Raw genomic sequence first — 288358 nt, forward strand, 5'->3', positions numbered from 1 at the left:
TTACACTGCATGTGTCACTGTGGAAAAGGGGAGGAAACTTCTCCACATCCACCCTATGGTCCAGACTTGGCACCTTATGACTACCACCTGTTCAACTTTGTTAAGGTACAAATGTGAGGCCAGTGCTGCAAAAAGGGTGGACGATGTTTGACAAGCTTCGTGTCAGCATCTTCAGGAAACTGGAACAGAGCTATATTGTAAGGGTATTTTCAGACTTGCATATTTATGGGGAAAATGTGTGCAAAAGATGGAGACTATGTTGAAAAGTGACAGAAAGTGTGCAGATTACAATGACATAAAGAATAACAATTTTTAAAACTGTTGCTCATTACTTTCAGTATGGTTTTTGTATATTAATTTATTCACAGACACTTGACCATGTCTTACACACAGTAACTAGTACAGAACTACAGATAATTTTCCATAAAAGGCAGTGAGAGCTGTGCTACAGTTAGTTTACATAGTGCATGCATTTCAGATAGGCAATCTGTTCCCATCTCAAGCATGAGTGTTCAATGATTCACAACAGTTTAAACAAACTAATTTTTGTATGGAGCTGCCAATTTGGTATTGTGAGACAAACACAGCAAAACTGGGGCATAATAATTATTACTGTTGTTCAAGGTGGATTCCAATGTATTACAGCAGTGTTGCAGATGGTCCACATCACTGTTACTCTTTAAGTAAAGTGATAGCATAATCTGAGTTACTAAAACTTCCTACAGAGAACTATGTCGGCTATCCCTCAAAAGCAGTAAATTGGTGTAATCTTCAGTTGATCAAAACTTAGTCTATACTGAGTTCCTCAAAAATATATACTTAACTGCTAAAAAGGTCCTAAGTGGAATAAAAACATAAAAACAATGGAAGGAGTAATGTAACCACTAACAAGAATGGCAGAGGTGCCAAGCAGTAGATAGCCCCACAAAAAGTTTTAATTCTTAGCCAAGCCCTGAGATCACACACGCGCAGCAGCGACCCCCCCCCCCTCCCCCCCCCCCCCCCCACACACACACACACATAAATTATCTAAGCAGTGCAGCCTCGTTACATGCCTTCCTGTGCTGGGTGAATGGGGTAGAGGAAATGGAGAGTGGGACAAGAAAAGGGGGTGGTGACTATGAGAGGGAGAGGCAGCTAGGAAATGGAATTGGGATGTCACCTCAACGAGGTCACTCAGATGTAGGCAAGGGATGTGGTGTGTAGTGCCCACTAATATAGGAGGAATAACTCATGGAAGAGGATGCATGTTGGAACAGAGAAAGAGTGTGGAATGATGTTAGTGGAAACTGAACAGACTAGAGTAAATGTGGCATGGCGGGGGGGGGGGGGGGGGGGGGGGGGGGGAGGCGGAGGCACACGCAACAACATTGGAGGCAGGTGTAAGTCAGGGTTTAGTGGAGATTACAGGAAGAGACACTGTAAAGTTGGAAGACGCTTTTGAAGGATGATTCCCATCTATATAGTTCACATAAGCTGGTGGCAGACATAAGCAGGTGGCAGACAGCTGGGCACATGATTTCATAGACTAGTGATCCGCACACTAGCTGATGTGGGGACATAAATTGGGCAGGGGTACTGGGGCAGGGGATGGCATGTGCATGCGCGCGCATGCACACACACACACACACACACACACACACACACACACACACACACACACACTATTGGATGGGATGAGGGGGACAGTGAGTTACCTTAGGTTTAGGCCAGAAAGTTTACAGAAGCAAAGGATGTGCTGTAAGGATAGCTCCCATCTGCGCAGCTCAGAAAAGCTGGTGGTGCTGGGGAAGATCCAGCTGACACAGGTTGTGAAGCAGCAATTGAAATCTCGTTTGTTGTGCTCTGCTGCATGTTGTGTCACTGGGTGGTCCACCTTGTTATTGTCAATAGTTTGGCAATGGCCGTTCATTCTAGTCCACAGCTGGCTGGTTGCCACACCTAATGTAAAATACTGTGCAGTAGTTGTAACAGAGCTGGTGTATAACACGGCTGCTTTCACAGGTGGCTCAGCCCAGATGAGTCTGTGAGAGGACTGGAGTAGATGGTTCTGGGTGTGTGGATTGGGCAGGTCTTGCATCTTTAATGTGTGTTTTTGAGCTAAAATTGAAGTACATGAAGTGAGGCTTTGAATACCAGTAATAGGATTCATTGCCTACGAACTTTTGAGTGAAAGCTTCCACTGATGGAATAAGAACTTTTCAGTGAAAGGTTCCACTGATGGAACAATTTCTTTTCAGATGCAGAGAATTTTCTACCACCAGTTCAGATCTCAAATCGATTCTGTCTTCTCTGTCAGAAGATTACTATAACATGATTTTTCTTCATGTATTCTTAATACTGACAGTAAAGCCTCTTCTGTTAATACACTTATATTTCAAAATGAGTTGCTGTAGTAACGCGGTTCACGTTTTCCGTCGCACTTCACATAGCGTAGACTGGCAACTGTCTCCTAGGCATGCCCGATGTGAACTCACTGGGCACGGCCCGTGCTGCCTGAGTTGTTGTTGTTGTTCCGCTGGCAGAGGTCGCGTCCGAATTCTCACATGCCCTCTGGTGGACGGGACTCTACTTGCAGCAACTACCGTCCGTGACGCGCAGTGTCGATGTGCGCCTCCCGCGATCTTTCTGGTGGCTACTGCACTCCTCCTCCTTCAGGGGGTGAAGCCACTGTGATCCACTGCATCGGAAGGTGGAGCGTCGTGCAGGAGCGATGACCTCCACACCCATCAGAAGGCTGGAGTTGAGGGGATCTGCCAACCCTCGAGCCGGAACCTTCGAATACGGCTGGAAGTGACCCACACAAAGAGGCCCCCGTTGTCCCACCACCGGAGCCCGGGACAGAATGGGAGACAAGCCGTCGAACTCCGGATCCTGGTCCACCTCGGGAGGGGCAAGACCCAGTGGCAGGGATGATGGGAAAGGGACGAAGGGACGACCACAGGTAAACCAGCCTCCTGAAAAACCAGGGCCTGCGAGGGGGACCGGCTCTCGCTGGGGCATCTCTAACGATGGCGATGCCTGTGCTGGAGCTACTGGAGGCTGCCAAGGCTGAGAACCATCGCAGTGCAGCAGAGTCACAGGGGGGGAGGGGTGGTAGCGACCCCTGAGAAACCAACACGGGTGCCGGCAATGGGGAAGCCGGTGCCCGAGGGGTCAGAGGGTGGGTGACCAAACATGGAGGTAGCTGATTTTGGTGACGACGTACCTCCCAGTCCCCCGCCTGCAAGGTATAGAGCCAGCGGCCAATTTGGCGCAGGACCACCACCGGTATCCAATGTGGATTGTGACCAAACCCACGTGCCCAGACTGACATACCCGGTGGAAAGCCGGGTACTCCGTGTTGCGAAGACTGGTGAGGACCAGGCCAGAGGAGGTGCAGCAGAGTCCTAGCTTGGCACCCGTGGAGGAGCTCTGCGGGACTGCGTTCTCCCATTGGTGTGGTCCAGTATGCCGTCAGGAAAAACGTCAACGCCTCCTCTGCAGGAAATTCGTGCACATACTTTTTCATCTGCGTCTTAAATGTGTGCACCTTGCGCTCGGATTCCCCATTCGATTGTGGATGAAAGGGGGGAGAGCAAACGTGTCGAATACCGAAGTGCCTGCAAAAATCCTGGAAGGTCTGCGAAATAAACTGAGGCCCATTGTCCGAGACCAAGGTGACTGGCAGACCTCCCACAGAAAAGATTTTTGCTAGTGCCTGGATTGCAACTTCTGAAGTGGTTGAGGAGCAGTGAACCACATATGGGAATCGGGAATAAGCATGAATGACAATGAGCCAAAAGCCATTGAGAAACAGGCCCGCAACATTGATGTGAACACGTTCCCATGCCTGGGTTGCAGGCGGCCATGAAGAGAATGCTGACCTGGGAGATGCCTGTTGGCTCGCACACTGGGAACAGGCGGCCACCAAGTGCTCAATTTCTCTGTCAATACCGGGCCAGTACACACGTCTGCGAGCAATGGTTTTAGTACGGGAAACACCCCAGTGCCCCTCATGTAATAACGTTTCCCTGGTGACTCTAGAACTAGTGATCGGGAAGCCATCAACCGCTTGGCAGAACGCCACATCCAAATGAACACATAATCTCTTTGCGATTGAACTTAGGATCCGGGCCCACTGGAAGGCGGGAAAGACCGTCTGCATTGGCATGCTGTTCGGTAGGGTGAAAATGAATGTCATAATGGTACTTAGAGAGGAACAAGGCCCAGTGCAGTAGTCTGTGGGCCGCCCTATCTGGAATCTGAGAGGCGGGGCCAAATAACGATATTAACGGCTTATGGTCAGTGATTAGCTGAAACTTCGTGCCATACAAGAGAGGGTGAAACTTGTTGGTAACAGCATAGACAATGGCCAGAGCCTCTTTTTCCACCTGGGAGTAATAGGCCTGTGCAGGACTAAGAGTTTTAGATGCAAACGCCAGTGGCTGCTTGGAACCATCTGCGTTGCGATGGGCCAGGACCGCCCCCACCGCATACTGCGAAGCATCTGTAGCCAGGACCAACAGCTTATGGGGGTCAAAAGTAGCCAAACAAGGCGCTGATGTGAGGAGGCCCTTCAACGAGGTGAACGCTCGCTCGCATGCAGGCGACCAATCAAAAGGAACACCCTTGCGCAGAAGGCACTACAGGGGGCGGGCTATGGTGGAAGCCCTGGGAATGAACTGGTGGTAATAGGCAATCTTGCCTAAAAAAGCTTGTAACTCCTTCAGCGAAGCGGGCCACAGAAGGTCAACGATACCTTGGACCAAACTTCCTAGTCAGAGATCAAAGATTCCAATGATTAATAGGGAATGTCTTCTGAGACCAACTGTATGGTGCCAGCAATAGAAAAACCGAAAGCTTGAAAGGCATCTAAGCCAACAAGGTTAGCGGAGCTCACACCACTGACAACAATAAAAGTAATAGGCCGAGTGACAGATTTGTAAGTCACGTCAGTAGTGAATTGACCCAGTAGGGGAATGAACTGTTTACCATAACTGCGTAGATGCCGGTAAACTGGCGCCAACGGGGCGACCCAAGGTCGGAGTAAGTTTGTGCATTCAACAAAGAAACTGCCGCGCCCGTATCTACTTGCAGTTGTAATCGGCACAACCGAACCGACACCTCGATAAAGAGTTTGTGTGCTGATGCGTCGGGAGCCTGGCCCAATGAAACTTCCTGAATGTCAACGTCCAAGTCCTCTGTACTTGCTTCCTTCGATTCTTTTGAGGCTGAGCGGCAAACTTTAGCAATGTGTCCTTTTTTATTACATTTGCGACAAATGGCCCAACACTGGGGGCACTCTGACCGATCATGATGTATATAGCACGACGCACAGGACGGTAACAGGGGCCGGCAGCCGGAACTCTGTTTACTCGCCGTGCGGGAGCAGCTGTAACGGCTGGATTGTACCGCTTGCACGTCGTCCACCCCAGACGCAGTGGACGCAGCCGCGCCGCCCTGAACCGCCGCGACATCGCACCATGCTTCCAACTGTTGACCTGCGGCATGAGACACTTCATACAATTGAGCAATGGACAGGACTTCTTCCAGGGAAGGGTCTTCTAACTGCAGGGCTCATTGCCGGACCTCCCAATCAGGGGCCAAACGAACAATGATGTCACGCACCATAACGTTGGCATACGACTCTCACGACTGCTCCGTGACAAAATGACACTTGCGACAAAGACCGTGCAGGGTAGCGGCACACGCCCGGTAAGACTGATGGGGCTGCTTCTTGCATTGATAGAACTTGACCCTAGCCACAACAACATGCGTGCGGCGGCGATAATATGAAGACAGCAATGAACACCATGCATCAAAAGACAAGGACGAGCATTCCTGCAATGGCGCTAGCTGCCGCAAAACTTGATACAACGAGGGAGATATCCAAGACAAGAAAAGAGCATGACAAACCTCCACATCGGCAACATGAAACGCCTGGAAATGCTGCCAAAGGCGATGTTCATATGCGTCCCAATCCTCCGCCATCTCGTCATATGGGGGAAAGGGAGGAGGGAACAGCGCTGGAGCAGACTGCGTGGAGAGCAATGAAGCACTTGTTTCATGGTGGCCATGAGCTCTGTCTGCTGCTCAACCAAAACCCGCACTAAATCCTCCATGCCGTGGATAAGCTGCGAAACCGGAACAATGACGGAACATGCGAAAGAACATCCCATCCTCATCGCCAATTGTGTAGTAACATGGTTCACGTTTTCTATCGCACTTCACATAGCGTAGACCGGGAACTGTCTCCTAGGCATGCCCGATGTGAACTCACTGGGCATGGCCCGTGCTGCCTGAGTTGTTGTTGTTCCGCCGGCAGAGGTCGCGGCCGAATTCTTGCGTGCCCTCTGGAGGACGGGACTCTACTTGCGGCAACTACCGTCCGTGACGTGCTGTGCCGATGTGCGCCTCCCGCGATCTTTCTGGTAGCTACTGCAGTTGCAGCATTATATTTCATAATATCTGTTTTGTTAAATCATACAGTGCTTCTGCTCTGCCACTGTTCATGCAGAGTGGCAGTATTACAATTCAGAATGAAAGCATCATTGAGTGAATTTGTACAACACTCTTTGAATGAAGTGTGGATAACTTTGATGTCTTTTATTTTCAGTAGGTTGGTTAGGGAAAAATAACTAGTGATCAAGTGAATGCATGCACATGCAGAAACAAAAATAACCTGTAAACTGACTCATTCTATGTCACTAATACATATTGTGCAAATTTCAAAAGTTCAAAATTTTAAGTCTTTGAATTATTTATTTTGTCTCCAAAGTGAAAAACTTAGAGTGATGGAGAAGTGATTATTGCCAATGCTCCATAAATATTCATCAAATGCCAATGTGAGTCACATAAGTACTTCAGTCCAAAGTAGCAATGCAAACACAAGCCACTCAGTGCAGGTAGCCATTTTAAGTTAAGTTGGCTAACTAAAGTGGCTAGCTAACTTAAATTGGAAATCTTATATTTGAACCCAAAAGTTTTTCCAACTGACAGAATAAGTGAATAGTTTGAATGAAATGAAACTGTTCTGAGATGAATAAAAAAAGATGCCAGACAGAACCCAAGAGATGATCATCATTGATGACCCAGAAATATCCATAAAATGTCAATGCAGCCTTCATGGGTAATTCAGTCCCATGTAGCAACCAAACACAGTGCAGGTATCCAAAATACATGAAATTAAATTGGATTTCAAAATGTCATTTAGCTGTCAAAGGATTCATAAGTCTCTCATTATTGTACAAAGTTTAAAAAAATTTTGTTGTTGTGTTGTCTTCAGTCCTGAGACTGGTTTTATGCAGCTCTCCATGCTACTCTATCCTGTGCAAGCTTCTTCATGTCCCCATACTTACTGCAACCCACATACTTCTGAATCTGCTTAGTGTATTCATCTCTTGGTCTCCCTCTATGATTTTTACCCACCATGCTGCCCTCCAATGCTAAATTTGTGATCCCTGGATGCCTCAGAACATGTCCTACCAACCGGTCCCTTCTTCTTGTCAAGTTGTGCCACAAACTCCTCTTCTCCCCAATTCTATTCAATACATCCTCATTAGTTATGTGATCTACCCATCTAATCTTCAGCATTCTTCTGTAGCACCACATTTCGAAAGCTTCTATTCTCTTCTTGTCCAAACTATTTATCGTCCATGTTTCACTTCCATACATGGCTACACTCCATACAAATACTTTCCGAAACGACTTCCTGACACTTAAATCTATACTCGATGTTAACAAATATCTCTTCTTGAGAAACGCTTTCCTTGCCATTGCCAGTCTACATTTTATATCCTCTCTACTTCAACAACCATCAGTATTTTGCTCCCCAAATAGCAAAACTCCTTTACTACTTTAAGTGTCTCATTTCCTAATCTAATTCCCTCAGCATCACCTGACTTAATTCTACTACATTCCATTATACTCGTTTTGCTTTTGTTGATGTTCATCTTATATCCTCCTTCCAAGACACTGTCCATTCCATTCAACTGCTCTTCTAAGTCCTTTGCTGTCTCTGACAGAATTACAATGTCATCGGCGAACCTCAACATTTTTATTTCTTCTCCATGGCCTTTAATAGCTACTCCGAATTTTTCTTTTGTTTCCTTTACTGCTTGCTCAATATACAGATTCAATAAGATCGGGGACAGGCTACAACCCTGTCTCACTCCCTTCCAAACCGCTGCTTCCCTTTCATGCCCCTCGACTCTTATAACTACCATCTGGTTTCTGTACATTATTGTAAATAGCCTTTCACTCCCTGTATTTTACCCCTGCCACCTTCAGAATTTGAAAGAGAGTATTCCAGTCAACATTGTCAAAAGCTATCTCTAAGTCTACAAATGCTAGAAATGTAGGTTTGCCTTTCCTTAATCTATTTTCTAAGATAAGTCGTAGGGTCAGTATTGCCTCACGTTTTCCAACATTCGTGCAGAATCCAAACTGATGTTTGCCAAGGTCGGCTTCTACCAGTTTTTCCATTCGTCTGTAAAGAATTCGCATTAGTATTTTGCAGCTGTGACTTATTAAACTGATAGTTCGGTAATTTTCATATCTGTCAACACCTGACAACGTACTGGGTTCTATTACTTAAGAAGTCTTCGAGCCACTCATATACTTGGGAACCAATTCCAAATGCTCATACCTTAGTTAGGAGTCTGCAGTGGGGCACCGAGTCAAACACTTTTTGGAAGTTAAGGAATATGGCATCCATCCGATACCCTTCATCCATGGTTCACAAGATATCATGTGAAAAAAGGGCGAGTTGCGTTTCGCACGAGCGATGCTTTCTGAAGCCATGCAGATGTATGGACAGCAACTTCTCTGTCTTAAGGAAATTCATTATATTTGAACTGAGAATATGTTTGAGAATCCTGCAACAAACCGATGTTAAGGATATTGGTCTGCAATTTTGAGGATCCATTCTTCTACCCTTCTTATATACAGGTGTCACCTGTGCTTTTTTCCAGTTGCTTGGGACTTTACGTTGGGCAAGAGATTCACGATAAATGCAAGCTAAGTAAGGAGCCAATGCAGTAGAGTACTCTCTGTAAAACCAAATTGGAATCCCATCAGGACCTGGCGATTTATTTATTTTCGACCCATTCAGCTGCTTCACAACCCCAGGGATGTCTATCACTATGTCCTCCATATGGCAATCTGTACGAGACTCAAATGGCGGTATGTTTGTACGATCCTCGTCTTCTTGAAGTCTGAGGGTATTTCGCCTGTCTCATACATCGTGCTCACCAGATGGTAGAGTTTTGTCAGGACTGGCTCTCCCAAGGCCGTCAGTAGTTCTAATGGAATGTTGTCTACTCCCGGGGCCTTGTTTCGACTCAGGTCTTTCAGTGCTCTGTCAAACTCTTCAGGCAGTATTGCATCTCCCACTTCATCTTCATCTACATCCTCTTCCATTTCCATAATATTGTTCTCAAGTACATTGCCCTTGTATAGACCCTCTACATACTCCTTCCACCTTTCTGCTTTCCCTTCTTTGCTTAGAACTGGGTTTCCATCTGAGCTCTTGATATTCATACAAGTGGCTCTCTTTTCTCCAAAGGTCTCTTTAATTTTCCTGTAGGCAGTATCTATCTTACCCTAGTGAGATAAGCCTCTACATTCTTACATTTGTCCTCTAGCCATCCCTGCTTAGCCATTTTGCACTTCCTGTCGATCTCATTTTGCAGACGTTTGTATTCCCTTTTGCCTGCTTCATTTACTGCATTTTTATATTTTCTCCTTTCATCAATTAAATTCAATATTTCTTCTGTTACCCAAGGATTTCTACTAGCCCTCGTCTTTTTACCTACTTGATCCTCTGATGCCTTCACTACTTCATCCCTCAAAGCTACCCATTCTTCTTCTATTGTATTTCTTTCCACCATTCCTGTCAATTTTTCCCTTATGCTCTCCCTGAAACTCTGTACAACCTCTGGTTTAGTCAGTTTATCCAGGTCCCATCTCCTTAAATTCCCACCTTTTTGCAGATTCTCCAGTTTTAATCTACAGTTCATAACCCATAGATTGTGGTCAGAGTCCACATCTTCCCCTGGAAATGTCTTACAATTTAAAACCTGGTACCTAAATCTCTGTCTTACCATTATATAATCTATCTGATACCTTCTAGTATCTCCAGGATTCTTCCATGTATACAACCTTCTTTTATGAATCTTGAACCAAGTGTTAGCTATGATTAAGGTATGCTCTGTGAAAAATTCTACCAGATGGCTTCCTCTTTCATTTCTCTCCCCCAATCCATATTCACCCACTATGTTTCCTTCTCTCCCTTTTCCTACTCTCGAATTCCAGTCACCCGTGACTATTAAATTTTCGTCTCCCTTCACTACCTGAATAATGTCTTTTATCTCATCATCATACATTTCATCAATTTCTTCACCATCTGCAGAGCTAGTTGGAATATAAACTTGTACTACTGTAGTAGGCGTGGGCTTCATGTCTATCTTGGCCACAATAATGTGTTCACTATGCTGTTGGTAGTAGCTTACCCGCACTCCTATTTTTTTATTCATTATTAAACCTACTCCTGCATTACCCCTATTTGATTTTGTATTTATAACCCTGTATTCACCTGACCAGAAGTCTTGTTCCTCCTGCCACCAAACTTCACTAATTCCTACTATATCTAACTTCAACCTATCCATTTCCCTTTTTAAATTATCTAACCTACCTCCCTGATTAAGGGATCTGACATTCCACGCTCTGATCCGTAGAACGCCAGTTTTCTTTCTCCTGATAACGACGTCCTCTTGAGTAGTCCCCACCTGGAAATGTGAATGGGGGACTATTTTACCTCCAGAATATTTTACCCAAGAGGACACCATCATCATTTAACCATACAGTAAAGCTGCATGCCCTCGGGAAAAATTACGGCTGTAGTTTCCCCTTGCTTTCAGCCGTTCGCAGTACCAGCACAGCAAGGCCGTTTTGGTTAGTGTTGCAAGGCCAGATCAGTCAATCATCCAAACTGTTGACCCTGCAACTACTGAAAAGGCTGCTGCCCCTCTTCAGGTACCAAACGTTTGTCTGGCCTCTCAATAGATACCCCTCCATTGTGGTTGCACCTACGGTACGGCCATCTGTATTGCTGAGGCACGCAAGCCTCCCCACCAACGGCAAGGTCCATGGTTCATGGGGGAGATTTAAAAAAATAAATTTCTGTAATTTATAGGTTATTGTTTCATATTATTAACTAATGGTTGTTGTTTCTATCAGTTTCTGATGTGTGTGAGAGACATCTAGAACAAATGTTGGACCTACAACGCCACATATTTTCAGTGTACATTCTTCACATCTCTATAATACATGATTTTGTTCATAGCTGTCATTTTTTCACCTCTGTGAACTCTCCCATGGGTCAAATAAACCTGTAACAATTTATGCTGCCCTTTTTGTATCTGTTTAATATCCACTGTTAGTCCTTACTTTATTTATGATGTAGTCTATGTGATCATTCCATTTCATATTCCTACAACTTGTTACATCCAGTTTTCTTTCTTGATCTTTAAGGGAAGCATTGGGAAAGGTTGTGGACAGGAAAATCTTTGTAATAAGCATACCTATGAAACATGACCTCATGAAAACATTGTTTGTGAATGCAGAAATGAAGCAACAAACCAAAAGTTCAAAAATATAAGCAAGTTTTTCAGCAATGAAAAATATATTAATGCAGATAGCTGAAAAAGGGAAGATTTCACTACCCATGGAATGCACAGGTACACGAAAAGCAAGGCAGCGCTGTGCGGTATTATTCTGAATAAAGTAAATTGAAATCAGCTATGCTTAGTGCAACCTCCAATTACAGAAGCAACAATGCAATCATCTGTTTCTATTTAAGAACCAAATACTCCACTGGTTCCAGACAAAGCTGAAGCAGCAAGAAGAGGATCTCCATCAAATTTAGTTGCAGTGCCCCAAGTTGCAGTTTCAAAAATCACAGCTGATGCACTATGCCACTGTACATCAAACTGCCCCACATACAACAGGAAAGAAACAGAACATTTTAATGGAACGTGATTCCAGAGAAATGTTAAATTTAGCATGTGAAACATCGCTCTTGTCACGAACCGTCTCTACTTTCAGGAAAAGTTAACTCCATAAGGACACCGTTACGGTGTGGCTAATGGCTGTAAAATAATTCAGTAGAGCTGGCCATGATGTCTCCTTTGTTGATGCTGCTGTGTTTGCATTGTCCTCGTGGCTTCTTGTTGTCTAGGCGATGATTCCTTGGCTGCCTTGGGTCCAAGAAAAAGGTGCGGGTTTTGTAATTATTACTGGACTATCGAAAAATGATGCAGAATTCCACGGTTTCTTTGTATCAAACACATTTATTGCAAGAACTATACGCACAACCACACTCAACCGCGGCCAACACACAAGTGGCCGAAAACCGTTGTTCACCAAAGATCACAGTCATAAAGTACAAAGAACATACAATACAATACAATTCCAATATCGATCGCAACACCTAATTTAGTATTCTCTTAAGTGAAACCTTTTTTTTAATACGACTTTAGTATATAATGAAATAAATAATGAAATGAATAATGAAATAAAATGACGTCTATTTGTCAGTTCCATTACAATAGCCCCCCCAAGAATTTTGTAAGTATGACAATGCGAACAAAATTCTGACAACAGAATAATGGAACTGCCAAGATTATGTTTTTAAATACATTAAAATTTTTAATAGGACTGTTTCCTTTGAGTTATGCTAACACTGAAATTGTTATACTTAGTAAAGGAAAACATACAATTTTTTTTTAACCTTAGAGTAAATGAAATACAAAAGAAGATTCACAATTTTCACTTAGAAGAGTCCATAATGTTTTAGTACTTCACATGAAACCATTGAAAGACTGTAACTTTTAACTGCAGGCTTGTTTTAATTTCTTTTGTTGCCCACTTTTCACACTACTCACAGTCTGTCCCACATTGTCCATCTGCACATAGGTGACTTCCGTTAAAAGGTCTGATTTCTGCTTGTCCTGCAGTGCGTCTGTTTCCAAAGCTTAGCTGTTTGTATCGCTTCATTGACTATAATGCCATGTTATCTAAAAATCACATACAGAGATCACCTTTTGGTTACATAATGTTTATATGTAAGTACATGGTTAGGATACATAGTTAACCTTCCGGTAATGTTTATCTAGTGGGAGAAGTTTACAGTATCTGTCTGAGTAATACCACACAGATATGAACTGGTCAGAAAAAAAAAGATTCTTCAAATCATAATAAATTCAATAAACATGTAATACCAATGCATTAACATATTGGGTGTAAAATATCTTATCGCAAAGACATTACTCCAAGGATAAAAAATTAAATTGTTTTCAAAAGTAAAGTTACAGGCAGCTTGTTACAGGGGTTCATTTTCACAGTAAAAATGCAAAGGTAGAATCATGAATGAAAGTTTTGGAATGGTATGCATCTATCAAAATTAAAAAATATTATGCATTTGCAGTGGTTGAGAGAGAAATATACAGTAATTCATGTAGTTTACTGAAAATGATTGTCTCCTTGTAGAGTAGGACATTTCAAGCACTTAAGTGTGTAGTAATTAGGATTCTGCCTTTAAGAGTAAAAAATTTAAAAAACTTTGCATTTTAAATGACGTCTCAACAAGTGTGGTGTGAGAGTTACACAAACTAAAATTACACAAATTATCAAACATCAATCAAATTGCATAAACATACAGAAATATCAAAAACTAACATGGCTAGCATATTACACAGAAAATTCATTGCAACCACTCCATACAGTGAATACATATTAAACAAATAATAAACATTTTCAAGGGCACGAAACAGTATCAAAATCAGACAATTTTTTTTTATAGATAAAATTTCAAGTTAAAAACTTTTGTTGAGTCACCTTTTAACTTTCTCAGAATAGTCTTACCCCTTTTGTTTATACAATTTCAATGAAACAATATTCCTTAGTCCGAGAACTTTCCTGGATTTAGGATACACCAACCGGTATGCATTTGGGTGTGGATTCTCTACAATCTCGAATGGACCCATGTATATATCAAAGAATTTCTTTATTTCAGAAGTTAGAATTTTTGATTTCTCATGTGATTTTACTAAAACATAATCTCCTACTTTAAACTTGGTTGCTTTGATCTTGCCATCATGTCGTCTTTTTCTAATTTCCCCCTGTTTTATCATTGTTTCTTTGACTATGGCTTCACGTTCATGCATAGTCATCATTGTGCATGGTGGAAATTCTACGAGTTCAGTGATAATGTTGTCTGGTTTTAGATGAAACATAATTTCATAAGGTGAAAATCCTGTGGAAGTGTGCTGCAAGCTGTTCATAACATCTTCAAAGTCTCGTACGTGGTCGTACCATGTAGGATGTTTATGACTGCAATATGTACGACATAAACGACCAATCTCGCGCATATACCTCTCAGCTGGGTTTGACGATGGATTATATACAGATATTTGAACATGTTTGATTCCTGATTTATCAACAAAGGCTTTCCAAACTTTTGACAAAAACTGAGAACCGTTATCTGACAAGATTGCTTTTGGTTTCCCAACATTTAAGAAATAGTCTTTTTCAACTTTTGTAACTATCTCTTTACCTGTGGCTTTTCTGACGGGATACAACTTGATTAGTTTAGAAAATACATCCACCATGACAAAAATGTAGCAGTGCCCACTCCTACTCCTTGGAAGTGGCCCATAGAAATCAACAGCGACTAAGTCTAGAGGTTGTGCAGGAATAATGTTTTGCATTTCACCTTGACATTTTCTGTTACTTACTTTGACTCGTTGGCACTTATCACAAGTTGACAATTCTTTTCTAACTTTCTTGGCCATATTGTAGAAGTATACGTTTTCTTGTAATTTCTGCATACACTTCTGTATGCCACAATGACCATAGCTCTCATGAGTATATCTAATTAACCTCTCAGCTTCCTCCTCAGGCCAGCATAGTTTCCAATTGTCTGAGTCTTCGTCAGTTCTCCTAAACAGAGTACCTTTAAACACCTTATAGTACTTATCTAATTTTTCATAGTTCTTTTTCCCTAAACAGCTCTTTACTAATTTCCAATTTGCATCACGGTTCTGGTTCCTCCTGATTTTATCACACAATGATCTAACAACTTTTTCATCTGTGACCCCTTTAATATACCTCATTTTAAACTGTTTTTCTTCAATCTGATCAAAAATTTCTGTTTCCCCTCCTACTGGTAGCCTTGATAGAGCATCCGCAACTATGTTGTCAGTGCCTTTAATATACTTAATTTCAAAGTTGAATTGTTGTAAATACAATGCCCATCTTGTAAGCCTATCATGATAGAGCTTGCATTCCTGTATATAGCTTAAGGCTTTATATTCAGAGTACACTATTACCTTATGTCCAAGTAAATAGTTCCTGAATTTTGAAAATGACCACTGTATGGCTAATAGCTCTTTTTCTGTTACTGTATAGTTCTTTTCATGCTTCAGTAACATTCTGCTTGCAAATGCAATTGTAGCATGAACTGTTTCCCCATTGATTTCTTTTACTTGAAATAATTCAGCACCTAGACCATAATCACTGCTGTCAGTATGTAAACAGAAAGGTAAATTGAAATCTGGTCTGTGTAACAGGTTCTGGTTATTCAGTTCCTTTTTTATTATGTCGAAAGCATCTTGACAATCTTTACTCCATATCCAAACAGTGTCCTTCTTTAACAAGTTACTTAGACAGGGTGTGTTTAAGCTTTGCTTACTTACAAATTTTCTGTAGAAACCACATAGCCCATAAAATGATTTCAGTTGTTTTCTGTTACGGGGTATAGGAAACTCTGCAATAGCTTTAATTTTGTCTGGATCAGCCAAAATTCCTTTTTCTGTTATGACATGTCCCAAAAATTTTAATTCAGGTACTGCAAATTTGCACTTTTCTAGTTTTAGTGTCATTCCCCCTCTTCTAAGTTTCTCACAAGCCTGTCTTAAAAGCCCAACATGCTCATTCCAATCTTGTCCCGTTACTAAAATGTCATCAACATAAATCACTAATTTGGACACAAGTTCCTGCCCAAGCACATGGTCTAAAGCTCTAATGAATTCTGCTACCGATGAGTTCAAGCCAAATGGGACTACACAATACTGATAGCAACGGCCATTGTAAAGAAAAGCAGTGTATTTCCTAGATTTGGGTGCCAGGGGTACTTGGTGAAAGCCTGAGGTTAAGTCTAGACTTGACATTAATTTTATGTCCTTGAACTTGTGCAACAGCTCATCAATGTTTTCAGGGTGGTCTGTTTCTCTGTATACGATCTTGTTTAAAGGCCTTGAGTCAAGAACTATTCTCACTCCACCATCCCTTTTTGACACAACTACCAGTGGGTTATTATAAGCACTGATACTCCTTTCAATAATGCCACACACTTCCATCTTATGTAATTCTTTCTCAACTGCTGTACGTTTTGCTATGGGCACACCATACGGTCTTATGAAAAATGGGTCATGTGGTCTTACTAGCAAAGTACATTCGTAACCCCTAACCTTCCCTGGAATATTGCTAAAGACATCACTGTATTCCCATAACAAAGACTCTAGTTCCTGTTTTTGCTCATCATTTAGGCCGCTAGCTTCTGAAATCTTAGTGTTTACCAGAGTGTTGAAATCTACTTCACTTAAATCTAGCTCCGTTATGTGTTTGTCAACATATCTTTTCTCCTTTACAAGATTTATAGTGTTAAATTTATCATTACACAAAACTGTATTTGATCTGACAAACTTGGTGGAGATACACCCCCCATTTGGTGTTGTTATGGTAAGTTTTTGTCCTCCCCAGTCAAATCTTGCATCTACAATACGAATCCATGACATCCCGAGAATACAGTCCTCACTGAGGCCTGGTATAATTAGGCATCCATGTGTAAATGTGACTCCCTCAATTGTAAACGATAACAAAGTTTGTCTTTTCACAGTTTTACTGTGTTTTCCTGTAGCCCCTCTTATTTTCACCCCAATGACTGGCATTTCAATGTAACCTTTCTCGCACTTCAGCTTTTTGCTTAGAACTTCAGATATTCCTGACACCTGACTCCCTGTGTCTATAAGACACTTGCCTTCCCAGGTACCAACTTTTGCTCTAATGAACGGACTACCTATGTCACCACCTTTTTCAGGCTGAACGTATTCATACAATAAATCATTTTGAATTTCACTGAAACAATGACTTTCTGACTTACAAGTACCTATATTCCTGTCACCTTTATGTTCTACGGACATTACATTAACACACACATCATTAGCATTGTCACTTGCATTTATAATTTCCTCAATCCAAATATTTTCACCCATATAACATTGTTCACCACTAAGGTATTTATCCTTCAGTTGTTCAACAATAATATGTTTAGTGTTTTGCCACCAATCAGGATATAAAATTTGAGACATATTAAGAATAATTTTTCTAAAATTGCTATCATTTTTAATTGCATCACTATTTAGCCACATATTATAAAGAAATAATTCACCTTTGTTTATTGCAAATGGTAGCCTACTTGCACAGTCAGTTTTACTGTTCAGAGAATCTTTATCAACTGCCCAGGTTCCTTCATAAGATGTTGGATTACAGAGCCTATTGGTTGTGACACTGGCATTAACACCACTTAAACTGTTAATAACATCATTGGGTACATCTACAACATGCATGTCAGTATCTCCCACAACACCCAATGCCTCCATTTCCTCTTTCAAGCAAACAAAATATTTTTCACCATCATCATGTATCATTGAATCTTCATTTTCCCAAATACTACAATCATCAACCTCTCTCTCCTGAAAACTTAAAACGTTGCTTTCACACCCAAGTGTTTTTGATTCTTTGCTCGTTAAATCAGTGTCAACAATTTGCTCACTTGGTTTCCTCATCAGTGCATCAATTCCTAAATCATTAATCTGCTGGTCCTCTGACAAACTACAAGCCTCTGCCCATTCATAAAATTCAACTAAGTCAATTATTTTCTCTGGCTCTTTATTACAACCAATGTGTTCATCCTTAACGGGTACTGTGTTTAGAGGGTAGTACACGTTCATAAGATAACTACTCATTACTTGAGACGTATCTCTTGGTGCAACGTAGTCACTGTTATTGGTCCATCTATTATCTATGCTTTTCGCCCCTACCTTGTGGACCGACAATGGAGCGCATGCTAGTTTTTTACTTCATGACTTCCCATAGCATTTTGACTCCTGGTGTCACTATGTTCACGCCAATTCCTGTTTTCAGAATCCCTGTAATTACTTCTGTTCCAATTATTCCCAGATTGTCCTCTTGACTGGAAATTATAGTTTTCCCTTGAATGGAAATTATTATTAATATTCTGACTATTTTGTTCCCTATGATGAAAACTATGGTTGTTGGGCCTACTGTTTTCCCTCCTGTTAAAACTAGTGTTTCCCCAACTATGATCCCCACCTCTTTTTGCATGATTGAAATAGTTTTTTGGTTTCCCCACTTTGTCTATAATCCTGTCAAGTTTATCCACATAGTTTAGAAATTGTTCAATGTTGTCATCTGGTCCATACACTAGGTCCCATTGCACATCTGCTGGCAACCTCCTCTTTAAAGCATCTATCTGTGTAAGCTCATCGAAGGGTTTGCTCAAATGTACAAGTTTCTTCAGTTGATTCTTACAAAACTGTTTCATAGTCCCCTGTGTTTCTCTATAATTTGGCCCATTCAGGAACTCACTCTTTATCCTGGCTTGTTCAGTTTCAGACCAGAACCGTTTTAAGAACTCAATTTCAAATTCTGCAAAAGACATGTCCATAGAAAAATTTTGATTGGCCCATGACAAAGATTCTCCCTCCAAAAATTTTTTAACAAACTTAATTTTGACACTTTCACTCATATTGGGCAAAAAATTGTCTCTACAACTCTGCAGAAAGTCAACAGGATGCAAACTACACTCATTAGAAAAGTTTTTAACTGGAATATTGGATACTAAGGTACATGTGTTCATAGAAAAATTTTTGTTAGCTACATCATTGCTAAATATTTCAAACTTTTGGTTTAACTCTGATACTGTACTTTTTAATTCACTAACGTCTGTCTTAGTTTCAATCTCATGGAGTTTTACTGTGTTACTGACTGTTTCCACTTTATCATTCACAACATTTAGTTTAGAATCTACTCTACTTTCAAGATCTACTGCCATAGCTTTTACATTTACACAAACTGCATCTATTTGATTATTAACATTAACAAAACATTTTGCATTTTTCTCTCTGTCTGTGACCAGTTCATTTTTTACAGACTGAATTTTGTTACTCAGACTAGATTTTACTTCTCCCACTTTAGATTCTACCGCCAAAATCTTTGTTTCTGCCTTGCTAAGTTTCTTGTCTATCTTTAAAATATCGTTGCGAAGTTTATTACCCCAAAGTAAGACATTATCAAATTTTTTGTTCATAGCTCCCTCTAGACGCGACACTTTCTGATTTATAACCCGAAAACTGTCCGCGACCGTCTGATTCATGCTTTGCAATTGTTCTTCATTAGCTTGTAAGCGGGCTGCAACAGTCTGATTTAAAGCTAACGATTGTTCCATCATTTGTAATAGTGATTTAATGTCCGACGTCTCACGTTTTGATGAATTAAGACTCTGATCCGCTTCTTTGACTGGCTCATCTTCCGTTTTTACCGGCATGTCTACGACCCCAAACACTAACAAATTTTCACAATCCTGTTCGGATTCAGCACCACTTTCCTCTTTCACAATGGTCATTTTCGTGAAATTTCACACACAAAATAATAAAAGGAATAAACAGCACTAAACAAATGTACTTATCTTTTCAGTCTGGGTCCTCACTCGTGTGGTTAGTCCACTTTACTGTTTCGTTTCGTCTCCCTTTACTTCCATGTATAGCACTTCTTCGTACCACGTGGTCATTAGACTTCTGCAAAACAGATTTCGTCAATCCAGTAGATATCAATGTCTTGATCCCGGCAACGAGCCCCCAGTTGTCACGAACCGTCTCTACTTTCAGGAAAAGTTAACACCATAAGGACACCGTTACGGTGTGGCTAATGGCTGTAAAATAATTCAGTAGAGCTGGCCATGATGTCTCCTTTGTTGATGCTGCTGTGTTTGCGTTGTCCTCGTGGCTTCTTGTTGTCTAGGCGATGATTCCTTGGCTGCCTTGGGTCCAAGAAAAAGGTGCGGGTTTTGTAATTATTACTGGACTATCGAAAAATGATGCAGAATTCCACGGTTTCTTTGTATCAAACACATTTATTGCAAGAACTATACGCACAACCACACTCAACCGCGGCCAACACACAAGTGGCCGAAAACCGTTGTTCACCAAAGATCACAGTCATAAAGTACAAAGAACATACAATACAATACAATTCCAATATCGATCGCAACACCTAATTTAGTATTCTCTTAAGTGAAACCTTTTTTTTAATACGACTTTAGTATATAATGAAATAAATAATGAAATGAATAATGAAATAAAATGACGTCTATTTGTCAGTTCCATTACACTCTGGAAAAAAAACTACAACAGTAAAAGTGTAATGAATGAAATGTCATATGCAGCTCTTAAACACAAGGTAGGCACAAGCAGCTAAGTAAATAAACCATCATCAAAATTTATGCTTCTTCTCCAGAATATGCAATTTTTACCAAATAAAGCTGGTGAGATGGAAATATTGTTATCAGATGAATTAAAAGAAGTGTCAGTGACATGTGTTAATGAACAATGGTTAACAAAAAGTATGTTATCACTTACAAGGATAGAGGGCTTTACCCTTTCATTATTTATTTATTTATTTTGCAGAAAAACATCTACGCATTGAGGAACATGCATATATATCAGAAAAGACATCAAATGCTATTTCTTAAAGTTCACTGATTGGCAAAATTTCTTCCTCAGAATTGACTAGTATAAATATAATTATTTGTATGTATAGAAGCCCAGATGGAAACATAACTACTTTCCTTGAAAAGCTTGACAAGGCACTTAACAGTATAAAAGTATTTAGTAAGACAACTATCATGTGTGGTGACTTTAACGTAGATGCCAACAAAAACTCTAAAGACAGATTAAGTCCTACAATGTACACACAACCATTAAATCTCATGCCTGAGTTACCAAATTACCCACCAGTGCTATAGATCAGGTCAGGTACTAATAAATGCAGATAAATATTTATACAGAACTCGAAATATGAATACAGGTTCAGTGATCCTTATGCACAATTGATTGAACTCCCAACAGAGATCACTGCCAATAATAAACCACAAATAACAAGAAAAAGTGGAAATTTTAGCAAGCAAAACTCAGAACACCTCTGACACTTACTCATTAAAAAAAAAAAAAAAAAAACTTTGGGGCACATGTAAGAATTTTGACATGTTCACGGATATATTCTCACATTATAATACCTGTTTTCCAGTTAAAAACCAAAAATCAAAAACTGTAAAAGAACTGTTTCTTGGCTGACAACAGGCATTAAAATATCTTGTGCTGGAAAGAGGACACTTTATGAAATTTCAAAAAACACACAATGTCCCTGAAGAATTTTGGTGTATTTCAAGAATTGTAGAGAGTGCTTCATAAAGCATTAAAGAAACTAGAAAAATGGCAAATGATCTGCACACAATAATGGTCAGGAACAAAATGAAAGCCACATCAAAGAAAGTCAAACAGGAAGTAGGAAATGAGCCACCCCCCCTTCCCCCAAAAATGTAAACCTCCAGCTACCTCAAGATGGCAAACAAATTATAAATCAGAAAAGTAGCCAGTGCTTTTAATGCAAACCTTTCAGATGTTAGTGAACAATTACTCTGTGGTATAAAATCTTCCAATAACAATTATATCAGATCAAAAACAAATCTAAATAGAAACCCTGACTCCCTATTTCTTCCCCCAACCAATCCTAAAGAAATTATATTATCAATTAGTAAGTCAAGAACAAAATTTTTGAAAGACATGGATGACATTCTGGATTATGTCGTTAAAAATGCAAGTGACCTCATTTTCACCACTGTAATCTATCCTTCCAGCTTAAAGATAACTGAAACTAAAGCCACTGTCTATAAAGGGTATGACAGATAACAAAGGCAACTGCAGACTTATTACTTTGCTACCTGTATTTCTGAAAACACCAAAATAAATGTTTCATAAGAGTTTGCTATATTTTCTAGAAAAGTGCAATATTTTATCCACAGACTAACAAGGTTTATGGAAAGGCTGATCAACAGAATCAGCAATATCTGAATTTCTGAATGAAATGTTCCAAAAACCTGATAGTGGAGGAAAAGTAACTGGCATATGCCTTGATCTATCTAAACCCCTTGATGTCATAGACCAATTCCTGCTGCTGCACAAACTATTATCTGTTATCATCAACTGTAGGCTTAATCTTAAATGGCGCTCTTTTAGAAATTTTGGGACATCTATTGTCATTCAGAAACAACTGTCCCTTCATTTCATTGTACACTGAAGCATGAAAGGAACTGGTATAGGCATGCATATTCAAATACAGAGATATGTAAACAGACAAATATGGCACTGCAGTCGGCAATGCCTATGTGAGACAACAAGTGTCTGACATGGTTGTTAGATCAATTACTGCTGCCACAATGGCAGGTTATCAAGATTTAAGTGAGGTTGAATGTGGTGTTATAGTCGGCCCACAAGTGATAGGACAAAGCATCTCCAAGATAGTGATGAAGTGTGGATTTTCCCATACAACAGTTTCATGAATGTACAGTGAATATCAGGAATCCAGTAAAATATCAAATCTCTAACATCACTGCACCTGGAAAAAGATCCTGCAAGAACGGGACCAACGACAACTGAAGAGAATCATTTAATGTGACAGAAGTGCAACCCTTCCACAAACTACTGCAGATTTCAATGCTGGGCCATCAACAAGTCTCAGAGCATGAATCTTCAATGAAACATCATCGATATGGGCTTTTGGAGCTGGAGGCCAACTCATGTATCCTTGATGACTGTACGACACAAAGCTTTATGTTTTGTCTGACATTGGACTGCTGATGACTGAAACATGTTACCTGGTCAGATGAGTCTCATTTCAAATTTTATTGAACAGATAAATGTGTATGGGTATGGAGACAACCTCACAAATCCATGGACCTTTTGTGATGTAGTGATCTGCTTAGCCCTAGATCAGGACTCCTGCACAAGCTTTAAGCTTGTGCTGGTACAACACAAAAAAACCACACAATCCACTGATTTTTGTTCTTTTTGATGGTGGTGCACTGGTCTTGTCCAATAATCAGCCTAAGTTCTTCACTGTAAATGCTCCCTCACTCAGTGAAGTGCAATCACAGTTGTGGTCATATAGTCACCATGAGGTGCCACTCTTAGATTATCATTTTTAGTTGTGGTGGTCCTTCGGTTGAGAACATTTTTGACCTTAATGCATATTCAGCTTTTGGACTTTCATTACATTATGAAGTGTGCTTCATTGGCATATGGTAGCTAGTCTTGTCACTGATACAGTACATATGCACTGTTTAGGAAAGCTCTGGACTTTCAGGGCCACATTGTCCTGAAACCATCAGCAAATCTGATGTTTTAAAAATTTCACCCACTTATGTTGGCTGTTAAGTATGAGCACAAGACTACACTAGACTAGAACAAAAAAAATTGTATCCTTCATTTCTCCTGTCAGTGTGTTTTGCCACTTGCGGTGGTTAAAAAGACTAAGGGTTCTCTTTGATTGTGTGCAAACCTTGAGCAACATAGTAATACTCAAGTGGACACTGATTCTTATTCCTTTCTTGGCCACAGGAATATTATTGTAATCTGTCAGGAGGAAAACTCTGTTTTAAAATCAATCTCTTGGAGGCATATTTTCAGTTGCCTCTTGCCGAAGATTCGAGATTTTAGTTTTGAACGCCCTATTCAGAGTGAATCAATACAACAGGTTGCCTTTCAGTGGAGCTAGAGCTCCCTGCCACACTCAAGAGGTTTCTTGAGCAGATTACTGAAGGAATTCTGTATTATGTGAATTGTACAGATGTCATGGCCATATGACAGAAGAATATTTGCACAATCTATGCCTGGTTTTTTTTACCATTGCGCCAAAAAGCCTTAAGTGTAACTTTTCCAAATGCACCTAGTTTCAACCAGTGGTCACTTATTTAGGCTGTATACTCAGTGAAGAGGGCATTTGACCCACCAAAGAATACGCAGATGCTATAAGAACATGACTGTGCCTGTTTCTGTTAAGGACTTCAAGTATTTCTAGAAACAGTTAATTACTGTACTTGGATTTATTCCCCAGGCAACCTTCATAGCCCACTCACTAAATTATCTCCATAATAATGGAGACCCTTTTCAGTGGTTAGGGGAGTGTCATCTGGTATTTCAGAAATAAAATTGGTCCTCCAATCAGTATCCTATCTTGTGACTTACCAGTCTCACTCGATAGTTAGTTAGTTATATGTTCCATAGAAAATAACTAATTTCTGAGCCACTGACAAGTTTTGGTAACAGATAATAAAGGTAATTTGTTCCCTTGTGTTGTAAGTGTGGACTTTACTGTTGTTCTCAGATTCTGGCATATTATTTATGAGGAGTTCCATTAGCAGACTTATAAGACATGTTGCTGGCATTGGCAACAGATGCATCCTCACTCAGCATCAAAGCTGTTCTCTCTCATAAGTTGGAGGATGGCACCAAGACATCATCTAAGTTTATGTCAAAGAGCCTTACTCCAGCACGAGAACATTATTCATAGATCCGAAAGGAAGCACTGACCATCATCTATAGTGTCCATGAATTGTAAATTCTTTTTGTGTGGTTGCAAACATCATCATATCACCAACAGACCTCCCTTTCTGGACCTAAGGCAAAACTGCCTCAGTGTCTGCACATTGCCTTCATCAGCGATTTCTCTATTTGACAGATTTCCAATACTCCATTAACTATTTGCACTTCTGCTCATCGTTAAAATGTGAATGTACTTCCTCACTTTCCAACAGCTCCAAACTATGAATTTGACTGCCAGGAGGCAGTTTGTTTTTTCATTAGATGCCCAACTGGAGCAGTCACTCAACAAAATACTCGGAACGTTGCGTCAGTGTCTCAGTGTCACCCAGTTCTTCAGTCCGTCATGCAATGTGTCTGATCAGATTGGCACATCAAGTTCTCAGATGCTGAGCTAACTGGCCTACACCATTTTTTTCATTGGTTTTGTCAACTTTGGGTTCAACAAGCTGTGATGTTCCTTATGGAAGATGATGAATGTTGTTGGGTAGGTGTACCATCATCCCTGGAAAATCTGGTGCTTCAGCTCCAGCACCAATACCACCAGGAGATTTCTTGGATGTAGTGACTCAGACACCAGTACATCTACTGACCTTGTATGGAAGACACTGCTGCATCGGTCATTCCAGTTCCAGTTGCTCACACCGGCTTGTTCCTACTCCCTGACAGTCCTGAGCCAGTGGCTTTAGTTTGCTGTCCGGCACTGCCTTCCAGGACACAAACACGAGTCATCTGCATGACATACCAACATCTCATTCGTTTCAAGTTGTTTGGTTGATATGGTTTTCTCCTAGGGTGAGTGTGTTTTATTTACGTATGAGAAGTTGCCCAATCATTCCCGCGTATCCCTTTCAATCAATATTATGAGTAGGGTAGATCACTACTCATCATGAGAATGATCCATTGAGATGTAAACAGGCACAACAAAAAGACTATTACACATGTATCTATTGGCCAAATCTTCCTCAACAAAGAAAACATATACACATTCACATAAGCAAGCACACATCACACACAGAGGATGTGAGGTGTGTTTGTTTGTGTGAATGTGTCTTTGCTGAGGAGGGCTTTGCTCAACAGATACATGTGCCTGTTTGTAACTCAATGGGTGATCTTTATGGTGAGTAGAAATCTACCCTATTCCTAATATTGTTGTTATTCCAATCTGGAGTTTCCATTGTTTGATTTTCTCTTTCAGTTAATTTGGAAATGCTGGATAACAATGAGAATGGTCTGTAATATTGAGTGTCATTTGTTTTGTATTTTTTATGATGTAGTTTTAGTTTATTGTTGAAGACATTTTTGGAATTATCATAGCAGCTGCAGCAGCAGCTATTTAACATCCACTGCCGGATGAAGTGATCTCCAGATTCTCTAAATGTTATAGTCTCCAGCTGTATGTGTCTGTATTGCTGGCTGTAACCCAACTATCCCAATTTTATTTTCATTTCTCCATTGCTTACTATGAAATTTACAGCTTTTGAATCATATTTTCACTAGAAGTTCTTGTCTCCTTGCAGTTAGTTAAAATCTACATAGATTGCAAACCTTTAATTTCTATAACTAAAGAAACATTGTTTTGAGAACTCAGTTTATTTGACAAGTGTTGCCCAAGGGGATTTTGGCTTTTCTGTTTATTTACTATGCTGTTTATCCATCTGTTACTCCGAATTGCACAAAATATATCTCCTCTGTTGGCTCTGTAACTTCATTGTTAATTTGCGTAGTTTTCTTTTGAACGTGTTGATTACACATTGTTCACATCTTATTATAAAAAAAAAAATTGAGGCCCACATTCAAACCTGGACTATGAAATTCTTCCAATAATTGTTGAAGTTTAGTTTTTCTAGAGATAACAATATACTGTCATCCCAAAACAAGTGTGTTCCATTAACAAGCTTCTTTCTTCCAGTTCTGAGATATGTAACCTTTCCATGGCAACTCCTTCAATTCTAAATTTCTGATTTTCCTGGTCAAGTTTAATGGATACTGTTGTAATCCTCTTTGTAGGGCTAAGAACATTTATTCAATGCAAGTAAATTGCAAATTAAAATTGGCTGTTAGTCCATGAAACAAACCACTAACAGTTCTTGATTGAAATTAATATAAATCATGATTCTAGATATAAATTAACTAATATAAGTCACCTTATATATATCTGTGTACTATTAGTTTACTACACAATATTGCCATGAGGTCTGCTGCCTTAAGTGAGGTGGTGGTGTTGTCAATGACTGGCGTTTTATGGTTCATCAGTTCGAACCTGAGCTCAGAAATTATTTAATAATTTGCATTAATTATTTCTGGAAGATTCTTTAACTATCTTACATCTCTAAGTCTGGAATATCTGCTGCAGCAATGGAAAATCCAGGAGGGAGCATCCAATATTATAAAATGGATAGTTGCTACTCACCATATAACAGAGATACTGGCTCGCAGAGAGGCACAACAAAAAGACTGTCAGAAAACGAGCTTTCTGCCAGGAGGCCTTCATCGGAGATAGAACACACACACACACACATAGGGAGACAGAGAGAGAGAGAGAGAGAGAGAGAGAAATGTAACTCAAGCAAACACATGATTGCAGTCTCTGGATGATGAGGCCACCACTGTTGGTGGCTGGTTAAATACTAGCTTACTGGAAAATTTTATGTTTGTGTAAATAAATGCACTCCTCAACCAGGGGATCATTTCTGTTCTTGCTGTATGTAGGTGTTCTAAGTAAATGTGCTTTCTGTGCTACATACTGTATTTCATTGCCAACACAGATTTTGTATTTGGACTTGATGTGGTTTCATTATGACACTATGGAGAGTCTGACAACAGGTGTTTCTTTTTAAGAAGTGTTCAGGCATTTCCAGACAAAGGGAATCCGGGTATTATTGTTATTACTATTATTATTATTATCATTAAATTTAAGAAAGTTAATAAACTACTTTGTTCTTTCTGTGATTAGGGCTGTTTATTAATATGAAATATGAACAATAATTGTTTCTGTTTTGCTTTTGACTAGTAAGCAGGGAAGGGAAGAGTTTAAATGGAAAACTGTCTAACAAAACTGTTGCTGTTTCCACAAAAATCTAGAAATGCACACACATCTGAAATAGTATTCCTAAGCCAATCTGATGTACCAGAAGGTAGTATATGCCATAGATCCATACACAAAAACCATAGCTGACTCTGTATCTGTGTCATATGGAAATTGAGGCTTTTCTTAGTAGTGTAGGTCTGTCTTGCTGCATATAACAACAGAACCTGGTGTGAGAGTTCTTGTTTACACTGCAACAGCTAAGTCTGTTCAAGTTGCTTTCTTTCCTATTTTAGTTCATTTCAAGGATTCTTTTGCAAAGAATTTCAACCTCAAAATTAACAAGCACTATATTACTGTACTCATCTTTTCAAGCACTTTTGAATGATAAAAAAGTATATCATTTCATTTAAAAAATCATACCTGCTTCAATATCTCAATTGATACAAGACGCAGGCCTCTTTATCACATATCAAAGTACTTGCCTCTTAGCATACTATCATTTGTCGTAAACCACATTTAGGTATCTGGCATCATTCCCAAAATAAAAGGGGTGTTATGTCTTATTTGACTTATGCTTACCCATTTATGACCTTCAGCACAATTGCTTTCATATGACAGAACATAGTCTTCTTTAGCTGGTGATGCTAAATATTTAACTTTATAGAAAAAGAAGCCCCTGAGTCAACTAGCAGCTGAACTGGTTGACTATTGTTGATCACACTGATGATGAGATTTCTTGTCATCTTGGTAATGCTCGTCTATGGATGATTTTCATCTGTGGTGGTCTCATCTCCACAGATGATTGCCTCACTTAGTTTTCCTGGTGGTGAACAGCTGGTGATGGTTGATGTCTTGCAATGTAATAGCCATTTAATACTTTCTTTCTTTCTCTTGGTGGTGGAGACTCGGCTAAAGACTGATATACACTTTTCTCATTCTTCTCTATTACCTCATGGGGTATGTGGTTGGCATTCAAGGCTGCTGCATATCTTCTCTGGCATATAACAGAGGCAAGCTCATGGAGTCTTCCAGAAGTGCCATAGGGAACACATTCTTTTTTTTTCTTGATTCACTTGCATAAGTTGATGATTTTCTCTGTCATTGTGATCTCCTTTATCAAAAGAACTTGGTTCGTGTCTCCTGCAACTCCTTTCATCAGATGTGAGATTCTGTTGTCTTTTGTCATATTACAATTCATGATGTAGCATAAGACCAAAACATTCTGTATGTGTGAATATGTTACTTCACCATGACACTGGACTCTGTTCTTCAGTTGATCTCCCATTAAGCAGCCTCATTGCTGTCTGTCACCACACATTTTCTTTAGTTCAGCCTGGAATTTGTCCCAGCTCTTGAGCTTCCCTTCATAGCTCTCAAACCACTACTGGGCTGTGCCATACAAGTTGAAGTACACATTTTCCAAACACACCATGTTTTTCCATTTATTGCATTTGGCAACTTGATCAAATCCTTACAGCCATTTCACTGGGTCTTGACTAGCATCTCTGAAGAATACTGATGGATGTGTGATCTGCTGCTGACTTACTGCTGGCTGAGAATCCATTGGTCTCCTGAATATATAGACCATGTTAATGATATACTGCTTGTATTCTGATTCTGTCTGTGTAGGCAAAGGTTTTTATGTTGCCTAGATGTGATGTATATGTTTTGGTGGTGTACATGCTTTGAAGTACCTGGCATTTCCATCAGTATCACACTGAAACCACATGAAGTCAAAATCCAAAAACTGTGTTGGCAATGAAATACAGTATATAGCACTGAAACCACATTTATAAGACCAACATGAAGTGAGAACAGAACTGATCTGGTCAGAGAGTGCAGTTATTTACACAAACTTAAAGTTTCCAGAAAGCTTGTATTTAACTAACCATCAAATGTTCGAAATATAGAGATGTAAGACAGTTCAAGAACCTTCCAGAAATAATTAATACGAAATAACAAATAACTACTGTGCTCAGATTTGATCCGGTAAACCACAAAATGACAGTCATTGACACTAACAACTACACCACACTTAGGGCAGCAGACCACATGGCAATATTGTGTAGTAAATTAGTAGTACTTAAGACTTATGTAAGTTTCAGTCAGGAACTATTGCATATTAATTTCTATCTGGAACTATGATTTATATTAATTTCCATATAGAACTGTTAAAGTTTGGTTTTACGGACTAATCACCAATTTTAATCTGAAGTTTATTTGTGCTGAATAGATGCTCTTAACTATACCAAGAGGATCACAACAGTATCCGTTACACTTCATCAGGAAGGTCTGAAATTCAGAACTGAAGAAGTTGCCAACTGGGAGAAGAAAGAAACACGTTAATGGAACTGTTGTAACTTGGTCACCAACACAAACAGTATGTTAGTACCACTTTATTAGACTGTGGCATTTACACCTAACATCATAGATACACTGAACACAATAAGATAAGGCAAATTTATGTAAGCAGCAATTAAATGATACTGAGCGCAAGCACACTGCAGTGGGCTTTAAACAGGGCTTTCAAGTGTGCGAGCATTGCTTTATTCTTCTTTCCTTTATTCTTCTTCCCTTGAGGGACAGCTCGGATTCATGAGATGTCCATGGCGTCTTCCTCTGCCAGGCTCTGACTAAGATGACTTGCTGGTACTGGGGAATATGGTCAGAAGTATTTGGGGCATGGGCAGCATCACAGTCTTACTTCTCATGTAAACCCATATGGTTAGATGGGTGACTTTGGTGCAAGCGCTATGTCTGCATCAGGTCCAGGGCCTGGTGCTGGTGGTGCCCCTACAGTTGGTGGCTGAGCAGGAGGAGACAGCTCCAGTGTGGCTGGTGATTGCTTTGGTAATGGCTGGAATATTGGAGAAGATGCACCAGGTTCCTCCACCGGTGACAACAGACACCTCATATGTTGTGGCAGGGAACCAGCTACATCAGATGATCCATCAAGTGATGGAGAGTGGTGTGATGACATTGGTGCCTCTGCCAAGGTTGTCCCATCATTCACATGCAGGCACAGCTGGTCATAATGACATGCACAGAGGCCCTCCTCTGTAAGAACATTCTAGGAACAGCAGCCACAGCATCAGGAGAAGATGGCTGGAATCCATGTTGGTCAATGACTAAACCCACATGCCCACACAGCCATCCTGGCCTGGAAATGGGACAATGGCTGCGTGGGTTGACTTCCCTAACTGGGCTACAAGAGATGCAGGAGTAATCGAGGTTGACACCTGTGGAACAGTTCAGCCCCCTCAAATGGTGTGAACCAACAGAAACACAGAAATTGAACCAAGCCAACATCGGACAGGGACCGATGTTTTGAATGTTCTAATTAAACTTTCAGTGTCACTGTTGGGCTACAGGTAGGAGGGCAGGGCAAACATGTGGTGAATCCTGCATGCATTGCAGGAGGAGGAAACTCCCGTGACACAAACTGAGGGCTTTTGTCAGAGACCAACATTGCTGGAAGTCCTTCAATGGAAAAAAATTTCAACAAGGCTGCCACAGTGGCAGAGGCCAAAGTTGATGGGCAGTTAACAACGCATGGGAACCAAGAGAATGTGTCTGTTACTATATGCCAGTATCCATTAAGGAAAGGACCAGTGAAATCAATGTGAGGATGGTCAGAGTCCTGTGAAGATTGTGGCCATGGAGACAACGTTTCCCTTGAGGCAGCTTGCTGCAATGCACATTGAGAACATGCTGTAGCAGGCAGGGAAATCAGGATGTGCTCTGTGTAAAGACACTTCAGATATCAAGATATTAGTAATAAATTTTCAGAGTGTTTGTAATAATTTACTGCCCTCCAGGAAGCGTGTGGCATGCAAGTTATTATCGGGACTGAGACCTGGCTGAACCCTGAGATAGGAAGTTCTGAAATATTTAGTGAGAGTTGGAACGTGTATCGGAAAGACAGATTAGACACCATAGGAGGTGGTATCTTCATTGCAGTTCTGAGGTCAAAGTAGAGTGGGATTGTGAAGTTATCTGGACATGTTTAACAGGGCTAGGGAAAATAAAGTTAATTGTGGGGTGTTATTACCAGCCACCAGGTTCCACCGTGACAGTTCTAGAATCATTCAAAGGGAGTCTACATCCAGTGTCACAGAAGTACCTGGATCATGCTATATTAGTCAGAGGCAACTTCAACCTACCTATTATAGACTGGGATGTCTATGGATTCATTACAGGTGGTACAGACAAGCCGTCGTGTGAATTACTTTTGAACACATTATCCGAAAACTGTCTTGAGCAGCTACATCGACAGCCAACGCTTAATGGAAATATTTTAGATCTGGTAGCCACGAACAGACCACACCTCATCGATGGTGTCAGTGTTGAGACAGGGATTAGTGATCATGATGTTGTCATTACGACTATGGTTACGAAAGTTAAAAAGTCGGTCAAGGAGGCTAGGAGAGTATTCTTACTAGAAATAGCAGATAAGCAGTTGTTAGCATCCCACTTAGTAAATGACTCAACTTCATTTACTTCTGGTATGATGGACGTGGAAGAATTATGGGCAAATTTTAGACACATTGTAAATCATGCATTGGACATGTATGTGCTGAAAAAGTGGGTTACAGACAGAAAAGACCCACCGTGGTTTAACGGCGCAATTCGGAGAATGCTCAAGAAGCAAATGCAGTTGCACTCGCGGTACAAGAAAGATCGGGAGAATGAGGACAGGCAAAAGTTAGTAGAAATTCATGCTGCTGTAAAAAGAGCGAAGTGTGAGGCATTCAACCACTACCACCATCATACCTTAGCAAAAGATCTTGCTGAAAACCCAAGGAAATTCTGGTCTTACGTAAAATCGGTAAGCGGGACGAAGGCTTCCATCCTGTCACTCACTGATCAGTCTGGCCTGGAAACGGAAGACAGCAAAATGAAAGCTGAAATTTTAAATTTAGCATTTGAGAAATCTTTCACACAGGAGGATCGTACAAACATACCACCATTTGAGTCTCGTACAGATTCCCATATGGAGGACATAGTGATAGACATCCCTGGGGTTGTGAAGCAGCTGAATGGGTCGAAAATAAATAAATCGCCAGGTCCTGATGGGATTCCAATTCGGTTTTACAGAGAGTACACTACTGCATTGGCTCCTTACTTAGCTCGCATTTATCGTGAATCTCTTGCCCAACGTAAAGTCCTGAGCAACTGGAAAAAAGCACAGGTGATGCCTGTATATAAGAAGGGTAGAAGAATGAATCCTCAAAATTACAGACCAATATCCTTAACATCGGTTTGTTGCAGGATTCTCAAACATATTCTCAGTTCAAATATAATGAATTTCCTTAAGACAGAGACGTTGCTGTCCATGCATCTGCACGGCTTCAGAAAGCATCGCTCGTGTGAAACGCAACTCGCCCTTTTTTCACATGATATCTTGTGAACCATGGATGAAGGGTATCAGATGGATGCCATATTCCTTGACTTCCAGAAAGCATTTGACTTGGTGCCCCACTGCAGACTCCTAACTAAGGTATGAGCATTTGGAATTGGTACCCAAGTATGTGAGTGGCTCGAAGACTTCTTAAGTAATAGAACCCAGTACGTTGTCAGGTGTTGACAGATGTGAAAATTACCGAACTATCAGTTTAATAAGTCATGGCTGCAAAATACTAATGCTAATACTTTACAGATGAATGGAAAAACTAGTAGAAGCCGACCTCGGGGAAGATCAGTTTGGATTCCGTAGAAATGTTGGAACACGTGAGGCAATACTGACCCTACAGCGTATCTTAGAAGCTAGATTAAGGGAAAGGCAAACCTACATGTCTAGCATTTGTAGACTTACAGAAAGCTTTTGACAATGTTGATTGGAATACTCTCTTTCAAATTCTGAAGGTGGCAGGGGTAAAATACAGGGAGGGAAAGGCTATTTACAATTTGTATAGAAACCAAATGGCAGTTATAAGAGTTGAGGGGCACAAAAGGGAAGCAGTGGTTGGTAAGGGAGTGAGACAGAGTTGTAGCCTCTCCCTGATGTTATTCAATCTGTATATTGAGCAAGCAGTGAAGGAAACAAAAGAAAAATTCAGAGTAGGTATTAAAATCCATGGAGAAGAAATAAAAACTTTGAGGTTCGCCGATGACATTGTAATTCTGTCAGAGACAGCAAAGGACTTAGAAGAGCAGTTGAACGGAATGGATAGTGTCTTGAAGGGAGGATATAAGATGAACATCAACAAAAGCAATACGAGTATAATGGAATGTAGTCGAATTAAGTCGGGTGATGTTGAGGGTATTTGATTAGGAAATGAGACACTTAAAGTAGTAAAGGAGTTTTGGTATTTGGGGAGCAAAATAACTGATGATGGTCGAAGTAGAGAGGATATAAAATGTAGACTGGCAATGGGAAGGAAAGCGTTTCTGAAGAAGAGAAATTTGTTAATATCGAGTATAGATTTAAGTGTCAGGAAGTCGTTTCTGAAAGTATTTGTATGGAGTGTAGCCATGTATGGAAGTGAAACATGGACGATATATAGTTTAGACAAGAAGAGAATAGAAGCTTTCGAAATGTGGTGCTACAGACGAATGCTGGAGATTAGATGGGTAGAGCATATAACTAATGAGGAGGTGTTGAATAGGATTGGGGAGAAGAGAAGTTTGTGGCACAACTTGACTAGAAGAAGGGATCGGTTGGTGGACATGTTCTGAGGCATCAAGGGATCACCAATTTAGCATTGTAGGGCAGCGTGGAGGGTAAAAATTGTAGAGAGAGACCAAGAGATTAGTACACCAAGCAGATTCAGAAGGATGTAGGTTGCAGTAGGTACTGGGAGATGATGAAGCTTGCGCAGGATAGAGTAGCATGGTGAGCTGCATCAAACCAGTCTCGGGACTGAAGACCACAACAACAACAACAACAACAACGTTGTCCTTGATGTTGAGTGTTCATCGGAGGTGAGGGTATCATCTGGAGTGCCCCAGGGAAGTGTGGTAGGTCCGCTGTTGTTTTCTATCTACATAAATGATCTTTGGGATAGGGTGGATAGCAATGTGCGGCTGTTTGCTGATGATGCTGTGGTGTACAGGAAGGTGTCATCATTGAGTGACTGTAGGAGGATACAAGATGAATTGGACAGGATTTGTGATTGGTGTAAAGAATGGCAGCTAACTCTAAATGTAGATAAATGTAAATTAATGCAGATGAATAGGAAAAAGAATCCTGTAATGTTTGAATACTCCATTAGTAGTGTAGCGCTTGACACAGACATATTGATTAAATATTTGGGCGTAACATTGCAGAGCAATATGAAGTGGGACAAGCATGTAATGGCAGTTGTGGGGAAGGCGGATAGTCATCTTTGATTCATTGGTAGAATTTTGGGAAGTTGTGGTTCATCTGTAAAAGAGACTGCTTATAAAACACTAATATAACCTATTCTTGAGTACTGCTCAAGCATTTGGGATCCCCATCAGGTTGGATTGAGGGAGGACATAGCAGCAATTCAGAGGCGGGCTGCTAGATTTGTTACTGGTAGGTTTAAGGAGTGTAGCCATGTATGGAAGTGAAACATGGACGATAAATAGTTTAGACAAGAAGAGGATAGAGGCTTTCGAAATGTGGTGCTACAGAAGAATGCTGAAGATTAATTAGATGGGTAGATCATATAACTAATGAGGAGCTATTGAATAGGATTGGGGAGAAGAGAAGTTTGTGGCACAACTTGACTAGAAGAAGGGATCAGTTGGTAGGACATGTTCTGAGGCATCAAGGGATCACCAATTTAGTATTGGAGGGCAGCATGGAGGGTAAAAATCGTAGAGGGAGACCAAGAGATGAATACACTAAGCAGATTCAGAAGTATGTAGGCTGCAGTGGGTACTGGGAGATGAAGAAGCTTGCACAGGATAGAGTAGCATGGAGAGCTGCATCAAACCAGTCTCAGGACTGAAGACCACAACAACAACAGGTTTGATCATCACACGAGTGTTACAGAAATGCTTCAAGAACTCAGGTGGAAGTCTCTAGAGGAAAGGAGGCATTCTGTTCATGAATCGCTACTGAGGAAATTTAGAGAACCAGCATTTGAGGCTGACTGCAGTACAATTTTTTTGCCGCTAACTTCCATTTCACGGAAAGACCACAAAGATAAGATAAGAGAGATTAAGGCTTGTACAGAGGCATATAGGCAGTCATTTTTCCCTCATTCTGTTTGGGGGTTGAACAGGGAGAGAAGATTCTAGTTGTGGTATGAAGTACCCTCCGCCACGCTCCATATGGTGGATTGCGGAGTATGTATGTAGATGTAGCCAAATGAGCGATGTCACCATCCAAATCAGACCAAACAAACATGATGGTGAGCTAATGCCTTGGTGCATGACACCCCATCCCCCCTCCAGTGGTCAGGATGCATTAATCGCAGGATCTCCAAATGAAGAGCCAAGTGAGCCACTACATGTGGAGCTGTATAGTCTGTAGTAAGCAACAGAACACCATCAGTGACAGAGAAATGATGCTGAAACACATAATAATTATGGAGATGGTCAGATGTCTGCAATTTATGTGCTTCAGGCCAGCCATGTTGTACTTAACATATCACTTTCCATAAAATTGGATAGGTAGCACTAGTGTGCATGACCTGAGTGCTGCTGATTCGAAAATCATTAACAGTTTCTTGAGTGCATTCATCAATGTGGAAACAGAGTAATTCCTCCCAATCAAAAACTGAGTCTGGACCAGCCAGAAGGTGGGAGACTGTGTCTGCATTTGCATGTTTAGCCACAGGGTGGAACTGAATCTCATAGTTGTACTGAGAGAGTAACAGCACTCAATGCACTCACTGCTTTGTCTGGCGATGATACTGAGGGGTCAAAGAGTGAAACTAATGGCTTGTGACCCATTATAACATGGAATTTTTTACCACAAAACAGGAAAACACGAAACTTCTTTAAGGCATACACAATGAGAAAGGCTTCTCTCTCTATTTATTAATATCTAATCTGAGCCAAATAAGCATCTTTGACATGTATGCAATAGGATGCTCAGAGTCAGAATATTTATGAGCTAACACCAATCCCAGATCATGCTGGGACTCATCTGTTGCTAACAATAAATGTTGACCTAGTTGGTAGGTTATGAGGCAAGGTGCAGATTGTGACATAGACTTCAGTTTGGAAATGTCATTTCACATACCTGCGACCAGTGGAAAGGTGTTCCCTTATGCAACAAGGCATGCAACAGTTGTGCAACAAACGCCACCCCCCGCAAAACTGATGATAATAAGCAATCTTACCTAATTTAAAAAAAAAAAAAATCCGTGACCGATGGAGAACAAGGGGTTTGATACCAGCACTAGAGACCTCGAACCCAAGATAAACAGTAGAAGGCTGAAAGAAGCAGCACTTTTGCAAATTGCATTTTAACCTGGCAGCCTGTAACACCAAAAAGAGTGTATGTAAGTTGTTGAGATGTTCAGCAGTGGAGAAGCCAGAGACCACAATGTCATCAAGGTAGTTGGCACAACCAGGTACAGACCTCGTGAGGTGTTTGAAAAATTGCTGGGGGGCCATGCCAAATTGTAACCACAAGTTTTAATACAATTAACAACCAAGAGCTGTTGATGGTCAGCATAATTTGGAAGCTGCAAATTGCATTGGAGAGGTTGATCTAGGAAAAATACTTACCACCAGCAAGCTTAGCAAAAATTTCGATAGGATGTGGCAAGGGATACATGTCAATGATACTGAGCATTGACAGAAACTTTGAAAGCACCGCAGACATACCTGTCCTGGTGGCTTCTTGACACTGACCAAGAGGGTAGCCCATTGGCTGGATGTGATTTGTTGGATGACCTCCAGTGGCCATGAGGCAGTTGAGCTCTGCTTTGACTTGGTCACAGACAGCCATTGGCACCAGGAGAGCCAAAAAGAAATGGGATCTGGCCAAAGGTTTCATGGTGACACGGGCTGTGAAATTATTGGCACAAACCAAGCCCACAGAAAACAGGGTGTAAAATTCAGAGCATAAAGAGCTGAGTTGCATATAAGGCACTTGATAAGACACAAGATTAATGTTGTCATAAACAGTAAACCCAAATGGTTAAAAGTGTCCACATCAAACAAATTTTCAGTGCGTGCATTATTCATCCACCAAAAAGTCAGCAGACAAACCACAAATTTATTTGTGGCTGGGGCCGAGAAACTACCTAATATCAGAATGATTTGTTTATTGCAGGAGACAAATGTATGTGGCATTGGCTCTAAAGTCTGGGAACCCAAGTACATGTATGTCTGCAAGTTGAGTAATAACATGGCAGCACCAATGTCAACTTCCATTTGCAAAACCTTCTCATAAACCATGACACCAATAAAAAGCTTACTAGGTGCAACAGAGATTGCCAATACACAATTGACATCCATGTCAGTGGCTGCAATGGACTGTCAGAATTTTGCATTACAGGCAGGAGCAAAGTGCCCTGTTTTGTTGCACCATTTAGGACAGTCCAGCCTATCATGAGTGACAAAGCACAGTGGACAAGAGGGAAATGTGGAACGCTTGCGTTGTTGGTCATTACCAGGCTATCTGTGCTGATGCTGTGACCGTGACTGCCGCAGTTGAGTTGGACTGGCTGCCATGATGTTTTGCTCACGTATGCATTGCTGCCACCATATCGTCCCCCTATGAATCATCCAACAAACAGCAAGGGCAAGTAGGTTGAACTTATGCAACCCTACACCACAATTAAATTTCAGTAGAAACCTTAAATGACTGTTCAATAGTCAGAACGTTGGAGAGGGAGGGGTTTTCTCTTTGAAGGGCCTCACAATCAGGGGCCAACCAAATGATTGCATCAGTAACCCTGTAGTTGGCATACAACTCTTTATGTACATCAGTGATGAAGTGACAATGATGACTTGAACTGTGAAGCTCAACTGCCCAAGTGTTATAGAAATGTCCCGATTTCTTGTGACACCGATAGAACTCAACTCGAGCAGCAATTAGTCCATTTACAATAGTATTTCTAAATAAGGTCACATATGGTATCAAAAGAAAGTGTGGATGGATCCTGCAAGAGGGCCAGTTGGCAATGGAGTTGATGCATGTGAGGCAATAACTGAGACAAGAAGAAAGCACAGCATAAGGGAACATCAGTCAAAACAAATGCATGAAAATACTGCCACAACTGTTTTCCCATTCTTCAGCAGATTCAATGTAAGCCAGAAATGGTGGGGGATAAACCATTGGGGTCACAATAGGGAAAACAGCAGGTGCAAGAGGCGATGCGGCAGGTGACATAGATTCAGCAGGTGACATAGATTGAGACAGATCTGAATTGATCAAAACACAGACAAATGTTTGCAATATCTGGATATGAGTGTGTTGCGCTGTGACAAATGCCTCCTGCTGTTGACCAAGATGCTGCAATGCCACAATAAGAAACTCTTGCTGATCAATCAGCCAGCATAAAAACTCATCAATAGCACTGTCAGACACTATAGACGCATGGAGGAGTAACCAAGGAGTGAAAATCATGCAGAGAACCATCCCACACTCATCGTCACTTGTGTTGACACACAACACAACCGCAATTTTAGTACAACTTTATTTGACAGTGGCATGTACACCGATCACCATAAAATACACTGACTACAATAAGATAAGGCAAATGTATGTAAGCAATAATAACATGATAACTGAGTGTGAGCATGGTGTGGCACAGTTTAAAGAGGCACTCGCCCTTAGCAGGCTGTATCAGTTGTTCACAGTATTGCATTTTCAAGGCACACTCTCATGGATGACAACACATTGCTAATGTGTGCGGCTTCCAAGTGTGTGCACATTACTTTATGAATGCACCTGTTTCGCTGATGACAGTACTGTTGCGGCAACATGTAGTAAGCGTTGCTTCACGCAGTGGAGAATGGCAAAACACAGGCACACCGGTGACTGAGGCGTTGTGAAGTAAGCGCGGCACAGATAGCCTTGCTGACAGTAGCAGACTACCAACCGGTTGACCCAAGGACGCACACAGACTGAGCACCAAGCGATGCCTGGAGAATGCTGAGCAAGGAGAAGTGAGGCCAGCATTCTAAGTTACACTGCAATATACTGTGGGAGTAATAACAAGAAGCTGCCACCGAGGGTAAAAAATGTCCTCCTGCCGGATATAAATAGTGGAGCGCAGGCAGCAATGGACAGAAGCCATTAGGAAGCAGTTCGGAACTGAGGACTGACGTGGTCCACGTCCGAATGTTCAATCTTCGTAGGTGATGATTCCACAAGTCTGTTCCAGCTTGCAGGAATCATCCGTTCACCACCAGATGTCAACTTCAGCTTTGGAGGTCAGCCTGCATTCGGTCAGCACCATGGCTGAATAACTGCAGCGAGAACTTCCAGTAGGCCCGGCCACAGCACGGTCTTGGTCACAGGTGCTGCCTGGGACTGATGCCTGGACGTCACGGCAACCCAGCCATGCCGCATGGCCCGTCCATGATGGGACCTCACGGTCATTGCGACTGACAGCTTCCCAGCTGCCGGTGCAGCAGATGTCGGCAGCTGACCTCATGGCGATGCGGCTGCCGAGCGACGACGAGTTCATCTCAACCACAGGGCATCCAGGCGGAGCACTGGTGGCCTGAGACTCCAAGTGCGGTCAGCGGTGCACATGGGGTGCATTGTTGGAGAATCTACACACCAGCAGCCAGGCGGAGGGATCCGCAGGGCTGGGCAGCGAGGACGAGGGAAAAATTGTAAAGAAAGTTCAATAAATAATTGTAAAACTCCACGCCGTCTCAGTCCTTGGCACAGCCACTGTGTCTGCAGCCAACAAGTAGAAAACAGCCATAACAAGTGGTGTCAGGCCTACCCACACCACGACTTTGACTAGCACCGTGTGGAGCAACTGAGAAACACTGAATAGGATGAGTCCAGCAACTGCCTTCTCTCTGTATTTTCTGTGTAGCTAGACATGTCGAGGGTAATATTAAGGGATGTGAGAGTGTCATTTGAAAGGCCTAGCAGCCCTGTGGACTTTTTGCAGTTTCGTGGGAATGATAGCCACGTTAACTTAGTACCATCTAAATGTGTAGTGTGTGGATTAACAGGTCACTTTGCTCCTTGCAATAAATTTGTACAAAGCACTTGTGATGTGTGTGGCTTCTATGGTCATGTTACGGGGTAGTGTGGTAAGTTTAGATGGCTTGCCATTAGATGTGCTAGGAATTAACTTGCTTCTGGGTAATACAATTTTATTTTTGTGAGGTGAGGTATACCACACGGAAAATGCCAGAGACACGTGCAACCGAGACAAGTGACACCATAGTCACATTGACAGAGCAAGTTAAGAAACTGATTGAAGAACATAAGCTGCAAAAGCAGCACATGCAGGGGATGGAGCAACAATTGTTGCAAAATACTCAATCAGGCTCGGGAAGCAATAGTGTAGAATGCAATGGTACTGTCTTTTCCGGTGTTGCAGATTGTTCAGTGGCTAATTCGATACCTTCCTTCTCGGGTAAAACATCAGAGGATGTGAATGTTTTCATTGGAGATGTACATAGTATGGCTACACTGTGTGGCTGGTCAGATGAAATGTGTATGCAAATGGTAAGGTTGCAGTTAGTAGATGACACAAAGACTTATGTGGCATACCACGAAGGGTTAAGGGATGCTACTATGTTCACAGAGTTGGCTGAGGGATTATTGCAAAGGTTTAGGAAACAAAACAGTGATGACAAGATCTTTTAGGGAAAAATTGGGGAGGATGATGCAAAAAAGAGTGAAACGGTAGAAGAATTTTCAGACAGAATTAGGAGAACGAATGTGCACACGTATGAGTTAATGCAAGATGCGAGTGCAAATGAAGTTCTATTGAAAGAAGCAGAGAATAGAGCTTTAGACACATTTTTGCGAAGGGTCTTGCTGGATTTCTCACTCCAGATATGGATGGAAAATCCAAGTGACTTAGCAGTAGCGTTGCGCATAGCTACACATTTGCAGGAAGTGGATAGCGCCACTAGAAGTCGCAAAGACAAGAAAATGTTTCCGGCTTCCAAAGAGTGTTACCATTGTGGGAAGCAAGGTCATTTTAAGGGACAATGTCAGGAACCGCAGTGTTTCAATTGTCAGAAAATAGGGCATAAGGCACGACAGTGTAAAGCCAAGAAACGGGTTAATGACACGGCAAGTGAAAAACTGTTAAACAAAAAAGGGAGTGTTCCTGCCATTGGGAGGCATTCCCAGTAAAAAGAGGTACTCAGAGAGTGCACGAAGAGGTGGATTGTGGTTTGATGGTTTGGATAAAAGATAAGTGGCGAAGAGTTTTAATGGATACTGGAGGCAAGAAAGGATTGGAAGCTCTGAGATACAGATTGCACGCAGTAGGTGATAAAAAATTAGATGCACCAGGGACAGCACAGCTCAAGTTTAAGATAGGGAACATGTGGTTTCGGGAGCAAATAGATGTGTTGTCAACTGTGGGACAGGGTTTTTCAGCAATACTTGGTTTGGACTTTCTGATTAAACATCACGCCAAAATTGACCTTTTGCAACATAAGCTGGAACTCGATGGGAACTTGTTCTCAATGGGTACAGCCGTTGCAAATGTTGCAGAGTCGCAAGGTGCACCGATAGCTAAGGTGATACCAACTAAACTGCGTACAAGTGCATTAAAGGAGATTTTGTGTGACAAAGTACGAACAGGTACAGGGAAGTTGATCTGGGTGCCGATGGATGTCAATATGCCACAGCAGGGGTTATTCTTGGTACAGCCACTACCAAGTAATGAGATTTTAGACGCAAAGCATTGCTTTATTCATAGGAGTGTATCATGGGTAACGGACATAAATGGGCAGTTTATGGTTTTGGTGAGTTTAGATAACTTCGGGCGGGATGATGTTGATCTGCTGAAGGGATTAGTAATAGCCACAGTAGAGTTAATGGATGAAGAGGAATCGATAGTTCGAGGCTAGATTATGATGTAAAGCAAACTGTCAGCACGTCTGCACTTCGTGACAAAGTAAATCATTTGAGAGGAAATGATCGTTCGGGTATGGAAGCATTATTACTAAAGTATAAAGCATTGTTTGAAGTACAGGGTACGTTACCTGATACACTGATAACACAGCATCATATTCTGACAGGGAATCATGCTGTGGTGTCTCGTAAACCATACAGACTACCGAAACAATTACAACCAATAGTAGAGCAATTAATAGAGCAACAACTGGAAGATGGGATAATCCAGCACAGTAATAGGCCTTGGTCTAGTAGCGTGGTCCTAGTTCCGAAGAAGACACCGGATGGGTCGAAAACATTTCACTCGCTTTTGTTGCGATTACAGACATTTGAATGAACGGACAGTGGCGGACGTATATCCGATTCCAAATATTACAGAAATGTTAGACAACCTAGGGCAGTGTAAATTTTTCTCCACTATGGATTTGCGAAGCGGTTATCACCAGATTGAAGTATGTCCGGAAGACAGGCCAAAAACAGCATTTACGACACATTGTGGTCACTTTGAGTATAAAAGAATGCCGTTTGGACTAAAAAACACTCCAGCAACATTTCAGAGGTTGTTGGATGGAGTCCTTCGTGGGTTGAAACCGAATGACATGGATGACATTATAGTTTTTTCAAGAGATATAGAGCAGCATGTGGAAAGGTTGGAGGAGGTGTTTAAAAGTTTAGGGGCAGCACAGCTAACATTAAGTTTGGACAAATGCCATTTTGTGCAAGCATGTTATCAGTCAGGACGGGGTATGGACAGATCCTCATCTCACTTCTACAGTACGAGATTTTCCGCTTTCGCAAACGGTTAGACAACTGCAATCATATATTGGTCTTGCGAGCTATTATCGGAAATTCGTACAGGGGTTTGCAGATATATTACGAGGCCACTTACTAAGTTGCTAAGAAAAGGTGTTACCTTCCAGTGGACGTCAGAGTGTGAGAAAGCATTCAAGAGTTGAAGCGGATACTGACATCAGATCCAGTTTTGAAGTTACCAGACTTTTCGAAGGAGTTTATACTACAATGTGATGGGTCTAATCATGCTCTTGGGGTTGTACTTGGGCAAGAAATTGATGGCAAAGATCATCCGATTGCGTTCGCATCTCGTCTACTTAACAAGGCGGAACAAAATTACTCCACGATGGAGAAGGAATTGTTAGCGGTAATATACGGGATTTTGTACTTTCGATGTTATCTGTATAGTAGAAAATTTAAGGTTGGGATGGATCATTCAGCTCTGAAATGGTTATAAGGTCTGAAAGATCGAGCGAGTAGGCTACTGAGATGGGCGCTGAAACTCAGTGAGCTCGATTATGAGGTAATACGCAAGCCAGGTGTGAAACATGCCAATGCTGATGCATTGAGCAGGAAAGTGGCAGTATTACAAGTAACAGGGGTGACTGAAGATGATTGGAAACGGTCACAATCCGTGGTTAGTGATTGTCAATTGTTCAGAAAGCAAATGTAGTTCCTAGTACAGGACGGGTTACTTTGCATGTCGACAAAATGCAGCCTGCGCGTCGTTGTACCAGCAGCGTAAAGATCTGAAGTTTTGTAACAGGCGCATGACCATTTTCTTTCAGGACATGGCGGGAGAAGAGCTATGGATAGGTGGATGGTGGAGAAGTTTTGGTGGAGGACACGATGTCAAGACATGGACAAGTACGTCTGAGACTCCAAGTGCGATCAGTGACGCACATTGTCGGAGAATCTACGCAGTAGCAGCCAGGCAGAGGGATCCGCAGGGCTGGGCAGCGATGACGAGGGAGAAATTGTAAAGAAAGTTCAATAAATAATTGTAAAACTCCACGCCGTCTCAGTCTTTGGTGCAGCCACTGTGTCTGCAACTAACAAGTAGCAAACAGCATAACAGTACTTTGTTATTTCTAGAAGAACTAATCTTCAACAATTATTGGAAGAATTTCAAAGAGCAAGTGTGAAGGTAGGCCTCAATTTTATTTTTACAGTAAGACTCAAACAATGTAGAATCAACACAATCAAAAGAAAACTATACAAATTAACAATGGAGTTACAGAGCCAACAGAGGAGATATATTTTGCATAATTTGGAGTGACATTTAACTTACTGCAAGGAGACAAGGACTTCTAATGAAAAGACCACTCAAAAGCCGTGGGTTTCTTAGTAAGCAATGGAGAAAAGCTTGTTCAGCCATGGAGAGATGCTTGATTAGAATTACTAGGTGTGAGGCAATGGAAATAAGTCTGTCTAAGAGCAGACTAGAGTGGTAGACATAATTATGGCTGTAATGAAAATGAAATGGAGATAGCTGAGGCACAGCTATGTGAATGAATGGTAGATGCACTCTGAAGTTCTTTGTAGACTTGAAGGGATCATAGTGACTGCTACGGTAACCTAATGGAAGATGAGCAGATGACATTATAAACAGTGCAGGAGCAATGCAGACACATTCAGTTGGAGACTATAATAAGGAGAATCTGACGTCACTTAATCCAGAAACGGATTTTAAATGGCTGTCGCTGCTGATGATCATAATTCCAAAAATGTCTTCAGCAATAAACTAAAACTACATCATAAAAGGTATGAAACAAATGATAGTCAGTATTACAGACCATTCTCATTTTTATCCACCATTTCCATATTATCTGGAAGAGAAAATCAAACGATGGAAACTTCAGGTTGGAGTAACAACAGGATTAGGAATAGGACAGATTGCTACTTGTAAATTTGACCTGTTGAGTTGCAGACAAGCACAAAAAAAAAAAGACTTGTACACATTTTATCTATCAGCCACAGCCTTCCTCAGAAAAAAATACCCAAAAAACATACACACAGTCACACAAGCAAGCACCCGGCACACACAGTCAGAACTGCTGGTGGTGGTGGTGGCCGAGTTTGCGAGAGGTATGCTTTCTTGTGTGAATGTCTGTATGTTTTCTTTTCTGAGGAAGGCTTTGAGCAATAGAGTCATGTGTAACAGTCTTTTCATTGTGCTTGTCTGCACTCGAAGTGTCATCCTGATAGTGAGTAGCAATATATCCTATTCAACAATATAATGTAATTTTTGCTGTTAAATTTATCCTGTTCCTAATATTAACAGAAAGAGATATTAGCAATATATCCTATTCAACAATATAATGTAATTTTTGTTGTTAAATTTATCCTGTTCTAGTATTAACTGAAAGAGATATACATGAAAGATTGTGCAACTTGTCACACACATATGAAAGATGACACACACATATGAAACATGAAAGTGCTCAAAATGAAACTTCCTGGAAGATTAAAACTGTATGCCAGATTGAGACACTAACTCAGGACATTGCCTTTCATGGGCAAGTGCTCTACCGACTGAGGTACCGAAGCACAACTCTTCCAGGAGTGCAAGTTTTGCAAGTTTCACAGAAGAGCTTCTGTGAAGTTTGGAAGGTAGGAAACAGAGTACTGGCAGAATTGAAAGTATGAGGATAGGTCGTGAATTGTGCTTGGGTAGCGCAGTCAGTAGAGCACTTGCCTGCGAAAAGCAAAGGTCCCGAGTTCAAGCCTTGGTCACGCACATAGTTTTAATCTGCCAGGAAGTTTCATATCAGTGGATGCTCCACTGCAGAGTGAAAATCTCATTCTGGGTGATCAAAATGGATTTTTTGGAAGGGGAAAAACAAGTCGACTAAACAGCTTGAAATGAATGAGATGTTGGTATGTCATTCAGACTAATCATATTTTTGTCACTGGAGGGCAGTGCTAGACAACGAACTAAAGTCATTGGCTGGAGACTATCAAGAAGGAAGAATCAGGTATGAGTGACTGGAATTGGAGAATCAGAATGGAATTTGATGTATCATTCAGAATTTGGCTTCATATGTGGCTTTTTTTTAATGAAGACAGTGACTTAGAAATATAATTAACTATTGAGCATTAAAAGTTGTTAGCATGTTTTTCAGCATGAAATTATGATAATGGAATTTTATTATTGTTGACCTTTAGGCAGTGTCCTTTATAGTTATAACAAAATAATAATACAGTACTGACTAATTTAACCACAGAAGTGTATGCTGTCAGACTGATTTTTCTAGCACTTATCTCTAACGATCCTTAAATTCCTAAATATATTGAACATAAGGCTTCAATAATCACCTATTTTTAGATCATGTGCAACAGCTTATTGTAAGCAGGAAACCAAATTATTTTTTTCATTAGTCTTCAAGAAAAATCTTTGTGCAAATAAAAACATTCATGAACTTAGTGGCTTGTGTGCAGTCAACAATGTGCACTGTGCATTGAACATGCTGTCATTAATTTAGTGATGTAAATAAATATTTTGAAGTGAATTAATACACAGTTTTGATAATATAGAGTATTTTTGTTGTATTTTGCCTCATTTCATTGTCTATTTACTAGTTAAATGCATCAGTTGTATTTTTTATATATCTTGTTTATTTTGATTGATGGTTCCCATTGTGCTGGGTCCCATTATGTGATTGAAAGGTATTTCTTGGCAAGTGAATTTTTGTATGAAATTATTATACATGCAATTGGCTACAGAGATATTGCCTAATTTTGGAGTGGTGGAGATTGATTTTTGGGATGGTGTATCATGTACGTCTATTGAAGCCTGTTATGGGAACCAAAAGGAGCAAAGTATTCCATTACAAGCTGTCAGTTGTTTCCAGAAGCAATTCTATAATACCGTAGTTTATGTGAATGTAATTGTGAGCTCTTCCTAAATTTAATGATAGCTTTTGGTCTGGTTAACAAAGACCTGTTGCTTATAAAATTACGCCATTATACACTGAAGAGCCAAAGAAACTGGTACACCTGCCTAATATTGTATAGGAACCCCACAAGCACACAGAAGTGCCACAACATGGCATGGCATGGACTCAACTAATGTCTGAAGTAGTGCTGGAGGGAACTGACACTATGAATCCTGTATAATTGCTTCCACTCTCACAAAGGACATTATAAATTCCAGGAACCCTGAGGTCGAGACAGTCCTTAAGAGGGCGCATCATCTCCTTAATTTTCTTAGGACAAAAAATTGGTCTTATACCTCATCTACTCAGAACTCTTCCTATTTTACTGGATATAGCAACAAATGGTTCAAATGGCTCTGAGCACTATGGGACTTAACTTCTGAGGTCATCAGTCCCCTAGAACTTAGAACTACTTAAACCTAACTAACCTAAGGACATCACACACATCCATGCCCGAGGCAGGATTCGAACCGGTCGCTCGGTTCCAGACTAGAGCACACCTAGGACCGCTCGGCCACCCTGGCCGGCGATACAGCAACACAAAAAGGAAGAACTGCCATCAGTGTTTTATCTTGTGAGTGTGCAGCATTTTCACATTTCCTTTTCATGGAGAATGCTGCCTTTATATCACACGCAACATAGCTATTCTACCGGAACACGTACTTCAGATGGTTAATTGCAGACTTCAAGTGGTCCTTGTCAAAAACGGTTTTTGCTTTATATACCAGCATGCTCTAAATGGTTCTCTTCTGAACACGATGATGAAAACTCTGAGCATAAAAATATAAATCAGTATGTGTCAACTTGTGGTACACAGAGTGACTGAGACACCTGTCTGCCTGTCGTTGTACTAAAACATCTACGGATGGCAACCTTCCTCCCTTCTCCATCTCGATGGTGAACTGGATGTTCAGATGTATGTTGTTCATGTGTTCCATGAATTGTTCAGGAGCTTCTGCACCATGTGGCCAGACCATAAATGTATTGTCAACATAATGATGAAATAAGGATGGACAGAAGAAAGCTGAATTTAATGCACATTCCACAAATTTCTCCTTAAAAAAGTTAGCCAATGATGAAGACAACAGAGAGCCCATCACCATACCATCCGTCATTTCATAAGATATATTACCATACAAGAAGCAGGTGGTCGTCATCACTAGCCAGAACAACTTTGTAGTTTCAGGAGGAAAAAGATCTGCCAGCATTTTCAAAGTGTCCTCCAAAGGAACTTTTGTGAACAGTGATACCAGATCCAGGCTGACTAAAATGTCATTTGGACCAACTCTAATCTGTTTGACTTTCTCAATGAACATATGGTATTTTTTGAAGTGATGTTCACAACAGCCAACTGTAGGAGTCATCAACTTTGTTATGTATTTGGCCAGCTTGTAGGTAGGAGAACCAATTGCACTAACAAGGAAACATTATCCTTGTGGACCTTTGGTAGCCCATACAACCTGGGAGGTCTGCGAGCTATGACTCTTGAGATTTTTCATAACATCATCTGGTAGACTGAAATCCTTCAGTAGCTCTGTAGTTTTTCAGCTGCACATCTAAGTTGAGTCCTGTTTAAGACATTTGTACATACTGTCATCCAATAGTGATGTCATTTTGCTATAACTTTTGGTGGTATTAAGACTGACAGTGGCATTTTCTTTGTCAGCTGGTAAGATGACAAGATCTTCATCTCTCCAAAGTAAATGGAGCCCCCACCCCTTTCCCCTCTCCTCTCTACTGATATTAGATCATCCTAATGATGATGATGGAGGCTATTGTCAAAAGTTCAAGAATTTATCCCGAACTGACGAGGCAAGAAAACCGAGAATGTTTACATCTTCAGTGCATGTCACGTAAAGTTATACATATCTGGTTTAGTATATACAACTTAAGTGGGCAACTGAAGACAGAAATATACTTCAAAAATAAATGTTTTTAGTATGTAGTCAGTTTATTACTTTCATATTTATAATTGAGTTAATGTGTCACACATTAGTAGAACAAATATTGTAGTTTTTGGACGATACTGAGTCAAAATATATGAAGAAGTTAACTGAAATCCTCCACATTGACATCTGTCTGTCATGGATGGAATTTTACCTGCATCACAGAAAGCAAAGGGTCAGAGAAATGACCTTCAAAAGATTATAATGAGCCTATCAAACATAATGTTTCCTAATGATACCTACACTGTGTTTAAGGGCCCAAACTCAACCATATTCAACAAAATGAACATAATGGCTGAGGTGGGATGTAAGCAATTTGCACGAAATAAGGACTAATTAAAATATTACAACTCAATAACAGGATACAATAAAGTCAAAATAGAGACACATTCCTCAAGATGCTCAGTTCAGCAAAAGGCAAGAATTGTAGCCTGCTTTGCATGAATGTCACTCCACATTCATACATACATACATTCATTGTGTCCTGTGATACCATCTAGATGTGGAACTTTCAGAGCTGTGGAACAAGTCAAAGTAGATATATAAAAAGACATACAAAGCATAGAAGCACAATATCTACACTGAACTAACAAGAAACTATCACTATACTGCTTAATTCTATTTGTGCATCTGTCGTCAAAATTTAACCTAATAAATTTGAAAGAAAGCTGCTACCATATTTTGAATAATGCTGTTGCTTTCTCATTTGTATTCAATAGCTGGTTTTTAATCTCTTACTGTTAGTTTAATCTTTACTTGATTAATTGGTATTTTCTTGAAGAATATATTACTAAACCTGTAAACACAGAGTCCTATTAACAAAATATTATCAGTTGTCAAGTAGCTTTGCAGTGAACATTGCTACTTGCCACGTAGTTGACAGAACTTTTCAGTCCTTGAATACTGGCATTAACATAATCTGTAGGAGTGGCTTGTGAGGTGTACTATTTATTTTTTTAGATGACAACTTGCTGAATACACAAGCTGCAGGTGAAACAACTCTATCTGAACCCTAGGAAAATAGATAAAGTTTAGATGAAAAGTACTTCTTTTGCTTGTATGTGATTGTGTAGATCACAGTTCAGCTAAAACTGATTTTTATTCCATAGTGACCACTCTTATAAATGGAGAATTAAATAAATGGAAAATGTGGTAATAAATTCTGTCCTATAGCAGATAATAGCCTGGTTTTCCACTTAATTTTATAGTCGTCAAAAATCATTAAGATTTAAATACAATGGAGATGGTACTGTAAGAATTAGGGTGGTTGACTACTTTACACAATAGTCTTTCTACTCACTTCTGCTGAATAAAAACTATATTTACTTTTGGTGTACTGTCCCAGAAGATAATTCAGTAAGCCAAGATGGAAGGAAATATGCAAAATAACCCTACACAATCAGAGATACTTCAAGGGCAAAACATGCTGAAATGAGTTCTATTATTAGTTTATCTATGTGTTGATTCTGATTCTGTTTTACAGTAACTTGTTATCCAGGTGAACCCCAACCAAACTAAACTAAACTAAGACTTCAATTGCTCACAGTTAACCAGTTGCAGGCCTGTTCACATAATCTAGGATTGGTCTGGTAACAATAAGTTTTGACCCCTGAGTAGGATGCTTGTGCAGTAACTAAATATTGAAGTTGTTGACCCATTCTTTAAAGTAAAATTTGAAGACTGGTCCAATAGCAATCCTTGTGGACCTTGCATATTACCATTCCCCTTTATGGGAATCAATTCATGGCTTTGATACAGTCTGTCCATATGACACTCTATGTTCTCTTATGAATGTAGAACTCCATTCTTGCAAAAAGAATGCCATCAAAACAATAAGAAGTAGAATTTTGTGAGTCACACAATCAAAGGCTTTGGCAAGGTCACAGATTACACCACCAAGCTGAGTTTTCTTGTTTAGCTCTGACAGGAGGTCATTTGAGAGGTGTTGATAAGACTGGAAGAAATGAATGGGTCTCTAATTAAAGTGATTTGCTTATCTCCAGTTTTATTGATGTTAGCAAATCTCAGCATGTCCAGATCTTACAAAGTGATCTTCTGTGGACAAGTGAAATTAAAGCAAAACTAAATGAAGTAATTGTTAAGCAAAAGTAAGCAGTAAGAAATCTGCATGAATTGTAAACTTCATATCTTGCACCACTCTTCTTACATTTACTTCCCAGCTATTTTTTTTTTAAATCAGTAACAAAAACAAGTTTCAGTTGAAGTAAGATTTACATAACCACATCAACAGGCAGAAACACACCATCAGCTATAAATGAAGAAAGTGGAATTTCTACAAATTTAAAAGTAAATTTAAAACATTTCATATCAGCCACTCAGTCTACAAATTATTTGTTTACTTAGACTGAAGAAATGAAAATGGCTGTAAATTGTATGAGAAATAACAATATTCATTGTAAGCAGGTTTGTACTACAACAAATTTTGATAACAGTTATCCTTTGATAAATACAAATTAAGCCAGGTATAAAATACATACAGGAGCTGTTTAATAGAATCGAAGTACCGGCCCTCTCAAAATAGCAGCTTTCCTGTTATTTTGCTATCCTCTTCACCCCCATGGGTACAACATATATGTGGACTTTGAGGTTTCACTTTGTATAATTAATAAATGCTTTTTACCGACTTAAGACCTGTAGCACACATTTGTGTAAGTCCTTCAGTTCATTTTTTGCTACTAGAACTTGAGGTGATGAAAACTGTTTATTAACTGTACAAAATGGAACCACAAAGTCTAAATATATATACCAATGGACTGAAGAACTTAAGTTATTATTTGTTCATGTAAACATAGAATATTCAGTGTTAATGCAATTCACAGATTTCATTTATAACTGTGGTTTCTCTTGATGAATACTGGTACATTGTGTTATTTAACAACACTGTAGATTCTTCTGGACAGAGGGGCCTACAGGATATGGTATGTGAATGAAAACTGTCTATTTATTAAAGAACAATTTGGGCAGCAAAATAACTGATGTTGGTCAAAGTAGAGAGGCTATTAAATGTAGGCTGCCAATGGCAAGAAAAGCATTTCTAAAGAGAAGAAATTCATTAATGTCATGTATAGATTTAAGAGTCAGGCAGTCTTTTATGAAAATATATGTGTGGAGTGTAGCCATGTATGGAAGCAAAACATGGACAATAAACAGTTCAGACAAGAAGAACACAGAAGCTTTTGAAACTTGGTGCTACAGAATATAATGGATCACCCTCCTCTAACATTACCTTCTTTTTTTATAGAAATAACCGATACCATGTATACTATCGATTCTTGTATAGGTGAATTTTATATCAGGTGTCTACCTGAATGAACTTCATATGATTTTGTATACAATGAGTTATGTTTCAGGCTAAAATGTATAAAAAGAAATTGATTTGTTACACTCTGTATGTACAGCTGAAATTACTCTTCTTTTGGAAATATTTGAAGTTGCGAAATTTCTGATGTACTTAAAATTCATATTATTGATTGCACAATCTAGCACTAATTATTAAATGTATTTCTGGATTAATTTATAAAATAATTATATAAATTAGTAAAAATTGTTTTTGTGTCTAGAAAGTTTGTAGACACTTTTGCTTTGAAAAACTCTTTGGAATATTGTTAGTACCACAGAAAGTTAGTAGTGGTGGGCATGCCTTTGATGGAAATGCACTTATATATCTAACTTTGTCACTAATGATGTAATTTTTGGTATGATAGATCTGAAAATTGTAAAGTCTGTGTGATTTAGAATGGGATTAAAAAAAAGATATTCACAGCAACAGGCAAATCTTCATCAGTTATTTTCTCTTCAGGAACTCAGAACATTAAATCATAATTACAGCCTCAAGAATGTACCCCTAGACACAAAAAGAGAAGAAGGGATCAGTTGGTAGGACACTTTCTGAGACATCAAGGGATCACCAATTTAGTACAAATCATACGAGTGAGACCAAAAGATGAATACAGTAAGCAGATTCAGAAGGACGTAGGTTGCAGTAGTTACTCAAAGATGAAGAGGCTTGCACAAGATAAGAGTAGCATGGAGAGCTGCAAAAACCAATCTTCAGACTGAAGACCACAACAACAACAATGAATGACATCAAAAAGCTTCTCTAGCAACGGAATAAGCAGAACAACCATTTAGTAAATGACAAGAGAATTGTATGAGTGTGTTTTAGAAATATGACAACAATTACAGAAATGGTACAAAATCAGTTAATGGAAGCTCCAAGTTGGAATACTAACAGTATAAGGAAAAAAATGGATTGCTGCTCACAGTAAAGATTACATGCTGAGTTGCAGATAGGCACAATGAAAAGACGTTTACACATTAGCTTTCAGCCAAAGCCTTCATCAGAAAATGAAACATACACACATTCATTCACACAAGCAGGCACATCTCACACACACAAATGACCACCATCTCTGGCAACTTGGATTGGAATGCAGCTGTCACCTAGAATGGAAACAACAATCTTTAGGGGGTATGGAAGGGGAAGGGGTAGCTGGGTACTGGTGGGAGTCATTGGCAGAAGGTGGTATGCAAAGAGAGAGGAAGACAAGAATATGGAGGAGGTGACAGGGCAGAAGCAGTGTAAACTGTTGGGTGGAGGGTGTGGGGATAGTAGGTCACCATAGATTGAGGCCAGGATAATTTCAGGAGTGGATAATATGTTATAAGGATAACTCCATCTGTGCAGTTCAGAAAAGCTCATGATGTGGGTTAGGAACCTTTATCACTCCCTGCCCCCCCCCCCCCCCCCCACCCAACTTCCCACCTCCCTGACCCCCAACCTCCTGACACTGCACCTGTCAGCAGTCTAGTACTTGCATCCTCTGTCAAACAGTGCTCTTCTCTCCCCCCACCCACACCCTGCTATCCCTCCTCCTTCCCCACCCCTCTATATTGCTGCTTCCATTCTACAGAACCAGTACATTAGAAATGTGGAATTGTAACAATGAACCATACCTTACACATGATTTTTGGTAATATGATTGTACACAAATTTCAGATTTGAAATTTGGAAAAAAAGAGAAAGAGTTTGACTTTTGACCAATAGCATGAGTGAACATTGAGCTGTAACTGCTCTTTGTGCATAGTGCAAAACTAAAAAAAAATTATATATCTTCTCCTTGGTTATGTATGATTTGTTAAGATAATGGTGTGCACTGCTATATGAAAATACACATGTAGACAAACAATCATGTAAATGTTAAAAATTAGTGCTGAGGATAATGAGAGGAGTTGTCAAATAGGAAATCTTACATAGGAGTGCATGGAAAGTCCCTATATCATAAAACTATAATACAGGATGAGCACAAAGTCTTGTCCTGATTATAAAAATTTTAACAGAATAACTGTTTGACACAATAAGTTACATTTGATGCCGTTACATAAGTTAGTGTTACTAGTTTTTTGAAGACCACTTACATTAGTAAACCTCAATGTGTGCTCGCTTGGTAGCTCGGAGAATGTCAAGGCAATATTCCAGTTCCCACCAGGTGTTTCGTAACATGTGTTCTGTCACAGTACCCACAGCAGCTTGTATCCTAGCCTTCAGTTCATCTATGTCAGCAACTGGTGTGATGAAGACTCTGTCCTTGATATAGACCAGAAAAAAAAGTCCAGGGGCATAATGTCTAGAGAGTGGGGTGGCCAGGGTCTTGGACCATTCCTTTCATTCCACTGATCCAGACATTACTCCCATCTCCAGATATTACGCCCCTTGACTTTTTTTTTTTCCGGGCCTATATCAAGGACAGTGTCTTCATCACACCAGTTGCTGACGTCGATTAACTGAAGGCTAGGATACAAGCTGCTGTGGGTACTGTGACAAAACACATGTTAAGAAATACTTGAGCTGAACTGGAATAACGCCTTGACATTCTCCAAGCTCCATGTAACGGCATCAAATGTAAATTATTATGTCAAATGGTTATTCTGTAATAAATTGTTATAATCAGAGCAAGACTTTGTGCTCACCCTATATATCAAACTAAAAAAAAGAGAGAGCCTTCGTTTCAAAAAAGTGCAAATGCCTAATGTTTTTGTAGTACTCAGTAGTACATAAAAATTACCTTTAGTTTAAAAGGATGCTACTGTGAATTTACAGAAGACAGTTTCTGCTGCTCTGTTTCTATTTTACAATGGATGTGGCCACATGTCCACAACAAAGTTGTTAAATGAGATGGGTAACAGAAAACTTTAATTGTGATTAATTGTGGTCAGGACATCTGTTACTAAATACATTTATGATAGAGGTTTCCTTTTTCTTGAGATTCAGTTATTTTATTGAACTGTAACAGATTGTGTACAGCTTTTTAATAAATAGTGTATTGTACCACTGTGTTACATAAGCCAAGAACAAATAAAAATGACAGTAAAAAACTCCAATTTTTTGAGACTAAAGCAATTAAAAAAACACATGCACATAACTTACACACTAATTGTATTCTTGGTCTCTCTTGTAAGATTTGCAACATTTTCATAGAAGTAGAACAACACATGATCACGTTGCAGAAGGCGTATCTTTAGCAGTATATTCTGGAAGTGAAAAAACAAGGGTCCAGAGCCCTGCAAATCTGCCAAAGAAAAATAACTGTATTAACAACTTGAGCATTTGTCTCAAATGATGAAAGGAAATATTACCTTAAAATAGCTCAATGTTGCAATTGTAAATTAGAAAAAATAAATATACATACTACTCTGTTGTCCAGTAGTTTCTATGACAAAAGAAAATGATAACCAATTGTGTAAAAATTATTTGATAATGGTATTTTTATCAGATGAAGAGAGCAGATAGAAGATTTGTGTCAACAGCACAAGACTTAATATTTTCTCAGTAAAATTTTAAGAATGGTTAGCCAAGACTACAGGAAAGACACCAGGAAGCATTACAAAACATTTCATGAAATATAGTTTTTAAAAATGTCAGCATTAGCTGTGACAGTTACACATCTAGTGCTAGAACAGTAGAATTTTATATTTGATTGCTAAAGTATCTACTCACAGATAAAAAGTAGCACACAGTTCCTCAATTAAATAACTAAATATAAATAACTTACCATACAGTCCTTTTCGTAAATGATTTACTAAACTCAAATCATTGCATGGCGATCCTCCAATCAGAAGATCAATAGGACCATCTGCCAAAATTTTGCTTATGCAGTCTTCAGTTATGTGTCTGACATCACCCAGATGTGTAATTTGGCCAGGGAAATTTTTGTCAGTTATCTTCTTGGCATGATGATTTATTTCACTTGCAAAATATTTTGTTACTGGGAGCAATAATTCCTCCTTTAGTACAAATAAACCTGTAAAGTCATGCTGTCATTCAACAGTTTTAATTTTCAAACTAGTATCAGAGGACAGAAGCTATTTATATTATTTTTCTGCATACATATTTAGAAAGAGTTATCACCCTTAAGTAAAATGCATCGTTTGTTGTCAGCTCTAGCAACCAAACACCTTATTTTCAGACCATAAAGTACTTCTTAAGAGCATTCTCTTTTCCTTTGGTACCATTTACAAATCACAAGTACAACACTTCATGCATGGCTTGTAATTAAAGGCTCTGAGGTGGAGCCACCATGAAATATATATTGAAATACATTTATCAATAACGTATTATAGAATTTGAATTGTAAGACACATTTCAAATATATCTCACATGTGTTTCCATAATGACAGTCAACATTTTTGGAACTTTGATTTCAATTAATATTTTTTGGAACTTGAAATGTCAATTAAGCTCTATGTAGTGGAGGTTTACAGGTGTGGCTTCTACACAGTACAGCTCTTATGGTCATCCCAAGGGCTCAGTTGCTTCAGCGTAACCATTCTGTGTCATGTCTGCATCATGCCTATGTCACAAGAAGAACTTGAGAGATGCCATATGAGCTTTTGTCGAAGCTGTATTTTGTGGATTTTGTATATGGGTTTTATTATAACTTATGTCCTACAAATAAATGCTGTTACAAAACACTATCTCTCAAAAATACATTGTTATTGGTAGAATTTATTGTAAGAAAATGACAAAAAACATCCTGTTGGTGGTTAAAGAACCTTTTTAATTTCACTGTTTTGATATAACCTGCATGTTATGAATGTGTGCCACTTCAAGGCAACGACACATTGAAGATGTATCAAAAACATGTTCTTGGTGGGATCTGTTGCAATTAAATTCAGTTGAATACCCCATAGGTGATTAGGGTATCACATAAAAAAAGACACATGAACTCACAAGATCATGATACTGTAGTGGATATCATCACAGACTAATGAATTATAGTACCACAGATTGTGGGTACGCATCTTTTTGTCTTCAAATATTATTGTATTTATTTTCTCATTTCCTAATATATCATGGGATTTTCTTATTAATTTAATAGAAATATGTTCTGTAATGTTAGGTGCTTTATATATGTATAAGAACTTTCTTTCTCCATTGCATGAAGTGCTGGAGAATATGGACCAACAAAGATTATTTTCTACACCACTGATTGATTTGATCATGATTCAGTATTTATTTATTCACTCACAAATAAATCAAAAATCTGTGATAAAATGGAAATATCATTACTTCATTGGGTGAACTCATATACACCACAGATTGAACACACACAAAATATTAAACATCTCTTTGGCATTTAGAACTGAAAAAAAAAAATCACCATTAAGCATGCAACATACTGGTTGCAAGCTTTATGTTGGTCCCTCTGAGATTGGTGGAAGCCAACTGACTTTGTGTCACTTCACAATGTTTACTCTTGTTGTCAACCTTAGGTGTGTGAGACTATTGTGCAGTGTATCTATAAGTAGCCATTGTGAATATAGATGTGTGGCGTTGTGCATGGTGACCATTAATATTATTTATAAAAATGAGCTAAGAGACTGTACCTGGTGCTAGTGCTTGCCATCAGATTTTGTGATACTTCTGTGATGCGTTAATCCATTACAAGTTCATTACTTTTATAAGCAATAAGTTGGCTACTCTAGATCCAGGAAGTGGGGCTTATCTCAATAGCCAATGTGCTATGAGTTGATCACTACATACACACACACATTAACCCTTGTTACATAGATCATGAATACAACATTTCATAATGATGTGGAATGTATCACTTTAACATAAGTTTTCTTTACACAAAATAATTAATTAATTAAATTCTTTAAATTTTTTTACTTTTTTTTGCAGATATTACTTCATATCTAAGAATTCATCTATTGAGTAGAAGGAATTGTCATTCAGAAATTCTTTTAATTTGCTTTTAAATGTTGGTTGGCTATCTGTCAGACTTTTAATACTATTTGGCAAATGACCAAAGATTTTTGTGGTGGCATAATTCACCCCTTTCTGTGCCAAAGTGAGATTTAATCCAGAATAGTGAATATCATCCTTTCTTCTAGTGTTGTAGCTATGCACTATGCTGTTATTTTTGAATTGGGAAGGGTTATTAATGACAAATTTCATAAGTGAATATATGTATTGCGAAGGTACTGTGAATATCTTGAGTTCCTTAAATAAATGTCTGCAAGGTGATTTTGGGTGGGCTCCAGCAATTATTCTGATTACACGCTTTTGTGCAATGAATACTTTCTCTCTTAATGTCAAATTGTCCCAAAATATGATGCCATATGAAAGCAGTGAATGAAAATAGGCATAGTAGGCTAATTTACTGATATGTTTGTCACCAAAATTTGCAATAACCCTAATAGCATAAGTAGCTGAACCTAACCATTAAAGCAGATCATTGATGTGTTTCTTCCAATTCAATTTCTCATCAATGCACACACCCAGAAATTTTGAATATTCTACCTTTGCAACAATATTCTACCTAAGCAATGGTGTCCCTGTGAGACACCATTCTTGATACCTCCCCAGTTAGAGGACTCTGTTGGTTTTTGTAGACTATCTGTGTTGTTAATTTCAACCTTCTGCATTCTTCCGGTTAAATATGAATTAAACTATTCGTGCACTGTCCCACTCATACCACAATACTTCAGCTTATCTAGAAGATTTCATGATTCACACAATCAAAAGCCTTTGAGTGATCACAAAATATACCAATGGGTGATGTTCGGTTATTCATTGCATTTAATATTTGAACAGTGAAAGCATATATAGCATTTTCTGATGAAAATCCTTTCTGAAAACTAAATTGACATTTTGTTAGTATTTACAAATATGTGATGCTGCTCTTGAATACATTACTTTTTCAAGAATTCTGGATAAAGCTCACAGAAGTGAGATTGGGCGGTAGTTGTTAGCATCAGATCTATCCCCTTTTTTATGTAATGGTTTAACAATAGCATATTTCAGTCTATCTGGAAAACTCCCTGTTTCAGTGAGCTACTACATATGTGGCTGAGAATCCTACTTATTTGTTGGGAACAAGCTTTAAGTACTCTGTTGGAAATGCCTTTAATTCCATGTGGGCTTTTACTTTTGAATGAATTTATTATTTTCCTAATTTCAGTAGGAGAGGTGGGTTGAATTTCAATTTTATCAAATTGCGTAGCTACTGCCTCTTGCATATACTGGCTTGCATTTTCTAATGAATAGTTGGAACCTATTTTCTCTACAACACTTTAAAAATGATTATTAAAAATGTTTTCTACTTCTGACTTCTTGTTAACAAACTTTTCATGGTGTTTGATAGAAATACAGTCTTCCTGTGCTCTTGGTTGCCCTGTTTCCCTTTTCACAATATTCCAGTTTGTTTTAATTTTATTATCAGATGTGCTAATCTCAGACATAATGCACATACTTCTGGACTTTGAATAACTTTTCTTAATACAGTGCAGTTGTTTTTATAATGTTTCATTGTTTCGGGATCATTACTCCTCATAGCTATAAGATACATTTCCCTTTTCTGTTTACAAGATATTTTTATCCCTTTAGTAATCCATGGCTTTTTACATGGTATCTTACAATGATACTTCACTGTTTTCTTAGGGTAACTGTTTTCAAATATACTCACAAAGGTATCATGAAATAGGTTAAATTTTAAATTAGCATCTTGTTCCCTGTACACCTCATTCCAGTCTAACTGTTGCAAGCTTTCCCTAAAATTTTGAAGTGTTAAATCATTAATGGAATGTACTATTTTGGAGGACTGTTTTGCATTACTGTATATATCATATACTGTAACTAGCTGTGCATCATGACCAGACAGACCATTCTTAACAGGAAAAGTTTTTATTTGTTGAATTTATCTTGGCCTATGAAAATGTTAGCTATCAGTGTGCTGCTTTCCTGTACCACCTGAGTAGGAAAATCAATAACTGATGTCAAATTCAAAGAACCAAGTAATACTTCAAGGTCAAGCTTTCTATCTGACCCTTTCAGAAAATCTACGTTGAAATCCCCATAAACAATAACTTGCTTTCCTTTGTCTACAGGTAGCACATTTGAAAATTTCCCAATGGGGAGCTATACATGGCTACAATTATAAAAGTGCCTTTATTTAGTTTAAACTCACATGCACATGCTTCTATGTATTGCTCTACACAAAATTTTTTAGTTTCCAAAATTTTCACACTATGACTGATTTTAACATATATGGCAACGCCTCCTCTCTCCATAATGTCTCTACTTACATGTGCTGAAAGCTTATATCCACCTACATTTACCATTTTCATACCTGTGACTATTTGATGTTCAGACAGACATAGTACATCTATTCCACCCTCAGTTTCTAAATCTTCTATACAAACAAGAAGCTAAACTACTTTGTTTTTTAATCGCCTGATATTCTGATGCAATATATTAACATTATTTTTACTGTGCTTTTATGTGAATCTTGTGACATACTAACATTATTTTTCGTTGTTATGTTACAAGAATCTTATGGTATTTTCACATCACTAGTACCTGCCTGTCTGAGCTTTTCATTAATCTTAATTTCAATCAATGTAGCATGATTGGATACTGATCTTAGTTAAAAAAGTACTCCCATGAGTTTCAGTGCCCCCCCCCTTAAAGATTTTCCTATCATCCCAGCCAGACTGCCCTTCCCTTTCCTATCAAGATGCAGGCCATGTCTTGAGAAGTCCCACCTACCAATACCATCAACAGGAACCAAACCTATACTTGAAAAAGTTGCTGCCCATAGCAGCTGATCTGGTCAGGGAGCAGTATCCGACCGAAACAGACCCAGCAACAGGCAAGTTACCGCATTTGTCATTTACGAGTTCCTAACCAGAAGATAGTTTTATTATATCATCTGTGTGCTTTAATAGTTGAGTTTATTGAGTTTCTGCGTGAATTTTAATATCTAATGGACACAGCTGTCGTGTTTTTTGTTTGTGTCAGAAAGTAAACCGATTTTGTGACATATTAAAAGTTCCATAACAGGGTCAAATTATTTAGTTTCACCTGAGTGCTTCGGTAGTTAGGTTTTTGAATATCTGCATATTACTAGACACAGTTCATGCGTTTTTGTCAGGGTCTACAGTAGAGTTGCACAGCACGTGCCGATAGTCCTTTTATCTGCATAGTTTAGTTTTCCACGGTCTTTATTACAGACAGGGACTGCGATTTTTGTGTGTGGATATGAGGTGAGTTGGTGACACTTCGCTCTTGGCTTCAGGCTATGGGCACCACTGTTGTGGGCCGGCCGTGGGGATCCAACGGATGTCCAGCACGTCAGAGTCCTCTGATCGGTCCTCACCAGTGGCCATCCCAGTTACTGCTCGCCCGGAGCATGACCCCTCACCTGTGGTTGAGTAGGAGGTCACCCCGGGGCAAAGCAGGCGGCGAAAGACTTCCCTGGTGGCCTCACTTAAGACCTCCCTGGTTTATCCGACAAACAGATTCCAGGTGCTGTTTGTGGCTGACACTGTCGCTGAGCCAGATACTGTCACCTGTCCTGTTTCAGAGGAAACCACTCAGCCCTCAAGATCTGGGCAGTTGCACAGGGTGGGATTATTGGTAGTTGGGAGCTCCAACGTTAGGTGCGTTATGGGGCCCCTTAGGGACTTGGCTGACAAGAAGGGTAAGAAATCCAATGTGCACTCTGTGTGCATACTGGGTGGAGTCATTCCAGATGTGGGAGGCTCCACCCGCATGTCATGGAGAGCACAGGGAGCAGCCAACTGCTTGTGGTGGTTCACGTTGGTACCAATGATGTGTGTCACTTTGGATCATAAGGGGTTATCTCTGGTTTTGAGTGGCTAACAGAAGTGGTAAAGGCTGCCAGTCTTGCTTGCAAGATGAAAGCAGAGCTGACAATTTGCAGCATAGTCGATAGGACCGATTGCGGACGTCTGGTACAGAGCCTAGTGGAGGGTCTGAATCAGAGGCTCAGACAGTTCTGTGACCGTGTAGGCTGCAGCGTGGACTTCAATGCGAAATGCCTATAACAAGTTCCACAACGAAACTTTGTCTCAAAACCTGGCAGAAAACCCAAAGAGATTCTGGTCGTATGTGAAGTATGTTAGCGGCAAGAAACAATCAATGCCTTCTCTGCATGATAGCAATGGAGATACTATCGAAGACAGTGCTGCCAAAGCAGAGTTACTAAACACAGCCTTCCAAGATGCCTTCACAAAAGAAGACGAAGTAAATATTCTAGAATTTGAATCAAGAACAGCTGCCAACATGAGTAACGTAGAAGTAAATATCCTCGGAGTAGTAAAGCAACTTAAATCACTTAATATAAGCAAGTCTTCTAGTCCAAACTGTACACCAATTAGGTTACTTTCTGAGTATGCTGATGCATTAGCTCCATACTTAACAATCATATACAACCGTTCGCTCAACGAAAGATCCATACCCAAAGACTGGAAAGTTTCACAGGTCACACCAAAATTCAAGAAAGGTAGTAGGAGTAATCCACTAAATTACAGGCCCATATCATTAATGTCGATATGCAGCAGGATTTTAGAATATATATTGTGTTCGAACATCATGAATTACCTTGAAGAAAATGGTCTATTGACACGTAGTCAACATGGGTTTAGAAAACATCGTTCTTGTGAAACACAACTAGCTCTTTATTCACATGAAGTGTTGAGCGCTATTGACAAGCGATTTCAGATTGATTCCATATTTCTGGATTTCTGGTAGGCTTTTGACACTGTACCACACACATGGCTCATAGTGAAATTGTGTGCATATGAATATCATCTCAGTTATGTGACTGGATCTGTGATTTCCTGTCAGAGAAGTCACAGTTCATAGTAACTGACGGAAAGTCATCAAGTGAAACAGAAGTGATTTCTGGCGTTCCCCAAGGTAGTGTTATAGGCCCTTTGCTGTTCCTTATCTATATAAACGATTTTGGAAGACAATCTGAGTAGCCGTCTTCAGTTGTTTGCAGATGACGCTGTCGTTTATTGACTAATAAAGTCATCAGAAGATCAAAACAAACTGCAAAAATATTTAGAAGAAATATCAGAATGGTGCAAAAGTGGAAGTTGACCTTAAATAATGAAAAGTGTGAGGTCATCCACATGTTTGCTAAAAGGAACTCGTTAAACTTCGGTTACACAATAAATCAGTCCAATCTAAAAGCCGTAAATTCAACTAAATACCTAGGTATTACAATTATGAATAGCTTAAATTGGAAGGAAAACATAGAAAATGTTGTGGGGAAGGCTAACCAAAGACGGCGTTTTATTGGCAGGACACTTAGAAAATGTAACAGACCTACTAAGAAGACTGCCTACATTACGCTTGTCCATCCTCTTTTAGACTACCACTGTGCAGTATGGAGTCCTTACCAGATAGGACTGATGGAGTACATCGAAAAAGTTCAAAGAAACGCAGCACGTTTTACATTATCGCAAAATATGGGAGAGTGTGTCGCAGAAATGATACAGGATTTGGGATGGACATCATTAAAAGAAAGGCGTTTTTCCTTGTGACGGAATCTTCTCATGAAATTCCAATCACCAATTTTCTCCTCCAAATCGGAAAATATTTTGTTGACACTGGCCTACATAGGGAGAAACAATCACCATGATAAAATAAGGGAAATCAGAGCTTGTACAGAAAGATATAGGTGTTTATTCTTTCCGCGAGGCTATACAAGATTGGAATAATAGAGAAATGTGAAGGTGGTTCAATCAACCATCTGCTAGGCACTTAATTGTGATTTGCAGAGTATCCATGTAGATTTAGATGTAGATATTGACCCCCCTGACAGAGCTGTTTAATTGGGGCGGTCATACCTCATGAAAGCAAGAACTAAGCCAACATTTGTATGGTTCGTTGCAGATACAGTTTCAGATCCCAGCGTCCTCTACATTGGAGTCAAATAAAAGTGTGCTACCATTACACTGAATTAAGTATCTCTCCAAAAGTGTCTTCTGGCACCATTTGTTGTGATAAGTTGATGTTATTTAGTAGCTGATTGTGAAGTGGAAAGAAGATACAAGATGTAAGCTTTTGGCTAGTGTGTGATATGCCCACTTCATCACCACCCTCCTGAAATCTTGCCTGTGGTGACAGATCAATGTGTAGCGTAACCCAAGATCTAGGTTAGTTCCGATCGATAAACATTGCAGCCTTCCCCAGTATGGAAACCACAAGCCATACCTGCTTTATACATTTAAATATTTATACAGTTCTCTTCACAAATTTAAATCTGCTTCAATGGAGTAAAAGCAGTGATGCTGTAAATATGACTTCAAAGATGTTCAAAAGATTTTTACCCTGGTAATTGCTTATATGTTTTCAAGAAATTTGTAATACTGTTTAGCTCCTCTGTGGGAAGTACCATTCTGGCACATGGCTGTGTTGATTTGATCGTATGATATCAGTAGCAATCCAATTTATAACAGATAACAAATCAGAAAAAATGAAGATGTAACTTAAACGAAACCTGTAAAGGGTTTCTTAACTATCATCAATGTTAGTAATATTCTAATGTTCATGATTTGTTTATTTTGCTGTTTTATTTTTGTTTGATTAAATGTTATAAAATGGATTGCTGTTGATATCATGTCAGTTCCTTGTACGTTTCAAATGTTTCATTCACTTGATGTACTGAGAATTGTGTGGGGGGTACAAGCAACACGACACTACTGCAGGTGGAAGATAAGTTAAAGAGATTCTTCGATGAATTTTGCACAGCATACATACCATACTTAAAGGTGTACAAAACTCTAGAATTTATTTAATTTATGAAAACACGAATGATCTGTTGTATCTTAAACTTCATGTTTAGAAAAAACACAAATTTTGTAGTTAATTACCTCAATTTTTACCACAGTTTTTAATAGATTTCAAAAATTCTAGAGTTTCATACACCTTTAAGTATAGTTTGTATGCTGTGCAAATTTTTCGAACCATCTCTCTTACTTATGAAGAAAAGTGCACCTATAGCAACAAATGCTGCCATTAGTAAGTGAAAAAAATGATGAAATTTCACATGTAAAAAAATTACTTCATTTTGTTTTCGATCTTCCACTGTGATGAGTGTGAATTCTGAATCCTTCCTGTTCATGCTGACAAAGTTTTATGAATTTATTTGTAAAAGTATAGACAGTGGAAATTAAAATGTCCTCTGTGGTGCTCCAAGTTGGCCCGTTTGACGTCCTACCCCCCCTTAACCAAATTTTTATGTTGTTTAGCAATTGCAACAACATCTAAGCTTTTCACACTATTTAAGGCCATAGAAGCATGGTCTTTTCTGAATGTACTTCTGATGAAAATGTGATTCTGGTAGCTGGCGTCTGAGATCTTTGTTAGTCCTGTTTTTTGAGTTCTTGGTGTGATATTTCAATAAAAACTTTCATCCACTAATGTATATTTCTTTAGAAGTCAAATACCAGTTTTCTTAGATTAGCTTCAAAAATTTTTTCAATAATGAAATACTTTAAAACACACACACACACAAATATTTGATTCCTAACTGAGAAGCCATACACAAACTTCCTTAAGATTTAGCTTACAAAATGCTTTCATACTGCCTTACACATTTCTGCCTTACAACATTCTCAAAGATTCTACCTGAGAAATAGATAGAACAGTAGTAGTAAAAATACATTGGTACAATTACATAAAATGTAGTTCACACAAATGGAAGAAGCAAGAATCAGTGAAAAACACTGACAGAGTTCATGAACCGCACATTGTAAAAAATGATGGGAGTTAGAATTCACCAAAATACCTATAACACACTCTTTGGTGAAATGAAATTTAATTTGTCAAACATGCATTTAAAGTATCTGATCTACATTACTTGATGCCATCTCAGTGCAAACTGTCTCACTGTACACATCAAAGTATTTGGTAAAGAAGCTGCTAGATGGTAGTACTATACAGCATTCATTCAATATTTTACCCCCTTGGCAGCTGAATTTTCAAAAATGCTGAAACACATTTTTTTTTGTAGTTCTAGCTTCAAAATTTTCTAAATACTGATATATTTTCTAAAAACCTTCAAACAGTTCCTTACTAATCAATGCTAGAGTATGAGATCAACACCCTCCCCAGATTTTAAGTTTCTACCCTTAACAGTTTTAGGCTGGATGATGATGAGTCAGTGAATCAGTAAGGGCTTATTCCATCCCACTTAGGGATTGAATGTCCAAAAAAATGAAAGATGTAATTTTTTATATCTGACAGGGAAAATTCAAACTGTCATAGATTTAGCTTTAAAAATGTTTTCATAATGAAAAATCTTCATAAAAAATTTCCCCTATTTCACCCCCTACAGACCAGTCTCCATTGTTCCAATATTATCAAAGATATTTTAGGCACTCATACACACACAAATAAGCAGCTTCTTTGAAAAACACAATATCCTATGTAGCAATCAGTTTGGTTTGCACAAAGGGGAAAACACAACAGGGGCCTTCTTGGAAATCATTGACCAAACCTTAGCAGCTTTTGAAAACAATAATATGGTATCACTGGTATTATGTGACCTAAGCAAAGCTTTTGATTGCATTCCTATTGACCTACTACTGGGGAAACTAGAGTTTTATAGGGAGAGAGGGAGCACTTTAGCTGTGATAAATTCTTATTTAAGTAACTGAAAACAATTCATTTCAGTCAGAAATGCAAATTCTTGCATAATGAAAATCAGCACAGTTGTACCACAAGGGTCTATCCATGGACCCTTCTTCTTCATTGTAGCTATTAATGATTTACCTAAAAACATAGCCCACCCTGGCATGTGTTATGCTGACCATACAACACTACTTGCCACACATCAGAACGTTTCAGATCTGAATAAACTAACAAAAGAAACACTTGATAAGGCCCTGGACTGGTTTGCAGCCAATAAGCTCTTGTATAATCCTGATAAAGCCAAACAACTTTTAATGGGAACATCAAATGAAGTAGGCAATAAGTCAGTAAAACTCTTAGGTATTCACATTGACTCTAAACTCTATTGGGAAGAACATGTCAATCATGTATGTGAAAAATATCTCAGGTGGCATACCTTATCTTGAAACTAAGGGAGTTAGTGAGCTTAGTACCTTAGGGTGACATACTTTGGGCTATTACAGTCACATATTTCATATGGTCTGATTATATGGGGGCACTCCCCTCACATCAGGAACATCTTGAAATTACAAAAAAAGTCATAACGCATAATATGTAAAAGAGGTCATAGGGAACACTGCCGTCCTCTTTTTTCCAGACTCAGAATATTCACAATTATAAATTTATACAACTATGTGTCTGTGCTCTATACTAAAAATAATATTTCAGAATTTATTGCCAGAGGGGAAATACATGAACACCAGACCAGGGCTAAGTGTAATTTAGACATACCGTGCCACAGATTAGCAAGAACAGGAAATTCCCACAAAGTTAACCCACTCAAAATATTCAATAAACTGCCAATTCATGTTCAGTCTATGGAAATAATTTTTTAAAAAAATTAAGTGGTACAGCTGGCTGTTAGATCATCCATTCTATGACATTAAAGAATTCTTTGAGATGCCTGAGGAGGACATTAGCATTTAAAAGTTGTCTGTAATTAAACATATTATTGTGTGCTGTGGTTAATCATGTGTAATTACATAGTGTATACAATAAACAATGCAATAGTATGTTATATTAGATTATAGTATAGCTTATTGCATTAACTTTTAGAAGCTATCCTGGTGCAATTTGGTACACTGTCATGCTTGAAATGCAATCTATAATGTACTGACACTTGTTTATTTTATTATTCTGTATGTAGTAGTACATCCAGTATGACAAAGCCAATATCACTGTAAAATGATCTATGGTGAATAAAATTCTTGATTCTTGAGTCCTATGGGTATAATTTCTTAAAAGACTGGAACGTGTAACTTTTTTCCTTTTTTTTCCTAATTTCTGAGTTGTCAAACAGCAGTTTTCACATATGTAACATTAAAAATACTTTAGTAGTTCTTTAATAATGATTTTATTATGACAAGAATAGATTGCTACCCAATGTATAGTGGAGATGCTGAATTACAGATAGGCATGACAAAAAGACTGTAAAAGAAGTAAGCTTTCAGCCAAAACACCTTCTTCCAAGTTTAGACAACATACACACACATTCTCATACAAATGCAATTCACACACACACACATATATATATATATATATATATATATATATATATATATATATATATATATTTAAAAAGAAAGATGATGAGACTTACCAAACAAAAGCGCTGGCAGGTCGATAGACACACAAACAAACACAAACATACACACAAAATCTAGCTTTCGCAACCAACGGTTGCCTCGTCAGGAAAGAGGGAAGGAGAAGGAAAGACAAAAGGATATGGGTTTTAAGGGAGAGGGTAAGGAGTCATTCCAATCCCGGGAGCGGAAAGACTTACCTTAGGGGGAAAAAAGGACAGGTATACACTCGCACACACACACATATCCATCCATACATACAAGACACAAGCAGACATTTGTAAAGGCCTTTACAAATGTCTGCTTGTGTCTTGTATGTATGGATGGATATGTGTGTGTGTGCGAGTGTATACCTGTCCTTTTTTCCCCCTAAGGTAAGTCTTTCCGCTCCCGGGATTGGAATGACTCCTTACCCTCTCCCTTAAAACCCATATCCTTTTGTCTTTCCTTCTCCTTCCCTCTTTCCTGACGAGGCAACCGTTGGTTGCGAAAGCTAGATTTTGTGTGTATGTTTGTGTTTGTTTGTGTGTCTATCGACCTGCCAGCGCTTTTGTTTGGTAAGTCTCATCATCTTTCTTTTTAAATATATTTTTCCCACGTGGAATGTTTCCCTCTATTATATATATATATATATATATAAAGACAACTCTCACACACACACACACTCATACAAACACAATTCACACACACATGACCACTGCTGTCTAGTTCAGAAGAAGACCTTTTGGCCAAAAGCTCACTTGTTTGACACACTTTTTGTTGCGTCTAATTGCAACTCAACATCTCCACTATATGATAAGTAGCAATCTATCCTTTTCATAGTACTGCCATTATTCCAGCCTGGATTCTTCACTGTTTAATAATGATTTATTTAAAAAAACTTTCGCCCCATAGGAGTCAAATTTCCAAAAATGCTCAAACACTTATTTCTTTATTTCTGACAAATAAACCAAATACCAATTTTCATAGTTCTAGCTTCAAAATTACCTTAGTAGCAACATGTTCCCAAAAAATTTTTCATCCTCTATTCAAAAAATTTCTTTTTAAATGATGCCTACAGTATAAAATCAACACCTTCTCCAGATTTCGAGTTTTTTCCTTAGCTGTTTGGTATGGGTGATAATGAGTTGGTCAGTCAGCATATTTATAGATTTATAGATGTGTAGCAATCAACCTGATAAGTGAGCTAGTGAATGATATCTGATGGTAATGCTTACATACCTGTGCCAATGCCATCAAAGAGTGACAGAACTCTAATCTGTTTCTTGCAGCATATTGTCTGAGTTGGTATACACAATGTGTCTATCACAGATGGAGAAAACATATGCAAAACCTGTAAATTTGAAATGACGATGAGTCCTAAAGCAAATTTTACTATTGGAAATATATCACTTTAGACCAACTCTGTAATGCCTTTAATATTACAGTTCATTTGCATAAAAAAGGATCTCAAATCAAAGTAGGCTTTGATGCCTGCAAAGTACACTCCAGATTATTTCACAAACAATTGCAATCAACTTCAAGTAGAAAATGTTTTCAAATCAAGGCAAATTCAATAACCATCCTCATTTCACAACCTATTGCCACTACAAAATAATGGATTTCATTTTTCACAAAAAAAGGTTGAGAAGAACTAAATAATAAAGAAGCTGTTGTTAACACACGAAATGGTAAATCAGTATACACAAGCACTACTCCCACACTGCTGAAGCCCAACAGAATTTTTTCAGTCTGTAAGTTAAAGTTATAGAAAGTATCAGCACTGTAAACAATGAATACATATAACTGTTTGCACAAGAATTCTTAGAGATGATTTGCAATAAATGAGAAGTTTAAAGTTATTTCATAGGTGTAAATTAAGACTTTTTGAAGTAACAGTGAGTATAGGTAGTCAACAGCAGCCAATGATAATTCAACAAAAATGCTCTTGTGACGTAGACAAGTACGAACAGCATACCTCCACCATCAAGTAGTTTTGCATCTACTGTGCCGGCTTTGTTTACGCCTTCGTTTGTTCTGCTTCACCATGTATCCTGCTGTACAGCGTGTGCATATCAAAGCTCCTGCACCTACAATGGGACCTTTCGTCACTTCACCACCACCTGGATTCTACAACACATTTCCTGCAGTTTCATCACCTCGACACTTTTGCCACTCGACAGTGCAACATGTGACTGCAGACTCGGGATTTTCATCTCCAGCAAATGTGCGTCAACACATGCATTTCAAAAATGATAATGAGGATAGTAAACTTCCTCCTTTTCATCATGCTGATGTGGATTCTGCATTTCGTGCACAAACTATGTATCAGACGCCAGACGCCCAGACGACTGTTACAACAGTGCCGAGTGCAACCTCGCCTTTGTTAGGATAGACCATGTGTACCGATCGTGCTCCCTCATCACCTGAGTGCTATACTGTTTCATTGGTTTACAAAGTGGACAATGCCCAGTGTATATAATGAACATTTCCAGGCCAGTTTCTGCCCCAGTGACCGTTCAGATCCTCAGCACACTTTAAGGGCCCTCACCTGATGTGAACAACATGCCACGTAGTGATACTAACTGTGGTTTCTGCCCCTTTGAACATGATCCAGTTCGTCATATTGACAGCCCAGTGGGAACATATTACTGTGCTCCGTGCATGTCTGTGCTTCCAACCCCCCCCCCCCCCCCCCCTTAATACCCCGTGCCCTCACAAGTAAACTTACAGGGTGCACAGGATGTTTCTGCTGCAGCTGTTCACCCACTCACTTTTCTCATAGCACCGACCATGCCTTCCACATTGGACTTACACGCCGCAAACATTGCTTGGACAGTTCTACAGCATCGTTTCTAAGTGCTTTGGTGCCCATTCTCATATGCTCTCACAGACTGCATGCTTGCACCCAATGCAGTGCCATCTGTGTCGACAAGCCGGTCCAGAATCCATGTCATAGAAGTGATACGAGGGGATACAGAACTAGCTGCACCTTTGTTGCCACCACCAGGCTGCTTACTGACCTTGTCCCCAATATCCGAGGACAACCCAGCAATGTGGTTTGCACTTTTAGAGAACTTGATCTAACTGTACCGCATCACCGACAACAAATCAAAATTCCTTTGCCTCATGATTCAACTGTACGATCACACAGACCTGATCTGCAACCTACTTCTGATGCCGCCACTCATCAAGCATTTCTTGTGTTCCCCACAAGAGGTAATTCTGTGAATACTGTAAGAGGAACATCTTGGTGACTGCACACCAGCCCAGCTTTGATACTGGCTATGCCTCCTGCTCAGTGAGCAGATGATGCTGGTTGAAACCCTGCGGTCGGTCTGGTTATCAAAACTGCCTACAGATCCCCAGGTTCATCTCCTCCCCCATGCCCTGGGATCCACCAGTTTGCGTCTCCAGATAGCTGACGAGATCTATTCGATTACACACCAGCACCACCAGCAGGAGCTTACACAACAGGTTGGGATCCTGCACTGGTAGCTCTCCCAGCTGCAGGCAGGAGCACGTCACACTCTGCCCCCCAGACTGCTGCACCCTCTAGCACCCAGCATGTCCACTCTCTGCCCATTGAGCTGCTGCATATCGTGCCTGCGCCAACCACCCTGGTGTATGGACCCAACCACATAGAGGATGATTGGCTGCCTCCTCTCCCAATGTACCCTCAGTGTTGGTACCACAATGTTTTTGGCGGCAACGCAAAAAAGTGCCGCCACCCCTGTGCAAGCATGTAAAAAGCCAATCATCCAATAAGCACCAACCCATGCTACATTCTGTCAATGCCTCCATCCCTCCTTTATATCAAAGACTATTCTCTGAGTTGCAACTTCCTCATCAACACTGGCGCTGATGTCTCAATCGTTCCTGAACTGATGCTTCGCATGCCCCCTCCGATGCACATGCTCTCTCCTGCAAGTCATGAACTGATCTACTTTCCAGACCTCCAGCCATGTCGAGCATCAACTCCACCTCTCTTAACTGTCTCTCCCTCTCCTGGATCTTCCACCATGGCAGACATCGCAGAACCGATCCTGGGAATTGAATTCTTAGCACACCAACACCAACACCTGTCTCCAAACATCATTTGAGGTTCTCTGTTTCACCATACCTTTAACTCTCACATTCTTTGTGGCCGTGCTTTGCCACCTGCTCCAAGTGTAAATGCCATTAACTGTTTAGTGGATCAGTGTGCGGCACTTGCAAGCAGGAATTATGAAACCGTGAATCACATCCTGGCAAAAAGTGCCAAGACGCGCCCCCTCTGCTGTGGGAATGCTGTTGTGAAATGTCGCATTGCACGCACTTAGGACAAGCTTGTCGTGATCGCTGCCCAATCTTTTCACACTGCTGAGCAGTGCTGACAAAGAAGCTTTCATCCACTGCACCTGACTGCTCCACTGACAACAGCACACAGGTTAGCAACACCACACCCATCTTGTGTGACTCCAGTCTCAACTACACCATGTTAAACCCGCCTCCCCTGTCCCCATCAAGTGTGTTCCACTCAATGTCTGTCTCACCTGTTTTGTATACTGTCACCCACACGCCTCATGACAATCTAGCTATCCAGGCTCTGATCATGGCCCCCACCACCACATAAGCACCCGCCCAGTGGGTTACAAACATTCCCCCCCCCCCCCCCCCCCTCTCATGCCTACTTGTACAGCTTGCTCCATAGCTCCACCAGCAGTGCCACCACCATTGAGTGTGCCTCTCTAGTATGCGACAGACAATAGACAGTCTCTACGTGCACCACTTACACCTACCTCACAAACTGCCATCCAAGCCAGTATAAACATAACAAAAATGTGACTTCTTCACTGCCATTCCTCTCTTGAGCAGACAACTATGCTCCTTCAAAAGCCATGACCACAAATAAATCAACCGACACCACGCCCTGCCGACAAGCAGTCATCGAACATTTGGTTTCCACTGCCATGAATGGAACTGTTCATCACATCATCACATTCGAGGGCCCACCTATCTGTCACAAGACTCACTGCCTTAATCCACTCAAGTTACACTCAGATCACCAGCAAATAAAGGAACTTCTTGAGGTGGGAATTTTACAGTCCTCCGATAGTAACTGGTCATCATCCATACACCTCAACCCTAAACAGGACAGCTCCTTTCATATGTGTGGTGATTACAGATGCTTGAATGCTAGAAAGGTGATGGAAAATTATCCTATACCAAACATTTCCAACTTCACTCACTGTCTTGGGGGTGCTACAATGTTCAGCGAACTGGATTACAAATGTGCTTATCACCAAATCCCAGTCGCACCCGAAGGCAATCTGTAAATGCCGAATGTCACCCCCATCATGTTGTATGAGTACCATTTCATGCCATTCGGGTTAAAAAATGCCGACCAGATGTGGCAACACTTTACTGACTCTCTCATGCTCTAGCCCAACTTCTGTTTCATATATCTTGATGATACACTGATCTTCAGCAAATCCGCACAAGATCACGAACGTCACATCACGATAGTAAAGGACACTAAATCATCAAATGGAGTTGTGATCAACACCGACAAACTGTAACTGTGCCAACAAACTGTCCAATTCTTGAGGTACACAGTCTCGGATGCCGGTATAACCCCCCCCCCCCCCCCTCCCTGAATCTTATCCATGCCACTACCTACCACATACAAAGAGCTCCATCAGTTCCTGGGAATGATAAACAACTACTGTCATCATTTGCCTTCCAGGCCCTGAAAGTCTCACAAGAGCCAAGAGCCATCACCCTTGCTCATCCAATCTCGGATGCTGAACTCTTCATCACCACGAATGGCAGTGACTCTGCAGTAGGCGGAGTCCTACAACAATGCAACAACAACACGGTTACGCTATTTCAGTTGTTTTCGAAGAAACTTTCACGTGCCCAACAAAAATACTCAGCCTTCGTCCCTGAACTTTTAAGCAGTTTATGAAGCAGTGAAACACTTCTGCCCCGATGTCAAGGGCTGACCTTTCCACATCCTGATGAACCATAAACCAGTAGCAGATGCCATACAAAAACCCCTCTCGACAATCCCCCTCCCTGCCGCTTTCGGCATTTTGTTTTCATCTTTCAGTTCTCTATTGACGTCCGCCATATCAAAGGTGCTGACATCATTGCAGATTTCCTTTCTCACATTAACACGCTCTCAACAGTTGTTGACCTTTCTGACCTTGCATCCCTACAGAACCAGGATGAGGATACACAGCAACTTTTCAACAGCACCTCCACTTCGCTGTCTTTCACCAAAGTAATATTTACCGGCATCCGTGAGGAAGACTGGTGTGACTCCTCCACCAGCACCCAGCACCCTCCAACCCCTCATCTCCAACCCCCCCCCCCCCCCACCACCACCACCACCCCCCGCCATTCGGTGTTTGACACACTACAGTCTCTAGCACACCCCAGAATTAAGTCATCGACACACCTAGTGTCCAAATGAGTTGTGTGACGACAAACGTAGCATGATTGTCAGAGCTGGGCCTGGAACTGCATCACCTGCCAGTGCAACAAAGCCACCAGGCACACTGTTCCACCTCTCTGCAAATTCGACATTCCATCTGACCGCTTTTGCCATGTACACCTGGACCTCATTGTCCCACTTCCTTCCTCAGAGGGCTTCCGTTATATTCTTTATTGCATCAATCATTTATCTCGGTAGGTAGAGGGTATACCTCTAACCAATCTTAGCTACGGCTTTTCTTTCTTCCTGGATTTCCTGCTTCAGCTGACCCCTACCATCACCACTGACCAGAGCTGTCAGTTTGAATCGGCACTCTTCACCCAACTCTGCCAGCTGTGTGGCATTAACAAATGTCGCATGACTGCCTACCTCCTCCAAGCAAATGGACTGGTAGAACGGTGGCACCGCACTTTCAAGGCAGTCTATGAACCAAGGCCCTCCCATGGGTCCTCCTTGGCCTACAGTCATTGTACAAACCAGATATTGAGGGCACCATGAGTGAGTTGTTCTATGGTGAAAACCCTGTCCTCCCTGGGGAGCTGTTACAACCTACCTCCCCCAACTATCCCACTCTCCTTCCTGAATTCATAAGCTGGGTCTGAATGAATTTTGCAAACATTTCCCTCACCCCCCATCTAGTCATACAACCTCCGTCCCATTCCTACATGCCCTCCGATCTCCTTTCATGCAAGTTTATTTTTCTCCATGACAACACTGTTTGGGCCCCACTTGCCCAACCATATTCAGGCCCATACGAGGTCATAGACTGCACTGCTAACACAATGGACATCTGGGTTAAGGTTTGCCACTCATTGCCTCTCCACCATGTGAAACTGGCACACCTCGACCCAGCATCCTTCACACCTGATGACTTAGCCTCCCAGCACTGAGTACTCATGCTCAAGCTATGGCCCCTCAGAGCTGCCACCACAGCCCTCATCCGAACATGTGTCTGTGTCACCATCAACATCGTTCCTTGGGTTTTCACCCTCTCTCTCTCTAACTCTCTCTCTCTCTCTACCTCCTCCCCCCTACCCAATCTAGGGGTTCTGCAAACCAACATCCCACCTGAATGTGTGGAGGACACCACCATCCTCATAAACGACAACCACATCTTCATCCTGCTGTAAGACAACTACTAGGCTGGGGACCCGGTTTGTCAGTTGATTGCCAGCTCCTGCTTGCTCTCACATGTGGTCGACCACATGCTCCTCCGAGCTATGGTAATCCCCATAGGGAGGGTTACATATTGAATGCTGCCAGTTGATCACGTGGGGGACACAGTCCCTCCCCACACTGCTCCATCCTCATGCACGGGCTGACGCCTCGATTGCCCACACCACCAACAGGAGTTCCATGTTGACCTCCCAGCATGGTCCCTGCCACAAAAACCTGTGGATATAGACGTTTCTATCACATCACTGCCATCTCCCCACTGCCTTCACTGCTGGACATGCCCCCCTTCCACTGCGCTCAAACCGTGGTACACACTACAGGAAGAGGGGAGGGGGGGGTGCAGAGGGGTAGGCTGTGTGGGTTGACAAGTACAAATGACATATCTCTGCCATCACAAGTTCTTTGAATCTGTGACCTAACGGCCCACACCATCTTGCCAGTGCATTTGCTGTATGACTACATGTAATGTGGACGTATGTAATAAATATACTGAGTCTTACAGAAATGAGTGTGTTTCTTTGGGCTACAAGCCAACAGAAATACCACCCTCTTTAGGCCTGAAGAGCACATTCTAACATTCTGACAACTTCAAGTGTGAGTGTGGGTGTGAGATATACTGACTTATTTCCCTGAACCGTATTCCACTTCTTCACGAGGTGACTTATTTGGAATTTTGCAGCCCCTCTTCTTTACAGGATAGTTGGCTGCTGGAAAACCTCTTGACTTCTTCTCCATTGAATAGCACTATGGACAAGAACTTTTAAGCCTCTTTCATCTCATAAAATGGGTAGACATACAAACTTCCTTTTCATCAGTTAACGATGTATTTGACTTTCATGCACAATATAATTCACACTTTTAACATATGTATGTAACTTACTGTAAGTACCTCATACTGTCAAACATTAGAAACAAAATAAGTTACAGCTAAAACAAAGATGGCTTGACTACCATGACTTTATTAAAATGAATCAGAAAATACATCTTGCCTCTACCAAGGCTGAGACAAGAGTCCGCAATAGTACTTTTTCAACTGTTCTTGTTTCACATAGTAATAGTCAATGACACAATAAGCACAGAGCGGCATAAAAACCCCATGATTCATCCTTACACATGCACTAAAACCTCTATGGATTACCCAACGGGTACGTGTCAGTGCCATTCTGACTGCCGTATCTAATTTCTTCCTGCGACTGATTTTAAACCTGCACACACAAACATGTGACACGCAGTAGGTACCATCCCACACTCATATCTAGAATATCATGTGTTTGAGATGGTAGAAGGCTGATTGGTTTGAGAATTTACCTAGAAATTCTCTAATCATTACAAATGGTCTGAAGCAGTGCTGTTTTCTCTGCAGTTGGGCAGATCCTAAATGCGTTAACTGTGTGCCCTAGGAATGAGACTTCCTCTTGGCATATCTGTCATTTATCCATATTGATTTTCATGCCACAGCAATGAAGAGTATCATTTGCTGGATTTGATAAAATAATTAAAACATCATATAGGTATGAATAACAGAAAGAAAAATGTCTTAACATTTTATCAGTAAAATGCTGCCACATCTGTACAGCATTTCTGGGGCTGTAAGACAAAGCATTGTCTCATGGTCTCATAACGTCTGTGTCAAGTTATTTGTCCATAATATTCTTTGCTGTACATAGTCTATCTGGTGCTAGGTACCAAGCATTATAAAGAACAGGGAGCATCAGCATTGTAATGATATGTAATATTCCCACTACTCAGCAGTGTCATTCATCATACACATAAAGGTGTCATCTACATTTACAATGTCAGGCACTTGTTTAAACCTTGACCCTTTGGTTTCTGTAGGTGACATTTTCATTGTAGTAAGTGTGCAATGTGGTTGTAAGCTTTGCACAGGTCCTCTTCTAGTGTAAGCTGTATTTTCTTCAGATTTGCATTGTCTCTAGACAATTGTAGAACTTCCTGTCTTACATTTTCAAATTTCTTCATCATTCTGCATTTTTCTTATGTTAAGTTCTGCTCTACTCTCACATCCTACCTACAAAAGTCATGTTGTTCCTTAAGATGTAACAGACTTGGGGTGCCCCAGAGTAGCTGTAAATTGTCGCCCCACTATATTTTTGCTGGAATATTCCCAGTGCCAAGTTGACAGTCACATTAAAAAAATCTTAGGAAATTGGCCCTAGTATCAATTCACTGATGGCTGAAACAGAGAGGATATAAAATGTAGACTGGCAGTGGCTAGGAAAGCGTTTTTGAAGAAGAAAAATTTGTTAACTTTGAGTATAGATTTAAGTGTCAGAAAGTCATTTCTGAAAGTATTTTATGGAGTGTAGCCATGTATGGAAGTGAAACATGGACAATAAATAGTTTAGGCAAGAAGAGTATAGAAGCTTTCAAAATGTGGTGCTACAGAAGAATGCTGAAGATTAGATGGGTAGATCATGTAACTAATGAGGAGGTACTGAACAGAATTGGGGAGAAGAGTAATTTGTGGCACAACTTGACTAGAAGATGGGATCGTTTGGTAGGACATGTTCTGAGGCATCAAGGGATCACCAACTTAGTATTGGAGGGTAGCATGGAAGGTAAAAACCATAGAGGGAGACAAAGAGATGAATACATTAAGCAGATTCAAAAGGGTGTAAGTTGCAGTAGTAACTTGGAAATGAAGAAGCTGGCTCAGGATACAGTAGCATGGATGGCTGTATCAAACCAGTCACTGGACTGAAGACTGTAACAACAACATCAGTTCACTCTCTTCTCCAATCACAAAATGCCATTTACACTTATCACTATGACAGATGTCTGAAGTTTATGTGATTCATTCAGTGATATTTAACAGGAGTGTCATTTGCTGCACATAACAGAACTTCAGTATTGTCATGTTGAGGAGATTCTGAAGTACCCAGTCAGGTGCTCACTGTTGACACTGGGCCAATAAGAAAATAGTGCCCTGAGTCCTGATCAAGAATTTACAGTCTCGTATTAGCTCCCTGAGGCCATGTAGTGCTTGTTTGGCTGTTAATTCAATCATGTAGGTGACTTCTAGTTGGAGTGCAGCCAAGTGCATGCCACTTCCGCAGTTGTGTATGTTGTTTCCAAAGCATACATAGTACCAGAACATTTGGAGGTATGTCAAAGACACAACACACAATGAACTGGATTAGCTGAGGGGGAAGCAGATGTAGGCTGGGGGTCAGTGTAAGCATTTTGTGTGTCCTCTGAAGTATTCCTGACTGTCAGTGGAGTCCATAGGGAGCTGTTATGGCCCCTTCTTGTCTGAGGGGCAACAAGCATAGAACATTGTGGGAAGCAACAGCAGTGCTCTGGTTATGTTGTGGTATTCCATGTAATCTATCACCCGAACATAACATGTTCTCTGCAGTGTCATGTTCTCTCACCATTCATGTTGCCTGAATGAGCAGAGGAAATTAAAGAAACCGAATTACCCTCATTGGTTGTCCACTATAATTTCCCACAAGAGAATTCTAATAATTGTTGCCAAAATTGTGATGGTATGTTGGTACCAGATGTCTCATTAAACAATACTTGTCAGAGTTCCTGTTTGCATATCTTCATTAGGTGTTGTAGCAGTGCCGTCTTTGCTACTTCTAATTTTCCCATAGTGCCTGTAGAAGGTCACTGATGATGTAAGCAAGGCTGGAGAGGTTACACATCAATGTCACAAATTTCTATATATTATCTTCAATATCATAACTGCAATGTGAGATTGATCATCTGAAACCAAGTCTCGAAGTGATCTGGTTGAGAAGCAGGCAATTTTATAGTATGATCTGGATAGAGCATTGTAGCCCTGAAACTTCATCAGCTCTCTCTCTCTCTCTCTCTCTCTCTCTCTCTCTCTCTCTCTCTCTCTCTGTGTGTGTGTGTGTTAAGTCTGAGCAAGCATGACTGTGAACAACTGTCGCAAACTCGCAATACAGAACGGAGACCAGGGTACACGATGCAGGGCTCAACTGGTCTAGCACAGTCTTTCAGCATGAATGGGTTCATATGGAATGGCATTGACTTGGAAGAACTGCATGGCATACTTACACAATTGTCTTATGGATCATGGTATATTCTTGGAGTAAAACTCTAGTGGTCCATAGCACTTGCTTCAATATATTGGCAGTTGTTGGGTGAGGCTTGTTGAGGCACACAGCCACCACTGACAGTATTGTCTGAATCTGAACCATGATGCCACTTTTTAGTTCCATCTGATTATGATCAACAGGTGCAAGAATGTTTGGAGGAGCACTAGTCATCACACCATTCTGTAGAAGCTGCTGAAGAAAAAGCTGTTCATGAAGAATATCCATTGTTGCGATAACACTTGGGGTGTGTACAACTCTAAATTCAAAGGACAAATTGCTGTGCAGATGCAGGGTCACCACTGTGTGTAATCCATTGTAGGACTCATACTGAAGAAAGTACCAGCTGTCACAAACAGTAAATAATGCTTTTATTACACTTACATCTAACCAATAAACATGTGAGCATTTGATCTGAAAGGTGTACAAAACCAGGCGGAATGACTATTATAGAAATCACACTCATCACTGTTCTTTTGTCTTACTTCCTAAATCATCTACTCATATATCGAAGCTCTTTTATTGTTCTGTGTTCTGTTGCCTCACACTGGGGGAAGTCACCACATACCCTCAAATGTAGCATGGAATAAAATATCCATTTTTTACAAATCTACGGATATAATAATATTCTGTGTGTCTTCTCAGGTACACTGGTAGATGGTAAAGCTTTCTCAATCACTATTTGCACAAATATTTAGTACAATATTAACTGATTTTGTAGCCTAACTGTATCCTACACCAAACTGAAAATCCATAATACCAAACCATCATGTGCCATTATACCATAAATACACATGGTAGAGCAGCTTGCACAGAATAGCTGGCATCTGAAATTTGTAGAGTGAATCACCAGTGACAATGACAGTTTGACTCTGAATAGAAATGTGTAAATGGATTAATAACTGCTTGCATAATCGGAAAAGTTGATAGCAAAGACTAATTTTAAAAAAATAATTCAATGTAATTTATGAATCTGTGCACAATCGTGGGTGAACTTTAACTGATATCAACATCAACAGACCTTTAATATCATTACATTCTAGGTAGAGAACCATAATTTGCATTACTGCTTCCAGTAGTGTGCAGTAGCGAATAATCACCACAACCATGGAAATTGTTGATCTGTCACACAAAGCACAATATTTTTAGTGTAATGTTCAATAGGTGCTTATCAAGTCTGAGTCATTACCTTCACATTAAAATCAATTGTGTTTAGTCTACATACATACATCAATCCTTGTTCCATAGATCATGAAAATGACATTTCGTAATGATGTGAAATGTATCACTTTAATGTAAGTTTTCTTTACACAAGATAATTAATTAACGCTCCTCCAGATGTGGTGTGAATTATTCTTGTCTGCACCAAACCTCTTGATGCAGGATCCCGGCAGCAAGTGAAACGATGAACAGATAGGACTTGAACTTATAACCATGCAAATAAATATTCCTTTTCTAATAAATTTTTATAATACTTTTAATGAATGGTTAAAATACACATTTTTAACAATGCTGGTAGGCAGATCCAAGCATACATCTTTACACATCTGTACACAATTAATAAATTGAAGAGCAGATTTCTTACTTGGTTTCATAAGATATTTAATGATATATCAAAACAGTGTCCTTGCCACAAAACAACTCATTAATTTACCTTTGGCGATGTCTCCAGTTTATAGCTCATTCAGTTTACATATAGCTTATATATAAGGAAAGACAAGATAGAAAAATAATATGATGCAATACAACTCATACCTGAAAGCATCATCAGACAGGCTGGTGGTTAAGGCGACCACTCTCAATAAGCAGAAAATACAGGTTGAAGTCTTAGTGTGGTGCAAATTTTCAGTTCTAACTACAAATTCATTACATTCTAGGTTCAGCATATCTAAACAGTCTTCACTATTACCATGTCATGTCACTGCATCTTGAAGGATCTCATCTCCATCAGTCTACTCAAACCATTTTGTTGCATTTAATTCACTTCACAAGGTTACTGACCCACACTTTTTTTTTTATTTAGAAGAGGACTTGCAGTTTTCCAAATAATCACCTCAGACTTTTCCCTTTTCGATTTATAGAAAAATTAGTTTTTTTCAATATTGTACTTGAGATTACTGCAAATGGATGGCAGACTACAGGTAATAATTTTTTTACCATTTTATAGTTACCTTCAACTGTATAACACCACTTCTGTTGTGTGTGTGGTAAGATAGTTTGTGTTTAAGGAAATTATACTACAAGCAACTGGAACAAAATCAAATCCACTGATGTTGCCCCACACAACTACACCCTATTCCAAGGCAAATAAAGACCATTCTCACTCATATTCACTTAAAGATTCACACAAAAGCACTCGATCTATTAACTCTCTCTGCTTTCATTGCATAAAGTATATTGTTACAATATGAGTAAAATAACAGTTGCTTAACTTCTTTGGTACAGCCACTTTCATTGTTAACACCTTAAAATTACCTATTGAAAAACTTTGCTTGATCTCTGACATAATACAAAATGCTAAAACATATCACACACTGATTTCTGCATTTCCATCTAAAAATATACTTTGCAAATCACTGTCAGGTTCACATCAGAGGGTACCTCCCATCATACCGCACATAAGGGTTTCTTCCCATTTCATTCATTCACTACTGGCCATTAAAATTGCTACACCACAAAGATGATGTGCTACAGATGCAAAATTTAACCAACAGGAAGAAGATGCTGTGATACGCAAATGATTAGCTTTTCAGAGTATTCGCATAAGGTTGGCACCGGTGGCAACACCCACAACATGCTGGCATGAAGAAAGTTTCCAACCAATTTCTCATACACAAACAGCAGTTGACAGGCATTTCCTGGTAAATCGTTGTTGTGATGCCTCGTGTAAGGAGGAGAAACTTCGATAAAGGTCGGATTGTAGCCATCAAAATTGCAGTTTACCGTATCACGACATTGCTGCTCGCGTTGGTCGAGATCCAATGACTGTTACCAGAATATGGAATCGGTGGGTTCAGGAGGGTAATACGGAACACAGTGCTGGATCCCAATGGCCTCGTATCATTAGCAGTTGTGATGACAGGCATTTTACCTGCATGGCTGTAATGGATAGTGCAGCCACGTCTCGATCCCTGAGTCAATAGATGGGGACGTTTGCAAGACAACAACCATCTGCACAAACAGTTCAACGATGTTTGCAGCAGCACAGACTATCAGCTCGGAGACCATGGCTGTGGTTACCCTAGACGCTGCATCACAGACAGGAGCGCCTGAGATGGTGTACTCAATGACGAACCTGGGTGCACAAATGGCGAAACGTCATTTTTTCGGATGAATCCAGGTTCTGTTTACAGCATCATGATGGTCGCATCTGTGTTTGGCGACATCACGGTGAACACACATTGGAAGCGTGTATTTGTCATCGCCATATTGGCGTACCACCAGGCGTGATGATATGGGGTGCCATTGGTTACATGTCTCGGTCACCTCTTGTTCGCATTGAAGGCACCTTGAACAGTGGACATTACATTTCAGATGTGTTACAACCCGTGGCTCTACCCTTAATTCAATCCCTGCGAAACCCTAAATTTCAGCGGTATAATACATGACTGCATGTTGCAGGTCCTGTATGGGCCTTTCTGAATACAGGAAATGTTCGACTGCTGCCCTGGCCAGCACATTCTTCATATCTCTCACCAACTGAAAACGTCTGGTCAATGGCGATCGAGCAACTGGCTCCTCACAATATGCCATTCACTACTCTTGATAAACTGTGGTACTGTGTTGAAGCTGCATGGGCAGCTGTACATGTACACGCCATCCAAGCTCTGTTTGACTCAATGCCCAGGCGTATAAAGGCCGTTATTACGGCCAGAAGTGGTTGTTCTGGGTACTGATTTCTCAGGATCTATGCACCCAAATTGCGTGAAAATGAAATCACATGTCAGTTTCAGTATAATATATCTGTCTAATGAATACCCGTTTATCATCTGCATTTCTTCTTGGTGTAGCAATTTTAATGGCCTGTAGTGTATATGGAAGCATAGGAAGAATTACTACTTAAATGCCTCTGTACATGCTGTAATAACTCTAACCATGTCTTTGTTGTCCCTAAATGCATGTGAGGCTGTCATATATACCTAGATTCCTCACTTAGTACTGGTTCTTGGATCTATCTCCAAGCATTACAGCATTGCTATGAGACTATCCCATGAGTCAAGCACATGTGTTATCATTTGCATTGCCTTTCTTTTTGTTTCTTCAATACCCCTGTTTGTTCAGTACCATCTGGGTCCCACATACTTGGCAAAATTCTAGGGCGGGTTCCATGTAACTTGTCAGGCTATGACTGAATTTTTCTAAATAGTACTTCATTATTAGACATCTGCATCCACTGCAAAAAGTCCAAGGTTACTACTGATCATGTCTGCTATGTCATTAATGTAGAACATGAATAGCAAGGGTGCCAAAAACTTCCTTGGGGCACACTTATAGGTAAGAAGTCCTGGATCTAGTCACAAATTGCATTTGATGTGTCATATGAATCCACTTCTGGTACTAAGTTTTGGTGTCACACTGTGTCAAATACTTTCAAGAAGACAAGAAATACTGCATCCAACTGGCTGCCTTGTCCACGACTTTCAGCATCTCACATTAGGACTGTGAGAGTTGGGTTTCACATGACCAATGTTTTTGGAATCTGTGATAATTGGCATAGAGGAGCTAATTATGTTCAAGACACTTGATTAAATTTGAGCACAGAACATGATACGATATTATACAACACATGACATTCAACCATATTGGACGGTAGTTCTGTGGATCAATCCTGCTACCTTTCTTCTAAACAGATGTGAGCTGTACTTTATGTCAACAAACACTTTTTTTGTTCAAGAGACCTATGCTACATTGTCATTAAAACAGAAACTAACACAGCTGAAAATTTCATGAAGAGTCTGATAAAGATTCCATCAGGCCCTTGGGTCTTTTTCAGTTTCAACTATTTAGCTATTTCTCCTTGCCATTGACACTAATATCTATATCACCAGTCTTAGCAGTGCTGTGATAATTAAACTTGGGCCTTACTGTCTGATCCTTTTTTGTAAAGGGACATAGAAAATGGAACTCGTCATTTCGGCTTTTGATTTGCTGCTCTTGATTTGAGTTCCTATGTCATCCATGAGTGTCTTGACACTAACTATGGTGGCAGTGAAAGCTGATTCATTGTCAGATAGGGCAGATTAGCTTGTAAAGCAGCTGCTGCCCTCTTATCATCATTAAAATGAGATACATATGTAAGTACAAGCATTGTACTCAGGTATGTTCTCTCGTCAAAAGAGAAACCCACATATGCTCTATCTGGAGGCATATTTAAATCGCATAGCAGCTGTCAGGCAGAATGCCACAGGATCATCATAGACTTCACTGACCACAGCTTCTTGTTCCTCAATCCTAACCACTCTTCCTTTTATTGATGTATCATTCTGTGTGCCATCAGTAACGTTACTACACAGGGAGATTGGCAATGGGGTCATGGTACCTCCCATACAGGCTCTGTTTATTTTGGGATCTACATGGAGATGGACATCCTGGATTGTCTAGATTACTATATCTGCTTTGCATACACAGTCAATAGCTTGAGTCTTCATGGTATCAGAAAAATAGGAAGAATTTAGTGTCATAATAACGTATTATTTGCTAGCTTGCTTTCAATATAGCATACGACCTAACATGAATGACATTCCGTTGACTTAGTAACTGTATCTTGACAAGACATTAGACACAGATATTCAGTTATGCAGTGAAAACAAAGAAATCAAACCTTAAGTATTAGCACAATGTTTAGCACTGCGTGAATAAAATTTCAACAGTTGAAAATGTCACTAACAGAGCCAGCATTTTCACTTTTTGTTTTGTTCACATGTTTTATAATAAGATAAGTGGTAATTTTCTGCATCCATTCTTATTACAATAACATAATCAAGCATAAAAAACAAAAAGTAAAAAAAATAAGGAATACATATTTAAACATGCAGGAGACTTTTCAAGAAAACATAAGCTATTGAGGTTATTGCTTCATCTCATGGTGGTTTTCTTAGACACAGTGAGGACTCTCACACATTCTGTAAGAATGGAGTTCAAGTCCCAAACTGGCATCTGAACATGATTTAGATTTTCTATGACATTTTAAATAGTTAGGAAAATATCTGAATGATAGCACTTAATGAAATTTTATTTGATCTCACAAAATAACATAGGAATTGACTACTAGTTTCACAGTACCATCAAAAAGTAATTTCAAAGCACCACAAAAATTCAAACTGCTGATCATTACCTATGAAAGGTATCCTCCCTCAACTCAATCCTAGTCTCCTTAAGTGTCACTCTCCTCTCTTTGCCCTATGCACAATAATTCATTATATCTTCATTATGTCTTTGCTACGTTTGCTTATAATTCATTCTTTTTGTTCATCATCCTCAACGGTTCATAACAACTCACACACATCTATAACTGTTTTAAAAATATGGACTTCATAATACTCAATGAAAAGCTCTGTACTCATGCTTTGAGGACTGGGTAGCTGGGGTATCATTGAATTGGCAAGTACTTTGCTTTTTTGTAGTTTTCCTCAGTTTTTTGTATCAGTTTCTACTGTACAGAACTTAAGAACTTAAGTCAGTTTACTGCATTTGAAAGAGGCCTTTTTTATGACATACAGCAAAGAAAAAACTTACCATTTGTTTTACATTGATACGTACTGCTTGCACAACAAGAATTTTTTTTGGCTTTAATTTCCTAAATGGAGATAGAATTAGAAGTTGTTGGTACAAAAAGTAAAACTACTTGAAAAAGGAATTTTTTAAATTACTAAGTTACATTTGCTTTAGTATGAAACATTTCACAGCATTTTGAGGAACAAAGTCATATGTCATATTTTTCATAATAGTGCCTAGTTATTTTCTACCCACTTTCCCAGATTTTGACTTGCTTACTTCTCTTCGGGGGGAATTTTGACAATCCTATAGCCAGAATCAATTTGAGAACATGTTATACACTGCATCTCTTTATAGGTGAACTATTTTGAATGTCAACTGATTCCGACAGGCCTCTTTTGTTCATCAAATCTGCTGCGAATTCACTGACAAATTCGAAAAAAAGTTTGTTGGTAGGCCTTGACTTTTTATATAAAACATTTGAATTTACAATCATTGTTATGAAAATGTGAAAAATCTTTCTTTCACCATTTCATTTGTTTCCTCTCAAACCAATAGTAGACCATTAGCTGGTAGCTGAGCTTCTCTGCTATTCCTGTTTTGTTCTGATACTGACACTGGATGCAGTCATTTAGTGTTTTGTCATGAAAAGAAACACATTCCCAGTGTCCTCCCATTCCACAGAAAAAGAAATTTACACATGCAAGCGCACCTCACACACATACGATCCCCATTTCTGGCAGCTCGGACCAGAATCGACAGAGTTGGTAGTCACATGTGCATGAGATGCACTTGCTTGTGAGAATGAATGATGTGTGTTTCTCTTCATAATGAAGGCTGTGGCTGAAAGCTTAGGTAAGTGTCTTAATTGTGCCTATCTGTAACTTCACATGCCATCTTTATGGGAAGTGGTGCTCTATCTTTTCTTACATTGTTGATTTATCATCACCACAGATGTGAGTGAGACACCACGGGGGTGGTCCTCCAGCAAGAGATGGTAGGTGACATGCAACCCCTCCATTTCTTCTCCAAGGAACTACAGCCTCCCAGATTAAATGGTCTGCGTCAGACTGTGAATTGCTCTCTGTATACAAGACAGTGCACCATTTCTGGAAAGATATTGAGGGTCATCATATTGTCATATACACTGACCACAAACCTTTGACAGATGCCATACATCACCCTTTGCTCACTGTCAACCCAGAACAATTTTACAATCTTAATCTCATTTTGCAGTACTCCACCAACATCCATCATTTGCACAGAACAGACAACACTGTTGATTATCTTTCACATACACACACACACACCATCTTCTTTACTCTTGACTACAGAAGACTGGCTGGGGAACAACAGAAGGACCTGGCAATTCCGGCCTGACGTCACGACAATTCCTCAAATCTCAAAGTTGAACGCTGATCAATTCCCAGTTTGGATCTTGGCTTCCTCTGTGACATGTCCCAGCTCAGGCTTCAAACACTCCTCCTCACATAAATGCAACTGCTAATCTTTGATAATTTCCACAACCTCATTCATCTGGCTTTTCTTGACCAGCGTCAGAATGACTGCCGTGCATGGACGCAGGCATGCCTCAGGTGCCAATGCTGTAAGGTGGGCCACCATATGCAAACACCTCTTGGCACCTTTGACATTCCTGTGTGGGCACTTCCGTTACATACACCTGGACTGATGCTTTACCAAAGGTTCTCTTTGGTGTCTGAACAGTGTTGAAAGATACTTATACACTTCGCTGATGGAAATACTCCACAGCAAGCTCCTCATGCTGCTGGAGGAATTTGTTCTTCCAACCCTTACACCCAACTTGATGGAACTCCCTGTATTAGTTCAGCATGTCAAAAGTCTCATCTGTAATATGCTAGTGCCTCTCCCATCTGTGCACTCAGGCCCAAAACCATCCATCTATAAAAACTCTTGAACTGTACATACATTATACTCCATGATGTCTCAATATGGCTGGTTTTATAACTATCCTATATCCAGCCATTCCCAATGCTGAAGCACAGTAGTCACACCTTCAACAACAACATAAACAGCACTTATATGATGGTCTCCATCAACAGGCTCAAACCTGTGTGGACCCTCTTCATTTTTGGACGATCCAACTGCTCTTCAAGATGACTTTCCCACACCTGGCTTGTGACCCACCAAACTGGCAACACATTCAATGTCTATGATTCTCAACCAGATGAAGTCATGATTCAACTGGCCAACTCTGAAATTTTGGTTAAAGCTACTCACGTGGCTCTGGATGTCCCATCAACACCAACTGCTACCCAACTCTCCTGTACCTTCCACCTACTGAAAACTGTGGGTTTTGCTGCTGTGTCCTCCTGGCTTTCTCAGGTGGTCAAGCCCACTATCGCCTTACTGACTACCTCTCCATGCTTTTTGTCACCCACAGCTACACCACAACCACCTGCATTTGATCTACTTCTATCAACAGTAGATGCAGAATTGCCTCCAGCACCCAGTACTTCATGCTACAGCTGGCCCCATTGCCTCCCACCACAGTGTACTGTAGCACCTGTGCTTGATATGTGGGCAACATCATCGGGAAGTACCAGCAGAGATCACCATTCAATGATGTTGACCTCACAACCACCTCCCTCCCCTCCGGTGCTCTGCACTCCATGGGGGAGGGACCATCTGTCTTTGGGACACTGCTACAAATAGCTTCCCTGACCAGTGTTCCCATGTAGAGCTGTGGAACATATATGACTGAGACTGGTGACTTTTTCTGAGATATGTGATGTCCTGTGCACCTGGTATTGTATTGGAGGTGAATAAATGCTTTATACACAGATATTTGTTTGCAATGTGTTAATGGTATGTTCCCATATCCTACATGAGGGAAAATACCTACAACTGTGTTGTAAGGCCATCATTAAGAAAATACAAAGTGTGTACAGACAACAATTGATGCTATTCACAACGTGTGTGACATTGTGAGGAATGGTGTGCATCAACAAAAGGTAATGTGAACACCAGATAGCAGTAACACATAATGTTGCCTGTATTTGTTTTCTGCCAATACAAGAGAAAAGTGATGCCTTCTGTGTTCTTTATGGTAGTAGAAGCATCATAGAGTATCTTTATACTGATGACAGATGTACAACAAACATTGGAATACATTCTCAAAGCTGAGAAATGACCAATATAGATCCTACATCACTTGTCTTTTTTGAGTATAATTCATACAACATAGGAGGTACATCACTCATCTCCAAAGTGTTAACAACTAATTCAGTATTGCCTAAGGGAGAAATTTCATCATGCAGCTACTAAATATGCTGATATTGCAGACTTCTTTCATATTATACAGCTCCATGCTCAATGCAAACATTTTTTTTTACTGCAGAATAAAGAAATAAAGCTACAAAGTGAAATTTTCCCCTTTACACACTACAGTATGCAGCTTTGTGCCCAGCACATTCCAACACAATGTGAAAAGAACCTTAAGATCATTCAGTATCTTATATTTCATTCATTGCACAAGAGTTGACTGCTTTTATTTCATTTGCAGAAGAAGTAATATTAGTTATCACACTGCACTCAGTAGCCCAAATCACATGAGGAACTTTCAGGGAAAACAAGTTATGGAGTGGGAAGATCTCTTGTAAGGAGGAAGCAGAGTGGTATGGGCAAACTAAAGATTATTCTCCCTTGATACCCATTTCCAGCCTTGTACAATATCTCTGAGCAAAATTTTAGACTAAAACCAATAATCAGTTTTATCCACTTCTCATGGCTCATGAGAATTTTCTCATTTATCCACTAATAGCTGAATTACTAAGAAACTGGTTCCTTCATTTCATTCACATAAAACATTTGGAAAAGAATTCATTTTCCTGTTAAAGTATTAAATTAGTAAATTAGTTTTGAGTATTTGTAGTTTGTAAAGTACGAGATGTAGATTTTGTGATTTTAAAAGTATCATACAGTTATTTTGTATTACATTTTAGTTTTAGTTCCCTCTTACCTTGTTTAATCTATTTGCACTTGCTCCCAGTATAAGGTTACTGCCTGCATCAAGACAACGTATGCAACTTCTGTTGGCTCTGCTTATAGTGAATGTGGAACAGCACGCTGTACAAAAGGTCCTGAAAAAAATTCTGCAGTTAATTATCTATTTTCCTTCATGTTTCAAACTACATTAAATAATATTCTTTTCTTTAAAAGAATATGATATGTTGATGTTTTCATTGTGCTAATCATCAAATAATACCCTTCATTACATCTTCTCAGGAAAAACTATTTTTGCTTACCAGAGACAGGAATTACTTATACAGTTAACATCACTCTTCCAGAAACAGATGGCACATGCAACCTAAAACAAAGAAGTGGAGAACTAACATTCATCAATGTACAAATTTACTATACATTACTGAGAAGGCAGTAACACATGTTATTTAATTAAGATACTAACCAGTTTATTCTCCTTTGTAGTGAACATATATTTCTTGGCCCTTTCCTGTAAAACAACACAATAACAACTTGTTTAGAATGCAAAAATTAAAATTTCAGTGTATATCAGGTACATTTCATATTTCTTGCGATGTATGTGATACATTTAAAAAAAATACGGTAATGATCAATTTTGTCTGCATGAGTAGAAGGTGATGTAAATGAAATAATTCATGAAATACTAATATAAACTCATCAACATTTCAACAAGTACTTTCAGCAATGAAACACAGACAAATTAATCAGGCATTGTCTGATGCAGAATTTTAACTATTAAGGAAACTGGAAGATGTGTATGTATTATAACACCAGGTTATGACTCCTCATGTTATTACAGTTGGAATTGCAATATGTGATCACCTGCTCAGTTTTGGGTGCCATCCATCAGATCGTGAATGGCATGACTTAGTCTGCAGTGCACCATAGAACACTTGCACCGAATCTTGAAAATTCATGTGTTGAGGTAACAGTTTCTGTACAAACTGCATGCTATTTTGAATAAACATAATTTTTTTTATCAGTCTGCATCACATATCTGAATACATCACTACTGACAATAACCCATGGAAAAGATGGAAACATGACTGCTAAAACGAAATCACAGAAATGAAGAAAAATTTATTCATACTAACACATGTTATACAGTGCATATTGGAGACATAAACTTTCTACTACAAAAATCCTATTTCAACAAATTTGTCATGAGTTGAAGTTTTGTTTCATATTTTGTCTTTATGCATATTTATTCACTCTTGTGGCATCAAGAACAGAATGACAAGATAATGGAAGCACCATACATTGCACAATCAGAAACACTTTTTACATGATGGAAATTCACCCACATTCTGATCACTTTTCTTATTATGGTCAAAATCATTATATATACAGACATCAAAAAAAGTTTTGAATCACCTCAGTTCCAAGAGTTCCAGAACCTGTACAGAAAATTGGAATAGAGATCAACATAAACATCATTTCCACCCTTTTTATTGCTCATGAAAACCACACACTGCATGTTGTACCACCATACAACAAGCACCTCAGAGGTGATGGTCCAGATTGCCATACACACTGGTACCTCTGATACCCAGTAACATGTCCTCTTGCGTTGATGCATGCCTGTATTCATTGTGGCATATTATCCACAAGTTCATCAAGGCACTGTTGGTCCAGATTGTCCCACTCCTCAAAGGCGATTCGGCATAGATCCCTCAGAGTGGTTGGTGGGTCACATCATCCATAAATAGCCCTTTCTAATCTATCCCAGCCATGTTTGATAGGGTTCATGTCTGGAGAACATTCTGACCACTCTAGTCAAGCGATGTTGTTATCTTGAAGGAAGTGATTCACAAGATGTGCACGATATGGGAGCAAATTGTCACCCATGAAGACAAATGCCTCGACAATATGCTGCCAATATGATTGCACTATCACGTATCGTACAGCCGTTATGGCACTTTCCATGACCACCAGTGGCATATGTTGGCCCCACATAATGCCATATAATGCCATCCCAAAACGGCAGGGAACCTCCACCTTGCTGAACTCACTAAACAGTGTGTCTAAGGCGTTCAGCCTGACAAGGCTGCCTCCAAACACATCTCTGGCGATTGTCTGGTTGAAGGCATATGCGACACTCTTCAATGAAGATAATGTGATACCAATCTTGAGTGGTCCATTTGGCATGTTGTTGGCCCCATCTGTACCACGCTGCATGGTGTCATGGTTGCAAAGATGGACTTCACCATGGAAGTCAGGAGTGAAGTTGTGCATCATGCAGCCTATTGCACACAGTTTGAGTCGTAACATGATGTCTTGTGGCTGCGTCAAAAGCATTATTCAACAAGGTGGCATTGCTGTCAGGGTTACTCCGAGCCATAATCCATAGCTAGCCATCATCCACTGCAGTATTAGCCCTTGAGTGGCCTGAGCGGGGCATGTCATCGACAGTTCCTGTCTCTCTGTATCTCCTCCATGTCCGAACAACATCACAAAATGAGCACTGATATTTATATGTGGATATACATATACACAACTGGTGACACCAATACAAGAGTACTTCCATAGTGGACAAGTATTTTCTGCATTCCCCAAGATACTATGTTGATATGAGGGACAAACAAACACCGTTAACATGTCATCACCTGTACAGCAGTCAATGAAAACAGTACTGTGAGTAAATCCAACCTCAGGCCAAGTGCAATCATTTGTATCAGGTACCCCTGCTATGCCCAGAAGACACATCAGACCAGTCATAACAAGATTATTGGTTCTGCTGTTCTCGCCCACATTATGTCATTTGTGATATTTAGACTCAAAAAGACTGCTCAAACTCACCAATATTTCATTAACGAAGTTCTGTAGGGAACAAAATTTTGTTTTGGATATTTGAATTATATCCTGGTATTCCCCCACTAATGTTCAGTTATGTGACAGGTACGTTCATGAAGTATGACAGAAACTGTGTAGTCATGGCACTGTGTTAAATGAGTATAAATGTGTCACAGGATAAAGTGAAGTGCCATTCTTCTACCATAGGGTCTTGGCTCAAGGTGTCTACCACAGAAGTTATCCATTTTACACCACCTTCTGAAGCCAAAGGTTTACCAATAATTGAGACGTTTTCTGGGCATGGTGAATTCTTATCGCCATCATCTTCTGGTGACAGCTTCCGTACAAGCACCTATAATGTAAGCACTTTTTGGTCACAACACGAAAGACAAAAGAGTACTCAAGTGGACTCCAGAAATTGAAAGAGCTTTTTGTAATCTACAGGTAGGCCTCTTGGAAGCAGTGCTGCTTGCCTACCTTGAACTAACTACATCACTGGCCATTGTTGTACACATCAACAAAAGTGCAACTGGCAACCCTCTGTACCAAACAGTCAACAATCAACTGTAGCCATTAAAGTTTTATTGAAAAAATTAGAGCCATGGTAAAGGAAATTGAGTACTTATGACAGAGAGCTGCTGGTGTTATATGAGAGCCATGAGCCATTTTTGCCCTGAAATCAAAGCCCAGCAAGTGATGGTCTATATAGATGACAAGCCCATCATCTTGGCCTTTCAAAATTTCAGTTATAAATGTTCCCCTTGACAGTTCTGGCACATTGAAGGTATCAGTCACTTTACCACAAACATGTCATATTAAAGGTTCAGAAAAGGTAGCCACTAGCTACTTTTCTCACATATACAGTATGTTTAACATTAACTGTGAATGTTGTTGTCAACACCCTTTTGGGCTTGTTTAAATATTTGCATTTACCTTTTGGCAGTGCTTTCGCACCTGTCATTTTCCAACAGTATTTGGAACAGCTGACTGCTCAAGTACCAAATTGTTCAAACTATTTGGACAATATTGTCATAGCAAATAGTACACCTGAAGAACACATTGCAAATTTGAATGCTTTGTTTTGTGTGTTATCTGATGCAGGACTAAAGTGTAGACTGGACAAGTATCATTTTTTTAAACCTGAGTTGCTGAGTTGCAGTATCTTGTTCATGTCATAAACAGTCAAGGTGGTCATCCTCTTCAGTAGCATTTGTTAGCCATATGTGATCTGCCAGTTCCTCACAATGTCATGGAATTGCAGTAAGTCTTAGGGAAAATGAACTATTATATTCGGTTCATACTGAATGCTGCACAAATTGCAACTTCATTGCATCACTTGTGTTGCAAGAACATCCCCTCTGTTTGGACAGATGAGTGCCAAGCAGCTTTTCAAAAACTTAAAGATGCATTGCTGAGTGATTGATACTTGGTTCACTTTTATCGTGACAAACCAGGTGGTTGCAAGTTGACTCTTCCTCTTATGGAATCAGTCCAGTGTTTTCACACAGATCTGGTGATAAAGACAGGCCTATTACTTTCACAACGAAAGAGTTGTTCAAAGCTCAGTGTAACTATTCACAAATTGAGAAATAGGCATTGGCTATTGTGTGTGGTGTCAGCAAATTTCACCAGTATTTGTATGGCAGAAAATTCTATTTACTAACAGATCAGAAGCCATCGCAGTACTTGTTTCAACTGATAAAGCTGGTTCCTGTACAAACAGCCCAAAAATTGCAACAATGGGCTTTGTTGTTGTCTCAATACTAATACAAGATTGTGTATCATCTGACAGCTAGACATGATAATGCAGATGCACTTTCACATCTTCCGATTAGCCCTGATACAGACACTGACGCTTCTGCTGCATCTTGTTGTCACATCGGTACTTAGGATTTTGAATTGCTTCAATCCTTTCCTCTGAACTATAGGAAAATTGTGCAGGCCAAGGAAGCTGATTCAGATTTGAACTTTTTGCTAAAATGTGTTTGCACATCTTGGCCTTGCTCACTGCACAGCATAAAGAGCTCTATAGTACACCAATACTTTGCATGTCAGCATAGCCTCACTACACAGCAAGGTGTGATTCTTGTTCAAAAAGACAGTGGACAGTCACGTGTGTTGATCCCCAAAGCTTTGAAAAAGGAAGTGTTGCAGTTACTTCACCAAGGACACGGGGGATTGTTCATATGAAACAGTTAGCATGTCGACACTGTGCTTGGCAGGGTATGGACACCCAAATAGAACAGATGATGTCATAGTGTCATGCATGTGTGGAAAATCAGTCTGCTCCACCACAAAAATTCTCTGCTTGGCTTAAGTCACAATCACAATGGCAACATGTGCACACAGACTTTGCAGGACCTTTCTGTAACAATTGTTGCTTGATTGTGGTAGACTCTTACAGCAAATTCCCTTTTGCTGTGCCAAAAAACTCAACAATGTCACGTAGCACAGTTCAGGCATTGTCCTCTATTTTTTGACTCAGAGGTCTGCCTGAAGTCTTAGTGTTGGGCAACCGCCCTCAGTTCATACCAACGTTCACACTGCACAAATCAGGGATCAGGGATGCAACTGTTTCTCACGTCCTATCATTTGCATCCACGAGATTGACCATCACTGGGGGAATTGCTTCACGGCTGCTACCATGAGACACTGCTCCAACCTCCTCCACATCCGGCACTGAAGGAAGGCTGCAAGATTGCTTCACACTGCATGATAATGTATTTTTCAGGGTTTTAGTGACAGATGGTGGGCTTGAGGCGAGATCCATCAACTTGGCGCATGCATGTCTCATTTCAGGTCCAGATGGATTGCAGTGCAAACATCACAATCAAATTCGCTACTGTCATGTGCACGGTGATCCTTTTGTATTGCTTCCCCCAGATTCACAGATCCCGAGGACAGCATGGCCACAGCAGCTGCCAGAGGGTGTCATCGCGGCACTGCGGGATGACCCCAAAGAGATGGGGCCTTCACCTCCCCTGCCTCCTCTCATCCAACCAATGTAGCTGGAAACCCCCCCCCCCCCCCTCCCAATTCTGCAGCAGCCAACACTTTCTACATCATGGTATGGGCCTCAGGAGGTGGGTGCGTACCCATTCTGGGCATTTTGGGGGACGTTTCCATGAGAGAAAAGGCTGGATAGTGGGGTACAACTGGAATTTTGATGTCATCTGCAGCCACAGCTTACAGTCCATCAGATGGGAATGACAGGGAAGAGAAGGCTACGAGAAGAAGTCAGGTAGTCACATGCTGACTGGCCTCCCTCCAGGAGGACAACACGACAGCAGCAGCCCCTACATGAAGAGGACATAACTGCTGCACCCAACTGGTGGCAGTCCACTTCAGTAGCAGCTTCAGTGTTAGCCACTTCATTAATAAACTCTACATAGCACAGCCTTGTGTTTGTCTATTCTGAAGAAGCCTAATTATTTTGTATGTCACCCTTTCCTTGCAACACATCCATCAAAGTTAAGTATTGTAATAATCTCATTTGTAATAAAACTCATTAATACAAGTTGCCTGATTGATTGTCTAGTGAACCGAGTATGCAGAATTTCTAGACACAATACTGGGTGGCACTGAGTCACAAGGGGAATGTTCCTCTGTAGCCAACTGGAGGGACTTTGGGTGTTGGGTGATAGGAAAGATAAGGCATGGGAGATCTGTTTTTGTACAAGGTTGGGAGAGTAATTACGATCTGTAAACATCTCAGTGAAAACCTTGGTATTTTTCAAGAGGGACTGCTCTCCTTTACAGATGTGATGGCCACAAGTGGCTAGGCTGTGTGGAAGGGACTTCTTGGTATGGAATGGGCGCCAGCTGCCGAAATGGAGAAATTGCTGGTAGTTGGTAGGTTTGATACGGCAGGCAGGGTTCAACATTGATCTTTGGTTGAGTCTGATTGGTAGGGTTGGTGGTGAAAACGTATTTCTACTGTAGGAATCAGGAGAAGGAGAAAAGGCTTTTAACAAGTCCTACATGATTGAATTTGGAGGTGGGACAAAAGGTGAGGCCTTCGAAAAGGACTGATACTTCTGCAGGACTAAGGCTTTTGGAGGAACAGTGCACGATTGTGTTTTGGGTCTGTTTAGGTTCTGGATTTTGTGTGGTGGTGGGAGGGAGTTTCTGCAGATGGGATAAAGTAGTAGGTCTGCGAGACCAGGTTTGTCAGCCATCAGAGGACGTGGGAGAAGTTTGGAGGTTATGGTAGATGTGATGGATGGGCAGTGGTAGACCAAGGCAGGAGTAGGAAGTGAGCAGGCTGCAGAGTTTTGTGTGGTGGCATTATGCATGAAGCTCTAGTTCCTGGAGGGCAAGTGTTTCAGTGTGTGTTATGGGATCCAGAAATTTGGGATTGCATAGCAAGTGAATTTTACAGATGGAGAGAAGGTATTTCAAGGACATTTGGGCCTGACTGATACAATTTTGCAGGGCTACGTTTGGGAACAGATGAAGGGCATTGTGGAAGAAAGGGCAGTAGCCACAGGTGGGTAATTTGATGCTAAGGCCATTTGGGGGGATTCCATGAGCCAAGCAACAATATAAGAATAGTATGTGTGACCAGGTTCTGGCTGGGGATAAGGAAACATTTCTGTATTTACACACATGGGAGGAGCAAGACTCCATGGTGCTGGAAAAATGCAAAAAATATGTAAATAATGAAGAATTATGTCCAAAAAAATTTGCAAAAATACACACAAACACATGGGAAAAATAATGAAAAGGAGGAGACATGAAATAAGGGGCAACAATATGAAATCTGAAGAAGTAGGCAAATAGTGAAAGGTGAAAACCAGCTGAACTAGATGTGAAGACACAATGTGGGTTGCTGGTCTGTGAATGAATAAGTGTGAAGATGGCGGATGGCAAACATAACTAAAGTAGGTGAAATTAGTGGGTGCAAACTGGAATAGAGAGTGGAAGGAGTTGGGGGTGGGGAGGAGTTGGTGGATGAGATACAAGTTCATGGGGCACAGGAAAGGTGCAGGAAATAACACATGAAAATACCCAAGGGTGATGCAGGGAGAGTGACCTATATGAAGATACAGGATATGATACTGGCGGGAGTAATGTGGAACATGAGAAGCTGCACCAACAGTCAGTGTGGTCTTGGGACTGCCTGTTGTGCATGGCCAAGACATTTGACACAGTGTGGCTCATAAGTAGAGGGTGCAGTGCGATTTGTAAGTTGACAAGAGGAACACAGGCAAGATGAGATAGAAGGATGGAGAGTACAGTTATGCACCAGAAAATAGTAACAAAGGAAAACAGCACTGGGCTAGGATGGAAGGAAAGCTGACAGGCAAAATCAAACAACCAATAAAAAATTTAGAAACGAGTTCAACTTCAAACAGCCAAGATTGTTGTTGTACAGTATTTATGTAATGAGCAGTTTCAGTAAACTAAATTGCCATTGCCACATCTTCTGCAGTACATTTTACTGGATCTTGTGTATTGTTTATTGTGTGTTCTAAACCAGGGCCTTAGAAACGATGGAGAGGCTTCATCCCGCCGTAGCTCTCAGTGGGTCACAAACCCACAACAGGCCACAGCAGTCCACCCGCCCCACTGCCACCCCACACAGAACCCAGGGTTATTGTGCAGGTTGGTCCCTCTCAAATGTTTGAATGGTAGAGTAATTATGGTGTACACAAATATGGAGACAGTGTCTGCGCAGCAATCACCAACATAGTGTAACTGAGGCAGAATAAGGTGAACCAGCCCGCATTTGTTGAGGCAGATGGAAACTGCTATAAAAACCATCCATAGACTGGCCGGCACACTGGACCTTGACACTAATGCACCAGGCAGATTCATGTCAGGGAGCAGTACGCCTTCCCACTCGGAAAGCAGCACGTTAGACGGTGCAGCTAGCCGGGTGGGCTCACTGAATCTTGATAAAATGCATATTATATAATCATATGCACATTGGTTTGTGTAACAGTTATTTTATACTTGACTTGCTGATATACTATTGTTCTCATGTTCATGAAGTATCATTCTGTGATAGGATGTGGTATAACATGCATTTGATCAAGGTTTATTGAAATGTACAGCAGCAAATCTAATGATGGCAGTGTAGTATGATGAGACTGGTCATCACAATAAATCCTGTACAATAGTGATCTTGGCTGTTTCAAGTTGTACTTCTGTTTCTAGATTAATCTAGATCACTCCCTATCTTGAAAATGTGAAGCATATATTTAAAAATGTTTCAAATTTTGTAACCATTTTTTGTTGGTAAGGTAGATGTAGGGTAACACATCACTTTACTAAAATGATATGAACCAATAGAAAATCCAGGATGGAATTAACAATATAATGAAAATGATAGTTTCTACTCATCATATTGACTATAATGTATCATTCATATTAACTACAGGCCACAGAGTCATACAGACTGATTTATCCATCATATCAACTGAGAATGAGTAGAAAAGGAAAAGATAAATCCATTGTCTGCATTTAAAGACTTAATAATAATAATATAAAAGTGGATTTACTGGCAATATTTATGCATATTTATGAATCACATCATTTTCAAAAGTATTGATTTGTTACTCTTCAAATTCATCCCTAATTTTTCATAAGCTCACAATATTACTCCAGAAACTAAATCTTATGCTTGAATAATGCACCAACTAACATATTTTTCCAGTAACAGCATACATTTTTATACAAAGAAAAATCTGAGCTGAATAATAATAAGACTGGATTTTTCAAGACCTTACTGTTGTGCCAAGAGCTTCTCATATCTTTGGAAATTTGAAAACCTGCCACTTCTGGCATGCAGTGCTCTCCTTGCAAGTGGTCTCACCTCTTGCCTGAGCCTTATGGTGGCACAGGATGGGGTCTTTTCATCTCATTGTGTTCAATGGTGTATAGCTAACCAGAAATATTAATCACATTTGGTAGTTGGGTAACAATTTGGTTTTGTCTGGTGTCACCATGATGTGAGGTTATCTAGGCAGGTATCATTCTGGCAGCCTTTTGATCATGCCATTGCTTGCAGCAGAGTGATGTGATATACCGTCTAGTACTTTCCTAATAGGTGGATGTGCTTAAGAGTGTTTTGGCTCAGAATTTGATGGTGATTACTAAGACTGGGTTTCTTATGGTATCGAATGGACAACCAACACAGCATAGTTTTGCTTATGATTGAGTGTGCACTCCTGAGCAACTGGCATCATGGATTTGGAAATTGGATTATTTTCCTCTGTGAGGTCTCCGTATTAATGTGTTGTTGCTAATTAGGAGACATTTACATCTGTTGCATGTGTAAAACTGTTGTGGGTTATATGATAAATAGTTGCTGGTCTAACACACAATTCTGTCAGCAGTATTTTTAGAGTTTAGTGTTGTGGAACTGAGGTAGAACTTGTACTGACTTTATTAAAAGAGGAGTGAACTATTTGTGCAGACAGTTGAGTGATGTGAACAAAGCTGTTGTGCCACTGAAAGGATATGATTTGTAAGCTTGCTATATTTTATTGTTTTAAAAGTTCAGTCACTACTTTGTGACAGGTTGGCTGAGTTAAATTTGGTGGTAGCATTTAAGTTTAAATCATCTCTAGGGTCTAGCTGCCTTGTTTGAAGGGGTCTATGGCATGAGCTGTGAAGGAATTGAAACCGAGGAAGCTTTTAAGTTGCACTGTGACCTGTTATTATTGGTTACTTGGCCTTGTTTTCCCTGAATTGTCTTGAATACAGATGCCCTTGACACACACAGTATAATTTGTTTAATTGGTCTACACTGTGTTCGCTCTGTGGTTTCATTATGAACGACTGAGGAAAACTCATAATAGGAGCAGGGCTTCAGCCTCCTAGCACATTGGAGATTAGCAACAGTAGGTGCAGTTTATCTTCTGTACACAGTTTGTATATATTGTTTGGTTTAGTGATATTCTAACTTAATTCTGAATAGAAGTGAACATTATATGATTATTTTGCTGTTTTCAGTAGTGCTATTTATTCTTCTTGTCAGAGTTAGCATATTTTTCAACCATTTGTGTTGAGTGAGTTTACTTTGTGCTGTAGTTTTCCACAGCATAAGTCACTAGGATCACTTTATTTATTTGATTCCGTGACTGTTGCAAACAGTAAATATACAGTAGAGCTCCAGCCCCTAGCAGAGTGGAGATTGGCAGCAGCAGCAGCTTATTGGTTGTACACAGTTTGTAAACACTGTTTCATTCAGTGGTATTCTAACTTACTTCTGAGTAGACCAGAGTTTACTAACACACTGTGAGTTTTTTTGTGTAGACTTTAGTACCTATCTTTGTATTAGCAACTTTCCTGGGTAGCTGCATGCTGCCATAAGTGCTGTATCACTTGACTCATACATAAATCTCATGTCAGTGCATAGCATATAGTTTTGATCAGTGCTTCAGAGTTTGCATTTTACTTCTTGAAGTAGCTTTTGTGTAAGGACAGTTTCTAACAAAAGTAACTGTTAATACATCAATTTTCAGTAGACAAATTTATTTCTGCCTTAAGATCTGATGGACCTTCCTATCACAGGTTATAGTGAGAACTCTGCAGAGCAGATTCTAATTTTGGTTTACTCTTCTCTTGCATATTTTGTGTACATACCATCCTTGGTAGCACCACAATCAGATAATTTTCTCTTTTGTGGATGTCTGTAGTTTGTCAGTTATTCCCTGCATCTTCAGGTACACAACATCCAATCAGTAAGTCTTCACTCAAGAGTGAGAGGTGGACAGTGGCAGTTCATGCATCATTGAGTGGAAGGCATGAGAGGAAATGGGCTGCACAGCTAGCTCCTTACACCTTAGCAACAGGTATGAGGTGCTACTTAGTGTTGATAACACTTCTGAGCTGATTTTCTGGCCAGTAGGAACTCACTATGTTTGCCAGACAGGGCGGGAGGGTGACACTTGTCCGAAATGTGCAGAAGGCTCTGCTGGCAGCTGCAGAGTGCACTGGATGCAATCAGCTGCAAATAGTGGCATGTCAGCATGACTGACAGATGGTGCTTGGGTTCTGAGACCATCCTTTGTTCCTTTCACCAGATAGCTGATCTGGTGAAAGCAACTAGCATCACACGTGGAGTGCAGGCTAAGCTCATTATTTTCAGAACCATACTTTGGATCAGTGATGGTCCTCTGGTTTGGAATGTCTAAACCAAAGGCTCAGACAATTCTGTGACACTGTCAGATGTGAATTTCTTGATGTCCTCTATCAGCTGTAGAGTTGTAGGGTTCCTCTTCATAGGTTAGGTATGCACTACAGAAGGGAAGCAGCTCTCAGAACTTCTGATCACACAATGAAATGTTGAAGACCACCCAAATTTTAACCAGACTTGAGTTGACTTTATTAGATAAACTGTTTATTTCTTATTTACATATTGCCATTTTGTCATTTGGCGATAGTGTGTGGAGCTGTGGACTCTAGAAAATGGAGTCCCAAGTGAAGAAATCAGAACATTTTGGACCTATTCTTTTGTTTGAGTTCAAGAGGGGGATGACAGGAGTGGAGGCAGACAGAAACATTTGCACTGTGTATGGGGATAAGAGAAATAGTCACAACATGGTAAGAAGATTTTTTTCTCCTTTTAGGGAGTGACATTTTGACATTAGTGACTTTCCATGTCTGGAAGACCTTCAGGGTTTGATGAAGATTGTTTAAATGCATTAATTCACAATTATCCATATCATTGTACTTGAGAACTGGGAAATCTGATGAACTGTGATCATTCCACTATTGTGCAACATTTGCATGCAGTGGGGAATGCTCAAAAATCGGGTGTATGGGTACCACATGCTGTAAGTCATAATCACTAAAATTAGCTGGTGGCCACATGTGCATCTCAGCTTCCTCATCAATAACTGGCCCATGAACAACATTAATTGTTCCTATCCTGTGTCATTACTGGTGACAAGAAATTCTGCCTTTAGGCTAACATCAGGAAAAGAAAGGAATGGTAGAGCCAAAAAAAAAGCAGCAACTCCCTGTACAAAGACCTGTGTGCATCCATGGAAGATATTATGCATCTGGTGGAACAGTGAGATGGTGCAGTGTACTACCAATTGCTTCCCGAAGGTGTAACCACCACTGCTGACATTTATTGTCAACAACTGAAATGTCTTCCAAGAACAACAACCAGGAAGACTGCATGAAGTGATGCTTCTCCACAATAATGCCCACCCAAAATGTGCTAGACTGACAAAAAATACTATGCGGAAGTTGTGTTGGGAAATCATTCTACACCTACCTTATTCACATGATCTAGTGCCCACAGATCTCCTTTTCATTTCAAGGAATTTTCTTCACAGATGAAAATGCACTCTGAATGTGGCTTCACAAGTTGTTCTCCTCAAAACCACTTGATTTATACAACTGTGGAATCCAAAAGTTACCGCAGTGTTGGCAGGCTGTTGTAAATAATGAAGGAGAATATATCATTAATGACTAAAGCCTCTTTTATGTGTTTCTGTTGTGTTTGTTGAACTTATGGAAAAAAACGCTACAAACTTTTGCAACAACCCAACATTATCAGACATTGAACTTACACGATGAAAATTAGTAATCACAATTAGGACAGTAAAGTGCTGCTGGGAGCATGCAGGGACAAGGTGGAGAGTAGGGCAGCTAGATGCAGCTGGGAGGTTAGACAGAGGGTAGTGAAGAGAGGAGGGATAGTGGAAACAGAGAGAAGTAAAAAGACTGGGTGTGGTTGTGAAATAGAGGGCTCTGTAGTGCTGGAATGGGAACAGGGAAGGGGCTAAATGGGTAAAGAGAATGATTAACGAAGGTTGAGGCCAGGAGGGTTACAAGAACATAGGATGTATTCCAGGGAGAGTTCCCAACTGCACAATTCAGAAACGTTGGTGTTGGTGGGAAGGATCCAGTTTTCACAGGCAGTGAAGCAGTCACTGATATGAACGACATCATGTTGGATGGTGTGCTCAGCAACAGTAAGGTCCAGTCGTTTATTGGCCACATTTTGTCAGTGGCCACTCATGCAGACAGGCAGATTGTTTGTTGTCATGCCCATGTACAATGCAGCATAGTAGTTGCAGCTTAGCTACTAGATCACATAACTGGTTTCACAGGCAGCTCTGCCTTTGATGGAATAGGTGATGTTTGTGACTGGACTGGAGTAGGTGGTAGTGGGAGGATGTATGGGACAGATATTTTATCTAGATCTATTACAGGAGTATGAGCCATGAGGTAAGGGATTGGGAGTAGGGGTTGTGTGGGGATGGACAAGGATATTGTGTAGCTTTGGTGGGCGGTGGAATACCACTGTGTAAGGGGTGGGAAGGATAGGGGTAGACATTTCTCATTTCAGGGTATTGTGAGTTGTAGTAGAAACTCTGGTAGGGAATGTTTATTCTGTTGCTCCAGCCCTGAATGGTACTGAGTCACAAGGGGAATATTCCCTGTGGCCAGACAGTGAGACTTTGGGAGGTGCTGGGTGGCTGGAAAGATAAGGCACAGGAGATCTGTATTTGCACAAGGTTGGGAGGGTATGTAGAATCTGTAAAGGCCTTGGTGAGACCATCGGTATATTTCAAGAGGGTCTGGGGTCTGCTCATCACTGCAGATGCGACAGACATAGGTGGCTAGGCTCCTGGTCCCTACTGTTGAAACACTTATTTGCCACCAACCCTACCAATCGGACTTAACCAAAGACCAATGTTGAACCCTGCCTGACTCAGTTCACTCCTCCATCCAAACATGATTAACCCCACTGCCCCAAATCACCCCCTGTTAACTTTCCAGAATTTTTTAACCCCAAACCTCGCCTCACCATAATTCCCCAAATCCATCAACAAGCAAACTAACCTTACATCCACAGAAAGATCCACAATCCACGACCTAAAAACTGATACTGACCTTATAATCCTACCTGCAGACAATGGCTTCACCACTGTTATTGTGAATTGCAAGAATTACCTGGCAGAAGGACTCCCCCAGCTGTCAAATTCATCCACCTACAAACCCTGTCACAGTGACTATTCCAGTAATCCAACAGTATCTCCAACCTCTCCTCAAATTCTTAGGCCCATCCCAGATCCTCTCCCCAGAGTTCATCTCTCTAGTCACCCCTACCACTCCCCGCACTTCTACCTTCTACATACTTCCTAATGCCCATAAACCCAGCCACCCAGGATGACCCATTGTGGCTGGTTACTGTGCCCCTACTGAGAGAATCTCTGCACTTTTAGACCAACACCTTCAATCTATTACCTGCAGCCTGCCTTAAAAAATACCAACCATTTCCTCCATTGACTCTCCACAGTTCCTGTTCCTTTACCACACATGGGCCCTGCTCATCACTATTAATGCCGTCTCCCTTTACACTAACATCCCTAATGCCCATCATCTTACCGCTATTGAATACTACCTTTCTCAATGCCCAACAGATTCCAAACCAACCACCCACTTCCTAGTCACCATGACCAACTATATACTCACCCACAATTACTTCTCCTTTGAAGGCATTACCTACAAACAAATACGAGATACAGCTATGGGCACCCACAAGACACCATCCTATACCAACCTATTCATGGGCCAACTAGAGGAATCCTTCCTAATCACCCAGCAGCACAGGTTCAAATTCATTGGTGACATCTTCATGATCTGAATCGAGGGTGAGGTCACTCCATCCACATCCCTCCAGAACCTCAACACCTTCTCCCTCACTCACTTTACCTGGTCCTACCCAACCCATCAAGCCACATTTCTCATTGTTGACCTCCAGCTCAAAGATGGCTGTATCAGTACCTCTATCCATGTTAAACCTACCAACCACCAGCAATACCTCCACTCTGACCACTGCCACCCATTCCATTCCAAGAAGTCCCATCCACACAGCCTAGCCGTACGTGGTCATCACATCTGTAGTGACAAATGGTCCCTCTTGAAATACACCGATGGTCTCACTGAGGCATTTCCAGATTGTAATTACCCTCCTAGCCTTGTACAAAAACAGATCTCCCATGCCTTATTTTCCCAGTCATCCAACACCTCCCAAAGTCCCACCGACTGCACCTAGTTGTCCTACTCTCCACCTTGCTCTTGCACGCTCCCAGCAGCACTTCACCATCACCCATCTCTATACTGCTATTCCTCCTCCTCCCTGCCCCAGCCTCCTCCTTACCCCCAACCAGTTGCCTCTCCCATAATGTGCTGCTGCTTGTAGTCTGGCTCCAGCTGCCAGAGGCTGTGGTCATGTGTGTGTGAGTTGTGCTTGCACATGAGTGTGTGTGTGTGTGTGTGTGTGTGCGTTTCTATTTTTGACAAAGGCCTTATTGGCCAAAAGCTAACTTTCCTACAGTCTTTTTGTTGTGCTTTTATGCAACTCAGCATCTCCACTATATGGTGAGAAGGAACTATCCTTGTCATTTTTTTGGGGTAGAAAAACTGCCCCTTGGCTTCGGAAACAAACGTCAGCCAAAACTGAAGATAGAGCAGCCATGATATTCTGAGAGAATGCTTTTCCTCAAAGACCAAATATAGAATCACTTATTGAAGGCTATAATGCACAGATACTGTTATCAAGAGAAAGTTGTTGCAAACCAGAAGTGAATAGCAAAGAAATCCCACAATTCAAATTCGAATATTTATCTTACAGATAGGTTAGCCACCACTGGTGGTGGCTTATTTATTTCAGTAAGGAATTCATTAATATCCAGCAAGGTTATCACAGATCCTGAATGTGAATTAATCTGGCTGAAGTTAAGCATCAAAGGTCAGTCAAAAATGCTAATCAGATCCATTCATAGAGCACCTGGGCCAGGAGCTGCAGTGGTAAAGAGCTTCAGAGAGAACTTACAGAATATTGTTAATATCTTTTCTGATCATGTCGTTGCAATATCGGGTGACCTCAACTTGCTAGGAATAGATTGAGATAGTCATGCTATCAAAACTGATGCTAGAGATGACAGGGATTGGCAGATAGAAAATCAACTTGAGAAGGGAACATCTTAGGCTTCCTAACAATAAACAGACCTGAACTTACAGAACCAGTTAACACAGAGGAACATATCAGTGGTCATAAGAATGTGATAGCAACAATGACTACAGGTACTACAAGGAATGTTAAGAAAGGTAGGGAAATATTTTTGCTTAGCAAGAGTGACAATACATAGAATGCAGAGTATCAGGTTAGTCAGCACAAAATCATCTATTCAGTCAGTCAGTGACCACACAGGCACTGAAACAAAGAAGTAGAAGATTGTTACATGGTCCCTCCTTTCAATTATCATATGAGTGTTGAAACTGCAGTTATTGAGATAGCAGATCATGGAACAGAAAAGAAACTACAACTGCCTAGTAGTGGAAAGGCATCAAAGACCATATGAGATACCTGCAAGATTCTACGAAGATTATATGAAAGATTTTGCTCCCCTCCTACCAGCAGTTTATCATAATTTGCTGGATCAATGAAGGGCACCTAGGGACTGGAAAAAAGCACAGTCATTCCTGTTTTTGAGTAGGGTCATAGAACAGATGCACATAATCATAGGGCTGTATCACTGATGTCTGTCTGTTGTGGAATTAAGTAACATGTGTTATGGTCAATTATTATGACATTTTTGCAGAATGAAAATCACCTCTATAATAATCAACAAGAATTACACAAACAGAGATCTTGCACAACTCAGCTCACTCCGTTCCTCCATGAGTTCCATAGTGCTGCAGACAATGACACACAGATTGATGCCATATTCCTTGGCTTCAGGAAGGCATTTGACACCATCCTACAATTCCATTTAGTGAAAAAAATATGAGGTTGCCAAGTGTCAGACCAGATTTGCAACTGGACTCAAGACTTCCTTGCAGATAGAACTCAAAACATCACTCTTAACGGAAAAAAAATCAACAGATGTACAGTTAATTTCTGAAGTACCCCAAGGAAGTGTGATAGGATCATCAAAGGCTTACAGTATATATAAATGACCTACTGGAAGCCATTGGAAGCTCTTTAACCAATTAATGATTTTTTTCTCAAATTACGCTTAAAAAATAATATTTTTTTATTAATGAAAAACATCTTACAAAAAAATGACATTACTTATGGACATATAAAGATGGCTTTTGAAACTCAAAATAATCAGTTACAGAATTTTGAAAATCACCAACAATAAAATCCTGAGTATAACTGTACACTGGACTTCAACTAAAACAAAAATGGCTCTGAGCACTATGGGACTTAACAGCTGTGGTCATCAGTCCCCTAGAACTTAGAACTACTTAAACCTAACTAACCTAAGGACATCACACACATCCATGCCCGAGGCAGGATTCAAACCTGCGCCCGTAGCAGTCGCGCGGTTCCGGACTGCGCGCCTAGAACCGCGAGACCACCGTGGCCGGCTCAACTAAAACATCCCAAAACTTAAAGTCATTTTTTAGTTTCCATGTATCTGTGAAGTCTAACCATGTATTTCACACTGGTTTCTGGCATACATGAATCTTGAAGGACCTGGCTGGACACAGTGGATGTATTTATCCCAAACCCCTGGCAAGTACTTGTCACTCAACTTATGAACTATTGTTACTTTCAGTCTCAGAAGAAGCATTGGCTAAACAACAATATATGAGAGAGTCAGAAAGTGCACTTTTTGTTGTAGAGTATCTAAAGCTACTCACAGTAGAGATGGTATCTAATGGCAACCATCTCAATCAAAACATGACAACTAAACTACAAATGTAGTATCAGATGCTCTCTAGCAGCCAAACACATTACTATCAATGCTGAAACAGATATGAGCAGGCTTTCATTTTTGAGAAGCTTACTTCCTAAGCTGTCTGAGTATACTTGGGATTTTAAGTTTCTATCAAACTATTAAAAAATGGGATACCTCAGTGTTTTATGGTAATGGGTTAAAATTGATTGCAAATGTTGTGGTTGTCAATAATAATGCAGCTATGCCAGAAGACAGTATTGATTTGCATAATGGGCTACAGAGAATTGATGGATGTTGCATGCTCTGGCAGTTGACCCTGAACATAAATACATGTAACACATTGCATATACACAGGAACAGAAATCCACTACTGTACAACTACACAATTGATGACACATTGCTGGAAATAATATCTACCATAAAATATCTAGGAGTAACCATCCTTTGTGAGCTTAAGCGGAATGACCATGTAACACAAATGGTAGGAAAAGTAGATGTGAGGCTGAGATTCACAGGAAGAATCTTAAGGAAACGAATCTCAGCTATGAAGAAAGTAGCTTACAAGGAACTTGTTCAATCCATTCTTGTGTACTGTTCATCAGTATGGGACCCTCACCATGCAGGATCACTAGAAGAGATAGAGAAGCTCCAACAAGAGCAGCACATTTCACCACAGGCTCATTTAGTTGGCGCGAGAGCATTACACAGATGCTCAACGAACTGCAGTGGCGGACAGTATAAAAGAAGCATTATGCATCATGGAGAAGTCTACTATTGAAATTTTCAGAGAGCAATTTCCAGGAAGAGTCAGACAACATATTGCAGCCTCCAACATATGCCTTGCAAAATGACCACAACATGAAAATTCAAGAAATTAGAGCTGATACAGAGGTTTACCAACAATCATTCTGCCTAGGGGCCATTCTTGAGTGAAACAGGGAGGGTGGAGATCAGTTAGAGATACCACATGCCATCAGGGAGTTTGCGATGTATTGATGTAGATGTAAATGTAGTCTTATGTGGTTCTGATAATGAATCTGTGTGACAGAAACATCTGTTCAGTTGTAGCTGATGATACATTTTCTGATTAATGAACCTTCCTATACCATAATTTTTTATCTCTGTTTCATCGAAATTTACATCTTATGTTCATTAAGGGAGACTTTGGGATTGATATGTTTTTTGGAAACATTTATCTGAAATTTATTCCCTTTTCTTACTTTCTATAATGTTTTGGAAACGATTTTTTTTTTAATTTTTGGACTTTTAAATACATTAATTACCCTACAAAATTACACCTGCTTGTTTCAACAGTAACTGGCACATATTTAGGCAATTAACATTATTTAGGTACCAAAATCTTTTTACAAAATTATACGTAAGATTTAAGTGAATGATTACTGTAAAATTTGCTTGTCTTGAATATCATTTTCTCAGTAAATTTGAACTTAAAATTACTGTAAAAAAACATCAGGCTCATTGCACCAATGAGTCATGCTACCTTTGATTACTGTGTGATTCGGAAGTCTTTGGAGGGTCATCATTGTGAACAGATGTGGAGAAGGAAGGTCTGGGACATGTTTTTATGTATGATGTAGTAAAATAGTTTCTTGTGAACTGGAAGTGGTCAAAACTGTAAGTAAAGAAAAATCTTAGTTTTTGTGGTGAGATAAAATACAAATCTGTCAATTCTGTAACCAATTTTTATTTTAAAAGTGATGTTTTCCATAAAGTCCATTATATGTTAATCATAGTAGTGCTGAAGATAAAATTATACATAAATTAAGTTCGAACATATTAATATTTTTTCCTGAAACGTGAAACACGTGGCCCTGTTCAAGAATAATATCCTAAAATGCACTGGTGATTGAGCTCAGCCACCAATTTCAGACACAGGTGAGTATTATTATTACCATCTTCTATGTCATGCAACAAACAACTTCAGAATATTCCATCAGTGCTGTTACCAAACACTGACTATTTACATTTACATGTATGATTGATCAGATGAAGAAATGTTACTTTAAAAACTAAAATTTAATCATCTGGTTAACTTCATATAAATTGAACTGAGGGGACAGGCTGATTAGCTGTGGTGTGTTGTGCTGCATTCCTTCCTTGATGGAAAAGGAGGTTCTGCAGCAAAAAGAGGCTGACAAACATTTGATTCTGGATGTGAACATTGCAGACAGTGGTGGTTTCAAAAATAATCAAGATGGCGAATGAAAATTAAAAAGTTGACAGAGGACTTGCAAACGAGGTATGGGGGCAGACATTAAGATAACTACAGCAAAAGATTTAAAACATTGTATTTTTGGCTCTTGTGCTCTATAGTTAAATTGTCAAAAATGACCATTAATGAGGAAAACGTGAATCAAGCAGTAGGAAGGGAAAATGTGAATTGAGCAGTAGGAATCAGGTGTGAATCAGAGTTTAGACTGTTGACAAGTTGACAAAAAACCACACCAAAGGGTCTTGCTGAGGGCAATTTTGAACCAATTAGAAGAACTGAAAATAAAAGTGAAAACCAACAGTGATGCTTTGAAATTGGTTCTGCTACATACCATAGAATCAACCATCAAAACCAACACGATCTTTTAAAATCAGAAATGGTAAAGAACAGTGAAGACATCAATAATCAAATAGAAGAGATGTAGCTGAGAATAAATTCACAATTAAGGAAAATAAGTTTGTCAAAAAAAGTCCAGTGGAGATAAAGGGCACTGAAGAATTAAAATCTGCACAACAAGCAGTACAGGAGAAGATTAAAAATTTAAGCTCAGAAACAGAGGAAAAAATAACTAACTTAGATTCAGAAATAAATGTGATGAAACAACCTGTCACAATTGATATAAATACTCTAGAAAAAAGTAAATGAAATTCAAGACAATGGTGTACCAAAATATTAATCTGAAAAAAGTTGTACTATGTGGTCTAATTTACCAATGAAAAGACTTCCTTGTGATAATTTACATCCTGCCGATTTTTGCCATGTTTGAAGGTAATATCATTTCTGGTATGTCAGACAATTTAAAAATTAAATTTAGACATTGTCATGGGTCAATAAAAAATTTTGATCAATGGGGAATCTTAATGATTTTAGGAATAGGTTTTTAAGCATGTTTAGGCAGAGTCTGAGCAAGCTAGAATCAAGAGTGAATTTTAAATGGGCCTATTTTCAGAGAGAGAATTTCAACCATGAATGACTTCTGTAGGAGCCAGTTAATGAAATTAATACACTTAGATAAACTTTTTATTGAAATGATTGAGATAGATGCACTCAAGAGAAGGTTGCCACAAAGATTAAAGTGGAGTATAGTTCATGGACCAGATGATTTACTTGATAAGTTTCTTAAATGTGTAGACAAATTAGATAGGACTATGGAAAGGAATCACTTTCAAAACTTTAGTCATGGAAATTATCACCATGGGGGTTGCAATTCTAGTTCCAGTGGGGTGAATTACAGAAGAAGGGATCATGGGAACTTTTGCTATAGATTTAACAGGACCTCTAACTTTTGCTGGAATTCAAATAGTCAGAGTAATTATGATGAACAGAGTCAGAGCACACAGGTAGAGCACCATATGTATCATATAGAAGTTTTGATAAAAGATTCCAGGACAATATGTGGAATAATGATGTTTTAGTGAATAAGAGTGTGAAAAGAGAGAGAGAGAGAGAGAGAGAAAAGAAAAAAAGAAAGAAAGTAGAAAATCCAGATTTTGATCTGGAAGCTGTAAGTGATTCTTATAACTGGGCTGAAAGTGAAGTTGAGGAGGAGAGTGTTCAGTACAACAGCTCTGAAGCTTTAAGGATGATGTAAGGGAGGAACAAGGTGAAAGCAATGATGTTGAAAGCAACACTGGTCAAGGGAATGGTTTTATAAGTACTATTGTGGAGGAGATATGTGTTGAGGATTTTTAAGATGAGTACAGAGTGCATATTGAAATAAATGATGACGGGATATTGAAGCTAAGTGTTGATGACATTTTTCTTGAGAAAATCAGGGAAAATTTGTTAATTGATGAAGCTGCATCTGAAAAACAGTTCTTGCTTGTGCATGCTGATCAAACAATAGTCATTGGGGAATGCAGAGTTAAGGACAGAAATAACATGTGTCATTTAAATTCATGGATAAGTGTACAATGTAAATGGCAGAATTTTAAGATTATTATGGGATCAATGAAGAAACAATGTCATCTGGGAAACATTTTGGAGACAACTAGAAAAGATTAGCACAACCTTACATCCAAACTGGTGAAGGAAGTGAAAGAGAAACTGAGTGAAAAATGTATAACTAATAGTAAGTTGTTTTGTGTTCAGCCAATGTTAAAAGTCAATACCACTAATGAAGATTCTGATGCCTCTGTTAATTTAGTAAAAATTGGAAGGGGTAGAACTGAGGGACACTTTAAAGATGTTGACAATGATTTATTGTAAGAAGTTTCAGAAAGGAAGGATGTGGTAAAAAGTAAGATTCTCCTTACATTAAAATTAAAATAAATCTATGGGAAGGCAAGTGCTTAACTGATACGAGGAGTCCAATATCTGGAATTTCAGAAAAAGTAAGTATCAAATTCATGAACAGGAAGAAAAATGTTTAATTGATGCAGGTAAATACTGTGTGCCTATTTTTAAGAAAGAAGTGATGGAAAGAAAATTACCGAAAATAAAAAGTAGGGATGTAATAAATATTCTCAATATACAAATTTAAGAACAAATTAAAAACTATCACCTAAAGCTAAGGTATGTATCTTACGGAATTTCTAAACTATACATTTCTGAAAACAAGGAAAACTTTTCTCAGAATTGAAAATTATACTGTCTTTGTTTAAAATTGAAAACCAACTATATATGAGTGTGTGTGTAATTGAACTGTTGTATTAGAAAGGTGGTAGCTGGGCAAGACTTCTGTATGATTGGGCTATGATTTTTATATGAAAACTAATTCTGTCCTGTAAATCACAGTTTTTTTCTCTCGCTGTCATATTAAAACCCCAAGTCTCATTTGTCAGTTTTCTTGCAACAGAAGGGCAAGATGGATGTTAAGAATTTGAGCAGAGGTAATTCCTGTGACACACAAATATTTTTTCTTGCTTTCATATTGAAACCCTAAGTCTCAATTGTCAATATTTGCAGAAGAGAAATGTGAAGCAGTTGCCTAAAAGCAAAGTGAAACGTAAGGAGACACATGTTTAGCCCCATGTCATATTTTTTACAGTTTTTACAAAGACTTTACTGATGCATTTGTTTGCAGTCAGAAAGTCAAAAGCTGATTAAGGTGGTTATGTATATCATGGCAATGAAATTAAAAGTAAAATATGTGATTTTTTTTTTCTTATTTTATGTAGACTCTTTCAGTATGAAGCAAGCACTTATGAAGTAAAGCAAAATACTTCTTTTCAACTCAAAAATGGGTCATTACAAGACAAATTGAGGAATCAGCATTTTTATGTGATTTCTTATATTTATGAATATTTTGCTCTTCTGTAAAAAATGAATATTTTGAAATGTTTAACTGTGGGGTCTTAAAAATCCATACACTGGAGTACATGAGTCTGCTGAGGGGTGGGGTTTGGTAACATTGGCTAACCTTGTGCCTTGCTTAAATAGGTCCTAATATGAATCTAAAGCATTGATATCAGCTATTTGCCTTGGACAAAGATAATGCTGAATATACAGTTCAGCTGAGATGAAATAAATGAATCCCATTATGTTTATTATCTGGCTTATTGCTGACAGAAAATTTTTATCCTTTTGAACTGTAGATTTGTCACTATGCTTCATGTAAAGTCTATGTTTGTGATTAGAATAGATTCAGTTTTTGTTCCATAGACCCACAAATGAGAGAATTCTCATGGGTGTGCAGCATGTCAAACATAAAAAAACATAAAACGTTTGAATATGATACTTACCACCCTGATCATTTGTCAGGAGATTGTCAAAATAGGTGAATATATCACATTAAACTGGGACTGCTAATATTTACAAAATTATTACACTGTCAGGATGAAACGTTGTTATGCACTATTAAATTTATCATACATGAAATATCTAAACTTGACTGTTGTGAACAAGTGCTGTCAAAACTGAAATCTAACAGACATTTTTACTTAAGCTGGTCTAAGAGTCCCTGTTAAGATATTCAACTATAGAGTAGAACGAGTTGTCTATCAAAAAGACTTCCAAACACTGTTTAAACAGTGCTTTATCTGGAACCAAGTTTTTAATGGCTGCTGATAATTTATTGAAAAAGTGCATTCCTCAATATTGGACCCCTTTTTGGTCCAAGGTAAATGATTTTTGGTCTTTATGTATATTGTTCTTGTTCCTAGTATTCATACTATCTATTGAGCTATTGGTTGGAAATAGTGATACATTACTTGCAACACATTTCATTAAGGAGTAAATATATTGAGAAGCAGTGGTTAGAATACAAAGTTCCATTAACAGGTTTCTACACAATGTTTTTGAATCTACATCACAAATTATTCTTATTACATGCTAAAAACTTTTGCTCAGTTTAATGAGTCATCCCAGAATATAATCCCATATGACATAATAGAATGAAAGTAAGCAAGGTATGCAAGTTTTTTATATTCATATTTCCTACATCTGATATCATTCTCACTGCAAATACAGACCAGTTTAGGCACTTCAGCAATTCTGTTGTATGCCCTTCCCAAATGAATTTATTATCGAGTTGTAATACCAGAAATTTAACACTGTCAACCTCTTTGATCTGTAGGTCTTCATTTGTTATACACATGCTGGAAGGAAATCTCTTACAGGTTCTGAACTGTATATAGTGGGTCTTTCAAAGTTTAATGACAGTGAATTAGCTTTAAACCATTTATCAATATCAGTGAAAATTTGATTTGCAGCTGATTCTAAATCTGTACCTGACTTGCTACTAATTGCAATGTTTGTATCATCTGCAAACAAAACAAACTTTGCATCTAACACTGTAAGAGATGGGAGGTCATTAATGTACACAAGAAAAAGCTATGGAACCAAGATGGAATCTTGAGGAACACCATATATAGGTAATTCCCAGTCAGATGAAGACTGACTGCTTACTGCACAGGTATTTCACAACAACACCCTTTGTTTTCTCTTAGTTTAATAAGACTTAAACCATTTCGCAGCATTACCGGTGACACCACAATATTCTAATTTACTTAAAAGAACGCTGTTGTTCACACAATCAAAGGTGTTTATAGGTCACAAAAAATACCAGTAGAATCTAATTTATTATCTAATGAATTAAGTACAGTCTCAATATACGTGTAAATAGCTTTCTCTATGTGAGAAGTCTTAAGAAACCCAAACTGTGGACTTGGACAATATATTATTTGCAGTCAAATGCTTAAGGAGACACTTGAACACAACCTTTCAAATAATATTTTTGAAAAAGGCAGCAGAAGTGAAATTGGTCAGTAGTTTGATGGTATCTCTTTATCCCCTTCTTGCAAAGAGGCTTAACTTCAGCATATTTTAGCTGGTCTGGAAATGTTCTGCTGATAAGAGATTGATTACACAAATAACTTAAGATAAAACTCAGCTCACATGAGCATTCTCTGATTAATTTTGTCGATATGTTATCATACCCACAAGAATACTTAGATTTTAAGGATTTTATTATGGATGCTACTTCTCTGGGAGATGTGTCATTTTGATTTTACTGAAATTATTTTTAAACACTGGTCTCAGATACTCCACTACACTGTTCACCGAACCTGATAGCTCCAAGTTGTCATAACACAAATTAAGTACTTATTTATGAGGTTTGCAACACTACATGCACTTGTTACCAATGTCTCACTTATTTTTAGAATTACCTGTTCCTCTTCCTTTTGCCCTACCTTTCTCTGTTCACTATATCCCATACAGTTTTTATTTTCTTGCCTGATATAACTATCTTTTTCATATAATAAAGCTGCCTCAATTTCTGAATTACTTGCCTCAATATTTTGCAGTTTCATGCAAAAAATATGGAATTTGCTATTTGTCTGTAAATAGATGTAATAACTTTAGGAATTTGCACCTATTTTAAACTTTTACACCTTCTTCCTTTTTTTAAGTCATGCCAGTCTTCTATACCATTATGATGATGAATTTGTATCTGATATCACTGAAAAGATGAAACTACATGTAGAAAGATGCTGAGGACAATTTGAACAGAGGTATGTTGTTGAAAACAAGTAAAGTACCAAATGAGGACAAGAAAATCACTACTTTAAACAAATGTGGACTAAAGTGGATGAGTAAATAAAAATAGTCAATTAATTCAACAACTATATTGTACATGTAGTAGATCAGTGAAGGAAAGAAGTAGAGAGAGGAGAACTTTATTCTAATTTTGCAACAAACTATCTCATCTATAAAAATAGGTGGAGGCCTATACCAAATGCACAGACACTGATGCAAAAATGAAACACAGTATACTTTTTAAAATGTTGCACACACTTGCTAAGTATTTGTAAATTGTTATAGATTTTTTTAATATTTGAGCTAAAGAGAGTTGTGACTAGTTTTCACATAGATGTTTTCTGTTAAATCACAAAGATAGCTAACAAGGAACCTTTGAGTGCAAGGTCACAAAAGGCCAATGACGTTTACAGCATTTGAAGCCCCATGTATTGTTTACTATGCAAACACAATATTGGCTGCTAAAGGCAACAGGGGACAGACTGGAGGTATCCAATGGTAGACACAGCATCAAGCTGAACTGCTTGGTTGATAAGTAACTCACAACAGTGCTACAGGGCTAGTGGTGTTGATACAAAGCAGAGCAATGGCAATGATAAACAAAGCAAACATTGAATTATATCTACAACATTTCCTGATGTTGCCATTTCATCAAAAAGAAACCCAATGCCTTTCACAGAGAGAGAAAGATGTGGCAAATGAAATATTACTGTTTCTGCAAACTGAGTCAGTGGAATGTCTGGTTTCACATATGTTTGATATATGTGATTGGATGGACAATATACATAAGGGGTACAATGATGATGATACAAGGTTAACAAGTAATAGTGATACTGAAAAAGATGTCAAGCCATGAAGTTCATCACCCTTGCTGGACAGGGAGCCACAAATCCCCTCTGCAGTGAAATGTAGTAAAGGACAATCATTGTCCAAGTAGTGGGTACTAAACATAGTTAAGTACATGGAAGATCTTCCGCAGCATAATAAAAGAAAAATTATGTACAGATTTCAAGTAAGTTAAAAGCAGTATGTCTATGTAGTGTATAAGAAAAATTATAGATATTCATGGGAAGACAAGGCACGCTTGTTACAAAAACTGTTGTTTGCGTATTTCAAGAATGCTCTATACATTTTACGAGATGTACACGACAGTGTCCTACGATATTATGCATGTAAAATTGTGGGCAACATAGATGACAGTGATTTCAAGGGAAGCAGTGGATGGCTGCATAACTTAAAACAGTGCCACAGAATTGGTAGATGTAAGATAATGGAATTCCAAGCAAAGTGCCAGCGTGACGACGCACAGCAAATTGCTGAAATGGACTGAAAATTTGTAGTTGAAACAAATAAACTTATCTCATCATTCAGTAAGGAATCTGTCTTCAACTCCAGTCAATTGGGATTTTAAGTTGATATGCATATGGAAGGAATCACAGATATTAGAAGGACAGATATTCTATACTTATACCAAATATATCATACTATCTGCAGCTATGCCTTAAAGGATATCTGGTTTCATGATACACTACATGAGAGACTGCTTTACATTAGTTCCATGCCACACATTTCATCAGTTGTCATCACCCCGTTACACCAACATGATTCTATATGCATTCTTTAAGAGTCGATACCTAGCTGAACATACTGATGGTCTGGAAAAATGCCACCCATACTGTTGCAAGCCAGCACCCAGCATTAGGCTAGAAATAATTATGTAACTTCCAGAAACCATCTGAAGAAGAACCTGAAAAGCTTCAAAAACCAGTTCATGGAATAAAACATAATTATTCAAAAAAGTGAGTGATTGCAGTTTTATGTAACTTATTTACATTCAATTAATAGTCACAGGTTCTAACATATCCATAATGGAGAAGCAGAACTTTTCATTTGATCTTCATGCTGCAAGTTAATGGTTTGTTACTTTTCATTTGATCTTCATGCTGCAAGTTAATGGTTTGTTCTGAACACTTTTTCAATCACAGCAATGTCCAGTTTGTGACTGTAATATATCCCACAGAATGTTGATCTCTGCACCTCCTAAACACTCATTTCCTGTTACCCTCTTGATGCACATTGTGAGTTATCAGCAGCTAGTATTTTTCCTGTCATAATTGTTAATACAACACTTTAAAATGAACCTTACTAAAGACTGAACATGCAACCTTACTCTCAAGGAGTTCTTTGTGAGTCTGCCAATGTTCAACCTTGATATCTACATCTACATGTCATTTTCAAAATTGTGAGAAAGATGTACAAATCATTATGCTGTTGTAAATTAACAGCCTGAACTGGTCATCCTGAAACTCAGTTTTGTTATACTCATAATCATAAATATGTTGCAAAAGCTAAGGACACACAGTCTTGGAATTGATATGCTGTCTGGGAAAATTTATTTGAAATGTATTTCCATTTCTTATTGTATATAATATTTTGGACTTTATTATCCTCTAAAATTGCATCTGGTTCTTTCATCAACTGGCAAATATTTAAATATTTAAAATTATTAAGATACTCAACTTTGTTACAAACTATACACAAGATTACTTAATTGAATATTTACTATAAAATTTGCTTATTCTTGAATATCATTTTCTCTGTAAATGTGAACATAGAATCAATGTAAAAATACATCACTAACTCATTGGACCAATCATGCTATCTTTGTTTACTGTGCAATTATGGGAGTGTCTCTGTTGAGTACAGACATAGAGAAGGAAGGACTGGGACATATTTTTATGTAAGGTGTAGGAATATTGTTTCTTGTGAACTGAAAGTGATCAAAGCTGTACATAAACAAAAATATTAACTTTTGTGATTATAAGAAACACAGATCTGTCAATTCTGTAAACAGTGTTTAATTTGAAAGTGACCTTTTTCATCAAGTCCATTGTACATTAATAATGAGAAGTGGATGCATAGTTGTGTTAAAGCTAAAACTGTAGTAAACAAATTCAGTTTGTACTCATTAATATTTTGTCCTGAAATATGTAACACCTGGGCCTCTTCAAGAATCATATCCTAAAGGGAACTTGACAACAAGCAGAACCACTAATTTCATTGAAATATACAGATAAGTATTATTATTTCCATCTTCTAAATAATTCAACAAACCACTTTAGAACACTATGCACTGCCATTACCCAATATTGACTGATAATATCTACATGTCTGATTTCTCAGGCAAAAAAAAATTTACTTTAAGAACTCAACACTCATCTTAGAAGAAGGATTAAGGAAAGGCAAATGTACGTTTCTAGCATTTGTAGACTTACAGAAAGCTTTTGAGCTTTTGACAATGTTGACTGGAATACTCTCTTTCAAATTCTAAAGGTAGCAGGGGTAAAATACAGGGATCGAAAGGCTATTTACATTTTGTACAGAAACCAGATGGCAGTTATAAGAGTCAAGGGGTATGAAAGGGAAGCAGTGGTTGGGAAGGGAGTGAGACAGGGTTGTAGCCTCTCCCCGGTGTTATTCATTCTGTATATTGATCAAGCAGTAAAGAAAACAAAAGAAAAATTAGGGGTAAATATTAAAATCCAGGGAGCAGAAATAAAAACTTTAAGGTTCACCGATGACATTGTAATTCTGTCAGATACAGCAAAGGACTTGGAAGAGCAGTTGAACGCAATGGACAGTGTCTTGAAAGGAGGATATAAGATGAACATCAACAAAAGCAAAACGAGGATAATGGAATGTAGTCGAATTAAGTCTGGTGATGCTGAAGGAATTAGATTAGGAAATGAGACAGTTAAAGTAGTAAAGGAGTTTTGCTATTTGGGGAGCAAAATAACTGATGATGGTCGAAGTAGAGAGAATATTAAATGTAGACTGGCAATGTCAAGGAAAGCGTTTCTGAAGAAGAGGAATTTATTAACATCGAGTACAGATTTAAGTGTCAGGAAGTCGTTTCTGAATGTATTTGTATGGAGTGTAGCCATGTATGGAAGTGAAACGTGGATGATAAATAGTTTGGACAAGAAGAGAATAGAAGCTTTCGAAATGTGTTGCTACAGCAGAATGCTGAAGATTAGATGGGTAGATCACATAACTAATGAGGAGGTATTGAACAGAATTGGGGAGAAGAGAAATTTGTGGCACAACTTGACTAGAAGAAGGGATCGTTTAGTAGGACATGTTCTGAGGCATCAAGGGATCACCAATTTAGTATTGGAGGCAGCGTGTAGAGTAAAACTCATAGAGGGATACCAAGAGATGAATACACTAAGCAGATTCAGAAGGATGTAGGTTGCAGTAAGTACTGGGAGATGAAGAAGCTTGCACAGGATAGAGTAGCATGGAGAGCTGCATCAAACCAGTCTCAGGACTGAAGACCACAAAACAACAACAAGAACTAAACTTCCATTATATTGTTAACTTCACATTAATTGAACTGAGAGGACAGGTATATTACACCCTCTATACTCAAACATAACCATGAGTGGATTACTACAATTTGAGTTCTGTTTTCCTGTAATGTATGATGGATACCATCAAGTATTAGTGTCATTTTAGAGAGATACATATTGTGATTACAATATCCATCACCTTGGTCAGTGTTTGTGTTTTCATCTATGATTAGTAAAGTTAGTGATAAATTAACCTTATTTCGTTGCTGTGGGCTAGGCACTGCCACAAGCTGGGGCTACTTGGTATCAATTAGACTTGGGCCTGTACAATGTTAAGGAGCTGAAATCCACCAAGAATAAGGTCTAAATCAAGCTATGGCTAGTACTAGTAGAATAATGGGTTAGATTTAAAGAGCACTCTGTGTGGACACTAGTTTGTTTATAGTTCAGTGAGTGGCCCCTGACCTGTCAGTCTGAGAAATTGCTGCTCCTAACTTGGGGTTTGGTGGTATGTGTTGCTCATGTAAGTGATGTTGCTATTCACGAAGAGCACATCCCAATACTGTGAACTGTGGAGCCCTTTATAGTTAAGGTTGGTACTGACTGCTCACCTATTTCATAATTCAGTTAAGTGTCATGCAGGAGTGTACTGCCCATCAAAAAATTTATTGGCTGTAAATACTGTCTGGATGTGTCACTGAGTACTGAATTCCAAGTGTGTTGTTACATTATTACAACAACAACAACAACAAAAACACCTATTAATGAGTTTAATAAATTTTAAAGTCACGACTGTTGTGCTGTTCCTTCCAATGATGTTCCATGCCCGAGTGGCACCAAGCTGGTGTCCAGTCTGCTTCCAAGGAAATTGCTGTGTTGTTAGTCAAGATTTAGCAACTGAAATTGTGAAGATACAATGCTAAGGAAGAAAGGAAATTAATAACAAAATTTTGAGTCAGTGTAGCCTTAAGGGACACAAAGATGTGTCATCTCGCAACAAAGGTTTGGGACCAGCAGCAGCTGGACTAGAGAATTACTATCCCATGTGTAGGCTGCCGTTGACACAACAACATTAATGCTTGCATTTGGAGTCATACCATAACTGGGAAGCATAGACTGCTGATGAATGGTATCACATTATATTCAGTGACGAATCATGGTCCTGCGCTACCCTGGATGACCATTCTCGGTGATTATGGCGGTGATATCTGGAAAGATCACATTCTACCAATGTTTTGGAGAGCCACAGCTATATTACTCCAGGCATCAACATGTAATTCAGGTATGACTTCAAGCCATGGCTGCTATTGGTTGAGGGAACTCTGCATTAGGTCACAAACACCCTGCACCCATGCCACCTCTCATGTGACATTGTCTCTGTGCAAAATCAAGCAATGGAAACTCCAGATTGGAGTGTCATTTTTCAGCAGGACAATGCTTATACACATATGTCATGTGTGTCTATGAACTGTTTTTGTGATGTTGAGGTACTCCCATGGCCAACAAGATTCTAAAATCTGTCCCTGGTAGAACATGCGTGGGACCAACTCCTGCATGTGCCAGTGCCAGTATCTATTCTAGAATATCAAGGACCAGTTACAACAGTTACTCAGGAATATAACAGCTTTATGATACCATTCCAAACTGAATCAGTGTATATATCCAGACCAGAGGGGGTACAATGTCATAAACGATAAGTGAGCTCATACTGCCAAGTTCTCTGTAAATTTGACTCTAATTACTAAAACCACTGAAGTAACATCACATATGCTCTCAAGTTTAAAAGTTTCTTTTCCTCCTCAGGTGTTTTTCATTTTTTTGTCATGTTTACCTATTTTCTAAGAATAGTTAGTTGCATTTATAATATTACACTCTACAGTTTATGAATGCCTAAAAAAGGAGAACAAATGAAAAGTACATATTTACATTAACATTGCCATAATTTACATTAACATTGCCACAATTTAAACTAAAGTATAACATTTTTATCTTCCTCACATATAGTACCACTCAAAAGTATTTTGTATGGATGATAAATTCAGAAAACAGATTCTTCAGTAGAAAATTTAAATTAAAGAACTTAAACTTTATAATGTGTACTTTATTTTCTTATACATATTTTACAATTCTAGTCTTTGTATCAATAATAAAACACAAATGAACAAATTACGGGCACAAAAGTATATTGTTAAAATTAAACAGAAGCAAAAAATAAAAAAGATGTGACCCATGATGTTCTTGACTTGAAACTTGGTTGCGCAGACCTTTGTGCGTATTGCTGGAGCACTCCTGTATGGCACAGAGTCCAAGGTTTAGGCCAATCCTGCCTGAAGAACACAGTTCTTTATAGACAAATTGCTTGTTCATACAGTTTTGTTGGCAAACATGTCTATAAGCTCATCCCAAAGATGTTCTGTGGTTTTAAGTCTGAACCGTTCAAATATCTTTATTTCATGCTGCTTTAGAACTGTCTTCAGATGGCCAGAAGTGTGCTTTGGGTCATTGTAATGATGGATTTGTCAATACAAGGCATATTTCATCTTCTATGAGGTATTATATGGTCCATTAAAATTTTGCCTTACTTCAGACTATCCATTACCCTATGACTTTCAACAAGAAGGCCTCCATCACTTCACGAGAAACAGTCCCACATCATGGTACTTCCTTCTCTTGCTTCATGGTGAGTACTTGGTACTTTCTGTCATTCCTCTTGTTTTCCAGCCATCAAATGTATTGTATCCCATCTGAGGAGAAGAGATTAAACTTGCTTTCATCACTCCATAGAATTTTTGACCAGTCGTCTGTGGTCCATGATGCATACTTCTTGGCAAACTGTAGTCTGGACTTCAATTTCTCGAACTTATCATAGATTTTTGAGAAGATTGCCTGCTAATCATATCTATACCTGTTAAGTGACATTTAACTGTCAAAACATGGATCTTCATGCAGTGTTTTAGCAGTAGATAATTATGTACTTCTCCAGCTGGTTTTTGGGAACAGTCATCGATTGCCTTCAGATGATCCTATCTTTGTTTGGGTATTTTTTCTGAGTCGACCACTATATGGTTCGTTCTTTATTGCCCCACTTTTTCTAGAAAGCTGGCATGAGACACTCACAAGTTGTTGTGAGATAATGAAAGACTGAGTTTGGACTTGACCCAGATTAGATTAGAGACTAGATTAGATTAATACTTGTTCCATAGATCATGAATACGACACTTCGTAATGATGTGGAACATGTCAGGTTAATAAAAGATGTCTGTACAAGATATTACATTACACAGAATATTGCATGACACTAATGTTTAAGTTTTTTTCCCTTAATTTTTTATCTAAAAATTCAGCCAATGTGTAGAAGGAGTTGTCATCTAGAAATTCTTTTAATTTATTTTTAAATGTTAGTTGGCTATCTGTCAGGCTTTTGATGCTGTTTGGTAGGTGTCCAAAGACTTTTGTGGCAGCATAATTTACCCCTTTCTGTGCCAAAGTCAGATTTAACCCTGCATAGTGAAGATCATCCTTTCTCCTGGTGTTATAGCTATGCACACTGCTATTACTTTTGAAGTGGGTGTGATTATTAACAACAATTTTCATAAGTGAATATATATACTGTGAGGTTACTGTGAGGATCCCTAGATCCTTAAATAGATGTCTGCAGGATGACTGTGGGTGGGCTCCAGCAATTATTCTGATTACACGTTTTTGAGCAATGAATACTTTTCTACTCAACGATGAATTACCCCAGAATATGATGCCATATGAAAGCAGTGAATGAAAGTAGGCATAGTAAGCTAATTTACTGAGATTCTTATCACCAAAATTTGCAATAACCCTAATAGCATACGTAGCTGAACTCAGACGTTTAAGCAGACCATCAATGTGTTGCTTCCAGTTTAACCTCTCATCAATGGACACACCTAAAAATTTTGAAAATTCTACCTTAGCTACAGACTTCTGTTCAAAGTGCTGTTAAAAGAGCTTGTGTGAAATCTACAGAATATTCTTTAGTTTTAAGCACTGCTGTAATAAATAAAAGTATTAGAATTAGTTTTGCTTTATGTAATTAGGTCTGTTGGAGTCTTACCATTCTAAAAAATACTTAATAACCCTTTGGAAATACTGTTTATAGCTGAAGTCCATCCTTACATACACTCAGCAATCAGTATTTGTAACCATGGTAAGATCAAGCAGTCTTCTATCAGAATAACCAGTTTGTTTTGATTCTGCATTTAGATAAACATGCCTATCAACCCACTAGTTCAACCACAAAATACTTTTGAGCAATACTTTAAGTAAATGTATCATATTTTTGTTTGTTTTAAGGGTACGTTTTTTCTAAGTGGTTTCTTTGGTCTTACACTTACAGATACATTATAACTCTTTAAATTCATTCATTTAATAAAAAATTTTGTCTATGAGCAAAGTTTTTGGTTTCTTTTAGGATACCTGTATTTTATTAATTTCCTTTTTTATTACTAATCAGCAGCTGATTGTATTCTTTGATAACTGACTCAGTAACTCCCTTGCGTACTTTTCATAAGAGTCACAGAGCATTATTTGTTACTGGTAGAGCAAGAAAATCAATTGTCCAATGATTGAGCCCTGGAGGACTTTGTATTTTATATTTCCCAAACTTGATTTTACTGTTGCCCCTGCCTTAATTAACACGTTGGCTCTGCAGCTGCTTGCCCAGCTACCCATGTCAAGCATTCCCTTGAGGGCACCTAATCTGTTTAGTAGCCATCTCTGTGGAATGCTGCCTGTGCCTGAACTCTTCACTTGGCCATCTTGCCCAGTGCTGAATATTTCTGGAGCCAGGGTGGTCACGACTGTCTAGCAGTCTGAGTGTGATAACTGACTTTACAAATAAACACAGTGTATCTTGGTACTCATTCCATAGCTTTAAATCTGTAGATGAATTGCTCAACAAACATCAGGTGCACTGAAACTGCTTCGGCTGCTAACATGTAACTCCTCATCATTAGTTCTTGCAAATCATCGTAAGGTCTCTACATACATCTCAGTTTTATTTGACATACTGATACTTAATCGTCAGCTTTCTGTATGTTACTTCTGATGTAAATGCTGGAGAACCATAATGAGCAAACACTAATGTTTGTCTGTACTAGCACAATGATTTGCTCGCAAACAACTATCGAGAGAAATGTCTACATGCTGAGACATATTTTTGAAGCTAATCACTATAATATGAGCTCATTAACCCAATAAAGTATCCCCAGAGAAACTTCAAAACCAAAAAGTCAACATTTATGAGTTCATTTTGTATGGGATGCAATTGTTATTACACAGTAAAAATAAACTATCATGTATAACTTTTGTTTAAGGATTTGATAAGGGAATAACAAAGTTTCTACACTACCTAATTAAACATCACCTTTAATTCCTAATGATCTAATGACCTTTTGTACCTCAGAAACAGGTGTGTGTGTGTGTGTGTGTGTGTGTGTGTGTGTGCGCAACTGACCATCATCTAATGAAGTTAACCTTCATTTTATATATATAAGTAACATGTCTACATATAAAAATGAACTGCTGTGCGTTAGTCTCACTAAAACTCAAAAATCACTTAACCAATTTGGATGATTCTTTTTATTGTTGTGTTCATAATTGTTAAGGCAAGGCTTATTATATGGAAGAAAAGTTTGGAAAAGTTGCCTAGAAAATTGGAAAACTCTGGAAATACTGAAAGAGCTTTTTCCTATGGGACTTTCATGATTTTTGTTATTCACAATTGAAACAATCAATATGAATAATTATTTTTTTCTTTTGTTCATTATGGTCTTGGGCTTGAAGCATCCAATCTGTGTTTGTCAGAACAGACCAGATGTTTCACACGTTCGTATATAAGGTGTTTGTCAGCACAGTAGTTCATCTGGAGAGGCTCTTCAAGCTCAGATAATTCTTTGTTTTTATTTATTTATTTTACACTGTTATATTTCCCATTTTTCTTTCACATTTGGGTTTTGGCTGGAAATGGCAAAGTTAAAAATATTTTTCTTATGAAAAAAGGAAGTTGCTACTCATCATATAGTGGAGATGCTGAGTAACAGGCAGACACAACAAAAAGAATGTCACAATATAAGCTTTCAGCCAACAAGGCTTTTGCTGAAAATAGATCACACACATACACATACAAATGCAACTCACACACTGACTGCAGCCTCTGGTATGTATGTGTGTGTGTGTGTGTGTGTGTGTGTGGCCTATTTTCGACAAAGGCCTTGTTGGCCGAAAGCTTATATTGTGACAGTCTCTTTTTTGTGCCTACCTGAGATTCAGCATCTCTGCTATATGGTCAGTAACAACTTTCCCTTTCATAATATTGTTACATTCCATCATGGATTTTCCATTGTTTGATTACAATATTTTTATACTTATTTTTCACTTTTTTTTCTTAATTTTGAAATAATCTTTTCAGAAGGAAGGGCTTAATTTCATCTTCCAGATGTAGCAACTTGGCTAAAAGTTCATCTTTGTGCGGTATGTTTCAAAACATGGTACAACACAGAATGGTATGTTGCATGTTTTGCATTCATATTTCATTTCTTGGCATACATTTTGTTTCAAGCAGACTGTATATCTATGCCATAGTCTTGGACTGGTAACTTGGAATAAAATTTGGAAAGTGCCTTCCAGTAAAGTGCAAAGGATTCTTGTCATCAGAGCATCTTCCTTTCCTATCTCTTCTCCATTCTGTAGCAAATTTTTCCACAAGTTCTTAAACCAGACATAAATGAAAATCTACTATTGGTATTTTCTCCCTATCACCGATCTGTGAAGAGTGCGAGCATTTAAAATACGAAGCTCCACAACATGAAAAAAAAAAAAAAACTTTTGGAAGATGTAACAGACTTACGCACAGATCCAACTGAACTTCGTAGCATGTCAGAGTGGTCTACTGCATCCATACTTGCATCGTAGTCAACACATTGTGGCTTCATTATTTTCTCATGCGTGTTCCTGTTTGTCTTTCTCATATCATGCATTTCTGTAACATCACAGGTACTCAATATCGACACTTCTCTCTTTTGTTGCACCACTTGATGGCAAGCCATGTGTGTTGACACAAATTCAACTCCTCCTCATTTTAATTTCTCCTGTAGCTTTGACAAATTGCACCTGATGTAACGTACAGTACCACATGCTGCTGTTCTATGGCTGTGAAACCAGAATAACAATTGTCAACATACCGGGCATGTCCATGTTTACAGTATGGCTTCATTAGTGTTTTCACTATGTTGCCAGATTTCCCCAAATTATGGACTTCAATTTCTGTTGTTGTGAATGTGTATACAATAAAATCCAAGAATATATAGTTTTACAGTTGCACAACACAAATGTCTTGATTCCAAAACTATTTTGTTTTGAATGAACAAATTGTTTAAAAGGTAAGCAACCTTTGAACAATATAGGTTTTCATCAACATAGAACTTTTTGTATGGATTAAATGCACTGCAGAACACCATATGAACTCTATTAATTATCTTCCTAATTTTAAACAAACTGTTACCTCCGCGACTGCGAAAGTTGTCACAAAAATGCAACATTCTCAAAAGTAACAAAAAACTGTCTTGGGACATAACTTCGCCAAAAATTGAAATTTCAGAAGTAAATCTCAGGACCAATATTCCCTTATTCTCAGATTTTTAATACAGGCCATGAGAAGTGAAATACCAATGAAGCAATGCAGTTCTTCAAAACCAGTATCTTTTCAGGTGTACAGTCGAGAATGAACTGATTCCAATGTATTTGGTGAAAGTGCAAAATCAGTTTGTTTTAAGTGCTACAAATTTCATCAGATTTTCTGATTGAAATAGCATGAAAAAAGACAGAATGCTTCAATAAGGCACTATTTGGCAGTTATGTCCTGAAGATGAGTCATCAGATGCTTGCAGTGCTGTACTGAAATCATGGTTTTGCCAATCAAATTGATCTGTAAGGCATGGTCTTTTACTGATTGCTTCATCTTCACTTTCAGAATCTGAAGAAGTGTCCTAGTGAGCTCTATGAAGTGAATCTATGAATCAATAGAGTGATTGAAGACGCCACACTTACTGTCACTGTCACTCCTTGTGATTATCTCCAGTACCTCTTCATCCGTGCAACCATGCCAAAGTGCCATTTGTTCATGGAACTCAAAAGTGATAGTGCTCTAAAACTCCTGATGAATAGGCAGAAATCCAAACAACATCACAGAAGCAGAATGTAGATAATGACACAAACCAGCTAACATTAATGTTGAAAAGCAACTGTGAAATCTGATGGAAGTCACAGAAGAGACAGAGCACACAACTGTGGGGTTTGTGGAGGTCTTTCAGAGCCATGATCAGCCCTGGGTAAACACTACTGTAAAGCATGTTAACACTGAGCTGAACAGGATGCTCCAGACACCAGCAAAATCTCACATACACATGTTCTGCACATGAATAGGATGGGGAAAAATAAATTAGCTTTTCTATTAGCAGAAACTGTAAGGGAGTGCACACTCACACAAGGGCTGATCCCTATGGTTAATGGGTCCAGGCAGACAGGTTTTTTTAGGTTAAAGCTAAAGAGCAGACAGATGACAATCAAGATCAATAGAATAAAAGAAACTTCATGTACAGTAAATAGGGGTAAAGCTAAGGGAAGTATCAACTTACTTCATCAAAATATCATGGGAATAAAAAATAAAGTAGATGAGCTATTAGTGTGTTCAGATGATCTCAAAAATAAGAATGAGATTGATATACTCTATCTGTCTGAACACCATGTAACTGTGGGTTTGGATAGTGTCAGTATAAGTGGTATAATTTAGCATTTTACATTTGCAGATCTAGGATGGATAAAGGAGGAGTTGCCATTTTCATAAAACAAGGGCATAAACGCAAAACTGTAGAAGTAAGCAAATTTTGTGTTTATCACCACTTTGAGGTTTGTACATGTAAACTTCAGCTAGATAATGTAGTAGTGATATTAGCAACAGTGTACAGGTCCCCATTAGGAAACTGGGAGCTGTTCATAAAAAAGTTTAGCTCCCTATTATGCTGTCTGACAGACAAAAAGAAGAAGTTATTAATCGGTGGTGACTTCTGTGTAAACTTTCTAAGTAATTCTGATATGAAAAGTGAACTATAAGTGTTATTAACAACATATAACTCAGAATCAGTAATCAATTTTCCTTCACGTATAGCTCAAGACAGTAGCACACTTAACAGATAATCTATTTATAGAGAAAGAAGATGTAAAACAAACATATGCTTTCCCTGTGGTAAATGGATTGTCAGACCATGATACAGAACTGATTAGGTTACCAAACCTAACAGGGTGTGCAGTTCGGAAACCATTAAGTAAAAGTGTGATGGCACTCAACCCTGTATCTATACAGCACTTCATAGAAAGCTTAAGAAATGTTAATTGGGCAGATGTATATAAAGAACCAAATGCTAATGATAAATGCAACATATTTCTTGATAAATTTATATCCCATTTTTAAACATTGTTTCCCAAAGAAAATTACTAAATGTAACACCACACACTTTTCAAAGAAACCTTGGATTACTACAGGTATTAAAGTGTCTTCAGAAAGAAAAAGAAAACTGTATGACACAGCAAGAACTAGTAAAGATCCAGAAGTAGTTTTACATTATAAAAATTATTGTAACATACTGAGAAAAGTTGTAAGGAAATTAAGAAATATGTATGTTAGAGAAGAAATTAACAACTCTGGCTATAAAATAAAGTCAATATGGAATGTTGGTAGAAGGGTGACAGGAAAAGTAACCACTGGTTAGGTAGTATTATTATTAAAGAGAACGAGACCATCCTAACCAACAGTACACAAGTAGCTAATGTATTTAACAACCATTTCTTAAGTGTAGGAAAAAAATTGGTGAGAACAGTTCAAAAGAAAAAGCCAGACAAAACATGAAAGAGTCTATTCCAAAAAAATTTTGTCAGTTTAAGTTTCACCTAACAACCTCCTGTGAAATAAGTAACATTATTAAATCTTTGAAAAATAAATGTTCTGTTGGAGTAGATGACGCCTCTAATAAGATATTAAAACAATGTGGAGCAATCACAGCTGATGTTCTGAGTCACATATGCAATGCATCACTGACTCAAGGTTTTTTCCCAGACAGGTCAAAATATGCCATTGTCAGGCCTCTCTACAAAAAGTGGGACATCACAGATGTCAATAATTATCGACCAATATCCTTGCTTACAGCATTTTCAAAAATCTTTGAGAAAGTAATGTACTCAAGAATGGTTAGTCCTCTCAACAGTAATGGGATACTTAGTAAATCACAGATCAGATTTCAAAAATGCTGTTCCACTGAGACAGCAATATACAGTTTCACTGTCCACATAATAGAGTCTCTAAACAGTAAAATGTCACCAACAGGAATTTTCTGTGACTTGTCCTAAGCATTTGGAAAGCATTTGATTGTGTGATCCACAACATTATGTTACAGAAATTACAGTTCTATGGTATAAATGGAACAGCACATGTGTTGTTTAAGTCATACCTACAGAACAGGAAGCAAAAAGTTTCCTTATATGGCTGAAGTGATTTAAATAAATTTGCCACTTCATCTAACTGGGGTGAAATTATATTAGGTGCTCCATAGGGTTCAATCATTGGTCCCCTTCTGTTCTTGATATATGTGACGACCTCCCTTCCCATCTGAAACAGGAAGCTGAACTGACACTGTTTGCTGATGATACAAGCATCATTATTAATCCAGTAAAAGAATGTCAAATAGAAAATGATACAAATAAGGTCTTTAGAAAAGTCATTAATGCTTGCTCTAAACTTTGAAAAAAATACAGTACATCCAATTTTCTGCTGCAAAAAGTACAGTTCCTTCAATAAATATAACACATCAACAGAAGTCAGTAGACAGTGTAGAACATTCAAAGTTTTTGGGTGTACATATAGATGAGAATCTTAACTAGAAAATTCATATTTAGTATCTTCTAAAGCAACTAGGTTCAGCAACTTCTGCAATCAGAATAATTGCCAATTTTGAGGATATAGAAATTAGTAAGCTAACATACTTTGCATACTTTCAATCTCTGATGTCATACTGAATAATATTTTGGGGTAGCTCAACACTGAGACAAAGAGTATTCAAAGCTCAAAAGAAAGTGGCTAGAATAATGTGTGGGGTTCATAGTCACACATCTTGTAGGCATCTTTTTAAGCTATTGGGAATTTTTACAACAGCCTCACGGTACATTTACTCACTAATGAAATTTGTTCTCAACAACATGGACCGATTTAAAAACAACAGTGACATTTATGATTAGAATAACAGAAAAAAGAAAGACTTAAACTATACATTACTCAAGCTATCTTTGGCACAGATAGGGGTAAAATATGCTGCTGTAAAAATTTTCAACAAATTACCAAATGAAATAAAATGTCTGACAGACAGCAGTAATAGCTTCAAAAATAAATTGAAATCATATCTACTAGACAACTCCTTCCATACCGTAGATGAATTCTTGAATAGGAACAAATAAATCTATAAATATAGTATATGCATTTTGTGCCATTTAAGGGAAAGGGGTAAATAATATAAATACTAATCTTTAACTCTGTAAGGGTGGTCCATTGATAGTGACTGGGCTAAATATCTCATGAAATAAGTGTCAAATGAAAAAACTACAAAGAACAAAATTTGTCTAGCTTGAAGGGGGAAACCAGGTGGCGCTATGGTTGGCCCGTTACATGGCACTGCCATAGGTCAAATGGATATCAACTGCGTTTTTTTTAAATAGGATCCCCCATTTTTATTACATATTCATGTGGTACATAAAGAAATATGAATGTTTTAGTTGGACCACTTTTTTGCTTTGTGATAGATGGCGCTGTAATAGTCACAAACATATGACTCACAATTTTAGATGAACAGTTTGTAACAGGTATGTTTCTTTAAATTAAAATACAGAACGTAGGTACGTTTGAACATTTTATTTCGTTTGTTCAAATGTGATACATGTACCTTTCTGAACTTATCATTTCTGAGAATGCATGCTGTTACAGCATGATTACCTATTAATACCACACTAATGCAATAAATGCTCAAAACGATGTCTGTCAACCTCAGTGCATTTGGCAATACATGTAACAACATTCCTCTCAACAGCGAGCAGTTCGCCTTCTGTAATGTTCGCACATGGCATTGACAATGCACTGATGTATGTTGTCAGGTGTGGTTCACAATAGCAAATATCCTTCAACTTTCCCCACAGAAAGAAATCCGTGGATGTCAGATTTGGTGAACATGCGGACCATGGTATGGTGCTTCGACGACCAATCCACCTGTCATGAAATATGCTATTCAATATCGCTTCAACCGCACGTGAGCTATGTACTGGACATCCATCATTTTGGAAGTACATCGCCATTCTGTCATGCAGTGAAACATCTTGTAGTAACATTGGTAGAACATTATGTAGGAAATCAGCATGCACTGCACCTTTTAGATTGCCATCTATAAAATGGGGGTAATTATCCTTCCTCCCATAATGCTGCACCACAGATTAACCTGCCAAGGTCACTGATGTTCCACTTGTCGCAGCCATTGTGGATTTTCCATTGTCCAATTGTGCGTATTATGACAGTTTACATTACCGCTGTTGGTGAATGACGCTTTGTTTCTAAATAGAACACGTGCATAAAATCTATCATTGTCCCATAATTTCTCTTGTGCCCAGTGGCAGAACTGTTCACAATGTCAAAGTCGTCACCATGCAATTCCTGGTGCATAGAAATATGGTATGGGTACAATCGATGTTGATGTAGCATTCTCAACACCAACGTTTTTGAGATTCCCGATTCTCACGCAATCTGTTGCTACTGATGCGCGGATTAAATGCGACAGCAGTTAAAACACCTACTTGGGCATCATCATTTGTTGCAGGTTGTGGTTGACGTTTCACATGTAGCTGAACACTTCCCGGTTCCTTAAATAACGTAACTATCCGGCGAACGGTCCAGACACTTGGATGATGTCATCCAGGATACTGGGCAGCATACTTAGCTCACATCCATTGGGCATTTTGATCACAATAGCCATATATCAACATGACACTGACCTTTTCTGCAATTGGTAAATGGTCCATTTTACCACGGGTAATGTATCATGAAGCAAATACCGTCTGCACTGGCAGAATGTTACGTGATACCATGTACTTATATGTTTGTGACTATTACAGCGCCATCTATCACAAAGCGAAAAAATTGGTCCAACTAAAACATTCATATTTCTTTACGTACTACACGAATATGTAATAAAAAATGGGGGTTCCTATTTTAAAAAATGCTGTTGATATCCGTTTGACCTATGGCAGCGCCATCTATCGGGCTAACCTTAGCGCCATCTGGTTTCCCCCTTCAAGCTAGATGAGTTTCGTTCTTTGTAGTTTTTTCGTTTGATGCTTATTTCGTGAGATATTTGGCATATTAAAAATTTTGTTTCATATGTGCATTTCTTGTGCACTTGACATTTTCCACTTGATAACAGCTACTGTACCATGTGATTGTTCAATGGAACATGCAACCAACTAACTAACAAATGCCACTGAGCAGCTTTAGATGTCTGCAGGATCACAGGTAGTGGAACCAGCTGACAGTAAAAGCTGTCATTAGGGCTCAGGTACAGGCCAGGCTGTGACAGTGAATGCTGTCTGCAGGAGCCATGGGAAATACCACTGCAGCAGCTAACAATGTCCACAGCCCCTCTGGAAAAGTGGAGTGTGACAGAATTTTACATTTGCAGTGCTCAAAGGGTTAAGACAATTACTTGTTCTCTGATGTAGAAGAAAGATTCTAGCCAAGCCAAAGGTTTGTCTTTCACGCCAGAGTGTGGAAGCTTTTTAGCATTGTGTCATAGTTTACACTGTCAAATGTGTTAGCGAGGTCATAGAAGATTCCTGTTGGATACCTTTTGAAATTTAGTTCAGTTACAATTTCATCTGTTAGACTAAATATAGCTTTCTCTGTGGAGAATCCCATACGAAAGCCTAACTGTGTAAATGTCAGTAAGCCATTTAATGCTGAACATTTTCACATTTCTCCATTAATAATGAATTTATTCTGAAAGATATCCAGCTGTTGATAAATAAATAAAATATTGGTGTGGCTACATGGTACTTGCAAAGTTGAAGTCAATCAAGAAATGTTCTCTGGTTGCAAGGCAGTGATCACAAAAGCCTTATTTCTCTAGTAGAAAATTTCTGCAAAATGAACTGGTTCCAAAAATTTTCAAGATTTTAGAATCATCAAATTCTGTGAGAGATGCCCCTTTCTGTCAATAAAAGTCCATTTGAGCTGAGCTGCAGCTACCTGAAGTTTTTGTATCAAATTGGTCAATGTTCATGCAGTAACACAATAAGGACATAACAGATACTTACAGAGTAAGTAGAGTATTACTTGGATACTTACCTTACATTCAGTACAAATCACTGCATCAAACAATGGATGTTCATCAGAATTTTCTGGTGGTCCCATGCAGGCAACACAAATGTTTTCACCCTGCTTGTATCTTTCTGCATTGCCTGGAAATAAACAAGCCACTTCATTTGTGTTTTAGCAAAGATGATGCCTTGAAAGAGACCTTAATTAAAACAAGTGTCCAGATGACTTCAGAGCAAAGAATTCATGTTATTCACTCAAACGAAGCTCAATATATGACATAATAAGAATATGCAGTCTGTTATTCATTTATTTATACCTTTTGTATCACAGGCCTGAAGAATAATTTTATATAATGTGGAATGCTTGTAGATAAATATTAACAATGGGAAATTACTTTTGAAAATTGTATTAAGAATTAATGACCTTTAATTTAATCTGCTATACTCTGTTATTGTTTAAATATGATAAAAATGGAAAGTTTATGCAACTGTCACAAAAGCCACTATTTTAAAAACATGCTGCTGCTGCATTCCTAGTTATGGTGTTAAGCTGCTGTTGGCTTTGCCAGCCAAAAACTGGTTAATAAGATAAATAACTCACTTTACTATATTCACAGTTTTTTTCTTTTTATTTATATTAAGCTGCTACTTAATTCTCTCTTATTATTAATGTGAGCACACTGATCAATCTCAAAAGATAGCAATTGTAAAAAAACTAGAAAAATGAAGAATGTGAATAGCACTGTTTGCAGTAATTTGTAATTAATGAATCTAGAGTATCACTTATTATATTACAAGATGTAGCTAATAAAATTTGTCTTTGATCTACTTTTGGAGTGCATAGATTATCAATTTCTTGTGTTATGTGCAGTTACATTGAGGCCTACACATAAAAATAAAGAGCTTCTCTCTTAAACTTTGGCATGGAAGCATAATACATCTGGAAATTACTTTTTGTTCTATATTGTGTTTGTGTAAGTCACTGATCACCTAATTTTCTCTATTATTATTGGCTGAAAATGTCAATAAAGAGCAAATACATACTGACTGAATGAAGCTGCACAAATATTCAGTTGATTATGATGAACTTTCAAAGTAGTGCAAAGTTTGGCAACTTACTTTCGATGTTCAAAGATGTAAAACAGTGCACCTCACAAAACTAAAAGCATTGTATCCTGTGACTACAGTATCAATGATTCAGTACCTGAATTGGTCAATTCATGCAAATACCTGGATGCAACACTTCAAAGGAATATGAAATGGATTGATCACATAGGCTCAGTCATAGGTAAATCAAGTGGCAGGCTTCAGTTTACTGGACAAAGCACATTGTTTTTGAAAATATAATATAATCAGATAGGTAACAAAACTCACCAAGTGGCAGCAGGAGAAAATGCATAAAAGTTAAGGAAATGTCCAGGCTTTTAGAGCCAGTGCCTCCTCGTTTTGTCAGAAGAGTTGAAGGAAAAAGAAGAGGGATGAAGGAAATAGACTGAGAAGGTTTAGAAAATGTGGAGGGTTAAGGAAAAGTTGCCCAGAATACAGGTTCAGGGAAGACTTACTGGACAGGATGAAAATGAAAGATTTTCCTTCTTGTCCTGTCTGGTACATCTCCCCTGTCCTGGGGTTCTGACTGACTTTCCTGTAGGTCTCCCCATTCACTAACTTGTCCTTCCTCCTCATCCCACCTGGGAAGTCTTCCCTGACTGAGTGTTCTGGGTGACTTTTCTGTACTCTCCCCATTTCCTAAACATTGTCAGTTTTTTTTTCTCATCCCTCTTCCTTCATGTTCCACGCTTCTGTCAAAGAAGGAGACACTGGCTCAGAAACATTATGCTATTACCTTAACTTTTGTATGTACTTTCTCCTGCCATTGCTTAGTGAGTAGATTTTTATCCATTCAATTGTATTTATCAGCAAATGTCTGTGGATATTTTAATAAAAATTTTCAAAAGCAAAAATGTATGCATTCTAAATCAAACTGCAAAATCATGTGTGGAAGGAATGAGTCTTTTCGAGCTGTGATTAGGTAAGAATGCAGGAATAAACACTTGTACATAATAGGTTCTACATGCGATGTCAATATCCTAATTTGGAGAAGACAGAAAACGAATAAGAAAGCTATCTAGGATATTTCATGGGATATGATGGAGGTGTGCATTACAGAATTTGAGTGGAAAAGGAAAATTGAGTCATTCTCAGCAGGGTTGTAATCTTCCACGAAAGACCTGGAAGCTGTGAATAACAAGTCAACTTACCATTGCAGAAAGTTAAGCACAATAAACAGGGAAAATATGTAGCCCAAAAATTTAAAGAATAGTTAAGAGTCAGACATACAAAAGTTTGATGAAGATTGAAGAGTACAGAGATAGTAACAGAGAAGAGAAAGCGTTTATCCAGACTCACTGACAAAGCAAAATCATTCAATGTTAATGAAGTCTTTATTTCTAGACAACTTTGTAATTAAACAAAAGGAGATGGAGAGTCATGTGAATAAACTGTCAGTTGGTAGAGCACTTGCCCACGAAAGGCAAAGGTCCCGAGTTCAAGTCTCGGTCGGGCACACAGTTTTAATCTGCCCATGAAGTTTCATATCAGCGCACACTCCGCTGCAGAGTGAAAATCTCATTCTGGAAACATCGCCCAGGCTGTGGCCAAGCCATGTCTCCGCAATATCCTTTCTTTCAGGAGTGCTAGTTCTGCAAGGTTCGCAGGAGAGCTTCTGTAAAGTTTGGAAGGTAGGAGACGAGATACTGGCAGAAGTAAAGCTGTGAGGAGCGGGCGTGAGTCGTGCTTCGGTAGCTCAGATGGTAGAGCACTTGCCCGTGAAAGGCAAAGGTCCCGAGTTCGAGTCTCGGTCGGGCACACAGTTTTAATCTGCCACGAAGTTTCACTGTATTTACTACATTGATTCTTGTTACATAGAACATATCAAGCATTTTCAAAAGTGTGATAAAGTTCAAAAGTCAAAGAGTAAATACCTTTTTCATAGAGAGTAAATTTATTTCCCCATTTTGCATAATATTCTTCAAATCAATACATATCTTGTACTATGTGCTATCTGAAGTAATCTGTTTTCTTTGTTAGTGTTCAAACTATGTGCATATCAATCTGTGAAATCAGTTAACAGTTTAGTTGTGAAAATGTAACAGACAAGAGTTACATTCACATTCATAATATTAGTATGGAGAAAAGTGTGTGAATTTTACCCTTTCAACCATATGTCTTTGTGTTTGTAGTATAAAGGTGAGTAAAGATGGTGGCGAGTGTGGAACTACATCGTGTATCTCCACGAAAACAAGTAAATTTCAGGGGAAAAAAAGGAAACGTGTGAATTGTAAGGATGAAATATCAGAATTAAATGAACATGTAAGAAGTTTACATAATCAGTGCCCCAAAACAGGATATTGAAAAAAAAAAAAAAACCCTGTGAAACCATATTGCAAGAAAACAATGAGTGCATATCGAATGCAAAAAATTATGGAATAAAATCAGCTAACAAAAATATGGTACACAAAACTATAAGTAAACAAAAAGGTGTGTGCACAAACAGTTATAGTGTGTTAGTGAAAAATAACATCCAAAAGCAAGCAAATGAATCAAACTTGCCTCACAATAATCTCGAAGATTCACACTCTCAAAGTAAACATGAACCTAATATCGTATGCAAAAACAGATTCAGTGTGCTAGCAGAAACAACAAACAGACTAAGTGATGCAAATATTCAACCAAAAATTTCAAAACCGAAAACAACAAACAACAGTCAACATGTAAAACAAGATGCTGGTATTATTTATCCGCTTGCTGGTAGTCATGAAAAAGGATTGGCAGAAATTATGAATGAAAAAATAATAAATCAAAGTGTTGCTTGATTCGTGAAACCAGGTGCTCCACTACGAGAAGTTACTCCATACATTGACACATGCATCAACCAAGGAAGTTGTAACTCTTGCATTATGATAGCTGGAGCAAATGATTTCTACAAAAATGAGGCAAGTCTTGAGATCTTTAAGAGAAGCATTGGAAAAGGTTACAGACATGAAAGTGTTCATAACAAGCATACCCATGAGTCATAACCTCATGAAAACATCATGTGTGAATGCAGAAAATGAAGTAACTAACCAAAAGATTGAAAAAAATTTTAAGTTATTCAGCAATGCAACATATATTAATACAGACAGCCAAAAAAGGGAACACATCACTACCCATGGAATGCATAGAAACATGAAAGGTAAAGAAGCATTACACGATGTAATACTGAAACAACTGAATCAAAATCAGACTGGCTTAATTCGACCTACAATTATAGCAGCAGCAATGGAATCATCAGCTTCAACTGAAGAACCAGATACTCCAACAATCTGAGACAAAGCTGAAGAAATAAGAAGAGGACCTCCAACAAGCTCAGCTACATGTGCTGCAAGTTAAAACTTCAAAAATCACATGTGAAAGGCCAACTCACTACGCTTCAACCTGCACCACTCGTAAAAGGAAAGAACCATAAAGTTTTTTTATGGTAAGTGGTTCCAGAGAAATGTTACATCAATCGTGTAAAACATTGCTCAGGAAAGAAAACTTCAACAGTAAAAGTGAAGGGGACTATTCACAGAAAGATGTGTTGGAAACTGTAAGTAAGTCAGTCTTCATTCCAAATGCACTGGAACATAAATGGCCTAAATGCAACATATCCTCATGATAAAACAACAACAATTGACGAGCTGCAAATTATTCTATCACAAGGAAGAAATATCAAAGCCTAAATGAACACTGGCTCACGAAAGATTCAATCACAGTTTAAGTAAGCTAGAAAACTTTAAGATAGCTAGTTGTTTTTGTAGGCATAACAGTACTCATGGAGGCTACTGTATATTGATTAACAATTCATTGGAATATAAAGAAAGAAACAATTTTAGATTTCTAAATGAAGAGCTTGTATTTGAAAGTTGTTGTTTAGAGACAGAACAACAGAATATCATCATCATCATCTCTATATACAGAATTCCAAGTAGTGATGTAAATACATTATTTTTAGATAAATTCCAGTGTCTCCTATATAAACTCACTAAAGAAAATAGGAAAAAAATTGTAATTGCTGCTGATTTTAATACAGATACAGCAAGCAAAACAAGCATGTCAACTAAGTTTATTGACGTAATTGAAGAATATGGTGTTAGAATAAATTTCACTGACTTCACCAGAGTAAATGAGCAAACAGCAACATGCATACACAATATTTTAACAAATTATACATTTGAGGACAGTATCAAATTCTCTTTAAACCTAGGTATCTCAGATCACTCTGCTCTGCTTATTGAATTAAACTTACAAAAAACAAATAGTAAAAAAATGGGAGGAGATGCTTCATGAAAAGACAGTTCAGTGAAGAAAACATAAACTTGTTCTGTTGTAGATTAAATGAGGTAGACCTGTCATTACAACAAGAAAACTCATGTTCAGAAAATTTTGATACGTTTTTAAACAGCTTTTTACATGTCTCCAATGAAACATTTCCACCCATAGCCTGCCCAAGAAGGGCAACAAATAAACTAAAGTGGATTACCACTGGCATAGAAATATCTAGTAATAGAAAGAGAGAGCTACATGCTGAGCTGAAATCAAATGAGAGTCCTGAGTTCCTAAACTATGTTAGAGGATATAAAAAACTATTTAAGAAGGTTGCAAAAGCAGCAAAGGAAATGGCAAACATTAAATTCATTAAAAAACATACAAATAAATCCAAGGCACTTTGGACAGTAGTCAAACCTGAACTTTTGAATCAAACCAAGCAGCCAGGAAATATCTAAAATAATGGTACAAGACAAAATAATTGTACATTCTGCTCAGGTATCAGAAAATTTTAATAAATTCTTCATAAATGTAGCAAAATTTGATGTTGATGTAGACTCTTATCAAGATATTGTTCATTTGTTTGGCTCAAGGCAGAGCAAGAAAGAGAGCCTAATTAAATTTAACAGAGTAACAGTAAAAGATGTAGTAAAAACTATACTAAACCCAAAAAACAAAAATTATTTGGGTTGAGATGAAATACCTGTCAAAGTCATTAAAGCAACTACAAATTTAATAGCACACCCACTACACAAAATAATTAATCAATCACTTGAAGAAGCATACTTTCCTGAATTTCTAAAATATGCAGAAGTCAAAACCAGTATTTAAGAAAGGCTCCAATGATGATATGGGAAATTACAGTCAAACTTCCCTTCTTCCTGTGTTTTTTAAGATATTTGAAATGATTGTTGAAACTCAAATTCAAAATTCCTGCTACAAATACAATGTAATCTCTAAAAATCAGTTTGGATTCCAGAAAGGCAAAAGTACAATTCATGCAATCAATGAATTTGTAACAAATGTTAGTTCCACTTTGGACAAGTCACAAAAAGCTACAGGAATCTTCTGTGACTTATCCAAAGCATTCAACTGTGTGAATCACTCCTTACTATTACATAAAATGAAAAAATATGGAATTATGGGTACCGCCTTACAGTGGTGTAAGTCATATCTAACAGAGAGAAAGTAAAGGTTATTATAACATCAAGCAAAGGAAAATACTTCTAGAAATGGAGAACAATCTCACAGGGAGTACCACAAGGCTTAATTCTGGGCCCAATTCTCTCTTTTTTATGTAAATGACTTACCCATAAATATAAATTATCATTCAGTTTTATTTGCTGATGACACATCAGTACTGGCAGAAAAAGTTTTATTTGCTGATGACACATCAGTACTGGCAGAAAATAAAAACACAGAAGAAATTCCTAAAAATGTCATAGAAACTCTAGAAAACCTAGATGTTTGATTTCATCTAAATGGCCTAAAGCTAAATATCTCAAAAACACAGGTGATGCAATTTAAGACAAAACAGTCATGAATAAATGCTATTTACATTATGCACAGAAGGCAGGAGCTAAATGAAGCAGAGCACTTTAAATTCTTAGGAATGCAGCTGGACAGAAACCTATCATGGTCCTCACACATAGATTATCTAAAAAATAAACTAAACAGCCTGGCATTTGCTATGGTACAATCTTAGCCAATGTCACTAGTATAGACACAAAAAAAATGTATTATACCATAGCTACTTTGAGTCAATAGTGAGATACGGTGCCGTGCGGGATTAGCCGAGCGGTCTAAGGCACTGCAGTCATGGACTGTGCGGCTGGTCCTGGCAGAGGTTTGAGTCTTCGCATGGGTGTGTGTGTGTTTGTCCTTAGGATAATTTAGGTTAAGTAGTGTGTATGCTTAGGGACTGATGACCTTAGCAGTTAAGTCCCATAAGATTTCACACACATTTGAACATTTTTTTGAGATACTGTATTGTCTTCTGGGGGAATGCTAGCAACATGACAAAAATATTAACTTTGCAGAAAAAAATTATCAGAAACATATGCAGTGCAAAGCCAAGAGAATCTTGTCGGCCATTATTAAGAGCTCTTAAGATACTAAGTGTTCCCTCATTGTATCTGTATGAAGTAATTCTTTTCACAAGTAATAACCCTTAACTTTTTGTCAAATAATTTCCAGCATAGTTAAGAAACTAGAAACAAAGAAAGCTTCATTCTGCCTACACACAGGCTTAATCTTTTTTGCACAGACTCCACATTATATGGGAATGAAAGTTTACAATAAACTGAAAGACACAAATTTTAGAAAGGTCCAAACTGAGGCAGTAAAAAGGGAATTGTATAGCACCCTGGTGCAGAAATGTTGTTACTCTGTTCACAAATTTTTTAATAATCTGACCATCTGAGCAGGATAAAAACAATAATAATAAATAATATTCAGATTTTATTTTAAATATATAAAAATATTGTATTCCATTTATAATTTATCATAGTTATAAGCTGACAAGTCTCCTGTACATAAAATCAATGATGTAACTTGTACATTATGAGAGAATAAAATTCTGATTCTGATTCCTCATATCCATTTTCTACAACTGCAGACACAACTGACATTCTGGTGGTGAGGTTGAGATTGATACATTTCTTGTGATGAGGATTGGAATGAAACAACCATCAGATTGAGTCATAGATGAGATTGAGAGATAGTTGGCAGCAGTTCAGTTAATCTATGGTTTCTTAACAGGATGTGAGTACTGCACTGATAATGGAAATTTTCTTTTGAGAAAGTTGTCAGCAGAAACTAACCATAGCAATTGCTAATTTTAATCTCTTTCAGAAGGCAAAAAAAGCAATTAATTGTTATTTTCTTTTCATGCTGGAGGATCATACTTAGAAGAGAGAAACTTTTTTCTCTTTCTCTCATTTTGTGGGTCATCACATCCATAGCTACACTGCATGTTCTATTCATTAACTTTGCTGAATACCTATTAAACATTGCACTGAACAAGCAACAAGTGCTCACAACATTTGTTCAGTTTGAGAGTCATCAAATTAACAGTCTGTCTGTATGCACTACACAGCTACTTCAATTACAACAAAACCAGCAACAAGCACAGAAAGCAACAAACAAAACTGAGAATTATGGAGGTCCATTCATAAGGTTGGCAGCAAGATGAAATTTGCTGACCAGTCGCCACTACTTTCTCCATAATCAGTCATGCCAGTGCATCCCATCCCACCCTTCTGAAGTCATCAAATTAAGTCTCCCTGTGACTTCAACTACCATAGCTTTATCTTCAAATGTAAGATAATCCATATATTAAGCTATTACACAATGTAAGGATAATGACCTCAGCAGCCAAAGCTTTATCTGCAAACGTAAGATGACCCTGTATTTCCTGAATGACAAATCTGAAAAAAAGCCTCATCTTATACAGGGTAAGTACAATATATCAGACTTCCATAAATCACACACAAAGTTACTTCTGTAATTGTATATAAGTCTCCATCCTAGATAACATGCTACATGTTAAAAACTTATCAATGCTGTTTTAAGTATATGTATGTTTTAAAGTAAGTATATAAATAATACAAAGTAATACACATGCCCATGATAGAGCATGAAGCAGTAGATTGTATGGGCTGGCCAATGGTACAGCAAGAAGCAATAGATTGTAGGGGCTGAAAAGTAAGAATTATTTGGAAAAGATACTCTGCAAAGAATGTTGTATATGTTTCATGTGGATCCTTCCTTCACAAAAATGAAATTTTCAAATTTTCATGAATGATGGTGTGTACTGGACAATGTCCCTCATTTACAATAGAGAACACATTTAACCATTCAGCTGTTACTGATGACATCCATACATTCTGTAGTCATGTGTAACTGTACTGGCAATTGTGTTCAGGTTCAGAAGAAACAAAAAATGTTTACTGGGACAAATTAAAATGGAGAGGTAATATCAAGAGTGAGCAGCAAACAAGCTGACCCTTAGTAGAAGAAACGAATGGAATATTTTTAATATTTTGAAATAAGAATGGTGGTGTGTAAGTAGCCATTAGAAACATACACTTCAGACCCTATCAAATACTTACATAACACTAACTTTTCTATCAGTTTCTTGAAAGAAAAACACCTAACTACACTATACTTTTTGCTTTCCCTGAGAGCTGTGGAGGGGTGTCAGGGGGCAGGGGGCATCTCCTCCTGGGCATGAGAGTCCTTGCTGATTAAGGTACACAAGGAATGTATTACCAAATTGAAAGAAGCAGTAATAAAAAACACTGTTTAAGTAAATTGTAATGTAGTTTTCATAAGCTGCTTCCACTTATAAACACATACTTTGACTTGTTACAAATTGTTGATGGATATTTTTCATAATGGGGTCTACACAAGATTGATGATTGAATGACTAGAAGGACAAATTAGGAGACAGAATTGCTGGCCAGTACTTATCGGTGGCCAAATGTGTAGCACTAATCATACACAAACTAAAAGTAAAAGTGACAACACTTCCTAGCTTTCGGAGCTAATAGTTCTTTCCTTGGGGAGAAGAGAGGGATGGGCTGGGGAAGGTTGAAAATGAAGGACAAATCACTCACACCCAAACTTCCATACATCAGACACACAGACCATTACTAAATGTTGTATGAGTATCAACCACAACTCCAATTTAGTTCATACTGTGCGCTGTCATCCAGCAGAACAGGCATAAACATTAATTAAAAGTAACATGAGAAATATGGAGCATGGGATAAGCATAAACATTTTTTACTGTATTAAGCATGAAAGTGTTATGTAGGACTATTAATACTTCTGCACGTGTGATATTGTTTCTTTATTCCACTGTTGCAATTGTTTAGGTTTATGCTGTGAAGCTACAAATGCACTATCTGCTTTGTCACAAATAGTGTCTGTTCTGTCGCACATGTCTGACAGAACCTCACACTTTTCTACACAAATTTACCATATATGTTTGCTACTTTCAACTAACGAAGCGGAAGCAGACTGCCAAAATTACATTGCTACAAGCTCTGGAACGTCCTTTTACATGTCAGGAAAATGTTCTTCCATCCAACAGTTTTGCATGTAAACAGTTAAAACAAATTGACATCAGTGTGGTTTGAATGCGGGATCTCTGGCACAATGACCTCATGCACTACCAAGTCACTCACACCGAATCTACAAAACTATCACTCACAGAAACACCTTTCTTGTGCTCCATAGTTCTGGTGTTACTCTAAATTACCATTTATGGCAATTGTATTGGAGTTCCAGAACACCTCCCAAAGAATTCATTGAATTGCACATGAAAATGGAATGAAAGCATTTGAGAGACAGTTCATCAGAAAAAAATTGTACTCACGCCTCTGGAAATCACTCCAAGGTGGCTTCTCTGGCATGTTTGTAGCCACAAGTTTTCCTTCATCTGGGTCATTTTTAACTAAATAATCTCTACATGTGGGTACAGAATAAAGACCCTTTCCTGCATCAATAACAACTTCCATAATATTCTGGGGTAGCTCTGTAAAGTTTTTGAATCACTTCATCATCAATACTGAGATATGTATTACACTTGAGTGCTTGTAGAGAACTTACTGGACAGAATGCAAGCAACAGAATGGGACATTCATCATAAAGAACAGGCATTCAGCAGTGCATAGCACATATACAAAAAACTAAGCATGCACACACACACACACACACACACACACACACACACACAGTCCAATTAATGCATTATTGCATAACATTGGGGTAAATCCTTAGTATGAAAATAGTACTTATTCTAACATGTAAATAATATTGTATGTGGTGTTGATCTAAACATTTTGATCACAAGTGGACACACTGATGACACCCCATAGTGTATTTATTAAGTTTGTTATTTATTCATTGAAATATCACTTTACTATGTTAGATATTTCAGCTTAACACAAAAATAAAACATAATTAAAAGTAAATAAGTGTGCAGGCACTTAATTACTAAATGGCTTAAATAATTCCAAAATTACTGTTCACTATTTATTCACATATGTATCCACTGCACACATGTATTCACTGCATACCTTGCGCTCAATGCACATACTACATAACATTCTTTCAGTTGTCTCTGCATTAAATTTATTCAACAATGATTTCACCTGTCAACATGGGAAAAACTCTCTGGTCAGCAGTGCAGCAGTGCCACAGGACTGTCTTTGGAGTCAAATTTGTTCTGGACCTTCGTACGATGCACACGTGTCTTGTGTACTGCTGCCAAGCGAGAATGTGTTCTGTTATGCACTTGTGGTCTCAGACGTTTTACTTGGAGTATCCACACCTGAGTTTTCTCTACACATTCTTTGTGTGTTCCATTTTGACTGCCTAAAATTCTGGTCAGCATTCCTTCATAATGAAGAAGCTATAGCTCAGGAAGAAGAAAGGTTGAAATTTTGCACCACATATCTAAGGCATTCTGTTTTCCATTAACAGGATTTATACTCCAAAAATATATTGTGGAATGAAAGAGATGTTGTATTTTTTTAATTTTTACTGACCCTAAAATTGACCATTACTTCATGTTATTTAAGAAGTAAGTTTCAACTGCCTTGTAATGAAATTGGTTCCAGGTGCCTCATTCATTTCACTGGGCTCTTTGTTTTGCAGTTTGATTCCCTGGTAGGAAATACTGTTCTCAGTTTTTTTATTTTATTTATTTATTTACTTTTTTTTTCAAACACATACGTTAAGTCTGGCTTTCATTCTATTGAGTCTGGCTTTCATTCCATTAAGCCTGGCTTTCATTCCATTAAGCCTGGCTTTCATTCCATTAAACCTGGCTTTCATTCCGTGAACATGAATAGAGCTGTTTTTTGCTTAATGGTTTGGTAAGTGTACTCAGATGGTTCAGTAAGCATCCCCAACTGTTTAATTCTAGGCTCATACTATCTCTACCCTCTGTATACAATTTTCCAGATTTGGCTGAAAGAATTCATCCACCAATGCACTTATACCTAATTATTTTAGGTTCTCCAGTACAATTTCATGATTAACAGTACCAACAGTCCTAGATACACCTAAAAATACGTATGCTATGCAGTTGTCACCGTTTAATACATAAGGTACCACTCTTGTAAACTCTACAATGACCCATTCTATTTACTTCTTTTGGATCCTTTGGAAAAATCAAACAATGGGATTGCCAGGTAGGAATATCAACAATGTAGGACAAGACAGATTGCTACTTACCATAAAGAAGACATGTTAAGTTGCAGACAGGCACAATTAAAATAACTTATATATAGTTTTTGGTGACAGCCTTCATCAGTAAAAGAGACACATGCACTATTCATACATACAAGCAAGCACACCTCATGCACACATGACCACCCAACTGTACATGGTAATGGCTAAAAATGGTAAAAACTTTTATTATATTCTACTTTCATCATTTTAACTTAGCCTCAGGCAGTGGCATGAGCAGTTACATAAACTACTCTGTAGTACTTGTCACTGGCTACCACGCCATTATGCTGAGCTAGAGCCACCACCACCACAGTGTAGCTGAGGGAGAGACGCCAACTTTCTGCCAAAACCCTGCCAATGGGAGGACCAGTGCCATCACGTGAAGTACGCAAGACAGCTGCCAAGGTAGCTGCCACAACAGTGGATCACTCTCTTGCCTGCCAGTTTCCTTACCCTCTGGGCGTGTCCACAAATCCTTCCTACTGAGGGCGAAATGCTCTTTCCGCAACATGTGCAGTTCACTCTGTGGTCATACCCAGGTTTCATGAATATTGTACCCATCAGGAATAGTTCTTGGGAATAAAACCCATTTTGCTATGAATCCTTTCATTTCTCATTTTATGTGTAGGAAAAACACTCCAGATTCCTACCTGAGCTCCTGATACCCTCCTGACATGTACAAATTGCTGACAGAAAGTGGGATCTTTCCCACCATTTGATCTGAATTGATATTTTCCTGCCACTCCTATGTGCTGACAATCATAGCAACACCTATTGGTTTGCTACTGCGGGCCCTAAGCCGTCCCATCGTTCCCTCCCCATTCTCATCTCCCACCTTGTTTATTTTCCATCCTCTGTCAATGCATCTGCATGTCTTTCCCCACTCCTCTCCATTTTTGCTCCTTTTATTTCGTAACTCCCTGCCCCACAACCTCCTGATGCTGCACCTATTGGCATTTTAGTCCTTTCACACACCCCTGGACAGTGTTTGTCTCCCTCACCACCTGTGCACTATAATCCCTTCCATGCCCCCTCCAGAATGCTGCTTGCATGTGATGTGATACCTGCATTCTGCCCCAAGATGCTGGAGTTGGCAGTCATGTATGCATGATTTGTGCTTTCTTGTGTGTATGAATGGTGCACATCTCTCTTTTACTGATGAGGGCTTTAGCCAAAAGCTATATGTAAGTCTCTTAATAGTGCTTGGCAACAACAAAACCTGTCTTCTTCATGGTAAGTAGCATTTGATTTTGTCAAATGGGTTTCTTCCATCCTACAGCCCTGTGATGTTTCCATTTGTTATTCTTCTCTATAGCATTACTCTTCTCAGTGTACATTCTTCCTCTTACTTCCTGTGCTCATTCACCACCTTCCAAACCGTATCTACTTCCTAGCCACACTGTTTCAATGATCATCATCTGATGCCCCAGATTCTTTTCTCTGATTGTTAGAATTAAATTTATTCCTATTGATCACATTTCATCCCTCACCCTGACATACTTTAGCATTTTGTTTTCCCCACCTGCCTGTACCACACAAACGTTTGATCCTTGACCTAACCCATCCCCTTCTCTTCAATTACCACAGCACACACACTATCCTATACCTCATTGTTTCTTTTCTACATGTTTCTGTAAATTTTTAATATATTTGCACATATTTTTATGCAGTTTCAGATATTTTGGTGTATTTTTATGTATTTGTGCATATTTTTATGTATCTGTGCATGTTTCTGCATATCTTTATGTATTTGTTACACATCTTTATGCTTATTTCCACTTACGCAGCTCTTCTCACAACCATAAACATCTGTTTTGCCCACTTATGCAACATTCCCATTTCCTTTACACCATTCTTGCCACAATGGACGCTTGCCCCATCTTTCTGCACCAGTTCACAAAAGTATCCCTTTTCTGGCTAAAACCCATTCCCACATCCTATTTCTCAAACCCTGCCTAAACTGTGGGATCATACAAAAGGGCCTAATTGTAAAGATTCCTTTTTCTTGATCCCAGCCCTCCTTTCACAGTGACCTACAACTTTTGAGATTCCGCCAATCCCTGGCACTCAAAACTCGGTACTGCAAAAACACGTCTCCATGGCACAGTTCTCCCAGAACCACCTCTGCTGCCTTCATAAGATACTACTACTCTGCAATCCCTACACCATACATCACATCTCTGAAATTTAATGTCTTGCTCCCCAACATCTGGAGGAGCACCTCCATAAGTTTTCCAACCTAGTGACATCCTACTGCTGCCTTGGGGCACCACCATCCAACCCCTATGGTATCCACAGTGTTCCTCCTTTTCCACCCCTCACAGCAGCTAAATCCTGTCTAGCTGACCTTTTCACCCTGCCACATCCCCCAAAACTCCCTACCAAATCTCCACCAAATCTGGAGCCAAAACATTCCTGTAACACTGTTGTTAATCTTTCCACCAAAACCTTCAGCTCCACAGAAGTTTCATTCTACTCAAGGCATCATCTTTAGCACTACACTCAAATTTAACTATGCTGGACTTGTCATGGACCTATTCTCCTTCTCCCAGTCCTTGCAATGGAAGTACTTCTTTGCCGCCAGTCCCTCCAACCAAATCACCCTAATTCTAACATTGAACCCTCCCTCTTCTGGTTCATACCACCATCCAACCATGATCCTCCCCCCTCTCACCTAACCACCCACTGGTAACCTTCCCCAGGAATTCCTTACCTCCAGCTTAGCCTCACCATCCTTCCGTAGGTCCACCCCTCAGAAAACCAACCTTTGAGTAGAAGAAAGAACAGCCACACACAACCTCAAAACAAATCCTGACCTATTCAACCTACCTGCAGACAAAGGTTCCACCACTGTTGTTATGAGTCACAGTGACTACCTGGCAGAAGGCCTCCACCAAATATCTGACTATTCCACCTAATAACTCTGCCCTATTGATCCCACCCCAGAAGTCCAACACAACTTCCAATCCCTGCTCAAAGCCTTAGGCTCTTCCCAACACATCCCCCCTGAATCCATTTCCCTCATTACCCCTATAATACCCACACACCCACCTACACATCCTCCCCTCCTCCCCAAAATCCACAAACCAAACAATCCAGGATGCCCTATGGTGGATGATTATTGTGCCCCCACTGAAAGAATTTAGGCCCTCACTGACCAACACCTCCAACCAATTGCCCATAAATCCCTTACCTCGTGGATCCCTACTCATCATTGTTGACATCATCTGCCTATACACCAACATCCCTCATGGCCATAGTCTTGAAACTACTTCCCAACATCCACATCCTTCTGACTCTATACTCATCACTCCATTCCTCATACATCTTACTAACTTTATCCTAACACACAAATACTTCTACTTTTAAGGAAAGGAATATAAACAAATCTATGGCACAGCCATGGGCATCCACATGACACCCTCCTCATGGCCAAGACATCCTATCTTTGTTCCTTCACAACTTCAACACCTTCTCTCCCATCCACTTCATGTGGACCTTCTCAAACCAGCATGCCACCTTCCTAGATGTTGACTTCCTCCTCTCTGATGGCACCATCTGCACCACTGTCTACATCAAATCAACCTACCACCAACAATGCCTGCATTTTGACACCTTCGATCCCTTTCACTCCATAAAGTTCCTCCCATACAGCCAGGCCACCCAGAGGCAACATGTCTGCAGTAACAACAGTAACAAAAACTCTCTCACTCAGTATGCTGAGGGTCTCACCAAGGCCTTCACAGACAGCTGCCATAACCCAGACCTAGTCCAAAAACAGATCTCCCATGGCATTTCCACTCACACCCTCAATACTCCTGCCACTTCCAAGAACCAGCTACAAAGAAGTGTCCCCTTCATCATCCAGTACCACCCAGGACTGGAACGACTGAACCACATTCTTTGCCAGGAGCTTGATTACCTATCATCATGCCCTGAAATGAGGGACATCCTACTGGAGGTACTGCCCCTAAAGTGGTGTGCCATCACCCACCCAAACTTTACAACATTCTAGCCCATCCCTAGGCCAATCCCAGTCCCTTTCCACAAGTATTATATCCCTGTGGAAGACACAGTCCTGCCACAGGTTTATCCTACCCCATCAGGGGCTGGGTCACCTGTGAAGGCAGCCATGTTATTTACCAGCTCTGCTGCAAACACTGCACAGCTTTTTTTTATATTGGCGTGACTACCAACCAGCTGTCCACCAGGATGAAAAGGCACCACCAAACTGAGGCCAAGAGCAAAGTAGACTACCCTATGATACCACTTGCAGCTGTATACAATACACCCGATTTTAATGAATGCTTCACAACCTGAGCTATCTGGATCCTTCCCTCCACGACCAGCTTTTCTGAACTGTGCAGATGGAAGTTATCCTTACAATACATTCTCTGCTCCCATAATTATCCCAGCCTCAACCTATGGTAACACAGCATCCCCACACACTCCACCAAACAGTTCCCTCCCCCTCTGTCCTATCATCTCCTCCCCATTCTCATCTCCTACCCCATTTACTTGCCACTCTCTATCAATGCATCTGCCTGTCTTTCCCCTCTCCTCTCCTTTTTTGCTCTTTTTTTCCCATATCCCTACCCCACAACCTCTGATGCTGTGTCTGCTGGCATTCAACTCCTTGCACTCCACCAGACAATGTATGTCTCTCTCCCCACCAGTGCACTACTACACCTTCCTCTTCCCTGCCCAAATGATAGAAGGGACATTTAACTTTAGAGTCACTTGCCCACTGTTGGCAGATAAATATGGTACTGCAGTACCTGTATTACTCTGAACTATGACGCAATGTTTCTTTAGCCATGCATACATGCCCATAGGAATAGACACTGAAGTGACTACAGCCATCATGAAATACATGAGACATATTCACAGTTGTGAATGTGAACTATGATCAGCTGTATAATGGAATGATAACAATGAAAATTCGTACATGCATGCATGTCTGAAAGAACTTTCTGTTGTAATTCAGAATAATGCAAGCAATGCAATATTGTATTTATCCACTGACACCAGGCAATTGACTTTCAAGTTAAATGTCTCACCCGTACAGGAGTATACATAACGGATGTTCAAATACAGGTAGTAGGCACATGATTGACGACTAATGGAAGTTTGGGTCTGGCTGTTAATCATGCTCGGATAGCTAAACGGTAAGTGGGAAGTAAATGGGAAGTCCGGGTTTGAGCCCCAGTTTGGCACAAATTTTCATTGTCGTCATTCCATTATGCAGCTGATGGTAGACCGTATTTTCAACCGTAAACATTTCACATATTTCATGACAGCTGTGGTTGCTGCAACACATGTTCCTTTGGATATGCATATCTGAAGGAACTTTATATCATGATTTGGAATAACAGAATCACTTCAATACAGTATTTATCTGTGGACACTGGGCAAGTGACTTTCTTGTTAAATGTCTCTCCTGTATGGGAATATGTGTAATGGATGTACGAATATAGGTTCTAGACAATTGGTTGACAACATGTGGAAGTTTGGGTTGCACTGTGAGTCATACTCTGATAGCCAAATGGTAAGGCAACAGCTTGAGATAAGTGGGAAAGCCGGGTTCAAGTCCTGATCAGGCACAAATTTTCATGGAACTTCATTTAATTTATAAAAAAATGTGTCTACACTATCACTGATTGATTAGCATATGCAAATAATGATTAATAGTTACAAATGAAAAACTCTGTTAGTCCAATATCTGACACTGCAAAGTGTTTATCATCACTATTTAAGGTAATGTCATATCTTACTTCAAATTATGTTTCTTTTTGGCATAAATGTATGATATGCACCCTTAAAAGAAGCTCTACAACAATAACTTGCTTTTATGCATAAGGGTAATACTGTATGTTGCACTTCTGTTTCTCTATATTAGTGTTTTACAATGAATGTTCAGAAGTTCTATTCCAAGTTTATGCACTTCATTTTTTATTAACTGCATGATTTGATGAGCAATTTTCATATCTATGAGGGAGGATCAGAGAGTAATGCACAATATTTTTTTCCTCCCCTGTTATGACACATGGTTGACACCATATGGAAGTTTGAGTTGTGCCATGAGTCATACTAGAATAGCCAAATGGTAAGGCAACAGCCTGAACTGCTCCAATTCATAACAAAATTGTCAGATCTTGACGGGAGGTGCTCTGGCATTATTTCACAATGATATAGTTTGAAGTTTGCACTACAGAGGGTATTCTGTTTCCATGCACAGCTCTAGCAAGAGAAGCCTTAACTAAAATATAAACATGGCAATTCTGTTACTGTTGTCAACCTGTGTAGAGCAGTGAACTGGAGTTCAATATTTGTGGGTCAAAGGGCATAAACAAAAAATTGTTCAAATGGCTCTGAGCACTATGGGACTCAACATCTTAGGTCATAAGTCCCCTAGAACTTAGAACTACTTAAACCTAACTAACCTAAGGACATCACACACACCCATGCCCGAGGCAGGATTCGAACCTGCGACCTTAGCAGTCCCGCGGTGCCAGACTGCAGCGCCAGAACCGCTAGACCACCGCAGCCGGCCAAAGGGCATAAACCATGTGAAACTCACAAGGACATGTGTGGCATGTATGGGGATGACTGTATAGTCCATAGCAATGTCTCCAGGTGGTATGCATTCTACTTGTGAACCTTAGTGATTCACCATGCTCCGGGCAGCCAGTAATAGCTGCAAACTTGCAGAATGTTGGAGCCACTGAGGCAGCAGTTTTGAACAATCAGTCTGTGCAACTGCAAACCTTATCACAGCAGTTCAACATTTCCTATATGATATTGCTCATGGCACACTGAAATTTCATACAGTTAGTGCTTTCTGGATGCCTAAGAACCTGATAAGACAATGACAAGGACCAGAAAATGATGACAAGCTTGGATCGCTTAACACGTTACACCAAAAATGGACAAGATTTTCTGGAACAAATCATCAGTGGCAATGAGTCATAGCTGTACCACTACATACCCGAACCTAAGCAGGCTCCTATGGAGTGGAAACATGCTTGTTCTCCAGGACAAAACAAGTGACTCAATCTGCTAAGAAAGTGCTTGTGACAGTGTTCTTGGATATGTGTGGCATGTTACTGTTGGACTTTGCTGAGTGCAGGACCACTGTGAACGCTGCAGCCTACATTAAAACTTTGGTTAAGTTGTGTCATGCCCTTTGTGGTAAACATCATAACATAAATGCTGACAGCATCAAACTTCTTCATGACAATGCTTGCCCCCATGTTCCTGCTCCAATTCATAACAAAACTGCCAAATTTTGATGGGAGCTGCTCTAGCATCCTTCATACAGTTCAGACTTTGCAGTGTTGTACTTTCACCTGTTTGATCTCATGCCAAAATTCCTGGCCTGCCAAAGCTTCGTGACAGATGCAGAAGTGAAATCAGCAGTCCACAAATGGCTATACTCCAACCAAACAGACTTCTATGAACAGAGCATATTGAAACTGGTACCACAATGGGAGAAACATATTTAGAATGTTGGTGACTATGTACAAAAGTAGGTGTGGTGCCTCTGGCATGAAGAGCCATATATTTGAACTGATGTTCTTTGACATTACTTTTACTTCACTTTGTCTATGTCTCACTGCGTGCCATGTTCGACAGCTTCTCTAGTATTTGCTTTGTTCAGTGGGAAAATAAATGTTCTTTCAACTGCAAAAGTTTGTGTTATTATGGTTCTACACCACATAATTCCCACAGTGAGGACCCTGACATTGTCATGGTGGGTTAGGGAATAATTTTGTGCTTCTTTTCAACATTAATGAACTTCATGTGCTGGTCCACATTGTCCTTGGAACAATGGATCCAAAAAGGTCATTTTGTGTCAGTGCCTCACACCCTATTAACTGTGCTTGCATTTTTACTAGTGTCCCCAATGTACATTTGGTTAAAAGTGAACAATTACCTGCCCCAGCCATGCCGGCGGCCACTTAACCGTTACCGGCCCAACATAGTCACCATCAAATGCTACTACGCAGCAACACCTGCTGCACTGACAGTGCACGCCGCTTAGTCACATTGTGAATGACAACCATGTAAAGGAAGTTATGTTTCACGCCTCAGCTAAACAGTTGCATTTGGGTTGGTTTGATGTACCAATGAAGTTCGAGAACTGTAATTCGAACATTCATGAACACGGGGTTTCACATCATTCTTATATGCCTGACGCCAGTCACCTCAACCACTCTGGGTTTTTGCAGCCATCGTTCCATGGTCACACCACATTTGCATACTGCCCACTCTCATAAAGGCACTGGATGTTTCATCTGTACCGGTTTCTGGATCAGGCCCCCCTTGGCTGCATCACGACTGTCTCCCGCCCACTGTTGCAATGGCACCTGCTGTTACAACCATGCCCCACCTGCCTCCGGGCCTGCAGTTGGGACACATTGTGCTGTCAGTTGCACCAGCTCACTCCACATCATGTGCTGCAGTTGGCGGCCCCCCACACAGACCTCAAGTAATGCATCATCCACCACTACTGCACTGCCGGCATCAGGGGCTTCCTACACCGCTCACTCAGATCTTCACCTCCCTGTACTGTATCAACATATGTTACCCGGCAGATTTCCTAAGCTACCTGCATTGCAAAAGGACAACCCTAAGACTTGGTTTGCATTGGTGGACCATCTACTATATATCTACGGAATTTTGGATGCCTACGTACCTTTTGTCTGCCTGATGAACCACCTCCATGCTCATCCGGACCTCATCAGTGATCTGCTCCTCTCACTGCCCGCCTCGTCCAAGTGTTAAATGGTAAAAACATTACGGACTGAACACCTTTCTTGCCCTCCAGCAGAGGCTATCCACCACATCATCCATGATGAGCACCTTGACGACAGCACACATTCACATCTTTGGCAATGCCTTTCTGCATTGATTGATGAACAAGCTCTACCAGACACCATGCTGTGCACCCTGTGGATGGTCAAGCTTCCGTTGGACCTACAACTTCACTTACTATCTCATGTAGTGGACCCTCTTGATGTTCATCTATGCATGGCCAATCAGGCCTAAGCAATCATTCGTCACCGACACCATCTGTCACCGACGAAATCGCCTTCAACTTCAGTTGGCTCGCCTGCACCTTCAGTTCCATGCCCTGCTGGTAGAGAACAGTGTGCATGCCTCAGAAGCTTAGCAGCCGGCCAGGAGCTGCCTCCTGGTGGCCTACAGGAGGTTCTGCCTACAATGTCCTGACAGCAGCCGACTTTGCCCGAGCAGCAGCCCGAGCGGTGTCAGGCAACAACGCAGTCAGCTATGTCCCCTGCCCTCTCCACACCACCTCGCTAGTTTATCTGCTATGCTGGTACCATGCAACCTACTGGGACACTGCTCGCCACTGCCACATGCTCTGTGCATATCCAAACGACTCTGATGGGCGCATTTAGGTGCCATGTCCCACCATGATCGTCAACAGTGCCTGCCTTCCGACGCCACACCACCTGCTCTAGCAGCGTGATGCCTCTACATCATGGACCTGTCAGCAAGCCCTTTCTTGTGGACACAGGTGTGGATGTCAGCATTATCCCGGCCAAGTTAGTGGGCAACAAGCTTTCTCCTGCTAACCTCACTTTGATAATGGCAAATCACTCTCCTATTGCAGTCCTTGGCTCCGTCGAGATGTCGCTTCGCCTGTCACTGGTCATGATCTTTCCTTGGTCCTTCCACGTTGCAGATGTGGATGAACCTGTGATCAGGTTGGACTTTCTACAGCACTACGAAATTTTGCCAGACCTGCATGTTGCAAAGCTCCACCGCGCATGTGGTTCTACCGTTCCGTGCTTGAACGAGTTCCGCACAAGTCCACTCTCTACCTTCTTGGCTATGTTTCCACTTGTGCATCTCTGCTTGAAGATACTACTGCATGCCTCTCTGACTTGGCAGCCATCTGCATGCAGATCAATGGGCTCCACACACATAACGAGGAGTTACGCACATGGATTGCTGCCACCTCAGCTGAATTGGTTCACGCCTGGAATACTATTTGCAGCCTCTCTGCAGAGCCCATTCTTTCAGATTCATCAGCCGCTTCTACTGCATCGACATTCGGCATCACTCCTAGGTCAAGTTTACCTTCCTCTGCTGCCTCTTCCATGCTGTCGCAGTTGAATCTACAGGATGTGCATGTTCCTGCTCTGCAGGATAACTCGCTTTGTGTGGCTGCTGCACCACTACCTCAGCCATTGTCCACCGCCAACGCATGACCCACACCATTCCAGTGTGGCAAGGCCAGTGAACCACCATCACCTGGGCCCCCCCTCCCGCCCCCGCTGCTTGATGGGTTTCGGCAATCAGCAATGGCACTCATCACAGAATACCCACCATGGATGGCCCACCCACATGTCATAAAGCTCGACGTTTTAACGCTTGCAAATTGCTATGAGTGAAAGAAATTGTTCAGGATTTATTGGCTTCGGGCATGCTCCGACCATCGGACAGCAACTGGTCTTCACCTATCCACCTTGTGCCTAAAAAGGACAGATCGCTATACATGTGCAGGGACTATATATCCTTTAATGTTAGGACAATAATTGATAACTATCTCATCCCTCATATCCAGGATTTTATCCAGTTATTGCATGGCTCAAAGTTCTTCATCTGTCTTCGACTGTTCGAAGGCATACCACTAAATTACCATGCACCCAGCTGATATTCTGAAGAAGCCCATCGTTACACCCTTCGGTCTATTTGAATACTGTTACATGCCTTACAGCTTGAAAAATGCTGCACAGATGAAGCAACGTTTAATTGATTCAATTTTTCTACCTCTGTCTTTTGCTTTTGCTTATTTGGATGATATACTTATATTTTCCTTGTCTGCTGAGGAACACAAATTTCATCTTGACGCAGTGTGTATGGCTCTCGCAGCCAATGGTGTGGTTATCAATAAAGACAGATCCCAACTCTACTCAGCATCAGTTACATTCCTTGGCCGTATGGATTCTCATATAGAAACCATTCTCACACTGCCTCTTTCTGAGGATTATGCACAACTACGGCACTTTCTGGGTATGGTAAACTTTTATTGATGCCATATCCCCTGGGCTGCCTCTGTCCAGTCGTCTCTCACCGACAACCTCTCCAGTAAAAATACCATAAGGAAGTGAAAGTTGGACTAGACTCAGCCCATGCTCGATGCATATGACAGTTTGAAATCGGTCACTGTGAAATCAGTCACTGTCACTCACACCAACCCCAAGGCCTGTATTTCTATCACTACCGACACTGGCAAGTCAGCTGTGGGCACTGTCTTGAAACAGCACTCTGCAGATTCCACACAGCTGCTCCATTTCTTTTCGAAAAAACTAATCAGGAGTCAGTGTAAATGGTCAGCCTTCGACTGTGAGCTTCTCGTGGTTTATGAGACAGTCAAACACATCTGGATCAACAAAGAGAGGCATTATTTGACTATCTACTCTGACCATAAATCCCTAGTTGAAGCAATATGCAACCCAGTGAAGGATCTACCATTGTGCTGCTTCTGACACATGGACTTCGTTTGCCAACATTCTTAGGATGCTTGTTACATCTGCAGTGCGGAAAATGTTGTAGCTCACTATCTGTCTTGTATCTCGGTGATCTCTGCACTCTTGAACTTAGGTGAACTGGCATGACTTCAGACTGAGGACGTGGACACAGCGACTGGTTTCGGACGACGAGTCTGCAGTCACCATCAAACCTCTTACTCTGCACCCTGCAGGGGTCATTGATCCCTGTCCTCTGTGATGTATCTACTGGCTCCCCTCACCCCTTGGTGCCATCCACCCTTCGGCACAGGATCTTTGCCGCTTTACACAATCTGGCCCACCCACGGACGTGGGCAACGACAAGACTACTGACTGAATGTTTCACCTGACTAGGCATGCGGCATGATTGCCGCTCCTGGACACGCAATTGTGTTCCTTGTCAATGTATTAAAGCGGGCAGTCATGCACGACCAACTTCAGGACAGTTCAACGTACCCAATACCCACCTGTGGCATGTGCACATTGATGTTGTTGGTACTCTTCCCCCTTCTGAGGGGTACAAATGCATTTTGTCCATGATTGACTGTGTAACCTGTTGGGTTGAAATGGTTCCTCTGGTTGACATCACTGCAGAGACTATAGCTTGTGCTTTCTTGTCAGTGTGGGTGGTGAGATTTGGCTGCCCCCTTTCACGTACTATGGACCAGGAATGACGATTCGAGTCCTCGCTTTTCACTCACCAGTGTGAGCAGTGTGAAGTTAATACCTTTGTGATACTTCTCAATGGATGACTGACTACGGTTTCAGTGCACCAATTAAAACCTGCACGGTCCATCTCCAAGCCACATTCCACCGCCCCTGGCTGGTCAGCCTTCACCGGTACCTTGCTTACTGATGCTGCTGATGCTGCCTCCAACAACTCCCCACCACCTGCGCATCTGTCTGACTCAGCTTCCTAGGTGCCCACTTCACGCGTTGGACGCCGCCTCCAACTGCCACGTTGGTACAAGGATTATGTGTCGACATGAGTTAGCTTTGCCCCATGCTCCACACTGCCAGGGAGGGGTAGGGTGGGGGTGGGGGTGGGGGGGGGGGCTCTGTGGTACTTCTGGTGTGAAGTGCCATATCTTGACTTTACTTTTACTTCACTTCGTCTATGTCTCACAATGCACCGTGTTTGACAACTTCTCTTGCATTCGCTTGTTCAGTAGGAAAATAAATGTTCTTTTGGCTGCAAAAGTGTGTTTTTTGTGATTCTACGCCACTTAATACCCACATAGGTAAAATATGGTAAGTTCTTTCATTACATTAAAAAACTAGAAACCTGCCTCGATTGCGAAAAAAGTACCTAGTATTAACCTAGGTTTCGGCACAGATAACTACACCTTCTTCAGAACAATAAAACCCACAAGCTATGATGGTCTTTTAATCATTGACAAAGGTCTTCTTAGGCACTTGTGGGTTTTATTGTTCTGAAGAAGGTGTAGTTATCTACGCCGAAACCTAGGTTAACACTAGATGCTTTTTTCGCAATCCAGGTGGGTTTCTAGTTTTTTAATATATTAACCAACGATTGCTGACGCGCTGCGATGTTGAAGGTTCTTAAATTCTTTCATTACTTATTAAACTTTTTGGTGGTAAAATTATTGTGTTTTACTTTCCAATCTTCCCTCATATATACATTCCAGTTTTATCTCTCACTGCACTTCTTTTTACTTCTCATACCTACGTTTTTTGGACTATTGAAATTTTTTCTTGAAAAAGAAGGTAAGTTTTTTACATTGATGAAGATGTTAGACATGCCACTTGTACAGTTTTATCCTTGAAATAACCTGATTTTGCTACCTATGGCAAAAGGTATTTGATCATACATGGCCTAAGATCCATCCCCAATGTTCTCACAAATCAGCTCAAGCAATCTTTTTTCCTTGTTCTTGTTCAGGGTGATGCCCTCCCTCATGAAAACCTTTCTACCAGTACAGTGAGCTTAGAGCCAGCCATATTCATTGCCATCCATAGCACTGTGTTAATCCACTTTACACCACCGTTAAAGTATGGCTGACAGTAAAGTTGGAACAAATCAGTGAAATGCATGTTGGCACCACAGTGATGAAAATATAAGGTTTTTTAATTATCTTTCAAGGACTGAAAACTAGACAGAGATATATGAGAAAAATGGCATCAACCGAATGTTTTATTCTTTACATAAAACATTTCTACGCTACTTTAATATTGCATTTCCACTGAAGTGATGGAAAATTGGAAACAAATGTACAAATTCATGGGTGACAAAATGGATAAAAATCTCCAGCCAAAACAAGCGCTACCAGAAGAACTACATAAAACACCATTATGTAGATGATAAGTTTAGAACATTCTGTAAGTATTACTGTGCTGTCTACAAAAAAGTAATTCAACAAACAAAAAATTATTAGTGAGAAATTAATAAAGAATCTAATAATAAAATGAAAGGCATTTGGAAAGTTGTGAAAAATGAAACTAACAACAACAACTATGCTGTAAACAAAACTTTAAAACTAAATCCAAATGATGGATTGTCTTCAGACCAGAAAAAATAGTAAATGCTTTTAATGACTATTTCCAAAAAATATCTGGAAACCTGATAAAGAAGAAGTGCCATGGAGCCAATACTCAATGCCTCACACATGTGAGAGCAATAAAAGCATCAATGTTTCTTCTCAAACCCTCAAACACTGAATTATTCACAACTGTAAAAAGATTAAAAAATAGGTGCTACAATGGCAGTGACAACATCCCATATTTAATTGTAAAGAAATGTGTGGATACATTGTAGATTTACAAACTTATGTAATTAATGCATCCTTTACCCTAAAGCAACCCACTCCTCAAAAAGGGACTTGAAAATTTTGTAGCTAATTACAGGTCAGTAGCACAACTCAGCATATTTTCAAAAATATTTGAGAAATTGTTTTACACAAGACTGGACAGATTTAGCTAATGAAGATGTTGGGAAAACTGAAAAACCGGCGGTTAGAACCACACCTTTCAAACAGAGAACAAAAAGTTGAAATGAAATTTGAAAGAAGAATACTACTATTCATCAGTGCACCACACACTCCTCTTGAGGATGCCCCATTGCAGCTGGTTATTATGCTTCTACTGAAAGAATTTTGGCCCTCACTGACCAACAATTCCAACGTACTGCCTGTAATGTAAACTTCCACATAAAAACTACCAACCAGTTCTGTCACTGACTCTCCACCATCCCCACCATCTCTACCTTCTGGATCCCTGCTTGTCACTGTTGATGCCACTTCCCTGTATACTAATATCCCTCATGCCCATGGTCTTGCTGCTACTGAACACTACCTATCCCAAAATCAGTCAGACTCCAAACCCACCATCTCATCCCTCGTTCACCTAACCAACTTTATCTTAACACATAAATGCTTCTACTTGGAAGGGAAGGTAAAGAAACAAATCTGCAGCACTGCCATGGGCACCTTCAAGGCACCCTTCTAGGCCAATCTGCTTATGGGCCATCTAGAAGAAACCTTCCTAGCTTCTGAAAACCCGCAGACCCCTGGTCTTGTTCAGTTTCACTGACAATATCTTCATGAATTGGACTTTCATCCAGGACACCCTATCCTCAACAACTTCTTTCCTATCACTCCAAGCCACCCTAATCCCAAACCCTTGCCACAGGTACCATATCCCTGTGGAGAACCCAGGTGCAAGATCCACTCAAGCTGCCCATGCAACACTTCCTATTTCAGTCCTGTCACTGACTTACGTTACACCATCGGTGGTCGGGCCACCTGTCAATGCAGCCATGTTATATACCAGCTCTGCTGCAATCATTCTTCAACTTTGTATATTGGTATGACTACCAACCAGCTGTCCATAAGGATGAATAGCTACCACCAAACTATGGCCAAGAGCAAAGTGGACCACCTTATGGCATAACATGCAACTGTACATAACGTACTTTCCATGGTGGCTTCACAACACAGGCCATCTGAACTTCCCCTCCACCACCAACTTTTCTGAACTGCAGAGATGGGAGATGTCCTTACAACACATTCTCTACTTCCAAAATCATACCAGGCTCAACATATGGTAACCTACTATCTTCATACCCTCTACCCAACTGTTTCCACCCCCTCTGTCCCGTCACCTCCTCACAATTCAGCTCCCCTCAACCTCACTGTGCACTGCTCTCTGCCGGTCTTTGTCCCTTCTCTCTTATCCCTCCTCCTTCCCAATCCTGCTCCAGATTTGTTGCTCCTGCTCAACATGTTTCTGTTGTAGTCTGGCTGGAGGTACCGGTCATGTGTGTGAGGTTTGCTTGCCTGTCCCAATGTGTGTGCATTTTTCATTTCTGAAGATGGCTTTGGCTGAAAGCTTATATGTAACAGTCTTTTCATCATACCTGTCTGCAATTCAACATGTTATCTTTACCGTGCTGTCCCTTCACCTTCCCAGTCTCGTTCTGGATTGTTGCTCCCATTCAACACTTTTCTGTTGCTATCTGGCCAGAGTGGCTGGAGGTATTGGTCGTGTGTGGGTATGTATGTGTGTGTGTGTGTGTGTGTGTGTGTGTGTGGTGTGTGCTTTCTTGTATGAATGTGTGTGCATTTCTCTTTTCTGAAGAAGGCTTTGGCCGAAAGCTTATATACTGTATAATGGTCTTTTCATTGTGTCTGTCTGCAACTCAACGTGTCATCTTTACAGTGAATAGCAAACTATCCTTAACATGATATTGTACATAGGTAAGGAATTAGATAAGCTATTCTTATGACATGTCTACCAACCAGTCCTACAAATATAATAAAGAATCTGGCTGCTGATTATCCCACACACAACACTGACAGCAACTAAAAGTAGATGAATCTACTTTTAAGGAACAAAGGAAACGAATCTTGTAGAATTCTAAATATTGCCCTGATTTCAGAAGCTGTGTCTATTGAGAGTACAGAAAATATTTTGGAAGGAAGTGAATATTGTAGAATTCTAAATGTTGCCTGGATTTCAGGAGCTGAGTGGATAGCCAGCATGGTAACTCAGCATGTTCGGTCAGAGGGTTAGCTGCCCTCTGTAATAAAAAAAAAAAAAAAAAAAAAAAAACTGAGTTAATGGAACAACGACGAACTGAAATGGGTGTGTTGTGACGTCCGCCCCGAGCAGATACAATGAACGAAAACGAACAAATTAGATTAAAAAAAAAAAAAAGTGGTCAGTGTGGCAGACTGTCAATCCTAAGGGCCTGGGTTCGATTCCCGACTGGGTCAGAGATTTTCTCCGGTCAGAGACTGGGTGTTGTGCTGTCCTAATCATCATCATTTCATCCCCATCAATGCGCAAGTCGCCAAAGTGGTGTCAAATCGAAAGACTTGCACCAGGCAAGTGGTCTATCTGACGGGAGGTCTTCGTCACATGACATTATTATTATTATTACTGTACCAGCAACCACTTTCTTGGCAGATTAATGTGTAACAAGGGTCATTTTGCAAACAGAACTGGGATTCATTAACCAACAGCTGTTTCCTTCATGCATTCACAGTTCAATCTCAATGTTGCTGTTGTACAGGTATCAAATGAGCACTTTTTGTGAAAATGAAACATTAATTTTGAATTGAAAAGTAAAAACGTTTTATTCAAAGTACTGACCACTGCTTTCTATACATTTTTACCACCTTTCTGGCAATTTGTGGACACCACGTCAATTGAAATGTTCGCCTTTTGAAGCAAACCAATCAGACACCCAATTTTTGACTTCTTCGTAGGAATCGAAGGGTTCCTCAGTCAATGCATGTCCCATTGATGAAAACAAATGGCAGTCGGATGGGGCCAAGTCTGGTGAATATGGTGGGTGGTGTAGCAGCTCCCAGCCAAGTGTTTTGATTGTATCCTGAACCAGTTTTGCTTTGCGTGCAGGTACATTCTCGTGTAAAAAAATTACTTCGCCATGTCTTCTGGCAGATTCTGGTCTTTTTTCGATCAATGCATAGTTCAAATTGATCATTTGTTGTCTGTAGCAATTAGTATTCACAGTTTCACTGGGTTTTAGAAGCTCATGATACACCACACCTTTCTGATCCCGCCAAACACAGAGCATTGTCTTCTTGCCGAATCTATCTGGTTTTGCAGTCAATGTTGATGGTTGTCCCAGACTAACCCATGATTTTTCACATTTAGGATTCTTAAAATAAATCCATTTTTCATCGTGAGTAACAATTTGATGCAAAATTGATTTTCTTTCATGTCTTTGAAGCAAAATTTGACAAATGGTTTTTCGGTTTTCCATCTGTCTTTCATTCAATTCATGTGGCACCCATTTTTCACACTTTTGGATCTTTCACATAGCTTTCAAACGGTCATAAATTGTTTGTTGTGCAACATTTAGCATTGCTGTCATTTGCTTCTGACTCAAAGTATCATCTTCATCCAATATTGCTTGCAATTCGGCGTCTACGAACTTTTTTGGTGGTCTTCCACGTTCTTCATTTCTTACATCAAAATCATTATTTCTGAACCATTGAAACCATCTTTTGCATGTTGCTTCTGATAGAGCATGATCACCATATGCCTTGACAAGCATTCGATGCGACTCTGCAGCACTTTTTTTCAAATGAAAACAAAAAATTAATGCTTTCCACAAATCATCACTTTCTGGTACAAAATTCGACATTGTTAACACAATGAAAACATATGATGTTTGTTCCATGACTTGATGTATACTAAATATCTTTGACAGATGTCATACCAACCAAACAAAAAAAATTAAGGCTTGTTCATGACAAATGTTCCCTATCAACACATTTGTATCTTAACTCTCATTTCATACCGGTACACCTGGTCTTCCTCTGTGGTGTCATGAACATGATACTCTGTATCGGATGTCTGGCTTACTGGTCAACTGTTCTTAGCATCAATTTCAGATTTTACAAGAATACTGCAATTTCCAACATACACTGTATGCTGATTTTACTCCTTCCATAGTAATGCAGTTACATTAAGACAAAACAAACAAGATATATGTGATAAAGAACTCTGCAGTATACACACCCTTGATCAATGTTTGTGCACCTGAATGGTGCTGACACTTGGTAGCGCAGCTGCCTCTGGCTAGCGCTTCAATTTTTGCCACCAGTGCACTATTCAGAGATATGCACAAGACAACTGTATGCTGAAGGTTGCATCATGCAGAAAATAGAGGAAGATGTGGCTGCAATACAATGTGACTACTTCCTAGAGTCAAATGTTGCTGATCAATTTTGACTTTATCAATAATATTAATTTTCATTTTCTAATCCTTCTGGCAGCACAATACTGATATCTATTTAACTGTACAAATACATTATATAATAATACATTATTGAAAAACAACAATATGAAGTAGGATAGATTGTTACTGATCACATAGTGGAGATGTTGAGCATTTGAGAGTCACGTGTAAAAGTAGACTGTTGAATGTTATTCAGCTGTTGGTAGATGTCCTTCATCAGATGAAGAAATATCCACATTATTATTATTACTGTACCAGCAACCACTTTCTTGGAAGATTAACGTGTAACAAGGGTCATTTTGCAAACAGAAGTGGGATTCATTAACCAACAGCTGCTTCCTTCATGCATTCACAGTCCAACACACACACACACACACACACACACACACACATAGCCACTGCTCTCTCAAGGTGCTGTGGCCCCAATGCAGTGAGTAGCTACAAATGGCATGGACTGTGAAGCAGTCACTCTGAAGCTGTCCCCCTTCTGCCTCTGTCCCCTTTCCTGCACCCTCTCTGGCCTCACACATGCTTTCTATTCCCCTTTCTCATACGTTGGTGCCTACCATCTCTACATTGTCTCACAGGCACCACTGCAGCAAACTCCACTACACCTAATCTGATATCTCCCCCTCCCTACCCCATGTCTTTTCATTACCTAAGACCAACCCCAGCTGAGATTATTTCTTGCTGCAATGAGGTCACAGTGCTCAGACATGATATTGTCATGTGTGTGTAAGGCTGTGTATGGGCATTTCTTCATCTACTGAAGAACTTTAACTAATAGCTCAATAATATCCACCAGTTTACTTTTAAATGTGTGTGTCTGCTGCCCAATGCCTCATCAATGTGGTGAGTAGCAATATCCTAATTCATATCGTTTTCAGATAATGACAGTATGATAGGCAGAACTATTCATTTTATTTATTAGAGAAAGCACTTTACATAACAGAATTAACTTTGATTTATAAATATTTGGATTTGGAGTAGATTAAAATCTGTTAAAACTAAATGTTGGTGAGACTTGACATGAAATTGGTTTCTGTCTTAGGTTTACTTTCATTGACTTCTTCACTATATCTGTGACCAAATGTATCTCACCTTTCAGTGAGATATTTGATGAATTCAAATAATTGATGATATCAAACATAAAAATGAGGATATTAATTGCCAAAGACCACAAAGGTATTTGCCATATTTTCCTCTTATGCTACAAGAAAGTTGGAGTCTTATCAAAACAAGTGCATCATTTCACGTTTGTGGCTCGTGGAGTAATGGCATTCACATGAATGTTAGTTTACAGTACACAATAACATAGTGTATTTGCATGTTAAGCATTTCATATGCCTTTTGCAAAAATAAAATTAAAGCAACTACAATTCTGCACTGACCATTGTGGTGCCTTCACTTCTGCACCTTAGAATAAATGCACAGATGACATAGTATACTGAAAACATAACATAAATCTTATGTAACAACTTGTAGTACATACAATCTGGCGGGAAAATGACAAGACCAAGAAGTCTCTTTGTTAAGATGGCATGGTGACTGTACTAGTCTAACAGTCTAACAGTGTCTTTATGTCCTTACCCCACTGTACCCCCTGTAAGTCCTCCTCCATATGTTGGGCAAGAGCACACTGAGCCTAAAGGGGTGAGTTCTCAAAGGAGATATTATCTGAGTCAGATTTTAATGAAGCAGTTATTTCACATTTATTTTGGATCTTACTCAATACACTGTTGTACCTGGAGAACATGGCCTTGGCTGTCAGCAATACAAGAGAAGTTTCCCCCAACCCTGTCAGTTAGAGCTGGCTGGAGCTGATGCTTGGTGCTGTAGGAGAGATTCACAACACAATTCAGTGTTGTGGTCTGATTGTGTCAGTCTTGCCATAGGTTAGAATCTCCAAGGTAATTACATATTTACCAGCAACAGTAACAGTATTGTACAAAATCCTGGTAGGAAGCACTATTTTCCATGGGAATACTAATAGCAGAGGTGGGGGAAGAATCAATGAGAATGTCTGTTTTCTGCTCTTTGTGTTGATTAGCCAGTCATACCTAAACATTAATACAATGCTATTAGGAAAAGTACAGATTGCTACTTACCATAAAAATGACCCACAGAGTTGCAGACAAGCATAACAAAAAGGCCGTTACACCTTACAGCTTTCAGCCAAGACCATCTTCACACACAAACATGTTCACACAAGCAAGCACACCTCATGCACACATGACTGCTACCACTGGCAACTCCAACTGGAATGCGACTGTCATGTAAATAGCAATCTGGAAAGGGATGGGGAATGGGTAGTGAGAGCAGGGTATGGATTGGGGGAGAGAACAGCACTGTCTGGCTGGGTGTGCAGGGATTAGCGACTACCAGGAGCAGTGTTGGGAGGTTGGGTGGGCCAGGGGGAGCAAAAAATGAGAGGAGTGGAAGAGGAGACAAGAAGGGGAAAGGATGGGTGGGTACATTGGCAGAAGAAGGCATATAAGCAGAGTGAGGGAATGGGGACAGTACGTTACCATAGGTTGGGATAATTTTGGAAGCAGAGAATGCATTGCAAGGATGTAATTCTGATTTGCACAGTTCAGAAGAGATGGTGGTGGAGATACAGATGGCTCAGGCTGTGAAGGAGCCGTTGGAATCAAGCATGTTGTGCTCAGCTGATGATGTGCCATAGGGTGGTCTTCTTTGCTCTTGGCCACAGTTTGGCAATGGCCATTCATCCCGGTGGACAGATCGCTGGTAGTCACGCCACCTTGGACCTTGATCTTCCACAGGGTTTCCTGTGGCAAGGGGATGGGACAGGCAATGGCATAGGGATGGACTAGGATATTGTGGAGGTTGGTTAGGTGATGGAACATCACTTTAGGAGGGGTGAGATGGATCTTTGATAGGATGTCCCACATTTTAGGTTGGTTGGTTGATTTGGGGCAGGGTACCCCTTATTTTAGGGCCTGCTGAAGGATGTGGTTCACTTGTTCCAGTTCAGGGTGGTACTGGGTGACCAAGGGGGCACTCTTATGTAATTGGCTCTTGGGGGTAGTGGGAGGATTGGGGGTGTGTGGGGAAATGGCATTGGAAGTCTGTTGGCGGACTAGGTCAGGGGGATAATGCCTTCCTGTGAAGTCCTTGGTGAGACCTTCAGCATACTAGGAAAGAAAGTTCTTGTCACTGCACATGTGCTGTCACTGTGTGACAAGACTGTATGGTAGGGATTTTTCCTACTGGTCACTGCTGACACCACTTCCTTGACACTAACATCCCTCATGCAATTGAACACTACCTTTCCCAAAGTCTTTCACATTCCAGACCCACTACCTCATTCCCCATTCACCTAACCAACATTGCCAGCTGGAGTGGCAGAGTGGTTCTAGGCGCTACAGTCTGGAACCACGCGACCACTACGGTCACAGGTTCGAATCCTGGCTCGGGCATGGATGTGTGTGATGTCCTTAGATTAGTTAGGTTTAAGTAGTTCTAAGTTCTAGGGGACAGATGACCTCAGAAGTTAAGTCCCATAGTGCTCAGAGCCATTTTGGAACCTAACCAACTTTATCCTAACATGTAACTATTTATCATTTGAAGGGGAGCTAAAGAAACAAATCTGCAGTATCCATTGACACCAATATGGCATCCTCCTTTGCCAATCTGTTTATGGACTATCTAGAAGAATTCTTCCTAGCTTCCCAAAACCCCAAACCCCTGATTTGATACAGGTTCATTGATGATATTCTCACAATCTGGACTCAAGGCCTAGACATCCTATCGTCATACCCTCACAACCTCAACACCTTCTCTCCCATCCACTTCACATGGTCCTCCTCAACCCAGCATGCCACCACCCTAGATGTTGACCTCCTCTTCTCTGATGACTATCCACACCTCTGTCCACATCAAACCCACCAACTGTGCCTACATTCTGACAACTGTCATCCCTTCCACACAAAAAAATCCCTCCCAAACAGCCTGTCCACTGAGGGATGATGTATCTGCAGTCACAAGAACCCCCTTTCCCAGTAAGCTGGAGGTCTCACCAAGGCATTCACAGAGAGGCACTACACCTGGACCTGGTTTGCAAAAAGATTTCCCGTACTATTTCCCCACACATCTGCAATGCTTCCAAAACCCCCAAGTGCCAGCTACAGAAGAGTGCTCCCTTCATAATCCAAAACCATCCCAGACTGGAAAACTGATCTACATCCATCATTAGGGCTTTGATTATCTTTCATGCCCTGAAATTGGGGCATCCCTACCAAGATACTTCCCACTCTTCCAAAAGCAGTGTTTCATCACCCACTCAATTTTCACAACATCCTAGCCCATCCCTATGCCACTCATAATCCCAACACCTTGGCACAAGGACCATATCCAAGTGAAAGACCCAGGTGCAAGACTTGCTCAATCCAACTACCTGGCAAAGGTTGTCTTATTCCATCAAAGGCTGAGCTAACTATGAAAGTAGCCGTGTAGTACATGTAGTATACCAGATCTGCTGCAATAATTGCACAATATTTTTATATTGGTATGATTATTAACCAGCTGTTCACTAGGATGAATGGCCACTGCCAAACTGTGGCAAAGAGCAAAGTAGACCACCCAGTGTCACAACATGCAGCTGAATATAACATGCTTGATTTCAAAGGCTGGGCCATCTGGCCATCTGGAGTGCCCCCCAGCACCAGCTTTTCCCCTAACTGTGTAGATGGGAGATGTCTTTACAACACATTCTCCACCACTCCCAAAATTATCCTGGCCTCTCAAGCAATGGTAAGCTACTAACCCCACATCCTCCACCCAACAGTTTCCACCCATTCATCCTAGATCACTTCCTCCCTCTTTACATTCCCTAACCCTGCTTGTGTGCCTCCCCCTGCCAATGTACCCACCTGTCCTTTCTCCTTTCCTGCTTTATCTCCTTTTTCTCTCCCCATCCCCTCCACTCACCCTCCCAACACTCAACACTGCTCCTGGCAGTCTCTAATCCTTGCACATCCTGCCAGACTGTGCTTTTGTCTCCCCGACCCGTAGTCTGCTAACTCTCCCCATTCCCCATCCAACTTCAGATTGCTATTCACATGACAGTCGCATTCCAATTGGAGCTGCCTGTGGTAGTAGTCGTGTCTGCATGAGGTGTGCTTGCTTGTGTGAATGAAGGCTCTTCATCATGTCTGTCTGCAACTCAACGCGTCATCTTTACAGTGTGTAGCAAGCTATCCTTTTCCTAATATTGTTGATATTCCAACCTGGTGTTTTCATTGTTTGAATGTTTAAACAGTTTCTGGAGTTACTTGATTCACATGAAATTGATGAATTTTTCAGCAGTCCTTTTGAGTGTGGGAGGCAAGCCCAGGTCCCTATGAAGTGAGATGATTTATGAAAGAATTGTGTATTTTAAGTCAGGAGTTTTTGATTTTCAGTGATTGATGAAGTTATTCTTCCAGAGCTTAAAAGAATTTCCAAATGGTTTGCCATGAATGGGTAAGGAAACATGGTTAATTATTACCAATTTTACACGTAAGTGTTGCAGTTTAGTATGTTGCACACAAATGACAGCTAAAGGTTTTATATAGATTACTGTAGCTAGTAATTAACTGTAGATAGTGTTTAAGGAAAGAATCTGACTTGGCAAGGTCTAATTGAAGTCAATATACTACAACTGTTTCCATGTAAAAATGAAGTATTTGGATTTGATGTGATTCTTTTTCTATGAAGTAATAAAATATCATCTTGTGTTTGCACTTGTCGGGATTTCTATAAAAGTTTCCAAGAACCAATTTGAGTTGGAATGTTGAGTGTTAGCAATGGGTACTTTCCAGTCCCATGGTTAGATGATGGATTGATGGGATTAAAAGGGACTAAACGGTGAGGTCATCAGTCTCAGTAGTAGGATCATAAAATCTTTCTGACTGTAGTTAAATGCCATTAGGGCATTGGTTTTGGGCCATAGTAATCCTGGCAATCCTAATTAAGATTATTTTGTACCTGTAACACTGCAAAAAATTGATCCGAGTCTGCTGATAAATGTTTTCTAGCTAATCAACAGGAAAACACAAACACCATGTAATTTGTCTCATGTGCTGCACATCACTAATTTTGTGGCTTCTGGATGCAGTCATGAGTGAGATCAAGTAAGGCTAAAGCATCTCCAATGACGAGACAAAGAGAAATTTCAATAATTATACTGACCACCTCATTTTCATAACATAGCTAAAATGTAGCACAATATAAACAAACTAGGTTTTCCTTTTTTAAAAAAAAAGTTATATAAATCTGAATCCTGAAGCCTTATATATCATTGCACTCACCTCTTGTTTCTTTGGTCAGTCGTGTCAATGATGGAAAACCGTTTCTTGCCCAAGAGAGGACATTGTCATTACTCCATGACTGAATTCTGTAGCCTTTTTGCCAAGCATGACACTGTAGATGAAATAAATCCATCAGAATAAATACCTGTCAGCAAAGGTGGATAGAGACTAAAATTGTCAAACATGTTATAAATGAGTAATTTCAGAAAATCAAGAATCATTTGCTTTACACAGTTAAGTATCATTAATTACAATGTTACAATAAAAGAAAGCTGTTATAAGCTTGCTAGCTCATCTCGTATTTAATACCATTAGCCACTGTCATCAAAACTTGCTCAAATTAGCCAGACTGCAGGGCAGATTCCATGACATGCAGCACATTGTTCCTGGAACTCCCAAAGATTTTTAATGGCCTTCATACTCTAATGCAGACAGAAGACTGTTCTGTAATGTTGTTCCTGTCAGTCAGATTTTTAACACGGACAAAGTGTGAACTGCCACATCAGAAGTCATGTGGTGATGTTTTGGGCCTCTTTAAAACAACAGGAAAATGACAAAATGTAATTACTGAGAAATTCTGTGCAACTGCTATGATTTAAGATACTTGACCATTGAATCAAAACACCCAACTCCTCATTTCTCCACCAAGAAATGTTGACAAAGCCAAAAAAAGGGAGAAGTGATCTTAAACTTGAGTGCAATGAATCTTTATTTTTAAATTACCAAATTTTCAAACAGCTACTATTGACAGAATAGGGCAGAGTGAGAGGGGAATATAGCAGCAATGAGCCATCCTTGGCAACAGTGTTGACATCACTGTGTGGACTGAGCCTCAAAGGAATATGGTTTGTCTGGAACCTTGGAAAGTCCATGTAACACTATCCCTGTGTGAGGGCTATTCTAATTGTCACAGTTTTCTGAGGGTGTTTATGATCCTTTTGGAGGTTCTGTAGGACTTTTCACCAAGCTGTCTTCACCATACATTTTCCAGCCACAGCCTCCCCAACTGTTGACTTATACCCAACTGTTGACTTACACCAGTCGTTCACCTGCAGTAGATGTGTTGTCACTGTCAGTCAGGCAGTGCCCTTGCCTGCAGACTTCATTTTCATATAATTTCATAGGCCCAAGCTGCTTGGGTTCTACATACTGTGAGTAATGGAAATAATTACAACAACGAAGGACAAGACAAGTCTTCTTAAGGATGGTGATCACTACCAGATGCACAGAAAATGTGATCAATATATGAACTGATTGTGCATGTAGTCTGAACATAATACGTGTCAAGGCTGTTAAAAATTACAAATTGTAGAATCATGGATGAACAGCAATATTCTTACCTAACTGAAAAAGCAGGTGTGCAGATTAAGAAACAAATGCATAACTGCAGGAAATAAATGTCCATGAAGAAAAGACAGTGCCAGTTTTTTAAAAGGAATTCCAAGATTTGAAACATAAAGGTTTAGCTTTTGTCCAAAAATGCCAGGTTATGACAACTCTGATGCTGTGCTGTGTAAAGTAAAAAGGGAAGTGTCTAGGATTTCCCAGAACCCTGGCACCAGTTTAGAGATTCAGCTGAGCAGAAACATTTTGAAACTAACTGAAGGTAATAGCTGTTTCAAAATTGACATTGGGTCTGTTCCTGAGAAAAGAATGCTAGTATTTGGTTGGGAAGAAGAGGAGGAAATCCTATGTAAGGATGCAACTGTTCTTATGGTCAGGACATCTGACAACTGTCCAAAGTAATTAAGACAACTGTAGACCATACTTGTTGATATAGGAAGCACAGAAGAAGAAATAAAGGTATTTCCATCCTTATTTTCTTTGCTCCAAGACAAATGTCAAAATCCAAATGAAAGCAAACAATGGAAAATCCAGGATGGATGTAACAATATTAGAGAAGGAAAGTTGCTACTCACCATATAGTGGAGATGCTGAGTCGTGATAGGCACAACAAAAAGATTCACACAATTATAGCTTTCAGCCATTAAGGCCTCTGTCAGCAATAGACACATACACACACACACACACACACACACACACTCATGCAAACGTAACTTGCACACACATCTGCAGTCTCAGATAACTGAAACCACACTGCCCAAATCCACATGAAAGCCTTTTTTTTCTGAACTGAAAAACAAGATGCCTGGGTGGTCACACAAAACTGCAGTACTAGACTTGTGTCTGTGTATGTGCGGATGGATATGTGTGTGTGTGTGCAAGTGTATACCTGTCCTTTTTTCCCCCTAAGGTAAGTCTTTCCGCTCCCGGGATTGGAATGACTCCTTACCCTCTCCCTTAAAACCCACATCCTTTCGCCTTTCCCTCTCCTTCCATCTTTCCTGATGAAGCAACGGTTGGTTGCGAAAGCTTGAATTTTGTGTGTATGTTTGTGTTTGTTTGTGTGTCTATTGACCTGCCAGCACATATCCATCCGCACATACACAAATACAAGCAGACATTTGTAAAGGCCTTTTTATATAAAGGCCTTTACAAATGTCTGCTTGTGTCTGTGTATGTGCGGATGGATATGTGTGTGTGCGAGAGTGTATACCTGTCCTTTTTCCCCCTAAGGTAAGTCTTTCCGCTCCCGGGATTGGAATGACTCCTTACCCTCTCCCTTAAAACCCACATCCTTTCGTCTTTCCCTCTCCTTCTCTCTTTCCTGACGAAGCAACGGTTGGTTGCAAAAGCTTGAATTTTGTGTGTATGTTTGTGTTTGTTTGTGTGTCTATCGACCTGCCAGCACTTTTGTTTGGTAAGTCACATCATCTTTGTTTTTATATATACACACTCACACAAATGCAACTCACACTCTCATGACCATAATCTCTGGCAGCTGAAGCCAGACTGCATGCAACAGCACATAGTGGTAGAGACAACTGGGCGGTGAAGATAACGAAGAGGCTGGGGTGGGGAGGGGGCAGGATAGCAGGATAAAGGGTGGGGTACAGTAAAGTGCTGCTTGTGGGAGTGAGCAGGCACAAGGTGGAGAGAGGATAGAGCATATAGCTTCAGTCAGGAGATTAGATGGAAGGCAGAGGAGAGGAGGGGGTAATGGAAAAATAGAGAAGTAAAAAGACTGGGTGCATTGGTGCAATAGAGGACTGAGTAGTGCTGGAATGGGAACAGTGCAGGAACTAGATGGTTAAGGACAATGTCTAACAAAAGTTGAGGCCAGGGAGGTTAGAAGAACATAGGATATATTGCAGGGAGAATCCCCACATGCGCAATTCATAAAAGGTGGTCCAGGGTGGTCCAGGTGTTTCTTAGCCACAGTTTGTCGGAGGCCACTCTTGCAGATAGACAGCTTGTTGGTTGTAATGCCTATGGAGAGTGCTGAACAGTGGTTACAGCTTGACTTTTAGACCACATGACTGGTTTCACAGATAACCCTGCTTTTGATGGGATTGGTGATGTTTGTGACTGGACTGGAGTAGGTGGTGGTGGGTGGATGTATGTGACAGGTCTTACATCTATGTCTATTACCGGAATATGAGTCATGAGGCAAGAGATTGGGAGCAGAGGTTGTGTAGGGGTGGATGAGGATATTGTGTAGGTTTGGTGGATGCCAGAATGCCACTGCGGTAGGGGTGGGAAGAATAGTGGGTAGGACATTTCTCATTTCTGGGCATAACAAGAAGTAGCCAAAACCCTGGCAGTTGCTCCAGTCCTGGGTGGTACTGAGTCACGAGGGGAATTCTCCTCTGTGGCCAGGCAGTAGAACCTTGGGAGTTGGTGTGTGACTAGAAAGTTAAGGCACAGTTGATGTGTTAGTGACAAGCAATCGCTCTCAAAATATACCATAGGTCTCACTGAGACCTTCATAGACTGTAATTATCCTCCTAACATTGTACAAAAACAGATCTTCATAAGTCCCACAGTCCAGTCACAGAGAAGTATTCCCCTCATGACTCCATACCACCTAGGGCTGTAGCAACTGAATTACATTCATTACATTCTCTGCCAGTGTTTTGAATACCTCTCGTCGTGCCCTGAAATGAGAAACGTCCTGCCTACTATTCTCTCCACCCCTCCCGCAGTAGTCTTATGCCACCCACCGAACCCACACAATATACTCGTCCATCCCTACACAAACCCTGCTCCCAATCCCTTGCCTCATGGCTCATATTCTGTAAGAGATCTAGATGCAAGACCTGTCACACACATCCTCCCATCACCACCTACCACCTACTCAAGTCTGGTCACAAACATCATCACGTATCTCATCAAAGGTAGGGCCACCTGTGAAACCAGTCATGTGATCTACAAGCTAAGCTGCAATCACTGTGCTGCATTCTATGTGGGCATGACAACCAACAAGCTGTCTGTCCACATGAATTGCTACCAACAAACTGTGGCCAAAAAACAAGTGGGCCACCCTGTTGCTGAGCATGCTGTCCAACATGACATCCTTCATTTCAGTGATTGCTTCACAGCCTTTTTGAAGTGCTACTTTGAAAAATATACATATTTCATCTACTGATTATGCACACACATCAATTACCTGCATATACAAGAGAAAAAAAGGAAGGTTAGTGTTTAACATCTTTCAGTGATGATGCCATTAAAGATGGACAAGCTCAGACTGGGGAAGAAAATCAGTCATATATTTTTCAAAAGCATCATCAACAATAAGAGTTCTACTTACCATAAAGACAACACATTTATTTGCAGAGAGGCACAATTAAAGGGGATATCTTGGTTTTTGCCTTAAGTGAGTTAAAGAAACAACAGCAAACATAAATCTGTATGGCAGGATAGGAATTTGAGCTTTTTTTTTTCTTTTATTATTATTATTATTATGTGTAAGTTTGGTATCTTACCACTGTGTCATGTTGTTTGTAATCTACGTAGTACAGGCTAGAAAGCAAGTGAAAGGTAGGTGTGGAAGGGATTATTGATAATTTCAGGTAACAGCTTTTGGGAAAGACCTTGCATTCTGAGTAAGGGCTGGAGCTCATCTTAGACTTCTGTGCTGGGATCATAGTGGTAGCATATTGTAAAAGTAGTGTCAGGATGCTGACAGAGGTCCTCAGCCACATAGCTGGTTCATGCCCACAGTAGAGAAGCCATTGTGTATAAGATGAATGAAACAGCCAGGATTGGTTTTGAGGTCATTGATAGCTGATTGTTCTGCAGTGCAATGTTGCACTCACTGGAAATGAATCTGGTGAAGGAAAGTAAAAATGGGCTGTGGTGAGAAATTCTTGGGAGGCTGGGTGGAAGGGATGGCAGCTCATGATTGGAGGAAAGCTAGAACTGTTTGAGACAAGATGCTAAGTGCACCTTTGGCCGGCTGTGGTCAGTATATTAAGTGGCAAAGGAATGTTTCCACAGGAAGGTATGAGTAAAGAAAAGTAGTTCCTCTACCAGTCCAGCATAGTTAAATCTGGATCTGTAGCTAGAAGTGAGACATCTGAGACATACTCTTGGGTCACGTTTTTGAAGGATCTGATGACAAATGTGATGGGAGTCTGGAGAGGGCGTACAGGAGTAATGTGATTTGTAGGGAAGAGAAGTGTGGGGATGGAACATGGGAAGCAAAGCAGGTCAGCAAGGTAGCTAATAGGGACTATAAGGGTTTGGCAGGGCTGAAGAGAAGTGATAGTTTTTCTGTTCAAGCAAGAAACACTTAGCTAAGACAGCTTCCTCATATGCAGTTGTAAATGTTATCCGAACTGCTGGATGGCAACAGTATCCGTTGCAGAAAAAGGATGAAGGAAACTAACATTATTTTGCAAAAGGATCGGAGGTGGTTTCCTATTTTGTGAACTTGGATTGTGTGACCATATAGTACCAGAACATTGAGTGTTAAGGAAGAATGGAATCTGAAGTGGAGAGGGTCTTTGTGAATAGATGGGTAGCAGCCAGAGATCCAAGTGTCACACAGAATTTCAGAGGATTGTTAGTCTGACTGGTAGGAAAAAAATGCAGTGTAACAGAGATTAAAAAAGCAGGTCTAAGGTTTTGTGAAATGATTTGTCTAAAAGTAAAAAATAAAATAGATTGGAGAAACATTTGACATGGCTATGAAAGATGCTTAAAGTCACGTATCAGAGCAGCAAACAAGATGCCAACTGAGAAATTGAAGTTCAAGTTATGGTTCCCAACGTATTCTGTTTTTTATATTCACTTTTCTTCATTGAAAAAAAGGAGTGAGCAGGAACTGTGATATTGATAGCACTTGTGAGACAGGCTTATTTCTTGTGTGACACTATCTTTCTGGATATCTGAAGAATCCTCTACTGAAAAATTGTTAACCCTTTTTACATGTTTAGGCACAGATGACAGAAATATGTCAAGGCCACACAACAGCAGACTGCACTGTGTACATAAATCATCAGACAAACATCCTGTAGTACTCATTAAGATTCTAAGTTTGCCGTTGAACTTTAAATTCTCAATCAGTACCTCATTTGCTGTACATAAGCATCAATCAAAGGCACATCAAATGTTTCTCTAATTTATTTTATCTCTTACCTTTAGATGAATCATTTCACAAAGCATTTTATGAGGTTTCTTTAAATTTTTTTCTTGTTTTTGAGAGTTGAATATCACACCAGTGCAACTTTATTTGTGCAAAACAGCTGGGCACTGAAGAGATGAACTTCTGGCTCCCAGTATGAAAGCCACTATCTCCTCATTTAGCACTGTCACTGAGAGCCACTTGCCTCTGAACCTACCACATCTACCATGTCCCTTCTCATCTTCTGCCTTTATGACAGCTTGTATTCTGTATGGGACACTTTCAATGAGGTGCTGATTGTCTGTGGAGCAATTCTTCCTCAAGAGCCAAAAGCAGATAAGGTAGTGGCTTTGGATCCTGGGATCTAGAGTGAAAGTCACATTCTAACTGATACCAAACATGTTCTGTTGGATTCAGGTTCAGACTCTGGGCAGGCCAACCCATTTCAGTAATCTTATTGTCCACAAACCATTGCCTCACAGATTGTGCTTTATGACAGGGTCCATTGTCTTGCTGACACAAAAAAACTAGTCTTCTGCCTAGAGGGTGAATCTAATATTAATGAGCATGGAAGACATGGGCAGGGATGTAGAAATATGGCACTAGGTGGGAATGTGAGTCGGCTGGGGGGAGGGGGTGGGGGGTGGATAAAGTTCCCATGCACTTGATATCATTAGTTCCTTCCCTTTCTCCCCTCTCCACGTTCAACTTACATACTATGTTTTCCCACTGTGGATTCTGTGTAGTGTCTGTTCTTTCAGACATGTCCGAAAGAACAGACACCATGAATTCAGATAGCTGAAGAACATTCAAATTTCCTGCCTTGAAAGCCTGTTGTTGGAGTTTAAGCAGATCCTTGTTAGAGGTACAGAGGCTTTCTTTGGATGCCTGGCAGCTAGATAGAGTTTTATACATTTTCATTACACTATCTCACCAATTAAACAAGTATGTGACCATTCACACTGCCCTTCTTTGTTTACACTCTTATGTCCTTCATTAGTCCTATATAATATGACTCTGGATGTGCATGTTTTAGCAATGGTCGGGGGATTCTGCTGTTCAATTGAGGATGTCAAATTTAATGCCTTTCAGCAGTCAATTTTCAACCTTATTTTATTAGACAACCAGTTTCGGCACTTAATTACGCCATCAGCAGGTGACGTTTGAAGTGGTCACTGTGGCAAGTAGATATCTACTAACACCAGTATCGCTGGCCCCTGTTTCGATCATAAGCGAGATTTATTCCTATATGTCAGTCAGGGACCTGAAGATGGCATAATAAAACACTGAAACTGGTTGCCTAATAGAATAAGGTTGAGAACTGACAGCTGAAAGGTGTTTAATTTGACATCCTTATCTGATACGGGCAACGGCCTTGCCGCACCGGATACACCGGTTCCCGTGAGATCACTGATGTTAAGTGCTGTCGGGTGTGGCCGGCACATGGATGGGTGACCATCCATGCCGCCATGTGCTGTTGCCATTTTTCGAGGTGCACTCAGCCTCACAATGCCAATTGAGGAGCTACTCAACCGAATAGTAGTGGCTCTGGTCAAAGGAAACCATCATAACAACCGGGAGAGCGGTGTGCTGACCACACGCCCCTCGTATCCGCATCCTCAACTAAGGATGACAAGGTAGTCGGACGGTGCTGATGGGCCACTTGTGGCCTGAAGATGGAGTGCTTTTATCTGATATGATTCCCAAACACTTTGGTAATGTTTAAGTAAAGTAATGTTTAAGTAAAGTAACATTTGAAAATGAAGTTAACCATTTCAGCTTTTGCTCTGCTACCCTCAATTTCAATTCCTTCCTCATTCACTAGGGGCTGGACACTAACTTCAGTGCCAATACCAGCCTTTAAATATGACCAGAATTTCATTTTGTTCTGTGAAAGATCATTTTACAATATTCTGCTACACAATTCACTGAAGACAGCCAGACACATTTCATTCAGCATCTCTCTATCTATAGTCCTATGCTTTGTTTTACACCTATTACAGAGTAATCTTTGCTTCTTTAGAAGTTTCTTTACAAATGTTCTGCTGGGTACATATCTATTCAGTGCATTTGATAACCTTCAGCCATAGTTCCTCTACATGCTCCTGCCCTATGCTGAAAGCCGCCCAATGCTGAAAGTTTCAAGTTTCCCATTGAGATACGACACTACTGGATTTTTTATCTCGTTTACTGAACATATAACTTTCTGCTTAGTTCTTCTTCATTCTTTGGTAATCATTGTTACCACAGCCACACCACAGTCACTGATTCCTGTTTCAATCTGGACATCCTCAAGGAGGTCAGGCCTGTTTGTTGCCATTAGATCCAATACATTTCCATAATGAGTGGGGTTCCTAACTATCTGTTCCAGGTAGTTTTCAGAGAAAGCATTTAGTAATGTTTCACAGGATGTTTTATCACACCCACCACTAACAAAACAGTAATTTTCCAATTAGTTGTTGGATGATTAAAGTCTTCACCAATGATTACAGTATGACTGAGGAACTTACACATAAGTGAACTGAGGTATTGTCTAAAGTTTTTGGTTACATCTGGACATGAGTCTGGTGGGCAATAGAAGAATCCAATAATCATTTTATGTGCACCCCTGTTACTTACTCTCACCCAGTCAATTTCACATGCAGGTTCACTATCTATCTCAGTGGATTTGAGTTGCTTGCCTCCTGGGACAAATACACCACCTGCATTTTCCAACTGCCTATCCATTACATACACATTTAAATTTTCCTCAAAAATCTCACTGCTATCAATTTCAGGTTTTGACCAGTTTTCTGTAAAACGTACCTAGTATTTTATGAACTTCACTGATTTTCGTGAGCTCTGGCACTTTCTTGTGAATTCTTTGGCATGTCACCTTTAGGGTTTTAATACTCTCACCTGTGGTATTAATTTCTTTCAATCTTACACTGATACCTGTAGTTTTCTGCAGATATTGTTATCAGATTGGATGGAGAGTCACCTAATGTGACCACATTCTCTACCCCTTAACCCATTGCAGAAACAAGTGCTTACTTGAGGGATATTTTCCTGACGAGTTAAAACTGTCTAGGATCGTCCCAGTATACAAAAAGGGAGATAAAGACTCTCCATCTAGCTACAGGCCTATTTCAATAGTACCCGCATTCTCCAAGGTAATAGAATGCATCATGTACCAACAATTATCATCTCACTTTGAGAACCTAGGAATAATTAATGCTACACAATACGGGTTTAGGAAGAATCTGTCGACCATTGATGCAATCAACACGGTAGTCAGTTACATCCTCAAAGTTTTTGAGAACAAAGGCTTTGCTCAGGTCTCATTCTGCGACCTAAGCAAGGCCTTCGACTGTGTTGAGCACATGCCACTACTAGAGAAACTAGAATTCTACGGCATCAAAGAAAACAGTCTCACACTATTAAAAGCTTATCTCAACAACCGTAAACAGGTAGTTTGTGTTGGTAAGGAAATGTCAAACATAGAAAATGTTAAAGTAGGTATGCCTCAGGGATCTGTACTGGGGCCCTTCCTGTTTCTGATAATGATCAATGACCTCCCCTTGTTTATTAGCTCCACCACTGTATTGTATGCAGATGATACGACTTTTCTCCATAGCAGTAACAATCTTAATGATCTTAAAACCTGTGCTGAAAATACACTCACTCATGCAGCATATTGGTTCAGAGAAAATGGTTTCCTGCTAAATGAAAATAAAACTCAGCAGATAATCTTCACTCTAAGAGAAAAGCCACTATCTGATGACCCTAGTTCTGTTAAATTCCTGGGAGTTTATTTAGACCAAAAGTTATCCTGGGGCCAACATGTAAACTACACTCCTGGAAATGGAAAAAAGAACACATTGACACCGGTGTGTCAGACCCACCATACTTGCTCTGGACACTGCGAGAGGGCTGTACAAGCAATGATCACACGCACGGCACAGCAGACACACAAGGAACCGCGGTGTTGGCCGTCAAATGGCGCTAGCTGCGCAGCATTTGTGCACCGCCGCCGTCAGTGTCAGCCAGTTTGCCGTGGCATACGGAGCTCCATCGCAGTCTTTAACACTGGTAGCATGCCGCGACAGTGTGGACGTGAACCGTATGTGCAGTTGACGGACTTTGAGCGAGGGCGTATAGTGGGCATGCGGGAGGCCGGGTGGACGTACCGCCGAATTTCTCAACACATGGGGCGTGAGGTCTCCACAGTACATCGATGTTGTCGCCAGTGGTCGGTGGAAGGTGCACGTGCCCGTCGACCTGGGACCGGACCGCAGCGACGCACGGATGCACGCCAAGACCGTAGGATCCTACGCAGTGCCGTAGGGGACCGCACCACCACTTCCCAGCAAATTAGGGACACTATTGCTCCTGGGGTATCGGTGAGGACCATTCGCAACCATCTCCATGAAGCTGGGCTACGGTCCCGCACACCATTAGGCCGTCTTCCGCTCACGCCCCAACATCGTGCAGCCCGCCTCCAGTGGTGTCGCGACAGGCGTGAATGGAGGGACGAATGGAGACGTGTCGTCTTCAGCGATGAGAGTCGCTTCTGCCTTGGTGCCAATGATGGTCGTATGCGTGTTTGGCGCCGTGCAGGTGAGTGCCACAATCAGGACTGCATACGACCGAGGCACACAAGGCCAACACCCGGCATCATGGTGTGGGGAACGATCTCCTACACTGGCCGTACACCACTGGTGATCGTCGAGGGGAGACTGAATAGTGCACGGTACATCCAAACCGTCATCGAACCCATCGTTCTACCATTCCTAGACCGGCAAGGGAACTTGCTGTTCCAACAGGACAATGCACGTCCGCATGTATCCCGTGCCACCCAATGTACTCTAGAAAGTGTAAGTCAACTACCCTGGCCAGCAAGATCTCCGGATCTGTCCCCCATTGAGCATGTTTGGGACTGGATGAAGCGTTGTCTCATGCGGTCTGCACGTCCAGCACGAACGCTGGTCCAACTGAGGTGCCAGGTGGAAATGGCATGGCAAGCTGTTTCACAGGACTACATCCAGCATCTCTACGATCGTCTCCGTGGGAGAATTGCAGCCTGCATTGCTGCGAAAGGTGGATATACACTGTACTAGTGCCGACATTGTGCATGCTCTGTTGCCTGTGTCTATGTGCCTGTGGTTCTGTCAGTGTGATCATGTGATGTATCTGACCCCAGGAATGTGTCAATAAAGTTTCCCCTTCCTGGGACAATGAATTCACGGTGTTCATATTTCAATTTCCAGGAGTGTATATTAGTAGTAAACTATCTAGAGTAATTTATTTATTAAGACAACTCAGAAATTGTGTACCTGAAACATACATCAGATCATCTTATTTTGCATTTTTCCAGAGTATAATATGCTATGGCATTATCTTGTGGGGTAACTGTAGTCATATACATGACATCCTTTTATTGCAGAAGAAAGCCATTAGGATACTTACAAATTCTTCACATAAGGCTCACTGCAAACCCTTATTTACTAAACAAAAAATTATGACTGTAATAAACCTCTATATATACAATGTCTTAATCTTTACGAAGAAGAACCTACAAGATGTGAAACGTAGAGAAAATGTACGTTGTTACAACACAAGAAGCATCAAACACATATACACGCCTTACCACAGACTATCAAAATCAATAAATAGCTATGAAGTCACAGGACATGATTTAATAAGCTGCCACATGCCATACAGGATCTTCCTGAACATACATTTAAAGAAAGAGTGCATGAATGGTTTATTGCCCACCCGTTCTATGATATCAATGAATTCTTCAACTGTAAAATGCAGTAATCCAACAGATGACCCACTGTACATTTATTGTAATATAAGCTAAAATATTTCAGTAGTCAATACCTTATCACACTGTATTATAAATTGTAACTTCATTTGACCTTGTCAATTGCTGTAATGGCCTAAAGACAATAAAATCTTTATTATTATTATTATTAATCTAAAAACCCTTGTCTGCACCCTACTCAGAGTCAGCTACCTGAGTAGTAGGCTCTAATGTGTAGTGCACACATGTCTCATTTAGGGGGATCCTACAGTTCTCACCTCTATGGCACAAGTCCAGGAAGCTGCAGTTTAGTTCGTCACAGAACCTTTGAAGTATCTGATTTATTCCTTCCACTCAACTCAGAGCCACAGGGCCATGATCAGTTCTGAGGACAATGCTGCATATTGTGAGCTTTGTTGAAACTCCATGCCCAAGGCTGGTCTCCTCAACCTTCTCAGCCAGTTGACCATGGAGACTAGACAATGGGCATCATTTAGGCATTGGAATATCCTCTTCAACCTGTTGAATGAGACCCCCAGGCATACACACTGAGTGCATCTGGTCTCCTTTCCTGTCCCATGCTGCCATCATTTTCCATACATTTGTGCTGCTGGCGATTGACAGACAACTCCTCTTGCTACCACACATAACAGCTTTACCCAAAACAGGTCAAGTGAGTCCCACTGGCCCTGTTTCAGTGAAAGACAGTACATCAAACTTGTTGGTTAGGGGGGAATGGTACAACAAACTGAGTCCTCCCTGGCTCCTGTCCACCCTGTATTGGACACCTAGATCTATCATCAACATGCCAGTTACAGTCAAGTGCACGAGTAATGATATATCCTGTACTTCCTGCAGGGGAGACAGTGTCCACAGGAGAGGATTGTACTTGGGGTATCTCTGGTACTGGTATCTTGGGTACATGACTCTCTGGAGCTCTTCAACACACCGATTCATAGTTGCTGCCAATCATTTGATGGTAGTCAAGGCGATTTCCAGCTGATTACAAACATTAGCCAATTCATCCCATGTTCGAGAGTAGCATTCCCAGTATGGCTGCATTTTGGCTGGTGCAGTGTATTACAAGGCAGTGAACAAATAACTATAGATTAAGTCCACTAATTATCTTTTAATATGTTGAACTAAAAAGTTGATAATTCCCTATAAAAACTGAAGCAAATACACAAAATGAGATTTCCATTAATGCAACACAGAAGCCTGTGGCAGAAATTACTAGTTTCCTAAAATGTTTTGACATTAATTTCAGTTTGTTTGCAAACTCAAATACAGAATTAATTTGTGCTAAATGCAGACAATATATAGGGATACTGTTTTTTAAAGAAAAACTAGATGTAACACAGTATGTTAGTTAGAATATCTGTCAAGTTGCAAAAATCATTTACTATAAATTGCTCAAAAACACACATTTATTTGTGTTGATATACAATGAAATTCAGGAGTTATGTACCAGTATTACTTGGCAGAACTGTGAACCACATATGTTCATTTGTTATGAAATAAATTTCAATCCAATACACTCGTACTGGTGACTTACAAAACTATATCCAGAATGAGATTTTCACTCTGCAGCGGAGTGTACGCTGATATGAAACTTCCTGGCAGATTAAAACTGTCTACAATGGTAGAGCACTTGCCCATGAAAGGTAAAGGTCCCAAGTTCAAGTCTCAGTCCGGCACACAGTTTTAATCTGCCAGGAAGTTGCAAAACTATAGTTATGCAAGTGTCCAAAAGTTCTCACAAATAACAACTTTGCATAATACAAGCTGGACTAATTAAGCAGAAATGTATCACACTCTGCATCATTCTTTAGATTTTCTGTCCCTCTGAGTTCATATTAGTATAATTTTATTCTTTCAACATACCTCTTCCTCCTATCTTTCTCTTCACCAACTCATTACCAGTGCCCTCTATGTCTCTCTACGCACTTCTCTACCAATTCTACAATTTCTTCTAAAATATCTTGACATTTCATATAGTCTAATATTTTATGTGTAGCCACATAAAGTTTAGCAATAAGAGAAGACAGCTAACAGAGTTGTCAGTGATTGCAGAGTGTATGAGGAAGAAAAGAAATAAAAAAAATAAAATAAAATAAAAAAAACCTTGTTATCCTCTAACATGTGCGTGAAGTCAAACAATGTAAAACCATGTATGGAATAATAACAATAAGACATGGATAGTTTGCTATTCACCACATAGAGGAGGTGTTGAGTAGCAGACAGACACACTGAAAGAAGACTGCTATATGTTATCACCTGTCAGACTAAGCCCTGCATCAGTTATAGAGAAAACACCAAAAAATTACAAATGCATAACTCACACACACACACATGGTCAGTGTCATCTATGGACACTGAGGTCTGGAAATTACAGTGATAATATGTGGGTGAGTTAAGCTTGTGTGAATGTGTGTGTGTGTTTTATTTACATCTGATCATTGACTTGATTTGATATCTGATAATATCTAACAGTCTTGTTTCAATGTGACTGGCTGCCACCCCATGCCTCTCCTATGTGGTGAATGCAATCAACCAACTGTTATGGTCTAAAAAGCACGTGTTTTGTTAGTCATATAATATTCAAATAAAGTGAATATTAATAATAAAAATGTTTCACACTGAAAATGAAAAAAGCTCTAAAAATACGAAATCCAAAATTAGGTCAGGAACTTCACTATGTAGCGATCCCAAAATGTGATTACTTATATTTGCAGTAATGAATTGAGATCTCAATTGTAAAAATAGTATTTCCACATTTTTCTGACAAGATGATGGTATTTTTACAGCCACACGCAGTATTTCCATGCTGGTGTCATTTAATGGCAGGTTTGACACAAGTTAAGTTCTTCTGAACATCTTGTCTTCCTTAGCCAATGGTGTCATTTTGACACATCACTCTTCTGACTGTTGTTGGCATTGTGGAACCTTGAGCCACTATTTCTCCCTCAAGTATCTCATCATTTGGCATCATGAGACTGAGTGAGCCCTGTTTCAGTCTTCCCACCTAGAAAAAATCCCTGGCAGTACCACGAATTGAACCCAGGTCCTCCACATGGTAGCCATCTAAGCTAACCACTCTGTTATGGAGGCTGTCAGTCTTGCCACAAAATTGTGTATTTAAATCCAGGCACTAAAGTAGAATAATCTCAGTGATTTTTGTGTACTTGGGATCTTGTCATTATGTCACCACTGTGGTCCTATTTGAAATAATTATTTACATAGCACACAAAACTACAAACAGATAACTACAATGATTGAAGATCATGGCAGTGGATATGAGGAACTGAAACAAAATACTTAAATACTCCAATGCATAGTGATATTTTACATGAAGTTTAATTTCACTGTATCTGTTATAGCCGCATATTATTTGTAAAGACATAAGTCAGAGGCTGCGAGATTCATAATAGAATATGTACAGGAAACTGAAAGTCAGTTCAGTCTGAAAGTGTAAAAAATAAGATCTAATAAAGGTTGTGAGTATACTAGCTGTGGGTTTAAGAGTTAGTTTGAAGGAAAAGCAATTGCACTAGACTATAGTATTCCTTATAGTCCAGAACTCAATGGGAAAATAGAGAAACTAAATCTGACAATAATTATCTGATGATACTGATCTTCAATGTCAAATAGAATACAGATATTTAAGCAGAATGAAGATGAATGTGATGCCATTCATCCAAATGTGTGTTGTGATGCTGATTGTGAGCAAGATTTAAGAGGTAAGAAGATTAGAAGTGGATATATAATTCTTTACAGTGCTTGCACATTAGTTGGTGTTCCAAGAAATGAACTGTTATAGCTACTTCACCAACTGAAGAAGAATACATTTCAGCTGCAGAATGTACCTAAAAAATAAAATACGTTAACACCCTACTACAAGAGGTTACCAGAAGAGAAATGAAGACCATTCTTTATGCGGACAATCAAGGTGATATCTGAATGATCAAATCAGAACAATTAGTTATAAGAAGCAAATTTATAGATGTGATAGTGAGTAGTATAGGTAATGTTTCTTTGAGAGATTAAAAAATTTATTACAAAACAATTATCATAACTTCCAATTTATGAAAGTGTTAAGTGTTTATCATTTTGAGTTTACAATATAATTACAGTAAAGGAAGTTCTGGCAGAATGTAAATAATTTAGTCATAAAGGAAACCATTCACCAAATAGCAGATACATGAAAAGAATGAAAACTTTGCTGCTTTTGGACGAAATTCTTTGATGAGCTACACACACACACACACACACACACACACACACACACACACACATGTGCATATACATTGTGCATATAGATTATGTCAGCTGGACTCACAATGCTGGGATTGCAGTTTGGCAGAGAATTGGTTTGGGGTCTGTGTTGGGTGGGGTGTTAAGAAGAAGACAGAGGTGGGAATCAGGTGCTGTGGTAGGGGCAGATACAGGTAGCCATTGGCAGTGAGGTGTGGCACATGGTGAAGATGACATGGAGGTGTGCATAGGGATAGAGTGACAGGTCTGAGGCAGGGGAAACTGTGGGTGGAGAATGTGGAGACAATGGGTTAGTGGAGATTGAGGCCAGGAGGATTACAGGAGCGAAAGGTGTGTTGCAAAATTAAGTTCCACCTACCTAGTTCACAAAAGCTGGTGCTGGAGACCAGGATTCAGATGGCATTGTGAAGCAGCCACTGAACTATGGCATGTTACTATCATCAGCACATTTTGCTACCACATGCATAGCTCTATTCTTGACCACATAAAATACTGTGCAGAATTTGCAGTAAAGCTGGTATATAATATGGCTGCTTTCACAGTTGTCTCTGCCTGTGATGGGATAGGGTAAGCCTGGAACAGGACTGGAATGTGGGTGAACCTGATGGGTCTCGCACCTGGGTTTTCCATACGGACATGACCCCTGTGGCAAGGGGTTGGGTATGAGAGTGGCATAGGAATGGACCAGGATGTTGTGTAGTTCATGTGGGTAATGGAATACCACTTTAGGAGGGTGGGAATGTTCATGGGTAGGGTCCTTATTCTCAGACACGATGAGAGAAAATCAAAGCCTTGATGAAGAGTATGGTTCATTTGCTCCAGTCTGAGGCAATAGTGGGCAGTGAGAAGTGCTCCTTTGCAGCTGGTTCTTGGGGATGGTTAGAGGGTTAGGTGTATGTGAGGATAGGGCACAGGAAATCTGTTTGTAGACTTGGTTCGGAGGGTATGCCTGTCTGTGAAGGCCTTTGTCAGTCTGTATGGAAACAATTTTTTGATGTGTTAGAGTGACAGTAAAGTGATCTTCTACATACTTCCAAAAGCCACACACCCAACAATCATGGATGTCCCATTGTAGCTGGTTAATGTTTTCCTACTGAATGAATCTAGGCTCTCATCAAGCAACACCTCCGACCAATTGCTCACAACCTAGTCTCTCATATCAAAGACAAAAATTACTTCTACCATCTCCACCCCAATATCACCTGGATCACAACTCAGTCATCAACACTGCTCATGCCCACAGACTTGCCATTTGTGAACACTAACTCTCCCACTGTCCTTCAAACATCAAACCCACTACTTCATTCCTTATACACTGTACTGATTATACCTCCACATGCAACTACTTCTCGTTTGAGGGGAAGGCATGTACATAAAATCAGAGCACAGCCATCAGCATTCAATGGCACCCTCCTATGCCAACCTGTTTAAGCATAATCTAGATGGAACCTTTTAACCTCCCAAAACCTCAAACTCCTAGTCCGGTTAAGGTTCATTGATGATATTTCCATAATCTGCACCCTGAGCTGAGACACTCTATCCTCATTCCTCCACAGCCCCCACATTCTCTCCCATCTGCTTCACCTTATGCTCCTCAACACAATGTGCGACCATCCTCTACCTCCCTGATGGCTTCATCCATACCTCTGTTCATATTAAACCCACTAACCATAAACAGTACCTCCACACAAAAAACTGCTACCATATAGCTTGGCTACATGTGAATGGTGTATCTGCAGCGACAAGAATTCCCTTTCCCAGTATGATCAAGGTCTCACAAAGTGCCTTCACAGACAGACACCACCAACCAAACCTAATCCACAAACAGATTTCCTGTGCCATATCCTCACATACCCCTAAGCCTCCCATCACTCCCACAAATCAGCTGCAAAGGAGAATCTCCCATCACCCACTATCGCCTCAAACTGGGGCAACAGAAGGCTGTGATTATCTCTTATCATGCCTGAAAATAAGTAACATACTACCCATGATCATTTCCATTCTTCCTAAAGTGGTATTCCATTACCTACACAAAATCCTGGTCCGTCCCTGTGCCATTCCCAACCCCATTGGCTTGCCACATGGGTCATATCCCTATGATAAACCCAGGTGCAAGAACCGCCCGATTCACACACCCTCCTGTGCTGTCATAGGCTTATCCCATCCCATCAGAGATGGACACATCTGTGAAAGCAGCCATATCACATACCAGCTCTTCTGCAAATTCTGCACAATATTTTACATGAACACCACCAACTAGCTATCCATGAGAAGGGTGTGATTGGTCACCTCCAAACTGCACCCAAGTTCAAAGGCTGCTTCACAACACATGCCATCTGAACCCTTCCCTCTAGCACCAGCTTTTCTGAACTACATAGATGGGAGTTATCTTTGCAGCATATCCTTCACTCCCATAATCCTTCTGTCCTGAATCTACAATAACCTACTGACCCCAAACTCTCTGCCCAACAGTTCCCCCTTCATGTCCTGTCACCCTCACAATCCACTCCTCCATGTCATCTCCACCCAGAGCCACATCTCGCCAGCTCCAGTGCGCATGTGTTACACACCTAACATGTGCACCTGCTACCCCTCACCCCAGCATTCCTGCTTCCCTCCCTCCCTCCGGATTGTTAACTACTTGTTATGAACTCCTTCTCCTGCTTGTTGTTTCTTTATCTTTCTACCAACCCCACTGACACAACCACCACCTCAGTTCACCTACCACACTTCAGTGTCAGCATTTGTGTGTCACCCGGCTCAATATAGCTGCATGTGTGTGTGTGTGTGTGTGTGTGTGTGTGTGTGTGTGTGCCTTTCGATGCTCCGCAGTTCTTCTATTTGGTAAGTGGTCTTCTTAACTCCTGAAACATTTAAATACTGTATGAGTAATAAGAAAGGTAAACTTAAAGTAATAGAAAACAAACACTGTAGTTTTTAGGGGAGCTGTTGGGATAGCCGGTAAAATGTAACATTTGCTGTATGGTTTAGAGACTGGTGACAAGGGAAAAAAGCTGATAGTATTTTGTCTGTGATGACTATGAGAGTGTGTACAATGAAGGAAATAAAATAAAAGTTATATTGTCTTCTAATCGTTGTGTATTTTATTAGAGTCATGTAATATACAATTAAAGTTAATACTAGTAATGAAAAGGTTTCACTACATAGTCAAATAAAATGTTGCAGAGACTTTGATAATGAATGTGAATGAAGAAAAGACAGAATATCTAGTCATAAGTAAAAAACTCCAAAAGAATACACCACTGACCGTAAATGGTCTCACTTTCAAGGCAGTTGACCACTTCAAGTACTTAGGGAGTCTTTTTAGCAGAGACAATAGAGCAGAAATAGAAATAGACGCCCGTCTAGCAGCAGCTAATAGAACTTTTTACAGCTGTATCAAAATTTTAAGGATGAGATCACTTAGTACTGAATTCAAAATCCGTTTTTATCAGTCAACTATTGTACCAGTAGCATTATATGGGTGTGAAGCTATTACATTCAGGAAAAAAGATGAAGAAAAACTGTTGATATTTGAAAGAAAAATACTAAGAAAAATATTTGGACCAATCTTCGATGAAAATGTCATGGAGTGGAGGATAAGGAAAAATGAAGAACTACGGGATCTGTACAAACATAGTACCATTGTGGAAATGTTAAAGAAGAGAAGACTGAACTGGGCTGGTCATGTAGCAAGGATGCCGGAGAACAGACTACCCAAAATAGCATCCACTAAGAAATTAGAAGGAAAGAGAAGAAGAGGAAGACCTCGAATTAGGTGGATGGAGAATATCCGGGAAGATGCAGCTAGGATGGGCATCAACTCTGATTGGACAACAATTTCCCTGGATAGAAATAATTGGAAGAGGCTCGTAGAGCAGGTGTATGGTCAATAAGGCCTTAGCCACGTGTAAAGTAAAGTAAAGTAAAGAGACTTTGATAATGAGAACTAAAGAGTCATATAGATTTCACCTATAGTTAATGTCTTTCAGTAACGTCCAGGTTCTGGCTGGAGTTGTTATTCTGATTTTTGTGTGCATAGTCTTACAACAGGTTAATACCATCACATAAAATGGAAAAATGTTAACATTCAGGTTGAGAACAACACTTATAGTAACTATTGGTAATATAATGTTTATATTGAGTTGACAAAAGTATACTTAATTTGATTTGGGTGTGTTTTCCACTCTGATTGTCAAATAGGTCTTTTGCTGTTTTGTGTTTTTCTGCAAATAGCTTACACCTATTATATGTGCCCTATCAGCATTTACAAACAATAAAAGTAATTCTAATGTGAACAGTTTTGTGAATTGGTTATGCCTTTGAAATTGCAACTACAATCCAATTTTCATATTTCAAATTTGACTATTTTCTATTTAGAGTAGAACTGACACTAGGAAGCTTTTTCAATGTCTCTGTCTTCCAAGTTTTTGCATGAGACATAAAGTTTCAAAAGGTAATTTAATTAATAACTTAACATTATTACACAATTTGTAACTTTCACCTTTTGGTTTGTTATTGAAATTAGCATAGATATTTCTATGATGCTGGTGCTCAGAGGATTGTTTACAAGTAATATGGCCCCCAGGGGCTCAGCATTTCTTTGCTGAGTAAGGGCTTGGCGACCCCAGGGTCCTGAGCTGGGGACTGGTCTGCGCCGCCAGTCTCCTGTCACCGTAACCCCCGGACATGCTTCAGCGACCACTGTATGGCGCGGCGGTGGAATGTGTTTTTGATTATTAAACGGAAGGAGGGTAGCTTTGAGAGGGTTTCTCCCTTTTACATCCACAAGGGTCTTGAGGGAATTGCAGGAACGCTGAAATCTGTGAAGCGATTGCGCAATGGGACTCTGTTAGTTGAGACTTCTAGTTCCCGTCAAGTTGCTTCTATTCGGAAAGCAACCTGTCTCGGAGAGTATGCTATCGAGACCGAGCTCCACTCCACTTTGAACTATAGTAATGGTGTTTCGACATGTAGGGACTTGGTGGATATCCCCACAGACGAGTTAAAATCTGAGTGGGCTGATGAAGGTATTGTTGATGTGCAGCATATTATGAAACGAGTTGATGGGGACCTAGTCAAATCAGACTTGTTTATTCTCACGTTCAGTTGCCCAAGACTCCCAGAGCATGTTAAAGCGGGGTTCTTACGTTTGCCAGTACGGCCATATTTCCCCAACCCAATGTGCTGTTTAAATGTCTGTGCTTTCGGCATACTATGTTGGGGTGCAATGGGATAGACACTTGTGGTAAATGTGGTCAGCCTGCCCATGAAGGAGCCGATTGTTCATCGCCTGTGAAGTGCGTGAATTGCTCTGGGAGTCACCCTGTCTGGAGTCGGTTCTGCCCCATCTATCTCGACGAACGGAAGATACAGGAGATTAAAACATCTAAGCGCATCCCCTATGGTGAGGCCAAGAAGCTCTTTAAGGCCATGCAGCCTCCTGTGTTTACAACATCTTTCGCTTCCATTCTAAAAAACCGGTACAGTTGGCCACTGTTGCTACGCAAATGGAGGTTGCTAGTGTTAGCACTAATATCTGTGTTTGCCAGTGCACTTGTGCTGCTGCGGTTGTTTCGAAACCTGCAGCTCTCCCCGAAACGTCAGACAAGGCTGTGGTTGCTGACATTGGGGTACTTCCTGCCTCTCCCCATATGGCGCCTTCTGCCCAGGCGAGTAAAGCTCCAACTGTCAACAAGGCTCTGCACTCTAAGCCCCCCAACACAAAGACGCTGAAGGTGAAGGTTTTGCCACCTGAGGAGACTAGTCACAGTCGGTCCGATGACGAGGCCATCGTACTATCTGACATCTCCAGTGGGTCGTCATCGGAGCTGATGGACATTGATGTCGACCGGGGGCGATTTTCTCACCCCAGGAATAAATCTCTGGCCTTTACAGGCTCTTCTCCAAAGCACAGAGGCAGGGTGAAAGTTCAGCCACCCTGATCACTGGTTCCCATATTACAGTGGAACCTGAATGGGTTCAGGACGGTTGGTTGGTTCTGAGCACTATGGGACTTAACAGCTGTGGTCATCAGTCCCCTAGAACTTAGAACTACTTAAACCTAACTAACCTAAGGACATCACACACATCCATGCCCGAGGCAGGATTCGAACCTGCGACCGTAGCAGTCGCGCGGTTCCGGACTGCGCGCCTAGAACCGCGAGACCACCGCGGCCGGCGGTTCAGGACGCATGTGGCGGAATTACAACTCCTTGTACGAGAGTGCCCTTTGTGCTTATGTCTCCAAGAGACACATTTTCGGGCCACTGATGCTCCTTCTTTACGGGGCTATACCGTATATCAAAAAGACGATCTGACAGGGCAAAGGGCAAAGGGTGGTGTGGCGGTTTTTGTCCTTGACGTGCACCACTCATCTGAGCTCCCTCTCATTACAGACTTGCAAGCAGTTGCAGTTGACCTTCTTGTGGGTCAGAGGCTCACAGTCTATTCAGTTTACTTACCGCCTCAGGATGCAATAGACTCTGAGGCTCTCACAGACCTTATTAGCCAACTCCCCCGCCCATTTCTTCTTCTGGGGGACTTCAATGCTCATAATGTCTTACGGGGCTCTCCGAATACTTGCCCCAGGGGTCGCGTTCTGGAAAGCCTCATGATGTCTGAAGAACTGTGCATCCTCAACTCTGGTGCTCCCACTCATTTCTGTACTGCTTCTGGGTCGTCATCAGCTATTGACCTTTCCTTTTGCTCTCCAGCACTTGCGGATTCTTCTCTGTGGGAGGTTGCTGCTGACCTCCATTCTAGTGACCACTTCCCCCTTTGGATTCGCCTCCTGGATGAGGCTGTGGCATTACCAGTGCCGCTCCGGTGGCACCTCTCCAGAGCTGACTGGACACTTTTCAGCCAACTGGCTGTTTTGGAACACCGTGCCAGCGTCTACGAATGGGTCGACCATGTTACAGCCGTGATATCTCATGCTGCTGAATTGTCAATCCCACTGTCATCCGGTCATCCCAAGAGGTGTCGTGTCCCTTGGTGGACCACTGAGTGCCGCTCAGCCATCCGAGCCCGCCGTGCAGCTCTGCGCCGCTTCAAGTGCCGTCCCTCAGCTGACAATCTTGCGGCCTTTCGGGTGGCAAGGGCCAAGGCACGGTGAGTGATTAAAGAAAGCAAACGACAGTCATGGCAATCGTTCTTGAACTCCATCTCCCGCTCCACTAGTTCTACGAAAGTATGGGAAGCCATCAGGAGGATTTCCGGGAAACTCAGCCAACTACCTGTCATGACATTGCTGCATCAGGGATGTCTCCTTACAGCACTGAGAGACATTGCCCAGACACTGGCCAAGCATTTTGCAAAATCTACCGCTACTATTAACTGTGATCCAGATTTCTGCCGCTACCCCACTGCCATTGAGAGGGGTCCCTTGGACTTCCGGTCTCCAAATTCTGAGCCCTACAACTGCCCCTTCACAATGTGGGAACTGGATTTGGTGCTGTCTGTGGCTCATGATACTGCGCCTGGCCATGATCAAATCCGGTACAGCATGCTGCAGCACTTGTTGCTGCCATCCAAGGAAGTTCTCCTGAATTGTTTTAATATGATATGGTTATCTGGCAAGTTCCCTGACTCGTGGAGGGAGGCGATTTTGATTCCCCTCCTCAAACTGGGGAAGGACCGAACGCATCCCAGTAGTTATTGAAGTATTGCTTTGATGAGCTCTGTTGGGAAGACGTTGGAACACATGGTCAACCATTTCCTGGTTTGGCTGCTCGAGACCAGGCAGCTCCTTAGCCCCTCTCAGTGTAGCTTTCGGAGATGTCGTTCCACTATAGACAACTTGACCCTGCTTGAGGCGGCCATCCAGCAGGCCTTCCTACAAACCAGCATTGTCTAAGTGTATTCTTTGACATTAATAAGGCGTGTGACACTATTTGGCGCCACCATATCCTCAATCAACTCCATCAGTGGGGCTTTCGTGGCCGTCTCCCCATCTTCATTCGGTCCTTTCTTTCCCACCGCCTCTTTTGATATTGGGTTGGTAATGTGCTATCTGAGTTTTACGTGCAGGAGAATGGTGTTCCTCAGGGAAGCGTTTTAAGTGTCATCCTCTTTGCCGTCACCATTAACAGTATCACGTCCACTATCCGGAGTCCTGCCCATTGCTCCTTGTTTGTGGACGATTTTGCTGTTTTCTGTTCTTCCTCCAGTCTTGTCACTGCTAGTCGGCAGTTGCAGCTTACAATAAAGCGTTTAGAGGCATGGACTGCGAAGATGGGTTTTACCTTTTCTGCAGACAAATGTGTGTGTGTTCATTTTAATCATTCTCAACATCTTTTTACCTCCCCTGAATTGCGTCTGAGGGACACCATTCTTCCCTTTAGAGACACTGTGAGGTTCCTGGGCCTCACTTTTGATTCCAAGTTGTCGTGGTTGCCTCACCTTAAAGACCTCAAGGTGCGGGCCCTGAAGGCACTGAATATTTTGAAGTGTCTGAGCCATTGGTCCTGGGGAGCAGATTGGGTGCGTCTGCTGCAGTTTTATAGGGCTTTCGTCCGATCGCGTCTTGACTATGGTTGCACAGTGTATGGGTCAGCAAGGCCTTCGTATCTGAAGATTCTTGACGCAGTACACCATGAGGGTATCAGGCTGGCCACTGGTGTCTTCCATACCAGTCCCATCCCCAGCCTGTGTGCTGAGGCAGGGGAACCGCCGCTCGCCATCCGGCGGAAACTCCTCATGGTGCGACGGGTGTGTCAATTTCTTGCCTGTCCTACCTCCCCTGCGTACCCTACCATTGCCTGACCGCCTATGGAATGTCTCTTTTCCAGTCGTCCCAGGGCAACGGGACCATTTGGGATTCGTGCCAAGCATTTGCTCGAGTCCCTTGGTGTGGAGCGTGTGGCCCCCCCAACTCCAAGGTTTTACCCGCCTGCCTCCCTGGTTGCTCCAGAGGCCCAGCGTCCTTTTAGACTTGTCGGAGTACCGGAGGAGCTGCACTCCTGCATTTGTTTTTACCTCCTTATTTTACGATATTTTAGACCAGCATCCCAACCATGTACCAGTATTTACGGATGGCTCTAAAAAGGGGGACTCTGTAGGTTGTGCTGTTGTTTTCCCTGATCAAGTCATCAAGTTATGGCATCCTGCAGCGTTTACAGTCTTTGATGCCAAATTGTTTGCGATCTTGCAGGCACTGGAGCAGATGAGATGTGTTCCCAGTCTTGTTTCTCATCTGTTCTGACTCCCTGAGTGCCCTTCAGACCATGCAACACTTGTACCCAGCAGATACGGTCATCCACAAGATGCCCTACTCCACCTGAAAAGGCAGGGGAAGGAGGTTTCTTTCTGCTGGATGCCGGGGCACGTGGGTATTAGGGAAAACGAACTGGCAGATGTGGCTGCCAAAGATGCATGTTCCCTCCTTCGCATTGTTGAATGTGCCGTCCCCCTCCATGCTGTTACCTCCCTCCTGCATTTCTGTGTTATGCGTCAATGGGAAGAGGAGTGGCTGGCAATTGGCGAAAATAGGCTGCGTCTGGTCAAGACCACCACGCGGCCATGGCGTACATCCTACCAGTCATGCAGGCGGGATGAGGTTCTCCTCACTCGCCTCCGCATTGGGCACAGTCTCTTAACACATGGTTTTTTACTCCGGCAGGAGGACCCCCCAATCTGCAGTGCTTGTGGTGTCCAGATTACTGTCCGCCACATTTTACTTGACTGTCTTTTATTCTCTGACCAGAGGGCAGTGGTTTCTTTGCCACCGGATTTGCCCTCTATTTTGCAAGACGACGCAAGGACTGTGGTTAAGGTCTTACGGTTTTGTGTCCTGTCCAATTTGTTGCCTCGGATTTTAGGGAGAGGGTTTTAATGTGCTGCTGGGTGAATGGCTCACCCAGGTTTTAGGTAAGAGGTCCGCCAGTCACGATTACCTCCTTGTTTCCATTCGGTTTCTGTTCTCTTTTCCTTGTGTTTCCTTTCCTTTTTAGTGTGTTTCTTCTCCTCTTGTTTTGCCTCTGTATGTGAGGATTTGGAACTGTGTTAGGTCTGCGTCTTTTAGCCGTTCTCCTTGTTCGCTGTCCGTCTTAGTCCCTTCACCGCATGTGTTCCTGTTTATATGCGTTTGGGTGCTGATGACCACACTGTTTAGCATCCGTAAACCTCAAACACACACACACACACACACACACACAAGTAATATGTATTTTGTCTGGTTCAAAATTTATGTTTTCTTGATAATTGTGTAGTTGCAAATTTGGTTTTAAGCCTATATCGAAGATAATTTTCGATAAGCTGTAAAATCCATATTATATTTCTTGTCTACAGAACTTATAGGGTGTCTACAGACATTGTAAGTTGAAATATTGTGTGAACAGTTTGAATAGATTGTGAAGATGGACTACTAAGTTTTACTGAGTCTACTGATACCATATCCCTAATGTTATATACTCATGCTGAACACTTGCAAGAAAAACTGAGTTGCTCTTTCACTTGATGTATTACTTTCAATTGTAAGATGAGTGCAATAAATTCTGCAAACCCTTAAAATCCAGATATTTGTTTTAAAATATCCTGTATGTTTTAACCGTCTACCAATTAATGTCCAGAAATGTTAAATGTCTCTGAATAACTTTCTTTCAATTGGAACAAAATGTAGGCCATTGTTTACTCTATAGATTAAGATAAATACATTTGTTATACTTACTTTAATGTTGGTAATGTTGTCTTCAAGGTACCCTTCATCTAGCAAACTAGGATCATGAAAACGTGCAAAATTTTCCCAAAAATCAATAGCTTGTGATGCTTCCACCTGTAACCAGAGTATAAACATTACCAATCAGATGACTGTTTAATCTGCATATCTAATACAGTATATTGATTTTAACAAAATTAAATTACCTGAGAAACATTTCTTTCAGAGTTCCAAAATATCCAGACATACCCAGATTCTGTATTTCTGCAAACCTGACCAGGGATAACAATTCCTAACATGAAACAAAAACATAGTGTTAGTATCTTTCACCTAATGAAATACTTCTTTCCTCTTAGACTGACATCAATGCAACATATGATAACGCATACTCACCTGGCCACCACGGTTCGTTGTCTATTTTCGCCCACACCAGACAGAAATCCAGTTCTCGATAATTTTGCAGACTGTGACATTAAGAATGATATTTTTATAAGTTAGGCTGCTTGTTTTATAGGTCATGTTCATAATAACTTGATATGAAACATGTAATTTGACTAAAAGTTACACATATTTATTTCTTTAGACATACTTCATTTAGAAGTATGCAATACGATATGCATACACATACTTCTATTTATGGAATGTGAAACTCAGGTGACTCAGTAAATAGGTCAAGAGGGACTCAGTAGATGTACAATAGTATATAAGTGAAGAAAATTAATTAGTGGCAACACATTTTGAAGGTTTTAACCGCTATATCATACAAGAGCTGTGTGTGTGTGTGTGTGTGTGTGTGTGTGTGTGTGTGTGTGTGTGTGTGTTGGGGCTTATGGGCACTCAACATCGAGGTCATCAGTGCCCTGACACACATTAAAGGGAACGAAAGTGGACAGACCTAATAAAACTGAAACACACCCGCAAAGAAAGCAGGAAAAGAAGGAAAATACAACATAAGAAAGTAGAACGTAAGGAAAGGGAAAATGTAGCAACAAGAATGCCACAGTAAATTGTCATTGGCTGGGCACTTACATAAAATATGGGCGAGCTTGTCACACAGTGAGCAAAAGATCCTCTCCCTAAAATCTTTGTAAAAACATTTGACATGGCACAGAACTTTAAAACTTTAACCACATTCGTCCGAGTGTTGCCTAAAAGAGATGGCAGGTCCGCTGGCAAGTCAGCCGCAGCCCACTGGTCAGCAAATAAAAAGCAATCCAATAAAATGTGGCGCACAGTGACCTGGACGCCACAAGCACCACAAATTGGAGGGTCCTCCCGCCGGAGCAGGAAGCCATGCTTCATACGGCTGTGGCCTATCCGAAGCCAAGTGAGGATAACCTCGTCCCGTCGACGAGACTGAAAGGAAGTACACCACACACGCGTTGTGGGCTTGACTATACAGAGCTTATTGTCAGTCACTTCCAGCCACTCATCCTCCCACTGACGCATGACTCGTGAGCTCAACAGCGAACTGAGTGCGTGCTGGGGTATAGCACATTGAGCTACTTGTGGATTGAGACACGCCTCCTTGGCTACGAGATCTGCCCTTTCATTCCCAGCAATGCTGACATGTGCCGGAACCCAGCAAAAGCCCCCACCTTCCCCAATCGCTGTAGACGGAGGAGGGCATCCTGAATGGTCTGACTGTTTTATCTGCTGGATACAAACGTTACAAAGAGTGAAGGGCACTTAGTGAATTGGAACAGACAAGAAATTTAGGACAGGAATAATGTCTCATCTGCTCCAGTGCCCACAAGATCGCAGACAATTCTGCATCAAAGACAGTAAAAGTCTGAGGCAGTCGGACCTTGAGGACATGATACGGAAAAGCAACAGAGCAACCAACGGAATCCCCTTGTTTCGACCCATCTGTAAAAACAGCTACATAGTCGTGGTGCTCAGATAAAATGGCAGAAAATGCTGCATTAAAAATGGTGGCAGGAGTGCAATTTCTCTTGTACTGCAATAAATCTAAAATCACTCTGGGCCTCTTCAGTAACCAGGGTGCCAGGCAGTTAAAACCCAGGATTTGGCGTTGTACAGACTCCACACTGAGGGACTCTAGCACACATTGCACACAGATCCCAAACGGCAACGTAGCCCAGGGACGGTGGGAAAAAAGGCAGTCCAGAGGTGGATGAGCAACAAGATGGTGAGCAGGCGAGGTGGGAGCTGCAAGAAATATACAAGCCTGGCACACCAGCAGGAGCTGCCGCAAGATGGTAAGTGGCAGTTCCCCAGCCTCAGCACAGGGGCTGGGTATGGGACTGGTCCGATAAGCACCCGTGGCCAGTCTAATCCCGGCATGGTGGACAGCATCAAGGATCTGCATATAAGACGGCCTCGCTGACCCATACACTGTGCACCCATAGTCCAGCCGTGAACACACAAAAGCTCGATAAAACTGAAGGAGACACGCCCTGTCTGCTCCCCAAGACCTGTGGCTGAGGCTCTCCAGTTTTACTTCCCAGCCATGGTATGTGCTTATCCAGAGTGGTGTTACTTTGTGTAGGTACAGTAAGTAGTTCATTTACAGATTATTTATGTAAGGCAGGAAATAGAAGTAGCCACAAACCAGACTTTACGAAGTCATCTTTAACATCCCTGTGTTTAGTTTGATTCTCACTTACTTACTCTGTCTGTGAATCATACAGAACTTCCAGAAATAAGGAATACAGTGAAGGGTTGATCATATATACATGAATTCATGTACTAAACTGAAATGTAGCTGCCATTAATGTTAGGAATGTTCATTGTTCTTGCTGATGGCCAAATGACTGTAAACATACATCTGGCAGAAAAGCAACCACTTCGTCAGTTTTTTTTCCACACATCACATACATAGATACACACACACACCGGGATCTAGCAAAATTGGAAAAAAGTTATTTCTTCTCATGTGTCTATACTATCATTACCTCTGCTGTATTAATGATGTACCACAATTTAACTCATGGTCTACCACAATTTAACTGCATCTCAGCCATAGGCCTGGTATAACTGATTAACAGGATAGTGAACCATAATTTTTCTTGCTTTGTTGTGAATGACAAGATGCTGACTGAAAATACCATCAAGTGAATGATTTGTGCTATAGCAGAACAAAAAAATGAGATTTTAAGGTATATTGTGACTGAAGATACATAGCTCGCAACATATCTGGGAATAAACAAAAGTCACCAAAGGAAAAGAAACGGAGGATAGCATCAATAAAGCTTTAAATTCACATTTCCCTTACCAGTACACTTTGCACTTCCTTCCTCTTTCTGATCAGTGCAGTTATCAACTCTAATCAGTCCTATTAGTTTATTTGCTTAATTTACTCATGAGAGCCTCCTGTGTTGCTGGATTTAAGTTTTTTTGTTAATTATAAACAAAGTTGACAACTATAATAGGTTGTCACCATTGTCAACATAAATATTTTTTGTTCATTTTATCAAAAATATGTCTTATTGTCAGTATGATTTGAGTGGAAAACTGAATGCGAGCCTCATTTCTTCAGCTACTCAATCATGCAAACTTTCAGTTCCACAGCTAAATTGATTACTTTCAATAACGTTCAGTATTCAATTATCACTTTAATTTTTGTTGTACATAATCATACTTAGTTGCTGTGATAATAGTTGGTGAATTTCAGGAATACAGTATACATTGTCTAGAAAGAAAACATGGAAAATCAACAGTTAAAAATAATTCTAAATAAATTTCAACACATGCCAGGCCCATTAGTTCTGTTACATTGTGGTGAGATGGCACACAGTCCACGTTTATTCAGTTACATGGCACTCGCCTGTTACCCCACACTCAGCAAATGCATATCTGTGTGATAATGACTGAGGAAACTGCCGACCATATGCTTCTGCATCAAATACAGAGAGAGCCATTCACATGTGTTTACCATGTGGGTGTCATGCTCCAGTCTGAGGCTCAGATTTATGGTTTTTACCACATCTGTGAATAGGAAGTAATTCTGTATCCTGTATTATTACTAAACGTAGTGGTTTCTAGATAAGTAAGTTGCATTAAAAACATGTACCACTGACTGAATATGACTAAACGGACCTGCTCATGAACAGGGAGCATTTTCATTCTGTAGTTTCAGAGTTCATTGTTCTGCATCTACAACACTTGGCCTACTAGTGTTCTATGTTAACACTAAATGACATTAGATTAAGTCATAGTACAAATTATGATTATTTATTTATAATAGCTTAACACTTTCACAGCTATGGGCATACAGTATCCCATGCAGGTAGAGTGCCCAGCTGGTTACAGATGTACATGTACACCAAGCAGGTAGGACAGCCAGATGGCTACTGGCATTCACATATGCCTGGCAGGTCGAAAGGATGGACAGCTAAGGGCATTCATATAGACCAGGGCATAGGAGCAGGTAAACATGCACAATAGAAAGACGAATAGCTGTCATCCCTGTTTTAACATTCCTGCCACTGTCATTATCTGCTCTTCTTCATAATATTGGAAAGTGCTACTGATTTCACCGACAACTGATTCCTTTCTGCTTATGAGTCAGTCTAATAGATACAATTCGATTCCTTAACCTGCACAAGACAAATGACACAAACCGGGCGAATCACTTAAAACTTGCACCACAAATACTGTGGAAATGGAAAGTGATAATGATGTGGTTTTCACAGAATGGATTGTTTGTCAGGGGCTCATACTGTTAGCCAATGATACTTAGAAAACAATGCCTGTTGATGTTAACAGGCTCAGAGTGGGGTATATACACTCCTGGGAATTGAAATAAGAACACCGTGAATTCATCGTCCCAGGAAGGGGAAACTTTATTGACACATTCCTGGGGTCAGATACATCACATGATCACACTGACAGAACCACAGGCACATAGACACAGGCAACAGAGCATGCACAATGTCGGCACTAGTACAGTGTATATCCACCTTTCGCAGCAATGCAGGCTGCTATTCTCCCATGGAGACGATCTTAGAGATGCTGGATGTAGTCCTGTGGAACGGCTTGCCATGCCATTTCCACCTGGCGCCTCAGTTGGACCAGCGTTCGTGCTGGACGTGCAGACCGCGTGAGACGACGCTTCATCCAGTCCCAAACATGCTCAATGGGGGACAGATCCGGAGACCTTGCTGGCCAGGGTAGTTGACTTACACCTTCTAGAGCACATTGGGTGGCACGGGATACATGCGGACGTGCATTGTCCTGTTGGAACAGCAAGTTCCCTTGCCGGTCTAGGAATGGTAGAACGATGGGTTCGATGACGGTTTGGATGTACCGTGTACTATTCAGTGTCCCCTCGACGATCACCAGTGGTGTACGGCCAGTGTAGGAGATCGCTCCCCACACCATGATGCCGGGTGTTGGCCCTGTGTGCCTCGGTCGTATGCAGTCCCGATTGTGGTGCTCACCTGCATGGCGCCAAACACGCATACGACCATCATTGGCACCAAGGCAGAAGCGACTCTCATCGCTGAAGACGACACGTCTCCATTCGTCCCTCCATTCACGCCTGTCGCGACACCACTGGAGGCGGGCTGCACGATGTTGGGGCGTGAGCGGAAGACGGCCTAACGGTGTGCGGGACCGTAGCCCAGCTTCATGGAGATGGTTGCGAATGGTCCTCGCCGATACCCCAGGAGCAACAGTGTCCCTAATTTGCTGGGAAGTGGCGGTGCGGTCCCCTACAGCACTGCGTAGGATCCTACGGTCTTGGCGTGCATCCGTGCGTCGCTGCGGTCCGGTCCCAGGTCGACGGGCACGTGCACCTTCCACCGACCACTGTCGACAACATCGATGTACTGTGGAGACCTCACGCCCCACGTGTTGAGCAATTCGGCGGTACGTCCACCCGGCCTCCCGCATGCCCACTATACGCCCTCGCTCAAAGTCCGTCAACTGCACATACGGTTCACGTCCACGCTGTCGCGGCATGCTACCAGTGTTAAAGTCTGCGATGGAGCTCCGTATGCCACGGCAAACTGGCAGACACTGACGGCGGCGGTGCACAAATGCTGCGCAGCTAGCGCCATTCGACGGCCAACACCGCGGTTCCTGGTTTGTCCGCTGTGCCGTGCGTGTGATCATTGCTTGTACAGCCCTCTCGCAGTGTCCGGAGCAAGTATGGTGGGTCTGACACACCGGTGTCAATGTGTTCTTTTTTCCATTTCCAGGAGTGTATGTGTTGTGACTTGGCAAGACAGCCAAGCCACTATGATTGGTAGCCAAAAGGCACACGTTTAAGCTCACGCAGGCTGGCGTGAGGTCTGGAACAGGTAAAGTATACTAGCAAAAATAATACGTAGCTGCTGGAATACTTAACTTTAATCCATAATTGGTGAACATCAGTCTGACGGTACAGGCATCACAAGATAAATAGCAAATGATAATGGCGCCTTGCTAGGTCGTAGCAAATGACGTAGCTGAGGCTATGCTAACTATCGTCTCGGCAAATGAGAGCGTAATTTGCCAGTGAACCATCGCTAGCAAAGACGGCTGTACAACTGGGGCGAGTGCTAGGAAGTGTCTCTAGACCTGCCGTGTGGCGGCGCTCGGTCTGCAATCACTGACAGTGGCGACACGTGGGTCCGTCATATACTAGCGGACCGCGGACGATTTAAAGGCTACCACCTAGCAAGTGTGGTGTCTGGCGGTGACACCACAATATGAATGTCAGTGGAGTTTGTTACAGGATTCTAGTGCGAGTCATTTACAATATATATTTTGTAAAGTTCTCACACTGTTACTTGTGCAATACCTGTTGTACCACACACTAAACAACAACACAAATGAATTAATTAGCTACCTGGACTGTGACCCATAATGAGACAACCATCACAGGTTGTGTTCAAATTAACCACTGGCAGCAACAATACATACTTCCTGTCCGGTATGGAACAACTGCTGCACAAATGCTAGAATTTCAGTGGAGATGTGAGCACGCTGCAGTAATACATTGTTGCATATCATTGGGTATGGTTGATGTGTCCTTTTATCTTTCAGCATTTCCCACAAAAAAAAAAAAAATATTTACAGTCATCAAATCCAGGAACACGCTGGCCAAGGTACAGGTCATCTACATACAATCCACCAATTTGGGAGCAATTCATGAAGATGTGTTGTAGTACTTCGTGTTCTATGAACTGGACAGCTATCATGTTGATACCTCAAGTTTCTCATAGTCTGCAGAGGTACATCTTCTAGCCTTTGTAGAAGATGGTCTATTAGGAGGTTGCGATACTTTGGCGCATTCAGTATTTTGTCTATGAAAGACGTGCCTATGAGCTGTTGGTTGACTATCCCTCAACACACATGTACACTCCATGGTAGTTTATCTGGCCATGGTTTGTAAATGTGGCTTCATCGCTAAACAAGATACATGATGCATCTGGAATATCCTGTATTAATGCCCACATACAGAAGTTAACACAATTCTCATAATTCTTTCCTTGCAGCTCTCGAAGGAGAGAGATCTGACAGGCATGGAACCTATATCGATGGAGAACACATAGGACACTTGTCTGACACACGCCAATTCCTCGTGCAATTGTGCGAGAGATAATATGTGGATCAACTGCTACAGCAGCAAGATCACTAACTTGCCCGTCTTCTGTGGTCACCTTTTTCCTTCTGTTATGTTGTCCAAGTGTTTGACTACCACTTTTACGTAACTGGTTCAAGAAGTTAATAAATAATTGCTGGAATGGTTGACGTCTATTGAGATATTTTGCTGCATGTAACATTCAAGAATGAACTGCATTCTCTGTAACTCTCCATACACCATGAGCATGTCAGCTTTCTCTCCATTGGGAAATCCCATTGTCCACACATGGTCTATTGTTTGGAATGTAACACACTGACTAGCGAGACAGAATGCACTCCAGGAGCACACAAGCACATTTAAGCAAACATAACAACATTGTACATTGCAATGATGTAAACTGAATGGCACAAACAAGTGCCAGTGTGGAAACTTTTCAAAATATGGTATCTCATAAACAACTCGAACTAGAATCCTGCAACAAACTACCACTGACATTTTAATTTACCCTACTTTTTGTTTGTTGATGTCAGTAGGCATGATCCATTTAAAAAAGTATGTATTTGCACAAAAAATGCACTTCTTAAGTATTGTTACAGTCTACTTATCAGCAAAAAATATGAGCCCCTAACTACCAACCCATTCTGTGGAATCGCACATCAATAGTATTTTACACTTCCACAATATTTTTGGTGCAAGTTTTGGATGATTCACATTATGTAATCTGAAGGGTATGAGTAATCATAACAAACTGATGTATCAGTTGTTACAAATGGATAACAGTGCAGCAGATATGTGCAGTTTCTTAGCAGCACTCACTGCCATGCCGAGAAGGAGGCGGCACGCACAGTCAAGTAAATGTAGTTTGATTTCCTAATCGACAAAGTACACATGATACAAACATAAATAATCTGAAAGGAGATGAATTTCTCTCCAGAAAGTAAGTATTAGATGTTTCAAAAGGCAAACAGTGCAGCAAAATCTGTGCTGCTTCTCTCCAGCAACACTCATTGCAGTGCAGAACAGCAAACACACACACTGGCAAACAAATGCAATCTGATTCCCTAGTGTATTAAGTACACAGAATTCCAACATATATAAACTGAAAGGGTGTGAACTGTTCTACAGAATGTAATTAGTAGATGTTTCAAGAGGAGAACAGTTCACAAAATCTGTGCAGTTTCACTCAGCAACACTAACTGCCATGTGGAACAGCGGTTGGCGCACACTGGCAAACAAATACAATTTGATTTCCTAATCTGTAATATACTCATGATAGAAACATGAATACACTGAAGTGACAAAAGTCATGGGGTAGTGAAATGCACATATACAGATGGTGGTAGTATGGCATACTCAACATATAAAAGGGCACCACATTAGTAGAGCTGTTATTTTTACTCAGGTGATTCATGTGACAAGATTTCTGACATGATTATAGCCTTACAATGGGAATTAACAGGCTTTGAACATGGTATGGCAGTTTTGGAAATCATTATGGAATTTAATATTCCATGATCCACAGCATTAAGAGTGTGCTGAAAATACCATATTTCAGGCATTACCTCTCTACATGGACCAGGCAGTCACTGAGCGAGCTGGCACAGTGGTTAGCACACTGGGTTCACATTTGGGAGAACGACAGTTCAAACCCGCTTCTGGCTATCCTGATTTAGGTTTTCTGTGATTTCCCCAAATTGCTTCAGGCAATTGCTTGGATGGTTCCTTTGAAAGGACATGACCAACTTCCTTCCCCATCCTTCCCTTGCTGTTTGGTCCCTTCCCCCAAATTGACCAACCAACAAACAAACCAGGCAGTCACTCACAGCCTTCACTTAATGACCGTGAGCAGTGGCATTTGCATAGAGTTATCAGTGCTACCAAACAAGCAACACTACATGAAATAACTGCAGAAATCAATGTGGGACATACAATGAATGTATCTGTTAGGACAGTGTGGCAAAATCTGGCATTAACAGGCTATGGCAGCAGATAACAGATGTGACTGCCTTTGCTATACAGTATCACCTCTAGCACCTTTCCTACACTCATGACCATATTGGTTGCACCCTACTGGAAAACTGTAGCCTGGTCAGATGAGTCCCAATTTCAGTTTGTAAGAGTTGATGGTAGGGATTGAGGGTGGCACAGATCCCATGAAGCAAACTGGTGGTGACTCCATAATGGTGTGGACTTTGTTTACATGAGTAGACTGGGTCCTAGTTATGTTTGGCTACTTGGAGACCATTTGCAGCCATTCATGGACTTAATGTTCCCAAACAATTTGGAATTTTTATGGATGTCAGTGCACCATGTCACTTTGCCATAATTGTTAGTGACTGGTCTGAAGGACATTCTAAATAATTCTAGATAATTCAAGCGAATGATTTGGCCACCCAGATCACCTGACATGAATCCCATGACATGAATAGAGGGGCCAGTTCATGCACAAAATCCTACACTGCCAATACCTTCACAATTATGGATGGTTATAGAGACAGTATGGCTCAATATTTCTACAGGGAACTTTCATTGACTTGTTACTGAAGTATAACAGACAAAAGGAAGTCTGACATGATATTAGGAGGTATCCCATGACCTTCGTAACCTCAGCGTAATCTGAAAGGATAATCATTGTTCTACAAAATGTATGTACCAAGTCTTTCAAAAGGCAAACAATGCAGCAAAACATGTGCAGTTCCCAACAACACTCGCTGCTACATGGAACAGCAAACAGTGCGAACTGGCAAACATATGCAATTTGTTTTCCTAATTTACAAATTACACATGATACAAACATGCCACCTCAGTGTAATCTGAAAGGACATTCATTGTTCTACAAAATGTATGTACCAAGTCTTTCAAAAGGTGAACAGTGTAGCAAAATACTTGCAGTTCCCAACAACAATCACTGCTGCATGGAACAGCAAACTGTGTGGACTGGCAAACATATGTGATTTGGTATCCTACTTTACAAATTACACATGATACAAACATACATCATCTGAAACATCATGACTTCTCTTACAGAGATGATGTATCAGATTTTACAAAAGGAGAACACAGCAGAAAATTTTTAAGTTCCTCAGCACCACTCACCACCGTACAGGACAGAAGACTATCCAAGATTTGCGATTCTTTCTAGGAACTGCTCACTTTAAAACTACGTATCTTGAAATGGTTCGCCTGGCGTTAATGAAATTTTAATAGGTTATAAGAACATATTTACAGGTAATAGAAATCTGAAGTTACAGAATTTTTCAATAACAAATAAAAATGTTGTTATTTCTCTAAATAATTTTTATCAGACCAGAATAAACTTATAACAGAAAGCTTGGATTAGTTCTGAAAGTTTCTTTCATGGTTATCATAATCTATAACCACTGTGACCACACAGTGTGGTACTGATTTTAAAAAGAGTATTATTGAAGAGTGGTTCTCTTTAAGATGGAACAGCCGACTAGCCTACCGTCGCCATAGCCTGCAGGCTGAGTCAGCTGTTCACCAGCCAGACACACAATATGTTTGCCCCCATTAGCTGGCCAGATGTCAGGATGCTCGGCCCTACAAGCCGTGAAAGGGTTAATTACTACAATGATTTGTTTACATGATGAATTTCAAAGACACATTTAAGTTTTAGTACCATTAGCTGGGACATCGTGCATCTACGATCATTCAAACTGTGTCATGCCTCTCTCAATATTCACAGAATTATTCATGTCTCACATTTTATAATTTGAAGTATGTCAGAGGAATTAAAAAAAAACTGTTTCAACTAATCATTTTTTAAAAGAATGACCATCAATAATCCTGTGCATTATACTTCAAACAATATAATTATATCAATATTGAGAGAAGCCTAATACAGTGTGAGTGATATTAGATGCATGATGTCCCAGATAATAATACTAGAAACTAAATGTGTCCTCAAATTCATCATGACTGTCATAGAAATTAAACTATTGTAGATAAATAAAGAGTATACTACTGCTTAAACTGTTGTAGAAATTAAACTATTGTAGATAAATAAAAAGTATACTACTGCTTAACCTAATGGCATTCAGTGTTGGCATAAAACACCAATATCCTAATGTTATAGATCAAGAATAATGCACTCTTAAAGTATGGGATGAAAAGGCTATCTGCTCACAAGCAGGTCCCCTTAGCTAGAAACTAGGTTTTGATAAATAAACTGTTTTGGAAGTTAACTGACAACAGCATTTTTCTTACTGTAATAGTTTTAAACAGTCATAACACCAATATCCTAATGTTATAGATCAAGAATAATGCACTCTTAAAGTATGGGATGAAAAGGCTATCTGCTCACAAGCAGGTCCCCTTAGCTAGAAACTAGGTTTTGATAAATAAACTGTTTTGGAAGTTAACTGACAACAGCATTTTTCTTACTGTAATAGTTTTAAACAGTCATAACACTTAGAAAGCCCCTATGGGAAAAATAACTTCTTATTCAATTTCTGTATCATTTCATTCAGCCTCAAGAAAATACTGTCAATATTGAAGTCTGGCATGAGAAGTTAGAAAAACTGTGTCAAGTTACTGAAAAGAAATGGGAAAGAATGCTGTAGCAGAGAAACTGTTTATTGTGCTTGACTCCAAGCATGCAATGTATGTGGCACACAGGAGCTGCATGATGATGGATGAGCATAAAAGTTGTAATTACTACAGACTGTATTTATAGTGTTTTTGTGATACAGAAACAAAATTTCAGGGGTAGTGGAGAAGCACAAAAATATCTAAATCAGGTAAGGCACATTAGACCAAAACATTACTGGTCAAGAGGGAAGTTGCTCATGACTAACAGGAAGCACCAGTATTTTCCAGATTACCAATAAGACAATGCAATGACTTTCCCAACTTTTTCAGTTAATGCAAAATTTGATAAAAAATTCTACTGAAAGGAGAGACAGAGAGACAACATACCTTCTGCTGTATCTTGAACAAGCAACAAGACTGGATATTACATATGCTTCAAACAACTTAAGTCAGTACTGCAAAGGCTCACAGAACCAACACAAGCTCAGTGTCAAACAGGTTGTCAGGTTTCCTCAGGGAACCAAGGATGTGCAGCTATGTATTGCTAAAGAAGACTCCACAGAAATAACTGGATTTTGTGATGCGGATTGGGATAATGAACCTATAGATAGGATATCCTGTACTGGGTATGTTTTACTGTTACAGAAAGACAATACTGCATGAAATTTTGTGCAAGTAGTGAATTGCAGCATTTTCTATAGCAGAGACAGAATCATGGTGATGGCATCAGTAACTAAGGAAGCTCTGTGGTTTCAACAGTTACAAACTGAACTCAGTCAGCAAGGAAATAATGCACTCATTGTACATTGTGAAGGTCAAAGCACAACAAAGTTGGCATCCACAAACTGCTATCATCTAAGGCCAAAACACATCAATATCTGTCTGCACTTACTAATGGAAGATGTTATGAGGATAAAAATCAAATTTGTGTTCATTAAAAGGTGTGACATGGTGGCTGACAGTCTGACTATAGGAACAATGTATGACAAGCATCTGTATTGTGTTGATAAAATGGTTTTTGCATTCTGGTTGCAATGTTAGATATTAGAAAGCAAATTATTGTCTGCTCTCAAAGTCTCATGAAATTACAGAGTATGTATTGATACTCACTGACTGTGAGATTATGTTGTGTGTTGTATATAATGTTTGGTTTTAATAATGCTACATTTTCTGCCACAGCATTTATCAGTTAAGAGAAGGCTTTTTATCTACTGCAGTTAACTGCTTTAAATTTCCTTCAAGGAACAATGATCATGCTAGATACATGCAGGCAGACTGTACACACGTTTACCACACACTTCCAAGTACTGAAGCCCTGAGATCATTAAGATATCAGGTTGACTGATAAAATAAAAAATGAGGTTAGTCTCTGCAGTGTCAATGATGAAAGAAATAAGTAGAAAATAAGTTACCAGAAAAAGGACAGAATGATAGAACAACAGGAAATAACTTCTGTGGTGCTAGAGGGAACTATAGTGGACAAAAGCTGTAGAGGAAGAAGAGACTGGAATATATCCAACTAATAATCTAGAATGTTGGGCATAGGTATCACTCTGAGATAAAGAGTATTGCACAGGAGAGGAAGTTGGGGTGAACCACACCAAACCAGACAGAAGATTGGTGATGAAGTCATGCAAAAAAATTTGACACATCCATTCTAACATGGCTGGTATTATTTCAATGAGATTATAAGAAGTAGATGTTCTTGTTCTGGGTGTTCTTCACTACAAAGAAGTATTTACAAGACCCCCTAAAAAAGTGTTGTCAAATCAGATGAATAAGCTGGCCAAGGGAAAGGACCTCTTGCTATCCACCTTTCAGTATGTGTGGGAGACGAACATTAGGTAGAAATTTATACAAAATTAAGAATAATATGTTCTTGTGACTGTTAAGCATTTGTCCATCATAAAAATTATATGTGCAACTCCATATCCCCAAATGCTGATACGTAATTGGAGTAAGGTGTGTATATATACAATTAACAGAGATAATAAGCTATGTGCCTATTACATAAATGGTCACTATGAAAGTCTGTATATTAATATTTATTGATGACTTTTAGGACAATAGAACTGTTGTTTGCACTGGCCTATCTGCAACTAAATCAACTATTAGCTACCCCATCTTTAGTAAGGCTTTATCGCCGAAAAAATAAATAAGACTGTAACCAAGAATTGGTCACACTCTGGTGAAGTATGTAATGATTACATAAAATTTGAAGTTCAGAGTTAGTTTGACTGAACAAGCAAAATTGCTGTTTCAAAGAATGCTGTTGGTCACAAGTAATTAATCTAACACTCATTGAGAGTTGTTTGCTCAACAACTCAGTCACTTTCTTTAAGTCAAAATTCAGGTTGTTTTATTCAGTCCTTTTTCCACTGATTTTCACAATAAAAAGGAAATATGGTGCACTTTGAATATTTCATGAATGGAAACTTGTTTTGTGCAGCTTTCACTTCTCTTTAACACTGAACTCGTTTAGCTGATTGTATGATGCTGTATTGCAATCTAGTCAATATGTAAATGAGGAGAGCATCAAAAAATAGTCTTATGTTCCAAACTCAGTGACCTTCACAAAAGAATGGTATGTCTTGGAACTTGTAGTAGTAGTAGTAGTAGTAGTAGTAGTAGTAATTTGGGTTGTTTCATCTTGCAGAAGAATGCTGCATATTACTCACCAACAACCAGCTATAACTAACATTAGTTTTCTTAAATTATTTGCAAGAGGTACTGGGTATGCTTTACATATCCTTTTCAACATCCTAGGTATAGTTATCCTTATTTTTATTCACATTCACAATTAGTAATTTTTCATCATGTAATGTTTTTCCTCCGTGTAACAACCAGTTTGAGCTTTCTGCAGCATTTAGTCTGAAACTTCCTTATGAGAGATGCTGAGAACAAGTAGAGAGAGTAGGAGTCTCAAAATATGTGTACTCTGTCATGCCTAGTAAAATATCAATGTATGTGGTTGACAGCATGCAAACAATTTCTACTACTATGAATCTCCAGGAACAAATAACATGTTTGTAACTTACTGCCTCAGTTTTTCAGACTGACAAATGTGAAAGCACGAAGAACATAGTGATAGCTAATAGTGAGATGGAAGTGAAAAGTGTAACATTAGTTTTGGCATTATCAGAAAATGTGCTTGCAAATATGTCCATATAAAAGAGCAACGTAGAATAAAATCCTTGTGAGCCAAGACCTGTAAGTAATTATATGCCAGTTTGTATGAATTAATTAACTTTTTTTTAAATATTAGCTGTACCCTACTGTTGTATTAAGCTCACATGTTCAATGTAATTGTAAAATGAAATGTGGGTGAATAAAATGATTATAATTAATCCGGTAATGCAGCAACTATCAATATCCAGTGGTATTACACTAGATGTTTGCATCCATTATTAATTTGTCTTTAAGAATGGTAGCTGTTTCCTAAAACCACTGCCACAGCAAGGACACAGCTCAGCAATGAGAACAGCAAATCAGCACTAAACTTACATAAGCCAGTATAAAATAATAGTTGGATCCCTGCAACCTGTAGGATCTGTCTTCACCATTGCCATTAGACACTACCAGCCAACCCTCTACTTCATGCAAGTTCATAAGCAGCTCACCCAGTTTATTTCAGAAACATGGATTACTTCAGTTGTGGTTGCCCTCAACAGGTAACTATTTCTACTTCATCTACAGTGATCACTTACAACAGTATTTGTAATATAAATAGTGTTCATTATATTTGACAAGACTGTGTACTGAGTTAGGACTTGCACCCAAGGCCTTGCCTTTTTGAGCAAGGCCTTGCCTTTTTGAGCAATAAGTTCTCAACTATGCTGTTTAAACAAGGCCTCATGAACTTCCCCACCTTTCCTTCCAACCTCTTACAAAAACTTGGCTTCCCGGTGAAGCTGTGAGAGTAGCATATCTGGGAGAAAGGATACAGCAAGGAGCTTGAAAGTACAGGGTGAAACCTGAGGTCTGCTTAGATGGCACAATTCTTACCACACTGCCCACAAAATCCAAGGATGTAGATCTGACTTATAGTCTGGCACATAATTTTAACTTGCAACATATAATTATCAAAAGAAAACACTCTATCTTGTGTAAGAGATTAACTCTCAATATATGGTCTATTTCCAATTGTTCCTCTTTTTTCTTCTTATATCAAGGCCACATGGGCTTTTAATTTACTGCAAATTCATCTGTCATATTGATAACATCCTTCAGCCTTTGCAACAATCAAATAATCCATTAATAATGCAAGTGTAAGTCCAGAATGGAGATTTATTTTACTCTGTGTGTTATTTACTACAGCCCTTACATGAATAAGCAGAATCCTGTAGCACATACATGTGAAGAATGGTCATAAAATTTTCTCTTCACATATTCAACGCATAGATTAATACATTTCTCCCACAGACAGATTATCTGAGAAACACCCTGATCAATATATTCCTCAGTTTTGATTACTAAAGAACTGCTCCCCCATCTTCTGTCACTTCAGAGCTGTCCTGGGAATGCTGTCATATTATTAGCTGCCTCTTCATGCAAGGGAAGAAGAGATAATCACAGATTGTCAGGTTGTGTGGAGATTGCTGGTGAGTCAAAATTTCACATCCAAAAACAAACATATACTTCACTTTCTTTTGTGAATAATGTGCTGGCATGTTGTCAAACAGCAGACAAACTCACTGTACTCATTCTCATGACATTTTGGTTGATACCCTCCTGTAATCTCTCCAGGAGCTGCTTGTAATATTTTTTCTGTAATTGTCTACCCATTACAAATATAAACCATTAACTGTACACCATAGCAAACCCAAAAATACATTTAACTTGACATTCCCTGATGATGTCAGTGTTTTGAATTTCTTAATTGCTCTAATGTTTGGCCTCAGGGTCACAATAGTAGTCTATGGTAATTAGATGCTCAAATGTATTATAGGAATCAAGCTGTTAATGATTTGCCTGCTCTTTCAGTCATTTTTGCTTACACATGCGTAAGCACATTACTCATCAAGCAAAAGTCAGTGGACATAGTCACTTCCTGGTTCCACATGGCAAATGTGGTGAATATATTGATCAGGGTGTTTCTCAGATAATCTGTCTGTGGGAGAAATGTATTAATCTGTGTGATGAATATGTGAAGAGAAAATGGTAATAAATCTATTCTGGCAAGGTTAGCATTCAGTGATCTCATTTGAAGATGGCAGCCAGAGAGGCCCCAGAAATACTGCTTTTAAATGATTGCTTGATCAGGCTGCAGATATGAGAAAAATATCATCAGTTAATACGCTGGGAAAGTTGACATAGTCAGACCGTGTTATTCCTTCACTGAATGACACCAAAACAGAAAATCCCACCCAATTTAGAAGATGGAAGCTAGAGCAGGGATTTGTATCCTGTTATAGAAAGGAAAAAAGGCTGAGGAAATTCATTATGATGAGTTGGTTGAAGGCAACTGCAGTGTCATATTTTGTGGACTTAAGCACCCCAGCAGTGAAAACTGGCAAAAAATGATGAATCACTATCGCATATAACTGTCAATATATTCTGCCACCCAAGTTAATGGGCATTGCTTTTTAGTGTCAGATAAAACTTATCTCTTATCTCTGGAAGACAACATTATAAACAGAAATAAGGGTTACCCTTTAAGAAAGATTTGGAGCCTGATTTTATCTGACATTAAAAAACAGTGGTCATTGATTCGGCTGACAGAATATACTAACAGTGATATGTGATAATGATTCATCGTTTTTGTCAAGCTTTCACCACTGGGATGCTGTACATACACTTTTGCTAGGGACAGTAGTGATGATTTCTGGCACACATGCTGTTGCCCTTCTGCAGCATACCAAAGGGCAACCATTCACATTATAAATCAGTTATGGCAAGACCGTACTTGCTAAGGCTCTATACTCAAACCAGCTTTTTGGTCGCTGGTTGAAGCTTCCATATACTGTAGATTTAATGTACAAAGTATAATAACAGAGGAACATCAATAAAGGAAACTAATAAATCTTGTGACAATAATTATTGTCCAGGACTTACCTTCAGTAGGTAAAACACACGCACACACACACACACACACACACACACACAATAAAACATAGGGGTGAGAGACTCCTAACTACCAGAACTGATAGTCCATTCCTTTACTTTTACAGTGTCTGTTGGCAGTACTACACCTTTTGACTACTGAAGTTAAGTACTGGCTAGCAATTCTGTTTCATAATTTATTAAACAATAACAACTTTCTTGGCTCTCAGAAAATAGGACATATTTTGATTTTTTAAATGTTAACTAATGGTTAATAAGACTCACATTTGTATAGCATGCCAAAAAAAGTAAATTGAAGAACCAGATATTTGAGTTATTTACTTTCCATTTACCAAGTTTTCTACAGCATGCCATTTTGAATGTATATCTTACATGTCAAATGTGGGACTGGAATGTGTAAATTGTCAGAAAGTCAAGTAGAGTACTACAATGAGGTCATGAGAAACCTCCTACTATTGTGTGTGACTTCCATTTGCATGGCACAGTGCAGCAACTCGACATGGCATGGGCTCGACAAGTCGTTGGAAATCCCCTGCAGAAATATTGAGGCATGCTGTCTCTTTAGCTATCCATAACTGTGAAAGTGCTTCCAGTGCAGGTTTTGTGCTTGAACTGACCTCTTGTTTATGTCCTATAAATGTTTGATGGGACTTATGTCGGGTGATCTGGGTGACCAAATCATTTGTTCAAACTGTCCAGAAAGTTCTCCAAACAAATTGTGAAGACTTGTGGGTTGGTGACATGGTGCACTGTCATCCATAAAAATTCCATCACTTTTTTCGAACATGAAGTCCATGAATGGCTGTAAGTGGTCTCTGCATAGCTGTATGTCAATGACTGATTCAGTTGGACCAAAGGTGCCAATCCATTCCATGTAAACACAGCCCACACTGTTATGGAGCCACCACCAGCTACACAGTACCTTGTTGACAACTTGGATTTATGGCTTCATGGAGTATGTGCCACACGCAAACCCTACCATCAGCTCTTACCAACTGAAATTGGGACTGGTCTGACCAGATCATGGTTATAAAGTCATCTGGGGTCCAGTTGATATGGTTATGAGCCCAGGAAATGCACTGCAAGCAATGTTGTGCCGTTAACAAAGACACTCGTCTTGGTTGTCTGCTGCCATAGCCAATTTACGCCAAATTTTCAGCACTGTCCTAAAGAATACATTGGTCATACATCTCACATTGATTTCTGTAGTTATTTCATGCAGTATTGCTTGGCTGTTAGCACTGCCAACTCAATACAAACACTGCTGCTCTTGGTCATTAAGTGAAGGCCACCAGCCACTGCATTGTCTGTGGTGAGCCATGATGCCTGAAATTTGGTATTCTCAGCACTCTTGACACTGTGTATCTTGAAACATTCAATTCCCTAACATTTTATGAAATGGAATGTCTCATGCAGCTAGCTCCAACCACCATTCTGTGTTCAAAGTTTGTCAGTTTCCATCATGTAGCTATAATCACGTTTGAAACCTTTCCACATGAATCACCTGAGTACAAATGCACGACCCTTTTATACCTTGTAAGCACAATACAACTGTCATCTGTATACGAGCACATCACTGTCCCATGATTTCGTCACCTCAGTGAGTGTTGTTTATGCTTTATTGGTGATTATGTGATAAAAGGAAGAAAATAAAATCCAGTGCTGGCACAAAGCTTACTCTTTTCAAATAGCACCAAGGAGGCTGCTAAGTTTAAAATACTCTCCCCAAAAAATGAATCATCATTGACAGTGTCATGACATTGGAGCCTAATCTCAGAATCTAAAACTACTCCACTCTCTTCCACCTTTCAGTCACAATGTTCAAGTAAAAAGCTTCTTCCATAACCAGGAATCAATCTTACATTTTGTGAGTGAGCACCTTGGTGCGAGCACGAATTTGTGATCTTTACTGCATTGGAAGTTAGGTCTTCCACTGAATAACAATAATTAAAATTCCTGGATGGAACAATATGTAAAATAAGGTACAGGCAAGCACTCATCAATAGCAGGTTGATGCATGGAGCCGAATCCACTTAACAGAAAATGGCATTCCTGCTAACAAGCAATAGTTCTTCTTTCAGCTAAAGTACATACATTCACATGCAGTGTGAATCTGTGTACTCCAGCTTGACTTCCCCTTATTTCAGCCAATGAATGTTACTAAGAAACATGTAAATACCTGTATGGGGATGGATCACTAGTCACTGGATAGAGGAGATACTGAGCAGCAGACAGGTGTATAAAAAGACCAAACAGCAACTGAGATAACACACCAAGTTCTCCATCAGGGAAACAGAATACACACATGCAACCACACCCTCTCTTTGTGCTGTTTCCCAGCAAACTGTAATGAGACTGAGTGTTTTACATTCCACACTCATTTTTCTATTGCCATTTTACAGAAAAAGTTGTAACATTAAACACCAGTGAGGACAATGCACACATTTACAGCAGTGGAATCCTGATTCTAGTAGCAAACTTATATTTTAATTTTACAATTTGTTGAAGGTTAAAACCAGTGTTGAAACAGTTTTGTCACATGCCCTAATTTGTATTTTACATACTTCATATGTCAACATACTCATAATGTAGACAGTTTACAAAATTTGAGAGTGACACAGTAGAAGTTACCTTTCAACACACATGACCACTAATGTACATGTGACTAAACTTCTTCAATGACAGTGCATGCAATTTATGTTTATTTTATGATGTGTTAAGATGTTCTTGACATTGCTTGTGCAAACATGGCCATTGATGCACACATACACTAAACTGAAAACGTGGTCACTGCAGAATTGTTGTTGTTGCAAATGTATGTACAAGTATCACTTGTCAATGGCTTAAAAGTTAAAACAGAGCTGTAGTAGATGTCTCTAAATTCTGAATTTTGACAAAAAGTTTATAAGCCTGGTGAAATCTTGTTTCTAACATTAAACAAATTATTAGGGGGTGTGCAAACCAGAATAAATAAAATGATTGATTTTGCAAGTTGTAATATATCTAATATACAAAGACTTAATGAAAACTTCAATTCACTCACACCGTGTTTGGTATTGTGCTGATTCGTGAATTTAATAAAAATGACACTAAATTGGAGACTAATTAGCAGACACTATTACAAAATAAAACAAAGGATGACGTATTTTAACAAACTGTGGCATTTGTTGTAGTAATGGGAAAGACTGGAATTAGTGAAAATGGTAGGAATCAAATATATGGTATTAATCACCAACTGTAATTATTCAAACAACTGGACTTTTACGAATGTAGTTTACTCATTCAATAAGTTATTCTGTCGCTTGCAAATAAGAGCACATATTGTAATACATAAATTTAGGATGAAAGCTGTAAAGAACATTTCGTCTTAATGACTTTATTAATTAAACTCGTATTGTTGTAACCAGATATATGCATAATTATAAAATTCTAGGCATCTGTTATAAATACTGTCAATCGAAACCTGTTTCGTTTTACCCTCTTAGCTTCAATTATTGTTAGGAATGTGAGTCGTTGTGTAGTTAGCGTGTATTAATTAATTTTGTGAAGTTCATTATTGTACTCATATTTAGATGGAATTTTCACATTTAAAAATATTTTTACATTATAAATTTCACATATTATTCAATTCTGTAATTTTAGATGTATTATTCTGTGTAATCAGAACATCTTAGCTTTGGAACTTTTAATTGTAAATACAATTAAAAATTGTTGTCATTATTAAGTAATAATGGTCCAAGTGACCATCCATTATTTAGAATATATAAATATGGAAGCAGTGAGGCTGCTGGGTCAGGCAGTGTGAGCTGATATCTCGAAGTGTAACCTGAGTTAGTTACCTGAATATCATTTCACTAAGATTTAAAGTTGTGAAAAAGTATGTTTCTTGATTTGTGAACCAGTCAGTTGTTTTACAAAGACATACTGTACAACCCGACCTGTTTGCAAAGTGTCATGATGGATTTGATCAGCTGTTACAAACGGAAGAATAAATGTTTAAAAACTGGAACCGATCACTTTCACTGTAAACCACACACTTCATGAAGATCCAGGCAATCTATGAATATTTCAGTTATGTGGAGAAAAATTTGTTTTAACCTTCTACTTACGATTCTAGATAACATCAGATGGTATGCACTTTTGATAAGTCAGTTCATCTGACTTTGAAGTTTTGAGGATTACCTTTACTGACGAGTAGATAATAATTAAGTAGAAGTGTGAAAAAGTTACTGTGTAAATTTAGTCTTTCTTGTTAGACGAAATGCAATTTAAAAGTAATAAAAACTGTTGAAAAAAATAATTTGTGAACATAAAATACCAAAATGCCATTTGTTAACTGACAGGAGAAAATACAGTGTGTGTGTACTGTTAGTTGGCATTTTTTGTGAGAACTACTGAAAGCAGAGGAATTGGTACAAGTTAGATGACTTTGAATTGATACTGACTTATTCTAGTTGCTGCCATCCTTAGTTATTGAAGATTACTACAAAGTGGTAGCATTGTAGTACCAACAGTCAATGATGTGTTTAATGTTGTGTATGACTTCAGTTACAATTACACAAGACATTTAAGTGATTGTACTCTCCATACGTCACTTCTGTTTTTATAGCAACACAAACACAGAACGTAATAGGCAGGTGGGGGCCTGTACACTCCACACTGCTCTTCTCTCCACAACATGCTGTGTTTAGGGTGGGGCTCATTTCCTTTTGCTCCCAGCAGCCCCCACCAAATGTGCCAAATAACAGAGGACACACTATATATGAACAATGACCAGGAAATTGTAACAGGAAGTATATATATACAAGCATTTCAAAGTCTTTGCATCAAACACCTATGGGTAATAGATCACATTAAGTGGAACAACTTTTGTCTAAGACAAACTATTTGCTGACACTTCCTGGCAACACTAGATATCCTTTAGTATTTGTCAGCCCTGGGAAGATGAAATTTCACCAAACTAGCATGGTCTCTAGCCTTGAACGCTGCATACTAACTACTCAGAATACTCTGAGTGATTTTCAACAACAAAGCCTTAAGAATGAGTGACTCTAAGCAGAGAAAGATATTTTAGAAGCCAAGCACATCTGGGACTTTAATTTTCCTTCGCCTACCTTGTTTCACAGGGAGGAAGTAACTAGATTACAGGTAACATGCAAGGCAGCAACATGCCACTGAGCGCTTATACCCTGCTGAACCTTGGGGGCATAACCAATAGAAAAGGATGCCTAGCTCTGCTGGGAGGTCTCAGCAAACATTTTTATCTCTAACAAATGTTGTGCTTGATGTTGTGATCTGTAACCCCTAGATGTTTGATCCAAAGACTTTGAAGGGTGTGTGTGTGTGTGTGTGTGTGTGTGTGTGTGTGTGTGTGTGTGTGAGTGAGAGAGAGAGAGAGAGAGAGTGAGAGAGAAGAGACTTAAGTGAAATTCTACAAACCTCTGATGGTAACTTCTTTCAGCATGCTGCATTGCTGAAAGCTGCAGATCTGTTCTGATGTAATATGAAGACAACAGTTTGAAGAGTGATAGCTGAAATGAAAGATGGAGCATTTATGTCACCAGTTTATTAGGAAGTGAAGAATAGGACAAAAAACTTAATTTACATGTTAGTTATGTGTTCCATAGATCATATTAATTATAAATGTTACGATGTGAGATCTGTCACCAAATCAGTGACAGAACACATGCACTGTTCATCCAAAACAATGTTACATCCTCCATATTTACATAAAAGTGACTATCCATTTGACAGGTCTCATGAACGAAGTGAACACAATCATACATCCCATCATCCTGGGTGTTTTTCATTGGACTTCGAGAGGTTCAATAATATATATGCCCTGCGTGAGCATTTATCAGTGCCTGACACCTACACGGCGTACTCTGCAATATGTTTATGGATGTCACCCTGCAGTATCCATTCCTATTCTTCAATGAGAGCCCATGAGATTTCTTGGAGAGTCTGTGGTGTAACAGGACAACCACAAACACATCTGTCAAGTATGTCCCACATAAGCATGATGGAGTTTAGGTCGGGATTCACTGGCAGACATTCCACTGCTTCAGTGTCCAGACTTTGTGAGACATTCCTGCTGACATCAATCACATAGGCCCTGGCATTAGAAGGAATTCAGGGTCACCACCAGGATCTGTTCGATATACTACCTTGTAATAATGAAACCACCGGCAAGAAGAAGATCAGTATGGCTGCCTATACATGAAGCCTCCCCACAAAATCGCAGAATCTTGGAAATCAGTCAGTTTCCTGGACAACATTTGGCAGCTACCAGTCACCACACATGAAGATGGCTATTATCTTGTGTCAGAAGGATATCTGGACTCATCTGTGAACAACATATTTCACCAGTGACGAAGTGGCCAGTTATCATGGGAATGGAAGAACTGAAGGTAAGCTGGAAGATGCTGTTGGGTCAAATGGGGTATTAAAACAGGACATCTGGGTCATATGGTCCTTTCTTCTAACCTGTTCATTACAGTCTGATCAGACACAGTGCCTCCAGAGCCTCTTCTAAGATTGCCTTGTAGTGCTCTGGCAGTATCTGTACATTCCCGCAACGCAGAGATGGCCAGATATCAGTCTTCACATGGGTTGTAATGTGTTGGCAACCTTGTCCAACTCAGCTTGTATACTCAACTGTCTCCCACAGCATAGCATATTTACAACCTATGGCAGACACATGGAGAGGCATTGGCCTCTGCAGAAACATGACTGGAAGTCCATCCTTGTTCAGACTGCCCTTAAAACTTGCACTGCTTTAACCTGTCACATTACATGTCCTTGGCTGAATACAATGGCCACAAATGACAACTGCCATCTGTGTACCTCAGTACAAAACACTGGAATCCTGGTACTCACTTCCTTTTAAGGGGTCACCTCACAATGTAATGCAACAGATTGTGAATGATTTTGATTGTTGTCTACACTGAAAGTGAAGATCTTAAGCCATGCAATAAAGCAACAGGTGCTGCCTGTATTAAAATAGATTCAGTATACTGAACATTGATCCAAATGTTCCCTCAATTCTTTTGAACAGCATATTTAATATATAAGCTTGCCATTAAGAGATTTTCTTGATTATATAAATGGCTATTTAATCCTATTCAAGACCTTCTCTTTCATGTAGAAGAATTTGTTAAGATGCAATAAGTTTAAACAACATTTGAGAACCCTTCTACTGCCAGACTTATTTCCATGGGTAGATTGTCAAACACTTTTATAGCTGCATATTTCACCTCTTTCTGTGTCACAGTTATATCCGCTAGATGGTAAAGCAGGTCATTTTTCCTTCAAGTGTTATACTTGTGAATATCTCTGTTACTATCAAACTCAGATGGATCAGATAAATTATATGTCCCACAGACATATTAAGTCTCAACTTTACCTATAATAATGAGTACAAGCTGAAGCAATGAATTAAAATTTGTACCAAGGCCATGATTCGAATCCAGATCTACCAATCATTAGGTATATATCCTAACTACTGTGGCACCCTGACACAGTGGCTACAAAGCTGTACAGATTATCCTAGTACTTCTACCTCCCTAATAAAAACTCAAATCCATGCCTCAGCCCATCTTGATTAATATATTACCTATGCCTGAGATATGGGCAGGATTATCCCCATTTCATTCAATGCTAACTAAGGTGTTGTTCCAATGTTGGAGACCCTTTGCAGCACTGATATGAGTTGAGAAGCGTGAACATCAAGATGGCCTAAGGTGTGAACTGGAATCTGTATTAGGGAGGGAGACATACTAGGGTAATATATGCAGCTGTGTTAGCCCCAGTGTCAAGATGATGCAGTAGTTAGCACTTCTGCCAAATGAGTGGGAGACCCCGGTTTGAATTCCGGCCTTAGTACAAATCAGATGGGTTGTTGATAAAAAAAATTTTAGGTGAATAAATGTACTGTTAGGCTGTGGTTAATATTCCCAGCTGCTTAAAGTGATACCTGCCAGCTGTACATTTGTGAACTCCACATTTAATCTTAAGCACCTCTGCACAATGAATACTTTTTGTCTAAGCAAGCAGTTATCCCAGAATAGTATCCGATAAATATCAACAAATGAAAACAGGCAGCATACGTTAACTTACTGACTTCTGCATGCCAAAAGTTGGCAATTATTCTTATCACAAAAGTGGCTGAACCTTAACATTTTTGCAGATCTATTATATGGTTTTACAGTTTAAGTTTTCATCAACATGCACACCTAAGAACTCTCTATCCTGTTAATTATTTCTTGTTAATATACTAGGTTAATTGGAGATTGGGTATTTATGACAGCACAAAACTGAATGAGTCTTGTTTTTTCAAAGTTTAAATCTGGGCCATTTGTGCAAAATCAGTTGGTAACTTTCACAAAAGCCACATACACTATTTTCTCTGTTGATACCTCTTTGCTTGGCTTCACACCAATGTGTATATCATCTGCAAAAAGGATTGTCTCCTGTTGCAATTAAAATGATAGATCATTAACATATAGCAAGAACAGCCAAAGTAACTGCTAAGAGATAGGATATTAAGAAGGTGGGACTTAGTTAAATTGAAGGAATCAGATGTTATTGGGCATTTCAGAGGGAATACTAGGCAAAATTTGACTGAAACAGGTGAAAGGAATATATTGAATACAGAGTGCAGAAAGTTGAAATAAGCAGTTCTCATAATATCCAAAGATCAGCACATTCCTCAAACTGGGGAACTATCAAGAATGGGGTTCCACAAGGGTCGGTCTTGGATCCTTTGTTGTTCTTAATATATATTAATGACTTGCCATTCTATATTCATGAAGAGACGAAGTTAGTTCTCTTTGCTGATGATACAAGTATAGTAATCACACCAGACCAACAAGAATTAACTGATGAAATTGTCAATAATGTCTTTCAGAAAATTACTAAGTGGTACCTTGTAAACGGACTCTCACTGAATTTTGATAAGACACAGTACATACAGTTCCGTACAGTAAATGGTACGACGCCATTAATAAATATAGACCTTAATCAGAAGCATATAGCTAAGGTAGAATATTCAAAATTTTTAGGTGTATCCATTGAAGAGAGATTAAATTGGAAAAAACACATTGATGATCGGCTGAAACGTTTGAGTTCAGCTATTTATGCAATAAGGGTCATTGCAAATTTTGGTGATAAACATCTTAGTAAACTAGCTTACTACACCTATTTTCACTCACTGCTTGCATATGGCATCATACACTCCTGGAAATTGAAATAAGAACACCGTGAATTCATTGTCCCAGGAAGGGGAAACTTAATTGACACATTCCTGGGGTCAGATACATCACATGATCACACTGACAGAACCACAGGCACATAGACACAGGCAACAGAGCATGCACAATGTCGGCACTAGTACAGTGTATATCCACCTTTTGCAGCAATGCAGGCTGCTATTCTCCCATGGAGACGATCGTAGAGATGCTGGATGTAGTCCTGTGGAACAGCTTGCCATGCCATTTCCACCTGGCGCCTCAGTTGGACCAGCGTTCGTGCTGGACGTGCAGACCGCGTGAGACAACGCTTCATCCAGTCCCAAACATGCTCAATGGGGGACAGATCCGGAGATCTTGCTGGCCAGTGTAGTTGACTTACACCTTCTAGAGCACGTTGGGTGGCACGGGATACATGCGGACGTGCATTGTCCTGTTGGAACAGCAAGTTCCCTTGCCGGTCTAGGAATGGTAGAACGATGGGTTCGATGACGGTTTGGATGTACCGTGCACTATTCAGTGTCCCCTCGATGATCACCAGTGGTGTACGGCCAGTGTAGGAGATCGCTCCCCACACCATGATGCCGGGTGTTGGCCCTGTGTGCCTCGGTCGTATGCAGTCCCGATTGTGGCGCTCACCTGCACGGCGCCAAACACGCATACGACCATCATTGGCACCAAGGCAGAAGCGACTCTCATCGCTGAAGACGACACGTCTCCATTCGTCCCTCCATTCACGCCTGTCGTGACACAACTGGAGGCGGGCTGCACGATGTTGGGGCGTGAGCAGAAGACGGCCTAACGGTGTGCGGGACCGTAGCCCAGCTTCATGGAGATGGTTGCGAATGGTCCTCGCCGATACCCCAGGAGCAACAGTGTCCCTAATTTGCTGGGAAGTGGCGCTGCGGTCCCCTACGGCACTGCGTAGGATCCTACGGTCTTGGCGTGCATCCGTGCGTTGCTGCGGTCCGGTCCCAGGTCGACGGGCACGTGCACCTTCCGCCGACCACTGGCGACAACATCGATGTACTGTGGAGACCTCACGCCCCACGTGTTGAGCAATTTGGCGGTACGTCCACCCGGCCTCCCGCATGCCCACTATACGCCCTCGCTCAAAGTCCGTCAACTGCACATACGGTTCACGTCCACGCTGTCGCGGCATGCTACCAGTGCTAAAGACTGCGATGGAGCTCCGTATGCCACGGCAAACTGGCTGACACTGACGGTGGCGGTGCACAAATGCTGCGCAGCTAGCGCCATTCGACGGCCAACACCGCGGTTCCTGGTGTGTCCGCTGTGCCGTGCGTGTGATCATTGCTTGTACAGCCCTCTCGCAGTGTCTGGAGCAAGTATGGTGGGTCTGACACACCGGTGTCAATGTGTTCTTTTTTCCATTTCCAGGAGTCTATTTTGGGGTAATTCATCACTGAGGAATAAAGTATTTATTGCACAAAAGTGCGTAATCAGAATAATAGCTGGAGTCCACCCAAGATCATCCTGCAGACATTTACTTAAGGATCTAGGGGTATTCACAGTAGCTTCTCAGTATGAAATTTGTTATTAACAACCAAACCCAATTCAAAAGTAATAACAGTGTGCATAACTATAATACTAGGAGAAAGGATGATCTTCACTATTCCAGATTAAATCTAACTTTGGCACAAAAAGGGGTGATTTATACTGCCACTAAAGTCTTTGGTCACATACCAAATAGTATCAAAAGTTTGACAGATAACCAACAAGTATTTAAGAAGAAATTAAAAGAATTTCTGAATGACAACTCCTTCTACTCCATAGAGGAATTTTTAGTTATAAATTTAGAAAAAAAAGAAAAAAAAACAAACAAAAAATTATAATTTTTTTAAAAAACAAAAAAAATTGTTATGTTAACTTAATTATGTTGTTAAATTAACTTAATTATGTCATGTATTGGAAAATTTGACTCGTTCCACATCATTATGAAATATCGTATTCATGATCCATGGAACTAGTATTAATCTAATCTAATCTAATCTAGTAGAGGATTAGTTCTGTGATAAGAAAATGCCTAGTAGAAATGCCTGGATAACATGAAAGGTATTGGATGTAAGTGACAAGAGGAGAAAATATAAAAATGAAGCAGGCAAAAGCAAATACAGATACCTGATAAATGAGTGTGTCACAAAATGCAGAACATTTAGAGGACAAATGAAAGGCTGAGAAGCACACATGACTAGGAGAAAGATAGATGCTTCCTATACGACAATTAAAGAGACCTTTACAGAAAGGAGAGGCAATAGTATGAATATCAAGAGCTCAGAAGGTAAGCCAATACTAAGCAAAAGGAAAGGAAGTAGATGAAGATAAGATGGGAGATATCACTCTGGAAGTAGAGTTTTACATAACACGGAAAGACCTAAGGTGAGTCAGGAGCCATAGTATAGTCTACATTCTTTCAGAATAATTGAGATCCTCTGGAGAACCAGCGATGACAAAATTTATTCACCTAGTATCCAAGATATATGAGAGAGGTGAAGTACTGTTGGACTTAAAAGAAGAACGTAATAATACCAGTTCCAAAAAAGACAGGTGCTGACTAGTGTGACAACCAAACCATCAGTTTAATAAATCATGATTGCAAAATATTGACACACATCTTTTACAGAAAAATGAAAAAAAGAAAAAACTGGTAGAAACTGACCTTGTGGGATATCAGTTTGGATTGTGAATAAATGTAGGAACATGCAATACTTATCTTAGAAGATATGCTGAAGCAAAGCAAACCTATGTTTATAAAATTTGTGGATTTAGAGAAAGCTTTTCACAATGTTGGCTGGTCTACACTCTTCGTAATGTTGAATCTGAGCAGGGGTAAAATACAGGTAGCGAAAGGTTACAAAAACTAGAGAGCAATCATAAGAATATAAGGACACGAAGGGAAGCAGTAGTTGAGAAGGAAGTGTGACAGCCTACCATCATTGTTATTCAACCCGTACATTGGACATGGAGAAATTTGGGAGGGGTTTGCTGATGATGTCATAATGCCATCAGACTTGCAAGAGCAGTTGAAAAGAATGGATAGAGATTAGAAAAGAGATAAGATGAACATCAACAAAAGTAACATGAGGAACAGAATTTGGTCAGGATATGGTACACTGAAAGTAAATGTTGAGTTTAGCTATTTGCACAGAAAAATAACTGATGACAGTCAAAGTAGAGATGAAATAAAATGTAGACTGGAAAAAAAATACTTCTGGAAAAAAGGAAATTGTTAACATCTAATATAAATTTTAAGTATCAGGAAGTCTTTTTTGAAAGTATCTGTGAGAGTGTAGTCTTGTACAGAAATGAAATGTGGACAATAATTATGTCAGACTATAAGAGAGTAGAAGATTTTGATAGGTGGTGGTACAGAAGAATGCTGTAGATGGGTAGACTGAATAACAAATGAGGAGGTACTGAAATCAGATTTTGGGGAAAAGAAGGGATCAGTTGATAGAACACATCCTGAGGCATCAAGAAAAGCAAATGATGGAGGGAAGTGTGGGCCATAAAAACTATAGAGAGATCAGGGAAGGAATATAGTAAGTAGATTCAAATGGATGTAGGCAGCAGCAGTTATGAAGAGATGGAAAGATTTGCACAGGGTAGACTAGTGTGTCAAACCAATCTTAGACTGAAGGTCACCACTACAACAACAACTACCCTCAAAGCAAGGAAATGCAAAGAAAATTATAATATAAACGAAATTCCAGGAAAGGGATTTTTTCAACTTTCAATTATAGCCCTTTGTATTTTGTTTCTAGATAGTAATTTATATATTATCAAGGAACAAATAAAACAATTGTTTATTATGCATCATATTAAACTAATGTATGGTAGCTGCCACAAAGAGTAAGATGTAGATTTTGTTTTACTTTCTGATTTTCACTACAACTTGTAATTCATTACTACAATGGCACATTTAATTTGTTATGTGTAATATTTTGTATAAATGTAGTTCATTTATGTAATATTTTTCAATACTGGTGATGGTTCATTGTTATAAAATCTACTAACAAGATTATAATATTCTTTAAATCTGCATAGAAAAAATGTGAAGTAGCATCTATATGAAAGGGGGTGATGGGGTGTGTGCTTGTGGATATTCTGCTGGGGGCACTGGATCACCTCAGAAGAATGCTGCAAATGTCACTACAAATTTTTCCATATTCTGTTTAGAAACTGATAAAGCAATTCTCTAAGCAAAATAAGGTTATGCATAATGCCATTTTCACTGAGATTAAGGCTGCCAATAGTTATTTGTTACCTGGAAATTATTTCTTCAAATCCAAGTCTGAGTTAGTGATTTCATATCTGAAAACAAAAGATTTCTGTGATTGTTCCAGGAACTGAAACATACATGATGGAAGTTCTCAATGACTAGACAGGTTTATTCCATTTATATTACTGAATGACTCAAATGGTCACCCAGTTCCAGTTGCTGGCTGCTATCTAACACCTTCCAGGGCAAAAAAAAACTTTTAAACCAAATTTAAGATGATGTCATAAACTACTCATTAAGAGGAATAATCTTATGTTAAAGCTTCAACACAATAAGTAAAGTATAAAAGTTGCAAATTAATCAAACAGCATTCATCCATTCATGAGAGTATAAGGAAGGAAGTATGGGTTTGATGTCCTGTCGACATCAAGGTCATTAGAGGTGGAGCACAAGCTCAGACGGGGATGGAAATGTTAATGTCAACTAGATGCTAAGGTCTGATATCATAAATTGATTTGTATTTTTCCTGATAAAGTGGTTATACAGTTTTTGATGGTAATGAACTCCTTTATGAGGTGCATACAACATACATTGTCATTTGTGTGACATTTATTTACAAATATGTTAGAATTGTGATGGTTGGACTTACCTGTCCAAGGATATTACAAATAAGACATTTCACAATAGAACATTATTCTTGTTGTAAAACTTAAAGACATAACGTGTCATCGTTCCTCAAGTGATGCATCTTTATGTGCAGACATATAGTAAAAAATGTGGATTGTTAACCGCCTTCCACTGTAAATATGGTTTTTAGTTATAAGTCTCCAAAGAGATGTTTGACTTGCCTTTGATACAGTTCTTTTCATTTAAGCAGAGAGGCTGCATCTTTAAGCGAACTGAAATCTGTCAGGAAAGAAAGGAATTCGGAAGTAATTAACTATGGCCTTTAGTAAGGGACCAACCCCGGCATTTGTCTAAATTGAAAATGAGAAGCCACAGAAAACCATTTTCATGGTTGCTGGTTGATGCTTTCGAGCCACTTCATCTTCTGAATCCATGGACTGCTAAGCTCAGCACTTCAAGGCACAGAGATACCCTGGTCAGTGGAAAATTTGGAGAAACTGGTTCTCGGACATTGTTTTCAAATAACATAAAATGGATCACAACAAAAAGTGTAATTCTCAAATTGCATGTTTTTACCTTCAGTTGTGCATGTTTTGTTATCTAATGGTGCATGAATGGGTGCACATTTTAAGATTTTATAGTGCATGGAATTCATGGCTTCAGTTATTACAGTATTTCAAGAACGTAAATACATTTAGGATGAAAGGGTGGAAATTTAAGCAGCCAACTGAAAAATATTTTAGAAATGAATGAACTATAGAATGTCCTGTCATCATATATCCCTTCCGCTATTCACAAACCACTGTTCTGTATTGGAAACGGTTTTCGTAATTTGAGTACCAGCTCAGTGATCAGACTGAGCGAAATTTTACCATTTGCGCTACTGACTGAATTTTGAGCAAATTTTTTAAAGAAATGTTTAACAATTGCCATTTGGGCAATATTTTTGTTGATCCATGAGATTTCCAGGTGATACAGACACATAAAAGTTTGTTATTACGCACTGATTTTAATGTTATTTGTAATGCTGTTTACTGCTACACAACCTTGTAAAATACTGCAATATTGCAATCCCACACTTCTGCTAGTCTCCAAATAAAGTCTCAATTGCTAACATTACACTACTATAAATATGTAATTGGACTATTATGGTGGTGCATGTTCAAAATGTATTACTTCTGCAGAAGAAAGCAATCAGAGTCATTACATGTTCCCAGCATAAAGCACATTGTAATCCCTTGTTCGTCGAACTCAAAATAATGACTGTTATAAATCTGTACATATACCAAGTGTTAATCTATACAAAAAAATAACCTACATGGAGTAAAACGTAGAAGTAATATCCGTGGTCACAACACAAGGAAAAACAATTCCATATATATATCATACTGTAGACTAGCAAAGACTGTCAATAGCTATGAGCTAGTGGGCCATAAACTATTTAATAAGCTTCCACAGACAATACAAGATCTTCCAGAGTGTGAATTTAGGAAAACATTAAATAAGTGGCTCGTTGCCAACTCCTTTTATGAATTAAAAGAATTCTTTGACTGGGACATTAAATTGTAAGTCAATAATGCTTTATTATTCTGTTTATTAATGTAATGATTGTCCTGTACAAAAATTTGTCTATTGTGCAAAAATTTGTCTATTGCTGTGATGGCCTAACAACAATAAAATTATCTTATCTTATCTTTGAAACCATAATGCGAGTAGATGAATCAAAGTGGATTTACTCTTATTTCTTGTTACAAACTGATTCAAAGTTGGAAACTATCAGAACAGCACACAGCACAAAAACAATAAACAGCAGCACTTACACTATGTGAATGGGTGCTTTCCGGCATACACAGCTGGCGAAGAGTTCTCGGGCTTCCAGCCGGGTGGCGGTGTCTTCAAACTGCAAGATTTCGACGAGTGACATACTCGTCATCTTCTGGCGAAGTGCCGAGACTTTGCGGATGCCGGTCCCTTTATACTTCCGGCGTTCTCCCGACTACCTGGCCGTGGGAGGCTGGCTCCAGAGGAGCCAGGAGGAGGGGTGGAGGGGGAAGCGGGAGCGCCGTTCATGTCTCTGTCAGAGCATTCCAGTCGTGTCTCGTGAGCTGGACAGTTCTTGGTGCATTCCTGGCGTATTGCAGCTAATGCTGGATTCCAGGCCGCACTCAGTTGATAACCTTCGTCCCTGTTCACAAGATTCTCGTGGACACATATTTCTATTGATTCTTTAATGACACTGTCCCAATAGCTCCCGGCTCGGCACAGCACCCTGGTGTTCTCGAAATCAAAGGAGTGGTTTTCTTTGATGCTATGTTCACTCACTCAACACACCTGGTATATAGTCTGCCCCGGTAGCTGAGTGGTCAGCGTGACAGACTGTCAATCCTAAGGGCCCGGGTTCGATTCCCGGCTGGGTCGGAGATTTTCTCCGATCAGGGACTGGGTGTTGTGTTGTCCTAATCATCATCATTTCATCCCCATCGAAGCGCAGGTCGCTGAAGTGGCGTCAAATCGAAAGACCTGCACCAGGCGAACGGTCTACCCAACGGGAGGCCCTAGCCACACGACGTTTCCATTTTTACCTGGTATATACAGCATTGCGTGCAGATGTGGTGTACAGTACATTGGACAAACATAGCGCTGCATCTTGAAAAGGTGCGAGGAACACACCAGGCATGTCCGACTTCGACAGATAGAGAAATCTGCTATAGCTGAACATACCATCAAAGAAAACCACACCTTTGATTTCGAGAACACCAGGCTGCTGTTCCGAGCCGGGAGCTATTGGGACAGCGTCATTAAAAAATCAATAGAAATACGGGTCCACAAGAATCTTGTGAACAGGGACGAAGGTTATCAACTGAGCATGGCCTGGAATCCAGCATTAGCCGCAATACACCAGGAACGCGCCAAGAACCGTCCAGCTCACGAGACGCGACCGGAATGCTCTGACGGAGACATGAACGGCGCACCCGCTTCCCCCTCCACCCCACCCACTGGCTTCTCTGGACCCAGCCTCCCGCGGCCAGGTGGTGGGGGGCACGCTGCCGGTATAAAGGGACCGGCATCCGCAAAGTCTTGGCACTTCGCCAGAAGATGACGAGTATGTGACTCGTCAAAACATCGCAGTTTGAAGACACCGCCACCCAGCTGGAAGCCCGAGAACTCTTCGCCAGCACTTACACTAAATTCAAATACAAGTACGAACTGAGCTGACTAAGAAAATAAAGTTGATCTCAAGTAAGGCCAACAATGTACTGCAGCAGGTCTTGGATAAAATAGGGTTACACGATAATCGATAGTGTTATTCATATATGCCTACCAGCAGTTTAAATCTATCATGGGATGACCAAAAACTTTTCCATTCGAAGACCGTAGGCCATGCAGTCCAGAATTGGTATGCCACTCAAGCAAAATCGCATGGATATTGAGGCAATGATCCCATTGATGCCCTAGTTTGACGTTACTGACTTGGTAAAACACTGTGTTCTGCTGCATGTGTAACTGTATGCTGCACATCCTTGTTAGACAGAAATCGTTGACCCTTCAAGGCCTTTGAAAGGGCCAAAGGTGTGATAATCACATGGGGAAAGGACTATGCGCTGTGTGCTCAAGTGTCTCACACTTGAGTTGGGGTAACTTCTGTTATGTGACATTTGCAATACGGGAATGTGCTTTATCATGGATCAGCAGCACCACTTGTCACACCGTTCCACAATGGTGGTTTTCAACAGACATGCTGCCCCATACACATTCTTCATTCTCCAATGGATGCCAAGGAAATAATAACAGCCTGTTGGTCCTATTTGGAAACATTTCCTAATAGTGTCATCATAGTTCAAGATTATGCATTTACCACACATATCTGATAGTGGGACAAATGCCACACTAATCACTTGCCAACATGTCGGTGCTTATGTACCCGCTTTGGAGTCACACTATGTTGCATGTACACTGCAGTATTGCTCCCAACCAGAAACTTTCTGATTGCCCCTTATATCTTTCAGTTTCACTACACTGCAGCTACGAGAGGTCATGTGTAATTACGTTTACATGATAGGTGCGGTCCAGACAACCCCCCCCCCTCCTCCCTCGACCATCCCCCTTTGGCTTCATCTTGATAAGTACCTGACAAACTTTGTAAACAACTACCTTATTAATGTTGTTGTTGTTGTTGCTGTGTTCTTCAGTCCTGAGACTGGTTTGATGCAGCTCTCCATGCTAATCTATCCTGTGCAAGCTCCTTCATCTCCCAGTACCTACTGCAACCTACATCCTTCTGAATCTGCTTAGTGTATTCATCTCTTGGTCTCCCTCTACGATTTTTACCCTCCATGCTGCCCTTCAATGCTAAATTTGTGATCCCTTGATGCCTCAGGACATGTCCTACCAACTGATCCCTTCTTCTAGTCAACTTGTGCCACAAACTTCTCTTCTCCCCAATCCTATTCAATACTTCCTCATTAGTTACATGATCTACCCACCTAATCTTCAACATTTTTCTGTAGCACCTTATTAATATGGCAATCAAACTGCTAGAAAATCTTCCAAAAATACAACAAACAGCTACTAATAACTATGAACCTTACACAATGCTACTGCTACTCACCACTAGGGAGGAAATCAGTAACAGTAAAATATCCACAGGTCTAGATGAAGTACCAATGTGTCTACTAAGAGACTGAATTATTAGCGTAAAAGCACCCCTAACACACATTATAAATGAGTCATTCTCATCAGGTTTCTTGCCTCATTATGTGAGGCATGCAAAAGTTCTCCTCATGCATAAAAAAAGTGATACAGATAATATTGAGAAATGAGAACAATAAATCAATTTCATTGTTGTCTTCCTTTTCAAAGTAATAGAAACTATTGTAAAGAACTACTTATGGATTACTTGAATAAATATCAACTTGTGTGCAAAGAACAGTTTGGCTTCAGGCCTGGAAAGGGAACAGAAGCAGTTACAGCAAAATTTATGAAAGTAATTTTAGAAGTCCTAGATAAAGGAGAACAAGTAACAGGCATTTTCCTACACCTCAGTAAAGCATTTAACACAGTTGATCATAAAATACTTCTAGACAACTTGAAGCACTAAGAATAAGTGAGGCGGTAAATAAATAGTTTAGGTTTTATCTAGCAGACAGAATGCAGAGAATATAGACAGCCCAACTTTCAAATGACTCTAATTACATGGTGAAACATCTTTCATACAAAGAATATTTTAACATTGGAGTCCCTCAAGCGAGCTTGAGCCCTATACTGATTCTCATTTACATTAATATTCTGGTGTGCAAATGCTAAGAATGTGAAAACTGCAAAAACAAGCTCTAAGAATAAAGAGCAAGAGTCACAAAAAATCCAACAGCATTGAGCTATTCGAGAAATGGCTTATTCTGACAGTTACAAGTGAATATGTATTCCAAACTGCAGTTTTTATACATAACATATTTAGCAAAATTCAGTAATCAGCTCCTTACATGATCATCAAGCATGCTACAGCAATTGCTTGTATTTGGATAGAATGAACAGAGCAAAGACCCAAACACCAAGGAGTCATGGTATATAACAAACTGCCAAAAGAAATCAAAAATTCTCTCCACCTGTTTTGAGGAAACCTGTTTTGTCTGGTGCCAGGAGGAGCCAAACACATGTGGGTAGGGGTCTATATTAACCATACGCAGTTCAAATTTATAGCCAATGATGGTACCCCTTAGGGAAATGCCAGCAAGGGACACAAGAGGACACCAGGTGTACTCGGTGTGTATGCCTGGGAGCCTCATTCAACTTACTGAAGAGTCTATCCCAGCAGCCTTTGGGATAACAGGATGCAACCAGATGCAGATTGTGGCACACGTTGGAACAAATGATGCCTGTCATCTGGGTTCCAAGGTCATTCTTCAGTCATTCCAGCAGCTGGCAGAGAAGGTTAAGAAGACCAGTCTTGTGCATCAGGTTTGAATAAATCTCACATACTGATGAAGCTCACAATCTTTGTAAAGCAGCATGGGATCTGGTTAATGAGCACACGAAAAAGCCCACCTCTTGCTCTAATTCTTGCAGTTCAGATGAGTTTAGAGACTATTTTATGAAAATAGTAGAACACACAGTAGATGAAATTCCTGACTTTGGAATAGATCCTGCAGCTGCTGTGAAATTTGAGAAGAAATGCAGCATGGTAATGTGGAAGGGAGTGTATCCAAAAGAAATAATAAAAATTGTAAAAAGCTACAAATCTTCAGGGAGCCCTGATATTTGTGGCATGTCCTGTACTATGTTAAAAACTATAATCAGTGAAATTGCACAGCCATTAACAGTAGTAATAAATAAAAGGCTCTGTGCAGGGGAATTTCCAGACCACCTGAAAGTAGCATGCACAGTGTTTGTTTACAAAAAAGATAGTCCACATGAAGTGTCAAGCTACGGGCCCATACCTATAATACCAGTACTAGTGAAGGTGATGGAGTCGATAACATAAGAACAACTATTAGGTTACTTTGAAGGAAATAGTCCCTTTTACGATGCGGGACATGGCTTTCGGAAGGGCAGGTTAACAACAACAGCCGTACTTGACTTAGTTACAAACATAAGTCAGAGTTTTGAAGACAAAGAGTCTATAGCACTAGTACTCTGTGACCTTAGTAAGGCATTTGACTGCATCCCACATAAGGCCCAGCTCATAAAGCTGAAAACATATGGTATAGGAGGATCTGTCCTGCAAACTCTTGAATCCTACCTGAGAAACCGATGATAGATTGTCTCCATGCAAGGAGCTGATTCAAGTCAGAAGAAGCTACAACATGGAGTGGCACAGGGATCAGTAATAGGGCCCCTGCTGTTCCTTATCTTCGTACATGACATAGGCTCCAATGGGCACACCTCGCAGTTTGCGGATGATACAATCTTGTTCTCAAAAGGAGAGAATGTTGTACAGGCAGTCCAACAAGCAGAAGTCTTGTTCAATGAAGCTGAAGCCTGGTTTATCATGGTCAAAATGAAAATTAATGAAGAAAAAACTCAAGAGGATGTTATGCAACCTCGGTAATACTGGAGCACTGGGTAATGCAGCAGATGTTAAACTTCTGGGCTTTTTCATTGATACCAAATTAACCTGGCAACAGCACACCATACATGTATGTTCCAAACTTTCACGGGTCATGGACTTCTTGAGGAAACTGAAAAGTATAGTAAACGAACAGTACCTGCTAACTGTGTACTGTGCAATGTTCCACAGCCATATCAGTTATGGGCTGTTGTTTTGGGACCATTCTGCAGTGTGCAAGAATGTGCTCTTACTGCTAAAGAAAGCAATGAGGATCATTACTTCGAGCAAAAAAAAACAGACCACTGCAAACCAAAATTTACCAGGTTAGGAGTTCCGACTGTTTACAGCCAGTATATACTGAACTGCCTCTTCCACATAAAGAGAAACCATGATATCTACAGAAAGAGAAATGAAGTTCACAAATACAGCACTCGCAACAAAGACAGTATCAACATGCCAAGGTGTCGTTTAGCAAAGACACAAAACAGCTTCCCAATGGCGGCCATAAAACTGTTAATGCTCTACCTGATGACACTCAGTCTCTACCATGGGAGAAGTTTAAAACTACTATTTTGTGTAAGCTAAAAGAGCAATCCTTCTACAATACTGAAGAATTATTTTCTAGTAATAGCATAATGTTTACTTGAGCTGCAGCTCAGTTCAATGACTCCAACAGCAGCTGTTACATTTAATTTCATTATACAGGGTGGCCCATTGATCGTGACCGGGCCAAATATCTCATGAAATAAGCATCAAATGAAAGAACTAAATGAACGAAACTTGTCTAGCTTAGAGGGGGAAACCAGATGGCACTATGGTTGGCCTACTAGATGGCACTGCCATAGGTCAAATGGATATCAACTGCATTTTTTTAAAATAGTAACTCCCATTTTTTATTACATATTCTTGTAGTACATAAAGAAATATGAATGTTTTAGTTGGACCACATTTTTTGCTTTGTGATAGATGGCGCTGTAATAGTCACAAACATATGGCTCACAATTTTAGACGAACAGTTGGTAACAGGTAGGTTTTTTTAAATTAAAATACAGAACGTAGGTACGTTTTAACATTTTATTTCGGTTGTTCCAATGTGAAACGTGTACCTTTGTGAACCAATCATTTCTGAGAATGCATGCTGTTACAGTGTGATTACCTGTAAATACCATATTAATGCAATAAATGCTCAAAATGATGTCCATCAACCTCAATGCATTTGGCAATACCTGTAACAACATTCCTCTCAACAACGAGTAGTTTGCCTTCCATAATTTTTCACATGCATTGACAATGTGCTGACCCACGTTGTCAGGCACTGTTGATGTATCACGATAGCAAATATCCTTCAACTTTCCCTCCAGAAAGAAATCCGGGGACGTCAGATCCGGTGAACGTGCGGGCCACAGTATGGTGCTTCGACGACCAATCTGCCTGGCATGAAATATGCTATTCAATACCGCTTCAACTGCATGGGAGCTATGTACTGGACATCCATCATGTTAGAAGTACATCGCCAAAACTACAAAGTTGTAGTAACATCGGTAGAACATTACGCAGGAAATCAGCATACATTGCACCATTTAGATTGCCATCAATAAAATGGGGGCCAATTATCCTTCCTCCCATAATGCAGCACCATACATTAACCCACCAAGGTTACTGATGTTCCACTTGTCACAGTCAACATGGATTTTCCGTTGCCCAATAGTGCATATTATCCCGGTTTATGCTACCACTGTTGGCGAATGATGCTTCGTCACTAAATAGAACATGTGCAAAAAATCTGTTATAATTTCTCTTGAGCCCAGTGGCAGAACTGTACACAATGTTCAAAGTCATCTCCATGCAATTGCTGGTGCATAGAAATATGGTACCGGGTGCAATCGATGTTGATGTATCATTCTCAACACCGACGTTTTTGAGATTCCCGATTCTCATGCAATTTGTCTGCTACTGATGTGCGGATTAGCCGTGACAGCAGTTAAAACACCTACTTGGGCATCATCATTTGTTGCAGGTCATGGTTGACATTTCACGTGTGCCTGAACACTTCCTGTTTCCTTAAATAACGTAACTATCCAGCGAACGGTCCAGACACTTGGGTTATGTCATCCAGGATACCGAGCAGCATACATAACACATGCCCGTTGGGCATTTTGATCACAATAGCCATACATCAACACAATATTGACCTTTTCTGCTATTGGTAAATAGTCCATTTTAACACGGGTAATGCATCATGAAGCAAATGCCATCCGCACTGGTGGAATGTTACGTGATACCACATACTTATACGTTTGCGACTGTTACAGCGCCATCTATCACAAAGCGAAAAAAGTGGTCCACCTAAAACATTCATATTTCTTTACGTACTACACGAATATGTAATAAAAAATGGGAGTTCCTATTTCAAAAAAACGCAGTTGATATCTGTTTGACCCCTGGCAGCGCCATCTAGTGGGCCAACCATAGCGACATCTGGTTTCCCCTTTCAAGCTAGACGAGTTTCGTTCTTTGTAGTTTTTTCGTTTAATGCTTATTTCATCTGATATTTGGCCCGGTCACTATCAATCGACCATCCTGTATACTTGTATCTATTTTATTGTTCTGATATTATTGTAATCAAATTTATAACTTAAACATGTTTTTCGGTATTAAATTGCTGTCATAGTAGAGTTGTATTCATGTATTTTGATAATGTTGTATCTTGACGTTGTCTGTCCAGCTGTGACTGGATAATGACATAGAATTGATAATAAAGATAATGAATAATAAAGGACTGTAAAATATCAATATATCTAAGATAATTTATACTATTAGTTAAAGAGTCTATGTTCACATCCCCTACCATTATAGTCTAATTTTTATGAGGTGAGAGTTTGTCAACAAATTCCTCTAGAGGACAGAAAAATTCTTCCTGTTACTGTTAGGGGATCTGTACAGGCTAGCTATTATTAAACAGCTATTTCTAAGCTTTATTCTTACTGCAGCTATTTCAAAAACCATCTCACGTGCAAGTTTATCTACCCAATCAATTTTTACGCACTGGACATTATTTTTGACAAATACCAACACCCCACCTTTTTGTTGTTTCCTACAATAGGCACTGACAGTTTTATATTAATTAAATTAATGCTATAAGCTTCTTTAATTTTGCACCCTAGTTCATTCACAAGATAAATATGAGGACTATTAACACTTAGAATTCAACAATTTGTTCTGTTTTGTTGGTAATGTTGTTATCTATAATGAAGTACTATCTGAAAGAAGCAGCATAAATGTGTAGTCAGACCTTAATAGAATTCCAGAGTGGTGCAGGAATTGGCAGTTTAGTGTAACTGTTCAGAAATGGAAAATTTTGCACTACAAAAAACGAAAAAACATAGTCTCCTTTCACTATAATATCAGTGAGTTACTGTTGTAATCAGTCAAGTCATACAGATACCTGAGTGTATTTGTAGGGATATGAAATGGAATGATCACATAGGCTTTACTGTGGGGTGTGTAAAGCAGGTGGTAGAATTCAGTTTATTGGTAGAACACTGGGAGAGTGCTCACAAATCACTTGTGTGGCTGGTTCTATACTACTAATCAAGGGTGTGGGACATGTACCAGATTGGACTAACAGGGAATATTGAACATATACAGGGAAGGGAGCACAATTCGTCACAGGTTTGTCTAATCCATGGGAGAGTGTCGCAGAGCTATTGAAGGGACTGAACCGGAAGGCTCTTGAAGATACATGTAAATTATCCTGAGAAAGTCTATTAACAGTGTTTCAAGAACCAGCTTTAAAGGCCGTGCGGTTCTAGGCGCTGCAGTCTGGAACCGCGAGACCGCTATGGTCGCAGGTTCGAGTGCTGCCTCGGGCATGGATGTGTGTGGTGTCCTTGGGTTGGTTGGGTTTAAGTAGTTCTAAGTTCTAGGGGACTAATGACCTGAGAAGTTGAGTCCCATAGTGCTCAGAGCCATTTGAACCATTTTGAGCCAGCTTTAAATGTTGACTCTAGTAATATACATATTGCTCACATAGGCATAGTGAGGATAAGATAAGGGCAACCACGACACATACAGAGGCATTCAGATGTACCCTCTGTCATGCACCTCACAATGGTTTGCAGAGAATAGATATAGTTGTAGATTTGGAAACAAAGGAACTAAATAAATTTAAAACATATCTGAAAGAATATTTACTAAAAACAAACCAGCTTTAAATGTTGACTCTAGTTATATACATATTGCTCACATAGACACAGTGAGGATAAGATAAGGGCAACCACGACACATACAGAGGCATTAAGATGTACCCTCTGTCATGCACCTCACAATGGTTTGCAGAGAATAGATATAGTTGTAGATTTGGAAACAAAGGAACTATATAAATCTAAAACATATCTGAAAGAATATTTACTAAAAACAAAATTTACTCCATTAAAGACTGCAAGCAACACAAAATTATTACAGATAATCAGGGTACGTGTTACAAAGTAGACAAAGAAGATGGAGTGTGCTTGTAAGCAACATATTACACTGTAGTTTGTAATTTACTCCATGCAATACAAAACCAAGATGTAATATCAGAAGACACTTAGGATTCATTTCTCTTGTCTGAAGTAGGCTCTTTCTGCCTTATGCAATGCAATGATAAATTGTATATAATGTGTGCGTATAGTGACGACATCCATACAAAGAAATTTGTCTGCCAAATAAAATAATATGAGCAACTTTTTGAGTCCATAATTTATTGACGTAATTAAGTAATGCACATATTATTGCAGTCATGTAGTGGGTAATTTCCAAGAATATTTGCCTATCGAAGCAGCGGGCTCCAACCGATAGATATCGAATGTGCGATTCTAAATCGATCACGCGACTGTGAGTTGCAAGGAAAACACAAACAATTTGTGTCGGTAGAGTGTGGGATGTCTGGCATTGTACACGTTGCATCGGCCGATTGCCTCACATGGAATAATCTAATTTCATGCTTATGCAATGCAGAAAATTGTTTGAAATTTGTCTACCCATAATTTTGCATGACATTGGCAGAGTCTAACTAGGTTACGGCAAAAAAGGAAATGCTTCCCGTAGCATATATAACCTTCGTCCCTGTTCACAAGATTCTCGTGGACCCGTATTTCTATTGATTCTTTAATGACACTGTCCCAATAGCTCCCGGCTCAGCACAGCACCCTGGTGTTCTCGAAATCAAAGGAGTGGTTTTCTTTGATGCTATGTTCACTCACTCAACACACCTGGTATATAGTCTGCCCCGGTAGCTGAGTGGTCAGCGTGACAGACTGTCAATCCTAAGGGCCCGGGTTCGATTCCCGGCTGGGTCGGAGATTTTCTCCGATCAGGGACTGGGTGTTGTGTTGTCCTAATCATCATCATTTCATCCCCATCGACGCGCAGGTCGCCGAAGTGGCGTCAAATCGAAAGACCTGCACCAGGCGAACGGTCTACCCAACGGGAGGCCCTAGCCACACGACATTTCCATTTTTACCTGGTATACACAGCATTGCGTGCGGATGTGGTGTACAGTACATTGGACAAACACAGCGCTGCATCTCGAAAAGGTGCGAGGAACACACCAGGCATGTCCGACTTTGACAGATAGAGAAATCTGCTATAGCTGAACATAGCATCAAAGAAAACCACACCTTTGATTTCGAGAACACCAGGCTGCTGTTCCGAGCCGGGAGCTATTGGGACAGTGTCATTAAAGAATCAATAGAAATACGGGTCCACAAGAATCTTGTGAACAGGGACGAAGGTTATCAACTGAGCATGGCCTGGAATCCAGCATTAGCCGCAATACACCAGGAACGCACCAAGAACCGTCCAGCTCACGAGACGCGACTGGAATGCTCTGACGGAAACATGAACGGCACACCCGCTTCCCCCTCCACCCCACACACTGGCTCCTCTGGACCCAGACTTCCGCGGCCAGGTGGTTGGGGGCACGCCGCAGGTATAAAGGGACAGGCATCCGCAAAGTCTTGGCACTTCGCCAGAAGATGACGAGTATGTGACTCGTCAAAACGTCGCAATTTGAAGACACCGCCACCCAGCTGGAAGCCCGAGAACTCTTCGCCAGCACTTACACTAAATTCAAATACAAGTACGAACTGAGCTGACTAAGAAAATAACGTTGATCTCAAGTAAGGCCAACAATGTACTGCAGCAGGTCTTGGCTAAAATAGGGATACACGATAATCGATAGTGTTATTCATATATGCCTACCAGCAGTTTAAATCTATCATGGGATGACCAAAAACTTTTCCATTCAAAGACCGTAGGCCATGCAGTCCAGAATTGGTATGCCATTCAAGCAAAATCGCATGGATATTGAGGCAATGATCCCACTGATGCCCTAGTTTGACATTACTGACTTGGTAAAACACTGTGTTCTGCTGCATGTGTAACTGTATGCTGCACATCCTTGTTAGACAGAAATCGTTGACCCTTCAAGGCCTTTGAAAGGGCCAAAGGTGTGATAATCACATGGGGAAATGACTATACGCTGTGTGCTCAAGTGTCTCACACTTGAGTTGGGGTAACTTCTGTTATGTGACATTTGCAATACGGGAATGTGCTTTATCATGGATCAGCAGCACCACTTGTCACACCATTCCACAATGATGGTTTTCAACAGGCATGCTGCCCCATACACATTCTTCATTCTCCAATGGATGCCAAGGAAATAATAACAGCCTGTTGGTCCTATTTGGAAACATTTCCTAATAGTGTCATCATAGTTCAAGATTATGCATTTACCACACATATCTGATAGTGGGACAAATGCCACACTAATCACTTGCCAACATGTCAGTGTTTATGTACCCGCTTTGGAGTCACACTATGTTGCATGTACACTGCAGTATTGCCCTCAACTAGAAACTTTCTGATTGCCCCTTATATCTTTCAGTTTCACTACACTGCAGCTACGAGAGGTCGTGTGTAATTACGTTTACATGATAGGTGCGGTCCAGACAACCCCCCCCCCCCTCCCTCGACCATCCCCCTTTGGCTTCATCTTGATAAGTACCTGACAAACTTTGTAAACAACTACCTTATTAATGTTGTTGTTGTTCTTGTTGTGTTCTTCAGTCCTGAGACTGGTTTGATGCAGCTCTCCATGCTAATCTATCTTGTGCAAGCTCCTTCATCTCCCAGTTCCTACTGCAACCTACATCCTTCTGAATCTGCTTAGTGTATTCATCTCTTGGTCTCCCTCTACGATTTTTACCCTCCATGCTGCCCTCCAATGCTAAATTTGTGATCCCTTGATGCCTCAGGACATGTCCTACCAACTGATCCCTTCTTCTAGTCAACTTGTGCCACAAACTTCTCTTCTCCCCAATCCTATTCAATACTTCCTCATTAGTTACATGATCTACCCACCTAATCTTCAACATTTTTCTGTAGCACCTTATTAATATGGCAATCAAACTGCTAGAAAATCTTCCAAAAATACAACAAACAGCTACTAATAACTATGAACCTTACACAATGCTACTGCTACTCACCACTAGGGAGGAAATCAGTAACAGTAAAATATCCACAGGTCTAGATGAAGTACCAATGTGTCTACTAAGAGACTGAATTATTAGCGTAAAAGCACCCCTAACACACATTATAAATGAGTCATTCTCATCAGGTTTCTTGCCTCATTATGTGAGGCATGCAAAAGTTCTCCTCATGCATAAAAAAGTGATACAGATAATATAGAGAAATGAGAACAAGAAATTAATTTCATTGTTGTCTTCCTTTTCAAAGTAATAGAAACTATTGTAAAGAACTACTTATGGATTACTTGAATAAATATCAACTTGTGTGCAAAGAACAGTTTGGCTTCAGGCCTGGAAAGGGAACAGAAGCAGATACAGCAAAATTTATGAAAGTAGTTTTCGAAGTCCTAGATAAAGGAGAACAAGTAACAGGCATTTTCCTACACCTCAGTAAAGCATTTAACACAGTTGATCATAAAATACTTCTAGACAACTTGAAGCACTAGGAATAAGTGAGGTGGTAAATAAATAATTTAGGTTTTATCTAGCAGACAGAGTGCAGAGAATATAGACAGCCCAACTTTCAAATGACTCTAATTACATGGTGAAATATCTTTCATACAAAGAATATTTGAACATTGGAGTCCCTCAAGCGAGCTTGTTAGGCCCTATACTGTTTCTCATTTACATTAATATTCTGGTGTGCAAATGCTAAGAATGTGAAAACTGCAAAAACAAGCTCTAAGAATAAAGAGCAAGAGTCACAAAAAAATCCCACAGCACTGAGCTATTCGAGAAATGGAGTATTCTGACAGTTACAAGTGAATATGTATTCCAAACTGCAGTTTTTATACATAACATATTTAGCAAAATTCAGTAATCAGCTCCTTACACGATCATCAAGCAAGCTACAGCAGTTGCTTGTAATTGGATAGAATGAACAGAGCAAAGACCCAAACACCAAGGAGTCATGGTATATAACAAACTGCCAGAAGAAATCAAAAATTCTCTCCACCTGTTTTGAGGAAACCTGTTTTGTCTGGTGCCAGGAGGAGCCAAACACAAGTGGGTAGGGGTCTATATTAACCATAGGCAGTTCAAATTTACAGCCAATGATGGTACCCCTTAGGGAAATGCCAGCAAGGGACACAAGAGGACACCAGGTGTACTCGGTGTGTATGCCTGGGAGCCTCATTCAACTTACTGAAGAGTCTATCCCAGCAGCCTTTGGGATAACAGGATGCAACCAGATGCAGATTGTGGCACACGTTGGAACAAATGATGCCTGTCATCTGGGTTCCAAGGTCATTCTTCAGTCATTCCAGCAGCTGGCAGAGAAGGTTAAGAAGACCAGTCTTGTGCATCAGGTTTGAATAAATCTCACATACTGATGAAGCTCACAATCTTTGTAAAGCAGCATGGGATCTGGTTAATGAGCACACGAAAAAGCCCACCTCTTGCTCTAATTCTTGCAGTTCAGATGAGTTTAGAGACTATTTTATGAAAATAGTAGAACACACAGTAGATGAAATTCCTGACTTTGGAATAGATCCTGCAGCTGCTGTGAAATTTGAGAAGAAATGCAGCATGGTAATGTGGAAGAGAGTGTATCCAAAAGAAATAATAAAAATTGTAAAAAGCTACAAATCTTCAGGGAGCCCTGATATTTGTGGCATGTCCTGTACTATGTTAAAAACTATAATCAGTGAAATTGCACAGCCATTAACAGTAGTAATAAATAAAAGGCTCTGTGCAGGGGAATTTCCAGACCACCTGAAAGTAGCATGCACAGTGTTTGTTTACAAAAAAGATAGTCCACATGAAGTGTCAAGCTACGGGCCCATACCTATAATACCAGTACTAGTGAAGGTGATGGAGTCGATAACATAAGAACAACTATTAGGTTACTTTGAAGGAAATAGTCCCTTTTACGATGCGGGACATGGCTTTCGGAAGGGCAGGTTAACAACAACAGCCGTACTTGACTTAGTTACAAACATAAGTCAGAGTTTTGAAGACAAAGAGTCTATAGCACTAGTACTCTGTGACCTTAGTAAGGCATTTGACTGCATCCCACATAAGGCCCAGCTCATAAAGCTAAAAACATATGGTATAGGAGGATCTGTCCTGCAAACTCTTGAATCCTACCTGAGAAACCGATGATAGATTGTCTCCATGCAAGGAGCTGATTCAAGTCAGAAGAAGCTACAACATGGAGTGGCACAGGGATCAGTAATAGGGCCCCTGCTGTTCCTTATCTTCGTACATGACATAGGCTCCAATGGGCACACCTCGCAGTTTGCGGATGATACAATCTTGTTCTCAAAAGGAGAGAATGTTGTACAGGCAGTCCAACAAGCAGAAGTCTTGTTCAATGAAGCTGAAGCCTGGTTTATCATGGTCAAAATGAAAATTAATGAAGAAAAAACTCAAGAGGATGTTATGCAACCTCGGTAATACTGGAGCACTGGGTAATGCAGCAGATGTTAAACTTCTGGGCTTTTTCATTGATACCAAATTAACCTGGCAACAGCACACCATACATGTATGTTCCAAACTTTCACGGGTCATGGACTTCTTGAGGAAACTGAAAAGTATAGTAAACGAACAGTACCTGCTAACTGTGTACTGTGCAATGTTCCACAGCCATATCAGTTATGGGCTGTTGTTTTGGGACCATTCTGCAGTGTGCAAGAATGTGCTCTTACTGCTAAAGAAAGCAATGAGGATCATTACTTCGAGCAAAAAAAAAACAGACCACTGCAAACCAAAATTTACCAGGTTAGGAGTTCCGACTGTTTACAGCCAGTATATACTGAACTGCCTCTTCCACATAAAGAGAAACCATGATATCTACAGAAAGAGAAATGAAGTTCACAAATACAGCACTCACAACAAAGACAGTATCAACATGCCAAGGTGTCGTTTAGCAAAGACACAAAACAGCTTCCCAATGGCGGCCATAAAACTGTTAATGCTCTACCTGATGACACTCAGTCTCTACCATGGGAGAAGTTTAAAACTACTATTTTGTGTAAGCTAAAAGAGCAATCCTTCTACAATACTGAAGAATTATTTTCTAGTAATAGCATAATGTTTACTTGAGCTGCAGCTCAGTTCAATGACTCCAACAGCAGCTGTTACATTTAATTTCATTATACAGGGTGGCCCATTGATCGTGACCGGGCCAAATATCTCATGAAATAAGCATCAAATGAAAGAACTAAATGAACGAAACTTGTCTAGCTTAGAGGGGGAAACCAGATGGCGCTATTGTTGGCCCGCTAGATGGCACTGCCATAGCAAATGGATATCAACTGCATTTTTTAAAATAGTAACTCCCATTTTTTATTACATATTCTTGTATTACGTAAAGAAATATGTATGTTTTAGTTGGACCACTTTTTTCGCTTTGTGATAGATGGCGCTGTAATAGTCACAAACATATGGCTCACAATTTTATACGAATCGTTGGTAACAGGTAGGTTTTTTAAATTAAAATACAGAATGTAAGTACGTTTTAACATTTTATTTCGGTTGTTCCAATGTGAAACATGTACCTTTGTGAACCTATCATTTCTGAGAATGCATGCTGTTACAGTGTGATTACCTGTAAATACCACATTAATGCAATAAATGCTCAAAATGATGACCATCAACCTCAATGCATTTGGCAATACCTGTAACAACATTCCTCTCAACAACGAGTAGTTTGCCTTCCGTAATTTTTCACATGCATTGACAATGTGCTGACCCATGTTGTCAGGCATTGTTGATGGATCACGATAGAAAATATCCTTCAACTTTCCCTCCAGAAAGAAATCCGGGGACGTCAGATCCGGTGAACGTGCGGGCCACAGTATGGTGCTTCGACGACCAACCTGCCTGGCATGAAATATGCTATTCAATACCGCTTCAACTGCATGGGAGTTATGTGCCAGACATCCATCATGTTGGAAGTACATCGCCAAAACTACAAAGTTGTAGTAACATTGGTAGAACATTACGTAGGAAATCAGCATACATTGCACGATTTAGATTGCCATCAATAAAATGGGGGCCAATTATCCTTCCTCCCATAATGCCGCACCATACATTAGCCTGCCAAGGTTACTGATGTTCCACTTGTCACAGTCTACATGGATTTTCTGTTGCCCAATAGTGCGTATTATCCCAGTTTACGTTAACACTGTTGGTGAATTCAGATGTACCCTCTGTCATGCACCTCACAATGGCTTGCAGAGAATAGATATAGTTGTAGATTTGGAAACAAAGGAACTATATAAATTTAAAACATATCTGAAAGAATATTTACTAAAAACAATTTTTGCTCCATTAAAGACTGCATGCAACACAAAATTATTACAGATAATCAGGGTACGTGTTACAAAGCAGACAAAGAAGATGGATTTTGCTTGTAAGCAACATATTACACTGTAGTTTGTAATTTACTCCATGCAATACAAAGCCAAGATGTATTATCAGAAGACTCTTAGGATTCATTTCTCTTGTCTGAAGTAGGCTCTTTCTGCTTTATGCAATGCAATGATAAATTGTATATAATGTGTGCGTATAGTGACGACATCCATACAAAGAAATTTGTCTGCCAAATAAAATAATATGAGCAACTTTTTGAGTCCATAATTTATTGACGTAATTAAGTAATGCACATATTACTGCAGTCACGCAGTGGGTAATTTCCAAGAATATTTGCCTATCGAACCAGCGGGTCCAACCGATAGATGTCGAATGTGCGATTCTAAATCGATCACGCGACTGAGTTGCAAGGAAAACACAAACGATTTGTGTCCGTAGAGTGTGGGATGTCTGGCATTGTACACGTTGCTTCGGCCGATTGCCTCACGTGGAAGAATCTAATTTCATGCTTATGCAATGCAGAAAATTGTTTGAATTTTTGTCTACCCATATTTTTGCATGACATTGGCAGAGTCTAACTAGGTTACGGCAAAAAGGAAATGCTTCCCGTAGCATATACATCAAATGGACGTTGTCATGACGACAACGTAGACAATGAGTAAGTTAAGTTGTCTCCTTTGTAATTACAACTGTTTTAGTAATGCTCTTCTTTTCTTTTGTCGTCGCTGTAGTGATCACTATAAACATGCTAATGACACCCGCCACCACAGGCGCGCGTGATCAATTTAGAATCGCATATTTGATATCTATCGGTTTTCACCCGCTGCTTCTTGGAAATTACCTTGCAGTGTACGCTACTTGCGAATGGACTATGTATGAAATAGGATATTTATCAGATTCCCTCCACCACTCTGCAGGCACACACTTGTTGCTTTGATGAAATTTTCTCTACTTTTTCCGCGTACTTGAACCTCTAGTTCTGAAATGATACGCCGAGTCTCGGCCTTGAATTCTGAAAGTGATAGTGTTTTGTTGGCGCACACGAGATTTCAGACACTCCCAAAGAAAGAAATCACATGGTGTTAAATAATAATATTTGGATGGCCAACTCAGTGGCGTTCACCATCTATTGTTAACACATTTCCGTCACCATATTTGAAGAAATACAGCCCAGTTACGACCTCAGTCCAAATGCCACATTACGCAATCACTCGTGGATGTAATGGCGTCTCCATCATTACTCGATGTTATTCTGTGCCCAAAATCCTGCTGCTATGCAGTTTGTTGACGAAGCCGTTCAATAACAGATAGTGTGCTTCATAAATGAACATTATTTTCCGATGAAACTGTTGTCCTATCTTTGTTTTTGTTTCGCGAGCACAACAACAAACAAAAGCTATCTATTTTAACAGCGAGCTTTGTACACAAACTGTACACATTACTTGTCTTACGTGCTATGTTAATCGTAACTAACAAGTGCTTAATAAAAGTGTGATATTCGATCTATTTTCTGATCAATACTGTGTGAAAGTTGTTACGTACCAGTAATCATCGACCAATAGTGGTGACCCAGTGAAGAGGGTATGTTATGACATGAATTTGGAACATTCAGCATTGTCTCAACAATGACTCCATCAACCCTCACTACAAACAACGGCTGCAAGGAGCAAACATCACCGAGCACAGCAAAAATACTGAAAGATGAAGGAAATTCGTCAGAAGAACAATCAGGACACCTAAGGCAACCACAAGAAGAATGAAAGGTAGGTCTCTCAGCCATGTAAAATTGCCGCCTTTCTGGTCAACAAGAACGCAATAATGGTTTATGCAAGCCGAAAGCATTGTTGAACAACACCGTACCAGAAGCAATGTGGGAAGCTTTTATTGCACAGTAACTCATTTAAACGTAACTCAGACTGTGGTGACACCTATAGATATCGTTTTGTACCAGTGCGAGTGTGAACGTTATCACAGACTCAGGTGCTGTCTCTGCCTGTGTTTCTGACTACAGTACATATGACACGTAATAATACAAAATAGTGAGAGTGTGTACTTCAAAGCAATAAATTTGTGATTTGAATTACTCATGGTGTTCTGCATTATGTTAGAGGGAGTAATAACAAAACCCATACCGGTATTGGTGACCTTGAGATGAATGGTTTTCATGATTGTACATTTCCATTTTAAGTGTGTTGTGTTATGAGCAATGAAAGTATCAATGGACACACCCAGTGAAAACACAGTGATGAAACAAGAGGTGCTTTCATCACCTCTGCAGCTAGCTTTGCCTTTTCCTGCTACGAACAATAATCAGCACTTCTTAAGTTGGTCAGCCAGGATCAGCAACGTAAAGCTTCCACCATTCTCGTCCACCAAACCGAAGCTGTGGTTCACACAAGTGGAAGACATCTTTCAGTAACATGGTATTAGTGAAGATTTGGCCTAGTTTGCAGTGATAGTGACACAGATGGACTTACAAGTGATCGAGGAAACTGACAATACACTCCAAGATCAATACCACACTGTACACCAGAATCGCACCTGCACAAAACTGTAGTGAAGCGTGTGCAGATGACTCCCTCTCCCAAATCTCACAGTCACTACATACCCTGACGAGTACAGAACCTTTTCCTGAGCAGTCTTTATGCAGGTTTCTGGCTCATATTAAAGCAATTTTTTCTGAGAAGAAATGATAACTTTGAGTTTTTCCGGTGACCTTATAATTCTGTCAGAGATGGCAAATAAGTTGGAAGAGAAGATGAATGGAGTGAGTAGTGGCTTTAAAAAAAGGCAACAAAAGAAAAAATAACCATAGCGGAATGTAGTTAAATTAAATCAAGCAGTCTGAGGGAATTAGATTAACAGTAAAAGCAGCAGGTGAATTGTCCTCTTTAAGCAGCAAAATAATTTATAATGGCAGAAGCAGACAGAATATAAAATCAAGACTGGAAATAGTAAGAAAAGCATTTGTTAACACTGCATATAAATGTAAACGTTAAGGAGGTCATTTCTGAAGATATCTGTCTATAGTGTAATCTTGTGCAGGAGTGAAATGTGGAAAATAAACAGTTCAGACAAGAAGAGAATAGAAGCTTTTACAATGTTGTGGTAAAAAGGTAGACTGGATAACTAATGAAAAGGTACTGAATCGAACTGGAGGGAAGGGGAGGGATAAATTGATGGCACAACTAGATCGGTTGACAGGACAATTCCTTAGTCATCAAGGAAGAGCCACTTAGGAAATGGAGGAAAGTGTTGGTTAAATTATATAGGCAGACCAAGGCTCGAATACAGTAAGGTTCAGATGGAGATAGGTTTCCATAGTTATACGGAGATGAAGAACCTCGCATAGGATAGCTAAGTTTGGAGAGGTATTGGTAGAGCACTTCAGAGAGAACTTGCAGGATGTCGTTAATAATTTTCCTGATCATGCTGGTATAATGAGAGGGTTACTTCAACTTTCCAGGTATAGACTGGGTGGAGACATGATATCAAAACTGCTATCAAAGGCGGAATTCCTATAATATTGTTCTGTATGTTTTATCTGGAAGTTAGGGAATTAACTCGTGAAGGTAACGTCTAGACCTCCTAGCAAAAAATGGACCTGAACTTATCGAATCAACACAAAGGAAGGTATAAGCGATCATTACGCTGTGACAGCAACTATGAATACAGAAGACAGGAAGATATTTTTGCTTAGTAAGAGTGACAGCATACAATTTCCAGAGTATTTGAGTGGTCAGCATCAAATACTCAGTGACAAGGACGAAGATGTGGAGCATAAATGGAAAAAATTCAAAAGCATTGGTCAGTGTGTCTTATACAAGTATATTCCGAGCAAGGTCTCCAGAGACGGGAAAGACCACCGTGGTTTAACAGCTGTGTCAGAAAGCTGCGACGTAAACAAAGAGAGCTTCATCACTGATTCAAGGGAAGTTAAAACCTATCAGAGAAACAAAAACTGAACGAAGCGAAAACGAGCATAAAACAGCTATGCCAGAGGGTTTCAACGACGTGGAAAGTAAACTTACGTCAACCATTCTGCGTAAAAATCCTAAGAGGTTTTGGTCTTATGTAAAGTCAGTAAGTGGTTCGAAATCCTCTATTCATTGACTCAGTTACCATGCTGACTCCGAAATGGAAGATAACAGAGAGAACGCTGAAATACTAAATTCGGTAGGACGAAATTGCTTCACCGCAAAAGATCGTAACACGGTCCCCCCTTTCAATCGACGAAATGGCAAATATTGAGATAACCGAGCGTGGAATAGAAAAGCAATTACAGTCGCTTAGTAGTGGGAAGGCATCAGGACTAGATGAGATACCTACAAGATTCTACAAAGATTAAGCAAAAGAACTTGCTCCCCTTCTAGCAGTAGTTTATCATAGATCCTGGTGATTGGAGAAAGCGCAGGTTATTCTCGTCTTCAAGAAGGGCCGGAGGACAGACGCACATAATTATAGGCCTATATTGTTGATGTCAATCTGTTGAAGAATTATGGAACATGTTTTGTGCTCAAGAATTATGATGCTTTTGTAGAACCAAAATCTCTATAAAAGTTAACATGGATTGCGCACACTGAGATCTTGCGAAACTCTGGTAGCTCTGTTCCTCCATGAGATCAAAAGCGCCGTAGACAATAGCGCTCGAGTTGATGCCGTTTCCTTGACTTCAGGAAGGCGTTTGACACTGTCCCGCACCGCCGGTTAGTGAAAAAAAATACGAGCTTATCGAGTATCAGATCAGATCTGCGACTGGATTCGAGACTTCCTTGTGGATTGAACTCAAAACATCGACAGCAAAGGAACAAAATCGACAGACTTAGGTAATTTTCGAAGTACCCCAAGGAAGTGTGCTACTACCGCTGTTGTTTACGTCGTATATAAATAGTGATATAGTAGAAAGCGTTGGAAGCTCTTTAAGTCCGTTCGCAGGTGACGCGGTTGTGTATAAGAAGGTATCAACGCCAGAAGACAGAATCGATTTATAGAATGACCTGTAGACGATTGACAACGGTGCAGGCTCTGGCAGTTGACTTTCACGAATAAATGTAACACATTGCGCATACGTAGGAAAAGAATCCACTTTATGTGGAATGAGCAAACAAACAAAAATAGTAGAATAAGCAGATGCCACACTGAGATTGATAGGAAGGATCTTAAGGACATGTAACTCATCCATGAAGGCGGTGGCTTCTAAGCCACTTGTTCGATCTACTCTTAAGTATGAATACGGGACTCTTACCAGGCAGGACTGATCGAAGAGACAGAGAAGATCCAACGAAAAGCGGTGCGTTTCGTCACGGGATCGTTTAGTTGGCGTGAGGGTGTTTGTTGAGCATGGCCGACGTTACAAGACAGACGTTGTGCATCACGGAGTGATTTACTATTGAAATTACGAGAGGGCACTTTCCGGAAAGAGTGGGACATATTATCTCGCCCCACATAAGTCTCGCGTAATGGCAATGAGAAGAAAATTCGAGAAACTGGAGCCAATATCAAGACTTAGCGACAATGATTCTCTCCATGCGTCATTCGCGAGTGGAATAGGGAAGGGGACTCATGGTACTAAAAGTACCCTTCACCGCTTTCAGAGTGTGATGTAGTTTTACATGTACATGGAAAAGTCCATTAGACCAATCTTCGAACAGAAGATCCCAACAACACATTGTGTATGCTCGTGACTTAAAGGACAGACATTAGACATTAATGTTTTAGAATATATGTCACACCTCTGCCTAGAACATAAACCGTGAAGCCGTGGAATTTTGCAAGAGCGAAGGAGAGTGCCGTGTATTCAGTTTCCGTGGGCCGCTCGTTAGGCAGCAATCCACTTTACAGGGTGGGTCCCTTGGGAACTGGCGGAGGACACCGCAGGGGGTGCGGCTACGCACCAGGGCTCGGTCGTTAAAATACCTTGGCCTGCACGATTTACGGTGGCGGCCAAAGGCTACAAGGTCCGCAGTTCTACATCATTTTCAGTGGAGAGCACATTTTGTGCCACTGTGTTTGTCCCGTAAGAACCGTGGGACCCACAGTCTCATTCTTACTAAACATAATCCGACACTGCCTGTTAAGCGAGCGGCAGCAAAACTGTTACTAGCAGAAGCGTAATTGCCAGCACTACGTAGAATACGCCACCAACAATAAGAATTTTATCAACCGTGACGCAGAAAGTTGATAAGAGAGTTGTCATAGGAAAGTCTACCACCTTTTAATCAGGTGAATAATCTGTATAGATTTTTAAAGTTTATTGTAATTGCCGCTCTTTTTCCTGATGTCTGTTGTAACCAATGGCCTTTTTTTTAGCGATACAGACGAACTTCGATTAGCGAGAAAGAGAGAAATGGGTAGGGGAGAAGACTGTCTACTTCAGCAGATAGAGAATTCTTTGTCACGTTGGGACCTCTACAACTGAGAACATCTAGATTTCTACAGGCGAAATACACTTTCAGAAAATGAGGAGAAACAATCATTTTGCCTGTATTAATATTCTCTCTCTCTCTCTAACACACACACACACACACACACACATACTATGTCCTGATCATAATTAAAGTTCCAGTTTCAAACGCTGTAGGTGTAGAGGTAATGCTCAGAACGACGTCAACTTCGGACAGCATATTATTAACGCAGGGGGAAACGTTAACAAGAAAACGAAAATTTGACCAATAGATGGTGCTGTAAGCGTCAGAATAAGCACACCAACATGCACATGGCTGTACGTCAGTTTGACCTCGAGACGCCCAAAATAACTGCCTCCACAGAGGAGTGCGTGTTGCTAGCAAAGCTCTTTTACAAGGTCGGTAACTGTGCGCCAGTAGCCCTGCGGAAGTTAGGTATTGGTCCGATGAACGCTAGAGATCTGGAGAAAATGATTACGAAATTCGAAAAGATCGGTTCTTTTGAAATGCAATGTGGCAGAGGGACGTCTTATCGAAGATGTGGCCACAGCACTGCATGAGGAGTTGAGCGGTGGTGTGAAAAAAACATACAGGCACGGGGAATTGCCCGAAAATTGCACATGACTGCGAGCAACGTATATAAGATCCTGTGAGACATCCTACACTGCTATGCACACAATATCAACCCATTTCAAAAGAGTTGACCTGCCAGCAAGACAAGCGTTCGCTCTGGAATATCTCGCTCGCATGGAAGTGGACAATGGATGGCCGTGGAACATTCTGTTGACGGAAAAAGTCACTTCCACCTCCACGGACATGTCAATATGCATAACTGCAGAATATGGGTCACGGAAAACCCGCGCGCACATGAATCGGTACGTACCACTTCCTTCTCTAGAAGTGATTGTATGGTGCGGGTTGACGTCATCGTTTATCGAAGGCCATATTTTATCGAGGAGACTAGTCCTGCGGCTCCTCGTTACCTGTACCGTCACTGGTAAATGCTATGAGACTTTTCTACGCTCTAACAAATCCTTCAAGAATGTGGTTGTGTGGATAGTATCATTTTTTTCCAAGGCTACACATCGCAAAGCCAGTGAAGCGGCTGTTGCAGAAGCACTTCGGAAATGCTAGAATTATCAGCCGTCATTTCACTACAGCCTGCTCGTCCAGATCACCTGATGTCAATTCGTGGAGTTATCTGAAAGATAAAGATGTTCAGAGCTCCAATTACGAATATAGCTGAATTGAAGTCACACACTGAGCAACTCTGATCCGTTGTGGAACATGCTGTTTCTCGATTTCAGGCTGTGGCAGAAAACTGTGGATAGCATATTGAACATGTCTTGCGCCAGTCTCACGGCAATTAGAAACCGATGTCATATTACTTTTAATGCTGTTGTTGTCAAAAATGGCTCTGAGCACTATGGGACTTAACATCTATGGTCATCAGTCCCCTAGAACTTAGAACTACTTAAACCTAACTAACCTAAGGACAGCACACAACACCCAGTCATCACGAGGCAGAGAAAAATCCCTGACCCCGCCGGGAATCGAACCCGGGCGTGGGAAGCGAGAATGCTAGCTGTTGTTGTCCCCAGGACAGTTAGAAACATATGTTATTTTGCTTCTTATGCTTTTTTGCCTCAGGACAATTAAAAACGCATTTTTCCCATCCGAAGTGGTAAGATCTTGCCGTGGTAGATGTGCTTGCCTAACTATCAGTGTCAGAGCTACTGACTGCCGAACTTGTGTCCAGTTACGTACATTGAACGATACGCATGACGTAAAGTCAAACTCAAACCATAGCCGTCTTATTGTTATTCATCTGTCATTTGTAGCCAACCCCATTTACGTTAAGACGCTTACAGTGCCATCTATTGGTAAAACATTCGTTAAATTTATTTTGTTCCATGACGTTTCCTCTGCGTCAATAATGTGCTGTTCAAATTTGACATCAATCTGAGCAGTGGCGCTCTGTCTACAGGGTGTCGAAACTGGAACTTTAAATGGCCTGTACGTGTATACGTGTTTACCAATAGAGACACTCAGACAAGTGTTTTGAAATGTTTTACGAATACATGCCTGGTCATTGTTTATTTGTGCGGCATCATTTCTTCACGAAAAAAGGCGTATTAGTTACCAAGTGTCAATCGCAGAGATAGTCCACACATTTCTTGAGTTTTCAGTGCGTACTGATCAGTTAATTTTTAATACGGTTTCTGACCTTGAAAAACATGTTCGACATACCAAAACGAAAAAGCAAAGGAAGTTAACATTTATTTAAGTTAGTGTAGCACTGCACACAATATTTTTAGGTAATTACATTGTAAATCATATACAAGGAGAAACACTAACCTTAGCCTAAACAGAGACGAATGCATAGCAGGTTTTTCTCAACAATAAAAAAATAAATAAATTGATAGCTAGCTAGAGTGACGCTGAATGAAACAAATTTGTCTGTCAATATGGCATTGCGTGAAGCCTTCAATGATTACCACAACACAGTATTATAGGAAGATTTCTCACAAAACTGAAAGAAATTACTGTCATATGTAATACTGTTAATGGTACCAGAGTTAGTGTCTAGACACATATGGATACGACAACTGAAATTGGGAGTAGCAAAGCAAAAACAGAAATACTGAAGTCGGTTTTCAAAAAAATGATCGTTTACAAAGGGAAATTCAAGAATATTATCTAGTTTAATTCTCGCACCACTGCAAAGATGAATGATATAGATATTAATACCAGTGGTTTTCAGAAGTAGATGAAATCACTATAATTGAAGAAACCTCCAAATTTCCTGCTGCGGTTGCCCTTCTGTTAAGGGGAGTAAATACGTTGAAACTGGTCTGAGAGTGACAGTTTCCTGTTATGATCTCTCAATTCTAATTGATACCTACTGAATATTTTGATGTATGATTTGTCAAAATTCCAATCGCAAGTGTATTTTTTATCATTTCAAAGTTAATAGTGTAGATATAGCAGAAACCACTCGTTCTGCATTGACTTAATTTGCTATCTCTGTCTGTAGAAGTATTCAATCTAGAAGGCTATGGTTTTCACCTGTTTATTCCTAGACTTCATATTCGCCTCAAGATGTTGGATGCACTGTGTAAATAGAAGTGGCGGTATTCCTTATGTATCTGGTGGCTAGTAAGTGTTGAATTGTAAGGATAATAAGCTCTAAATTGCAAAGGAAGGCATAAACGTAAAAACATTGATGAACTCCAGCATTAGTATAGAATGGGAGTGAGATATAACCCATAAGACCTACAAGAAATGAAAAGAACCGTGTGGACTACATCCTTCCACAAATCATCCACTGATGAAATCCCCATACATGATATTTATCCAGCAGGTGCTGATTCACAGTGGAAGTACTGCAAAGCTCAGGCAGCAGGTACAGAGGAACAATTCAGACGCAAAATCAGTATACCACCAGTTGGAAGTTCTATATAGAGATATAGCTCATCATGATCTTTCCAAATGTCTCCACAGTCGAATGCAAAGACTGAATGAGTCTTTCAATAATGTCATTTGAACAGGCATACCACAAATGTATTTCGGAATGTTGTGTTTGTGTTGCTGTGATAACATTTAATGATGGTAACACGGGAAGAATTATGTAACTAGGGCAGCTTGATAGCACTCCTGGAGTCAACAAGCTTCAAGCCTTCCAGCGAATGGAATGATTTAGAATTGCGAAATCCCAGCGTGTAGCAGAAGATACGAGTACAAAAGCAAGAGGCAGGAAAAGAAGGAAGCATCTAGGCTTGCAGGATGAACAAGAACAGGACACAGACATTGGTAATTATGGGCCTGGGTATTTCTAGGAGTTGCCATTCCTCCATATGTGAGTTGACATCATTTGAAACTTTCAACTTGGTTTCCTGAAACTGACATTTTTTAAAAATATTTGACCTTTTATCTCAGGAACTGTTATAAATATTACAATGTTACACTTTGTTACCTCTCATTGTAGCTACTGAACCACCAAAATACATCTACCCCTAACGATTTTTTACTTACAGAGAGAGAAAGGGGAGTTTTTAAATAAAAACTTTGAACATAATTTTAAAAATTCGTTACTAATTAATTGTTTGTCTGTATGGTCTGAATCTGGTTCAATAATGAAAAAAGAGTTATGCAATACTTCCTTAAAATTTCAGGGTTCTATCTATCAACGTATCTGAGATAATGGACCACCAGTATTACAGTTTTAACGCTATAGGTATATGGCATATGTACACCCCAAACTATAATCTATCATAGATCCCTCAAACAAAAAACTTTGCCCAGTAGCTGGAAGAAAGCACAGGTCGCACCTGTCTACAGTAAGGGCGGCAGAAATGATCCACAAAACTAACGTCCGGTATCCTTGATACCCATTTGTTGTGGAATCTTAGATCTTATTCTGAGCTCCAGCATAATGTGGTATCTCGAACAGAATGACCTCTTCCATACTGCCTAATGTGGAAATGAGAGATACATGAAACGAAACATTAACACAAATCCTATTGCGAGCAGCGCTAGTAGTTTGGTTCAATTTTTTTATAAGGCGGTGGGAAACGTGTTTTTATTTGTCTCAGAGACTTTTATTTTAGTTATATATTCTCTTGCTCACTTTCAAAACGTATCATAACGACGATTCTGTTTACGTGTTGTTAATTTAATTGGTATTTGAATATGACTGCGCGCAAACTTAAGTTCATACAACAGAAATGATTATTTAATTTAATAATAAAAATAAGTATATAAGTACTAAGTTAGCTCCTATGAAAGACTTATTTTCCATCGGTCATAAAATTAATATTACTGTACAAGTGATCAAAGATTTTGGTAGCAGTCGTTATTCGCCCCTTTCTAATTAAAATCAGTTATTAAAATTGACGGTTTTTCCTTTCTTGACATCTTGTAATTTCAGATTCCATTTGGACTTACGAACAGTAACGGGTTATTTTCAACACATTCCACGAGAGAAAATATGGTCTGAAATGTTATTAATATCTGTGACTCTTTTAACATGTTGCCCACCAGATGTTCATCGATAATCACCATGTATTGTTCATATGAGATGCTTTTATGTTGTGAAAATCTGCTTTGCCAAATATGAGTTACAGCAGAATCTATAATGGCAATTAAATGAAAACGGGACAGATGGAAAAAAAGTAATTAAATTGTTCATTATTTCAAAAGTAATCGCCGTCACCATTAATAAATTTCTCCCATTGTAAGACATAACGCTCAATACCTCCGTGGAAAAATATTTGCGGTTGCCTACGGAACCATGGCTCTGAGCACTATGGGACTTAACGTCTGAGGTCATCTGTCGCCTAGAACTTAGAATTACTTAAACCTAACTAACCTAAGGACATCACACATCCATGCCCGAGGCAGGATTCGAACCTGCGACTGTAACGGTCGCGCGGTTCCATACTGTAGCGCCTAGAACCGCTCCGCCACTCGGGCCGGCGAACCATGATTGTACCGAGATGCACGCACCTCTTCGTACAATGCAAATCGACGGCCACGATTTTCTTTCTTCAGGGCTCTAAAAACATGGAAGTCTCAGGGGAAGAGAACGAGACTGTATGGACGACGTGTAAGGTTTTCCTAGCGAAACTTCTGCAGCGTACTCGGAAGAACATTGACAACAGCTGTGCTCACTCACAAGTTGCCCCCCGCTGCAGAAATTTCGCTAGGAAAACCTTACACATCATCCTTACAGTCCCAATCTCTCTCTATGCGATTTCCATACTTTTGGAGCCCTGAAGAAAGCCATTCAAAAACGTCGATCTTCTTCGGGCGGGATTCGGATTCTGGGTACAATCATGATTCCATAGGCAACAGAAACCATTTTTCCACGGAGACGTTGACAGCCGTCTCACCGTGGGATAAACATACCAACGGTCATGGCGATACCTTTTCAAATGATAAACAGTTTAACTTACTTGTTCCGTCTGTCTCGTTTTTGACTGTCCCTTACATTTTACTAATCGGCTAAAACAGTCGCTCAGTCCTAATTGTAAGTTGCCTATCTAACTGCTTTCATTGCAAAACAGTTGATTTTTTTTAATATTCTGCAAGTTGAGATGTATAACCTTACTTCACATGTTTAACATAATAAGACAAGTATTGCAGTTAGAAACTGTGTATATGTCTTAAAAGTATAATTCAGTGTGACATTACTGAATGATTATAATCAAGGGACAACTCAGTTGTTTCCCTCCAAGACATAAAATAATACGAAGTGCGAAAGTAGCTAAGCTGAATCTTTAAACAAGCTAATTGACTCATTGCTCGAGTATGAGGAAGCCACAGCAGTTATGACTACAGCCTGAGAATATAAACTTCATTGCTGCAAATACGTTGAAGTTAGAAATAACTGGAGGTATACGAAGTGTGTGAAAAGAATAATGAAAGTGACAACACGGCGAGCAATCTGGCAACTATGTATTGTCTACTCTTGTAGACCCGTGTATTCATACCTTCCCCGCACAGCCTTCACGTGATTTTTGAGAGCGCACTACTTAATTTCGAAACCAACGACAGAAATGAAAATTCGCAGGTTGTTCTGGAGGCTGTGAACTCATACTCTCTCCGCCTTAAGGCACAAGTGGCCTACCGGGACCATCCGACCGCCGTGTCATCTTCAGAGGAGAATGCGGATAGGAGGGGCGTGGGGTCAGCACGCCGCTCTCCCGGTCGTTATGATGGTATTCTTGACCGAAGCCGCTACTATTCGGTCGTGTAGTTACTCAATTGGCATCACGAGGCTGAGTGTACCCCGAAAAATGGCAACACCGCAAGGCGGCTGGATGGTCACCCATCCAAGTGCCGGCCACGCCCAACAGCGCTAAACTTCGGTGATCTCACGGGAAGCGGTGTATCCACTGCGGCAAGGCCCTAACAGGAAATTTTTAAGAATGAAAACACATTTCCGTTTTGAAAATACAATTGCACAACTAAACTGCGTTACGACTTCCTCGGATTTTTCAACAGGCCATCACAACGTTCAACTAATTTTTCTGGTATTTGGAATCGTTTAGGGTAGTTTTCAAATGATATACTTGCTATTTTTAAAATATTTTATCGCGGCATACCGAAATACTGTTGAGGCTAGTTTTATTCTAGTCATGTTCAGAATGTCAACGTAGGTTTATTATTACGCAAATGTTGCCTTCAACTAGATCTCTACTGGTGATACAATATAGAATGAATTTGTAATATTAAAAAGTTGCAAAACTTCGTGAAATGCAGTATATTTGAGCAACTGGTTATTTTTTTACAAAACTGTCGTCTTTAAGAACATAAAGAATACCTCCTCCTGACTGGTACCAAGCGAATGTTGGAGTGGCCCCCAAAATAAAATACTCCTGGCTTCTGTGTTCTGGCTATCGATTGAGCATCATCTCTCAAAAACGGTTTCACATCCTCTTTCACTTGATAGGCACAATGTCTGATTAAAACTTACTCATCTTTATCATTACTTAAAGTTACCACCGCAACCTGCTCGCCAACGTTTATTCCTGTTCTTCTTCTGTGCAAATGGTGAAAGACTATTAAGATGCGTCATTGCATTTCCACGCCTGTGAAAGCACATTCCCCACAAATACTTGCCACATAGCTAACTGCACACTCTTTTAAAGAAAATACTGTTACAATTTCATGGAAACCTAATAGATCATGTTAGCAGCACAGTTTGAATAGCTATTTTTGCGAATACAGACCAAAGGTTTACTATACCTTGAAAGTCCCAGCAGTCATACTACAGACCTTTCTTCTGCACTTCCGCTATGTAGTGGTGTTAATTCCCAAGTGACGAGGGGAGCGGTAGAGATTTTATTTTCTTTCGTTCCTACTTTACTGTTGTACGAGCAATAAGAGTGACTCCAGTCAGTGGAGAACAAATGGCCTTCTGCAAAGATGGTAAGATTAAACGGCGTTGCAGAAACATTTTCAAAAGAAGGTGTCACATTATGAAGAGACACTAAGTCACATACAATTTATTCGAATTCTGTTCAAGAAATTACAGAGACTGTGGTGTCACCGCCAGACACCACACTTGCTAGGTGGTAGCCTTTAAATCGGCCGCGGTACGCCAGTATACGACGGACCCGCGTGTCGCCACTGTCAGTGATTGCAGACCGAGCGCCGCCACACGGCAGGTCTAGAGACACTTCCTAACACTCGCCCCAGTTTTACAGCCGACTTTGCTAGAGATGGTCCACTGACAAATTACGCTCTCATTTGCCGAGACGATAGTTAGCATAGCCTTCAGCTACGTCATTTGCTACGACCTAGCAAGGCGCCATTATCAATTGCTATTTATCTTGTGATGCATGTACCGTCAGACCGATGTTCACCAATTATGGATTAAAGTTAAGTATTCCAGAAGCTACGAACTATTTTTGCTACTATAAAGAACTTGTCCTGTTCCAGACCTCACGCCATCCTACGTGAGCTTAAACGCGTGCCCTTCGGCCTCCCGTCCTAGTGGATTGGCTGTCTTGCCGGTCCACAACAGGGACAATATCGCGTGTCCAAATTTTGTTGATCGGACAGAATGAGGTTAAGAGATGATACCGTCTAACGCACGCACCACGTGCTAGCCCAAGGGTTTTCACTCACAGCGGGGTACGAAAAAAAATAAAATCCGCTGCTGAGTTAGTCGTTTCTGTTTTTGCCTGTTCAAAACGGCTTCTGACCATCTTGCTACGGGCACTCCCTAGTGTGTCCACAGTTTGTTTCACGAATACTTCCTAATATTCTCTTGTTTTTCATTCAAAATATCTCACAAAAATGGATGACATTGTTCCTAGCTCCAGGTGCAACAAAATAAAGGTAAATGTGAAACTTTTATGATTCCCTGCACAGACAGAATCATTGATTACTGCAGGTCTTATAAATCTCTATTAGTATGAATTTTCGCCTGCTGAAGTCAAATGTAATTTGCATCCCATACACTAAGAGAGCGGAGACCAAACACGGTGATATTTTAGTAGTCTGTCATATTCTTAATATGTCCCGCATGTTACAACTTTCTGATGTAATTACTATAACGGAATTTGTGAAATTTTCTTAAACGATTTCTGCAAAACTGAGAAGTTAAACGAAGTCACGTCACATCTTGTATACTATTAAGTGTTGGTCATTGAGTTCATTTACTAAATTAACTTTAGTTAACCGTAACGCTAAAATCTTTGAGCATACACCACTTCTCAATGTAATAAATGTTGCGTTTTGCACTTGTAAATGCGTTTAAGGAAAATGTTGCTAGATTCACTGACTTTATACCAAACATTATTTTGTGCATGTAATGCAAATACAAAAAAATCGTAATATGTACACCATCCTTTAACTTTTAATCACAAAGTAATCATTGTCGCTGATATCTACATCGGCGCCAACTTTCATCCGCGGCTATTACTGCGAACGTCCGCGGATTTCCCCATCCACAGAGTCTCCACTTATGACTTCCGCTTCTGCACAATGTGTGATGGTCAGGGGGTCACAGTCTGCTGTGAGATTAAGAGACTGTGGGGTTAATAAGAAGGAACATTTCTCTTTGTAATAATATTATGAACAGTTTAACAATAGAAATTACGTTAGGTAGACATTAGTACCAATCGCACACTTTAACACGGCTCTTTTGCGAAGGTTACTGGGAGCGCAAGGTTGTCATGGGTTCGTACCACACTGATTGCAGGGACAAGGCCCGCGTCATTCTTCCACGACAGCTAGCTTAAAAAAAATAATAAATAAATAAAATAAAAAATAAACGAAATTGCGTTGGGTTAATGCGTAGCAGATGTCAAACGAAAGTAAGTACAGTACACCTTTAATATTCGAGTAATCGAAAACGGAATCTTATTGCTGCGAAATAGCTACAGGGTGGCGTACGATAAACAGGCCCCTACTACACTGCTCTTTGCCGCCGCCACTTTACCTCTATTGTTTCGAAGCTGTTGTCTGCATTAGGTTATTCGTTATATCTCTTCTATGTAATTATTACTTGTTTATGTATTTGTTGTCGTATCTGCTCGTGGTGGGGAACAGTTCGTGCGCCACTGTAGAACAGTTTGTACTCGGAGCCGATTTTTCGTGGCCATCTTGAATATTCACAATAGCTGCCTAGTGCCTATTAGAGTTGTGGCAATTCGTGAATAAGTCGTTCATTTGAACGACTCTAAATAAAGAATCGTAAGAATCGAATCGTGATACGGACGAATCGTCGTTCAAAAGAATCGTAAGAACGACTGCGTGTTTCCGAGTCGTGACGATTCCAAGTTCCAAAGATTCATCGATTCTTAGTACGCTATGCTTAAAAGGCAACTTCCCGAATCATGCCAAGGGGAGAATGCGTGTGAACAAAGGAAGCTCGGAAAGAACAAACGAAGTTCGTGGGCCGTAATATTACTCGTGAAAGCCAAGCTGACATTTGGCGGTGGATGACGGGAACGAGCGTAAAGGCATTTCCCATTTACTATCCCTATATAGTGCACATGCGCGGATTCGTATCATCCTACGTTTTTATGTACTTATTACAATTCCACAGCACCTTATATTTCACAATAAAGCAACTGTCAGCCCTCACACACTGCAAATTTAGCTTAACTTTTGTTTCGTCGAAATACAAAGCATAGGTATTTTGCTTTTAATTTGTCTGAGAACTTGCTTCTGCCACTACTATTTATGTGAGAAGACGACGTACTTCTAAAGTGTAGGATACAATCGTATACAGCGACATTACTTCACTGCTAATTTGCTAATTCTGTTAGTTCCACCAGTCCCGCCTCTAAATGGCTGTCGCACTAGACTAATATTACAGAGCCTATATGATGATGATGATGATGTTTGGTTTGTGGGGCGCTCAACTGCGCGGTTATCAGCGCCCGTACAATTACCCAATCTTTGCTCAGTCCAATTTCGCCACTTTCCTGGATGATGGTGAAATGATGAGGACAACACAAACACCCAGTCATCTCGAGGCAGGTGAAAATCCCTGACCCCGCCAGGAATCGAACCCGGGACCCCGTGCTCGGGAAGCGAGAACGCTACCGCGAGACCACGGTACAGAGCCTATATAGAGAGAATGTAGGCACTCTAACCAATACCTTTCTTGGCGGGTCGCCGTGTAATACCGTCTTTAAACAAAAGCTTTTTAATTAATGATTTCCAGTTCGAGTTTTCGAATGTTATCCTCTTCAGATTCATATTAAATTTTAGTGAAGTAATGTCGACGTATACGATTGAATCCTATTGTTTAGAAGTATGTCGTCTTCTCACGTAAATAGTAGTGACAGCGGTAAGTTCTCAGACAAATTAAAAGCCAAATACCTATGCTTTGTATTTCGACGAAACAAAAGTTAAGCTAAATTTGCAGTGTGTGAGGGCTGACAGTTGCTTTATTGTGAAATATAAGGTGCTGTGGAATTGGAATAAGCACATAAAAACGTAGGATGATACGAATCCGCGCATGTGCACTATATAGGGATAGTAAATGGGAAATGCCTTTACGCTCGTTCCCGTCATCCACCGCCAAATGTCAGCTTGGTTTTCACGAGTAATATTACGGCCCACGAACTTCGTTTGTTCTTTCCGAGCTTCCTTCGTTCACACGCATCCTCCCCTTGACTGCCATCTAGCGGTCGTAACCATTTGGCACGACTCGGCATGATTCGGGAAGTTGCCTTTTAAGCATAGCGTACTAAGAATCGATGAATCTTTGGAACTTGGAATCGTCACGACTCGGAAACACGCAGTCGTTCTTACGATTCTTTTTTTGCTTTGTATTTAGAAGAAATGAAAGTTAAGCTAAATTTGCTGTGTGGGAGAGCTGTCAGTTGCGTTATGAATGACAAGGGTGATGTGGACTTGGAAATATGTCTTAGCACAGAAAAACTTAGAATGATATGAGCGAAACCACGTCTGCCTCACTGCTAGATTTTGTTATTATAAAACAGACGTCTGTAGTTAGGCGCGTTCAAGCAACACAACCAAACTGGCATACCAGGTAATTTTGCACCACCTTCAGCACAAATCGACTCCTCTTTCCTGGCATACTGAAATAAAACAATAGATGCAATCAAATCAAACGTGACCTTTCAACAATTAAGGCATTACACGTATAAATCGAGAGTCACACATGTAACGTCATATGCATGTTTACTCATAAATAAACTATTTCTGGCATGTCTTATCAGTTCGGTTCTAACCCCATTGACAATTTTAGACCTGTCCTGCCATCTGTGAGTACGATGTAGAACTTTTTGCATTCCGTAAGAATCGTGCCATCGCAGACTAGAATGAATCGTCAAAGAATCGTGAACGAATCATAGGAATCGATTCGCAATGTGAGATTGAAACGTAGGAATCGAATCGGGAAAAAGAATCGTGTTACCCAACTCTAGTGCCTATTGATTCGGCGCACGGTACTGTTGGCAAAGAGCGTACACATTCCGAAGCGGTACGAAGTCACACGACTTTCATCGATGAGAGAGGGGCTAAGTAAAGCTGTGCGATTGGTGGGGCAACAGCAGTAGCTATAGCAGATGTTGTTATAGATATACAGAGTTACGCTTCGGAAGTCATCACATGTAACAGAGAATAATAAGCGCAAACACGTGTGTTCTATAGTCTAGAGATCCCACCCTCTTCCAATCCAAAGAAAAGGCAGAGCAAGTTTCGATGTCGACCAGGTGACGTGTAACATGTTGCGGTTACGGTAGCCGCCCACAACAATACACATTTGGGTCTCTGGCATAAGCAAATAAATGAAACAATGCGTCATCAGCAGAAGACGAAGAAGAGCAGTACATGGAAGGAGACCTGTCTCGACCCATCGTGTTGTCACGGCCTGAAAGTTTCGCACAGGCGCACGTGCGACGGCGCTTGTAGTTGCAATATTTCCAGTATGAGATTTTGTTAGAAACTTATAAACCGCGTTTCACCTTGACTACATTACGCAGTAAAGGAATTGAGAAAGGTGAACAGATGTTGTAAACACTATTCAGCAATGTTACTTTCAACACAACTTGCTTCATTTTCGAGCTTTTGCGAAACTTAAATGCGGCGGATATTCCTTATTTCAAAATAATTTTTTGGTGGAAATGTTTCACAGAATCTAATACGTTTTTGAAGTGATTTATTTCCGTATTTATCACAAACACTTGTCTTAAGAAAAGCGAATATAGTCAACTGTCATTTCCAGAAGCTGCTTAGATACTAAAACTGTAATGCATTATGGAGAAGGAACACTGCGACTGTGATGAATAATGGTTTTCAGAAATAACCAATCGCCTTTGTGACAGTTAAATTTTTATCCTACCATAACTGGTTTCGAATCGTTTGGCCACTCGTTTGCATATGGTACACACCTATAATATTGCTGTAGCATTGCGGGAGTCGGGCACCAGTGCGGAGATGGGGAAAAAAACGGACCAAGTAAGCACTGAATACGGCGCGGTATCAATAATTATTTACGTCAGAAAGTCGACTTGCAGCCATTAAATAATGTCTTCAAGTCGATCTTGAATGCCTACAGCTCATGCTAGAGAACGTCAGAAAAATCGTCGAACAAACGTCGGCCGAAGAATCCGAAACAGAAACCAGCAGCCTATATTTCAAAAAGCGGCCACCCGAGCCCCTAGTGATTTTTATCCGACGATTTACCTAAGCAACGCTCATAGGTACTAAGGATATAAAATTAACGGCAAAAAGTATTTTTCACAGTTAAATAACCCAACGAAAGAGTTTTTTATATTCACTTCTCTCGCTTCCATGCCCGTTTAAGATCAAAGTTATGCATATTTTAGGCCTGCTACCACCACACTAATTTGGTACATGAAAAACTAATCCATTCCAAATCTGGTATCGCAACTCAAAATTCCTACCACCAACATTCGCTAGTTATAACGCTACTCTGGAGTCACAACCTAACTCATTTTCGTCCTAGTTCTCTCAAAAAATTCACACTTCCAAATACTTCAAATCCACTCACCTCTTTGCAGTCAGTCCAGCCGGATGCTTCAACTGGCCGGTAGCGTGGAGTTTCCACCCGCAACTGTCCACCTGGCGTCACCTCGCTCCCGTCACGAATCCTCAGGCTTACCAAGGATTGGTGGAAGCGCCTCCCCCCTCCTGAATGTCGATGTGGCCCGCTAGCGCCAAAACAAAGTAGCGGCAGATCCTGTCTCTATTTAGGCTGGATTTTTGGGTTTTTTCCCAGCGATGTCTTACAATTCGCGCTCAACACATACTACATTCACATGGTCGAACCGAGCTACTTGCACATTTAAAATGCCACACAACGCCAGTCTGGATATCTTCAAACACATTGGCCTTAGATTAAATCCAGCTCAGCTTCTGTCCATAAAAGAACATTCGCTTTGAGCCACCAAGTTCAACATTGAAATTCCTCTTTCGTCGATCGTCTGAACGTATCATCTGAAGTACAAAATTAAATAATACGCTAGCCACATTTGTTAATGAAATATTTTTTTAAAATTTAATAATGCTTTTTGAGCATCAACCACACAGTCAACTTTAGAACCATAAAAAAACAATTTTCCTTTGCATCCATTTAAGTAAGAGTCTAAGAAAATTAACATGTCCACTATATTACACTGTAAGACAAATAAAACGAGACACCATGAAGGAATTATCGGAATGAGACGGAAATCAGTAGATGTAATGTATCTTTATAGACAAAGAAAAGATTACGATTTTATATAAAACTGGATGATTTTTTTCAATAGAAAGAGCTTCACAAATTGAGCAAGTCAGTAACCCGTTGGTCCACCTCTGGCCCTTAGACAAGCAGTTATTCGGCTTGGGCATTGTCTAATAGAGTTTATGAATGCCGTCCTGAGGGATATCATGCTAAATACTGTCCAAGTAGAGCGTTAGATCGTTAAAACCACGAGCTAGTTGGACGGCCCTGCCCATAATACTCCAAACGGTGTCAATTGAGGAGAGATCCAGCGATCTTGCTGGCCAAGAGAGGGTTTGGCAAGCAAAGACAGGCAATAGAGACACTTGCCGTGTGCGGGCAGGCACTAACTTGCTGAAATATAAGCTCAGGGTGGCTTGCCACGAAGGGCAACCAAACAGGACGTAGAATATCGTCGACGCACCGCTGTGCTATAAAGGTACCGCGGATGACAACTAAAAGGGTCGTGTTATGAAATGAAACTACACCCCAGACCATCATCATTTATGCATGTCGGACCGTATGGCGAGCGACACTCAGCGACAGCTAGCCATTCTATCAACCAGCGCCCGATCCGAATAACTGCTTGCCTAAGGGCCAGAGGTGTATCAACGCATTATTGTCTTGCTCAGTTTATGAAGCTCTTTCTCTTGAATAATTTATTCAATTTATCTGAAATTGTACTCATTTGTTTTCCTGTAAATGAGCATTATATCTACCGATTTCCATCTAATTCGCGTAATTCCTTAGTGGGGCTTCGTTTTGTTTTATCTTAGAATATACACTGTAAAAAGTAATTCTCTTTTCTGATATTCTTATTTGGTCCTATGTTATAAAACTGTATAGGAGCTACACATCTTTACGTTTTTTGTTACTAAAACAGTTTTAAAGTTTGTCTGTAAAGAATTTCCAAAGCACATCAGACACAGCGTTACTTTCGTAGTTTCTCGATACCTTCTGCATCAGAAAAAAATTAATTAACATCTTCCTCACTGCGGCATTCGCAAACGGAAGATGTGGCCATACTGAGGCGGTAGAGATGATGTCAGAATCTCCTACGATTGAACTGAAGCCGTACCATTGTCATTATGAAGTTTCTACTGTATTTTCAATTCTTGAGTTGAACTCATACCATTGTCATTATTAAGTTTCTAATGTATCTGCAATTCTGGTACCAATAATGTGACGGAAATTAGGTACCACTACAGAATAACATCTCCCTTTAATTTTGTAGAACCGTTTGAGGTTGTCCATCGGGCCGTGATTATAGTCCTTATCTTATAATGCAGATTGCCAGGTAGCACTTCATAATATTTCACTGAACCAGTGTACACAGCTTCCTTGGCCAGAGTATCTACTTTTTCATTTCTCTTCATTCCGCCGAGCGCTTTCACAATGAATATGATGGTTGTCTTATTTAAGTGGGACAGCTCCAGAACTGTTTCTTCTACCCGATTCACTGGATAATTTTAACAGCATCAATGCTGAGCTTGAATCTGATAAAATTATGATTGTTTCTTCTTGAACTTCTTTTGCATACTGAAGCCCCTCTACCATCTCGTAAGTTCTGCAGTGAGTATGGACGCTACTTGGAAGCCTGAATTTGGCTTCTCGATTAGTCTTGCCACCTACGAATACGCTTCCTATCTCATATCTCATCTTTTTTTTTTTTAGATGCTTCTATTGCACTGATAAGCCGAAACATTATAACCTCCTGCTTAATAGCTTGTTTGTCCGTCTTTGGAACGAATTAAACCACTGCTTCTGCATATCAAGGATCAGACAGTTTGTTGGTACTTTTGTGAAGGTATGTGGCATTAGATGTCTATGCACAGGTCATGTAATTAGTGCAAATAACGGGTCGCTGATTTGTGCATGTGGTGATGGAGCCCCATAGCGATCCAGATGGGTTCCATAGCATTTACATCAGGCGAATTTGGTCGCCGAGATATCAGCGAGACTTCACTATAATACTCCAGAATGTAGTGTAGCACGGTACTGGCTCCGAGACACAGACAATTATACAGAATTATACAGCTGAAGGATGACATGGCCGTTCGGGAAGATATCAAGCATGAAGGGATACAGGTGGTTCGCAGCTGTCAGCGTGTCTCCGATTACTATCACAGATCCCATGCAAGCGCAGGAGAATGTCTCCCTTAGCATAATACTGCTCCCTGTAGCCTGCGTCCGTGGCGCTGCACGTTTCGAGCCGCCGTCTATCTCGATGACGGCATTTGTGGGGACGACCATCGACTTAGTGTAGCAAAATTGCGATTCACCCGAACAGCCGACATATTTCTACTGATCGACGGTTGAATCCCATTGGTACCAATGCCCGCTGCAATAGTAATTGACGAGGTCGTTAAATCAACATGTGAACACGTAGGGGTGGTCTGCTGCAGAGCTCCATGTTCAACAATGTACGAACGGTGTGCTCCGAAACACTTGGGCGTGCACCAGCATCGTGCTCTTTCGGCAAAGATGCCACAAAAAAATGGTTCAAATGGCTCTGAGCACTATGAGACTTAACATCTGTGGTCATCAGTCCCCTAGAACTTAGAACTACTTAAACCTATCTAACCTAAGGACATCACACACATCCATGCCCGAGGCAGGATTCGAACCTGCGACCGTAGCAGTCGCGCGGTGCCGGACTGAGCGCCTAGAACCGCTAGACCACCGCGGCCGGCAGAGATGCCACAGATCACCATCTATCCTAATTTGCGGGACACACAAGCCCCCGAACCCCACGTTCTGTGGAGAATCGTGGACGTCCAAGTGATGCCAATTGAGGAGCTACTCGACCGAATAGTATAGAGTCCTGCATGACCGAGTAAGCGAGCACAAAATACGAGACGGGGCGAGCATACCCTAAGTGGATAGGCTGCCCGCACTAGTTCTAGTGACCGGGCATAGAAGCTGTGACCGAATACGTAGCACGAAACTTCAAACATTTTACACGTGTCATTATCCACGTGAGTCTGTAGCCAGTACGGGCTTCTCATTTGTGGTGTGTCTCTCTCTGTAATCATGCAGCGCGACGAAGCCAATGCAGTAAGACGTAAGACTGAAACCAATGTTTACACATTGAAGGAACGGGAAGGTCCAAAAAGCCAAGTAAGGAGAACATTTCTGTTAGTTGGAGACGAAAACCGTTCGTCTACTGGGTGCATCTCGTGCATAACTTGCTCCACATTATTGTGTTTCCAACCGGGAACCACTCATTTAAAGAAACACAGTTGCAAGAAACCTCACAAAGATACAGCTCCTTCAGAGATACCAGCAATAATAAAAAGTAGTGTTACAGAAAAGTGTGTTGCAATGTATGCTAAAGATATGAGACTTTTAATACTGTTTCCGGTTAAGGTTTCAGAGAACTAGGCCAAAAAATTAATTCATCTAGGTGCGCATTATGGAGAAGTTAACATGGCAGATGTCATGCCACGTCCCTCTACTATAAGCAGACATGTCAAAGAACAAGCTGATGCAATACGAAACAGCATAATGCCCATCAATGAAAGGAAAAATATATCTTCTGTTTGGAAATGAGACTCGTCATCTATCAGCGATTGTATTGAAATATCATTTTACTTTCCAAGTGCTTTATGAATTTAGCTGTGTCACGTACCCTCTCTTGGCAACGTTACCTTTGTATTAAAAGAGAGAGAGAGAGAGAGAGAGAGAGAGAGAGAGAGAGAGACAGAGACAGAGACAGAGAGGCGTTGGATTTGTATAGTACAGTGCAGCGAGCCGTAGCGAGGGGAGGTGAGACGTCAGCGGTGACCGGTCATGCTCGGTTATCCTCGTGTCCGGAGTCCGGACAACAGACATGGCGCGAGTACGTGACCGAGCCGAGTCGTGTGGGGCCGGACACGAGCTGCTCGGTCCCCCCGTCAACAGGCGAGCCGTGACCGGTCAAACATGAAGCGTTGCAGCACTCTAGAATAGTAGCGGCTTCGGTCAAGAATACCATCATAACGACGGGGAGTGCGGTGTGCTGACCCCATGCCCCTCCTAACCGCATCCTCCTCTGAGGTTGACACGGCGGTCGGATGGTACCGGTAGGCCACTAGTGGCCTGAAGATGGAGTGCTATATCTCGTATAAATGAACATAGCTGACTTCTGAGGCGATATTTCGAGGGAGTCCTAATTCAGCCATTCATTACACACTATCATAGCTTTATCCATCTACTTTTGACTGTAAAACTGTCGCTACGAGTATATACACGTAAATCATCCGCATACTGCAGTACTTGTACACTTAGGTGAAACATTGAATATAAGTCTGAGGTAAATCGATTGAGCAGCATTGGCGACAGCACCGAGCCCTGTGATAAACCTTTGCTTGAGAACGAATTCTTCCGCGATGGATCTGTTGTATAAAACATTCTCGGACTTCTTGTTGCGGGGATGGCGCGGCAAGCAGTCCGAGAATGTTATATACAACCCTTTGCTTGTTCTACTGTATCATTGTCCCTTTTAATAAACAAGCTTCTGCCGGACAACAATCATAGCTTGTGTGTGAATGTTGTCATTCATCAACTAAGTTACCAATAGTGATCTCAGAACACTATCACAAACGTTTATGTTATCTGTACGCACTGCTAGCAAATACTAATTGTCACTGAACGTGGGTTGAATATCAGTAACTAATAATACCAGTGTTTCAGTTGTGTCTTTACCCTTTCTAGAACCGGCTTGTCCAAGGGACAGTGTTTGATTCTCAATCTATTATTCTGATTTGTGTCAAATCATCCGTTCCAACGTCTTAAGTGCCCCGATGGAAGGGTGATGGGGCTGTATGACGAGGTGCATTCAGACGACTTTTATTGGTAGGCCCTGAGCAGTCTTCATTTCTAGGGTGTGGAATGGTCAGTCCATATTTTGTTTGTGTTCCATAGATGAATTAATCCCTCCTCTGGCGTGTGGTGGGGCACTGGATAATGAATGTTATCCGGTCCTGGGGCAGTATTTTTGTTGTGGGCTGTTGCTCGATTCATTGCCGACAGGATATGTGCGTGTAGTTAGATTGACATTCGACCATGTCTTCTAGGTGATCTACTTTTTGTGATGCAGTGTTACGTTTATATGTAGATGAACATATTCTGTACGCCGAAACTCTGATTGTGTACTTGTGAATGGCAAACATTTTCAGCCGGCAGGGGTGGCCGAGCGATTCTAGGCGCTACAGTCTGGAACCGCGCGACCGCTACGGTCGCAGGTTCGAATCCTACCTCGGGCATGGATGTGTGTGATGTCCTTAGGTTAGTTATGTTTAAGTAGTTCTAAGTTCTAGGGGACTGATGACCTCAGCAGTTAAATGCCATAGTGCTCAGAGCCGTTTGGAACCATTTTAAACATTTTCGTCAGCGCCGAGGTTGTGCATCATAATTTACGCTGAAGCACCAAAAAACTGGTATAGGCATGCGTATTGAAGTACAGAGATATGTACACTGGCAGAATACGGCACTGCGGTCGGCAACGCCTTTGTAAGACAAAAACTGTCTGGAACAGCTGTCAGATCGGTTATTACTGCTACAATGGCAGGTTATCAAGATTTAAGTAAGCTTGAAAGTGGTGCTATAGTCGGCGCATGAGCGGTGGACACACCGTCTCCAAGGTAGCGATGAAGTGGGGATTTTCCCCTATGGCCATTTCACGAGTGTACCGTGAATATCAGGAATCCTGTAAGACATCAAATCTCCGACATCGCTACAACCAGAAAAAGATCCTGCAAGAACGGGACCAACGACGACTGAAGACAATCGTTCAACGTGACAGAAGTGCAACTCTTCCGCAAATTGCTGCAGATTTAAATGCTCGGCCATCAAGAAGTGCCAGCGTGCTAACTGTCCGACGGAACATCATCGATATGGGCTTTGTAGCCGAAGGCCCACTCGTGTACCCTTGATGGCTGCACCACACACAGTTTTACGCCTCGTCTGGACCCATCAACACCGACATTGGACTGTTGATGACTGGAAACATGTTGCTTGGTCGGACGCGTCTCGTTTCAAATTGTATCGAACGGACGGACGTGTATGGGTATGGAGACAACTTCATGAATCCATGGACCCTGCGTGTCAGCTGGGGACTGTTCAAGCTGGTGGAGGCTGTGTATTGGTGTAGGGCGTGTGAAGTTGGTGTGATATGGGATCCCTGATACGTCTAGAGACGACTCTGACAGGTGACACGTCCATAAGCATCCTGTCTGATCGCGTGCATCCATTCATGTCCTTTGTGCATTCCGACGGACTTAAGGAATTTCAGCGGGACAATGCGACACTCCACACGTCCAGAATTGCTACAGAGTGGCTCCAGGAACACTCTACTGAGTTTAAACACTTCCGATGCCCACCAAACTCCCCAAACATGAACAATATTGAGCATATCTGGGATGCCATGCAATGTGCTGTTCAGATAAGATCTCCCCCTCTCCGCGCCCCCCCTCCTCCCCGCCGCCATACCGTAATCTTACGGATTTATGGATTTATGAACAGCCCTACAGGATTCATGGTGTCCTCCAGCACTACTTCAGACATTGATCAAGTCCATGCCACGTCGTGTTGCTGCACTTCGGCGTGCTCACGGGGACCCTACACGATATTAAAAAGGTGCACCAGGTTCTGTGGCTCTTCAGTGTACATTCCATCTCTGAGAAGGTGGAGACCGGCACGACCACATTATTGTGCAGCGTGGTCTGTCATATTCTTGATGCCTTCTGTAAGCCACCTCTCTCGAACTAGTTTCACGCAACAGATCGGCAGTTTTATTTAAATGTCAGGATGACGTAGCAGTTCCTTAGAACTAAGTACCGAACTTGGCTCGCACATCAATCAGGAACTTTGTCGTTTCAAAACCATCTCCACATGCAGCTTCAGTAGTTAAAAAATACTATACTGACAAGATTGGCGCACATTCAAGACTCTTGACTTGTAGGTTGGTGTTAAAAAAATAAATTAATTAGGGGGCTATGCTATTTTCTCCTGCCTCACACTTTAGTTTTAAAAAATCTGAAATCCCATTTTTGTGTCAGCTGTGTGAATACACTTTTTTACAAGCCACTAAATCTTTGATTGTCTCCTTCGCATCAAAGATGTAGCCAAATTTCTGTCATATAGTCTATTTCAATTTGGTTTCTCACATAGGTGTGTAGCCTGTAGTCATCTTGCTTTACTTTACACGAAATTATGTCAAATGGTTCAAATGGCTCTGAGCACTATGGGACTCAACTGCTGAGGTCATTAGTCCCCTAGAACTTAGAACTAGTTAAACCTAACTAACCTAAGGACATCACAAACATCCATGCCCGAGGCAGGATTCGAACCTGCGACCGTAGCGGTCTTGCGGTTCCAGACTGCAGCGCCTTTAACCGCACGGCCACTTCGGCCGGCAAAAATTCCAAATTATGTCCATTATGTTGAAGTTATTAACGCACGTTAAGTAATCTTATCTCCGATGCAGAGCTAAGTGGATCGTTCTAGCTAGCACAACAAGACGCTGTCTGGAATCAGAAATTCGCAACTACAATGTCGCACTTAGCCAGTGGCCAGCGACGTTATCCTTTAGGGCTTAAGCGTTTCATAGATTACACAGAAGACAAGCTCTCGAAGACACACAGTCAACAGATGCAAGCAAATCGGTAACAGCCATTAGATAAGGACGGGAATGGAATCCCGGAGAGCCTTGGACTTGCAAACGTTCTAAGAATAGCATTAGATCACCAGTTTTTAGCTAGCTTTACAATCGGTGTGTAATGGTGTTTCATGCAATCGACTACATCGATTGTATGTAATGCAAATAAACTAAAATCGTAATATTGACAGAATCCTTTACTTTGAATTCCAAACTAAATATTATTATGGGTAATCACACACGTACCCATTGACACCCACATGGACGCAGAGACTTCTATCTGCAGAAGTTGCCATTACTTCGAGGGTGTGTGGGTGTATTTCCTGATACCCGCATCTGTGCAGACTTCTAGTGTTACGCTTCACGCGCAGGCCGTTAAAAGTAACATGTTCATCATCTGATATGATATAGGAGAGATCAAAGTGGCCGTGACGGGCAAAGTGGCTTCTGGGGTACTGGAGGGTATAAGGTGTTCCGGCGTAACATGAAGCGTCGTTAAGTCGGCATGGAACGTAACCGCAGAGAAGGCTGTGAGGCGTCGTCAGCCCATAGTTCGATGACTAGGATCGCACCACGACAGGAGCGGACTCTATCCGAAGAGAATATAAGCGCCACCCCTGCCAGCATCGGCCGCACTAGAAGAGCCACACTAATAGAGCCGTACTAGAAGACGCGCACTAGGAGAACCGCACTAGAAGACGAGCCGTCATCCGAACTGTTTAGAGGAGACTTGTGCTTTGTATTAATTGCTTCCATGGAAATTATATATAGCGAAAAACGTTGATTGTTTGCATGAACACACAGAGTGCCTGCGAAGACACAGAGTGCCTGCGAAGAAAAATTTCTAAATTCAAGGCGAAAAAAAGAGATTAAGTACCGACTGCGCTCCCTCTGGGGTCACGGAACACTGTACAGGAGTTGAGAAACACAGTTTGACTCTTGTGGAAAGTGTGAGACAAATCATATTTCACAATAAAATGTATGTAGTCATTTGTTAAAACAGTTTCTAGCCCCTATTTTTTTATTTTGAAAGTAATTGGCCACTCATATCGGGCAACTTAAACTGTTTAAAGTACTTAATTTGATCCTAAGGCGATTAAACCATTTGATATTCTATTTCAATAGTTGCACATTGTAATCATCCTCCGGCGGGTGTGGCCGAGCGGGTCTGGACGCTTCAGTCTGGAACCGCGTGACCTCTACGGTCGCAGGTTCGAATACTGCCTCGGGCATGGATGTGTGTGACGTCCTTAGGTTAGTTAGGTTTAAGTAGTTCTAAGTTCTAGGGGAATAATGCCCTCAGATGTTAAGTCCCATAGTGCTCAGAGCCATTTTTTTTTATAATCATTCATTTCCATGCATTTCCGTCTATCGCTACCCACCTTAAAAAATAGGATTACCTTACCTTGGCTACTTTGCCTGGCTCTTCCCTATGTATAAGCCGTTCTCCTCCGAAGATTTACGGTGACTTCTTGAGGCACACCGAAAGCCACAACAGTTATTAAACGGTTCGGTATTCAAGGTGTCATTTACATGGCACACGACTATGAACTGATATTCTGAAGGGATAAAATAAAGGGTGAAAGGTTTTCTGCAACCTGTACAAAAACCAGACGGCAGTTAAAAGATTCGAAAGGCTTGAAAGGGAAGCAGGTAGTGATTCAATCTGCATACTGAGCAAGCAGTAAAAGAAACAATCTAGAAATCTGGAAAGGGAATTAACGTTCACGGAGAAGAAATAAAAACTTCGAAGTTTCCCGTTGGCACAGTAATTCTAATGGCTCTGAGCACTATGGGACTTAACATCTATGGTCATCAGTCCACAGTAATTCTATCACAGACGGCAAAGGACATGGAAGTGCAGGTGAATGTAACTGAAGTGTCTTGAAAACAGATTATGCGATGAATGTCAAAAAGATTAAAACAAGACTAATGTAACATAAACTGAAAATTACAGCACTTGCAAACGTCTCTTTTGCGTTTACTTTATTTACGCAACCAGTTTCATATTATGACTGCACACGAGATGGGATTCCTCCCACTTTACGTTGGTGAAGGGGCCTCTAAATGAATGTAATGGAAGACCGAAGATGGTTGCGTAAATAAATTAAATGCAAAAGAAACGGCTACAGGTGTTTTAATTTTCATTTCATATCGAACAGCCGAAGTCCTTGGAACTATCTATTACCAAGATGCAAATACACAAAAATGGTTCAAATGGCTCTAAGCACTATGGGTCATCTGTCCCCTAGACTTAGAACTACTTAAACCTAACTAATCTAAGGACATCACACACATCCATGCCCGAGGCAGGATTCGAACCTGCGACTGTAGCAGCAGCGCGGTTCCGGTCTGAAGCGCCTAGAACCGTTCGGCCACAGCGGCGGGAGCAAATACGCAGATTTAATGTAACATAGTCGAGTTAAATCAGGCAATGCTGATGGAATTAGATAAGGAAATGAGTCATTAAAATAGTAGATGTGTTTTGCTATTTGTACGGCAAAATTACTGCCGATGGCCGGAGCTGAGAGGAAACATAAAGCAGGCTGTCAAATTTGTTGACATTAAATATAAATTTGTGCTAGGAAATCGTTCTGAAAGTTCACTGAGGCGAAAAAAGTCATGGAATACCTCGCAATACCGTGTCGAACCGCCTTTTTGCCCGGTGTAGTGCAGCAGTTCGACTTGGCATGGACTCAGTAAATCGCTGTAAGTCCTCTGCAAGCGTGCTGGGCCACATTGCCTCTACGGCCGTCCATAATTAAGAAAGTGTTGCCGGTGTTTGATTTTTTACACGAACAGATCTCTCGATTAAATCTCACAAATGTTCAATGGGAATCAGGCCGGACGATCTGGGTGGCCAACCATTCTCCCGAATTGTCCAGAATGTTCTTCAAATCAATCGTGAACAACTGTGGCCCCAGTGACATGGTTGTATTGTCAACCATAGAAATCCCATCGTTGTTTGGGAACATAAGCATTTACAGTCAATGATCGGTTCAGTTGGATCAGAGGATTTAGCCCGCTGCGTGTAAACAAAGCCCCAATTATGGAGCCACCACCAGTTTATACAGCGTCTTGTTGGAAGACTGAGCGAGGTGGCGCAGTGGCTAACACACTGGACTCGCATTCGGGAGGACGACGGTTCAATCCCACGTCCGGCCATCCTGATTTAGGTTTTCCGTGATTTCCCTAAATCAGTTCAGGCAAATGCCGGGATGGTTCCTTTAAAAAGGCACGGCCGACTTCCTTCCCCGTCCTTCCCTAATCCGGTGAGACCGATGACCTCGCTCTCTGGTCTCCTTCCCCAAACAAGTCCAACCCAACCCTCTTGTTGGAAACTTGGGTCTGCAACACTCGAACCCTACCGTCAACTCTTACTGAAATCGTGACTCATATGACCACTGTAAGAGGTATGCGATGTATGCGCTGCCTGCAACAGGCAAGACTTAGTAGAGTCTCTGACCAGAGAGCAGTATGTAGTTAGTTGTTGCTTGTCGCTAGTCCTCAGTAGTATGCAGTAGTCTGCGTGAGTCGGCAGTAGTCGGCGCGTGTCTGCACTTGTGTGCAGTCTGCTCTGGTCGGGACTCTGAAGGATGAGTATTATTGTAGAAGGTAAAGAAGCAGCCTTGCGCATATCTAGTAATGTATGTTAACTGTCATCAATTTCTTTTAAAAAATGCCCCAATAATAATTTTTATAATATAAAGGATTTTTTTTAAAAAAAGCGTTCATTTCAATTTAAAGATTTTATTCAATGGATTATCTTTCCTTTCATGAATCACAAAGCATAGGCCAGCATTGCACGGAGCTGTGCCGAAAATTTTTTATGTAAGAGCAGATATATTCGCAGTTTTTATTGAGGTAAGAATTTTTGCTTTTTTATTTAGAATGCAGGGCCGTGGCGCAGCGCTGCTGTCGTCATAAAATTTACCAGGTTACTGAATTTTCCTTTTTTATTTTGGTGTTTAGGAATTTTTCTATTTCGAACTTAACATTAAATGAGAAAAGAATTTTGTGGGAACATTAAATGTGAATGCATTTCTGCACAGAGATTATAAATGGGAGCCAATTTTGTTCAGAGGTTACAATACTTAAAAATTCATTTAATTATAATATTTTTGTGGGGAGGTTACACATGGTTCATATTTTAATTTAATTTTTCTGTGGGGAGATTACACTTAGCGACATCCGGCCAGGATCGTATTTCTTTGTGAATCTTCTGAGAAGTAACTATATATCTGCTCTTATTTACTTAAATGTAGTTTGCATCTGGCGCAACGCATTTACTAATTTGTCACTCTTTCTTTCACAGATCATCGGCAATTTGTCGCTCTTTGTTGTAATTGTGTTTGTTGCATTTTTGCATTGTCCTTGTTTCATTTGTGCTTAATTTTGATTAGTGAAAATGCCGCGAAAAGCTGTTAACAGTACATCGCGATGTGCAATGAGTGAAATAGCCGACTCGAATAATTTGACCGATAATATTTGCGACACTCAGTGTAATGATGACAATCCTCCATTTACAGACAATCAGTGCGTACCGACCGCTAGTAATGATTTTGATCCTAATGATGAACAAATAAATTCAATTGTGTCCTCTGTTAATTTAACGACAATTGATGACGCGGGACGTTCTGTTACAATGAACGCTGCCCAGTTTAACACACCCGAGTTGCAAAATTTGAATTGTGAACAGATAAATTTTTCTAACGAAAATGAACAGTGTACTCAAAGTACGACAGATTCATTTGATTCCGATTTAGTGACCAACAGTGCACATTCGATTAGCAAACATTTTCAAGAATCACAGAATAACCAAATGGTTACACAAAGCGTGACACATGCAGATACACCATCACACAGCACAGAGGATACATTAGCTAATTTTGGCATGGATCGAGTTATAGCATTAATGCTACAACTTAATGAAAATCTCAAACGACAAATTAATGAAAACAATGAAAGGCAAGACAACCATTTCAAACATCTTAATGAAAGTCTTAAACAGTCGAATGATAAGCAAGACAGCAATCACAAACAACTTAATGAAAAACAAGACAACCTTAACGAAAACTTCAAACAACTTAGTGAACAGAACAAACAACTTAATGAAAAATTAGACAACAATTCCAGACAGCTTAGTGAACAGATTACAGCCGTTGCCGCGCAATGTCATGATACTAAAGAACAATTACGTGAGGAAATTAAGGCTTGTGCTAGGAAAAGTAGTGAAGAAATTAGATCTGTTGCTCAAGTATTAAGGAATACGCAAGCAGCTACAATTAAATTACTTAGAGACGAAATTAGTGCAGTCGGTAAACAATGCTCTGAAAACGCAACACAGTTAAGCGACGAGTTTAAATTAATGTCAGCAGAACTTTCACGCACACTGGATGCAAAAGTAGACGCGAAATTTGACCAACAGAACAGTCAAATTGACGAACGTTTTAATCACTACCTACAAAACAGTGAAGCGCGTTACTGTAAATTCATACAGGAACAAAATAAAGTAAAACGACAAGTCATGGAAACAATTACTGCACAGAGACAGGAAGATAAACGCAAATTGTTTACGAAAGCAAAAACATACGTAGACAAAAAATCAAAAACAGATACACACATAGTAGACTTTCAGACAGTGACCGACAGACTTGAACAATTAGAACTAATACAGGATTCCGATGCCATCAAAGCAGACATTAAAAAATTGAACGAAACCACACGTAAAATACAAAAACAAAGTAATGCTTGTGACACTAAAAACGATGATCAGGTAAAAATACTGACTGAAAAATATGATGAATTGGCCAGTCGTATTGACGTTATTGAAAGTCATAATGACAGCAATTCAGACGATACTTCACCGATTTTGTTTAATCAAACACCTGAATTCCAAAATTTACAGCAGACGATCAGTGAGATAGATTCGTCCAATAATACATTACGTTGAAAATTGTAAACTTTACAGCAAGAAGTGACAGATGAAAAATGTTGCAGTCAATAACACGTCACAGCATACGGCACATTCGGAACATTTGTCACACTCACACAGCCAGTATAATTTAGGTAATTTACTGAGAGTACGTGACTTAGATTCCGAACAATCACAGACAAATAGATTCTCATACAATCCTGAACCTGTTCAGACATACAGAGACGATAATTTTGATTCCAAACATTTTCTATCAGTGAGAAAATTTAAAGTATTTAAAAATGACAGAACACAGATTCACCCATTGGATTGGATACAACAATTTACTTTTGAATTTTTACCGCCATTGCCTGTAACGGAGAAACTAAAATTTATTTGCAGTGTGTAATTGACCTCAGGGGATTCATTACGCTTTGATGAATATGTGCCGTAGCGTGCACAGGGCCCCGAGCCGTAGTAGTGCTATTTCATCTTTAGTTTTCTGCACTGCTGCCTTCTCTTCTACTATCCTTTATATCTATCAAAACAGCTCTTCAACTATCGATCCATCTAGGATTAAGAATGACTAAAGAAAACCCGATAAGACAACTTTTACCGAAAGTGACAGTTATCA

General features: G+C 40.2%; 1 protein-coding gene across 1 annotated transcript; it reads right to left on the reverse strand.

Moving 5' to 3' along the window:
- Positions 1 to 56424: 56424 nt before the first annotated feature.
- LOC126129951 (uncharacterized) lies at positions 56425 to 202440 on the reverse strand. The gene is made up of 10 exons (XM_049915162.1): positions 202436 to 202440; positions 202240 to 202310; positions 202053 to 202138; positions 201859 to 201963; positions 174655 to 174799; positions 147705 to 147863; positions 137004 to 137116; positions 70284 to 70395; positions 56540 to 56788; positions 56425 to 56438 (listed from the first exon to the last, which is right to left on the reverse strand). Exons 1-10 carry the CDS (start codon positions 202438 to 202440, stop codon positions 56425 to 56427), a joined length of 1059 nt encoding a protein of 352 aa, XP_049771119.1.
- Between the last annotated feature and the right edge of the window lie 85918 nt (positions 202441 to 288358).

Source organism: Schistocerca cancellata, chromosome 1, assembly GCF_023864275.1.
Source record: "Schistocerca cancellata isolate TAMUIC-IGC-003103 chromosome 1, iqSchCanc2.1, whole genome shotgun sequence".
Lineage (NCBI taxonomy): Eukaryota > Metazoa > Arthropoda > Insecta > Orthoptera > Acrididae > Schistocerca > Schistocerca cancellata.

Bases quoted from the DNA above. Each gene is read 5' to 3' on its own strand.
- LOC126129951 (XM_049915162.1), bottom strand. The intron at 202,139-202,239 runs GTGAGTATGCGT...GTTTCATGTTAG, and splicing joins CAACGAACCGTGGTGGCCAG to GAATTGTTATCCCTGGTCAG. The intron at 174,800-201,858 runs GTAAGTATAACA...CTTTGCTGACAG, and splicing joins ACAACATTACCAACATTAAA to GTATTTATTCTGATGGATTT.